Source organism: Bacillus rossius, chromosome 2, assembly GCF_032445375.1.
Source record: "Bacillus rossius redtenbacheri isolate Brsri chromosome 2, Brsri_v3, whole genome shotgun sequence".
NCBI classification, from domain to species: Eukaryota; Metazoa; Arthropoda; class Insecta; order Phasmatodea; family Bacillidae; genus Bacillus; species Bacillus rossius.
Window position 1 is genome coordinate 115656977 of NC_086331.1, and position 246804 is coordinate 115903780.

At 37.2% G+C, this 246804-nt stretch overlaps 1 protein-coding gene and 2 long non-coding RNA genes across 4 annotated transcripts; 1 reads left to right on the forward strand and 2 right to left on the reverse strand.

Annotated features, from left to right (window-relative positions):
* Positions 1-33999: 33999 nt before the first annotated feature.
* LOC134529657 (uncharacterized) lies at positions 34000-64740 on the reverse strand. Its single transcript, XR_010074658.1, has 4 exons — positions 64461-64740; positions 60048-60163; positions 56243-56382; positions 34000-34168 (listed from the first exon to the last, which is right to left on the reverse strand). It is a non-coding gene; the product is annotated as an uncharacterized LOC134529657 (long non-coding RNA).
* LOC134529656 (uncharacterized) lies at positions 38265-44499 on the reverse strand. 2 transcript variants are annotated; one of them, XR_010074657.1, is made up of 3 exons: positions 42040-44499; positions 41501-41653; positions 38265-41293 (listed from the first exon to the last, which is right to left on the reverse strand). It is a non-coding gene; the product is annotated as an uncharacterized LOC134529656 (long non-coding RNA). The 2 variants fall into 2 exon arrangements; XR_010074656.1 differs by having other exon boundaries at positions 38265-40869; positions 41111-41293; positions 41501-44499.
* A 13452-nt stretch (positions 64741-78192) lies between the features above and the next one.
* LOC134529658 (protein transport protein Sec24A) lies at positions 78193-185851 on the forward strand. Its single transcript, XM_063363975.1, has 19 exons — positions 78193-78662; positions 95101-95186; positions 99552-100594; positions 105179-105271; positions 106609-106724; positions 113108-113210; positions 118903-119029; positions 120166-120275; positions 143714-143945; positions 146425-146582; positions 149944-150169; positions 154009-154162; positions 155662-155837; positions 167534-167644; positions 171843-172018; positions 172143-172280; positions 174626-174823; positions 176906-177009; positions 177997-185851. Exons 2-19 carry the CDS (start codon positions 95138-95140, stop codon positions 178106-178108), a joined length of 3426 nt encoding a protein of 1141 aa, XP_063220045.1. The 5' UTR covers positions 78193-78662; positions 95101-95137; the 3' UTR covers positions 178109-185851.
* Positions 185852-246804: the final 60953 nt, after the last annotated feature.

Here is a 246804-nt window from a genome sequence, read left to right on the forward strand (position 1 = left end):
AATACGTGTCATTAGAAAAATTGTTAATGTCAACATGCTGCCAATTTTTGATATTTTTAATTATATTGTTTTGTTTTCAACTGCTTTGAATATTATGTAAATAATATCCACTTGTGATTTTTTTCTGCCTATAAGCAGTTTTAAGTGATTTTGAGTGGTAATTTGTAAAAAAAATGAAAAAGTTATATTTGTGAAAATATTTAATTATCATGTTATATTCTCTTCACACTTTTTAAGGTTACTCAGCACCCAATGTTTTAAATTAATTTGTGTCATGGAGTGTACTAATACTTTAAGTTTCAGTGTGAAATATTTTTTTTAACATTTGCCAAAATAATTGAAATGGTATTTAATAAAAAAAAACACACATTTTGCAATTACTGATGCTTACAGCTGACTAAATATAGAAAAATTAATTAAATGCAACTGTATAGGGTCTGGGGGGGGGGGGGGGAGGATAAAATCAGTGTATAACTATTTTAAATGAGTATCAATTTTGAGATGTCATTCTTAGGCACTGTAAGAACACTTCCAATATGTGCTTTTTAAGCAATTTTCATGCCTCAATGTAGAGAATATCACTGGCAGGAAGAAAAATATTTTTTCCCTGAGAAAATTGGTATGTTTGTACATACACGTAGAATCAACCTCCACAAACTGATATTGAATCCATGTTCCCATGGCCACGTAGATTCTACGACTTCTGATAGACATAGCATCAACGTCGCCTAGCCGACGTGGTATCCACGGCCTCAACCAAACGTGCAATCAACCTCCACCAACTGACATTGAATTCACGTCCACATGGCCACGTAGATTCTACGACTTCCGATAGACATTTCATCAACGTCACCCAACCGACGTGGTATCCATGTCCTCTGATCGACGTAGAATTAACGTCCATCTGGCGACGTCGCCTGTCGCGGACATTTCTATGTTCTTTCTACGTTGATAAAACGTTGAATATACGTGTAATAGATGATGATTTAACGTCAGCAGGTTTCCTAAACAACGTATATTTCACGTTTTTTCTACGTCACTGTGCTGTATGGGTTATGACATGTATGTGAGATTTTTAAACATGTAGACACTAAGTTGTTACATTATTTATTTTTAAATTACCATGCAAACAGAAAAAAAAAGTTTCTGATGCCAATGATAAATTTCAAAACTGAAAGCATCTTAAAATTGACAAATTGGTATTGCAACCTATGCATTTTTTTTTTTTCAAACTTATTAAGCAGGAATACTTCTTCACTGGGAATTTCTTAACATGCTATTTACATTCCTAATAATCAATTTAATGGTGTCTGGTTAATGCAATGTATAATAACACATTTTAAGCAAAGTTTTAAAAGAAAACTTAAATTTAAATCCTAATGATTTCCTAATAAGTGTCTGTGTGAACAGTGCCTGTGATGTTACATCATTACAATTCAGCCCATGTTTTTGTGCAATAATACTCTAAAATTTCTAGTAATTTTTTGAGCAGATTCTCAATATTATCCTTTGTAGTGCACATTTAATGTTTATTTTCATTATTTAAATTGCTACCACTACATAACTATACACATGTAATCTAATAAATCATCATTTAATGTGTTTCCTTTATTGTCATATAATGGATGGAATTAGGTTTTGTCAAACTCTCCAAATCAAACATAATTTGTTACTACTATAATTTAGCATAAGAAAAACTAATTTAAATAGAAATACCAATGATGCTTATGCTTAGTACAACACAACTCGAAGACTTGTACCTTCTCTGCGGGAAAGGATAAAATTTATTTCAATTATTTTGCTCTGTAATCCCAGCCCACCAATAACATGAAGGCCAGATTGCAGAAATAACTTTGTTAAAACGAAATGGCAATTAATGAAACCGCTGTCTAATTGTATGTGTAGGCCTAGTGCATTCACTTACAATAAATTACATTTATGACAAGCCAGATATAATAGAAGGCTTTATTAAATTTCCATTAATAGTAATATGTACGCCTACAACATACAATAAGTACTACTACATAGTGCAGAAAATAATAAAAATAATTACTTAACCAGCAGAATTGAAAATTATTTAAAATGAAACACTTCAATATTTATATTAAAATAAACACAACATAATTAATTTATGTGTTGTGCACAGTAAATAAACATTAATTACCCTTAACTACATATTATAGGTTATGAAATATATTTACTTAAGTATATTATAAAAGCCCGAAGGTGATAACTGAATAAAATAAATTGGTTTAATCAAATGCTATTAAAACCAAAATATTTAGGAACCTATAAGCCTATATTTGTGTGATTTTTAACTAAAGATAATAAATAACCCATACATTAGCATTCGTGTTCTACAGTCAACGACCATATATAGCTACAGTAAGTAGAAAACTTGTTAGATGCTTTCGCAATTTTATTAAATCGCGAATATCCTGTTAATGCATCACATAAATTAAAAAATCAGACTGAAAACAGCGCACATAAAAATATGGCACGGGAATGTTAAGCATACCGACAAAAAAAGACATTCCTTAACCTACAGCTTTACACATTTCGAAGACGCATAAAAGAATGTTTCTATACCGGTACTTGCTTAAGTGCGAAAGTAAAAACAAAAAAAAAGTAAACTAACATGAAATAAATAATGTTAAAACTTACAATTTATTCACCACATATAAAAATCCAAGTACCAAAATACTGCGCCAAAACAAGAAATAATACACAAAGCCAAAGATTTCTAAACTTCAGTGCCAACAAGCATGATGGGAAGTTTCAATATAATGTCTCAGATACATTTCAGAATCAACCACAATGTAATATTGCCAAACGAATCTTGCTGAAATGTATCTGAAACTTCATTTATAGACATGAGCACTATGTTTCCAATGAAATGTTTATGAAATATTCCAGAAACATGACAGATGAAATGTAATCTATTCGAAACATAGTAATGTTACTGCAATATCACAGACATGTTACTGAGGGCCGATATTATGACCTCCGGCTAAATCCCCAGGTTAGCTAGCCTTCAGGTAAGGCTAGCCTCCGGTTAACGAACGAGGGGTGTATTATGACCCATACTTAGCCTGCGGTTGGCTAACCGGAACCTGACGAAGCGTGTGGTGTAATAATGGGTGTGTTGGTAATGAAATAAAACAGAATTTGGTAACTTTTGTTGCAAGACAGTTATTTTTTCTGGTAGAATGTTAGTCAGCTGTTTGTTTGTATTGTGATTCGGAATGTTTACAGCTGCAGTAAAGAAATATGCCGCGAACTTTATCTTGCAACAGATATAATTAAATTAACCAAAAACTACTTTGACGTCAAACCTACTTTGTATTAAACCATAAAATTACAATTTACGATTCAAAACCGCGTGTTTTCAACTTTACTCTTGTATTGAAACTCATGATTTTGTTAGGTTTTATATTAAGCCAAAACTAACGAAGTAATTCTATACCAACAAATAAATAGGGATGACATTTTTGCTAGAGAACACTTATTTCTTTCATAAATTTATTTCATAATCAAATTATATAGACCCCGTTTCGGGAAAATACTTGTCGATTTTCATTTCACTGGTGTAGGTTTCATTTTTGTACTAATAGTTTCGTATCACGTATCCAAATTAATCCGATCCTGATGGAATTAGTTTATGGTATAGGATGCTTGCTGTTTTAATTTAGTAGGTCGAGAGATCCTAGATATATTCACTGGGGAAATAATTATGATTGTAAAATGTATACGAAAGAAATATATTTTTACAAGACCTGACATAATTTGTTTGCATCGTGATATGTTAGGTATTTTGTGTTGTGTACAGGATTTTTCAACATTCTAAATTAAAACAGCAAGTCTAATGTAAAACAAGACCAACATATAAAGGGTCATGCCGATAGGATCAAGGGATAAACTTGGATACGGTAAACAGAATAATTCCAGTGCTGTTTTCGTTTTGCACTTGCGTGGCAGGTAGATAATAAGTACCTAATGGTTTGTAAGATAGGGAAGGGATAATTGGGTAACATTTATTTTCACATTCAATTGTATTCATTGAATTATAACCACGTCTGAAGTCGTATGAAGTGCATTTCATTCCCGGCATATGTCCACTGTATTACGAATAAAAATTCAGATACAACTTCCACGAAAACACGCATTTTATAGGTACCTACCGGTAATAATAACCCTCGTTTTGCAATTTTAAAATTCACTTATTTACACATATTCTTAAGCAGGAACATTTAAGTTTATATACATAGCATACGTTTATGTACTTCGTGATCAATTAAAGTCAAATAATAATACACGACTCGACGAGAATAGAAAAGCGTGACTACACTTTCATGCCATGTAATTTTTAATAAAACTTTGACGAATGCGAAGCATTTTACATTTAGTAATAAATTATTCCATCGCATCCTGCAAATATTCAATAGAATTCCTCAAATAGTCATCATCACTAACAACAACTAACCTCGCCTGATACATCGCCATTTTATTTTCTATTGCTTAGCCTCTGGTTAAGCAGCTAGCGGCCGGTTCATCCACCCGCTAGGTTAGCCGGAACTTTAACTGGAAGGTAGACGTTAACAGGGAGTCATAAAACCGAAATAAGAGCTAGCCTGCGGTTAAATTTTAGCAGGAACTTTAGCCGGAGGTCATAAAACCGGCCCTGAAACATTGTGTGCTGTATGGGGATACACATAATCAATGAGTGATTGAATATTGACATTACCAATGCATTAATAGAAAGTATAGTGGTACCAATCATGGAGTTCAAAATTGACGGGAAATGGCATTCTGTGGTTTGATTAAGGTAAAATTTTAACTAACTGTAGCTTTATTAAAATACCTAACACTTTCCAAAAACTGTGTTTTTCATTATCAGATACTAGTTGTTATGTAAAAATTGGAGTTTCTGGGACTAAAAATAGTCACACAAAAAACAAACCTTTCTAGACTTACCAAAAATTTTTAGGTATTCAATTTTGCACAGATCATCAACTGGACAAAAGCAATTAGGCATCGCCGATTTGTGAAGTAATGCTTCCATTGCCACACCCTGGCTTTAAATATTGAGTCAACACTTCTTGCAATAGTCTTGTAATGACGTCGTACCGACCATGGCCTCTAAGCCCGTGCTCTGCACCATTAGTACCCGGTGCCATTTTCGGAATCACCCACAGGCCAGCGGCAATGAGTCAGGCGAGCGCCTCGGGCGTGACAACAATAGACGAAATGGAACTTAAGGGCACGGAACCCCGGGGGCTCGAACCTATAATTCAATTAAGGGAAAAGCCATTTGTACGAAATTACTAATTACCCGACATGTAATCAGAGCATCGTAGCCACTCCGGGCGAGTACCGCACGCACGGAGTGGACAACAAACCTTATTAACATTCACCGCTGCCACTAGCCTTAAATAAAGTGCCCGTGACTATGATCAAGTCAGACTAGGAGCAATCCCTCTAAAAAAATTCGCAGTGAGACAATATGTTAGTAAATTTACACTCGCCAACTTGATGTCACAATTTGAATAATTAAATACATTAAAACCATTGTTAAGCCTTAAGCACCCAATTATCAGGTGCTACATTTTAATTGGGCACCTGGAACGTGTTTTAACTGATAATAGAGTGTCGTGTCCTGCGTTTGGCCTTGGCCTCCTGGTACGAGTGCTACATGCTCCTTCCTCTGAAACCAACATGGCCGCCTCGCAAAGAAAGCAGTATCCCACAGGCTTCTCTACGCAAGCCTTGGGGTATAGGCGATGAGTGGTACCGCAACCTAAACCTAGGTGACATTAAGCATAATTGACATTTATTGCAGTGCGTATTTATTTTATAATTAATGTACAATGTAAAATGCTTGTCAGTGCTATGTGGTCGTAATAACTAAATAGTGTTCTTGATTGCTGGTTACTGGGGGAACAACTCATGACCTGTTTTATAATGTGTATCGCTTGTATCAGTTACTATTGTATGGATGAGTTGTATTTAAGCTAGTTATAAATTTAATCACATGACATACCATATAGCGAGTAATGGGAACATAATAGTGCCCTGAGTATCTCTATCACATGCTCCCAGTCGCGCACATGGAGAAATGGCGACCAAGCCAGACATCCTTATCTCAGAGAAAATTGGGAAAATGCAGCAGGATGTAATAAACTGATGTAATACTTTCTGCTCACCCCACTCCCCTCTCCACAATCACCAAACTCCTCACAAGAGTCTAGCGACAGCAATGCTACCTTCCTGCAACTGGCCGCAAATGCCGATCATTTCCGAAGTTAGCCGATCGGGAGCGCCTACCCCCTGGATGTTTTTTATTTTTAAGCGCGCGTTTTTTCTCTCCAGTATAAAAATGCCACATAGACTGTTTAGTGGATGGTTGGTTATATTAGGTAAGTATAACTACATTAAAATTACTGTAAAATCATTTTATGGTTGCTTAGCAAATAACTTTTTGATATGTAGCTATCCAGCGCTAGGAAACAGTTTACATGATTTCACAGTATCTTTAATGTAGCTATCCTAACCAAATCAACCGTCCACAAAGTTTTAAAGTATTTATAATGTAGCTAACCTAACCTAATTGACCATTAGTTATCATGTCCTTACCTGAAAATTACAATTTAATTAATAAATATACTTTTATTTGCATTCATTATTCAAATATATTTATTACTTTTGAAATGTTACGTGATCGTATTTATTTTTACAAGTACAAAAAAAAGTTCGTACCTGCCGGGATTCGAACCATCAACCTTACATTTAGATGATAGCGCCGCTGAGCGCTCAGCCACGAGGCCATATTTGATGATTTGAAGTTTCAGATGGCATATATGATCGTGCCGCCGGCCCCGGAACGAGCGTAAGCGGTGCGGCATTGCTGCCAGTTGCAGGAAGGTAGCATTGCTGTCGCTAGACTCTTCTAACTCCTCTCACCATCCCCCTGCTCGTCATCCACCTCTCCTTACTCCGAAGCGGCCCTTGGGATTACGCTCTGGAATCCTTGGCTCGAGCGGCCTTCGGGATTTCGCTCTAGCATCCCTCTTCCCCTGGAGCAGCCTTTCGAGGATATCGCTCTAGGACCCTCCTCCTGGAGCAGCCTTTCCCTCCCTACTCCTCCCTGATTCCTGCCCAGCAAGAGTACCAGCCGCAGTCCCTCTCTGCTCAGCGGACTGCCGATTACGGGAGCTGTTCATGTGATGACTGAGCAGTAACACCCCACCTCAAGCCACCCCAGCATTGGACGCTGTTGCCGGGACATGTCAAGAGTAAATTAAATTAATATAAGTTTTTTGGCACCGACTCACAAAGAACAGAAAGTTTCTCTTCCTTGCGAGGCGGCCATGTTCGTCAGTCTCCAACCACTTCGCGCCGGGTCAAGACGTGTGTCTGTGAGCAGCCCTTCACTTTGTTTCACCGACTGGTCATTCTGGAGTCATTTTTAAAACCTAAACCTTTTGTTTTATTTCATCGCTGCTCACAACAACTAGGCGTGTATTTTGCGGGCACGGGCTTATCCCGACCGCCTTCGTTAGTGGTTCCGCACCGCGTCGCGAACCACGCTACGTACGGCACTGGCCAACTCCAGCCAACATGTTTTTCATAATCCGCCGTGGATACGCCTGCCGGCTGCAACTACAAGTAAGTGCACGTTAAGGTCACGCTCACTGAGCCACCCTAAGACTTTCGGTACTGGCCGTCTCCAGAACACTCCTAACCGCGTCCCGCGAGACTGCCGTGGCGAGTTCATTGTGTTATATTAGTGTCGTGTGTGTTGTGTAAGTAACATATGTTCATGTACTGTACAACGTCTCAGATGCCGCATAGCGCATTAGCATAAATGTAAATCAACGTAACCGGTGTTGCGTACAATTATTTTGTGCCACCCCGTCCTCCACACGGCCGAGCGGCCTTAGGGGATTTCAGGGTAGACTTCAAGCCGTGTACCTGGCGGGGCACGTGGGGGCAGAGTACCCACGACCCACCATAAATGGCCTAGTGTCTCACTAGCCTGGCGGCCCCCCCCCCCCCCCGGATAACAGCAGCACCGCGACACCCGTAGCGCCCGTCAGGTAATTCCCGGGCCTTCCACAGAGGCCGGGTGACGGCAGTAAGAAGTGTCATAATAAGATTAATATGTACATAATTTATTGCTTGTTGTATGTTAATAATTCCCTTGCCAAAATAAATTTAATAATAATGTGACGAGATCGGGGCTCCACATAGTCACTAAGACCATCGTTTCCCATTGACGTTCGTGTGAACCTTTTCCACGTGTGCAGTGCAAGAGTAAGAAACAAGTGGAGTGCAATGAGTAGAATGGCCCCGTAGCCCGTATCTCGATAGCCACCCATACGCCAATCGGATGAAGTCATTGTGATCATTCGCCAGTGTTTGATGTATCATTCTGCAATAAGTATATTTAATTACTTTATGTCGTCCCAACCATGGCCTCTAAACCCGTGCTCCGCACCGCTAGTACCCAATCCCATTTTCGGAGTGCACCCCAAGCACAGCGGGAATGAGTCAGGCGAGCGCCTCGGGCGTGACCCCAATAGATGTAAAGAAACTTAAAGGCCCCTAACCCCGGGGGGCTCAAACCCATATAACAATTAAAGAAAAGACATTAGGACAAAATTACTAATTCCCAGACATTAAACAAGTGTGTCGTAGCCACTCCGTGCGAGCACCGCACGCACGGAGTAGACAACGAACCTCATTAACATTCACCGCGGCCACTGGCATTAATTAAAGTACCAGTGCGTGACAATGATCAAGTCGGATTAGGAGAAATCCCACTAATACCGTTCACAGGGAGACAATATGTTAATAAATTTAGAGTCGCCAACTTGATGGCACAATTCAAATAATTAAATACTCTAAAACAATTGTTAAGCCTTAAGCACCCAATTACCAGGTGCTAACTTTTTATGGGCACCTGGAACGTGTTTTTAGATTATAATAGAGCAAATTAAGTTAATGTAAATGCTTTTGTGTCACAAAACTGGCCGTCACCATCTTCCCACGCTCCGTAACTTTCCGCGGGAAATCGAGCCCTCCCTGGCTGGGTTACCAGGGAGAGAAGTTAGTCGCCATCTAGCACTCACCAGGGCTGGCAGCTCCGCGCACTAGACATCTGCGAATTGTGATTTTTCCTTTCGAATCGAATTCAAATCAAATTTCAAAAAAATTCACGAGTTTAGAATTTTTTTCGAATCAAATTTGAGAATATAAAAATAAAATTGAAGAAAAAAAAAGAATTAAAAAAGCGGGAAAGTGATAATAAAGGGAAGACCATAAAAAGTATCACAGTTTACCTTATTTAGCATGCTTGACTTTCAAGGATAAAAATATTATTAAAAATATTACAGCATAAGGAAGTTGTACAAAAAAAAATAACAAATTTACAGTTTTTATCACTTAAGCAATGCACATTTTATTCTAAAATCAAGTTTGAAAATTAGGGGTGAGACCGTGGGTGCTACTATTATGCAAAAAAAAAACACATGTAAAGTAGGTAATCCATAAAAACAAAACTTATTCATGGAAAGTACATTTATTTAAAAAATAAAAAGTAGACTTTGCGAGAGCACGCCAAATAATTTAAATTAATGAGTGATGCAATAAAACCATTTTATTCAACGTAAAAAAAAAATAAACCCGTAACAAGAACGTGATATGTAACTATAAGCATAACGATCGTTCTTGACAGAGCGCGAGCGTGCATGCAGGATGCGAGCTATCGATATCGATCTTCGACTACGTGCGCGCACTCTATACGGGAATACAGGAATAAACATAACCAATCTGGCGCTGCTTACGTTTTATGAGCTGTATAAAGCGACTCCCGTAACGTTAAAGATGAAGTTTATAACTTTTAAAAACGTCTTTAAAACACGATTTACACATCAGACTACTTTTTAATAGGATTAATTAAGTTAGTATGCAGTTTTATCAGAACGAACGGCATAAACTGCGTAAAGCAATAGGCGCGTGCATGCAGTCTGCGAGCTATCGATATCGATCTTCGACTACGTGCGCACACTCTATAAGGGAATATAGGAATCAACACAACCAAACTGGAGCTGCTTACGTTTTATAAGCGGTATAAAGCGACTCCCGAGACGTTAAAGATGATGTTAATAACTTTTAAAAACGATTTTAAAACACTGACGTGTCCCGGCAACAGCGTCGGGTGATGGAGTGGCGTGAGGTGGGGCGAAAGGCCCACTGGTAGGCTGGCAGCTGCTTCTTGACTCACAGATATTGGCACTAACCTGCCCTTTTGCTGGGCCAGGGGTAGAGGGGTGTGGTCAGGTACAGTGCAAGGAAGGGGCGTTAGTTGATACCTTAGAGCGAGCACCCAAAGGCCACTCCAAGGTGAGGGGAAGTGGGCATCTCCAGGGGAGGAGATCTCGAGCGAGCACCCAAGGGCCGCTCTAGTGGGAGAAGGGGGTTCTACAGTGAGCACCCAAAGGCCGCTTCAGAGGAAGGATGAGGGGAGAGGTGAGCAGAAAGCAATAAACTAATTTCCAAGTATCTGCTTTATTTCCCCCAGATTTCTCTGGGGGTAGGGATTAGTGATGGGTCGTTCGTGAACGATTCGTTCAAAAAGAACGAATCTTTGAGAGAACGAAATCTTGTGATTCGTTCGCGATGTAAAGAACTGGCTCTTTGAGAGCCGGTACCTTGAAAGATTCGGAAGAACGAAAACGCGGAGAGAACGAGAGAACGAGATGAGAGAACCGGCCACGCGCCCGGTCTGATTCGTTCGTGAAATGATTTATGACGTCAGGAGTCTGAAGAATTAGTAATCACAGCGTGCGCATGTTCACAAGAGCGAACGATAACTCATCAAATAAAATAGGGTAACATGAAAAGTATCTATAGGTACCTGAAAATGTCAACTGTTAAGAAGTGGTTTAAAATTGCTTTCTCACATTCACATACACAAATTTGGAAATAAAAAACTAATAAAAACCGTATGAATTAAAAATAACAGAGAAAGTAACTACAAACGTTCACACATACCATTTTTTGGGTTAATTAATGTACTTCATTTGTCTCTCTTCATACGGTACTGAATCGCAGTAGTAGTATTAAATTTTTGTCTTTTTTTCTCTAAATGTGTTGGTCTACATGTAAACACTTTACTGTCACTAGAGTGTAAATAGCCTGTATATTATTATTTGTAACTTTAAAAGTAATAAATATAAATAATCTTGTTTCATATACGCAACTGTGATTCACTGGCTACGAAAAGCAATGTTCAAATACAAAAATATGTAGCTAATACTCTAAAGGACGAACGAGTTACGACTAGAGGTGGGTCGAAAAGTATCAACCTGATACTTTCGCACTGATACGCGCCTGTATCAGGAACGGCAAACGAGTACACTTGAAAAATATCAGAGACTTTAGTATCAGTTCAGAATTCAGCTGGAACAACACCACGGCCAATGAATACAGTACCCGATCGCAGATGACGGTCACTTGGGCGGAGCTTGTGAAAGGGGAGGGAGCAGGAACGACGAATAAGGGATAAAGAAGGGAAAGAATGTAGGGGAAGGCGCTGAAGCCTTGAAGGAGAGGCGCAAAGCGATATTGTTACAAGCAGGGCTGCCACTCATGGGTTTTTCCAATGGTGTTTGGGTTTCTGGGTTTTTAAATAATGAATTCCAACAATTCTAGGTTTTTTATAATTTTAATTATTTTTATACCTAAAACAATAATAAAGGTAGTAGCTACTGTATCTGTTGCAATATCTGTTTGATAAATGCAAACAAGTCTATGTGTTTCACACACAAAAATACATATAAACACAAAACTAGTTTTCAAGAAGCTAAGTCGAATATTAAATTAGACACATTCTTCAAAGAGGCTTGCAGAACACAAAACCAATGCAACAATTAACCTTCAAACCAATCTTGTAGAATCAGACTCTGAATAAAGACTAACGTACATGATGCAGTTTTATAAAAACAATTACCGGTTTAAAGGATGCAGTGATGGTGTTTGTTTTGTCATGTATATATTTGTAGGTTTTTTTATGATATGTACTTGTCCAAGAATTACTTATACAGCCATTTTGCTGCAGTGTAATTTTCTTGTATTGGTTGTATTTAACCGTTTTCAGTCTTGTAAGGTAATTAATTGTTTTATATTAAAACCAGTTATGTTTATATTTTTGAATTAGTACGCAAACATTTTCAACGATAGCATTTTAGACGCATCTGGGTTGTTTACCCATGTGTCTGGGTTTTTTTGTAGGTTATCTAGGTTTTTCATGAATATCAGAGTGGCAGCCCTGGTTACAAGTCGTTTTGTTTATTGTCCTACTTCAAAGTACACTCAGTGCGAAGTGCGTGCACCGTCTCGTTCAATAATAAAACTAATGAAATTTTAATATTAAAAAGTACATTAATACAAGATATAATATTTATATTTGTGCACCTAACAGCTATGAAAATGCAAATAAATTCTCAGTTGACACTAATCAATGTATGTAATCAACATATGGACTTTTTTTTTCGAAAACAATTAGTAACTAGTGTTTTTATACATTAAAAATACACGATTTTATCAAAAATAAAAAATAAAAAAACAGATAGGTACATTAGTGAGCATACTATATCAATGTTTACGTTTCAAATGTTTCTTCAGATTAGTCGATGATTTATAACTCAGTTTTTGTTTACACAAATTACAATTAGCAAACTCATTATTTTCCGTGAAAAAATTCCACACAAATGAAGTCTTTTTCGTGCACTTATCCATTCCTTATTTCACTATAAAGATACTAACTACAAAGCATGACAGCCCGCAAAATGGTGATACACGGCCAGGACGAACTGCAGTGAATGTTGAACTGATTGATACTGGCTGTATCAGGCGGGCATGAGAGTAACAGAGGTAGAGAATTACTGGGCGTGATAAATAATGTATCAGATTCTCCTTCTGGTCGCACGGTCTGCGTACGCGGAGCTTTGTTGCCTCCTGGGACCGTCTGATACAGAAGTATCAGAGACTTGTACCTAGATACATTACTGTATCAGTATCAGGTTGGGACTGATACCGAAAATTGCTGTCCCAACCCACCTCTAGTTACGACACCTGATAAAGGAGCCAGATCCCACACACAGAAAAGAACGAAATGAATGAATCGTTCTGAATGAATCATTTCACGGAACTGATCCAAAAGAACCGATTCGGTCAAAAGACTCCTTCTACCCATCGCTAGTAGGAATTTCTGGCTAGGTTGTTTCCTCATATGCTCGGCCGGGAGCGTGTGAGAGCGATACTGGGAACTCTTACATTCCCATATCTCGCTAGGCAATTTTTTTTTTTCCTAACCTAACTAAAACTAAGTGTATTTTGTTTGGGAGGGGTCTGGGTTAGGGAAGACTCTAGGTGCGTCCCAGGCCGAAGCCCTTACGCCTAATCATGCTGGGTTTAAGCCATGCAGAAAGGGAGGCATGCATCGTGTGCTTTGTTCGGGGATTGGCCAACCATGGCAGCAATTGGCGCCATGGCTAACTCCCCTATCTTAATTCTAGACTAATTACTAGATAAGTTGGGCCCAGGTAAAACCTTCATAGACACAGGGAAAACCCTGGGCACTTTCATGCGGGATGCAAAATATCATGCATTATTAGCAGGCAGGTTGAGTACAGGAAAAGAAGGATGGTCCTGGAAGAAGAGTTGGGCAGATAGAAAAATTCTACTAAGCAATTTGGGAGCTTGGACCTTTTGTCCGCATTTGTTTTGGTGGGTACTGGTCTTTAGGGGCAACATGTTGTTGTTCCCACCAAGCTGCCAGTCAGCTCGCGTACCTAAAATAAAAAGAAGAGTGATATGTTGTGTACGCACGATGTTGTTCATTGCATTAATTAACCGCGAGTATTGGCACTGGGTCGTACTCCGGAACAGACATAGCTTCAGGTCGCCTGTCGCCAAGATGGCAGTCGGTCAGTTAGAGAAATTGCCTGATCCGTCATTGCAAGACCCTAGCCGCAACATCTACGCTATGAAGCTACGAATAATTAATTTGTATTGTGTTACCCGCAAGTTGATGTGTCGGGACACACTCTGGAGAGGACATAGCTTCAGATCGCCTGTCGCCAGCAAAAGGCAGTCGGTCGGTTAGAGAAATTGCCCACTCCTTCATCGCGGATCCCTAACAACAACTCCTACGCTTTATTTCTAACGGTGTTGTACGGGCTGTGTGAGAGCTTGATGTAAGTGTTTGAGCTGCCAGCAGGCTCGTGTATTGTGCCCAGCGGCATGGCCACCCATTACAGTATAGCCACACTCGGCGCTGGACGGAATTCTCTGAACAGTCCGCAACCATTTGGTCGGGGTCCGGACTCTGGGCGCGCGCGCGCTGTGATTGGCCGGAGGGTCCGGCCAATCACAGCGCTCTACGGTGGTCGGTGCGCAAGTACCATTTTCGGTCGCTTAAATTTAATTATTTCATCTGGATCATATTGTCCTAGTGATGAAACAAGTGGATTTTCATGTGTTGCACATTTGTCATAAAATGTTTGTGTGGTTCGGACGTAAAAATCATGTAATGTTTCTGTGTTCGTTTCCCGATGGAGAGCCTCGACTGGGCAGTATCGGGGAGCGTCTGTGGCGATGCGAATGCATCTGTTCTGTATTCGCTGTAGTTTTGCAAGGTGTGATTTAGCTGCTATAGCCCACACAGGGGCTGCATATGTAATTATTGGGCGGATGAGGGCGTTATAGAGCAGCAGTCCGTTTTTAACTGTGCCTCCGAGGCGCCTACTCATTACTGGGTACAATGCACACATTCTGCCATGTGCCTGTCCCTTCTTCGAATCTATGTGAATCCTGTATAGTAGTTTTCGGTCCATTTGAACACCTAAGTATTTAGCAACGTCTTTATGGGGAATTTGGTCGCCGAACAGGTTTAATTCAGGCCTGCGATCGTGTGGTGGTAGATTTTTACGCGTGAAAATTACAGTTTCTGACTTTGTAGTGTTTATTTTTATGCGCCATTTTGTGCACCAATCTTGCATGGAGCTCAGTGTGGTTTGTAGCCTATTTGTGGCTAATTGTAGGTGATGCGATCGGCTGTATAGGACTGTGTCGTCCGCATAACAGCCTAATTTTACAAGGCGGTGTGCAGGTTTTGGCATGTCGCTCACGTATATATTAAATAAAACAGGGCCTAAAATGCTGCCTTGTGGCACACCTGCATTTATAGGTTTTATGTCTGATTTAGAGCCTTCTGTTGTGACTCTAAATGTCCTATTCGCTAAGTAAGATGTTATTAATTTAATGTAACAGTCAGGGAAGCCTGTTTCATACATTTTATAGATTAGACCTGCGTGAAAGACTCGATCAAAGGCTTTTTCTACGTCCAGGAATGTAGCTACTACATAATCCCGCACATTAAATGCGCTAGTTATTTCTTCCGTTAGGCGGACTAGCTGTTGTACAGTCGAGTGTGCACTACGAAAACCGAATTGCTCGTCAGGAAATATGTTATTTTCTCATATGTGTGTTTTAAGTCTGTTCAATAATATACATTCTGCTACTTTAGAGAGTGTATTTAGTAGGCTAATTGGCCTATAGTTTTGCGGCAAGGATTTATCTTTTCCTGGCTTATGAAATACTATAACATTAGCTTCTTTCCATTGTGTCGGAAAGTAGTGTAGTGTTAGCATAGCATTTATGCATGCTGCTAGGTATTCGAGTGTTTCATCTGGTAGTTGTTTTAGGACGATAGCCTGTATACTATAATTTCCCGGGGCTTTTCTAGGTCGCATGCGTTTAATAACACGTTTGACTTCTTGCGCTAGTGTAGGGACTGGTTCTGCAACTACAGGTTGTTGTAGTTTCAGGCGCAATTCCCTGTATATTTGGGCAGTGAATTTTCTGTCGCACGGCTGATTGTGAGGCCGGAACGCAGCTTCAAGTGTATTCGCGAAGGCTTCTGCCTTATCACGAGGTTGGAAGGCAATACCAGTGTCTGTTTGTAGTGGTGGTATTTTATCTGTTTTATTTAGGAGACGTCTGGTCATAGTCCAGGCACTATTGTCCTGGATTTTGAGCCTAGATATTTTTGCGTCCCATGTGCTCGCTCGCCAAAGGGCAATTTCGTCTGATATTACTATTCGTAATTCATTTATTCGGCGCTTGGTTTGGGCCGTTCTACGTCGTGTGTATTCGCGGCGCAGTCGACTTTTTTGTGTGATTAATTGGCCTATGTGTGCTGGCAGCTCGTCATGCATTAACCTAATCTCCTTTTCTGGAATGCACCTGGTTACTCCGGTTTGAATTTTTGTTGTTAATTCAGTGATTGCTGCCTCTAGATTTTCACTGTCTGTTATGTTTATTTCGGCCGCGTCCGGTAGATTATTTCGGAGATAATTTTGAAAACCCCCCCAGTCGGCTTTTTTATAATCTTTGATTTTACGAGGCGTGTTTGACTCTGTTTTTGCGTCATCAAATACAATGTGTACCGGAAAATGATCGGAAGACATTTCATGCACAACTTCAAGTTCAAATCCAGAATTTACTCTTTTATTAAGTGCAATATCTAAAATGTCTGGTTGTGTGTTTTGTCTACCAAAATCATGCGTGGGCTCTGAGGGAACATAGACATGATAGTTTCTATTTAATTGGTGCATGTAGAGTAGTCTACCATTCGCTGTTTGGTACCTACAGTTCCACTCTATATGTTTCGCGTTTATATCGCCGATTGCTAAAAACGAAGGGCCTACATCAAATAGTAAATCTAGGTCTGCTACTTCTAGTGATCTGCCTGGTCGCGCGTAAATAGAAATTAATTTAATTTGCTGCCTATTTATTACAAGATTAATTCCTACAGCTTCTAAATTTGGAAAGGGAGGGAGCTGGCATTCTGAGTGTTTTATACTCTTATGCACAGCTAAGGCCACGCCCCCTCCTCTATTATTTGGTCTATCGCATCTGTATATGACGTAATTTAATACAGTAAATCGATCGGATTGTCGCAGATGTGTTTCATTTATTGCAGCAATATTTATCTTATGTGTGTCGAGATGGTGAATAAATTCATTCATTTTATTTTTAATTCCATTTGCATTCCAGAAAAGGATTTTGTGTAAGTTTGTGTAGTTGGTCGATTGTGTTGTGTCGGGTCCCTGATTATTTGCTGCCATTATGGCGAGCAGTGATGACCTGGACGAAGCCCATTGTAACTCTGATTTTTTCCTTAAGCTCCATTGCGGGATTGCCCCATATGGCCATGAGTTGGCACATAGGGAGGATGGTCGCGGCCAGAACTGGGTCAGCCTTAAAGGTCTCAGACTGTTCCAAGACCTGGAGGAACTGCGACATGTCTGGCGCAGGTGCGGGCTCACTGTGTGGCACGGCCTGTGGTTCGGTCGATGGGCCTGGGGCCGCGTCTACTGCCATTGTTTCGGCAGGTGGTGGGGCGGGGGCAGCTTGTGGCTTGGCCCGCGGGGTAGGTTTGGGTGAGGGGGCAGGTGCCGCGGATGTAGCCGGTTGCCTGTCTCTCTCTGCACGCGTCACGGGGGAAGCACCACCGCCATTTTTGTGGCCGCTGTGGTGCTTCTTGAAGTGGGGCTTCGGTTGTCCACGATTTTGGCAGCGCGGTCGGTAATCGTTTGCGATGGCCGGGTAGTCGATCTCGTTGTAGGAAGTCTCCTGCGCAATCGGAGCATACCGGTTTTGCATCGCCGGAGCTATGTATTGGCCGAAGTAGTGCGGCTCCGGGTACCTGGGCGGGCCCCATGGGTTGGGCCTCGGTGGTCCCTGTTGGCCTGACGGGCCTGGATGCTGGCCAGAGGGGCCTGGATGTTGGGGCTGCGTCTGTGAGGCAGCCGCAGCCCGCCGATTTTCGCGCATGGCCAGTTTGGACTGGCGCTCGCGTTCCTTCCTCTGCTGAGGGGGGAGGTGTCGGCGAGTCTCGGCCTTATACACCGAGCAGCCGCGGTAGTTGGCCGTGTGTGGCCCGCCGCAGTTCGCGCACCTCACGTGGTCGCGGTGTCCTCCGTGGGGGCAGTCGGGAGCGCGGTGGGGCCCGCTGCACCAGCGGCACACTGGTTTGGCGCTGCAGCCTCTGCCAACATGCGAGAACCGCTGGCAGGTGCTGCACTGTAAAGGACCCGCGGGGTGACGGTAGTCCTCAACGCGGATGATCATGCCCGCGAATTCTCTGATCGCGAGAATTGTGTCCGTGTCGCAGGTCTGAGGGACCTCGACAACCAGTTTGTCGCACTTCTGGCGCGTTTGGCGATTCTCCAGGAACCAGAAGGACTGGACTGGGAGCTGCATGTCGGTGAAGACTTCTGTCAGGAATTCGACTGGGGTTTCGCGATTTACGCCGCGGAACACGAATTTCTTTGGAATTTCGTCCTTCTGGAGAAGGACGGTGTACTGGGCGCCGATCGCCTTTAAGGCCCTGATCGCAGTGTGGTACTCGGTCACTGATGCCGTTTGGTCCTGGAGTTGGTCACGGCCTCGGTTGTACACCGACCATTTCTCCTGAAGGGAGTTCTTCAGGGCGCTGAAGATGGTCGGGTAGTTGTGCCCTTTGTCCAGGAAGACAAAGAGCGGCTTGATTGTTTGTTTCTTACTGGTCGCTGCCTGCTGCAGCTGTGCGGGCGCTGCGGGCGCGCCGGGCGCTGAGGGCGCTGCGGAGGGCGCGGGGGGTGAGGGGGCCCCGGCCACGCCTACCATGTCGTCGTGGTTGCGTTTCGGCCGCTTGCCCTGGACCGTTTGCCATGGGCAGTCGCTCGTGGTGTCGCCGGAGGGCATGGGAGCCATCGTCATAGAGTCCATCATGGTGCTCTTTTGTCTTAGTCCGTCACAGCCTATCGACACCGATTCACCCACTGACCGCAAGCGGCTTGGCCAAGGGGGACTAGTCCCCGGGTGTAACCAGTGTGTTGGGCGCTGTTTAGTCTTAGTCAAATTAACAGCAACTTAAACTTTTCGCCTGTGCGCACTGGGCGCACAGGGACTGAGTTTGGTGGCTGTGTAGCACTACTAAGTGCTAGCACAACTTGGCGAGTCTCTTCACATGTTACTCCAATGGAGCTCCATTAGACGTCCTCTCTCCTCGGCAGCGCAGCTCGGAATCCTTATTCTATCGCTACTCACATTTTGATCTAGCTTAAATACAGCTCCTTCAGACATTGGTCACTGATACGAGTGACATATTTTCCCCCAATACAGAATACAGGTCATCCTGTGCCCTCCCCAGTAATTCACACACCGGGATACTATTTACTTATAACATACGTAGCACTGACACACATTTTATATTATACAGTCATTAATAAATCCATATTCACTGTTATAAACGTCTAAAAATGTTTGCTGCCATCTATGGTATGTTGGCGGCACCACTCGTAGCTTATATCCCACGGCTGTTGTAGAGAAGCCTGTTGGGATACGGCTTTATTTGCGAGGCGGCCATGTTGGTTGCAGAGAGATGTGGCCGAGGGCAAACGCAGGACACGACAACACGATTTACACATCAGATTACTTTGTAATAGGATTAATTAAGTTAGTATGCAGTTTTATCAGAACGAACGGCGTAAACTGTGTAAAGCAATAGGCGCGTTGTAAACAACGGGAATTTATTGCATTACATCAAATGAGGTTAAAACGGGAAAGAAATAATATGGTTCAAATAACGGGAAAACGTAAATAACAGTAACGTAAATAAGGGGTTTCGCTGTATAATTTTTGTAAGTGAAAGATGTAATCGTCCATTTACATTACTTTAAAACATTTGGGGCGGGGGGGGATGTCTTATATTAGTGTATCCGGGCCAGATTTTGCAAGTCGAATTATTGTAAAATGAATTCGATTCGAATTGACGAATCGAATATCAAAAAATTCGAACTCGAATTCGGAAATTTCGAATATTCGCAGAACCCTACCGCGCACGTGGAGCCTTCACTTCTCGCGCCAAAACCAGCAGGTTGCTTCCATAGGTAAAAATCTAAATCCGTTTTCATCCACTCCATGGCCGGCCCTAAATCGACTGTGTAAAGTGTCGTGCGGTCCATTAATAATAGTGTGTGGCTCAGTCATGAGCAGTTTCCTTATAATACATAATTGATATTGTTAAGGGCAGCACGCCGATGTGCCCGCGCTTTACGCAGTAAGATCTCCACCAGGAGTTTTGAACTTTGCCCACGTGGGGCGGCATTGAGCTAAATGCGTACGTGAGACTTAATAACGCATCAGTTCCTGGGACGTGCCGCAGTCGTGTGCGAGTTTTCCGTGCCCGGTACCGCCGCGCCCGGGCCTAGCATTCATGGCCCCCACGCCACTACGAGGACGGACTCTTCGTAATTACCTATGTAATCTAACCTGAACTGTAATTTTGCATCAGATTAATCCTGACCTACGGGACTTCTCCATGCTATACTTTATCCCACGGTATTAATTTTAGCCTTAGTTTCAGCGATCAGCCACGTATAGTTTTGTAATTCCAGTGTTTCGCCTAGGTTACTTAGTCATTAATTAGTTGAATTATTCCTTTGTTTCGCCGACCGGCGTAACATTACTCGCAGCATCCAAACGCGCTACACGCCTTCATCGCCAATACAGTCTCAGGATTGCCTGCAACCCTCGGTGGGGTATTTTCAGGGAATTCCGCAAATCGTGATTCAGTACCGCCATTCGACTGTGTGTGCGGAGATGAGAAGGTAGACGATGATACGGCCAGTTACGTGACAGCATACTGTACCAGATGACGTAATGTACCGTGTGATGTGCTAATAAATCCAGTTATATTTACGTGTTCTTTTAATTGTTACGGCGTCCTGGGTAGCCTAAACGGCCCGGGGAGTCCTTTGTCGACGCGTCCCTGCCTGCAGCCACGAGGCAAAGAACCCTGCCCTCGAGTAACATTCTAAATTTCTCCAATTTAAATTCATTAATTCTAAACAGGCAGCGGGGACGGTGTCAAAGTCATACTGAATAAAGTTATTTTTAAATACAACTGGTGAGAAATTGTTAAATAAAAAATATTTTGCTGCTTTTAATTCAAGCTATAAAATTTTTAAAATAATCTTGAAAACTGGCTTTTATGCCTTTGTTAATTTTATTTTTATGATACAGCTAAAATGTGTTAAGGATCATTGTAGCTTGTTTTATTGCCCCTTTGTGCTTTATGGGGTTTTAGTGCTTTTATTGTTTTTATATTTTATCATAAATCCTAATTTATTATTGAGTTTAAGAGAGAGCTACAATGTTTTAATCTGTCATTTCAGCTTGATTTTAATTTGCATTATGGTCTTTTGATTATGATTATGATTTGATACTACTGATATTTTTACAATGTTTTAATGTTTCATTTTTAACTTTTTAGCCTTATTGTTTTTGATTAGGCGAGTGTTTGCATTACTTTCATTGGTTTAACATTAAGGGCAAATTTCATCAATCATTAAGGATTTTAAGCGAGGCACGTTGCTATTGTCCTATGCGCTCAGCTGAATACTTGCCGACAGTTCCGTGGCTCTACTGAACAATGGATTTAAACACCACTGAAAAAGATAAAGCATGGAAAGAAACAATGAGACAATAGTTGGTGTATCACCTCTTGACCGTGTCTGTTCTTGGTGATGGCCTGAGCGAGACTGCAACCCCGGCTGCTGGGGGGATGCCTCTCTCTTACACCCAGAGAGAAAGTGGAATCATGAACACAGCTGTGGCATGCTGCGGACAGTGTCGGGACTTGGACTTTAATATGACACCTCCCCCCCCCCCTTTTTGAATAAGCCCTGGGCTAGGCCATTTGCACACTCACTGCAGGCAGTATGATCCGAACGCCCCCTTCTGACATAAGTCATACTGGTTAGGACCGCATCTCTCGTTCCTAACTCACCCGGTTGTCATTCACCATTAAGTCTAGCTCTGAGCATTTGTCTTAATCTGCCAGTTAACATGGGGATCGCTGTTGCAATCGGTGGCATCTCGGGGTCATTTCGGCTGGCTCCTCGACTCTGATCCGGAATTCTGCACCTGGCACAGTATCTAACATTTGCCCTGGGTGTGGGAGAGTAGGTCAGATGCTTTCACATCATCTGGTTCTGTCAGTAGATGCTGCTCATCTGCCATGTCAGCACCTGCCTTGGGCATTTAGATGCTGTTAGTGATCTGCTTCCGAGTCGTGCGTCCCCGGCGGTGTTGCCTTGGGTTTTTTTGGCAGGGCCTCCCACTGATATTGGCTTCGCTGTTCCCAGGCTGTGTAGAATGGAACATTTTCCACATGCCTTGATGTATGATCGAGTCGTCTGCAGTAGTAGTTTTATTCATTGTTTCGCAGGGTGGCATTTTCAGGGACTAAATTTACTTCCAGGAGTGTTGTTCATAGGATATTTTCATTCTCCCAGGTGAACCAAGAAGGTTCTCCGAATAAACCACTTCGGGATCGAGCGTGGTACCGACCACCAGAGGCTCAGCCCATCATAATAATTCTTCAGTGCACTGCACAGGGGTTGCATGTGCATGTTAACATGTTCTCTGGGCTGCAGTTCCAGTGGTGGTCGGGTCGTCTGCTAGGGTAATCTGCGGATGTAGGCCCTCTGGTGTTGGCCCTTGTAAAAATTACATACGTATCTCGAAGAATACGGGCGTGTTATGAAAGGGTACATACCTAATTTGTCGTATGAGATATTTACTGTGAAGATAGAATAGATTCTACAAAGTGTCTACCTGCATGTCAGGAATGTTTGCATGGTTCACTGGATAAGAAAGAGTAAAAAGGATAACCTTTAATCTATTTTCACAATCAGTTTTAATTTCATTTCAATTCCATAATGGATGAACATTTTTACGAATAAATGAGCAAAGCCTACATAAACCTGCCACTCATAGTTCTTATCAAATCAAAACATGACACGATAGTGTGAAAAACAAATTACGTCATATGGAAATTATGTAATAGTACCTACCTACTTATCACAAAAAAAAAAATAAGAATCAAATATGTACACAGCAAAAATTTGCATATTTTTCATGTACAGTAGGTAAAAGGTTTGTGACGAAAAATTGTACGTAGAACTTTTGTTACCAACTATTTAAGAAACTGATATTGCCAATCACAGAAACAAATATAATATTTTTAGACTTTAAATTGTTAATCAATTACAAGCTATTTCTCATCATGAACACACAAAATTTTAAAAGTTGGAATGGCACCTGTGTTGTAAGTTTTAAATATAGTTATTTGGACATATATTAAACCCATCACATTGTGACCGTGGTTTTAGTCACGAGACGAAAAACATTTAAGGACATGAGAAAAACCCATAACCATACTTGTTTACATTGTATAATTATTACCTTGTGGAATCACAAATCATAGATAAACTACCGCTGTGTGATGTGAAAGACTAAACTTAAAACACAAAAACTATGAAGATTCCATCTAACACAGCTTTTAAACTCATGGGCTACCAATATAAATTTTAAGAAAAATATGAATACCACTGGAAGACTCACCTGTGTATAAGTTGTTGGAATTACAGTGAAGAACCTTCTAGAACATTCTGTAACCATCTCAGACTGTTTCATTTCAGAGAAGTTGAAGATCAATAGGAGGGAGAGGAAGGAATTTAGGGTATTGTCGTCGCTCCGCCCACCCTCCCTCGTCGCTCGACGCCCGGTTGCTCAATTGTACTAGGTAGAGTGGGGTTCGGCCAGTGTGGCCCGGGAGGGAAAAGCTAAGACGTAGAATTAATATCCACCAGTCCGCGACGAACACCCGATTTATTGATACAAGGCCATGTACATGGGGCTGTCCCAACCCCGCCTGCGACAGTCTGGTTGGCGCGCGGCGACACGAGGGTTTATATGCTCTGGCTAACCTGCACCGTACTAAGTCCGGTAGTTCAGAGGCACCCGGAAAGGTGGCGCGACACTAACACACTATGCCACGGGCTACTGTCTGTAGATCTAAATGCCCCGCCAGAAAATATATGCTCTGTAGAGGCCACTACTCCTCGCCACATAAAAGAACGAGCTATAATTAGGAAGCTGATGCCTAGCTGCCTCTATGCCTGCGTCACGATGCACTTACTCCTGGTTGGCTTACAGCTCAGCGACCGTCTCGAGGCACGACTCCTCAGCGACGCGACCGCTCCTCGCGCCGGCCTGGTCTCAACTGACTTCCCCTCTATGCTGCGGCGCGGCGCGCGACGGCTCATCCCTTCCCCTCCATTGCGTCACGCGCCGCCCCTGACATGTCGCAGACGGGTGTGACGTAGTCGCCCAGTGAACATGTTAAGAACAAACATAAGCACTTCAATTGAGAGAATTGAATATTTACAATAAAATAATTTTAATGAATATTTACAATGATTTGTCTTGCTGTAACACAGCGTCCAGTCTTTACGTATTTACCGTTGATTCCCCTGGCGTGCGCGAATCTCTCTTGCCCCCCCCGCCCAGCCGCACTGCACAATTCGGCACACCCACGACACAGGGCAGGAGAAGGCATTGGCGTGGCATAACGGGCTGCGAGAGCTGGGTCGACACTTGGGTCGACGTCAGTATATATAATCGGGGTTTTAAGCAGTTCAGGATGGAGAAGCAAGGACCATCAAGACGAAGCCACCATGAATTGATGACACCAAAGTGAATGATAGACTATTCTCTAGACACGCCAGCATTGCAGGTGGCAAAGCCCCGCAGGTGTCGAGTACAAGTTCTCACTGAGTAACAACACAGATAAACGAAGGGAGAGGGCATGCACCTAGGGCACAACAAGGCATATTATGTCAAATATTTGTAAGCAAATAATATTTGTTATTTCAAAATGTTAGTATTCCAGGTTTAATCAAATACAAATAATAAATTATTCGTATTCAAAAATTTGCACAGGCATACCTGTGTGCGACTGTTTGCTGGGTACGTCAAATGGGCTAGTTCTTCTCAGTGGAGAAGAAGTAGGCCACTGCTCACGCACCACTTGGAGATCGGCCCAATCGCATGTTGAGAGGTGGTTCACAAATAATATTTAAATGCAAATTCTTGGATGATTTCATGTGTAGTCCAGGCTGTACTGTCAAACATTCATTTTCAGACTTTGTTAAACAAGATTTCGACCACAGGCGACAGTACAAGCCCAAGTGGAGTCTTATGTTTTTGTAAAATTGTCGCCCAAACCAAGAGGACAATGTTTTCTTAGCCATTCGTACAATGAGTTAATACGCAAATAAGTGATTACATCGGACTTAAAGTAAAATTTCCGAATGATAAACGGTTTCGTTTGGCAGAGGAATGTTGTTGGTGCTGTGAGTTTTGATTTTGTCATGTACATGTTTTTGTGGTTGGAAGATGGCTGTCATTGTGACTTGTAAATTTTCGTGATGAAAAAACAAAAAAAAATATATAAGAAAACCAGAAATTGTTTACAAGAGACTTTAGGTCATTCAAAAGATCACCAATAATCACAGTAAATAGATTTAAACTGTATTTTCTGTGTCCAGAAAAATTTCTTCAAGTGTTCATAAGCATGCAAGTCAGACCACATTGAGCTAGCAGGGAGGTTTTGACTTTTTACATGTTCTTCGCACACAATAGAACGGTTTGAAAAGGCTCAAAATTTAAATTAAAAACTTAATGTAGAAAAAATTACTGTGAGGTGCATGCATAAATACCATGGATGGAAATCAAATTTCATGTCTCTAGGCCTTTCCATCAATGCACCTTGCAAACGACATACACACAGGAAGATATATTCTCTTTTATTATTATTGAATCTGTATTTACTTTTTCTGAATGCTTTAATGTCATAATTAATCAACAAAAATTTTGTAAATATTCACACTAGGTACTGCATTATTACTTTCTAACTTTATTTTGAGGGCTGCGCGCACGTTCCCGGTGACTTTAAGATGTTATGCATGGGCGCCACCACGTGTAAGGGCACGTGGACCCGGCGGAGTCTCTCTCTCAGGGGCGTGACGTAGCCCAAGTGGGGACGAGTTACCAGCCCTTTCTACCCTACCTATCCAGACCTGGCCCGCTCTAGGCGTCGGGCACGCCACACTCCTAGGCTAAGTAGGCTCACTCACCACGTGGTTAAATAAAATACTCAGTTTTTATTTATACCCAGATTTAATTCCACTAACACGCTTCCCTCCACGCACGTTACACTTTACACGGTTAAAAAGCCTGAGGCACGAATCGACTTAAGTGAAGGCATGGTCCACACACGTGGCCATGCTATAAAGTATGCTTATTACACGATGGTTAAAAAACTCGACTGAGACAATTAATTATTAATGCAGCCCGCTGACCGAGAGCTGCCCCGAGGAATAACGAACGAAAAAAGATTTAAGAATAATTAAAGCTACAGAATTACTTGATCAGTGGTTCACAACGGTTGAGGTCCCCGGGGTGCTGGCGCGTCTGCTCTCGGTCAGTGATGAAGATGGACTGGGGCGAGAGCTCTGGTCGTCTCTACCAACATGGCGCCTCCGCGCCAACACAATTACCGTTATTACATCCTATGATTCCGTGCCCCGGCGAAAGTTAAGTAAATTACAGATCAACATTAAAAAATATATAAAAATTACTGGCAATTTAAAGTTCGTTAATATTTACTTAGTTAATGATAATTTATATAAAAACATTCCTACTCTCGTCCAAGTCCATGCCTATTCGGGTCCGTCCGGGCAACGTCTGTGGTTTTTTCAAGTAACATATTTAAATTAAAGAATACACAAGTAAACTGCACAAACACTGGGGCAAAGATGAATGAAAACAAAAGGTTTACAAATAACATTAAAACTTAGCAAATTAGGGGGTCGCAGCACTGCTTCCAAGCGCCCTCTTGCCGGGCTAGACACACACGCACGCGCGGGAGGTTTGAATAGAGATGGTGGTTGGGCGGTGTCATATCGGGCTCAAAGGGGCCACAGGCCCGGACGACGTCAATTGCCCCCTCCGAAAGTAGGCCGATATGACAGCGCCGTTTGACAGATGGTTGGGGGGGCGTTGCCTGTACTGTTTACGTCGCGCACTCCCACGTGGCAATGTTGATGTTTACGTTTGTGCGGGCAGGTGGCAATGTTGACATGATGGAAGGGCGAACAATGTTTACACGATGGCGGGTGAGCAATGTTTACATGACGGACTATACACATGGGCAGAATGGACGCTGGCTGACTGACCTTGGGTGTGGAGACCCACCAGTTGCTCCGAGATCCAAATCTGCTGCGGCTGCGGCTGCGGCCGCGGTGGCTGTTGCGTCTCGCAGCGCGAGGCGTCGCGGTGGTGGCCAGGGTGCCGGGCGACAGGGGCGGCGGCGATGAAGGTCAGGCGGCTCGTGACAGGCGGGCAGCAAGTGCGGGCAGCGCTCGGCACGGCCTGGTTCAGCGTCAGCGACATGCGGGCGCTTTGCGGCCCGTGGTGACAGACGGGTGACAGGTGCACGGCTGGATTTCACGTTCGGTGGTGGGGCGGTCGGGCGTCCAGGTGTCGTGGCGTCGACCTGCATTGTGTCAGGCGGATGCAGGGAGCTCCGACGACCCCGTAGCTGCGGTGACTTGAAGGTGCGGCGTCTCAATGTTGCCAACTTGCGGCATGCGCGTGGCGTCTCGGGCGGCGAGGCACTTGATCGGAGTACCGATACTGTGGCGATCGGCGTCGGAATCGGGCGTCGTGGCGTCTCTGTCGTTCCTGGCGTCGCGTCAGGTGGGCCTGTAAGCGGCGTCAGCGTCGGCGTCGCGCGCGTCCGTCTCTTTCGGTCAGGTTCATCCGTCTGTGCCTCGAAGCCAGGCGGGCACAGAGGAGCAAATCCAGGCGGGTACAGAGGAGCGAATCCAGGCGGCGGGGCGGCGCTCAGGCATCTCGGCGTCATGGCCCTGGACATCGTGTCGCGAAGCGTCCTGTTTGCGACTGCGCACTGTGGTGGCGGTGACGACGGCAGGATGACGTCGAAGCCAGGTGGCGGCGACAAGGTGACACGAAGCGTCGGCGTCGAGTCTGGCGGTGTCCGTGGCGAGTCGTGTGGCGGAGACGATGCGGGTTTCGCCGGAAATGACCTTGGTGGCGTCGGGACGGCGGTTCGGTGCGGTGGCGAGGTCATTCCGGCGTCGGGAAGTGTCTCCGACACGAGGCGGGTGCTGGACGGCGTGGCAGACTGCGGCGGGACGGTCGTTGTCGGGCGTCGCTCGGTTGGCTTCGGCGAGTCAAGCGTCATCATAGTCGGGATGAGTGGCGTCGGGTCAGCGAAACGAGGTCTTTCGGATGATGACGTAAACGGACCAGTGTCGGGAGACGTCAGGTCGACGAGAGGTGCCGCGGTTGGCGGCTCCAGGACAGGAGGTGGCGGGAGCGGAATTGTCGGCGTCGGGACGGCGAGCGTCGGTGTCGGGATAAGTGGCGTCGGGTCGACGAAACACAGTGTGGCAGGCGGCGGCGGGATCGGACTTGTGTCGGGAGACGTCAAGTCGATGAGCGTCGGCACGGCGGGCGTCGGCGTCGGTACGACGGGCGTCGGCGTCGGGACGACGGGCGTCTTTGTCAGGGCGGTAGGTGTTGGTAGCGTAACACGTGACGGTGCGGGTGACGTCAAGTCGATGAGCGTCGGCACGGCGGGCGTCGGCGTCGGTACGACGGGCGTCGGCGTCGGGACGACGGGCGTCTTTGTCAGGGCGGTAGGTGTCGGTAGCGTAACACGTGACGGTGCGGGTGACGTCAGGACGTACCTTCGTGGTGCTGGTGCTGGTGTCGGCGTCGTGCGTGAGGAGTTTGCTTGGTTCGGCGGTGACGTTCCGGCAACGGGCGGCGTCCTTGACACGTGCTGCGTCGGCGTTTTCGGCGTGGTTGGATTCGGCGTGATCGGCGTCGGCGTGCTCGGAGTCGGTGTCGGCGTGAGCGGCGTCTTTTTCGGCATGGTTGGTGTCTGCGTGAGCGGCGTCTTTTTCGGCTTCTCTGCCTCGTACTGCGCCTGGGTGGCTAGGTCGGCAGTGCATCGTTCGCACGTGAAGGTAAAAAACTTGCGCAGTATTGTCCATTCACGTTCGCCGATACAGCCACGATGCCACAGGCCGGCACATTCCTGGCAGCGGTATCCCTCGCTACTACCTCCGGGACACGACCTAGCTCCACATTTCGTCACGGCGTGTATGCGGTACTCCGTACAGTAGCCACACTCGTGTCCGGCGGCGGTCCTGCCATGCAAGTCCCAACTCGGGCAGGGAAAGTAACACCCGATACACTCGTCCGGATACGGATACATGTCTACGCACGTGGTACTCTACACGCGAACAGTCCTCACGAACACATCAGCACTGTGTTACTTACTGCGCTCGGAGTGCGTTGTTTGTGCGCGGATTCCTGGAAGCGTGCGCTTGGCTGAACACGTGGCCGGCGCGCCAGAGTCCGGCTATGCGCTCCGCGCGAACAATAGTTCCAGCGCGAACTTTAGTTCCGCGCGCTCCGCGTAACAACCGCCTATCTCACACGCTCGTACAGGTCTGGTTTTCGCGGAAAATGTAATTTGCCCCGCGCTCTTGGGCGCCAATTGAGGGCTGCGCGCACGTTCCCGGTGACTTTAAGATGTTATGCATGGGCGCCACCACGTGTAAGGGCACGTGGACCCGGCGGAGTCTCTCTCTCAGGGGCGTGACGTAGCCCAAGTGGGGACGAGTTACCAGCCCTTTCTACCCTACCTATCCAGACCTGGCCCGCTCTAGGCGTCGGGCACGCCACACTCCTAGGCTAAGTAGGCTCACTCACCACGTGGTTAAATAAAATACTCAGTTTTTATTTATACCCAGATTTAATTCCACTAACACGCTTCCCTCCACGCACGTTACACTTTACACGGTTAAAAAGCCTGAGGCACGAATCGACTTAAGTGAAGGCATGGTCCACACACGTGGCCATGCTATAAAGTATGCTTATTACACGATGGTTAAAAAACTCGACTGAGACAATTAATTATTAATGCAGCCCGCTGACCGAGAGCTGCCCCGAGGAATAACGAACGAAAAAAGATTTAAGAATAATTAAAGCTACAGAATTACTTGATCAGTGGTTCACAACGGTTGAGGTCCCCGGGGTGCTGGCGCGTCTGCTCTCGGTCAGTGATGAAGATGGACTGGGGCGAGAGCTCTGCTCGTCTCGACCAACATGGCGCCTCCGCGCCAACACAATTACCGTTATTACATCCTATGATTCCGTGCCCCGGCGAAAGTTAAGTAAATTACAGATCAACATTAAAAAATATATAAATTACTGGCAATTTAAAGTTCGTTAATATTTACTTAGTTAATGATAATTTATATAAAAACATTCCTACTCTCGTCCAAGTCCGTGCCTATTCGGGTCCGTCCGGGCAACGTCTGTGGTTCTTTCAAGTAACATATTTAAATTAAAGAATACACAAGTAAACTGCACAAACACTGGGGCAAAGATGAATGAAAACAAAAGATTTACAAATAACATTAAAACTTAGCAAATTAGGGGGTCGCCGCACTGCTTCTAAGCGCCCTCTTGCCGGGCTAGACACACACGCACACACGCACGCACGGGCGGGAGGTTTGAATAGAGATGGTGGTTGGGCGGTGTCATATCGGGCTCAAAGGGGCCGCAGGCCCGGACGACGTCAATTTTATAAAATATTGATAACCCATTAAATAAATTTTTTTAAGTCAACCACAAAAATAGAGCCTCTATGTCATAATACACTTAATAATACTTAAACACACTTAATACAAATATGTATGCTTAAACACTATGGAGTATTATACAATAAATTCAGAGAGTACATTTAAATATAAATTCCTCATTTACATCCAGAGACATCCAACTGGTTAAAGAGAGTAGTAGTGTATATAATTTTTGATGTTTTAAGCTACTTACAAAATTTATTTAAGACCTCCATATTTTAAATATTCTCTTTTGTAATATTTTAATATTTGATGAAATAAATATAGTGAATTATTGTAATACACTCATTGCATTTTACAATTTGTAACAGTCCCTTTAAAGTTTTGAAAAGAAATTTAATTATATATCTTCTAGGTCTACCAATCATTAATTGTTTCTGAACACAGGTATTAACCAAACAAACTACACCTATCCCTCACTTAGCACGACTAATTCGTTCCTAAAAATGCTTGTGTTATTCGAAATTGCATATTCTGAAGCATTATATTCCATAAATAGCAAGGCTAATTTAATTAATGTTCCAAAATTGACTAGTAAGATATACTTTACGTAATATTAATGCGTAGAATAACACACAAACAATAAATATGTCACACCATTAATCTTTATACACCTATCGCAGTTTGCATGACAAATACGACTCTGCGTAATGGGAGATATGTGGTTATGTACATTATCGTCAGTCGGCTGGCTGACTTGACCTCCTGGGCGTGACCTTCAACTCACGTCGCGTACCTTTCCAAACCATCCTTTACTGAGAGTGAAACCGATATTACTGTCCGGATAATTACATTTTAATTTTTCAAAAATCAAAGTGCTTACCATGTCTTATCACATAACCATCGCACAATTTATAATAAGATCAAGTTTAAAAAGTAGGGGTGCGATTTTTATGCGAAAAAAATTGTTGTTAGGTAAAGGTATTCATAAAAACATAACCCATTCATAGAAAAGTACATTTATTAAAAAAGTAGAGTATAAAAAACCAAGCTGCCAAAAAATTTAAATTAATAAGTCATGCAACAAAAACCTTTCTTCAAATCTAAATAGAAAAAAAAATCTGTGACCCGAATGCGAGCCTCAACTAACGCATAACTATCGTCATAGTTCACTCTCACCACGAAAGAGTGCGGGCTATTAAATGTAGTAAACTCGGCACAAGACAAGAGTGTGTGCGTTGCATGCAATCGGCCAGATATCAATATCGATAGTCGACTACGTGTGCTGGCTTTATACGGGAAGCAACATTGCCAAACATGAAAGATGCCAACTAACGCCGGCTACCTTTTTATAAACGGTACACCGTGGCGACGCAGACAAACAGATAAAGGTTATAACGTTTAAAAACGTCTTTAAAAGAAAATTGTGTGCACAGTTGACTTGCTTAAAACTAAAGTGCGACCAACTAAGTGTGACCTTCATGACAATCTGTGCGCCGTAATACTTCTAGTTTTGTCTCAAATACTTGAACACGATGCATTATGAGTGATCAAGCACGTACAGTTACCGGCAGCTGAATGGGCAGACTTTGCTTTTGTTTGAATTAATTCTCTGCCACTGGCTAGACTGAGTTCACGGCCCGGTCTGTGGCCAGGCGACAACGGTATGGTACGGCGGCACACGCGCGGACGTAAAAAATTTGGTCCTTTACACTCCATAGCCGCAATTTAACTTGCCATAGCTGATGTTAGTACAACAGCTGATAGCATAGTCAAACCTGCGCGTGCACCTCTTTCCCCCTTGTTTGGGTAACTGTATCCCACGGCACATCTGTTGTTTACAAAAGTTGAAACAGACTTCGTGGCATCGCGCTCGACATTTTTTTTGCCTATGGAGATTTTGCGCTAACTGAAATTTACAGACGTGCTATTCAAGACTGGGGCAGTAAAATTAACATCGCGCTAAATGAATCCGTGAAATCTGAAGACATGCTAAGTGAGGGATAGGTGTATTTGATAGTTATATAGAATGTAGAATGTAGGTAATACCATAATAAATAACTTTTGAAATTTAAATTAATATTTTCACATATGTTAAGAAAACAGGAATTGCTTATATATGTTACAGCACGTTTCAATTTATTTATTACCATGAGAACAGAAAGCATTAATTTCCATACACAATCTCTATTCTCATATTTATTAAATTTTACTCTTGTACACTAGCATTTTTTTCTGGTTTACTTGTAAAATATTAGTGGGCTTTAACAGGTTGTCCAAATATTGTAGTACAGAAATTTTATAACTAGTACTAGCTGCCTGACCCAGCTTCGCACGGCTATACTAATGGGAAAAAATTAAGCCACATCTCCCATTTATAGTAATGGTAAAAAAAAATTCCGTGAAAATTTATTACAATGCTGTATAATGTACCGCAGAGAAAATTAATAGCACCGGTGGTTTCCCGAATCGTGCACGCAACGTACAACTGATGTACCCCTACTTCGCTACGGCAGTCTACAGGCAGATCACTCTTGCGCCGCTCATTATACATGCCCCTCCTTGTGGGTACGCCACTGCCGCGCGATGCCCATTGCCAAGGAGACGCAGAAGGCATGAACAATGCAAAATCCTGTTCTCATGCAGACAAAGTACCCACTGTTGCCTGGTTTTAACCACCCGTGGGATCTAATTTTCGGAAAATGTCATCCTGCGTAACATAAGGAACATTACTGTGAAATTTCAAGTCTGTAAAATATATATATATATATTTGACAAAAAAAAGGGCAATAAAAAAAACAAATAAAACACAGAGAGAGGAAAAAACAACAATAGTTTAGGTTTGCGATTTAAAGTGATAAAAAGTATTTAAATACTAATTGAACTCTTATGAGGGTACTGATTGCTTCGTTGTTAATATCACACGGGTGTTTTTTACTTGTATGCGAAAATTAAGAATGATAAGGCATCTAGTGCATGGCAACAATGTTAATAGGCAATAGGAAATAAACTTCTAGCGCCTGCGGCATTGTCAACACACACTTCGTACGTGTACTGCATGTTGTATCTAACCCCCTCCAACGCATTTGATTCTAAATTGGACTTTTAGTAAGGATCCCTAATGTTATTGATAATATAATATAGCCTATAGCCTTCATCGATAAATGTACTATCCAACACTGAAAGAATTTTTCAAATCGGACCAGTGGTTCCTGAGATTAGCGCGTTCAAACAAACAAACAAACAAACTCTTCAGCTTTATAATATTAGTATAGATTTACAGTGGAATATGACCCAGCAAACACATTTTTCAAAGATTGACTATTTTCTCTGAACAACAAACAAATCACAATTCCAATGGCAAATGATAATTAAACTTTATTTCATAATAGTAATTTACAACAATTTTCACTGCTTTCCATTCTTTTTTAATTTATTATTAAAACTTATAAAAAATTAATTTACTGTTTGATTATGAGTAACAACTGAGGCAGATGTGCAAGTCTTCAGCACCAACATACCTGAAACAGATGAATTGATAAATCACATTCCAAAATTACTCTCTACGTACTATGATGAAATACTTATTTAGAGAAAAAATGCTTAAACCATCTTTAATCATAGACATAATTTAGGTCTATTTTACAGGTTGCAATGAGTGATACTCATTACGGTTAGTTTTGTTAAATCTTTTTATTATATATGTCAATATCAGTTATTACAATTGTCTGAACTGAAAGCAGAAGGTAGAACTATATTTACTATTATTTTATGAATATTGTCGAGCATATATTGTTATTAAATAATCATATTTCTGTGTTATTTTAAAGTACATATTGTCTTTTTTATGTGAACCACATCTTTAATTTTTCTGTGACAAGTGTACGAAAAAATACATTACTGTAAAGTAGAGAATTTTTATATGGAAACCTTTAAGTGAATCAATTCATTTTACATTTTATATCAAATATTATTGCCTCAATAAGAAGAATGCTAGTTATTATATAATAACCTAAAAATAAACTTTGTATTGAGAAAATATAATTAATGTTTCCAAGCTTTTTTTTTTATCTTCATCAAAACTTACATAGAACTTCAAAGAAGAAAATGTAATTTTTATAAGAAGTATTAGGCCTAATATAAAGTTAAGTCCTCGTACATCTCTAATTTTATATATATACAGTGTAAATAAACTCTTTATAACGTCACTCGATTTAACGACAAACTCCTTAAAACGTTGAAATTCTTAACTTTGGTTGGTTGACCTTGTTTTCTATACAATACACTTTATATAGCATCACGCTCATTCTATTTAACGACAACAATACGGCATCATATATCATTAAGCAGTACTTTCTAAGTTGCCGAAGTTGGTAAGAACTACAGCTGTGTACGTTCTTTTGTTTGCTGTTTTGTTGTTGTATTATCTAGCACGTGTTTACTTCGATTGGCGTACCGGAGATTCTAAGAAATTTTGTCTTTTGTTTTTGTATGATGAACTTGCACATGCTTACCTTGGTCACTAGACTTATGTCAAGTTGTTACACGTTATCATTTTCACAGTTGCTTACAGACTTTTGAACTGTAAACATGGCGAGTAAATGAAAATCTTTGTGTATTGACGAAATAGATTTATTAAGCACTTGATGCAGCGAAACTATTGGAAATACTTTTTATATAATCAAGGTGATCCGGCAGTATCTCAAGATATCAGTAAAATATATAAGAAAATACAATTAAAATATTGGAGCAGAAAAAAAAATCAGACGAAGATAACAGACTATATGCAATAAGTGTTGTTATTTGTATGAATATTAATGTTCATGTGTAAAATGTGTACTATATTAGTAAATATATATTATAATATAATAGTAAAATGATATCTTTTGTTTCTCTCCATTTAACAACCACTCTCTATAACGCCGATAAATGCTGTCCGTTAAGTGTTGTTATATAGAGTTTACACTGTATATATATATATATATATATGTACAATAAAATTGTGTATGACAAGATTTGAATTATAACTAGTCTGGTAATTAATTTGTTACAATCAATGTACTGGCTGACTAAAGCTGGACTCCCAATCATCCGTATCATCTGTCCGTCACCCGTCCGTCCATCAATCACATGACCTGCAGCCAATCAGATGGCCCGAAAAATTCATCCGTCCGTCAAAACCTTGCCAAGCTTTAGCTTTTGACGGACCAACGGATGGTCCACGGCCTTGTTAAGTCGATCGTCTTCAATACGACTTTCCGAAAACAGTGATCAATTTTTTTAATTTGCAATATATAGAAGGCTGTGTCATATTGACCGATTATTATTGTCAAAATAACGGTAAAGATTGCTTATGAGAATGAGCTTTTCGGAAAAAATGCTGCTAAATTACGTCCGGGAAAGGGAGCATTTGTATAATATATATAGCAAAGACTATCGGGATAAGCAACTGAGGGAACAAGCCTGGATAGAAATAGTTCTTTCTGTTTTCTTTGACGCAGTAATAAAAGAAGCATAATTTTATTTATTGCTGGCATGAGTAATGTTATTTTTAAGACGGCACCCGTTTAATCCACTTGTCAAAGCACGGTTCCCGCCTGTAAACTTATTATCACATTCATAAAAACAAAAGTTAATTATCCCAAGTAAATTATTTACACCAAAAGTTTACCTACAATTGATAAAGTATGTGGCGGAAAGTTTTAACACTGATATTTTAGAATAGTGACGGACGGACGGATGGCGGATGGTTGAGAGTCGGTAATAATTGCCGAGAGAAATAACGGATCGAAATTGACGGACGAACGGATGAAACGGATGATTGGGAGTCCAGCTTAATAGTTATCTATATCTATATCTACCCTATTAGAAGTGTTTTAGAAATTTGCATTCCAAAGTAAAGCTATATAAAAATTAAATTAAAAAATATATATTTTTCTAATTTTTACTTGATGAACAAAAATTTAATTAAATGTACTAATATATAGACTGGTATGAGTATACGTTGCGCATCTACAATATCAAGGATGTTCGGAATGTCCTTTTCGTCTTAAAAAATAGCTAAACATGACACCAAACTAAGGAGGAAAATCTATTAAATTTTGAGTGCAAAGCTGACTAATCATGAAAAAGATGCACTTATAGTTATAAATCATAAATGAGCATGCAAAAGAAGTAACGGGAAATCTACTGTAATGTCGTAGATGTAAGTGTGCTGCTTTTCCTCCCACTCCCAATACCTGCTACTCTCAGTCCCACTGACACTTGGCGCTACCTGACCATGATACACCATGCCTCCATGTCATGCCCCTGTGTAACTACTTATGCACCTGAATTAAGGAAACAATGCCAACAAGGGGGGCAGGAGGAAGAGGTGGGAGCACATACACACTAGCAACAGTGGAGTGCAACAGTGGGCCTACATTCTGGAGAACCCTGTTTTAAATCCTGTCTGGCCATCTTAAGAGGCCTATACAGACAGGGCGCAACTCCGCCAGCGGGTTCTGCGCTTACGGCATCGTGCAAGGTGGGCGGGACAAAGCTGGAAGGAGGAGACGTGGATTGGTTATCTTGGCGGCGCGTCACTTCGACTGGGAGGCGGAGTGGGGGAAACACTTTCCACCCCGCCGTCATTCCAGCTTACAGTGTCTTTTAGGAAAGATCGCGGTGTTCCGTACCCGCTATCGCTCTGTCCTCGAGTCTCGTGTTGTCGCGGTGTCGCGTTACCTTCGAGACACAGTTATTTACTATACGTCAGTGGATAAAGGCCGCACTTGGCGTTGTGTTGAGCGCATTGCCCACCAACCTCCCAATTCTCTCCCCTGGCCAGGTTATTTACACTAGAGAAGACTATTGGCTGGAGTATTTATTCTCAGAGATCTCTCATTTTCCAAGCTTTCGGAGCTGCGCCGAACTTTCATTGCAAGTTCTATGGAGCTGTCATAACTACGAAACTCATATCCATATAACGAATCAAATGCATTTTCCGTTATATTTAACCAAAAAATATTACATATTTTAATATCATAGTCGGAAATATGTAGGCCTACGTGTTACCTAGTCAAAAATAATGCATACATAGCATAGCAAGTGCGCATACCTAAGCATAAACAACACAGGTACGCATACGCGGACACATGCACACTTCCTTGCTGGGAAATTTTTCGTTTGTAGTTTTAAACCTTGCTGACTAAGAAATTAAAATTGATTTGTGCCAATTATTGGCAAGCAATGATTTACTTAAATAATTAAGTTGTGACTTGAGTTATATAATAATTAATAATTCAGTTATACACTTGGGTCTGGTTATCCTTCAAGTTGTGTGCTATTACGTGTCCACCAGCAAGAAAGTAATATGATTACAATCAAATAAAGAATAATATTTTCCAAATTTTCAATTTTATACTATGTACGAACGTAGTTATATTATTACTGGGTTTCAGAAATAACTAATCAACAGTTTACATGATTTTTCACCCTTCCGGTAATATATATATATATATATATATATATATATATATACACACAATTTCGTTCATCATAAAATACGTATTAGATTTAAATGTGCGTACTAAACTACAATTTATCATACGACTACAAACGAATTGAAGCGTGCACTGATGAAACAATCAGTTAACAAACATTCCTACATAAAAATATGTTTGTTTCAACAACAGGTTGAAATGCATCTCTTTGCTCAACGAAGTCATATAACATAGTCACAGGTACTATTTGTTGCTGCAAATTGTATTTGCAGTTTAAAAAATTACGGAACAAGTCGTCTTAAGTCATCCGAAACATGGTGACGTTCTGAGGCAAAAATTGTAATTTTGTTCACCCGGACTTTCCCCATTCTATAACATGAAGTGAGTATACAGGAAGATGTGTGGCTTTTACGGTGTGTGACTAGTGTTCACAGTTTTTATTCCAAACGTAAACAAACCAGTTGTTTGTGAATAGTTTTTTTTTGAAATAATGACGCGATAACTTAGCATGTCATATCATGTATTTTTAACTCTTTATTCCTTTAGAAATAGAATATTTGCAACATTGTCAATATCAATTATTATTGATTTTAAAAAGAAGTGTGGTAATGATAATTGTGCCAAAATGCATTTTCAATACGGCACAGAATCATGTTATTTTTTCTACCTTGTATTTTTTTCATGTTTAGATTGTTTACAATTTGCTGTTTAAAATATTTGTATGCATCTCCACCCAATAACTGTTCAGAAAATAACAATCATCGATTTATCTGTACAAATTATTTTTGGCTTTTCTGAAGAAAAAAAAAAGTTAATGTATGAAGTTGTACAAATACATCTTATTTAATCAAATATAATTGAATTTGAACACATTTGCACACCACAAAGACAATAAACATATGAGTTTATGGATACAGTTGAGTAAATTTAGATGGTCTGCTTTTACAAGCATAATTTAACAGCGCACTGAGTTTAAATTTTCTTATATAATAATGTCATATCGCAATAAATACTTTAAGAAAAAATACATATTATATTTCCACATTTTTTAAGAAGATACGCTACAGAGGTAATTAATGAGCAGCTGAACAAGTCTTGACAGCAGCAAATTTTTTTCTTGCTCTTTTTTCAATAGCGTCAATAATGTATGGAGGGTCTCGAATTTCCATGCTCCTCGTATGCCTAGGGTCCACCAGTTCTGGCAAAATGCAGTTATAATAGAATTTTTTAAGATGTGGTTCCATCTCTTGTTTACAAAAATTGTCATCCCTTTCAATTCGAAATATTGCCATCTCTTTTTCCACTGATGTCCAAACACTAAAAATGCAATATTCCCTCTCTGAAATGTGCAGCTGTCCCTGAACTTGATAAAAATATGAATGTGTTTTTTCAGTTTCAGTTCATCTCCTTCGAACTCATATATCGGATGTTCCCTTGTTTAACTGCTGCAGTAACATCTTTTTCAATTGCAGATGATGGACACTTAACTTCTGCAAGACCCTTTTCTCCAATAACACCTTCCGGAGTGGCACCCAAGAAAGGCAATTCCTTGTCAATGAAGAGTCCACTTTTTCCAACCTTATATTCCTTCTTGTTTTTCTAGTTCTATAGCCATCACCTCAAACCTTTTACCATGATAAATTGCAGGCACGTTCAAAATATCGGAGGTATAAACAATTCTGCGAACTAAGTTAACGCAGCTTGTTAATGCACGTCTACGACAGACTTTCCCGAAATTCTAAGCTGTTAGAATTTTTCTATGTGTTTCAAGCCATTTTCCGCTTCCTGCCTGGAGAATTGTGTCTCTCTCTAAATGTTGACGGTCCTCTTGTGTTAGTTGTAACCTACTGAGGAAAGCTTGAATCTGTTCCTTAAATGTTTCTGGATCCATGTCAGGCTGTTGACATTGAGGACCATAGTGGATTTTTGCTGCTTTTCTAGTATCAAACCGTTGTCTTCCTTTACATGTTCAATATATTCATCCAAATGTTGATATTTTCTTGGAGTAATGAATAAACTGTTCGGCTGAAATCATTCATAAATATATTATTTTTGAATAACTTATATCTATTAATGTACCTAAAATCATGTTATATTTCTATGTGCATAAAATATGTATATATTATTTTTTCCCTAGTTTCGAATAAAACAGGAATATTGATAGCAGTAAAAGTACTTATAGTATCTGTAGTATCTTTAATAGTTTTTTGTCCAATGTATGATGCATACTTTGAAAAGTCTTGCTACAATATAAACATTTTCAGTGCTTAAATCAGTGTTCTTATGAATGCTGTTTATATTTTAACTGGGGATGGTGTATCACTTTTAAGTAAGGTCAGTAAAATATGCTGTCTATTGTCACTAAATGGGGATAAGATTTTTTACTGTATTCATTTTTTTGCCCTGTTTTTAGTGAAATTTCTGATAAAAACATTTATGTAGTTTGAGTAGTTGTGTAATTTTTCAATTGAAGTATATTCGTAAAGTTAAATTATAACTTAACTGTAATTTTTTAACAGGTCAATATAATTAAAAGCAATATAATTGTTATTCAGCTAACCTGATTGCTTGTCTCTGAATTGTTGATACATCTACTGTCTACAGTTGGCTCATTCCTGTCCACCAGCTCATATGGAATGTCAATGGCTCCTTCGGTGGTTGACCAGAAAGAACATCCTGCTTCCATTTCAAATAGTTTCAGAGGCGGTTGCATTTCTGTGTAAGACATGGCTGTAGAGCTGAAAGAGCCACATTACAGTAGCAATAACATTTAACTATTTATATTGATTTATTTAGATAGAAATATAGTTTCGAAAGAATGTCTAGTTTCGTGTAATATTATAACTACCCGACCGTGTGCAAATGATACGAAGGAAAAAAAGTAAACAATTTTTCAGGAAATAGTTGAAGAAAGAAAAATAGCATGTATTAAAAACACTTTGTAATTAACTTATTTTTAAAGTGGGCTAAGGGACTTACATACACTGCCCATCTTCATTGTGCAGGACATTGGTTACAGAGTAGTTATTCTCTTCATCTGATGTGTCATTTTCTCTTGAAGAAATTTCTTGTGCCGTTTTTACTCCCTGGCTGCCAAGGTGTCATCGTGAGTCTCTACCTTCCGGAACTTGATAACTGCCGCTATCAAGTTTAAATTTTTTCCTGCAATGCATAAAATTTATCCTTTTTAATACCGACTTCTTTATTTTTGTGCAATAAATGACCTTACACTGAACAGACCAAAAATCTTATGTATATTTTGGCCAAAACATATTTGTTAAATTAATAGAACTGTTTGTGTTGCCAATCTTACTTTCTCTAAAATAATAACTTAGATTTGTTTTAAATAAAATGTAAACAGTTACTCACTTTGCCGGATAGCTTTCTTCATAGTACACTACTTCATGCACTCCGGAAGTTATTTCGTTTTCAATCAGTTCTTGATGGCTGCAGTGAATTCTTGATAGGCTCTGGTTTTCCAATTCTTCATTGACATGGTTTTGTTTAGGTATAGTTTTATTCCTGTGAATAAATTGATAATTCAGTGCCAAATAAAAAATGTACACATTACACATTTTAAAGGTTAATACTACAACGTTAATACAAACACATATTATATGCTTCGACTGTGAGGAGCCAGAGTTTGTTTCCGCCCCTCCCCCTTCCCAACAGGGAGCTCAGTCTGTCCAAACTAATAACTTATGGATGCTTTACATATTATAAACATACATATTTAACCTATATATTTTAAATAAACTTTTCAATATGCGACTGTTCATCTAAGATAACTCAATATTATGGTGGGGAAGGTGTTGGAGGTGAGAGATCACAAGGTAGACTAAGTTTCGACTACGCAGGCTAATGAACGCAATCTGTATTTTGTATGACATATTACAAAACAAACTGACCTTTGACTCCAGTATGCTTTGAGATGAGTAGCTTCATTTTTCTTTCTTGTTGCATAAATATAAAGATGATTCTTCTTTATTTTCTCCAGTTTCTTTTTAACTCCATCCTTGAAAAAGAAATCGTGCATATAATAGTACTTCTCGATGCTGTTACAAAGCCAAATATCGATCTAACAAGGGGTAAAAATAACAGTCGCTCAACTTTTTCCGCCTACAGGTAACCTCCACTTGGCTCCGAGTATGCCTTACTGAGTCTTCTCGCCGCGCGATATGGTGGGCGTAGAATGGTTGAGGTTTTCTCTGGGAATAACTGCCTGAATCCTAGAATTTATTACTTCCGGGTCATTCAATGCCATTTCACACACCTGCTGACATCACCATCACCGAATTCAATGAAACTTAGGGCTTTAACAGTACAGGTTCAGGAAAGTGAATTCTCAAAGTTACAGCCCCCTGTGAATAATACTTTTTATACAGCAGGGTTGCCAATTTGTGGAAAAAGTGGAATTGTGTTAATGCCTTACTAGAGTAGTTTTAGTGAACATGGCCTAATTCACAATGTTCTAGTGTTTGATCCCAGATCCATCCCAAAATGAAACTTATGTCACTTAGACCAATAACGCACTTCATAACATATAATTTTTTCACATTTTTCAAAAATATACTTTTCAAAATTTTCAAGGTCACATGTTACATGACCATGACCTTGAAACAAATTTCTTCTAAAATTCGTAAAACTTATTTTTATCTCAAAGGACACTTTTCTAGCTTTCTATTGAGCCCTACTTCAAGGTTCTCACTCAACTACAAAGGAAGTTACAAATATTTTTATTGGACCTCGCGCAGCAAAAATTCCACTTTTTCCACAAGTTGGCAACCCTGCTGTATAAAAAGTATTATTCACAGGGGGCTTTAACTTTGCTAATGCACTTTTCTGCACACCTACTGCTAATTTGCCGAGTTTTTTTTAATTCTGAGATGGTGATGCCAAAAATTATTATTTTCTGGTTGATTTGGCATGGAAATGACCCTTCCCGACCAGGCGGCCTCAGTGGTAGACACTATTCCTGCGAATACATGTGCTTATCGTGATATCCGATACCCCGACGCGCTGATAAGGCGACCGAGCAGCCGTCAGACGAACTTCCCCTCCGCTGCCTTCACAGCAGCCGCTATCCCCACTCCTCGGCTCCAGTCGCCGGCTGAAGAATACGCCGCGCGAGGGAGACACTTCCCGGCAGAATAAATGTGCGGAAATGCTTTTCGTCGTAGAAGAATTCTGGGAGTTTTTCAGCGGTGACCTATGTATTTTTTTACACCATTTTAATCAACGATTAATACTCTATTGTTGTGTGTTTCTACTTTTTTTGTATGCATTACACACGATACATAAAACAGCTGCGTAAAACCACACATTCGGAAATATTTTTACCTATGTTACGAATTTTTAAAAGCATTATAAAAATCATAGATCGACCCATTCATCCTTTCCTTATGCACGCAAAAAAAATGACAGTGTTATCTGTAATGGGAAGCTGCAAATTATTCTTAGCAAAAGGCCCTACAATCACGTCCTGAAGACTGTCTGTATAGGCCTCTTAACTTTGATCATCTATAGTGTCCCAAAATTACTGAACAAAAATACTGGGATAGTTCCTTACTAAAGGCCATTACCAATTTATTCCCCAATATCCATGATTTATGCATCTGGGTTTTATATTCTCAAATGGTATACGTATTGATGAAATATAAAGCCATAAAATAATATTATACGCTCGTGCCTACTTCCAATGTCTTCTCATTCAAAATTAGTGCAATTTGAATCCGCTAATGGCTTTTTACACTCAGTTTGATATTATTCAGAACTAAATGGAATTAAGAAAGTGATTTTGTGAGCACACTACATAAAATATGTAACAGACATTATTGCATGAATTTTGAATCAGCAGAAATCCTTACAAGTGGATACGAATTTAAGCAACAAAAAGCAGTACTACGTACTTTTTATAAACTTATTCCTCTATCTTTGTATAAAATATTTTTGGTACAAAGATTGTAATAAATGGTCATGTCAGTGAATGTAAGCCTGGGTTACATCTAGGCAAACACTTGCGAAGTCACATATTCGCGTTCTTGTGTGCTTCATCTTTTGTCAGTTTTGCAACAAATGATCAAAGGAAATTTGTTTCCAGTCTAGTTCAGCATTCGCTTCAGTGTGACCACTTGTCATTGTGTGGCTGTTTTACTTCTGTATTTATAACGGAACTATTTTGGTGGCTGTAGTTGTTGGTTGTTTATTTGTGCTTGTCGTATTTGTACTTTTTTTTTTGTATCACAATGTAGTGAACTGATGAAAAATTATTACCTTTGATTGAAGAGTATAAATCACGACCAGGTTTATAGGATCCAAACCAACCTGATTTTAAACTGCTAAATAAAAAAAATGACATTTTGAGATTGCTATTGAATAAATTTCAAACTGATGTTGGAGAAGTAAAAATAATAGTTTAAAAAAACTAAAGAACACGCTTTTATAGAAAACCCAACTAAAAAATAGAAAATAAATTTGAATTAAAAATAGTGTAAAATAAAAAAAAACATGTATTTTATTTTAAAAGTAAAAGTGTGGGGTGCATGGTGTCAATAGTTATAAGTATTTTATTGACAGATATGAGTATAAGGATTATCATTTTGATAAAATCTTAAAAAGCACCCCATGCCATTTTTTTTAAATTTTACACTATGTATTTTAGATTCAAATTTATTATAATTTACTTTCTATTTTTTAGTTGGATTTTCTATAAAAGCATGTTTTTAGTTTTTTTAAACTATTATTTATTTTCTACTTTTTAGGTTGGTTTATTTATTAAAAGTGTGTTTTTTAAATTTTTTTTTTAAACTGTTATTTGTTCTAATCTACTATTAATTCCGTGATAACTATAAGTAACTGTAATTATTTTCCAAATTATTAATGTGTACAGCTGTATTGATAGTAAAATCTCAATTTTAAAGGCCATTCAAAGATTTTAACGTTATCAATATATACAGTGAGACTTAATGGTATAAGGTTATTGATGAACAAGTGATATCGACCAGTCTTACATACTGTACGAAATTAATGCTGTGAAGCAGGAAAGGATGGGAGTTACGGATTAATTATTACGTGAAGCGTTCCACATTTACGTAACAGGAATTTTGGGAAGGATAAGGAAAGGACCTTCTCAATGAGAGTGTATAGAATATGTGAGAAATATTTGGATAGCCCGGACTGGGATTTGAACCCAGTGCCTTCCGATGACATGTCGTCTGCTCTACCATCGGCGCTCGATGTACGATAAATATGGAACAAAGCGCCCCATGCTTCTTTCACAATAATACTAGTATTTTTCATTCATTATCGTTTTAGGCTTATTAAAAATTATTTTTCACTTTTTAGTTCGATGTGCTTTAAAGGCGTGTTTATTAGTTTTTTAAACTATATTTATTTTTCACTTTTTAGTTTGAATAGAAGGATTGGCGAAGTCCCAGACGAATTAAAGTTGGATTTACGGCACCAATCCCAAAATTTGTTGAAAAGAAAACAAATATTTTTTTTCAGCTGTGGACAGGATTAGAACCCACAACCGGTGAATCCGTGGGTTGACGTCATCGAAGACCCATGCCTTAATCCGCTCGGCCAACAAACCAACTGTTGAGGATATATTGTAATATTACTAATACCCCGAGTGCTCTAGCTGGAAAGTAGGTAGACAGTACGCATGCGCCGACTGCACGGTTGTCTTACTTGCTCTCACACAGAGGCTGGGTGAGGAAATTATTTAATCCTGTCGATCCTAATCAGAATAATGAGATAAACTTATTAAATTAGTGTATTGTCACCGGTCCTCCATAAGTGTACGAAGTTTAGCTTAAATCTGTCCGTTTAAAGTGGGTCAAAATCAAGTGCAAAGGAGTCGGTTACAAACATACAAACAAACATACAGGTGAAGCTAATATAAAGCGTGTAAAAAATTGGTTGTCTGTAAAGTCAGTTTACGGACGATAGTTTAACGTGACGTCATAACAAAACATTGATGAAATGATAGCATACTTGTATGAATAAAATTGAATCATTTTTATTTTAATAATAAAAGAATAAATATTTGAAATTATACTAGTAATCAGATTTTTAAAATTCAAGAATAATTAACCTTTATTGCCGAAATTGTTGTTGTAATAAGCAATGAAAACCACATTAACTTTTCACTTCACTTTATAAACAGTCGACGGAACAGTTCACGTGTAGATGACTTGTAATTAATTTTAAAAACTGACGTTTAGCTATGAAGTTTAAATATAATTATGAACAAGTTTTCATATAAATAAACTGTAATCAAATATCTATCATAAATTATATGATTCACCATAATTTTTTAGTCAATTGTAACATAACCAATTATTACTGCACTCGCAGACAGCATAACGGAACAATGAGTGTAACGGGACACAACATAATGGGACACAGCGTAATGGAACAATGTGTGTAACGGGACAATTTTTCGTGCGTGCAGCCGACGTTCATCGATTTATTAGACGTTGTCACGTCAAAAAGAAAGTTAGTTCTTTACTTGCTTCTTTAACACATTAAGGTGTGAACGCATCAAGAAGATGTATAAATCTGGAATGGCTGCTAATGAAGTATACAAGTCAACCTGATTCAAAACAGTTTTATACCATTCAACAATAAATGCTATGAGTAATCATACAGGTGTTAAAAGTTATTTAACTCATCATTATAAACTTGTTCAGGGTTTCAATTACAGCTACACAAACTGCCAGAATTATCTGAATAATCAAACTTTTCAAAATTTTAAACACATACTTTAGACTTTCATAACTGTCACCGGTTACCAAGAATCATTATGTTTAAGCTTACTTTTCTTGTGGTTTTATTGGTTTTAAAAAATTGGTGTCAAAATTAGAAATACTTCTTTCAACCAGATTAAGCAATACATTAAAAATCTGCTGTGAAATACAGCAGAAATTGTGATACAATCCTAGTTCCAGATCCAACTGTCGCTGCTCCAATAGTACAATTTCTCCATGTGTATCACGAGAAATGAAAATGTTACTAGTCCACATTTGTCCATTTCTCATGCGCTTCCTAGTAATAAACGAAAGAACGGCACATGCCACCAGGCATATTAACGGTAATTAATTTTCCTCTTCAGGGCTGCACATGTCTATAATTATTCTTATACTGCGAAGCACCAGCAAACATTTTAATTAAGACAATTTGTATGTGTTCTCGAACTCATGAACACCAGTTAAAAATCAGTTTGCAAGTGTTTGCCTAGATATAACCCAGGCTTTAAATATGCGCTTTTATTATAACTTTTCTGATGTCTACAGGATTAAACTCAAATCAATAAAAGTGAGCAACTCTTTCATAGCTAGTTAGCATAGCTAATTACAAATAAGTGAAGGAAACAAAGTAACCTAACAAGATAAGATAAATTCAAGTCTTTAAATTACAACAAAATAGGTTTAAGTAAGGAATTATACTTTGTGATAGCAGTAAGCCATTTGATAAAATTGATAATGAAACACCCATTAATTACTATAGAAGTTGTGCTATTTGGTAAATATACAAATTAGTATCTCCTTAAAACCAGGTGAAACAAGTTTTTTTTTTATACATTTTTCATGAAATGCTACCTCATATGGCAAAGAGTTTTATATAGGTTTAGTAATATACTAAAGAAAACTACATTTCCTAAAATTGGTCTTAATTAAATTTTATGTAGGACTATCTATTAAGGAGAGACGAAGAAATTTAGATCAACTTGTAGTAAGGTAATGAAAATCCAAGCTTAAACTTCAAAAGATAATCAAATTAAGTGATAATTCCACCTAAAGCCAATGCCTAATTCATATGCTATCACAATTCTTATTTCCCTCAGTTAACAGTTACAATGCTAAATATATTAAATTTTGTATAAAACATATGTTCCTACCACACTAAATCTGAGGGTGAAAATTACTTCAGAAGCTTGACAAAATATATATTTTTCACAGCTTTTGGGGTTGTGGTAGTAAGATCCAGTGACATTCACGGGAAGCAAAGAACAAAGGGAGACTAAGCCATAAATAGGTTACATAATCAATGATCTACTGACAATAACAATAAAGTTATAAAACAACTGTTGAAATGAAACCCATTAATACATGCACACATTTTCTGGTTTCATTATACTAGTAACATTGTGGAGTCAGCTAGTGTAAATATTGAAATTATTTAATGTATTTAATAATTTCGGTTTCTCTAGCCTACCTCTCTCAGTTTTAAGAATTGTATCTAGAAGCTTGTGTCTGAAAGTCAAAGTAAAGTGTGTCAAAAGTATGTTAAATACTAATATCGTGACTAGATCTTGTAATAACGTGTAAACAAATTCAAATGTAATATTTATATTTGTGTGTAATGTTTGTGACGACAGTGACAATACACTTTGACATGCACAAAATCACACTTTATATAAATAAACTTAACTTAAAATAATTTATTTTAAACTACAGATGGAATTTGTTATTACTTTCAACTTCAAAGCATCTAACAATTCTTTCACTTGAGTGAATTATCTTTACGATCAAATGTTAATTATTTGGATGTTATTTATTTTAACTAACTTCAGTCCGGTAGAGCTTGGACTACTGGGTACGTAACTTGCAGTACCAGTCAACCAAAATAGCAATACGTTCTTCCAATATCAAATTCCATCTATACTAGCTAATATTATCTAGTTCGGGATCGCAATTCCGGAACTTGATTTGTAAATCTAAAGATGAACAAGTTAATCGGTTTTTCTGTACAAAGAATATTCTCTATAATATAACAGATTCTAGTTCTGTGAAAATGTTCGTCTTGTTTGAATTGTAATTTGCTCGGGTACTTCTATATTCAGCGAGTCTTCGGGCGATGGGGTAAGGGACCAAACCTTGCTGCAGAATACCCACGAGACGTGTAGGTTCTCGGAGAATCCTTGGTTCGACTCATCCAGGACTGCGAACTTGGTGTTGCTCCTCCCTTCTCTAGCGTGCGGCAGGAATACGCGCCGTCACGATTCCATCCTTCAGACTATGGGCTGCGACTGGGCTGGACTGCGCGACGTTCATCCTTCCCGGACTCGAACTGCGACTTTTCAATCTTCAACAGGATTCTTCTTTCTTCTAAATTATAAATGGCATCTAATCTTCGTAATTTCAAAGCAAATTAAAGTCATTTGACGATCTCTCGAACATGGAATTTTGTAGACTTATTTTCTTAAGTAATTATTTAAAATCTTGATGTCTGAGTATTATCTTCGTTGATTAAAATTATTATTTTCTTCAAAAACTCAGTTAATATTGGCATTAATAACCATTTCAATCTTCTATGAATGTTCAATTATAAATCAATGTCAAAATCGTTACGTTCTAGCTGTTGTCCTAATCAAGTCTCAATTCGTTCTAATAGAATATTTTCCCCGTCACTAGTAAACCATTTTCTTTAGTTTGTTGATAAAACAAAACTAGTAAAATTACTAACCATTACTGACTTGTTCATCTTTAAATTAATAGTGGTTTCAAAAAATACTGCTATGCTAGCCTTGACAATATTTTAAAATAAAAATTAACATAGAGTAATACATAGACAAAACGATAAGCAAAGAAATTTACAGTCTGAATTAATCATAGATTACAAATATAAACATACGGAATAAAATGTAACTAAACAAAATAAATACTAAAGGAAATTAAATATTTACTTTCTATAAAGTGTAAATATTGCCTTTATAGAATTGACCCTTTCAGAAATGTTCATAATGGCATTTATTCGTAACGACATGATGACATTTCTCACGACTTTACTTGAAGTGTCCTTTCACTTTTGGCTAACAAATGTCCGATACTATCGAAACCTAATCATCAATTAGTTTGTTCATGTACACACACTAAACAATAATCTGACCATAACAAATTATACACCTATACGTTAATATTTACAACAAAAATATAATTATCAACAAATAGTGTATTGTAAACATCTGCGATGTATTAACATATTTACAGGAATTTACGGTACAACAGGCGTGTAATATTCCCTGAGCTGTGTGATATTGTAGCAACCTACGACTTGATTAGTAACTCTATCTGAGATTTCATAACAATTGTTTCTAATTATTTTCGTGATAACATAAGGTCCTTCGAAAAGTAGAAATAGTTTCTTTGTGATAAATCTCCAAAACTGACTGATAGGGTTTGTTCTTTAGAGAACGAGATCTCCAAATTTAAAATTCATGTTTCTCGAGGTTTTCTGTTGATTCTTACGAATCCTGGCCGCCGATGTTAGTTTGGCTTTAACCATTTCTTCTGTATCTTTACTTATTACATATACTTCCATCTGCTCTTCGTTGGAAATTTCAGTAGTCGTTGGTTTTTCTATTTCATCCATGGCTGTAACTATCCCTCCGTTGAAATCCAGTATTACCTTATATGCGGTAAGGAAATCTACTCCTAAAATAATAGGTTTGGCTAACCCTTTGACAATTAATACAGGTACATGTTTTTTATTTCCCAATCCTTCTATCTCTAATAAGGTCTGATTGTTTATAATGGGACTAGCCCTAGAAGTTACTCCTAAAATATTTAAGCTGGGTACAGGCATTAGTGGTAATTTGACTCCAGTAGATTCTATCATATTGACGCAATCTTCACTGATACACGATATTTCCGCGCCACTGTCTAATGATATGGGTGTTTTAACTCCATTCACTGAAAGTGTGATTTCCGGACATAAAGCTGCTTTGCAATGTTCGGTGCTTTCACTTGGTTCGCTAAGTAGAAACTCTCTTTCATTTTCTTTGAATAATATGGTATTAATTCTCTTCGTAGTTATACTCGTAGCATGAATATTAGACGTAGTGTTAGCCCCTTTCATTTCTTCATTATGGAATGACGTACGGAGCCGTTTTTCGTCATTCCTACTCAGTTTTCCACATTACCGACAAAACCTTTTCTTTGATTTGGTAACCATGTTGTCGCTAAAGTTTCGTTATTCTGAGGTGACGAAAACGCCTGCGTTTCTCCTTGTATTACTTCGGTTCCTCCATTTGCTTGTCTCGGCGTCCATTTTGTGTTATTACTCTCTTCCCTCGGTGGAATAGAATAATGTGTATTTCCTCCTTGTTTAATATTATAGTTTACACTCGCAAACTCATTATCCCTCTGCGATGGTATAAAAGTTCTAGCATCGACTCTATATGAATTTGGTGCTGTTTCCGCAGAACTTATAAATTGGTTATCTGCGTGTTCTGAATGCAATCGTTTGGATTTAAACCAAACTGCCCCTTCCTGACGTGGACTATCTTGTCGTTCCGGTTCTCGGCTATCTTGTCTCTTTCCGTTTTGATTTTCATATCTTCGTCGGTTCCAGTAATTGTTGTAACGACGTCGACCCTGATAACTATTATTGTTCCAGTTATCATTAGAGTATTTAACGTGTAACAAATTAACTTGCGGTGGTTTAGGTCCGTGGTTCTGGTCGTCTTTCCTATTTCTCCAAATCTGATATAACGGTGTCGACTGACTTGCGTTCTTACGTTCGCTAAATTCTTTTTGATTGTGAGAGCGATCTAATTTTTCCAGTCTATCGTAGGTTAACAGTTGTTCTTTAAAGTCAACTATCCCGTTATACTGACGTCCTGTCAATTGCAACTGATATTTTAACGGTAACTGAGATAATATCATGGCAATGAATTCCTCATCTTCCATATTACAATCTAAATATCTGGTTCGTTCATACATATCACTGATATGGGATTCTAAATTTTGAAATTTCTTGTTCTCAAATTTCTCTGAGTGTAGTTGAATCCTGAGATTACTTTGAATCCTTGCATTCCAAAATTGCTGCAAGAATAAGTTCTCGAAATTACTAAAATTAGTGACGGTGTCTCTGAGTAATTCCCACCAAAAATATGCAGTGTTTTTTAAACAATGAGTAACGCATTTCAACTTCTCTCCATCTGAAAGATTAAATACCATACAATACTCTTCAAATTGTTTCAAAAATCTTTTTGGATTTTCTGTACTCTTTCCAGCAGGGTATGTTGATTTTAATCAGCATGACTTAAATTGTGATTTTAATCAGAATGATTTAAATCGTGATTTTAATCAGAATGATTTAAATCGTGATTTTAATCATGATTTAAATCATGTGATTTTTTTTTTTAAATCTCATGATTTTAATCATGTGATTTTTTTTTAAATGAGTGAATAAAATCTATTTATAATATGATAATATGAATGTTAATATTTCCTATACTTTGTTTGTTTAAACCAAGTAATCATGCCTACTTACATAAAAATTGACTGCTGCAAAGATAGAATGAAAATTGAATAGTACTTAATTTCTTCTACAATGTATTTATAGTTATTTTGAAACACATTAAATATAGGTGGGTGGAATGTAACTTTAAATGCCATCTCATTTTCTCTCTTCTCTCCTCTACCTCATGTGTTTGTGTTGTGTGTGTGTCATATCTCCTTGGCAACAGGTTTGTCTTCCAACAATGTCAAATGCTATTTTTAGAACTGTAGGAAGGAAATTTTCAGTTCTTTGGTATGTCTGGTTTGGTTCAGTCAACATTAAGAAATCGACTGGGTACAGAAAAAGCTGCAAAACTTGTATTTTTGTTTAAAATTTTAAATAAGTAATATGTTATGTAGAAGTTTTACTTTGAATACTCTCGTATGTGTGCAATTCTGAGAAGAAGAAAAAAAGGAAATTGTGGTTTTAGTTTAAATTACTTTATTTAGAACAATTGGACTATAAGACTATAAGGGATGACAGAAGTGACAAAGTTACATTTAAATATGATATATTTTCAATGATGTAGTTATTTTCTATAAGACATATTTTTTTTTACTAATGTTAACTATGTTACTGTACTAAAAATGTTCATAAAGTGACATCATTAATGTTTCCTTAAAACATTATGCAGTGTAAAATGTGGTTATTTCAAAGAAAGAAAATTAGGCTAGTTGTCTTTACAAAATGAATTAATCTGTTATTAATTGTACTGTAGAGCAAAAAGTCAAGTCATGAAAACAGTCATGAAAATGTACTGTATATTACACAGATTACAATTTTTTAAATTTTAATCAAAACAATCGTATTTTAATAAAAAAAAAAACCCGATTTTAATCAAAAAAACTCAGATTTTTTTGATTTTTTAAAAAAAATCAGGATTTTTTCATACCCTGCTTTCCAGTATAAGTTGGCACATTATCTAACCATTTTCTGGCAGGGTGGTGTAATGTTAAAATAGGGTCAGTGGTCATTGGTAAAATATTTCTATTGGCTGTGTTTTGTTCAGTATTAATATCTGTAGAACTAGCTACACTAACGGTTTCCTTGTTGCTAATACGTAGTTCATTAGTGTGCTGTCCCATTTCCTTTTCTACATCACTTATCCTAAGTTCTACCCTATTTACTTTAACTTCCAGATTCTTTTGTAACTGATCTAGTTCCTTTTGAATGATTACAACTGTCTTTTCCTTACATTTATTTTGATGTTAATGTAAAGTTTCATTAATGTTATCTTGTATGCGAGGTATGGCATTTTCTACTGTTTCCAATCGTGTTTCCACTACAGAAAAGTTTTGTTCCATTTGTTGTTGTGTTTGTGTTACTTCTGCTCGAATTTGATCAGTTTCTGCTGCAATCTTATTCAACGCAGTATTTAAAATTTTGGCAATATTATCTAACCTACTACTCTGTTCTTGTTTCTCACGTTCGCGTTCTTGTTTCTCACGTTCGCGTTCTTGTTCTTTACGTTCACGTTCCTGTTTCTCACGTTCGCGTTCTTGTTTCTCACGTTCGCGTTCTTGTTTCTCACGTTCGCGTTCTTGTTTTTTCCTAAATTTTCTCTTGCTGCAAGAATTTGAACAATTTCTCTATGGTAGTGTTTTGAGATTCTTTTACCTCGGATGCTATTTCTTCATCCTGTCGCGGCTGATGATCATTCGATGTGTTCACCTCGCTAAGAATTCCTGAACTAGTGTTCGCTTCCATTTCTTCGGTCACTAACCTCACTTCGTCAGCTACATCTGAACTAGAACTGCTACCGATATTATCCTTGTTTCCTCTGAGGAAGTACGTTGTCCTATTTTCTTCTGCTGCCATGGTGATAACTGCAAATTTTCCGTTACTCGAGCCCCACATTGGGCGCCAAAAACTGTGGAGTCAGCTAGTGTAAATATTGAAATTATTTAATGTATTTAATAATTTCGGTTTCTCTAGCCTACCTCTCTCAGTTTTAAGAATTGTATCTAGAAGCTTGTGTCTGAAAGTCAAAGTAAAGTGTGTCAAAAGTATGTTAAATACTAATATCGTGACTAGATCTTGTAATAACGTGTAAACAAATTCAAATGTAATATTTATATTTGTGTGTAATGTTTGTGACGACAGTGACAATACACTTTGACATGCACAAAATCACACTTTATATAAATAAACTTAACTTAAAATAATTTATTTTAAACTACAGATGTAATTTGTTATTACTCTCAACTTCAAAGCATCTAACAATTCTTTCACTTGAGTGAATTATCTTTACGATCAAATGTTAATTATTTGGATGTTATTTATTTTAACTAACTTCAGTCCGGTAGAGCTTGGACTACTGGGTACGTAACTTGCAGTACCAGTCAACCAAAATAGCAATACGTTCTTCCAATATCAAATTCCATCTATACTAGCTAATATTATCTAGTTCGGGATCGCGATTCCGGAACTTGATTTGTAAATCTAAAGATGAACAAGTTAATCGGTTTTTCTGTACAAAGAATATTCTCTATAATATAACAGATTCTAGTTCTGTGAAAATGTTCGTCTTGTTTGAATTGTAATTTGCTCGGGTACTTCTATATTCAGCGAGTCTTCGGGCGATGGGGTAAGGGACCAAACCTTGCTGCAGGATACCCACGAGACGTGTAGGTTCTCGGAGAATCCTTGGTTCGACTCATCCAGGACTGCGAACTTGGTGTTGCTCCTCCCTTCTCTAGCGTGCGGCAGGAATACGCGCCGTCACGATTCCATCCTTCAGACTATGGGCTGCGACTGGGCTGGACTGCGCGACATTCAGCCTTCCCGGGCTCGAACTGCGACTTTTCAATCTTCAACAGGATCCTTCTTTCTTCTAAATTATAAACGGCATTTAATCTTCGTAATTTCAAAGCAAATTAAAGTCATTTGACGATCTCTCGAACATGGAATTTTGTAGACTTATCTTCTTAAGTAATTATTTAAAATCTAGATGTCTGAGTATTATCTTTTATCCATTAAAATTATTATTTTCTTCAAAAACTCAGTTAATATTGGCATTAATAACCATTTCAATCTTCTATAAATATTCAATTATAAATCAATGTCAAAATCGTTACGTGCTAGCTGTTGTCCTAATCAAGTCTCAATTCGTTCTAAAAGAATATTTTCCCAGTCACTAGTAAACCATTTTCTTTAGTTTGTTGATAAAACAAAACTAGTAAAATTACTAACAATTACTGACGTGTTCATCTTTAAATTAATAGTGATTTCAAAAAATACTGCTATGCTAGCCTTGACAATATTTTAAAATAAAAATTAACATAGAGTAATACATAGACAAAACGATAACCAAAGAAATTTACAGTCTGAATTAATCATAGATTACAAATATTAACATATGGAATAAAATGTAATTAAACAAAATAAATATTAAAGGAAATTAAATATTTACTTTCTATAAAGTGTAATTATTGCCTTTATAACATATTTCTTAATTCTTGGTTATGTCATAGATATCTACAAAAAGATCCATCAATATTTTGCAGCAATTAGAATGCATGTTGCTTTGCTACCCTTTTAAAAGTCGCCCACCCACTTGAGGGTATATTAAAGGTTTCCACCAACACTTTTTGTACCGACATATATTTCTTCTTTTGTATCCCCCTTACATCCTGTGAGTTTCTCACATGAATTTTTAAACAAATTCTATCAGAAACACCTTCAACCACTTGCTTTTCAGTTCATTTCTTAACACCCAGAAACTGCATGCACATTATATTTAAAAAAAAAATGTAGTTTCTTAAAATATGTTTTTTATTAATTCTTATAAATTAATAAAAAATAACAATGGGTACTCACTTTATGAACACACAGGCAAGGCAGAAGTCCTGCCTACATTGAGAACAAATTGACACACATCCTGAACATAAGTTCTTTTCACAGTAGGTGCAGTTAGAAGATTTTTGAATGAATGTATGTGTAAAACAGCAATCCTTGACCTGAAATATTACATTTTTTCACAATCACAAACCAACTCATACACTTTAGTCATCTTACTCAGCAACGAATTGGCACATCATTATAATAATAAACAGCTCCAGCAACTATCCAAGTAAAAATTTAGATTACCTAAATATTTGTGAAATAGATCAAAAGCATAATGCAATCACATTATTTTGTAATTATATCCTTTATTGTGTATGGCACAATGAATGACTTCATTAATTTGGGTTTAATGTCCCATTGACATCAAGGTCAGAGGGGGAAAATGAGTGAAATGGTTAAATGGTACAGTCTTGAAATGCATATGGGGAAAAAAGAGTACCCCGAGAAAAATGAACAGGTCAAGGCAATGCCCACGTTTCCCAATGGAAAATATGCTCGCCATGTATTTTATTTAAAAAAAAAATAATTTGTGTTTGGGATTAAGGATAAAAAATGTCATCTGAGGCCGACACAATTGGCCAATAACACTTTCTGATTGGTTAGATGTCACCAGATGAAACTTACTTGCCAGGAATTGGCTTTCTCCTAATGTTTCATGTCCGTTATGAATACAATAGACATAAACCCATGATTTTGTTCCAGAAATGGAAACTTGATTTTTTTTCTTCTTCAAATAATTTAGAGCATAGTTCTTTGTAAGATAACCATTATGTGAAAAACTGAACGAAAAAACTTGCTAGTTAAAGTCTGTGGAATACTGAACCTCAAGGCACTAAAAGCTTTCTGTAGTTAAAAATCACTTATTAAGAAATAATAATATTAAAGCTATAAAATTGGTATTGTTTCAACATAAGTTTTCTAGCAAAATATTACATGAGGATGTAATACTTATAGAATATTTCACAAAACGTCATATGTGAAATGTCTTGGTATAGTGCAAGGCCATGTGATATTGTTAAATGGTGAGGCATCTATTTTTTGCTCTGCCACACAGGCCTAGTCCCAACACACTGCTCGCAATGCTGAATCCCAGATGCTCTGATCATCTATGATCCGATCTTCGCATACAAAGTCCATCGCTGGTCACCTGCTACCGCTCGCCAAAGGGGTCACTCACACGCTTCAATTTACTCTCAGAATATTCCCTGGTATCGTTACCCTCTTCTTACTCCCACACACTAGCCGCAGGTTGGTGTCCATCTCTTATATATATATATACCAGCCCTCTGGAAAGGTCTCATAGCTCTCCAAAGTGTCGTCGTGAAGAAGTTAAGTTGACATGCAATATTTCCTACAAAGGCCACATTAGTTTGTTTATAAAAATCTAAAGTCAGCCAACTTCAAACGTTTAAAATAACTGCCTACAACAAAAATTGTTTAACCACAAAGTGGTGTCAAATTATTCCAGCCAATAGAAATGAGCCTAGCTGTTCATCAACACTGCTGCCGCTTTGTACAATAGAATGAAACTAAGATCAAACAATCTTTGATCAAGGAATCCCAGTTTTTGTTGGCGCAACTTTCAGACAGGTGATCATTAGAACATTTTTGAACTTTGATTGGCAGAACTCAGTTCGAGTCACAATGGTACAACTGGTCAATATTATTCTTAATGTGTTTGCATGTGCCGTTGTCATTGTGTTATCCAAGGATTTTTTTTAATATGTTTTTCCTGTTCCTGTTACAACTGCCTCATCATTGTCAGCCCACTGTGCATCAGTGCAGTGATATTTTTTAACTAGTTACTTCTACAGAATTCTGTCACTGTCTAGTCATTTAACATTACCTGATTTTGGCTTGTTTTTATGTATTCATCTTTCGTGTCTTTTCTTGTCATTTCTCTGACAAAGTGAAAACCAGCAATGGTGTACGTCCATAAAAATGTTTTAAATCAATAGGAGGTTCACACACCACCTCCTGTGTGTACTACAGCCATGCTCTTTTTCCAATCTCCAACCCCCCCCCCCTCGAAATACCACATGTGTCAGGAAAGAGTCAGGTATTAAAATTATTAAGCTTATCCAGAACTGATTATCTTGAAGTTTTAAGACCCAAATATGTGATGTTAAATAATTCATTACAATCAAGAATAATTGATAAAATATAATTTAACAACTATTGTAAAACAATCAAGCTACTTATGTTTTGACACATGTTTTGGAGTTTTGATGCGTGGGTACATTACCTGGAAGCTCAATTGATTGTGTCAATGACTGCTTTCAGCTAGTCTACTAATCTTTTCTTATAATTTTGCTTAAACATGCATGTGCTAATGTTAGTTTATTTTCCAGTAGAATAGCACAGAAAGACAAAAAAAATGTCCATACCTTCAGCATTTAGTTCATCTGTGAATTTTCCTGAGCTGTAAGACAAGAGTATCCTGCACTGAACTTTATTTATGCATGCACTGTGAGAACAGGAAACAGTAATGATAATATAAATTTTTTTTTCTTGGGTATTATGTTCTAACCACAATTAAAAATTGCTTTTTCAGTGATTCAGCAAAGAGGTTTTCAAATTTTTGAGGTATCTATGAATGAATCTGCATTAGAAATGCATTTTTTATGTATGATATGAATTTAAGACACATGACAGTTAAAAATGTATGATTTAATTAATACTTCAGAGCTACCTCTCATTTGCTAATGAGAAAAACACACACATGGACCATATTGTACACCATACATGTTAGAGCAGTGTTCAATGCTGCAGTCCTAACATTTGCTGGTTTTGATGTTAGTTAGAAAGCTTATATACCATTATTTGTGATACCATTTGAACAGCAGTATCCTTTTAGTTAAAATACTGTAATTTAAACAGAGTCACTTTTTAGTTTCAATATTTTGACATTAATCAGTAATTTTGTCATTCTTTACACAATATAGTGTTACTATTCCATGTTTATTATTGTAAGACATATTATGATTTTTTTATCTTGTCCCCCTCCCATTTTTTCATTATTGAAATGATTTGATTTTTTATTTCATTCAATAGACCATACATAATGGTATAGAATACGTCTGGTTGCATCCTTACACATACTCATACAATCAATTAGTTACAAACATCTGCAAGAAAATTCTTTCATTCGACTCAACTGAACGTAAAAAAGTTTGTATTTTGAAAAATAAAAAAAGGTATGGAAAACAAGATACTACCTGGAAGAAAATGATCCCCAAAGGCACTTTCTGTATGTGTATTGTGTATCAATGTGCAAATAATCTGGCTCAGCCTGCAAGATCATATTTACATAGTCACTTACCAGTATAAGTTGACATAAAAATTTCTATAAAGTAAGCTGTGTTGTTTTTAATGAGCCAACATGACATTTCAGTGTGTACTTTTCCCATCTCTAATGCAGCATTCAACACCAACTTCAACAATATTCAACACTTTTCCTCCCACTCAATACATTGTGTGTAGCTTTTTTCTGGGATGAGTTACAGGGGACAGTCAAACAATGAGTTGATCGGCCCAGAAGCTAATTCATACCCCCAGCAATTGCCACGAGAAGATGTCAATGGTATGACTGGGACTTATTTGTGCAAAGTGATAATAGCAACCCTGCCATTAACTCCACAACTACCCAATTACCAATCATTTATATGATGATGCTAGGAAACAAAAATCTCCCTGGCACTTAATGCAAAAGCAATGAACTTACACCAACTGCTGAAAAGGACTGCAGTTAACATAGACACAATATTTTGAGTGATACCTGCACATCCTTTTCTGACTCCAATTTATTAATGGTGTTTTTCTTCCCTTTGCTACCATTTACATCAACATTATTTTTGCTTCTCTCTCTTCCATACAATAGTTTTAGAGTTTTCTCTGTAAAAGAAGTTTATTAATGAAAATTACACAATGTATGGTAAAATAATTTTTTTCTTATTTAATGCAATTATTCTCTGCAACTATTTACTATTTTGCTCAAACAATTGAAAGTATGGGTTTATAAAATTTGCAAAACATAACAATGTCCCAGTTATAAATTTTAATAGTATTAACTGTAAGTGTTGCAGAGTTTTGGTTCAAGGTCACAATTAAAGAGTAACAACTCAAACAGTTTTAGATAAGCACATGCGCAAGTACTGCTTTGTTGATTTCTCACTTGCAGCGCCACCTAGGCAAAATGGCGACTCGTGAGCATAGAGCCTTTTGTGTTCTGCAATTTTCTGACAATGAATCTGTAATTTCAGTTCAATGTGCAATTCATTTAAAGTTTAATTGTATTAAGTCCCTGACCATTGGATTGGTAGTAATGGTAGAGACAACTTAAAATTGTAAAACTATAGGTGGAAAAAAAATTATTTATCTGGTATTTTTCATAACTATTTTCATGATAAGCTGCAAAATTCTATATAGTTTCATTTAATATCATAATTTGTTTTCACTGTGTTGACGCCGCCGTCGGTGCTCCCTCTGAGAGCACAGGCCGCTATGTGTCCTCAACACCTAAATTAGGACAAGTGTAACGAACACGCCCGCGCGTGCCAGGTAGAGTAGGTTAGGGTAGTGCACCCAACGACGTGACGCTAGTCACGGCCGGCTATGTTGTGCGAGCGCCCGGCCGGGTGTGGCAATGCGCAATCTGAACATAGTGCACATGCAATTATAATCAAGAGAATTAACTAAAACTTTTTATGTATTTAATATTCTTAAATAATTAATTCATGTTGATGTAAATGCTTTTGTGTCACAAAACTGGCCGTCACCATCGTCCCGCGCTCCGTAACTTTCCGCGGGAAATCGAGCCCTCCCTGGCCGGGTTGCCAGGGAGAGTCGCCAGTCGCCCTCCAGCACTCACCAGGGCCGGCAGCTCCGTGCACGTGGAGCCTTCACTTCTCGCGCCAAAACCAGCAGGTTGCTTCCATAGGTAAAAATCTAAATCCGTTTTCATCCGCTCCACGGCCGGCCCTAAATCGACCGTGCGAAGTGTTGCGAGGTCCGTAACTAAGTGTGTGTGGCTCAGTCATGAGCCGTTTCTCTTAATAAGTAATTGTTATCGTTTCTGGCAGCACGCCGATGTGCCCGCGCTTCACGCCATAATTCCTCCGCCAGGAGATTTTAACTTTTCCCACGCGGGGCGGCGTTGTGCCGAACGCGAACAGTGACTTACTAAAGAATCGGATCCTGGGACGTGCCGCGGTCGCTAGTGAGTTTCCGCACCCCGGTACCGCCGCGCCCGCGCCCAGCATTACGTGGACTCACGCCACTACAAGGATGGACTCTCGGTAATTATGTAATTTAATCTGAGCTGTGTTTTTGCATCAGATTCACCCCAACCTACGGTACTTCTCCATGCTAGACTTAATCCCACGGTATTTATGTTAGCCTGTTTCAGCGATCAGCCACGTATAGTTTTGTAATTCCATTGTTTCACCTAGGCCACTTAATAATTAATTAGTTGAATTATTCCTTTGTTTCGCCGTCCGGCGTATCATTACTCGCAGCATCCAGACGCACGACACGCCTTCATCGCCTCTACTGCTAGTCTCAGGATAGCCTGCAACCCTCGGTGGGGTATTTTCAGGGAATTCCGCAAGTCGTGAATCAGTACCGCCATTTGAGGGCTGTGTGTGCGGAGATAAGAAGGTAGACGATGATACGGCCAGTTACAAGACAGCGTACTGTACCAGATGACGTAATGTACCGTGTGACGTGCTAATAAATCCAGTTATTTTTACGTGTTCTTTTAATCGCTACGGCATCCTGGGTGGCCAAAACAGCCCGGGGAGTCCTTGTCGATGAGTCCCTGCCTGCAGCCACGAGGCAAAGAACCCCGCCCTCGAGTCAAAATCCTAGTTTTCACAAATTAAATTCAGTAATTTTAAAACAGGCAGCGGGGACGGCGTCAGTGTAATAGATTAATAAGTGCAAACAGGTATGTTGTGCAAGTTAAAAATTATTTAGCATTCTATTCAATTTACGTTTGCCTTTTTATAAGAATTCTAAACACTTTAAATATATAAAGCAGAAAAACAAGCCCAAACTCAAAAAGTTAAAAGTTAACTGAGCTTGTTTTGCATTTCAACATCTTTCAAACTTTATAAACTGGTACTGGAAAAAGTTATTTAACTTATTGCAGCATGCATTTATTACATTTTTGCATAGTTGTAAATGGATATGTAAATTATGGAACCGAGTTTCTACAATGGCACACTTGCAGACATAGAAGCGTATGAATTAGATGGACAATGTCCTTTTCCGCATACCATTAGAAACTAGTATTTGGCTGAATGGTAGTGGCAGTGTGAAAACAAAGGTATTATAAAGTAAGCTTTAAATCTTTATTTTTCACAAACCAGTAGGAATTAAGATACTATCCCTTCTGGGTAAATTTAGGGACGTGTGTCATGTGTGAAGACCATGTTTTCAGATTTTTTTATTTCCGTTCTAAAAAAACCTGCTTCTTGCGGAATGGGCCTAGGCAATACGCATATTCCCAACCTTATTTGTATCGTATTTTGGTTGGTCATTTTATTTAACTTCTTAATAAGATACCACAAAATAAAATGTGTGCGTGGTTTCCATGCATGACAGAAGTGAAACTTATTGTTTATTAAGTATATAGCCTATAGTGATAAAATAGTGTTTTTTTTATTTAACAACAGATAAGAATTGTAAATAATAAGGCTGTGGGTATGGTCTCAAATGAAATAAATGCCTTTCTATACGCCCGGTACTCTTGCATCCATAAACTGGCACTTTTTGGTGCCACTGGCAGTTTATTCCCACGTTGTTTATGACAATGCCACTTATCAGCTTCTGTCTTTTTATTATTTTCTAGGTATGATGTTAAATCATGATCTCCAGCTGAATAAAATGAAAGAACAAAAAAAAAACTCCAATCGAACATAAATTACCTACATCTCACAAGTCTGCAAGTCCTTTTGACATTTTAATCAGTGTTCTCAAACCAAAAATTAATTACACTTAAAAAGCTAACCTCAAGTCTATACATCTTTTTTTATATTTTCAATCACAATATTCACATAAAAATGAATTATATTTATAAAGTTAAAGTTAATTGCATAAATAAATAACTCTTCTCCACATGAACAAATTAAATATTGATACCTTAAATAAAATTAAATATGGTAGCGTAAATCGTTTGCCGTTAAGATAACTGATCAGCCAAAACAAGCTGCGTTACGAGAATTCCGTAGCATCACTACTGCGTCAATGCTACCTCTCCCCTACCGACCCACCATCCGACAACTACTACTAGCATTTAGAGCTGTAGCAAACCGTATGTATTCGTTACTGAGTAACGGGTGCGGCATCTAGTAACGAGTAACGAAACGTTACACACGAATGCATTTCGTTACTCGCATCTTTCGTATGTTTCACGCATGCACGCGCGTATTCGTTACAAAGAACGATGTTTGTTTATTAATAAAAGTATAATTTGGAAATTCGTCGTCCAAGTTTTTTACTGTTTATTAAAGGTATTGTGTGTGTAGACAAGTTTTAGATTCGAACAGAAACAACGTAAGAAAGTATTTTTTACAAATTATAACTATGTATGTTTTTGTTTTTTATAATCGCGTATTTTCACGTTTTATGTTCTTATCTTAAAATATATATTATAATAAAGCCGCTCTAATGAGAGTTAATTGTTTCTTGGTTAACAAAAGCTGTTAATTATCAAATATTTTTAATTGTTTATATTCGATTTATTTTTATTTACGCGACGTCATACTGTACGCGTACGAAATACGACTCGATACGATGCTGTTACATAACATAGCATGTGCCATGTCATGCGGTATCAGAAGTAACGAGTAACGATACGAAAGTAACGAGTACTAATTGTTATAGTAACGAATACATACGGGTACACATTTTTTCGTTACTTTTACACCTCTACTAGCATTCAGCATGCTACGATACGTATCTAATCCCCCCCCCCTTTTTTTTATTGCATCTTCCCATTCGAACGCTAGTGCATGCACTAGAGTGGTGTGATACCGGTTACCCCACCACATAAATCACTATTCCCCTCATGCGATCGGAATTTTCGTAATGTTCGAAAATTCGAAAATTGCTCCCCCACCCTCCTTCCTCAGTAAAGAAGTTTTACTTCAAAAAATCTATTCCACTACACTATACGGCAACAAATTACCTTCAACACGTTTCCTATGGAATTCAAAATCAACGACTACATCACTCTCTCCAACATGAAATTTGCACTGGCGAGTAAAGTCATCAGCAAAATGACACTTTCTCTTAGTCATTGCGTCCTTTCTCGTACCGTAAAACAAATTACTTTTGTAGTTTAAATTTTTAAAATACTATTGAGCATTTTATACCTATTTATTCATGTTTAAATAATACATTCGAATGCACCTCGCAAAACAACAACATATCCACACAATTCATTCCAAAAACATTCTCATTTGTCACTGGGCAGTGTTGCCAGATTTAGAACAGAGAGCGTCTTAACGTTTAAAACAAAATTATAAAACAGTATTAGAGAAAGACAAAAATTTATAATACAGGCAGAAAAATAAACCCAACACCAAGAAGGAATACATAGCAAAGTTTTCTCATGCATATCATCAAAATAAAAAAAATTTAAGTAATTTAAAAGATTAAAATCACAAACACATTTGACTACCTAATTTTTTTTTGTTTACATTATAATAAAATTGGATATGTTATAAAGGTTTGCACCCAGAAACAATGTGACATGCTACTGCGCCGGACAGTAAGGAAAATCTAGGGTCCTAGTATAGTAGTGAAGAAGACAAGTCCTAGGTCAATGACTCATGATAATTTAATTTTTTTTATTCATACGCACACACACACATACACTATATATATATATATATATATATATATATATATATATATATATATATATATATATATCACTGTTTCGGGTTCGGGACCCGAGATGAGCCCAGTGATTGCTGGCGGGATTATTTAGTGGATTTCATTAAAAAAGGGCGCCAGGCTAGCCGTTGTAGTTACGTGGTCCGTCGGTCCCAGCATGGATCACTGGACTTGCTATTATTAATATTTACTTAGGGGAGCGAATCAATTTTACGGGTTTACCAGAATTTCCAAATAAGCCTGTTTATCTGCGGAGCTGCCGAAGGTGCGTCAGTTGTCGCATGCCTAGTTCAGGGGTCCGAAGCGCGCACACACCATGGGGTCCTCAACACTTTGTTTCACTGCTTGTAACTGCTATAACATAAGTCTTTCCTAATCCATTTTCATCGGCTCCGTGGTCGGCCCCAACTTCGGTGTAGTTCTAAAGAACTCATCACATAACTTAAACATAACATTCGCAACTGCACATTCGCGAGTGTTTACCTTTTTCTTTGTAGTCGATGGGCCGCATGTGCACTCATCCTCGGGCATAAGGCTGTGTTAGTTAACTTTTCATCTTCGCCTACACTGGGCTGTCCACAGACAAATCGTGCAAACATTCCATATAACTATTTATGTATTAATTCACTACAGTGGTACTTTGCTGTAGGTAGCATCTACCCATGTGAAAAACATGTATACTTGAAAGCCTTCACCCATGCTTATGACGCCTTTTTATTGGCCACTATTTGCACTGGCACAGGGCTGTCGCAGTTCCCGCCTACGACCGTTCTTAGGTGAGGCCTGACTACACGAGAATTTCCCCTTACACGGCCGCCTATGGGAAGTAGTAGGCGCCGGCGTCGCGGCGCTAACTGATGGCGTTTGTCCCAAACCGGCAGGGCTTTGATTTCCTGTCCTATAGCGAATTCAGGCAAGCACTACCTGCGGACACAGTTTCTGAAACGTCCCATTAAAATGGCGAGGTCTCGTCCATGACACAACGGTACTATTTTATCCTAGGCAATGCATGACTATACAAGCGAATAAAGATATATATATATATACATACAAGAGGAAAGGAAAAAATTATGAAATGCTAATAAAAAGAAAACTAAACTATCTACACTAAGGCGACCCCTTGGCAATAGTTGACATACTAATCTCCATAGTTTCGAACTGCCTGACCCGACTCGAAGACTGTTGCCGATCTATTCCCCGCGTCACTGACGTTAAGCCCGGAGGCCTCTATGCTCACCCGTTTCACTCGTCTTGGCGAGAGCTCGCGGCCGACACGTCTCTCCACCGCGGTTCTCCAGACGCGACTGCCCCCTCTGCTCGCGCCGACCCCCTCCACGCGCGCGTCTCGTGCAGCACCTGACGTCCTCGTGGACGGGAACCCGCGACTTGTTCACCCCGTGCATATTAAAATACATGTTATTTACCCTTCTAATTTAAATTATACATGATGGATGATATTATAGTTTTTACAATAAAAATTATATCCTGCTGAAAGAAAATATACATAAAAACTACGTCGGAGGGACACTGATTTATTGAAGGTGGCACCACTGGCTCCCGCACACGCCCGCGCACAGAAGAAGGCGGTGACGCCGCATAACGACCTGTAGGAGCTAGCCTCTGGGTCGACGTCAAATACCCCCCCCTCCCACAAGGCCATTATGCGCGTCAACGTCTCTTAATCGCATCTGCCGTTGCACTCGTTGATCGTGGAAACGGGAGGGTAGGAAGTGTCTTGGCCTCTGGTGTGTATCGTGTGCGGGTGTCTCGCGAAGGGTGGCAGTAAACTCATGACACTGATTCGGGATCCTGTGTTAGTGTGGTGGCTTGCCTTTGGTAGGTTATTGCACTGAAATTCCCGTAAGTAGGTGGGTACCCGCCGTATCCTCCTAGGTCGGGAGTTTTCCCCAGATTCGCTTCTGGAAAGTAAGGGGCTGAGCGAACAGTTGGGGTCTAATGTCCTGCCCTTTCCCCCCATCCTCGTGGTTGGGATGGCAGACCACCCCGAAGATCCTGGTTCACCTGTCACGACCCCCATCAGTTCTTCCTCCATCCCCTCTGTGTCCCCCCGTTCTGTCTCTGAGTCTGGTTCGGTGACGGTCATAATGAACGACGAGTCCGCCAGACTCGTATTGAGGGGCCAGAGAGGGGTGTCTGGGTCTTTCCCCTCCTCGTCCTCCCCGTCCGTGTCCGGTTCCGTGATGAACTGGATCACGTTTGTGTCGGCGGTCGTTTCGTCTGGTTCCCCAAATGTCCTGGCTGGTTCCATTACGCTCTCTTCTGCCCCTCCTGTCTCCGTTCCTTTCATGGCTGCCCCTGTGTCGGCTGCCGGTCGCGTCTCTGTCACGTCTCCTTGTTCTTTCTGTCCCGCCATGTCCTCGTCCCACCTTTCGTCCATGTCACGGCTGGCTTGGTTTGCATCGGTGACTGGTGTAGAGGCAGGCCCCTCTCCCCTGTCCGTGTCCCTTGGAGCTTGTCTCTCCCCCGCGGCTAGGCGCAGTTGGTCTCTGTGAATTTTTGCGGGCCTCCCGCTTGGTGTACGTATTAAGTACGATGTGGCCCCCGCCTGTCGCAGAACGGTCCTGGGGCCCGCCCATTTCGGGGTTAGACCTGCACAAAAGTTCTTTGCCCTTGACGACAGAGGATGCTGTCGGACGTACACTTGGTCCCCGGGGTTCAGAGTAGGGGGGGGGTCTAGTGGACTGTGGTGTCGTCTGCTGTAGATAGGCCTCCTGTCTCCGCCTAGTCCTCTCCTGCATTCGGGTCAGCTCGGTATTGAGACATTCGCCCCACCCGGCTTCTGTGGCTGCCGCCTCTACCCGGCATTCTCCTGGCAGCGCCAGGTTCCGCCCCATGACCAGCTCTGCCGGCGAGTAGCCCGTGGCGGCACTCGTACGACGCCTCAGACAGTATAAGAGGTTCGACAAATGGGTATCCCATTTTGAATGGTCCTCTCCCAACCGGAGACGGAGCTGAGCCTTTATCTCTTGGTTCCGTCTCTCGGTTGGGTTGGCCCTCGGGTGATACGTCGGCGTCGTGTGGTGGCTCACCCCCCACCTTCTGCAGGCCTGTTTCCAGCGGGCTCCCGTGAACTGACATCCGTTGTCCGATAGGAGCACCGCTGGGTACCCGAAGCGAGGGGCTACCTCTCCGTCGATCAGCGCTATCAACGTTCCCGACCGGACGTTGGAGACCGGATAGGCCTCGACCCATCTAGTAAACAGGTCTGTTAGTACTACAAGGAAGGGCTTGCCTTTGCTGCTGCGGGGATAGGGCCCCATGATATCTAGAGCTAGTGTGTGGAATGGGTGTTGCGGGCGGCGAGGTCGCTGTTGCTCCTCGCCGTCTGTCCTCCGGGCCTTGCGCTGCTGGCAAGTGTGGCAGCGTCGGACGTATTCCCGGACATCGTGTCCCATGCCGGGCCAGTGGAAGGAGACGCTGATTGCCTCCGCGGTTTGTTCGGCCCCGGGGTGGCCTGCTAGCTGGTGGTCATGGAAATAACCCAGTATGGCCGCGCGGGCCCCCTTCGGGGCGTGAGTTCGCCAAGCGTCCCCACCTCCCGGCACCCGCGTCTGCAGGACCCCGTCCACGCAGCGCTTCCCTGGTACCACCTGATTCCCGCACGCCTCCACGGCGGCCTTCGAGACGTCGTCCCCCCGCTGAACTCGCTGCACGGCGCTAATCAGCTGGGAGAGAGTGTCCACTGCCTCGGGTTCAGTGACTGGTTCCTCCTGTGTTACCGCGTACAATGCCGCGGGCCCCATCTGGTCTCCCGTGACGGGTGCGCGCCCTGACAGAGGAAGCAGATCGTCCCACGTGCCCTCGTCCTCAAAGATGTCCTCTGGGTTAGGATGTCGTGACAGTTCATCGGCAAGTTGGATAGTCCTCCCTGGCACGTGTTCCACTGTGAATGCAAAGTTTTGGAGGGTCACAGCCCACCGGGTAAATTTACTCTTCCTCCCTCGCATCGAGTTCAACCATTTTAAACACTGATTGTCCGTCCTAAGAGTAAACTCCCGCCCTTCCAGATGGTGTTGGTACCGCTTGACAGCCCACACCACTGCCAAGCACTCATGTTCATTCACATCGTAGTTCCGGGCGGCCGGCCCGAATTTGGCGCTGGAATACTCCATCACGCGTCGCTCGCCATTGGGTCCGACCTGGTACAACACGGCCCCCATACCTACTTGACTCGCGTCCGTTTGTAGGTACAGGGGTTCGCCCGGCACCAGCCGTGCGAGGGTGTGACTGTCCTTGAACAAGCGCTTGACAGTAGCCAGGGCGCGGTCGGTCTCCGCGGTCCACCTGTATTTTGTTTTGGGAGATAGCAAGTCCGTCATGGGGGCCGTCACCGCTGCGAAGTCCGGTATGAAGGACCGCAGCCAGTTCAGGAGCCCCATGAGTCTTTGCAGCTGTTTTCTCGTCCGTGGAGCCGCCTTGGACGCGATCAGGTCCAGGTGCTCCGGGAGAGGGCGGCACCCCTTCTCACTGACGACATGCCCCAGGAATCTGATCTCCGTTGCCCCGATATGGCACTTGTGCGGGGCGCAGGTCAGCCCGTGTCTGGCCAGCCGTTCGAGGACCAATGCCAGGTGATGCGCATGGTCCTTCCACGTCCGTGACCAGATGATCACGTCGTCCAGATAGGCCGTGACGAAGTCGCCCACGAACCCATCCAGGACGCGGACCATCATGGCCTGGAACGTCGAGGGGGCGTCCATCAGCCCGAACGGCATGGCTCGGAACTGAAACCTGCGTCCGTCCGGGGCCGTAAACGTGGTCTTAGGACGGTCTTCCTGCCTGACGGGGACTTGCCAATACCCGGACCTTAGATCAAGTGACGTAAATATACGGGCGTCCCCCAAGCCTGCCAACGCGTCTGCAATGTTTATCAGTGGTAGTGGGGCGGGTATGGTGACAGAGTTCACGGGTTTGAAGTTCACACAGAACCTCAAGGTCCCGTCCTTCTTCTTAGCCATGACGATTTGGCTATTGTACGGAGATTCACTAGCTTCTATTACTCCGTTCCGGAGCATTTCGGTTATCTGTTCCTGCACTACCTGACGGTCTTTGAGTCCAAACTCCCGCGGCTTTACGTATATGGGACTGTGTGGCTTTGTAGGGATGGCATGTTCCGTCACCGTTGTCCGCCGCAGCATGTCTGTGGCCGCGAACACTAACGGTTGCTGTGACAACACGCCCTCGAACAACCCTGTGTAATTTGGTGGCACGTCGTGAGTGAGGTCTGCCAGCTGGATCTGTGGTGAGGGAGGAACAGGGCCCGCCCGGCCCACGCCGTACAGCGTTCGGTGCCCCTGATGGCCCACTTGCAACTTACTGTCCTTGATGTCAATGGCGGCGTCCTCCTGGACCAGCCAAGGCAGGCCCAGGATCAACTCCTCCCGCAGTCCACGCATCACCAGGGCGCTAGTCCGACTGAATTATTTTACGAACACCGATGGTTACCTGTGCGCGTCCAGACGTGGACGCGCTTGTCCCCTCCGTTGCCAGTTGCACCTCGTCCTCGTGTGGCTCCAAGTCCTCGTCCGGCACCAGGTGGGCAGCGACAAAAGAGTGGGTCGCCGCCGTGTCCACCAACGCGTGGACGGGACGGCCGTTCAGGAGCACTGGCACCCGGAGCAGCGCCGCCTGGTCCGTGCCCAGCTGTCCCAGCTGTGCTGGAGGAGCCCCCTGCTCCTCTGGTGGTGACCTGTCCCCTTCTGTTGGACTGCTACTGGCTCCCCCGTCTGTTGTGGCGTCCGTGCTGCGGTTCCCGTGGTCCCTCGTGTCTCTTCCGAGCTGCCCAGTAGGCTGTCACTTTTGGAGGGCGACGTCCCTGTGTTCCTCTCGTCCCTGTGGCTGGTGTCATGGCGGGCGTCGTTGGGCTGACTCGTCCTCGGGCTCGGTGAGGTCTTTTCTGTCATGTTGTCCGGGTTCGTATCTAGGAGGCAGTGGCCGACTCTGTCCCTGCCCCCTATTGTCCTTTTCCCGGATGTCGTCCTTCCCTTTCCATCTTCCTCCACAACTCCGCCTTGGTTGGACACTCCGCGTGCCAGTGATACTCCGGGCTGCGGCAATACTGACACCTGGGTGGACGGTTGTCACTCGTCCGCTGATTCGTACTCCGCTCCTCTGACCGTGTTCTGGTCTCCCGCGTGGGTCCCCCTGTCGTCCTCTGCCCTTGTGGTGTGGCCCTGCCCCTGTATCGGACCAATGTCATTGCGTCCTCGGGTGTCACAGTCTCTTGTGACATCACTGGTGTCATCCTAGGCTCCCGTCATGACTCTCTTGCCCAGAGTTCCCTCCTACTTGCTGCCAAGTCCATTTCAGTCTCCCGGGCCAGCTCCACGAATTTGGATACCTCTAGGTCCACGGCCCGTCGCAGAAAAGGGCGTAGCGACGGCAACAACTGTTCGCATATTACGGGCATGACCTCGCTCACTGTTCTCTCCGGCCCCACTCACCGGTGCAACCGCACCTTCCTATAGATAAATGATTCGGCGCGCTTCCCTGCGGCCTGTGGTACACTGTAAAGTTGTCGCTGACACTCGGCTCCCCACTCGGATAGATAGTCCCCCGTGTCCGTCCACCATTTCGCCGCCCGGCCCCGTAACTGGCCACACACTCTCGTCACCCAGTCCCTTCGTGGCACTCCCCTAAGCCTGTCCACACACGCGGCTACAAACGCACTCGGATCTTCGTGCGGTTCTCCCGAAAACTCCGGTATTGGGCGCTAACCGATGGCGTTTGTCCCAAACCGGCAGGGCTTTGATTTCCTGTCCTATAGCGAATTCAGGCAAGCACTACCTGCGGACACAGTTTCTGAAACGTCCCATTAAAATGGCGAGGTCTCGTCCATGAGACAACGGTACTATTTTATCCTAGGCAATGCATGACTATACAAGCAAATAAAGATATATATATACATACAAGAGGAAAGGAAAAAATTATGAAACGCTAATAAAAAGAAAACTAAACTATCTACACTAAGGCGACCCCTTGGCAATAGTTGACATACTAATCTCCATAGTTTCGAACTGCCTGACCCGACTCGAAGACTGTTGCCGATCTATTCCCCGCGTCACTGACGTTAAGCCCGGAGGCCTCTACGCTCACCCGTTTCACTCGTCTTGGCGAGAGCTCGCGGCCGACACGTCTCTCCACCGCGGTTCTCCAGACGCGACTGCCCCCTCTGCTCGCGCCGACCCCCTCCACGCGCGCGTCTCGTGCAGCACCTGACGTCCTCGTGGACGGGAACCCGCGACTTGTTCACCCCGTGCATATTAAAATACATGTTATTTACCCTTCTAATTTAAATTATACATGATGGATGATATTATAGTTTTTACAATAAAAATTATGTCCTGCTGAAAGAAAAGAAAATATACATAAAAACTACGTCGGAGGGACACTGATTTATTGAAGGTGGCACCACTGGCTCCCGCACACGCCCGCGCACAAAAGAAGGCGGTGACGCGCCATAACGGCCTGTAGGAGCTAGGGTGGCCTCTGGGTCGACGTCAACGTCTCACGGTGTTCCGAAGACTACCCCAGCGAGGGGTGCTGGCTAACCTGAGTTACGGTGACAGCGGGTCGTGACGCGGCAAGACTGGTGCCTGACACGTGATAGTCCGTAATACACTTGAGATGTGGATCTGCTAATGTTTGCGCGGGTTTAAAAATAACACTGAATTATGCATAGACGTAATGATGACGGCACACACTAATCTTAACACGGCAATTAACACTAAATAATTATGAGCGCATCCCGTGCTCGGAATGGATTTGGCTCCTGGACTTCTGATGGTCACGTGACGCGAGACTGGTTCTCGCAGTGGCGTGTGCTACGTTTAAACTGGGAACGGGCGCGATGGGACCCAGCGTGGTCTCTTGTTCACGTCCGTTGCACGTCCCAGGGATTGAGGCGTTCGTAAATTGAATTACGCGTTTGGCGCAATGCCGCCCTGCATGGGCAAAGTTCTAACTCCCCGTGGGGAGATCTTAAGGCATGAGACACATGCACCACGGCGGGCTGCCTTGAAACACAATAATTACGTAGTACGTTAAAAGACCCGTAGTCGGGTCGCACACTTTAACTAAGGACCGCACGACAATTCGTACGGCCGGTTAGGGCCGACCGGGGAGCTGTAGAAAGATGATTCGGAGATAATTACCTATTGATGCTAAACGTGGAAAGTGGCGCGAAAGTTGGATGCTCCCGGTGCGCGGGGCCTCCGGCCCTGGCGAGTGCTGGATGGCGACTTACGACTCTCCCTGGCAACCGGGCCAGGGAGGGGAGGAAAACCCGCGGAAAAACGACGGAGCGCGGGAAGGCGATGCCGGCCAGTTTTGTGAGCGGAAATATTTGACACAACCATTGATTAATTAAAGACAATTTTTATACTTATTAAAAGTTCTAGTTTCTGTTTGATAATTGATTTACATGTGCACTAGATATCTGATGCGCATTACCACACCCGGCCGGGCGCTTTGGGCATTTAGCTGGCCGTGACTGATGTCACGCCGTTCGAGGCGCTGCACTAAACTACACGCGCGGGTGTGTTCGGCGCACTGACACTGGTTCAGGTGTTGAGGACACATAACGGCCTGTGCTCTCAGAGGGAGCACCGACGGCGGCGTCACTTAAAATCAGATACTTGTCACATAGGCGTGCGCAGGACTTCAGTATTGGTGGTGCCAGATTACACAACAGCCCTGTCATTCACGGACCCGAGCCTAAAGCGTGGGGGTTGGGGGGTCCTCCCCCGGAAAAATTTGGATTTGAAAGCGCAAAATGATGCTATTTAAGGTGTTTCCGAACAAAAACATTAAATACACAGATGTAAAAATTTTAACATTTTTAAGACAAATTATGGCTTTGAACGTTGTAATCACCAGGAAAACTACTAAACTATTTACAGTTTTAAGCTTTGTTGAGCCATAAAGTAAATTGCAGAAATTGTTTGCACGGAATTCATGCTGGTGGCTTTGAAAAACCGTACTTATATGTTTTCTGAAGACGCCAAATAAATGCTAGAAAAAAACATTCTCAAATGTTAAGTTTTAAAATCAACAAATGGAAGGAGTTTTTGAAACATACCTAAAATATGTAAGATATTAAAATAATAACAATACACAAATAAGAGTGGGCAAAAGTTTTAACTTTTGGAATACAACAAAAATGTTTTATCGTCGACTGCATATAAGTCATCGAGTAAGCCTATCCTTTTAACTAACTAAACTCTTTTTTTTTAAATAAACCCTGGCGGACGGCGGCTATTATTCCTTGCGCTTGCCGAGTGGAGTGAACAGTGGACACCGAGCGCGCATTCTATGTAATTCGAGAAGAACTATGAGAAGTATTTTCATTTCAGAAGTTTCGTAGCCGCGGCCCGCGTGTACAACACAAGTAATTGCAACTGGCTTGTTTCCGTTAGTATAGTTGGTTCGATTGATAATTGATATAGTGATAGTGTTATGAGCACATATCTGTAACTCGACACGATTGGAAAACATTTTTTTTTTGGAAATAATACGGATTTTTATAAGTATGTATTATTTCTGCTTGTAAATAACAAAATAACGTTAACCCTAATGGTGGTACCAGGGCACCTGTGGCACTTACCGTGCGCACGCCTATGACTTGTCATATCGTGTGCAACATCATCATGGTGAATCTTGACATAACAGACCTGAACTCTATTCTTCGCGAGATGCATCAGATGTCTAGCATTCATTCACGTACTTTGAATTAGATACATATGTAATTTTAGTGTTAATTATCATGTGTTTTGTCATATATCTAGTGTTTTCCATGTACTACATCATGGACTTGAAGTTTCAATCAATCTGTAACCTTGTACTGTCACCTGTGTACCTTCATACCGCATTGCCTATCTACAGTTAAATCCACGTATCGGCCACAATCGTAACTGCAATGCTCATTTTCTGGAGAACTAAGTAGGCTCAAACTTTCCTAACTTTATCCACAAGACAACCTAGACGACGGCACATTATAAAACAATCTTAGAAAAAATTAATATATATTAACTTCGTTTCTCCTGCGGTGGTAAAGCCCGGTCCCCACCCTGTCAGCAGTGGGTCCCGCTGGCAGAACGTATCCCTCGCGTGGCCCGCACGGAGGAAGTTAGCGACGCCGCCGCCAGGCGGTAGACAATAGACCACGGCCTAGGGTGGATGCTCCATCATATGAAAAAAAAAAACGAAACAGAGTGTCCTAATTAGGCTGACGACTACATTCGCGATAATGATAAACGATATTGGACAGGGAATAGAGGCCAGGATGAGAGTATTTACAGATGATTTCAGAGTGTTTGAGGAGTTGGGGGAAGGGGTTCATCTGCAGGGTGACTTGAGGAAACTGGAAAAATGGATAGAGCGGAATGGGATGTTGCTGAATGTTAAAAAATAGTGGTTATATTTCCGAAGAAGATGAAGATAACGAGGGAAGGGGATAAGTGGAAGGGGCAGGAGATGGAGGAGGCCAAAGAGTATAAGTACCTCTAGGTGATCCTACAAAATAACCTGGGATGGGCAACACAGGTTTAGCAGGTGGTGAGTAAGGGAAGGAGGTTGCTGGGGCTGCTTGGCAGGACCCTGTAATGGGCAGAGAGGCGGGTAAGGGAGAAGGCATACTCCACATTGGTCAGGCCAGTGATGGAGTATGGGGCTGTGATCTGGGACCCCTACCTAGTGACTGCGGTAAGGGAGCTGGAGAAGGAGCAGCATAGAGCAGCAATGTGGGTGATGGGTATGTGGAAGAAAAGGGATAAGCAAAAGGGGGAAATTTATTGTCCGACTGAGATGATTAAGGAGCTAGGATGGGACACATTACAAAAGAAGGAGAAGGGTATAAAGATTAGTCAGGCTGTAAGCTGGGGACTATGATACACAGAGGTGGGTATAAAGGGTGGTGAGATCACAAATGGAAGCTCGTTGGCTATCGTCTTTTGGGGCATGTGCATCTCTCTTGCGAGGCTGTTGGGAGGAATGTGCCCTGCAACTTTTTGGGTTACCAAAAGGCTGGCAGTGTATAGGGGATTCGTGCTGAACAGCATCGGAACACTGAAGGAAGAGGCAGCATGCCTTTAAGTTGGGAATTTGTTGGAGCCAGTGGTTGCCCTTGGTGGCGCGATGTGAAACCGACCTTGGGAATTTGGAGGAAAAGAGTATCCGAAACTGCAAGATACTTCATTCGCCTGGAAGACTTACCCCGACACTGGCTTGAAAGGTAATTGGCTGTTGACTGGAAGAAGGAAGCTGAAGATTGAGCATCGCCAGGCTGCCTGAAACCCAGTGCGCCCGCAATTCCAGCCGGTTTACTGGCTCTACCGCCCACCGCTGAGAGCACATATGCTCTCGGTCATCGAGTCAGTTCTTAGCTGCAGACGAATCAGTGGGTTTACCCACTTGGGAAGGCTTGCCTTGCTGCCTTCCACCGCTGTGAATATTGCTAGAACTGAGGCTGTTCCATTGGTTTAGCTGCGGCTTCGGCACTAGGGGAAGGGAATATTTACAGTAGCCCATTTCTTTTTACAGGTTGCTACCTGGACAGCTGGACTAGGCTGACGAGTGAAGTTTCTCATCCCTGGACTTGGGGGGGGGGGAAATACAATCCAGGTGTGCCCAACAATAATAATGCAGGCCGCATGATCCAAGTGCCCAACCCCTGCATGGTTGATTCTTTCTGCCCCGCCCAACTCTTATTATCTGCACCCTTTTCCCTCTTGGCCAGTATTTTTCTTGCTTGTATTAATGCACAATTAATTGTTCCCCACATGACCTGGCCCAGGGTTTTGCCTGTGTTTATGCAGGTTTTATCTGGGTCAGTTTAGTTAGCTTTTAAGCTAGGCAACCAAAGAGGCACCAGCTATGGTGCCAATCGCAGCCATGGCTTGCCATTAAACCCCAATGAGGAGATGATACACACATCCTGGTTTTGCATGTTTAAAACCCTGCATGTTAGAGTGTATAGGCTTCAGCCTGAGACACACTTTGTCCTCCCCTAACCTTGACCCCCCTTACTTAAACTACAGGGGGGGAAAATGGTGGAAGCTCTAAAGGGACTGGAGGCCAACAGAGAGTGTTAGAACACATTTATTAGCAGAACAGGAAGGGAGTGAAATGGGTTGGATGAGGAGATGGTTGAGGTGAAAGTTGAAAAATATCTGAGGAGTATCCTTAGCAGTTTTTTTTGCGGAGTGGGAAGGGGGGGGAATTTAGAGTGAGTGAAAAGGGAGGACTGCTTGTCACCAGGTTAAAGCCAAATTCTAAGCATAATAGTCAATTTAATTCCAAACTTTTCCCCATACTTCAGCTTCTCTCGATTATCAGCACATTGATGTTATTCTTATTTGAAATAAATTTTCTTAGTTTTTTTAAATTTTCTTTTTAAATTTAATGTTTTATATTGTCTTTTTCACTTATTATTTTATACAGACCTAAGAGATTTTGCTAGGTTTATGTGATACTTGCGGAAGGATAAAATTGCAGTAATATATTTGGTTTAAAACTTTTTATTAAAGATAAATTGTTCAAAACTTTGTTTCTTAGATTTCCGCAAGATTTTATTGTATATAGATCTTAACACCGTCACTAGCGCTGTAGGCCACCACAAATTAATAATAAAAAAAATCACTAGCGATCAGTGTAAGTTTGGGAAGCCCGTTGGGGAAGCCAAAGTTGCACATGAAGTTCTGCCATTCCCTATTACACCCGAACAATTCACCTTCGGCCAACCTTGGGTTTATTTACGTATATTTATTATTTCTCTGTTTATTATAATGTAGCTCTACTAACCTAACTAACCGTCCATAGTGTTTTAAAGTATTTTAATGGTGCTAACCTAACCGACCACTATTAATATTTGAATTAATTTTCCTGCGCAAAAATAAAACAAATCCCGAAGTTGGCCGAAGGTGAATTGTTCGGGTGTAATCGGGAATGTCAGAACTTATGAGCATCTTGGGACTTCCGTGTAAGTTTGCATTAACGGAAAATAGTCGGGAGACGACTAGTTGGCTTGATTTTCGGTTGTCATGCTACAGCTTGGCATTATGGGTTACAACGCCACGTAAAAGAAACCTTTGACACTAACCTTCAAATTTTCAAGATTCCCATGCATTGGTTAGGATGGGTTGTGAGACGAAAAGCTTGAGTCATAGTGTTACTCATATTTATCAAAATGGTTCAAATCGGTTATGGCCATAGTTGAAAAAAAAATTGAATTTTAATCAGTAGACAATCTAAAGTATTATTTTACAACTACGGAATATGTGTCGGTACAAGTGATCTCGTTTGTTAGATAAGTAATGTGTATAACGTGTTGAATTTTGTTCGTTAATTTAACTTATCATCTTAAAAAATTTTTTGTTCGTACGTTGTGTGATGGATCCTTGTGAAAAGAAGCGTATTTGTTGGTTGTGCTTTAAGACATGACAGCCCAACGTTCGACTTAAAACAGTCGGGGGTAAGCCAAAAGTACACTTACAGCAAGTCTTATTTTAGTTTTTAATCATAATGTATTAGTTCTATCTCTTGCACAGTTTATTAACTGTGTTTTGAGTTTTTTGTCCAGAATGTTCTTATAACCTTGTTTGGTAAATATAGATATACACACACTGAAATGTTTTGAAACGTCATTTGCATATTTTATGGATGGACATTTTAGATGTTTTCGGAAGTTGGGGCTAAATTTTTTTGGTTGAGTTAGGTCGAAATTACAATAACCCTTCCCAACATCTGCCCATCACTTTTTCGTCTGTCAAAGCCATGTATCTGGCCAAGTAATTTGCAGCATGACTTCATCCGCCTGTCAGAATATTTTCCCAAATAAGTACTGGCAACAATCCATGTGTTCTATTGGAGATTTTTTTTATCAATGTTAGTAATTTGCTATTGTGTTCCTGTATGGATTGTATTAGCTGTAAAAGTTCCATATCACGTAACCAAATTTATCCCTAGATCTTGATGGCATGATCATGAATACTTGATCCTGTGGTACATGATGCTTGCTTTTTTAATTTAAAATGTCAAAAGTTTCTGTAAATCTCAAGAACTTGCGATATAACAATGAATTATGATTGTAAGTCGAATACGATTGAAAAAATTTCCAGAAGACCTGACATAATTTGTTTGTATTGTATTGCTTTTGTTTGGCCAGGATTTTCCAGTGTACTTAGTTAAAACATCAAGCATCATGTACCACAGGATCAAGTATGCAATGCTCATGCCGTCAGGATCAAGGGATAAACTTGGCTACATGATACAAAGAATTACTGTATTAGCATATCCTTGGAAAAATTGTGCTGTGATTGGATTGGTTGGCTGCAAGTTTTAACAAGTGCAATGTTGTTATCAAAAAAATTTGAATGAACAAAAACATACTTGTGTAAGTCTATCCCTTGATCCTAAATACATTGATGCTGTGGTGCAACATGCATTCTGTTTTAATTCAGTACAGTAAAAGATCATGGATAGGTACAAGTAAAGTTGTAATGTAACAATGAGTAATTGTATTATCAGATAAAATAAATATCCAAAAATGAATTTTTTTGTTGCTAACATTGTATTGAAATATTTTTGTTATGTCAAGGATCTTTCGACGTACTAAATTAAAACAGCATACAGGATCATGTCACCAGGATTATGGAATAATCTTGGATATGTGACATTTTAAACTTTGGTAAATATGTAGAGTAGCGGTATTTGCGAAAAAAAATGTTAAAAAGTCTGAAGATACTTTTATTATATGCTCTTTCAGTTCCTCTTTTCATTAAACCCGGCGGAGATAAGAAATTCCAAATACTTTAGGAGATATCAAATTTTTTAATTTTCATCACAATACCTGTTCATTCATGTGGCATTCACCATTGTTCCTTGTATGGAAATTTTTTTTCTTGCTGCGTTCACCATTCTTTACCCGCATCTAACTTAAATGAGTTTTTAACGTTTCAAATTTTAATGTTTTATTTGTTATTTTGATATTGTTGCGCAAGTACGTAATAAGTTAAAAAAAAATTACGTGAGTTCCTACTGTTTATCCTTTGTCCCAGTTTGTTAGGTCAGGCCAGTTACATTATAAATACTTTAAAACTAAACAACCATTAAAATTAATTCATATTATTTTTATTGTCCGCTTAGTTTGAAAGTATTTAGGTATAATTTAACTGACCTGACCTAATTGACCATTTTAATTAATTAGGCATACACGAACACACGGCGAAATAAAAAAAATTTTGGTGGTCAAATGATAACACAGGTCTTGTATTGCAAAATAAAAACGGCGATATCTCCTAACGTATTTGGAATTTCTTATCTCCGCCGGGTTTAATGAAGAGAGGAAGTGAAAGCATATAATAAAAGTATTTTCGGATTTTAAACATTTTTTTTTTTGCAAATACCGCTACTCTACATATTTACCAAAGTAAATATTGTTTGGAAGATCATTAGAATTGCTGAAACAAAGATACTACAGCGAATGTAATAATTTGACTTCACTATTTACACATTTTAAAATTGTGAATTTTCCCAGACTTAAAGGCAGTTTACCAGACAAAATTATGACTTTCAAGAATGAGTGCTACAGTGTCAATGAACTTAGTAAGGATTAAGTAACTGTAGAAGTAAATGTGGATTGTTCTGAAAAATTGCCATATTTAATGACAATGTTTTTACAATACAAATTTTTGGTAAGTTAAAAATTATTTATTTCTTCATGTATGTATCAATTTATCTATACTATCTATACTTAATATTATAAAGCTGAAGAGTTTGTTTGTTTGTTTGAACGCGCTAATCTCAGGAACCACTGGTCCGATTTAAAAAATTCTTTCAGTGTTGGATAGTACATTTATCGAGGAAGGCTATAGGCTATATTATATTATATTATCAATAACATTAAGGATCCTTAATAAAAGTACAATTTAGAATCAAATGCGTTGGAGGGGGTTAGATACAACATGCAGTACACGTACGAAGTGTGTGTTGACAATGCCGCAGGCGCTAGAAGTTTATTTCCTATTGCCTATTAACATTGTTGCCACGCACTAGATGCCTTATCATTCTTAATTTTCCCATACAAGTAAAAAACACCCGTGTGATATTAACAACGAAGCAATCAGTACCCTCATAAGAGTTCAATTAGTATTTAAATACTTTTTGTCACTTTAAATCGCAAACTTAAACTATTGTTTTTTTTCCTCTGTGTTTAATTTGGTTTTTATTGGCCTTTTTTTTTCAAGTATATATATTTTACAAACTTGAAACTTCACAGTAATTTTCCTTATATTACGCAGGATGACATTTTCCGAAAATTAGATCCCATGGGTGGCTAAAACCAGGCAACAGTGGGTACTTTGTCTGCATGAGAACAGGAGTTTGCATTGTTCATGCCTTCTGCGTCTCCATGGCAACGGGCATCGCGCGGCAGTGGCGTACCCACAAGGAGGGGCATGTATAATGAGCGGCGCAAGAGTGATCTGCCTGTAGACTGCCGTAGCGAAGTAGGGGTACATCAGTTGTACGTTGCGTGCACGAGTCGGGAAACCATCGGTGCTATTCATTTTCTCTCTGGTACATTATACAGCATTGTAATAAATTTTCACTGAATTTTTTTTTATTTACCATTACTGTAAATGGGAGATGTGGCTTAATTTTTTTCTATTAGTATAGCCGTGCGAAGCCGGGTCGGGCAGCTAGTATATTATACTAACAAACACTAAATTTACTTTAAAATTAGTAACATATTGCTGCAGTGTTTTCCAATTTAATTTTTAACAGGGTAGAATGGCCTAATTAATTTAACAAAACTAGAATTTCAATGAGTGGGAAGGATTAATATTTAAAATGTATTACATTGTGATGTACAGCCAAGCATAATTAAAACACCTTAAACATGGTACAGGTGTTCTAAACTGATGACATGTTCTCTTTAGGGCCTAAAAAGTTAACCTAACAAAATTAATATTGAACTTAATTGGCACCTTATCAGAATAAGTATGGCTGTCTTAAATGACATACTTATTTGCATTTGAAAATCTTATAAGGGAAATAAGAGAATGATCAAATTTGATAAAAAAAATTTAAAATAAGTATTTGTACAACCATTATCGTATTCTAAACCACATTAAAAAAAATTTATATTATAATTTCATAAAAAAACATATAAACCTCATTTTAATAAACTTTTCCCATAGTTTTATTATTTAAAATATAAGCCCAATGTTAACTTAGTAATTGGATCATTCTGTTGAATATAAATACTTTGAACTTTTATTATTACCAAATAATTGGCTATAATACAATAATAATTGTACACAATAATTATGAATACTTTAAAGCTGATAAGGTTCAATGATAGAACAAAATGTTTATGTAGGAAGTCAGTAAACATAGTCATGATTGTAGCAGACTTTTGAGATTATGCATGCATTAAGTTGAGATACAGTATTTGGGGTGAAACGTGAGACATTATGAGAGTCAAAACTTGTCTGGTTAGCCATGACACATATAAGCATCACTTGACACCATATATTTTGCCATCTTTAGTTTGCTAGGAGACGTAAAAGCTTGATTTTTAAGAGGGCAATAAAAGGCTTCATTTAGAGCTGTTTTAGTGGTCAATGCGACAGCAAGTAGAGGTCAAACCAGTTAATGCAGATGAATGAGATTTTTACACATAATTGAGGAAAGGTATAATGACTGATCCCAGTTGTCAGAATGTGGTTAATGTTGTTATTAATAAGCAAAATTAATTATTAAAAAGGTTTATATTAGTGCAAAATTGACAACTTGCAGAAAATAAAGTAATCGGAATAAGAAAAAAGTAAAAACTGAACGATTTACATGTAACATTCTTTTATAGTATATGATTTTTGGAAATAATTATCTTCATACAATTGCGTATTACTTGCACACGCGTAAGTCACTGCACATTCATGTTTGAGCCGAAAATTTGCCACTTCACTGTTTGGAGATAGGACACTTTTATTCCATCCCTTCAGCAAGACCCGAGCGATGTAGATAATCCTCGCCATTAGAGTGGTCGGGTTCCCGCTGTTATCTGCGCCTTGTTGACGAATGTGTGGAAGGGGTGTAGAGGAAGGTCTGGTTTTCGATAACACATGTCTTGTCGGGTTACTCTGCATTTCTCTTGTCATTGCATTCACGTCCACCTCATTTACATTATTCTTAGAGTATTCTTTGCACATATATTTTTTATAGTACCGTTTATTTACAAATATTTAACTGGATTGTGGATATACAATTAATAATTTTTAGTTGCTTTTAGGTTACTTGGCATACATCTTATTTTCAACCAAATAATAATCTTATATATAAAATTCTCATGTCACAGTGTTAGTTACCATACTCCTCCGAAACGGCTTGACCGATTTTTATGAAATTTTGTATGCATATTCAGTAGGTCTGAGAATCGGCTACTATCTATTTTTCATACCCCTAAGTGATAAGGGTTGTCCACCCCTAACATTTTTTTATTTTTTTGACAAAATTTTATTTTTTATTTTTTATAATGTGGCGTTAAAATATACACACAACCCTAAATTTTCACCCTTCTATCACCAATCCCTAATTTTTAATAGAATTTTATATTTTTCAACCCTGGCCGATAGCTGATCAATTAACACTTGATCAACCTTCCCCGCCAGGGGTCTAACCGTGTCACTTCTCACCCCGTAAACAGCACGGAGTAGGGATGAGACGAAGCCGGTCTCCTGTTTCTCTCACACAATAAGCCTTCTCTCACTCGGTCCACAGTTTTCGGTCATTATTATTGTTTATGCATCAAGCGTAGTAGTAACGTTTACATTTATAATTTTACTATCTCAGTGTAACTCTCATATTAACTATATTCTCAAGTAACTTTATTATTAATTTACTGGACTTAAATTATTAATTTTGAGTGTAGTTCGTACCATTAGTTAATTAAGTGATTTACATAACCTCAAAAGTACTCAACACGTGTCACGAGCTCCCGCCAACAATGGCTTTTGTGTTGTAAGTATAAATTATTCTTATACATTTATTATAAAATCAATATTTTTTTTATTTATATCTAAAATATATTGTTGGAAATGGTCAAAAATAAATTCGGTGAAAGTTCGATTTTTGTTATAATTGGGTAAACAGTGTAAAATTATCTTCTGGAATGAATGTACTATGGCACACAAACATTCGCGTGAGACGTTGAACAGGACATTGAAAGATATTAAAAACAACGACAAACTATTTGGCGGCAATCTGTTAGTCCTTTCAGGTGATTTCAGACAAACACTTCCCGTCATTCCACGTTCAACATACGCTGATGAGATCAACGCTTTCTTAAAATCATCACCATTGTGGCGTAATGTTGAAAAACTACAGCTGAAAGTAAATATGGGCGTTCAAATGCTTCAAGATCCATCCGCTGAAACATTCTTAAAACAACTCTTGGATATCGGCGATGGAAAAGTTACTGGATGCGTAAAATTACTGACCGATTTTGCACAATTATTGATTCGCAAGATGCTCTCATTGAACAAATATTTCCCAATGTACACACACCGTACATAAATCATGAGTGGCTTGCAGAAAGAGCAATTTTAGCGGCAAAAAATGTGGACGTTGACGATTTAAATCTAAAGATACAACAGTTGTTGCCAGGTAACTTGGTATTATACAAATCTATTGATACAGGGTACACGATTAGTCATTAAAAAATTAATGAAAAACGTTATCGAAGCCAGCATTTTAAATGGCAAGTTCCGTGGTGAAAATATATTAATACCACGAATCCCTATTATACCTGCAGATGTGCCCATTCAATTTAAACGTATTCAGTTTCCTATTAGATTGGCATTTACAAAAACTATCAATAAGTCCCAAGGCCAAACGATGTCTATTTGTGGCTTAGATTTGAACACACCATGTTTTTCTCACGGACAATTATACGTGGCATGCTCTCGAGTGGGTAAACCATCCAGTTTGTTTGTGTTAGCTAAAGATAGGCTAACAAAAAATATTGTTCACGCTATAGCATCAAGAGATTGATATTGATTGTTACTGTTACTATTGTAATTAATTAATTAATGATATATATAATTTTAAATAATATATTAAAACAAATTATAAAAATTAATTTTTGGTGTTTTGTTATTTTTATATTCCCTCATCGTTCACAGCTCTCCATGCCTCTTACACCACATCCTCATATACCACATCTTTACACACTTACAATAAGTTAGTTATTATTTTTCTACACTAGAAGTTCCCTAGAAATAATTTATATGGCAAAACAACTTTTGCCGGGTCAGCTAGTAGTTGTATAAAAATTAAATGAACTAAATATACAGTGGGATATTACTTTGCAAGGCATTTATTGGGGGATAAGTTTTACAGATTTTCCAACACTAAAAGCACAGCACAAAATACGAATAATTACACAAAACTATAAAGCTGATTTGTAAACAAAATACATAAGTTACAATAGTTTACCTCGCGGTTACATACAAATTGATAATATACATAAAAATATTACAAGTTTTCAAAGCTGTCATGTTTCATTACGTAGCATATAAAAGTATCTCTTGTTTGTATCCCCTTTAACACTAAAATATATTTTATATATAATGTATCACATATCCATATAACACATGTATATTTCATGAATAGTAGTTACTGAAGTAAAAAGGTTTTTCCTTTATTACAAAATAAAATACACAATATAAACTATTCATAACATAATTTTTCTTGCTTTTAGCATTCTCAGTTGTAGTTTCTGCAATCGGCGTACTTTCTTCAGTCTTTGTGCTTTTCTTTAACCTTAAATCAAGGTAAAAAAACACATGTTTTTATTAATAACACTGCCTGAAGCTATACACTGAAAACGACCCATGAATACTATAAATAATTTGTGTACTTACTTATTTTTGCCTCTCCAATTTGCTAGATTTTTACCTCTATTCCGTTTTCTTCGCACAGACAAATGCAATTTACCACGTACATTACCTTTTACAAAACGTGCGTTTGTTTTCGCCATTTATAAATGAACATCCATTCATATAGGTATCCCGAGCTAACACAGAGACAGCAAGGAAAACTAAATCCGACTGCCTCGCAGTGCCACCCCACCCCTTTCGGTCCTTATCGTGGGACTGAGAAGTGTCTCCTATCGCGAGGGACTCAGAGCAATATCGGTCTAACGCACAATATCAGGCGCACATGTTACGCTTCAAGCAGCTGGAATTTCTAGTAGCTATTTATCGCACTCTTAAGAAGAGTAAATGGTTTTTAAAATGCATTTCAATACAAAATTCCCATGCTTCTATGAGGTCAGGGTTCATCAGTGCAACATAGTAAACACTGAAGTTAGCAGATTTCTAAATAAAAAGGCAAATTAACCAACAAAAAACTTTTTTTATATTTGTTGTTTCCTTGCAGCACATTATGATATTCTTGGTAGTTTTTGTACCAGTCAGGGGTTTAAATCTTGTGATTCTAATATTTTTGCCTTGTAGTAAACTTTAAAAGTACCTAGGTGCTTTTTGGAAAACCTATAAAAATATAAAGGTGGTAGTTTTTAGTACTTCTACTTAATGTTGGTTGATTATCCTGCAAAGGAACATTTTCAAGTCCCATTTAGTTTCAAAACTCTTGATATAGGGAAGGGCAGTGACATCCAGTAATCTTGGATTGAATATTATAAAAAAATTAAAGTATATAAATGCAACAAATTTCATAATCATTCAAGAATTTAACTGTGGGAAATATAAATCTTTGAAAGGTGTTGGAATGTTTTCTCACAAATGTTTGAGGGCACTTAATTTTTTGAGTTGGAAACCTACAAATACATACATTTTCTGTGATCGCATCCATTTTATTAGTACTTAATTAGCTAATAACTAGCAGCTTATCTCTTGCCAATTTAAGGATAGTGCTGATATTTTACCATTGTAAAAGACGTAGGTGATAAATTCCAAATGTTTTACAAAAGAAATAAACCGTAAAATGTCTGGTGTATATTACAAGTAATTTATAGTATAACCATTTCTTTAAGGTTGAAATTTCAAAACTGGTAATGTGTAAACGTGTTTAATTTTTAATGTAGATTATGTTTGCCAATTCGGAGAAATATTTTACCTTTATTTAATTTTTAGTACAGATTAAGTATGCAGATTTTATGACTCCTGTTTTAGTGTACTCGATAAATTTTACCTCTTATTTAATTTTTACTATAGAGTCAGTATGCCGATTTTATAACTCCTGTTTTAGTGTATTTGGAGATATATTTTACCTTGATGAAATTGCACCTTTTTATTTTATGGGGGAGCCTATTTAAAAAAAATTGTGTAACACATGCATTTAAAATTTTTAATTTAGAATGTGCCATCTCTTCATTTCCACTTTCCTTTAATTAGGTTATGTGCTTGGAATTATTAAAATCAAACATCTCCTGTTTCGCTCCATTGCAGATAATTTATTATTTCAAGATTTTTAAAACTATCACATCTTTATTTGAAATATAGAATATAGGTTGGTTATTAAATTTTTTTGCTTATATATTAGTAGATTAGTAGTTATGTTTAATATTAATGAAATAAAACAACATAATTTTTATCTCTCCTTTTACCACAGTGATGCCATTGTGAAAAATCATAACCACTGGTTAAGTAAATACAGCAATATCTGTTATCCAAATAAAACCAAAAATCATCCCTGGTTTACTACCTCTGGTTTAAAATCCAAAATTTTTATAGTAAAAACATTTATATTAAATTTAAATTTATCATGTCAAATGTACCATTTACGGGTATTGTGGATTCCATATTTTTATTATTTCTACACCAGTCCTCGGTTTATCGTGCCATATGTGCCAGTTACTGGTATTGTGGATTCCATTTTTTGGTTTGTTTCTAGAATAGTCCTCAGCTCTGTTACAACTTTATAGGTAAAATTTTGGTTAATGATGAATAAATTGAGGTATTTTAAGGTATGTTAGTTAATCGTTACCATCATTTTGAATTCAGTTTTATTATATTAGTAGATATGATTTTTTTATAATAAAATCTTATTTACACAACTTTCTACCCCTAACTAAGAGGTAGAATTACAGAAAGTGGTGAAAAGAGTTGGTGAATATTTTATGTGTATGAATCGTACTGAATAATTTACCTTCCACTTGATAAGCTTCAGAGATAATGCTTTTTATAGTATAACACTACTGACCACCTTTTTACTCCCTTTGCAGCTGAACATTGAAAATAAATGGTAATAACAGGCCATGAAACTCTTTATTTGGGTTATTCTTGCTCATTTTCTTGGCTTCTGCTTGATTTGTTTTAGAGTTTTATTTTGTATTGTAAAAATTAAGTTACACCATTTTGCATCCCCCATCCCCCTCATATTGTAATAAAAATTTTATAATTGTAAAAACACACTATGTAACTTATTATGTTAATTATTTGTGCTCAGTTTCTTACTTTCATCTTGATTTGCTTTGGAAATATGATTTTTTACTATAAAATATTACTTACCCACTTTTCACCCCCTTTGCAGTTGAATTTCAAGAAAATATAAGAAAATACAAGTTAACGTGTTATATGGGCCAAGTACTTTATTTGTGTTCAATATCTTACCTCCGCTTGATTTGCTTGGGCAATATGATTTTTATGAAGAAAAAAATGGCTCCCTTTTTACCCCTTAACAATCAAAATTATAAAAAATACAATATGTAACTCAATGCAGTTAATATCTTTCCTCTAGTTCTAGTAGATTGTGAAGTTTGCATTATTCTTCTTAAAATTAAACTTTTTCTTTAGTGGTAGAATGCTATTATTAATACAAGTTGTCCATAAAAGGAATGTCCCAGTTTCAATGTTATAACAGTTTAATTTAGACTTTTACAACAATCATAGATTAAATTGAAGGTAAACTAACCTGGTTTTTCTTACAAATGTTCAATATGTGAACCTTTAGTTATACGGCACACTTCCAACCTAAAATACTAGTCGTCCAACACTTTGGTTAACATGTCTGGAGTAATGGAAACACTAGCCTCTTCAATTCTGTGTCTCAACTCTTTAGGTAGCGGCAGAACGTAGACACAATCTTTTATAAAGCCCAAAGGTAAAAAAATCACATGGCATTATGTCAGGTGAACGTGGAGGCCAGCGAAAATGAGCTCTGTCGTTTCGGACTATTACGACTAATCCAGCAATCAGGGACTTCGACAATTTAACTTCAAACAAAATACACGTTGAACTGAATTTACAGATTTAATGTTCGTAAATTGCAGAACACAAAAGGCTTAACACTCGAGAGTCGCCAGTTTGCGTAGATGGCGCTGCAAGTGAGAAAACAACGAAGTAGTACTCGTGCATGTGCTTATCTAAAACTGTTTTGAGTTACTCGTTATTTTGACCTTGAACCAAAATTCTACATGCTTACAGTTGATACTATAACATTTATAACTGGGACATACTTTTATGGACATACTGCATATAGCCTAGTGTTTAAATACTGTGTCGCAAATCAGTGCTTTGCCGGCACAATTCTTTTTTAGTTTATTGGTGTTTTTGATCGTATTTAAGAGGTCCAGATTTAAAAAATTTTTCTCATCTTGTATCGTCTAAGGTGCTCTTGACTTATAGTTTACCCAGTCAGTTTCAGACTGTGTGTTGGTGCTTCAGCCGGACGCACTACTGGTCACATGCAACGGTAGCTACCCGATTCCTGTTTCTCCCACTTTCTTGCACGAATGGGCGTGTTATTTCCGCCCTGACTAACCTGCCTCTGATTTGCTACCTGTCTCGAGGCAGCAGCCAACCTCAGCACGCCTAAGTCACGCGTGGTTGCAACTTGGGTCAGGTGTGCAGCTCATGATGCTCCAACCCTCCCCCCCTCCTTTTCGGGGGCACCTAACAACCCTATGCTTGTGCTCTGCCTGCCTGCCTGCGCGATCCTTCGGTCACCTTTAGTACTAAGTACTTATTAACTCCTGTGCTTCCTGCCAGGGAGTGACCCCTCCCAGACCTTGCACCAAGCTGCATGTACTACTGCCGCCTCTTGTAATGTCATCTAACGGCTCTCACGCAAACTATAGGCTGGCACAGCCAAAGTACTTTTTTTCTCGTGCTCCTACCACTCAGGATTACTGGTCACTAAGGAAACCATTACTCCTCTCAACTTCCACATAGTTCCACCCTCTTTTTTTCTCTCGCCCCCTCCTTTGAGGCCTCCAAAGGGTCTTTACCAAGACAAAGGTTGCCAGGGGACTCCCTGAGAGGGGCAGATGAGTTGCTTAGTTAATGTGTTAGACTGCCGCCTGCACTTAAGGGTGCTACCGCATCTCTTGCAAGCCGGACAACAGATTTCGTGAAATATAGTCACTCAGCTAAGGGGTGTTTCCCTCTTCTTAACTACGTTATAAAGGATGTGTTAGTTTGCTTTGTCATAACTTTGTGTGCAACTAAAAAGATAACCGAATGATGCTTGTCTACTGTGAACAATCTGGCCTCAGCAAAAAAAAAAAGTTTTTCCTTATTAAACGACTGATCATTAACCAGTTTCCATGGTGTTTTTATTTTTCTTTGACACAAAACAATCCACCTTTTACACTCGGTTTGCCTTGTGGATATAAACCCTAAATTGTTTGCGATCTTTATGTATTCCACCTCTGTTTTATCTTTTACCTTGAGTATCGCTTCATCCTAGTATTTCCAGGCCTTTTTCTTTAAGTACCTAAATAAGTACTGTTAAAGGAACACAGGAGGGCTTTCATTACTGATAGTTTCATTATTATCTGTCAAAATATTTTTTTTGACGTGACACCTGTGCCGTTTATCATAATATTTGGGCACAAATTTTGAATTTAAAATTTAATTTTGAATTTTTTAAAGACGGAAACCAAATAATAAGTTTGCATTTTTAATTTCATTTAATTTTGTTTTCATTACTGTACACTCCGACGTAATCTTGTGCAAACCAGTGCACCTGCGCTTGTTCGCAGACTTCAATTAGATACTGTTTGCTGACAATTTGTGATCGCAGCATCTCAACCGTGGTTTGAATCACGTTTTCTCCCTGTAACAGTATGACTTCTCGTGCTAGCGAACGCTACCCCAAGCCCACAGCTAGCAACTTTCATTTCTCGGAGGCAAGCATAGGTAAGGCTGTTGCCAGCACGTACTGGACTAAGTTACAGCCCTCAGCGATGCATCGGGACGATCCACACGACGCCTTTCCCAGGCGACTTAGCAAGTTTAGACCTCCTCCCCTCATCTCCCACCTGTGGCTTCACGAGAACTTCCACTTGGAGCATCGACCTCCCGTGTACCCCCTCAGGGTACATGGTCTCCCCAAGGACATTCGCCCTTGTTAAACAGAGCCCTCAGCGAAGCCTAGCGACGGGAAAAATCCCTAACCTTGCTCTGTGCGCTGGTCGCGAGCGTGCCCACTGCACTCCAGCGGACGTTTCTGTGACCCTCCAGGCAGGTTCTCATCTTGGCCGCCAGAGCGCACTACTCATCTCTCCCATAAGAGACAGCTTGTCGCAATCGACCTTGGCAGCAGTCGCAGTGCGATTGCGATCTTAGTTCGCCTGCGACTCGCGTGAGAGCGCGGCGAACATTTTGCAGTCTGCTTCGCCCCTTCGGGCATTTCCGGACACCTTCGGGCAATCACCACCCCCCCTCTTCTTTGGATGGGGGCAGTTGCTTCCTTTAATCCTTTCCTGCCGGGCGGGACTTGTAGGTCCCACAATGTTTGAAGCCCCATAGAAATAGTGTGTGCATGTTTGAAACCACATGCTGCCTGTTAGGACCTCTGGGTCCCTGTATAGCTCCGCTCTGCCAGTTGTCGAAGAAGTTCGATTGACAGGCGAGAGGTTGCAGCACTAAAACGGCAGCGCTGCACCAGTCTGGAGCGCCCTTTTTTTTGTTCGTTGAGCTGGACATATGATAAATGCCTGTCAGGACTTAAAAGTACCATCATTAAAAAATATATTAAATATAAATAAAAAAAATTGGAAAAAATTATGGCCTCCTTTTATGCCTACTTAAATATAAAAATAAAATAAAAATTACAAAATTCAATTTTTTTTACATTTCTAGGCAGGAAAGGGTTAATTAGGCACCCGCCGCCATTTTCGAAGATTCAGCGGGCAGCATCTGGTCCGTGCTTACCACGCGTCGCGATTAGCGAGAGTCAATCTCTGTTGTTCGTCCAAGACTCGACACTACGTAATGTAGTCGCCAACGTCAAGGCATAGAGGCCTCAATTTTCTTATTTTTAAATTTTGCTGCCCGTAATAGTTTTTTGTTAATCTAAATTATTTCATTATCTCTCATCATGACTGCCGCGAACTTCCGTGCCGGGAGCTGCCTTCTCTGCTCCTGGAGCCAGCCTACATGACTTCACCCCGCTGTTTTGGGTAAGTGGTCTCATACCTCCCCTCCCCCCCCCTTTTTTGCCTTTCCCTGGGCATAGTCTTTGCCCAGGCTTAGCCGCCTGTTAACCAGTCTAAGTAATTTGGGACTTTGGTTGCAGGCGGGGTCCAAGTTTAGCTGCAAGGTTAGCTCCAAGGTTAGCTCCAAGTTTAGCTGCAAGTTAGCTGCAAGTTTAGCTGCAAAACTAGCTGCAAGATTAGGCGCAAGAATAATGTGCAAGACTTCAAGTCCCAAAATTAGAATGGAACTTCACTGCCAAATTAGCAGTCCGTGATTGGGCTCGCGCAGTTAGAAGTTTTCTCCCCTCACCAGTCGAGATACAACTTTCTACATAAAATGATTTCTTCTGGATTTTAATCTACCGAAACCTCCGGTGCCAGGACACAGGATATAATTAAATTTCATTTGAAAAGAAAATTAAAAACAAAATGTAATTGTTTCTTTTTTTTGAGCCTGCGAGCTCACTTAAAACCAGAGTCAAGTTCAAGATGTATGATTGTTTTACTTTTATATGTATTTTTTTGCCCCGGGGCTCCCTCCTTTTTGTAATTAATATATTTTAATACATGTGTACTTAAAAGATACCAAAAAAAACTAAGTAAATTATTTTAGTAAAAGGGCAGTTATATAAATCAAACCACCAGTCTTGTTATTTCATTATTATTCATCCTCGATCCACATAGCCTCCTAGAGTTCTTAGCAGGTTATAAATAAAATTCCTTTGTACGACGTCTGGGCACCTCTGTGATTATTGTTGTTGTTGTTTTGTTTTCTGGGCTGACGCTTCCAAGGCCTTAATTTTTACTTATTAAATTTTTGAGTGTTTACCTGCAGCCCAGCGTACGTTACACAACGTCTAATAAATAGATGAACGCCGGCTGCACGCACGAAAAAGTGTCCCGTAACGCACATTGTCCCACTACGGATGTGTCCTGTTATGCTCATTGTACGCATGCGTGGCATCTCTCTTCCACTCGATTGGAACAACCATCGATTTGACTTTTCAATCATATTTTCGTCGTTTGAATTATTAATATTATGTAATTTAACGATTGTACACCGATTTTCAGCATAATCGGTACAGTTATTAATTTCCCGCGTACCACTATAAGAAATAAACATGGTGGACTACGGACTACATATGTTTTTAAAACTTCCACAACACAAAACAAGACAAGTACAGAAATTACGGTGGTCAGTCACTATATACCAATTTTGAAAAAAAAAATTCCCATAAATATGTACTTTTATCTGGGTTTTTTTCACCGGTGTCTTTACACAATTTGTAAATTATTTCTTAACATTATTGATTTCTTTTATAGGCTACCCAAAGTCATACATGTATATTTCTATTCAAATTAGTTTTGATGCCTGCTTAGTTTAGGTATCAAGAGCAGAAGAAGTTTTGGTATATAATAAAACAGAAGCTTATAAACTGAAATAGCTGTACAGAATGTTGTAGAATGGGACCAGACACTTGTTTTAATTGTTCTGTTGATAATTGTGGTTAACATTGTGAATGTGCAGCTAAATTAGATGATTGATGTTGCTTCACTCAACTGGCAACACCCTTAGCTTAACCTACAAGAATCCAAAGTTAGTTTCGATACGTAGCTGCATCAGTACTCCTAAAGTCCTTTATTTTAATGGAGTTGTACATATGTATTTCAGTAGCATGTTATTGTGAAGTTTCCTGTTGTCAAGTACTGACATCCAATATTATGAACTTGTTAATGCTGAAAGAATATTATTGTATTAATACCCTGTGGTTACATGTAAACACAATATTTGATTAGCTGGTTGTGTGGGGGTTTCGGAAGGATAAAAAGAGCTGGTCACCCTACCATAATAACTATGCCATGTCAGTTCTAAATGAAGTTTGATCTGGAAAGGTTGCTTTGTGATGTTACATTGCCACTAGAGGCTTGGTTCAACTCAGTCTGATTCCAGCACTTATCAGAATCTACTAGCCTTCAAGCCAAAAACCTTACATTTACACATTTTCTTTAAGCTAAGTAGTCTTAAGAATCAATTGTGCATTATGTGCAGAAAGCAAAGTGTGTTAAAAAAATCAAAATTTTGTGTTTAAAAGTTCTTCAGTATTCACATTCTTTGTTTCTGACCTCTCTGTATAGCTGATTGAAGTGCCAGTGGTTTGGTCAAACCACGGATGTGTTTGATAATTTTAATTGTAAGATTAAGTTAAGTTTAGCTTGTTAACCACCCCCTGATTAGCCTACTGGCATTTTTGGAAGGTTGTTAATAAGCCAAATAAAATTACAATTAGTACAATGGTCATTTTTTTGTTAGCAACTCTGTAAAAAAAGTATAATAGGTGGCTAGTCAAGGGTTATGATTCCAGTAACATAAGCGCAATCAGTTAACATAATTAAATGACAGTTTTCAGTATTAACTTGTACAGTATATTTTGGTCCAAAATAATAATTTTTTTTTGTCCTGTAGATACTCAATTACACTACTGGAGTTCATCTAATAAACAATGGCACTACCAAACAGAAATCAAAACTCGCAGCTTCAAGGCAATTTGCGTAAGTATACTATATTTTTCATTAGTTGCATTAATATAGGACTTTATTTTTCTCAATGATGTACATAAAGTCCTAAAGCGATAGGACATCCAAGTTTTTTTATGAACAAAAAACCCTTGGGAGTACTGATTTCGAGTTTCTTGAGTGGATGGACTTATTCATAATTAATATTTAAAATTTATAATTCTAATAATCATAATTAGCTACAGGTAAGTAGAGAAAAGTTGTATAATAACTGCAAGGTAATCAAGAAATAGTAATTGCAAATACATGATTAATGGTTAAAGCATACTATTATTATGTATAGTTTGAATTTTGATAATAGGATACAGTCCTGCATCATAATAATAATGTGGTGGGTGGGGTGGTGTGGGGTGGGTTGGGTTGGGTTTGGTTTGGTTTGGTGATCATGAAATTGAAAATAAGTATTTTAAATATGTACTTAATGTTTATAGGTTAATTTACCACATTTCATTTTCATGAAATTTAATACAACACCGAAAATTAAGATTTTCACAAAATAACATAGTTTCCTAAAATTAGCACCAAATTGACTATTTTTTTAAATGTAAAGTAATTTTTGAACATGTATATATAACACAAACTATTATTATGACATGAAACAACTCGGATTACACCATTTTGGCCATTTGGTTCCATCCCTAGATGTTTTTGTGACAACGAATGTTGAACTTTGTCACTTTTAATATACATCAGAAACAGTTGAGAATGCTTCAGATAGCTTAAGGAGTAAACTAAACTTAAGTGTACAATCTACTTATATATTCTGTGTTTTTTTTTCAGGCTTTTTTTGGCTTTTTTGTTTTGCTCCATGACAAATCTTTTATTTAAGAGTTTGTCACTAGTATCTTATACTTTGATTTATAGATCACAAGTGTGGAGGCACACCACAAACTTGCTTGGGTTTTTTCCTTATCTTCTTGTTTTTTTTAAAAACATCATAAATGTTTAAGTTAGGAGCTGTCTCGTGGACATGATGGGGTCGTTAAACCAAACTATGCTGGTGTTTGCTCCAAAAATGTTACAGATTTAGTAGTAACAGGTTAAAATTTTATCACTACCTGACTAAAGTGAAAAGTTTAACCACACTATGTTGCCAAGAAAATTGGGCTCAGATGTAAAATTTTTAATTTCTCATCTAATTTTTTTTAAGTTACACACTTAGACATAAAATCAAATCATTATTATAACCTGTAATCTGTATTTTCAAAGTTATTTTTAATAATTTTTTAAAGATTTATTAATAACTGTTACTGTAGTGGTACATATGTCTGTATAATTTCTGATTTTGATCTAAAAAAATGCTATTATGGGTATTATGTCATTGAAATAGAAGCATAATTCAAAGATATAATAATGAATTCTGCAAAATATTTAATGAAAGTAATTTTTTTACTAATAATTAAGTATTGATATTATAGTATTTTCCACTGTAATTAACTAATTTTATTTACCATTTTGCAGTGGCTTTAGTCATTGGGCCATTGCATTTTAACCAACTACATAGCCTTGAAAATATTCACAAATCTGCACTAGGAAAATACATTACCAAACACTGTTGTGGGCCAATATTTCCAAAAGTAGTAGGAGTTTTCCCAGCTTTATTATTATGATCTTTTTAATATATGCATATTTATCCTTTATGTAAGCTAAACCCAGTACCATTGTGCTACCTCAATTTATTACTTTGACCAATCATAGAATGTTGCATACTTTATATAAAGCTTAGCATAGTACCTAATAATTTTGTATTGTTTAGAGTTTTTTTCTTGATTCCTGGTTTGTGTGTTCGCAGTTAGTTGAGGTAAGTTTAGTAAATAAATTTTATCGAAGTATTTCCAAATGAGTGTCTTTGTGCTTCTTGCCATGCTTTATTTGTATATAGCAAACTCTCAATTATTCGGGCCTGGATTATCCGGTTTTCGAGTTATCCGTGCTTAAATTTAGTTTAATAATTTGTTAAATTTGGAAGCTGTAAAAAAAAAGATGGCATCGCTCTGGCGCACTTCTTCGCTTGGTTGTTTTATAGTTTTAACCACCCTGTCACTATGTTAGAAAGCTGTTTGGTCCGACTCTTCGTGTCTCCCACTCTCTCAGCTGTCACATTTGTCACATTTTAAACCATACGGGGATGCCCTAACTGCTTCTTAATGTATCCGTCTTGTTTGTTTCACGCGACGTTTTGTCTACGTCTCTACCGCCCACCCGCCAGCCCAGCCGGCGTTCAGTGAGTGACGTGACTGGCTGGCATTTGGTTAGAGGAAGAGACACCAAAACAATCTAAAAACAAACTAGCCAGAATTTGTGCGTGCAGGTTTTGTTAGCCTGCGTGACCATGTCTTAAGTAATGGTTAGGTAACTATTCCTCTTCGGCCGTTGTAAATACCCATGAACTGGCAATGTACGGGAAGGCAATCTTTACAGGCCTATCACAACAGTTATTCATGACGCAACTGTTGCACTACAATATTGTTCTCTCGTGCTATTTATTTCCCACACACTTAACTGCAACATTTCATGTTGAACACTGCAGACACCACTCCACAAGATGCACACGTATTGCAGCATCCATCTTAGATTTATAAAAAATTTCCTGTGTTAGGTTTGTGAAAAGCATGCCTCGAAGAATTGGTATGTTGAAGTGCGACTGATGTATTCCTCCAACTTGGCACAAGTTTCTCGCTGACTGTAATTTGTGTGCTAGTTTTACGAAAGGACAAGGAACTGGAAAGAAAGAACAACTTGCCGCAGACGGGTAGAAAAGTGAGATACATTGAGGGGGAGGGAGAGTGGGCATTTGCCGCCTGTCTCCCTCCTGTAGTAATAAAGTTGGAAAGCAGATGGTGAAGGACAGCTTGGCGACCCAATGTCGTATTGTTTATGTTCCAATAAACTGATACACAGTACACAAAGGCTTCACTTGTGCTTATAGAATTCTTCTGAAGACAAATATCTGGTGCTGCCCAAATTCGAGGGCGCCCTTACCTTGAAACAGATTATCCAGGTTTTACGGGATTTCAATTATCCGGGGATCAGTAGATCTCAATTAACACAGATAATTGAGAGTTTAGGTACTTATTTCTGCTTAAAATGTTGTGGATTGTGGTAATGTAAGTCCTGTGAAGATGTTGCGTCCTCTGTAGTTCGAAAGTTAATTTATTATTATAATAGCCACTTTTCTTCAAAAAATATATATCTTTTGAATATTATTTTCAAAATAGTTACTATATAGCAAAATTTTAATTTTAATAATTTTTTAGCCAAGAAAATAAATTTGTTTATAAGAATTTTGATGATTATTAAAATCTTTTTTTGATTCAAATTATGCTTGCCCAGACTCTTGACTAAAAAATAAATTAATTGTTGAAAGATTTATATTATTGTCAAAAATTTGAAAAATAAATTTTAAATTCCTTTCTGAAAATTATCTTTGTAGACAGTTTAGCTTTGACAACAAACTAATTATTTTACAAAGGAATAAAAATATTAAGTGGGATATTTTGAGGAGTCACCTTATTTTTGTTATTACAAAGGGACAATTTCTTTGTCTGTTATCCAACATAAACCCTGCAGGTCAGATACCTTAAATACTTGTATAGTATACAAGTATAGAAACAAGTTATAGTGATAAGATTTTGATTGACAGGCTTAAGAATGTTTTTGTGTTCCGCCAGTAATCCCCATGGGTATAACAGCTTAGGCTACCATGGCATACTAATAAAAGTGATTGCGTGGTGTTTGGACATTGTTTTCTGTAATATTGAGCTGGAAATTATCACAATGCACAGGACAAATTGGATTGGAGATGTAAAATTTACCACAGCTGAAAAATTCCAGGGAATAGAATCTGTGACCTGTGGCTCACTCATTAAGTGTCCTGAAATTTGGGTTGTCAAGTCAGATTCAGTTATAAACAGTTGTAATTATGTTACATGGTAGATTCACCTTTTAGCTAATTAAAATTTGAAATTTATGATAAATTTACTTAATATCTTAGAAGTGCAGAGCCATTTAAAAAAAATTGCATATAATGTATTTTATATTTTATGAAAATGTTTTTCTTGTATTATGGAATGCCTTAAAAACTATAAATCTAATTGGAACAGATATATGCCTCTGTGAATTGTTGGTTCTTATGATAAAACTTATTGTTGACATGAGGTACACATTTGGGAGGATTTATGGTCAAATCTCAGTTCAGATATCCTGATTTCTTGTTTCCAAAGTTTCTAGAAGTCACTTGGGCAATTGCTGAGATAGTTCCTTACTATAAGTTTTTGTCAATTCCTTTCCTGACCTGAGGTTCCATGTTTCTGTCAGTACATCTATAATGTAATTTTTTAGCTCCAGCTTCATCAGTGCCATATACATCACATGGACCAGCACCTGGTATGCCGGCACCTAGCAGTTACAGAAATGCCAACCATGAGGCTGTGCTGCAGGACTATCGCATGTCTGGCCAAGGGCTACATGTTCCTGCGGGGGATATGAATCCAGCGAGTGTTCCGCACCCTTTGGGTGGCAGAGCGTTACCAAGTCAAGGTGCTCCCAACTACAGAACGACTGCAGGCGGCAAGCTGCCAGTTACATCACCGTCGTCTGCCACTGGTGCACCTCACGGATCTGGTGTACTGCCTTCGGCCATGTTATCACACAGTGCTTCTTCTTTTACAAGTTTAAACGACAATAGGGGTAAAGCTTATCTTGCCCAGCCCAGGCAAGACGTGAGTAATTATCTGCCGTCTCCGAATATTCCACAACCAAATACAATGGGCAGATTTCAGCAGCCAGGTTCTAATCTAGCGCTAAACTCTGAGTTGAAAGCTAACCATGACTATAGCCAAAGTGAGAATCTTCCTATCCAGAATGTGAATGTTAGTGAAAGGAAACCACAATTAGTGAATGGTGAACTTGAAGATTCGCAGTATACGAGTGCAAGTGCGAAACGTGTCCAGACCAACTATCAGCTTAAAAGTGACGGTTCTCAACCGAACATTTACCCGGGTAGCAGTAGGGGAGGCCCTCTACAAGTGGGTTTAGCGGGGCAGGGAACGAGGTATCCAGCGGAAAGCACTCCGGGTCGCAGCCTGGGCGCGCAAGGTTCAGAATCACTCAGGACGCATGCGAGTGCACCCATGCTCGCCTCTCCTGGGTTCGGTCAAGTGGTTTCGCCAGCGGGCAGTTCGTTCCGCCCCCAAGTTTCCTCGCCGTCGAGATTCCCGCAAGTGTCACCCGTAAACAGGAGTCAGCAGCGTGGTGCCAGCCCATCGCCTTTGAACACATACCAGCAGATTCCCGGGCCTGCACGCCCTGGCCAGAGGTTGCAGCACACAACTGCACCAGCCAACGAGGGGGGCCACAACTACAAGAGGAGGTATCCTCTCCAGGTTAGTATATTGCAGTTTTAACAGATCCATAAGTTTTTAGTGTGCATATGTGCTGAGTGATAACCTGTTTGCACTTTCCTTGTGTTAAGTGATTAGCTTGATTGAGAACTCACTTTTACTCGTGGTTTTAATTTACTTTATTTTGTAATGTAGTTTTTATTTATGGTATACTTTTACTTTTTAAAATTAAATTTCAACGAATACCTATTTTACACACCCTAAAATTATGTTTTATTTTTTTCTGAACAACAGTACAATCTTCCACAATTAATCTTGAGTCTCTTTTCTGTATACATTTGCCCAATTTATTTTCTGGTGTACCTTGCAATTTAATTGTTTGTTAACAAATGGTTCCATTTAGTGCTGATTTTATTTAGAAGTCATCCCTTCCTTCCACTATCTCTTTCCTTATTGCAGTGTTACATGTTGTCACTATACTATCATTTGCGTTCACTATTTGATTGTGCGTATTTATTGAAATCTAGGCCGTTTTCTTTCTCCTCCACCCACAGGGGCTTCAAGCTGCAGTTTGGGATATTCTTTTCTTCTACTTGTTAGCAGAAGCATAAATATAATGTAAATAATTCATTGCCTTCGTAGGGCACTTCCTTTCATTTTAATTTAAGGGTTGTGTTGATGGACAGATATTTTTATCAGTCCAAGGGGCTTACAACCAAACTAAGTAATAACTGCCAAATTTCCTCTTACATACAGTCCACAAACCTTTAGGGGTGGTTTCACAATGTCTGTTAAAAGTAATGGTTAATTTACCATTTGATAAATTTAAACACTACATATAACCATTGGTTTGTCTTTATGTTTTTCTCATAATGTTTTTACTGTTTTACTAACCAATGGTTAGTTATCTGTCCATAATGGTAATCTTGGCAATGAGGCAGTGATATTTCAGGTTGGGATTGGCTGTTGGATGTATTATGTTCTGATTACTTGTAAACAATTAGGGCATTGTGTACTTTCTAGCAATCAGGAAAATTAGGACAAAATTTATGAGGTACCCTTTGCGAAACATTATTTGCAAAGAAACAGAATTGTTAGTTATTCTTGTAGAAAAGTATTCGTACTAAATTGAATGCAAAAAGACTGATGCAGTGACCTGGAAACAAAACAGGAAGCATGGAAAACAATTTCTGTCAAATTCAATTCTGTTTTGGTTGTATGCCCACAGAGCAAAAATATATTAAAAGCCAAATACAAAAAAACATAAAATGTTCATACGAAGAGCATCAATGAAAAAGTGGAAGTGTTTAAAACAGGTGTTCTGTCGAAAATGTTAGAACAAATTTAGACGAGAGGTAAAAGTCTTCTGTCCATATCAACATTAGGACTCACTAACATAACGAACGGGTAGTGATTGCGGTTGGAGTGTCATTTTTATATAAAACACAGAAGTGGTTCGTTTATACATTACAAAATTGTCATTTTTTCACTTGTATGTCATTTATAAATAGGTAATAGTGGGATTCCTGACATATGATTATTTATCTGAAATTAATTGTTTTTAGATAATTCTGTAGTGAAATCACTTTTCAGTGAAATTAATTTTAAAAATTCCAATGTGCATTTTTTTTTACTTCCTAATATGTTTTTGAATCATTTTGTAAAGTGATGATGCATCTCAACAAGTAGTTAATCTTTTTTACTATGGTTAAGTTACATTAACTATATTGAGAAATCTGTAATATAGGGTGGACATTCGTTAGGTTAGGTTAGTACACTGTAAAATGGAGTGGATGGTTTGTTAGGTTATGCTAGAAAATTTTTTTACACTAACTGACTAACCTAACAAACATTTTACACTATTTTGCGTTATTCCCAATAATTTTTCATTTAACTGTAATGTTTATAAAGTCTTGGTTACACTTTAACCAAAACTTGATCTTCTGTTTAAATAACCACGAGAGGTTAACCATAGGTTGAGAAATGGCAAGTTTGACCTACTAACACTTTCATTTTAATCAGAAGTTAATCAGAACATATCAGACACTGTGAAACCGGCCTTAGTACTCCATCATGTTTCCGTGTGACATTTCATTAGTATTAGGTGGCTAACTAGGCTGCAACATTTTTTCCTTATGAATGTAGTCTAGTTTTTTTGTTCTAGAAGTTTTTTATACAAAAATGTACATAGTTAAATCACATAAAAATGCTTGATGATTTAGTTTTTTTGCTGCTGAAATGTGGATTGTTTATCTACATGCACAATAGGTAATATATTTTCGATTATTTTAATTAAGGTGACTGCAGTGTTGATCGAAGCATTGGTGGTATATTCGCGTTGGACGCAGCTACAATCCAGAAGTCAAGCTACTTTAGACATCGGCTGAGAAAGCCTGTGATATTTATTCTTTTAATTAGTGTATTATATTAATTTATGTATTTAAAATTGTTTCTATAAATTAAAATTTTCAGGCTGTTTTCATTTCTAGTGGAGTTCACTTGCCCACCTGATATTACATGATAGGCTAATATAGATTTTGTAGGTCTTGTAAATGAATTAAATTTAAAGTTGCATATTTCCTAGTGTACCTATATTGAATTCATGTTAAGCTAATTTTATAATTTTTTTAAAAGGTTTTGCACCAACACACAATTTTATGAGCACTAATTAATATGAGTTGTATTTCTTAGTTTTTTCAGTGCAATACTAGACTTCTAATTCTAATGTTTGTGTAGTTCATAAGCTTGCAAATCTGGTGATTTTCTTCACTAATTTTTTTTTAATGATAGTGCTTAATGGAAGTTGGATTTTATAGATTTTCTTTTAATTTTCTCTGTGGAACTCTCACAGTCCAGGATACAGTTACAAATGTGCAATCATATTTTAGAACCTTTCTGCCATATTTTGTCTAATTTGTTGAATGAAGCAATTTTATTTTTCTCACAGTTATCTGCATGATAATTTGCACAGCGTAGTTCAAGAGTTGTTGTAAAACCTTTTGTAGTTAAATTTTTTGTAATAGTTTTTAAAATAACCACGTACTTGTTGCTGTTTGAAGTAAAGCCAGCATGATTTAGGGAGTAGACTGATGAAAGCTGGCTGCCCGGCTCAAAAGGTACACGTGTTGAGAGATGTGGCTAGAGCAACACTGTAGTGAGGGCGTTGGGGGGGAAACTCTATCACACGGATAAAAATATTGGGTCCTCTGCAATACCCACTATAGTATCTCTTTGAAAAATATGTGTTTGCATTTGCCAGGGTTTGAACCTGGATCACGTAGGTGAGGGGCAAATGGTCTGACCACTACATTATTTCAACTCCATGCTCATGATATGAGAATTATTTTGATCTCAGTCAATATAATTTTGCCGCATGTATTTTAGTAAGTATAAAAGCAGACAGAGGCAATGCCCTGAAACAAGTCTCAAGCTTGTATGGTCACATTTGGTCACTGTCTGTTAACAGTGAATATATATGAGACTAGTTTACTTTTTCTAGTTGTTTGAAAATCATTCCTAACAGGTTAGTTGGTCACTGTCTGTTAACTGTGAATATATATGAGACTATTTTACTTTTCCCAGTTGTTTGAAAATCATTCCTAACAGGTTAGTTCGCAAACAAAAATGATGTGCTCAACAAAACAAATGACATGTAAAACAAACAAATATTAGTTTTTTTTTTAACTGATTCAATGTTTGAATGGCATTCAGCAAACTAGCTAAAATTGCCAATAGCTGTTGTAAAGTTCTTGTGCTAGTCACCTTATAAACTAGCCCAGTCACAGTCTCCTGTTTCTTGTAAAAAAAAAGTTTGAAGAAAATATGTTTGATACTATGTTCTTAAATTCTCTAGTGAACATCTTGGGTGTATCACTGCTATGCTCACATTGTCACGACTTGAGGGAAACAGGGTTAGATATTGATATTAATTGATAAAAATGTCAATTTTTTTTAGAATTGATACTTATATTGTCTGCTTGTGAAATTACAATTAATTTACGAAATACAGAGACCTCTTGTCCGTTGTGTCCACACATCACTGTCTCCACAACTTGCATGCACCATTTTGCCTGAGAACTTGCCTGACCGCTGTTATCGCCAACCACAACTCGCAGCCATCACTACCAACAACTCCAACCCTGGTATACCATTCTCTCTGCTGAACTCTTATTTGCCCGGACTCCCAACTCTCGCACCTCACACCTTGCACCTGTGCACCACCCAGACTCAGCCAGACCCTCCCCGAAAACCCACCAAAATATCTGGAAGCCTGCTGATCGCATTGTGCAACGAGTGTGGTTGTCCAAACCTTTCTAGATGCCTATCAGCCAGCCAGTGACACATGTGTCACGTACCACAGGTCAGGTTTGGTGGGATGTGACGCTGCTTATTACGCGCACACTAGGTGTGAGGAGGGCGGGGTTTGATACACCTGCCGCATTGCAGACAAGAGTCATGTGCAATGTGCACACACTAGCACACACTAGTGTTTTCAGAGGGTCACGACTGGGCTGTCTGCTTCATAGTCATAGCACAAAGTATTAGAGAACTAAAAAAAATTGTATGTGCAATAAATGATATGGTATAATTTATTTTTTGTCAATTGAACAGGAAGTATTGTTTCAGGAAAACGTTCAACACCGAAGTCAGGCAGGTGGTGACATGGTGACACAAGGAATGGCCGGACTGTCAGTTGCTCAAGGATTCAATAAACTTTGGGTAGGTATTCATGTGAAGGTTTTTTAGTAATAAATAATGTTGCGTGATGTTGTGGAATAGAGTTGGTAACCGGGTTGCACCCCATTTACAAGGGTATGTGTGTAGAAACTGTTTGCGTTTATTATTATATTACCTGAAAATTCAGGATTATGGTATTATGTAGTAAGAATTTTAATTTTTTAAGGCAGAATTTGTTGTTTGCTTTTATACGTTGGCAACATCTATTAACCTCTCTTACATTATGGTTAGGTATATAGTCATGTGTAGAGATGTTGAAACATTCATAGAAGTTAAGGAAAGGGCATGCAATTTGTCTGCGTAAAATCTAGTAGTGAACTATTTATTAGTAACAATTTTGTAGTTTTTTTCCATAATCTAGTTTGTAACTTAGTTTAATTACATTAAGTGGCTAACAATAGTTCTCTGCTCGTGATCAACATAATCCGTTCTGTGCTCGCGATCAACATTTTAATTAATTCTCATTTATTTGACAACTGTCAGGAAGTGGCAGTTATTTATTATTACATAATTGTTTGGTTTTAACAGATAAACATTGTAAGGTTGTTTTATTTTTACGTCAGTAGGCATCTGCACGTCAAAGTTAAGTGGAGTATGAGCTAAATTATATAAAAAAAGTGTCTTTCATTCAGTGAGTAGAAATTTCTTTGTAATTATGCAAATAAATAATTTGCTTGGATGAAATTATATATACTTACATCTGCAATCATGACAAAATATTCTTTTCTTTTGAATGAAAAAATAGATAGCCTAATTACAAGTTTCATATTAAAATCATGCAATAATTTTTAAGGCTATAATTATTTTTTAGTCTCTCTTTGCAATTGGAATAGTGAATGATTGAAAACAGACCTTCATGGCCAATAACTGGTAACGTTAACCATCTGTAACCAGTCAACCAATCAGAACCACCACTGGCATTGGAAAATAACCATTTTGCTCATCCCTAGTGACAAGGAATGTGTACGATTCAGGTGGAAAATTCTAGCTGCGGGTGCAGGAAGTATGTGTGTGATTCGCGTCCAGAAATTTTGATATAATATTTTATTCATCAGTTTATTTATCATGCTCGGCGTTATTTTAAAGAATTCACGTTAAATTTTGTGTCAGAGTTTTGAATTATAAGTTTATTTGCAACATGAATAAATAACATGTGAACACACAAATTTGCTCACTACCGAGGTTAGATGGTAACACATCACTAGCGAGTACTGAAAGACGGGTTAATTTTTTTTTAATTGTGAATCTGTGTAAATGAAACTGTTCTGTAACTATAATTTACTTGATTTAGTGAATGTATTTATTGTTTTTAATTTCAGGGAATGGAAACAATTGAGCTTCTTCAAAATAGAAACATTTTACCACCTGAGAAGTTAGAAGCCCCGCTAATTAAGTTGTATGACGAGTACCTGAGCAGCGTGAACTGCAGTCCTGAGTAAGTAATGTTTGTTTACTCTTAAGAAGACTTTTATTCACATGTTAAAGTAAATATAGGGTTTTAGGGTTATCTCGGAAGGCTTAAGACCATGGGACCTCAAAGATTGTAGTGGACTCCAAACATATTGTGTATTAATATGGTGCTCATAATTTTGAGTCATGCTAGGGGCTGGAATCAAACCCATGACCTTGTTATGTGAGCATAATGCATTTGCAGTCTTGGCACATGTAACTGTTTAAAGTTTAAAATATATATATATTAATTTGACCTTATAAAATCATTTTTCAACTAATTAAGTGGAAATTTCCTGCATTACATTTAGTTTGTGCACTTAACTTCATTAATACAAACCTTGTTAATAGAAAGTGTGTATTTGTTTATACAAATTATTTTTTTACAGTGCCTACCATGATATGGAGTTAAATTTATTACATACAGACATTATTAAGAATTTCCTTTTGGTTTTAAGATTATTGCTACACATTTACAGTAGAACCCCGATTTTGCGAACACGGATTTAACGAAAACAGCGATTTAACGTAAAGGTTTTCAGGAACCATCAAAAAACACCAATTTATTAAAATAATAATATAGATTTCCAAAAAATGAAAGTAAATTGTAACGGAAACTTATTAAAAAATACACTCTGTGGTGTCAGTAATAGAATGGAGGTACTATATATTAATATGTGCCTTTGCATCATCTGTCCAAACACGAAAAAATAAAATAAAAAGTTCAATTTGCTTAAAAACTGCAGGCGTTGTAACTGAATTGCGTAGGTGCGTGCCATTGCGCGCGCCTGGATAGATAGACTGTCCGCGACGCATGCCGTCATGAAGGGTTTCTTTGTCCGCATCCCCCTCCCCCTCCCATATTCCTGGCTTGACTCACCACGTTATATTCCAATCACGCCCGCATAGTAACAGTGCTAGCCAATAATCACACGTTTCCAAATATTCCCTTTCCCATCCACCAGGTTTTTTCAACTTGTGACCACGTCACACCAATACGCCATTATCATTATTCTCAGTAAGAGCTTTGTGCGCGGTGTTTAGTTTTTGGAATGCATTTTTTATAAGTGCTGTTCGGACTTAGATTTTTTCTTTTCTTCTTGGATTTTGACTACAGATTGTGATTGGAATTGACTACACTGCCCGTTGACGACCTGCTTAGCTTTTTTATTGGTACAGTAGAATCCTGCTGATGCGACCACTCATGGTTTCCGGAAAAACGGACTTATAAACGGAATGGTCGCAATAGAGATTTCGGGCCTATTCTTACTTTCCTCCCCCCCCCCCCCCAAATATATCCAAATACATAAAATACTCGCGCTAAATGAATTCGCGTCACGCGAGTTTGGCTATGCTAGCCTGCTGGTTATTTTCGTTCAAAACGTTTCGAAGGAACTTGTGTGGATCAGGTAGAAAATATTCGGCTATAAACGAAAGATATAAGAACAATGCTATCCTGAAATGCTGTGACATGTTTTTGGAGTAGATAATCACAGCGACAGACTGACAGGATGCGCTCCTGCCCTTGCCGTCAGCGATGTTTATTTTGACAGCTCAAGCAATTATCTTTTCCACGTCCCTTCGCAGCGTAAAAAAAAAAAAAAAAAAAAAACACGTTGGAATGCAGATGGAAAAGTAACTATGCATTAAAATAAAAATATTTACGGCCCTGCTAAATTTTTCTATTCAATAAAATTCGAGGTATTAGTGATTTTTCAGCAGAAACTGCTGTGTGACTACTAAACAAATTTTATCATAATAACTTAAACTTATAAAGTATTTATTAACGGCGAAGGACAGTCATATAAGCCCATAAAAATATTTATTTTACCGAGAATGGACTATACAACCTGGCTTTTGTCGCACGTGGTGTGGGTGGGGAGGAGGATGCTGACAGTTTCTCACGCAGAAGGTTGAAATAAGGGAGGGAATGTGTTGAAATGTTATTTGGTAAAAAGGGGGGGGGGGTGTTTAAACATGGTTTGTGGCTCTGGGAGGGATGAGCCTTGAAGAATTAGCAGGGGTTGGGAGAGGAAGAGGTAAGCGTCACGTCACGTATGACGTCAAGCCACCGCTACCGCCAGCCTGGCCGGACGAGTTTCTTACGCTCTCGCAGAAGCTACCACAGCGGCTTTTCGTGCGTGCGGGCGGGTAAGATAACATGACAGCTGACACAGCTTTTCGTGCGATAGTGGACGTGCCGAGCTCGGCTAGACACTGCCGTGTGCATCGGCGGTATTCTACTGTGCATGACTTTATTTACTGTTTTTGGATATCGGCTTTGTTACGTTTTTTTGACGATTCGTTTATGTTACTGGTATTAGAACTGGACAAAACTGAGACACGGGCGGTGGAGCTTTTTTTTTTTTTTTCCGCTAAGCTCGCTTCAATTAGCAGGCTGCTGATGGAAGGTCACGAGTCTGGGCGGTGTGTTGAGTGAGTTATAATGCGCATGCGCAGCTCAGCGAACAGAGAGAGCCCGCCGGCGGCTACACCGCGCCGTAACAACAGCTGACCGAGTACAATTAATTACCTTTCTCCGCGTACGGCGCGCTATGGACGGTAAATTTCCATCAATTTTGCGGCCATTTTTTTTAAATTTTTTACTGTGACGCAATGTGTATGTAGCTCGTATTTGTTATAAACGCTGCAGGTTGCGACTGTATTTTAATAAACTTTAACGTATTTCTTACACTTTTCATTTTTTTTTTGCCTAATTTTTCACGGTTTCTGAAAATCTGTACGTACGACTGAGGTGTACGTACGAACCGGGGGCCGTACGAGCGAGATCAAAAACGTTTAAGATGGAAAGTTGACAAAGTCTGAGATTTCACGGCAGCACAAGATATCGGCGTCGACCCTGTCTACGATATGGAAACGTAGGGACGCGATTATGAGTGTTGGGGTCATTGAAAATCTGTAAATCGGATTTAACGAAACATCGATTTAGAGTAAACATTTTCGGTAACCATAGCACTTCGTTAAATCGGGGTTCTACTGTATAAGATAAGAAAGGTGGTTTGCGAGACTAATAATTGTATACACTGTGATATAGTTATTCTAATACATACATAATCAGGAAAAGTATGGTAACTGTTAATGATTTTATTTGAATACCAGGAAAATTTTTGGGAAAATAAAGTTGAGTTCATGGAGCAGACATACAAAAGATCAAGACAGATATTTAGTTAGTGGAAATATTTTGGTTCTGTTTATCTTAACTTCAAAGCTCGTGGCTGTTTATTGTTATATGTTTTATTTCCCTAATGGCAACGGAATAAATGAAATCAAATAGCAACATTTATTTATTTAGAAAAATACAGTCTGGAATTTGCAATGAATTTCCTCATGGTATAGCAAACGTCTTCCACCAAAATTTACTGACATCCAGCTGTAAGAAAGAAGAAATATAGTAACTGCTGATGAATGTGACTGCACATGTGCAAGATAGTGAAGCTCATGTGCGGTGTCACACTCAAATTTTTTGTTTATTTTAACCATTAAGAGGCCGTGTCACAAATTTGTGCTCCTATCTATATCAATGTTATTTTAAAAGGCAGTTTTTCTCAAAGTCTATAAGAGGTAGGGGCCAGAAATTTTGCCTACTGAAAGTATACAATACATTTAACATAACCGCTTTTTTCAAATTTAGTTATCATATATATTATTTCTGTGATGAAAAAAATATAATCAATATTTTGATTTGTCCAGATACAGTGAAATTTTGCTTATATTTATAATTATTTAGCAAAAACTGAAAAGGCCATTGAAATGTATTGTACATTACCTTCCGATCAGTGTCTTCATGATCATGATGGGTTTAAAAACCTGGTTGTAATCAAGTCTTTAACTATTTCATGACAACATTTATACTTAATAATTTGGAGATAGGCCTTTTCTATCCTAAGCCCCTGAGCTTTTACTATCTGGTCTGGCGACCGACCTGACACTCTTCAACCACCCCAAGGGTCTCCGATTGCACATCCGATAAAAAAAAGCTGTTCGTTCATTTGTTTTTGTGTCACAGACTTCACACATTTATGCCAAGGGAATATTCCGCTGATGTGACGCCATACGAATGTATTATTCGCGACCATACAACTTTTTTGTTTGTCATCGGGAAGAAATGTTCATTTTCAATTGAGCATTTTTAAATGTCAGCGTAGAATATGCTTATCTGCCCATTTTGTTTCTTTCCATAATAATGAGTAAAGTTAACATTGTCATAGACATTTTATTATATTCGTTTGCCGTCCAAGTAAAACTGTCACACTATATCGCACGTAATTATATATTTTACTAATTTGTTAGTTGTCATTTTATTTAAGTTACAAATAACAGTAATCAAAAACTATTACTTAATAGTCCAGAAAAGAGATTGAGTTATTATTCATTTAATAGGGGTTTAAAATATGGTACTACATACATATTATATATATATTATACATATTATATATATTATACATATATTATCTTGTTGTCTTCTTTGTAACTTTACTGGAAGAATGGCATTTGGTATGTATGTTAACTCACAATGAAAATACTTCAGAAGTACTCAACAGTGAACAACCTAGGCCCTATACTAATTTCATTATGTTCATGGAAATATAATTGAAATTACTAATAATGAACTGTATGTGTTTCACGTAGAGATATCGTACGAACTGTATGTGGTACAGACCAACATTTGCTAAGGCTCTGAAAATACTTAATTTCAGTTAATGTGTGGAGAATATTAAAAGTTATAAATAATGATATATATAAAACAATGCAAAGTTATCAGCATAAAAATAGAAGTTATTTTTACGTAGCGCCTATTGGAATGAATATTTTGTGTTGAATTATGTGGCATGATTAATTTTCTCTTATGGTATGTGTGTTTTGTTAAAATCTTATAAAACATAACTTACTGTTGAAGGATTTTCATTTATTTTTTTTTGTTATGATCTTATTTAAACAAGTTTTAATTATATTACACATGTCTATTTTAAAATCATTTTAATGTATACTTATAGAATTGTAATAGGCTTTATAAGGACTCTCAAAATGCATGTGAGTATCTATAATTATCTACATCACCATTATGGCCGTTTCACAAGATCAAATATTTATTGAATTCAATCAGTTGCATTCATTGTACATGATTTTGAATTTGTACATTGAATTCAATACAAATTGAAGATGTTATTCAACTAAGCTTATTAACTTATAAGTATTTTGTTTGTCCAGTACATAAAAGTAAAAGATTCTTTATTATTTCAATAATGAGCATCTATAAGCAATAACGTTTTCTAAATATTTACATAAACATAATGAAATCTAATTTTTCAATACTTTATATCTACGATCACATCAACGGCAGTATTATGTAATCAATGAGGTAATGAAATATCTTTAAAAGATATTTTCTCCTCTGTAAAGTAAATTTGTGATACAGCCCTCTTAATGTTAGTCTAGTGAGTTATTTCGTCTTCTAATATGCTACAGCAATATATAAAACTAAGTTTTGTTAGAGTTTTAGTCTTTTGTAATGTTAAAGTGTAATGTAATCAATTCATTATTTTTTGTAAATTCTTATTCATAAAGATACATATCATAATAAGATAAATAGTAATATTTGTAAATTTAGATTCTTTGAAACAACATCGATAAGAGGTTCTCCTACCTCTGTTAAACTGTATGATGGTGCATTGTAAAAAATTAGGTAGTCTGACTTAAGTGAGATTGTATTTAGATTGTGTGTAATGCATATGCAATATCTAAGCATAAGAATTTATGTTATTATCCTTTTAAAACGTTACACTATGAATTTCGTATACTTTTTAATGTCAACTAACATTATTTTTCACGGAATATTACATCCAGATAAAGAATAATTACCACATGTTTGAAGATTAATTGTATTCCGATACATTTAAAGTATTAAAATTTTTAGATACGACTCATACTACAGTTGTAAATGTGAGATTTCTTGGTTCTGAATCCCTGCATCCGCAATTTCCTAGTGAGCCGCCGGTCAGATTGTCATCCTCTCAGATTGTCGAGGAACCAGATACATTTTTCGTCGAGTAATCTGGCGGTATAGTAGCTTTATCACGCGCTGCGGTTACAGTTACTTCGGTTGAATAAGCCACTAAATCTCACTGTTAAAAGAGAGAACTTCTAGACCAGAATATTGGAAATAAAAATTTACTGACACGGCCTCTTAAGTGCCTAGTTTTTAAAATATTTACATTCAATAAATAAAAGTTTGGGTTCCTCAAAAATTTTATGTAATAAACTTTTGTTAGTGTTTCAATTTTATCTTTTAGCTAAATTCTGTAAAAATGTGTGAAAATTATTTTTTTTATTTGTTGTTTGTTCTTACAGCATTTTCAGATGCACATTAACTAAAATACCCCAGAATAATTCTCTGCTACAAAAATCAAGACTTCCGCTAGGAATTCTGATTCATCCATTTAAAGACTTAAATGTAAGTACAGTTTTTTTTCCTTAAATTGTGCAAAGTTTTGAAATGTGTAATTTGGGTTATTATTTTATTCATTATGTTGCCCGTAGTTTATATAAGATTAAACCACATTGCTGTAATTACCCAAATTTGAGTGAGTTGTGGGAAAATTATTTGTAGAAATGCTTGTTGACATTCTTGCATACAGTTGTTACATGAAGTACCAATTTATTTTGAAACAGGGGAGGATCTAGGTAGTTGGGGGCTTGGTTGCATAGCTTCTCACACCAAAGAAGTGTAATTAATTAATGTCACAGTGTAAATTTATCACCATTACTTAACAAATGTAATTTTATTCCAATCTCCTTGTGTATTGTCTTCACCAAAATTATTCTATTTCCTTTTTGGTGCTTACAGATTAACTGTCACATAAAAAAATGCAAAACTGGACAGCTTTATATTAGTCATTCATGTCATAGATAGAAGTCCTTGAGGCTGAGCTTCGAGGTCATGGTTTTGAACCATTGTCACTAGGTAGCAGTTGGGGTGTAACGGAGTGTGAAATATGGCAATATATGGCCATGTTGTACGAAGGGTCTGGGGAGCGGTTTGGTGGAAAAGTAGGGGATTGTGCAAGATGGTCACCTCAATGGTGCCACTGTCAGACAAAGCTGCAGCGCCGACCTAGCTTGAGTTTACACCCCACTCTGCTGTGCAGCCACTGATCTTACAGCCACTAGGACTTGGAGTTGTCGCACTGGCGACACAGACGCTTCAACTGTGCATTTGATTTGCATGTAGGATGCATCAAGCACTGATCTCACAAGAGTACTTACTTATTCGACTTTTGATGGCTAAGCAAGTTTGTTTACATCCCCAAGTTCCTTAGTCTGAGAGATTGGATTAGATTCTCTGAGGCCGGCGGGATTTAACTCTATATGTGATAAAGAATATATAAATTGGTAACATTATGCACCCTGCCATTCAGTGACAAAGATTGTGTACAGTTTTGTGATGTGTTAACACGTCATAAAAATGTTTGGGAGATAAGGGTGATACCGTCAGTTATTTCAATAAAATCATTTTATGACAGCGATAAGTTTTTGATTGCAGTGATTAAATTTATAGTCTAGATATTAGTAATAAATAAAACTGTACTAATTAATTCGGCTATCCATTATGAACCCAGTAGTTCTCCCCACATACTATCAGTAGGTTTAGCTTAGTGGTTAGGGCGACTGCATGATGTGGTATAATGCTGTGTAAAAATATTTTGGGTTGGATTCTCAAAAAAATTTAATTTTTGTCTTCAAGGCAATTTAGTATTTATTTTCATTCATAAAAGTAAACACAGAAAAAAATTTAGCCGTCATTTTATTACATTAGCCTAAAGAGTTCAGTTTGCTGCTCAATATGTTAGCATTACTATTTCCGGTAACCTTGCTTGACAAAATAAAACCTTTTGACTTTTTTGTACTTTATGTGTTCAAATTAAAATGAAGCCTTAGAGCATGGTTTAGAAAAAGAAAGAACCTTTAAAAATGTAAGTGTTATAAATATTAAATGAAGTCTTTATGTGTGTGAATATCCACCATTTATACCTTACACAGATATGGCGAAAAAACCTTGTAATAAATTGTATGCAGGTAGAATAATAGGTATCTTAGTTAAATAAAAATTACATAGACCTAAATGTATTTTAATTTACTTTAAGAATAATGTAAGTAATGCTAATGCCTAAACAGTGAATTTGTGAATATCCAGCTTATATGTATCTCTTGCCACTATGCTTCCAAGCTAGCATGTTTGAAAGTGAATTGCAGATTGTCAGATTGTCAGGTTCCGACAACCTAGTAGGAGTCCGATTGTTCCTATTTGTGGCCAGGGAGAATCGAGATGCCACAGGAATTAGAATACGAAACACATTAAATTGTCAGATAATCATCATTTTACAATCGTGAACTCCTTTGAATAACTTAGAATAAACCCCCAGAGCTCACTAGTTTTGAATGTTCCATCGCCTTAAGCCTCTTGTGCATAATCGTGCGATGTAAATCAATGTTCAAACACGCATCCACTTACTGCCTCATCTTAGGGCCTCATTTCTTGTCATGTTCAATGATAACTGGTACCTGTGTCACATGAACAGCCTAGTTAATTTTATGCTGTTATTGCCACCCTATGTATGAGATTTATCATCATTGGCATCAGAAAGAAAAATCATAGTTACAAAATCACATTTGTTGAATTTTTTGTTACATTTACTTTATTGGTGTCTCATTCATTGACTGAGTCTTATTTCGTCAATTATTAATTTTTTGTAATTTTAGGCTGCCTATTAGGAACTACATTTTATAGACCATATTTCACTTTCAATTCCTGCCTTAATAGTAGATATATTTATTTCGTGTAGTTTATTTTAATTTTAAATTAGTCTTAAGAACCCCAATAAAAATGTTTTCTTATAGGTAATTCAATGCAGATGATTTTCATAACAGGGTGGCGACCAACTGGGAAAACCGGGAAAAGTCAGGGAATTTTGCCAGCAGGGAAAAGTCAGGAAATTTTTCAAATACTCAGGGAAAAAATTAAATCTTGTCTAAAGTTCCTGCTGCAGCATTTTATAGCTTAATATTATTCATAGTCTTTGTTAATTGTATGTAGCGAATTATTAACTGAAATGCGGGTCCATGAAAAACACTTTGCTGTGTTTGCGTTGCTGATAATAGCGCGCAAGCATTGTATTGCCACCATAGTAATGGTACGTGTACCAAATTATTCTATGCTTACTAGTTTTATAGCTCATAGTACACCGATATGACCGAGATAGTTTTATTTTTGTTTCTCGTATTATTGGCAACTGTGGTACAAGTACACAAACGTTTTGGGATGAAAACGTGTGTGTTTTTTTTGTTCCCAGTCGTGTAGTGTTTCTCTACGTTTTATTTTTCAGATGTACTATTTATTTTATTTTGCTGTCCTCTTTGTGTCAACGTTTTGATTAGTGGCGTGTACAGGTTTTCAGTATTATTTAGTAAACTAGTCGGGCTTTGTTCTGAAGATAAAAAGGAGAGAATAGAAGTAGAAGACAAAGATGAAAAAAAAAACACGTGCGCGGGATCAGATATGAACGTGTGGGCTTGGGAAGAATATTGCCGTTGCTGAAAGCTAAGAGTAAAGGGGATTAATGAGTTAAAGTGTTTATTCGGTTATATTCAAAATTTTAGCCCTTTACTTTTATGGAGTAAACAATTTTTTAAATGAATTCCAATACAGGATAAGAAAAGTGAAAGGTAAATATTAAGAATAGCTAATCATTAGACTTGCGCATAATAGTTCGCGACCGGGAGCGCTCCTTTAATGCTGGAATCACAATGCACCGACGGCCCCGACACGACTGGCCTGACAAGTTCAATAGCAAATGAAATACAAGCTCGCCGTGACATCAGCCCGACAAAATACGCACCCCGACGGCCCGCAAGGAATAGATTCTATTTCTAATTTCGTCGTGTCGGGCTGTCCGACGGAAAAGAAAATGGCAACGGAAAGTAAACAGTACAGAACTAAATTTCAAAAATATTTACCTACTTGGTAAATTTTTTTGCTGAAAAGTGAAATTTCGTTTTACGTGTGGGTGAATTGAAAAATTTGTAGCTTGCCTTAAGGCCTTTTCACAATACCGCGATGCGACACGATCTGGCGACGCGATGTAGCGAAGGCAGTGACGTAAATATATGTCGCCAGCTAGTGCACTTCATAATAGCGCGACGCGATCGCCATGCAACTGGCGAAAAAAACCGAACCAGCCTGCACTCTGCTGGGGATATTTTACAACATGTTTGTAAACAAAAGTTTTTGGCGGTAATATTCAGATTGTTGTTATTATATTTGTACACTGACTGAATGGTAGAAGCATTTAATTATGGATAGGAATCGCGAAGCCCATAATATATTTCTAACCAAGAATTATTTTTCTCCGTCTGATTACAATATTTGTTACTAGAAACATCGTACAAACACGGCTTTTTCTGAACTTCATCAATTAGATGCTCTTCAAAACTCATTTCAATTGATCAAAATCCACGTGTTGTTTAGTAACATTACTTAGATGCATCAATACATTGTTTCTTAACTCTTGTTTTCAGTTCTTCTTCTTCTTTACCACAATCATGTTTCTGATTGGCTGTTATTTCTGACGTCATTAGCGACATCGCCAAAGCGACGAAACAGCCTCGTCGCCAAGTGAACTGTCGCGCTCGCGGCCGATGTAGTTGTGATTGACTGGTTTGGTATGACGTCACGTCACATCGCGTCGCGGTATTGTGAAAAGGGCTTTAGTCTGTTTGTATAAACATAAACAGTTATAATCATGTTTATTGTTAAAGACTTTAGTTTAGAATCCATCTTTTAACATTTTTTTTCTTTTTAATTCTTCGCACAGCTAACATCAGGAGTATTTTTCTGTCCCTCACTGACATATCTTTATCTTGTTTCCTTGTAACTATTGTAGCTTGTAGCTCTTTGTTTTACGAATCAACTTAACCTTACTTTGTATCGCAGACGACTAAATGTTTTTTTGCACTTCAACTAGCGCATTCTATAATGCATTTTAATTGAAGTATTTAGCTTGGCACGATTTGCCGAAGGCCAAATTGAAAATCGTCGGGTTATTTTTGTCGTGGTATTGTGACCCTAAGCTTTTAAATCTGTCGTGCTGAGATGCTGCACGACAGTTTGTCGGGCCTGTCGTGTCGGATCCGTCGGGCATTGTGTTTCCAGCTTTAGTTCGCAGCTCCTTGGCGAACTAGGTCGCTCTTTTAGTTCGTCCACTCCCATCTCGAATTCAAAGAAGACAGGTCACAGATAGTTCGTTCGCTTTGCTACCGCTACTGCAGGCGATCTTCTTTGTATGTTATAGTAGTTATTTTTTATAATGATCAGTGTTGTGAACGCCTAGATTATTATCCTTTTTTGGGTTATTATACATCAAATGAGTAAATAAAACAATAATTTTTTTACATAATTGGGTAAAATGGCATATATAATAGTTCTGTTTTTAATCTTCACTTAACATTCACTATAATCGAAATTTTTTTTAAGTTATAGAAATATTCAACAAAAAATGTGTTATTATTTACAGGCAACAAAATTACGTACATTATTAAGAAAAAAGACCCATTACTCTTCTAATTTGTTACCTTACAATTAGACATAGAAAAACTAATCAAAACTCTTAAGTAAGATTGTTTGCTAATATTGCTTAAGAATGTGTACGTTCATTAGGACCTATATATAATTCACTAAATATTAGCAATTTCATCATCACTTAACATACACTATTATCGAAAAATTTTAATTTCTAAAAGCTATTATTGTCTGATTTTGGTTTGACATATATTTGTGTATGTTATCTGATATGTTAGTTAAAATGCAAAAATAAGGTTTTACGCTTAAAAAAAATTGAGGCATGGTCAGGGAATAAAAATGATTGTCCTGGAAAAGTCAGGGAAAAGTCAGGGAATTTATTCTTTACAGTTTGGTAGCCACCCTGCATAAACTTGAGCTACAAAGTTTAACTAGATTCATGTAACTGTTTAAAAAATTTTTTATGGTTTTGCATTTTGTGCATTCATGTATGATTTGATTAAAAACTTGTAATTTGAATTTTTTGTTGTATTATGTGAACTGTTGTTATAACACTCTGAATTGTTTTCAGCACTTGCCTGTGATCCAGTGCAGTACGATTGTACGCTGCCAAGCCTGTCGGACCTACATTAACCCCTTTATTCACTTTGTGGATCAGAAGCACTGGAAGTGCAACCTGTGTTTTAAAGTTAATGAACGTGAGTTTTTGTCTTACCCTGTTTTCTTTCTGACTCTTAAGATGAAAATAATTTCTTAGTAGTGTACAATTTTTTTTTTAATTTACACAATATTATTGATTAAAATAGTTTTATAGATCTTAAATTATTTGTCTTTATCACAGTACTAAGTTGGGGCTGGTTTCACAAAACTGAATTAAAAAATGGGGCAATCATTATAGTTTTACTGTTGTGAAATTTCTTTTATCTTAATAAAGTAACCTACAGGCATTTCCCATAAATTTTAAAATGCATTTTGTCTTTTAGATCTTCTTGGTTGACTGCCATAAGAAGTTCCTCTGTAACACTTTTTCTTTTAAAAAAATCCTATTGTACATATTTCAAACCAATTGTATGTGTTACTACTTCATCACAATAAACAGGCTGTGTTTGACAAAATGAAAGGTTTAATTTCTTCATTTGATAATCTGACAAAAAGGACATTAGTGGTGAAATATAAATAACAGATTAACATTACAGGTTGTCTGCAGGTAACGAAAGTCACGAATAGATAAGGAAACTGGAGACTGGTCACAAAAGTCATGAAAAAGTTTCAAATTAAGCAGTAATGGAGCTGGAAGTCATGAAATTTTTTTACTTTTAGTTTATAGCTGCACATTAAATATTCGTGCACTTATCAATACCCACACAATACTCCCTTTCATTACTGTTGATCAAGATCTGTTATGCCATCAGCAGCTTTCTTTATATTTGTGTGCACGTAAATAACTCCATGCCTGCAAACCTTCAAGGTCGGGAATTTGTGACATTGCTATTCTCTCTTTTACCTTTGAAACTGTTATCTTTGATAGAAATTTATGTGATTTTTAACATTATGTGATTGAAGCAATTCTTTGTTAACACTATGTGGGTAGTCAGGGTTGCTTTATTTCTTTATTTTGTTTCAATGAAGCACATTTCCTTTTTTTTTTTTTTTGAATGTGTGTGTGCTCTCAGAATTTTGCAGTTCTCTATCATTTTATGTGTTTTATATTAGCAGGCTAAAAAAAAATAAAAGGCTGGTTTATTAAAAAAATAGTTTTATTCTGTTATCTGATAACTATATGACCTATGTGCGGTAAAAGTGGTATATATACCAGTTTTATGTTCTGTTGTAGTTCCTGAAGAATTTCAGTATGATCCTGTTAGCAATACACATGGTGACCCATCAAAAAGACCTGAAATAAGATCATCCACAATTGAATTCATAGCACCATCTGAATACATGGTATGTATTTAGGACTGTCCAAATAAGTGTTTGTAGTAAACCTTTTTTTTTGTATGTTATGTAAAGTTTGTTCAATGTGTATAATATCTTTTTGGCTTTTTTTCTTAACCTTGTGTCCCTTTATAAGAGATAATTATTTAAGAGAACTTTTAACACATTCACAAATTAAGCAGAAAATTGTACTGTTTCACTATTTAAAATGAAGACTTAGGTATTGTAAACCACTTAAGCTTTGTGTTTGTGCTTATAAGTATAACACTATATGCAGGGTGGCCAGCCAACCGGGAAATCGGGAAATACGGGAAATAGCCGGGATTTCTTAAAAAAACCAGGAATACCTGGAATCAACCAGGAATTTTTATTAGAACCGGGAATTTTTTTTTATGAAGTAACGATCACAATAACATACGGCTGTTAAATGAGCACGTTCACTCGTCGAAGCACGACAGTATGCTCGTGTGCTATATTTTGTGAAAGTTAATTTGTTCATATTGCATTTAAAAACTTTTGTAGTACGTAAGAAACCGTTAACAATTCAGACTTCCATACTTATTATGTTTCTGTATTCAAAAGCAACAGCATTTTGGCTGAAAATGTTGTTGTAGGGTGGTAGTAATTTCTCGCACGGCATGTTGGTAGCACTAGTTTTGTATGTATATATTTTTTTGCTTTGCACTCATGTTGTTGCGTCACGGTATCACGGATACTTTTCTCGAGTTTTTTTTTTAAATGTTTAGTTGTGCGGGACGTTGTTTTGAATTTTTTAATCTAAAATGTAATTTGCGCAGAATATCAAAATGTCAACAAGTTCGGTCACCACATACAATGACAAATATACGGAAGAGTGTGAATGGGTGGAGTAAGATCCAAAGTGCAGGACAAACGCCATTTGCAATTTGTGTAATGTTAAAATAAATATCGGTAGCATGGATGGGAAGAACAGCATTAGCCAGCCACGCAAGAGGGGCAAAACACGTGCGTTTGGTGTCAAATAATTTTGGTGACGTGAGATTATAAATTTTTTTGTTGGTGGTAGGTTTTGTTTTAAGCAAGTTCATTTATTTAATTTTTAAGCCTATAGTTAAGTTGTCTATTGTTTAACGCCAATAAAACATCATATTGTGTGTGCTTTGTGAAACAAAAATGCAAATTGTATGCAAATATTGATAAAAACCACCCTTGAAAAAACCTGGAAAAAACCAGGAATTTTATTATCCCAGAAGAATGGCCACCCTGATATGGTAGGAAAATTTATTTTACTATGAATTTGGCAGTGAAATTGCATGTAAACATGTGAGTCTTCCCATTTAAAAAGTTATTACTAGAGACATGCAAAATTCGCGGATTCATTTCGCGATAGGCTAGCATTAAAACAACTATACCTTTGTACCGCTTCTGCGGTTGGCCCACATTTTATCCGGGGAACTGTGAGCCAATGGGAAACACTAAACCGACAAAGTGCCGAATTACGGACAGCCTATTTGAGACGTCTCACGTGTCAGTAGCCAATGAACAGGTGTCATTTCCGCGAGTATTTAAAGGACTGTGGAGTCTATCCTAGAGGTCAATGAATCCGCGAATTTTGCAGGTCTCTAGTTATTAAATTAGGTGGTGAATTTTTTGGTAGTAGTATGTTGTTTGGGTAAGTATATAAATATAATCCCCAGTGTATAAGTTTTGGTCCGACAACATACTTAAATGGTTTAGCAATCGTTTAAAATGCCCAAACCTTTTCATTATAAAATGGTTACATTTTGCATTACAGACTTAATTTAAATAAAATAGTGTTACATAGTTATAATAGTTAAATTTAAGAAAAAAAACGAACAAATATAGGCAAAATTAAATAGTTCAAGGAGATGCCCAATATAATACTGTTTTACATACAATAAGTCCTAAATTAATGAATATTTGGTTTATGTACACTTATTACAACAGACACAACATTTTTTTTTTTTATTAATCAAAATAAGTTGAACTGGCTTTTATGGACATTTACAAATTGCAGTATCAAAGTCCTGTGCACAGACTATACTTTATATCCATGTGCTGTATGTCATAACATTTCTGTCACTTCATCCCCGGACAATGCTAGGTACAAGGATGCTATGATTTTTAAATTTTGAAAAATAAGTCTTTGAAAAGTGTGGAAAAGCGCAAAAGTGGGATGTTTATATTTTTAGTAATGAGTGCAAACCATTGCAATAGAAAATTACTGTGCAATTTGGTGATTGGATACTGTTCCTTGTTGAAAAATTTGTGTAAAGTTGCATTAGGTATTGTGGTAAAGTTTTTCAGTTAAAATACAAGGGTCATTCTAAAAGTAAAGAAGTTTTGATCTGATGAGCCATGCAGTTCTCTCTCTCTCTCTCTCTCTCTCTCCCCCCCCCCCCCCCCCTCCATTGCTGTCATGGACCTTCCCATTCCTTTGCGCCAGTCTGACGCTAAACTGAATTGCGGTGGTTGTTTACTTTTTTTAACGTGACTTTGAAATGTGTGCCAAATTAAAGATCCCACCAAGTGTGAGGTTCGTAGTGTGGTACGTTTTTTTGAATGGGGAAAAAGTCAGCCCTATCAAAATTTACAGACAGATAAATGAGGTTTATGGTAATGCGATGAATGAAGCTTCGTGTTGAAAGTGGTGCATCAAGTTTATTGGCAGGCTAACAAATATTTATGATAAAGAAAGCTCAGTCTGACAAACTGAAATCAAGGATTGAGGAAAAAATTCAACAGGATAGCCAGGAACCACTATGGAAGTAACTGAAAGAGGATGTTAATTAATGACTGGTTCAACAATTTGGTAGTAACTGAGTTTGCAGAAGGCATAGAAAAGCTAGTGATGCGCTATGGCAAATGTTTAAATTTGTAAGGCGACTAGGTAATTTGGTTTCATTATCTTGAATAAAAATATCTAGAGAGACAATTGTTCTTTACTTTTAGAAAAACCCTCATATTTTTATCTAAATTTACACTTTGTCATGTTGGCAACCCTATGTAACTTATTGGTGTCATTCCATATTTTATTTTTATTTTATTAAAATTTGTAACATGCCCACCAACAGTTTGGGAACTACCAGCAGATAGCCAACTGACACTAGCAGGCACCGTATACCTGTAGGGACTAATGCACACAAGACAAACACAAAGAACAATACAATACAAAACAAGACAATACGAAACAAGACAAAATGAAAACTGGCAAAAAGGTACATAAATTATAAAACCAAACAATTAGGATAGAATAAAAATAATTAGAATTTTACAATGAACATAAGTATTAGAAAAGCAAGATATTAAATCAGCAAAGTACACACATTAGAAGTTAAGAAGGTGTACTTCCGGAGCATTTCAAAAAAATTAACCTGAAACATTTTAAAACACATACCATGACACTATGTAAATTAGATTGGCCACCAGCCTTGAATTTCGGGAAAAGCAGTAACCATGCAGGAATTTTCATCGTCGGGGGGGGGGGGAGGACCTGGAATTGTACTTTATCTGTTGTTGCCGGGAATTTTATATATCACACTTGCAGACAATGTTTGCTAGTTTTACAGTTTATGTCAAACCCAAATTTTTGGTGATGTTAGAATTTAATTTCAACGTAACACAAAATCAGTAACAGTTTTTCGCGTTTGATAATTGGTGGCATTTCTGCTTTCAAGTGGTTTTGTCAACTTGGATTAATTTTAGGGGTGTTCAAAGTCCATTTTATTATAGTCGAAGTCGAATTCTAAATCTTCAAACTTCCGAAGTTCGAAGTCGAAGTCGTAATTTTTCTACAGAATAATTGAAGTTTTTTCACAGTATTGATATTTATTTATTTATTTTAAAGACAAAAAAAATGTTTTTGAACAATTATCTCTAATGTATGAACTGTATTACATTCGCCGGCATACTTGGAGACTGTTTGCTTGTACTGGGGATAGGATTGTCTTCATCATGATCACGCTTGCGTGCAACCGATATCACGTCCATTATGTTTAGTTTTTCACATTAACAAAACCAGTATGCTCCGGAATGTATGTTAACCTAGCGGATAAAAACACTATCAACGCCGTGTCTCGTGTACTATGTGCGTACGGTTAAAAAAAAAAAAAAACCTTGTAGTTTCGATGTTAAAACAAATGCTAAAAGCCAAATATCGAATTGGAATGTTGGAATTTGCATAAACAGAAATTTTGTTGAAATAGTTTACTTACCAATTTCAACATTTTTCAACATTTGCGGCAGAAATCCGTACGTTGATACACCGAAAACCATATATTAAAGGATTAGGAAGAATCTTTATTGTGCAAGGAAACAAATTATAAAAAAAAAAGTATCCACCACTATTTATTTACATTCCGTTTAGCCTTATTTTTGGTTAAGATCATATGGCTCACTTAACTTCAATAGTTTTGGACCACAAATAATTAAATATTTTAACTTCATCAATGCAATCATTTGTAACTACCCGAAAACTCTTTATTGCTGAAACTGAAAGTAACGTTTACGTAATTTAATATTAAGATGATTATTTGGACGTGCACAATCACATGATGATGCTACCAGGATGGCCAACCGATGCTATTAGAAATCTTAAGACTTAATATTGTTAAAATGTATAAATATAATTCCCAAATATCCTTTTTTGATATGTAAATTAAGTAATAACTGCATTATTTTTATGTGTTTAGGATGAAACAAATATTTGTTATTACTTATTACCATTTCATCGGAGCACGAAGCAAATGTGCTTTTTTAAAAATCATGTCACGTTGGCCAACCTGCATTTAAAATAATATGTCGCTGCCGACCGTCGCCATAGATCTTATTTAAATTATTTTTGCTTATGAAGTAACAAATATACAGTTCTAAACTCTGTTTTACTGTAATAAAGTGATATTATATTTACGCCAATCATCGTTACAATATTGTTGAATGAAGCCCCAAGATAATTGACAAGTTATTCATGATTCCTTCGAAAAAAATTCTTGGTGTTAACTTCGAACCGAAGTCGGCAAGCTCCGATTCGACTTTGACTTTTTCGAAGCTTCGAACACCTCTAATTAATTTCAATGACTACAGCCATATTGAAAATTGGTACCTGATCGCCAAACAATTTAATACCTTTATTGCCCTTGCGCATTTGCATCATCAAGATGCCTGTGTTATTTTACTGTCGAAAGATTCCTCAACTCAACGTCCAAATCAATTGTACTATAAAATTATCTTCCTCACTGTCACTTTTAGTGAGATTCATCTTGATGGTTTCAATGTCTGTAAGGTATTTTTTTCTATTAATTTTTATCTTATTTGTAGTGAGGTATAAAAAAATAGGCACTCATACCGATATAAAATATTAGCCATATTGATAAGCACTGCAATGGTTTATAACAACTCAAAACAACAAGCAAATGATAATTCTGTAATGGACAAAGCGCCCGTTGAAGAATTATGTCAAGCCTCGTACCTATCATTGTATTTCCGGCCAGAAGTGTAAAGTTTGTTTACTATTTATTTTTTAAGATAGTTGTTAGTTGTAAAATTTGAGAGATACAGCAATTAAAATTTTGTAGGAATAAAGAAACTGTTGAAAATGAGTAATGAGTTACAGTTAAATTTAATTCTGAGCTCTATATTCTGTATGTTAGAAGTGTGTCACCATTTAGTTTCATGTAAAAAAAAAACTGCTACGTAAAATACAAACATGTAAATATACATAATACAATATAAAGTATTAATCATTAGAGTTAATTCAATAAAATGTTTTTTTTTTTTTTTTTTTAAATCTTAAATGAATCCTAAAGCATATTGATAAGACAGAATAAAATTGCCTAAATAAACTAGAAATAAAATAAGTGGTAAAATACAAAACTGCACTTCAGCAATCTCGTTGGCTTCTGTAAGTACTTGGGTTGGTACCAGAAAGTGTTCAAAAGAGGGCAGAGAGTTATTTCTTCTTTAGCACCGTATGTTTTCCAGACATGGAACAAAATTATTTTGTCTTTAGCATGAGATGCTCCTGTAACAAAGGACAAGTTATCTTGTCAATATTAGTGAAAGGTCTAAACTGTGGGTATTTTTAACTTATAAATTTTTATTTGAGTGTTTCTTTTTTGAGTAATCTTTCGTGTAATAAGAATCCAGTACATAATGTTATGAAATAAATTATTTCTTATTGGAGTTGGTAGATAGTGTACTACACTTAATATAAAATTTGCAACAGGTAAGTTTTACTTCAGTTAAAGTGATTTTATTTAATGCTGCTATTTGAATTGTTATTAAAAAATTAATTATGTGACCATGAAAAAACTATGTGGCATACACACAATTGTTTGAACATTCGGAGGCTTGTATTTTCGAAACAATTCAAAAACAAAATTAAATTTACTATGAAAGAAAACTATTAATAAATACTATTTTTCTAAACAAAAATTATTTTTACCTGTCCCCCACATGCCATTTTTTTTACCATAAAATGAGTACTTTGCAGAAAATTAGTAATTTTCAGGAGAGTCACATATTGTGAAGGGGACACAGTAATCATAGTGTTTTGTTACAATATAAAATAACTTTTGATTTCAACCTTTATAAAGAGTAGTAAAGCTTTATAGAAGCGATAAACTCTTTAAAAACATTTATAGTGTCAAGTTTTTCTTAACAGCACTGAATTACATTGCCTTTATCTCAGGCAAAAAAAAATTAATTGTAAAAAAATTATTTTTGTGCTCTGAAAAGATTAATCATTTTATTTACACAATTTCATTGCAAACAAAAATGGTGATGCAAAAGGTGCCCTGCCAGTTGGCTATGAGATTACAGGGCCTTTGCAACATTACTATTTTAGAGCCAAAAAGTGGTCAATTTAAATTATTTCTAAAGTGGCTGCTATGTTGTGCAATGTTTAAGATATGTCTGCCTTCTTTTTTCTAACTGTCGGCAGCTGATACCACAGATGAGAGTACCTTTATTATCTAATTCAAATGGATTTATTATTAATTATTAATACTATTTATCATTTTGTCATAACATAAGAATTAAGTTAAAAATATTAAAGTAAACTCTGAATTATCCGGGCCCTGATAATCCAATTTTTTTGGTTATCCGTGTTTAAATTTATTTAAATTTTAGTTTTCTATTTTCTGAAGCTGTCAAAAAGCTGTGGAATCACTTTGGTACACTTTTTGCTTGGCCATTCTATATTTTTAATCACCCTGTCACTGTGTCAGCTGTTTGGTCCGATCCTTAACCTTTCGTATCTCCCACCCCCTTAGATGTCACATTTGTCACACTTTAAACCAGACGGCAATACCCTGACTGCTGCTTCATGTCTCAGTCTTGTTTGTTTAATGCTCCACGCACATGCAGTTAAACTATGTCGCCCGCCCACTTGCCCGGATGGCACCCGGCGAGTGATGTGATTGGCTGCTGCACTGGCATTCAGTTTGAAAATAAACTAGTCAGAATGTGCATGTTTTATTAGCGTGCACGACCATTTATTTAGCAGTAGTTAGTTAATTTTTCCTCTTCTGCTGTTGTGAATTCCCGTGAACTAGCATTGTATGTCAAGGCTCTTCACGTGTTTATCACGACGGTTTTTATGATGCAGTCGTGTTCCAACGGTACCTTTTTTTACGTGCTCTTCATTTTTCCTTGCTTTTAACTGCAACATTACATGACTAAAACACTACAGACACCACCCTGCAAGACACTTATACATTGTAGCATCCATCTTTGATTTATAGAAACTTTCCCCTGTTAGATGTGTGAAAAGCACGCCTCAAAGAATTGGTGTATTGAATTGCGACTGATATATTCCTCCAACCTGCACAAGTTACTCGCTGACTGTAAAGTGCATGCTAGCTTTATGAAACGACAGGAGCTGAAAAAAAAGAATAACTTGCCGCTGAGGGGTAAAAAAATTAAATACAATGTAATAATGTCCAAGAGTTTCCACTTCCAAATCTCCTTTGTGTTTTAATGTGCTGGGATAGGTGCTTGTAAGGGGAAGGAGAGGTGTGGCAACTACCGCTTCTTCCCCTCCCTTAGTAATAAAGTAGGGCAGAAAGCAAACTGGAAATGAGGGGGGAGGGGGAGGGTGGCCAGACGCGTGGCAACACAGTGCCGTTTTGTTTACACTCGAGTAAGCTGAGCCACCGTACACAAAGACTTCCTTTTATTCATAGAATTCTACTGAATACAACAATATGGTGCATCCTAAATGTCCCAAATTCGAGGGGGACCCTTACTATAAACGGGTTATCATAGTTTTTATGTGAGTGTTCAATTATTCGGGTGTTTTAATTATTCTGCTGTTCAATTTTTCGGATGTTGGTCGGTCCCAATTATCACTGGCAATCTAGAGTTTATTTTATTTAAAATTTAGAGAGTTGTTAATATAGTCCAATAATAATCATTTAAACTTTCATATACAGATAACTTAATCACAATTTTAAAGATAATATTCCTACATATAGGTAGATTTATATATGAGAGTTTGACTTTGAAAGTTCAGTTCTTAATACAAAGATCCTCGTATGGTTTCAAGACCTTCCTTCTCAAAGTTGGGAATAAGCAATTTTTTGGGATACAGTATGTGACTGTGGCAAAGAAATTAAAAAAAAACTTTTGATATTTCTCTTAGTAAAAACTTTTACAGGCAAGTAACCTGTCTGTTAAATGAGTACTTACTGTCCCTTGCTAAAATAAATATAGTTTAAAAAACTAAAGAAACATGCTTTTAAAGATTATCAAACTAAAAAGTTAAATATAATTTTAAAATTTAATTTATGACAATAGTATATAAGCAATACTACTATACTATTGCTTATATACTATTGTCATAAATTAAATTTTAAAATTATTTTTAACTTTTTAGTTTGATAATCTTTAAAAGCATGTTTCTTTAGTTTTTTAAACTATATTTATTTTTAACTTTTCAGTTTGATATTCTTTAAAAGCATGTTTTTTTAGTTTTTTAAACTATATTTATGTATAATTATCATAGGGAAATGAGTTACCGACACTACCTATTACCATCTGAGATAACTATTTGGAGTTGCAACGTCACAAAGAAATGGTAAAGTCTCTCCGAATCATTTACAGTTAGATGTATGGATATAATCTTAGAATTTACCGGGGAAAAAAAACATTTTTTTTTTTTTTCGGCGTGGCCGGGAGTGGAACTCACGATTGCTGAATCCGAAAGCTGACGTCACAGAAGTTGTGCGCCTTAGACCGCTCGGCTAACGAACGTAATGAAATTGGTGGGACATTTTACAGTGATGAGCCACGCACTCTTAGTCGAAAGAGTTAAAGATGGACAGAGAAACAAACATACAGGTGAAGCTAATATAAAGCATGTAAAAAGATAACAATGGAAAATTTTTTAGTACTTCAGCAACTATAATGGCTGCACACTTACCTTTTATATTGCTTTCATGGTAAGGCAGAGAAAAAGGAATGAATTATTGTCTTTGTTGATTTTTGGGCTCTGTGAATGTTAAGTATTATTCATCTGTCTACTTGTTTTGAATTTCAGCGGTCAGTGTTTATCAGTGTTTTAAAATTAAAAAAATATATACACACATTGCTGGTGATAACTGAAAAATGACTTTACAAAGAAAGATCATATAGAAGCATGAGAATTATATGTTATATGTGATTGCCACATCTCTAAATTAAAGGGCACTGTCTATTTACACGTCAGCTCTGTGCTTTCATCCATGAATGTATTTTTCTTCGCTTCAAGCTCATGACCAGCTTCTCATCTACTCCTCTTTCGCTCTCCCTTATCAGGGTGACACACTACCACCTGGCGAACACTCGACCTGTAGGAGAATGGAATTGAGAGGTGTGTGTGTAGAGAGAGACAGTATAGATAAGCCAATAACAGCCGCTCGCAAGAAACATGTAATGCTTGTGGGCACATGGTCACCCACCCATAGTCCTGGTGCTAGTAGTGATCGGGCTGCTTGTGTGGTATGAAAATACATCATTGTTCAAGCCTGCTACTACTGTGTGTTGTCACGTGGATCACAGTAGCTGTAGAATGGCTAGACTTCTCACCCCTCGTACTGTGGAATGTGGCTGCACCCCTCCCCCCTATTCTCGGGGATTGAAGGGAGCAGTCAAGGCTAGCAGAGGGAGGGGCATTTCCTGTGCCTTCGGGCAGATAGGGACACTGGCCAAGCACCAAATATTCAGTGTGGCAAGCAGCGTGCCCGCGCCCGCATTGATGTAACATGTAAATACTAAGTTCTGAGTTTACTATTGAGCAATAAATCAGTGCAGTAAACAAATCACATTATTTTCAGTATTCTGTCACAAACATTTTGGTGACCATGACATGATTTGAAACACAGGAACAAGTGCTCATAATTTGTTCCGCAGCATGTAGCGACAGGTGTGTGCACACAGCTACATTCGTAGACATTTCGCATTGACATTTTTCATGCGTAAAAGTTAACGAGTGCATTGAAGGAAGATAACCTTGGAAACAGCTTAGTTTGGCGGTTTCCACGTGGCGTATTGTATCAAGGTTGTGTGCATGGCTATACTCGCAAACATTTTGCCTTGGTAGTCTCAGCAGCGCACCACACCGCAACAGTCGTGAGTGTGCAGGTACACTATAACAGTTCGTTATATACAAAATAAACAGATGTTCAACGCCGATTGTAATTTTGTTGTTTTTATTTTTTCATACTAGGATGCATAGACAAATTGAACCCAATGTTTCATTCACTCGTTTCACACGTACATCTGCCCGTCGAAAAACTGCTGGTAGCTCGCGCGAGGAAAATTAACGAAAAATAATATTCTTCAGTAGTCTTTGACTGCAAGTACACGAAATTAGTGCAGCCTTAAACATGACCGCACCCGGCGAAAACGAATTTCGCCCCGAGCCAAAACGCCTACGAAGGTGGCCGTAATTTCTAATTATGTCCGAACGAAATATAACAAATAATTAGGTTAATTTAAGAATAGGCCTGGCTCCGACCACCAACGTGAAATTATCTCTTCAAATGCTTCTACATCATCTGCGAGAAGCCACCGAACGCGACCTACTGGTGCAGCGATCGGCAGACGACTGGTGAAATCCTGCCACTGTCTCCTCCACGCAGGGAGTAGACGTCACATGACCTCACTGACCAATCACACGCACGCTTCATTCACGCTTACAGATACAAGCCAATCAGAGAACAAATTACAATACATGAAAAACCCTGTACACGCATAACTCGGGGCTTCCCTTGATCTGTCTCTTTTCAATTTTACATCAAAATCGGGGACTCCCATTCTCGTTCTCCCTCCCACACCGTGAGACAGCAGTTATCACTCAGTTCCCACGCAGTGGGGAATTACCATCTTTATCTCGGTTGGCGGGGAAGCACTGTTTCTTTCTCACTTACACTTACAGGCCTCTCATGCCTCTCTTTCTATCCATGAATCATTCCACACGTTAATGAACACTACAAACAGCAATTATAATACAAATTACTTTATAAAATTAAAATCATTTAGAAATAACCTGAAAAAGTAGGCCTAAACAGGCAAAAATCTAGTAAAGCGGCTCATTTGTGAATAATTACATAAAATATAGTAATGATTAAAAACGTCTCTTAAAATACAAAATACCTTCTTAAAAACATAGCAGGTGAAAATATCAACCCTAAAATATATATAACAAACGGTAAAATATCATTAGAAAGATTTTTTTTTTAAGAAATATTTACATGCATAAAAATAGTATTATTTAGCTAGGAGGGCAGGGTTCTGCAATGTTACATAACCCCCCCCCCCCCCCCAACTTTTCAATTAAATTAACACTACATTTAATTTAAAAGTTACAAAATGTAAACTAACTTGTACAAAATAAATACAAAACATTCTGAGAGATAAATGCATCCAGTAGTTATTACCCTTGTTTATATAGAAATTCAAAAAAAAAACTGTTACTTAAAAACTGCAATAACATAATTTCCTTGTTAAAAAGCCAAAAATTTTAAAACATATCTCTTACTACAAAGTGTCAACAACTCTCCACAAATGGTTATCTCCCTCTCATTAGTGCAAAATACAAATAACTTTGAAACTGGTTTCTCTATAAGCTTCAAGCAGACACCCCCTGGTCAACGAAGAATCTTCAATAACAACAAAAAAAACTCTGAACAACTTACTTTCACAGCCGTGGAACCCTCAACACCAGCTGCAATAAACTCCATAACTACCACAACGACGACGACAAATCTTCAACTCCAGGAATTGCGTCTCCATGACCACCTTAACGACGAATACAAAAACTTCAAAACCTCAAAGACGACGACAAATAACCTAAAAACAAATTATCTCCTTTAAAACCCTTTAAAATCCACAGTTACCATTATTCTCTGCTGCTTCTGACAAACTCCTCAAATCTCAAGGAACAACCACTTTAACCCACAAATCAAATCAACCAATATCTCCATTCTTCATATCTGCACTAACAAAAACTTGACAACACTATCACTTCAAAAATGGTGACACAAAATTTTCCTAAATTCCATCAGAAAAAAAAACAACTTTCAAAATTTTAAGACTCTTACAATACCTCTATTATTAACTTCAACCTCTGGATATCACTTATTTCAAAATTAGAACTAGACTGCTCAACCATGATAACCCATGAACTACCATTTCTAATATAGATGCATCAACTCCTAAGACACAGTAATTCACATAGTAAACTTTCCACAACAAATACAATTCTAAAAAAAATTAAATTAAGTATGTGAAACTTTAAAAACTTTTTTATAACCCACTACATCATCACTTATCATGTTCTAATTTTCTTATTAAAATGTTACACAACCTTATAATATTTACATCAAAATACACCCAAACTTAATTCTGTTATCAACACACTGCATTTCCTGTTGTTGACATTATTCACTTATATTTCCTAGTATCATTAACTATAATATAAAAAACAAACAAAAACATTGTTATCATCAGACATAAAAAATACACACAGTTCCTTTCCTTCCAACTCTTTTCTCCATCATGCCTAACTCCCGAGCTAGCCGAAAGGTAAGGGGCGCCCAACTACAACCCTTTTAGCTGCTAGTCAGCTCGGCTAACCTATTACACATAAACAATAACCACAACTTTTCCTCCCGACTTCTTTCTTCCTTATTCCTAGCTCCTGAGCTAGCCGAAAGGTAAGGGACGCTCAATTACAACCCTTTTAGCTGCTAGTCAGCTCGGCTAACCTTTTACCAAATTTAAAAAATAAAAATACACAAAGCTATACACAAATATACACAGTACTTGTCATTACACATCAAAATTTAAGCTTTACATACCTCAAATAAATTTCTACAAACAGGTTGACCATTCTATTCATGGTATGACAAACACTTCATTAAGATACAGTCGTATGCTTCTATTCTTCAAAAACAGATTACATGAACCAATGCCCTTCCTTAGGTTTCAAACCATACTTCCCCTCTCGGCAACAACAGCACATAAAATTAACCTTGATGAGGGGTGGGAGCAACCAAGGAGAAGGGACGCACCCTTGCAAAATAAAAAAACATCGGACTCCATGCCGGAAACATATTTAAAGTTAACCTCCTGGCCCCCCAGCTGCCTCACAAACCACATTACACAAAAACAAAACATTTGCTGCTTATTTAGGGCAATACAAAAAATTCACCTTAACTGGCCATCATGAACACACAACTGCTTCTGCATCTTCAAAACTCGACGACTGTTATTCATTAACTTTTAGTATTACATTTCATACCTTTAATATAGGATGTTGTCACCCTGTCATTCAATCCAAAACAAACAATTAGCATTACCAATATGTGGCACTTTCATTTAAAATATTAAACGTTTTCAAAAATTATATCATTTTCCGAAAACATAACTCGTAATAAATTTCAGTTAACATCTTCCCATGACACAACATTAAATAAACCAAACATTAGCCAAGCGCAATGAAATTCTCACAATGTAAAGCATTTCTTCTCATAATATTTAGTAACTGTCTACTTTAAAGGTATTTATACCATTATTAACATTATTGTTTCAAAACAGAAAATATTCACATTAACATAGTTATTTATCTTCCTTCTCTTTAAGAATCTGGTAATAATTTGCTGTCATAAATCTTATTTGTGCATTCCTATATTATCCTATCATTATTCTTCAAAAAATACAAAAACCCTTAAATACAAAACATTATTGAAAAGTACACAATGCAAAGAATAAACAAAATACTGAAAAACAAAAAAAAAATGGGCAAAAAATGCAAAAAATTTAAAAAACATAAAACACGACAAAACTAGTCTTGACTACACCCCTACATCTTGGCAGTGGGCCATACAAGTCTACACACACAGTTTCAAGATGTTGCATTACCCCTGTACATTTACTACTCATTTCTTCTGTCTTTGCACATACCACAAAACTGCTTACTATCTTGGCTACAGTTCTGTACACATGTTTCCACACAAAAAACCTCTGATCATGTTGCACAGCTTTTTCCACTTCATGTTCCACAGGGATCAGTGAAAATTTTTTAGTTTGTACACTATTCGGCATACACAACACACATCTTGGTACTTTACTGCTTACACTTGGAAAAAATCTCCTTTTTAACATTTCTCCGCAATCTGCAAAATTCAATTCACTGATTACTTTCTCAGCAAATGCATCTTTAAGTGAATCGGAGAATGCTTTCATTTCAATCTCTACTTTCTTCATTTGTTTACACAAAATCCTGTTCACATGTACATTAACTCTCATTTTACAAAATGTTTTCTCTACATTATCCGAACATTCCCTTTTTACTTCATCCTGAAACAATTCAAATATGTTTTCAATGTTTATTTTTATTTTTTCATTTAGGCCTACATCATGCCCAACAAATTCAATATTTTCTTTTGACACTATCACTTTCATTTCACAAGTTCCTAAACTAGTTAGTTCCCTTTCCACTTGCATTTCTGCCACATTATTTGCACACCCATCTACTTTGTTTGTACACGTGGCTACCTGATTATTCATTTTAATTTCAAAGTCATCAAATTTGTTCTCCACCCTGCCAAATTCCTGTCGCAACTGTGTACCTATTTCGTTCCTAAACTTCGCAATCTCTTGTGAATTTCCCTCTATTTTGTGAGTTGCCTGATCTATTTTGTTGTTGATTTCATTTTGTCCCTGAACAAGCTCATTCTGTCCCTGAGCCATTTCCTGTATTATTTCCTCTGTTATGACCCTATATCCCTGTTCAATTATCTTAGTAAGATCCTGTTGTCCCTGTTCAATTTTCTGTGTCATGTCCCGCATCATTTCCTGACTGTTTTGTTTCATTTCCTGGTTCATTCCTTGCATCATTTCCATTAATTTCTGTAACATATCTGACCCCCCCATCACCCCAACTGGGCTACTAATCGTCATAATGTAATATACAAATTACAAAAATTTTAACACAAATCTTAGTTGAATATTCAACACAAAAGAAAAACAATGCATACAATTAATTTATTTCCATTTTTTGACTTGCTATTTTCGGCGATTCATCCTACGATGTCCCGCGAAGTGACGATCTCGATGTCTGGTAATGAGGTCCTGAAGTCCCTCGTTGAGACAAGCCTGAAGTTCCATGGTGCCTTGGGTCGCTCTGTCCCTCGATGTACCGCTTTCCGCCGTTTCTCTGGAACACTTCACTCGCTGAAACCGTAGACTCTTGCCGCATTCGCCGCTCAGCTGCGCCGACAGTTCTGGATACACTCGCCGTTTTCTTCCCAGCTGTTCAATATTAGTCGTAAATTTTTTGTCCTTCGAGGTTATTGTAGTCACCAACTGTTTTAAGAATGCTTATATTTTTTATTTATTGCCGAAAATGTCCGTCTCAATCTCAGGGTCGTGTCCAAATTCAAGCCGCGCGGCCGTGCGCCAAATATAACGGTTCGTTATATACAAAATAAACAGATGTTCAACGCCGATTGTAATTTTGTTGTTTTTATTTTTTCATACTAGGATGCATAGACAAATTGAACCCAATGTTTCATTCACTCGTTTCACACGTACATCTGCCCGTCGAAAAACTGCTGGTAGCTCGCGCGAGGAAAATTAACGAAAAATAATATTCTTCAGTAGTCTTTGACTGCAAGTACACGAAATTAGTGCAGTCTTAAACATGACCGCACCCGGCGAAAACGAATTTCGCCCCAAGCCAAAACGCCTACGAAGGTGGCCGTAATTTCTAATTATGTCCGAACGAAATATAACAAATAATTAGGTTAATTTAAGAATAGGCCTGGCTCCGACCACCAACGTGAAATTATCTCTTCAAATGCTTCTACATCATCTGCGAGAAGCCACCGAACGCGACCTACTGGTGCAGCGATCGGCAGACGACTGGTGAAATCCTGCCACTGTCTCCTCCACGCAGGGAGTAGACGTCACATGACCTCACTGACCAATCACACGCACGCTTCATTCACGCTTACAGATACAAGCCAATCAGAGAACAAATTACAATACATGAAAAACCCTGTACACGCATAACTCGGGGCTTCCCTTGATCTGTCTCTTTTCAATTTTACATCAAAATCGGGGACTCCCATTCTCGTTCTCCCTCCCACACCGTGAGACAGCAGTTATCACTCAGTTCCCACGCAGTGGGGAATTACCATCTTTATCTCGGTTGGCGGGGAAGCACTGTTTCTTTCTCACTTACACTTACAGGCCTCTCATGCCTCTCTTTCTATCCATGAATCATTCCACACGTTAATGAACACTACAAACAGCAATTATAATACAAATTACTTTACAAAATTAAAATCATTTAGAAATAACCTGAAAAAGTAGGCCTAAACAGGCAAAAATCTAGTACAGCGGCTCATTTGTGAATAATTACATAAAATATAGTAATGATTAAAAACGTCTCTTAAAATACAAAATACCTTCTTAAAAACATATCAAGTGAAAATATCAACCCTAAAATATATAACAAACGGTAAAATATCATTAGAAAGGTTTTTTTTAAGAAATATTTACATGCATAAAAATAGTATTATTTAGCTAGGAGGTCAGGGTTCTGCAATGTTACAACACTTGTAAACATTTTCGCATGGTGAAGCGTAGTGTTGGCACGAAAATTGGTGAGAATGAGCACGGGCTATTCTCAATGACAGTCTTAGTTGACAGAAGCAGTTGCTGTGGAGCTATTAAGCACATCATCACAAGAAGTGTGCAGAGTGTGTGTCAGTTTCCTGTCATCCTATGGCTTCTGTCATTACCTTCATGTTTCTTGTCCTTGTTATATTAATTTGTTTGGTTACAGTTAGAAGTTAAGATGGCATTAGAAGGAGAGAACCAGGCTCTTGTAACCAAGCGAGCAACACTTAGAGATGCTTGACAAGATTGTCAACATATGTAAAATACTTATTTTTTCAGAACAAAAAGCAGTACCTGTGAATTGTAATATACAGTTCACCCCATACTTGGAACACGTTTCTTCAGAAACATTTTGTCATTCAATATATCACAAAAGCAGCTGTCTTCTGTGTTGTTATGATAAAGGCTACAGTTGAACTTTGAACTTTTTGGATACAATCTTGCAAACAAGACCGATTCAGGTGATGCGACAGGCCATGGGTGTTTTTATCAACAAACAGGCCACTACCAGTCACCTTTTCACCATGGCTAATGTCAAAATCCTCAATGGCATTTTTCTTATTTTGAAAACTTTAATTCATAACCACTTTCCCAGAGTATCTGCTATAAAATGTTAGCAACCGTTGTTATTGCTTAAGTATATTTCTTTCATTTATTTTTGTACTTAAATGAGGTTGTCAGACTTGTCCTACATGCAACTTCCCAACAATTAGATTCTCTACAATTTTTTCATATATATTAAAACAGAGGTTTTGTCATTTATTTACTGGTACTGGAAGATTTTTGAGAAACACAGTTTTCATTTCTTGCAAGCAGAAATGTTGTTCCAAATTAGGGAATTCTCCAGCAACACAGTTGTAATTGTGGTCAGTCCCTGATGTATGGAGTTTACTGTGCTGGAGTTTATCTGGGATTATAATATTTTTTCTATGCTCCTTTTTTTGGACTGAACGTTCTTTATGATACATGTGGGCCTTAATAAAGTTTATAGGGCTAAAGTTTGAAAATCATTTGAGCATAAAAGAATGATCCTTATCAATTCATTTGAAATAAAATAATTCACACACGTCACTTCTCCAGATCACCTACTTTCAAAGACACATTTATGCATTAAATAAATACATATTTGTAGACAATGTCATGCCAGTTAAGTATTAACGTTGTGTGAAAGACTAACAGTTATGTAGTACAATAGTTCTGTCACATTCCTGCACTCTAAAAATTGGGACAAAATTTTCATTAGTTTTCTATATTTTCTCTATAAAAGTAACTTCGCATTGGCTGTCATTTGGTGTAGTGTTCAAAGATATGGACCGTTATAACTTAAGTTTCAACTCTTAAATCTTCACGTGCATTGATTGGTATTTTTTTTCTGAGCACTCCTTGATGCACATCTTTGATTGCAGCTCAAAGGTGAAGTTGTTTGATACCAACTTTCATAGGTCTAGAGAACAAGGGGCTTCTTATGTTTAAAATATTATGTGAAGATCTGAATCATTCATAAGTAAATTATCAGTATAATTTTTTGTGATTTTAACATTCAAGCCATATTGAACGCCCAACAACTGCACTCAAAAAAAAGTTTCTTGGCGTTCACAAAATTTTGATCCTACCAAATATTTTGTGTTAAAAACCAAATTATTTTTAGTGACCACGAAGTTACTTATTAACAACAAAAAAATTTTGTTATATATAAATTATTTTAAGATTAGAAAATATTTTGACATTTGGTCTACGTTTACAAAATTATTGTGGCAGCCTTCAAACTATCTTTTTATGTCATGCAATTTACTGCTGTCACAATGTCCTGAAATGTTTAATATATTACATTAAGTTATCTTACGGAAGTGTTCTACATCTAAATTCTAAAAAGTGGAATTTTTTCTATACTAAGGTTTAGATTTCTAGTTCCCTTCGATCAAAGTATTGAAGGCTAAGGCCAATTTCTTTAAAACTTTGTAATTGCCAGTGATTATGTTCCTACACAATTTTTTTTTTTAATTTGCAGATTGTATTGTTACTTCACACATTTTGGCTGGTTTGGATATCACTTGAAAATGCAATACACCCATATTCCCACAGTGGAACTAAACTACATGATACTCAGGTTGATTAGCGAGGGTGAGTGTGATAGGGGATAATTTTTTAACCCGTATTACTGGTGACCAGCATACAATTTGCAATAAATTATTCTAAAAATTTATTTTGATACTAACATATGAATAATCTAGTGTACTGTAAACTAAGGGATTTGTTTAGGATAAAACATTGCGCACATACTATCATCATACGTAATTGTAGGTCAAACGTATAGCTATTGCAGATTTCGCTCACAGAAAGTAATATGCTAGCTACAATGCATTGGTTTTCAATCATATTAGTATTCACAGAAATCATGTGATGTAATTATTTTTGCATGGAATGTTTGCAAAGAAATGTGTGATAGGTTGATTTACATAGACTCCGTTTTAGTTGTTACACGCAAAACCTTTTTAATTTTGCACATTTCATATAAATGCATCTGAGAAAGTTATAGCTTAGACAGATGCGATTTTGATATTGTGCTTCAATAGACTTTTTCCATAAGTATGACTAACAAATTTCACTTTTTTATCAATAAATTGGCCTTGTGGTGATGTAATAATTGTAAAAAAAAAAAATTTGTTATCTTATTTAGTGAGGAAATAATCTTGGTAGTAGTTATGGTGGAATTTGAAATAAAAGAAAGGGAAATGTGCTAAAAATTAAAACAATCTTTACATTGTGTTGAAAACACCTGATACCTTTCTTTTAAATTATATATTTGTCTACTTAATGCATTCTGCAGAATTCAGAATGAAACTATCAGTCTGTGGAGCAGAAATCCGGACAAGTTTCAGCAGCTAAATCCGGCACCAGTGTTGTAATTTGCTGAACCCGGTGGAGTACGTGCTCCCACATAGGCTGAGCCTCCACCGACACGCCACGAGCTCCCTAGAGCCATCGGGAAAAGGATGCACCATTTGAATGCAAGTTGAACGTGTTTGGAGAGGAGCTGCAATGAGATGTTGAGGCAACCCATTCCAGCATCACTGCCACCCACTAGACACCTGTGGTTGACTCAAGGCAGCACTAGTACTAATTTTTAGCAGCTCTTGCAGGTTTAAAACTGTTTGCTCCGGCTAGAACTAACCATCAGTGCCGTTGTACCTCGGCGCGAGTGTGCCTGACCCTGCCAACGCTTTTTCAGTCCTCTCCTTTCCCCACTAGCCTTTGGCTCTTCATGGTGAGACAGGCCTTTAGGACCCGACAGCCACCAAGGCTCATAAGTCGAACCTCTCAAAGGTTTCAACCGTCTGCTGTTGCCCGTCCACCATTTCTGGTACCCTTTCAGACAACTGAGGATTCCTGAGCAGGGTTATGCCCGGTAGGGTCCTTGGTAACACCACCGGTGCAAAGTGGAGGCAGAGGATTGCCATGAGTGTCGATAGGCTACATATTCGTATCATACACTCTTTGCATGAACCAGTTGGATCATGATTCGGATAACTAGGGATGGCAACATCTCTGACACCTCAAACAACAGGAAAATTAATCAGAGCTTTTTTTTATAATTTTTTTAGGAATTTATAATCCTGGCACACATGTTTGCCCGCTCACATCTTAATTATTGTCTGCTGGTTTGGTTCCCTGAATTATGATGGTGAGATGTTCTTTTACACCAAGCCTCCATTAACAAGATAAAATTTTTTTAAATGAATAACATTCTACAAGCTTTAAAATTAACTTAAGTAGTTTTTTTTTTTCCACACAGTTATATTTGCTTTCCATCAAATTAAATCTCCAAAAGATAAACATTTTGCGTTCTTTATCAATGAGGTGTGATAAAAAAATATGGTGAATGAATTTTTATAGCAGCAACTGCTGACACTGCATCTATTTGAAGTAATACGCCAGATATCCTGATCTGTTGAGATAGTCATTGTCAATTTTCAATAAATTGTGTCTAGTCAGTCTGCTTCCTGAGCTGGAAGAGTGAGGTCATGTTTACAGTGTCTTGTCACGTGTCCTAGATTTCAAACAATGCATTAGTATGAAGTTTTGTTTTTATTTACAAAAAAGTGCCAAAGAAGCTCATGAAATGTAAAAATCAGTGTATGGAGATAATGTGGTGACTGAAGAATGTTTAAAAGTAGTATAAATGTGGCAAAAATAATTAGTTTAAACAAGTGATTTACTATTTTAAAGCTTACCGAAGAACTGAACATCTTGTATGGGTCTGCTCAAAGAATTTTAACTGATAATTTGCAAATGATATGAGTGACTGCAAAATTTGTTCCCATATTTTTGACTGACGAACAGAAGGAAAATCCTGTCAGTTTGCACGGAATTGCAGGATCGTCTTGATGCAGATCTGAGCTTGATGGCAAAATTATTACTTTAGAGGTGAAAGTTGGGTTATAGCTATGATCCTGAGATGAGTGGCTCTACTCACCCTAAGAAGGAAAGTCCGTCAAAGTCCAATGTCAAGGTCATGCACTTTTTTTTTTTTTTCCTTTGGTAAGGGCATAGTATGAGTTTGTTCAGAGGTGAACACCTGTAATCTACAAATGTTACAAGGGCGTACTTCAATGTTTGCGAAATGATATACGGAGAAAGAGACCGAAAAAATGGGCCGATAGCTTCCTCCATCGCGAAAACAAGCAGTGCCATACCTCACTTCTGATCTGCGAGGTTTTGGCCGGATGAAAGGTTCCTGTCTGTCCACATCCTCCTTACTCTCCAAATTTAGCACCATATGGATTCTGGCTCTTCCCAAAAATAAAAACCATGTTAAAAGGAAAACATTTTAACACGATTCCCAACCTTGATGGAACAGTTGAAGGCCCTTCCAAAAGAAGCCTTCCAGAAATGCTTCCTATCAAGAAATCAACGTTGGGATAAGTGCATCCTTAGCCAAGGAGAGTATTTTGAAGGAGATTAGTTCTTATTTGATGTAAGCTTATTAGTTTGTTCATAATAAAATTATTCACATTATATTTGATCACTTCTTGTAATGTAGTTTTGCAATTGATATTGTATTATAATATATGTAGATACCATTTTTTATGAGCTTTGCATTATTTTCTACTGCTGTTACTAGCGATAACCTGTAGCACTATGTGAATTACTTTATTGTAATGATATTTTTAAAATAAATTAGTAAATATGTGAAATAACTGGTGAAAATAACACCACTTTATGCTAATAACAACACCACTTTGTGTCATAAAATTAAACCACAAATGCATGTCTTTAAATGCTCTAAGGTTCTGGAATAAGTTCATAAAAATACTGTGTTAAAAAAACTTAGGATGGTAAAACATTTGCTGCAAAAAAATAGATGATGTTTGCTGTTTGTCACCTTGAGGTCTGAGCAAGTAGTTTTCACAGCTACTGGTCGCAGGAAGTTTTGACAAAGTGGTTCCTGGTTAAAAGAACTAATTGTAAGTGTTAAAGCAGGCATGACTGATAAGATTGGGGGAAATTGGTGGTGTGGAAGATGGGTGGTGGTGAGTTCGGTATAAGGCTAAAATGGCTAAAGTGGAGTTGCAAGATCCAAACTTGGCTCTACCTAAATAATGTTAAGTTTTTTTCGTCTACACACAGGTTAATAACCTGTTTGTCACCGGTTTTCCAGCAATAATTTACCTACCTTTAAAATTATTTTTTCATTGTGAAACTAACTTACAGGGTTGTTGCACCCTGAACCACACCTTGTAATTAAGACCATAAACCAGTTCCTGTCAAAGGGCAAGAAACCAACTACCAAATATCCTCAATGGTTCTCAAAAGCATATAAAATTTGAATGGCACATGCAGGGCCGCCAGCCAGCTTCGAACCTGGCTTGTGTCGCGGTCCCGTCTGTTCGTAACACTGTTTTACTTTTCTAGGAAACAAGTTATACATTGTAAAGTAAGAGTTACAAACACAAGAAGCATATATATTTTTTTCTGTATTGAAAAATTTGTTCTGATACATTCTAATTTTCTTATAAGAACTTACGAATTCAGTTTCATCAACATGCATTTACTTACATAAAATAATCACACCAAACCAGGGTACATCCTTAAGGATATGCATTGAAACAAAAAGACTTTTGTTACAATAAAATCACGGGCAGTAGGTTACATTTCTTAAATATTTGATTAAATTAGTTAAAACATTGCACAGTGCATAGTGATTGGGTATTACAATGATGAAACAATTTTAATGTGTGATATTTGTGGAATTATTGGTGTTTGTAACTCTTTTTCAGCTCCGCCCACCACAACCTGCAGTGTACTTATTTCTGTTGGATGTGTCCCAAATGGCCGTGGAAAGTGGTTATTTGGCAACATTTACAAAATGTTTAGTTGATAACTTGGACAAGCTGCCAGGAGATGGACGTACTCAAGTTGGCTTCATTGCATACAACAGCAATGTTCATTTTTATAATCTGGCGGAGGGTTTGAGTCAACCACAGCAGATGGTCATAGTTGATATTGATGGTGAGTTTATGTACTATTATTAATCTTTAATTATTTTCTTGGTAATGGTATTTTAACTTATTTTTTTGCAAAATAAAAATAGTATTCAGTTTGAAAATTAGGGGAAAAAAATGCATTTAAAATCTGGCAGAGGGTTTGAGTCAACCACATCAGATGGTTATAGTTGAATATTGATGGTTAGTTCATGTATTATTAATCATTTTCTTGGTAATGGTATTTTAACATTTTTGTAAAAAAAATAGTACTCAATTCAAAAATTAGGAAAAAAAATTGCATTTAAAGTGGAAGTTAAAAAAAAATAGCATCTACTGCAGGTTGTGAATTTTTCTGGCCCCTATCTATAAGGAGAAATAGGACAGTGAGTTAATTGCACAGTTAATGAAGTGATGTTTTTTTTATGTGGTTCAGTCCCCACATCTTCCCAATTTTATTTGTGTTATTTATAAAACTGTCCAAACTGTATTAAGGTGATTTATCAATTTATTTGAGGACATGTTTATGAATTTTTCATGTCGTGTTGACAGCTGATAAATGGGAGATGGACGTGTACATTTTAAGTCAGAGAAATTTGAGAAGGAATCAGCTATAACCTATTGTAAGGAACCATCCAAAAATTTGCCTGGAGTGATTTCAGGAAAATATAGAATAATGAAATCATGATTAGTAGACGGGGACTCAAATCCGGGTCCTCATGAATGTCAGTTCAATATTTTACCGTTAGGGCCATTTTATTTGGTATATTTATAATTACTAAACCATCTGCTTGCTTGTTTTTGCTAGATGAAACAGCAATAAAAGAGAGAAGTTTTTGATTATGTTAATACAAAGTACTATATACTACAGTTTGTAGTATCCAAATTAAAAAATAATTTTTTTTTTTAAAGTATTTTGTTTCAATTTCCGATTGGCATCATTTAGGATGTCCTCACTGTTCACTAATTTTTGTTTTGTTTGTTATTAATAAAATTTGAAGCTTGGTACGAAAGCACAGAAAAATAAATTAGGTATATAGCTGCTCATCTGTGGCCAGAACAACTTTGTTAGCCAATCGTGAATATTCAGCAACTTTTAGTTATAGTATTTGGCTCCCTTTCTAAGTTTTCTGCACTTAATTTGTCAATCCAGACTTAGTAAAAAAAAAAAGCTGATTGTGAAGCATGGTGCGTTCCCAAAAAGTTCATTGTAATCGCTGGCATTGAATCATGAAAGATAAAGAAGGTGGGTGTCTTGTCTTAAGTCATATCTTGAAACAGGAATATGAAATCTATCCCATTCAGATTGGCTGAAATACTTTGTAGGTAAACAAAGCCTGTGATGATCCTTGACAGGTTTACATCCTTATTTTTTTTCTCATGTTGTTCATTCCTCATCTGTTGCCTTGGCATCTTAATGGTCAGATCTCTCTTCTCACCAAGGCTATCATGTTGTGATTGCTAGTGGGAAACATACCTACTAGACATGGTTTTGAGTATATGAAATTTTTTGGGGCACTCATTTTCCCCCAACACATTCTGTCACTGCTTTATTTCACTGTTGACTTCACTTCTGTGGTTAATGACCTTAATGTTGACAGGACGTTAAATTCAAATACATCCTCATTTTGCATTGTTTGATTGAAGGGTAAACAGCTCTTACTCGTTGCTCACAATTGAGGGAATTTTGAAAGGTTAGGCCAATATTAGCATTGCTTTTAAAACAAAGTATCAGTTCTGTAATTAATTTTTAATACTCGTTATTGGTACTGCACAAAAACAAAAAAGTCGAATAAATTTTTATCTAGGGTTGCTTTTGAAGCAGTTTTTTTCAGCATGTACAGTTTGTAAAATGACCTCCTCTTAGTTAAAAGTTGATGTCCAGGGAGGTCGTGGGGTTGTTGTTATTAACATCATCGGTCGGTTACGTAGTGCACCACTGCGCGGAAGGGCATGGGGACCCAGCAAAGACTCGGTTACAGAACCACGACATGATCTGTGTGGAAAACAAGACTTGCTTACCTTTTCTGCTCTATTCAACCACAGGATCTGGCCTGCTCTAAACATTGGGCACTGGTTAGCTAGTATTTGGCGCAGACTTAAATTTTGGGATGTAAAGATAAAAGTTTGTCCATGAACGATGGTGCTTTTTTTATTAGTAACTTTTAAAACATATTTGAGTTACATTTGAATATTTTTCCATCATTACTGATAAAAGTATTGATTAATTGTTGGCTAGCCTTGTTCTTTTGAAACAAAGTACTTTATATTATTTAATGGCATAATTTGTGTGCAATAATAGCTTTGTGCTTCACATGAATATGTTCAAGTGCACTTTTTGATAGAATAGACAATGTTAGAATTTCAGTTTTGCATGATAAAATCATCAAAAAACTACTCTTTACCTGTAGCTTGCTTTTTAAGTGTATTTAGTTTTTGTTATTCATGTACTAACTACATAATTCACTTTAGGTGATGATTTTAATGTAGCAATGATTATTTTGCAGATGTGTTTGTGCCATGTCCTGACAACTTGCTGGTTAATTTGTCAGAATGTGTTGAACTGGTGAAAGATCTTTTGGCTCAACTGCCAGCTATGTTTGCTGGCTCACATGACAGCAAATCAGCATTGGGAGCAGCTCTGCAAGCAGCATATAAATTAATGGTACAGTACTAGTAATATTGATAGTCTGTGCTTTCAAAACATTCTTATTCTTTACTTTTTGATGATTATTTTTTTGTAGTTTGAATGTTAAACATAAGTATTTATGGGATAGTATCAAGTCACAAAAATGTGTGAGAAAAAAATTGTTTCAATAAAATAATGTTGCTACAGTGACCAAATTTGCGGTAGTTGTAGAACTTCAGTCAATTGAACATAATTTAGATGCTAAGTGTTTCATCTTAAATACTGTAGCCTAGCCCCTACCAGTAATAACACTTTAACTAAGAATTTGTTATGTTGCTGGTAATTATTTAATAATTTTTACTTATTATGCTTAGGCATTTAAGGTATTTATGTTTAAGCGTAAATATTAATTAATAATTTATTTTTGTTAGGTTATACTTAAAGTTGAAAATTATTATTTTTTCATTTGCTCGGTTAGTTAAAGTTAACATGTATATTAATTATTTTTTTTTTACATTTTCAAAGCATCTTCTGGTTTACTGTATTGTAAAATTCTATAAGCATAAAGAAAGAAAGAGAGACATTGGTCAGACATGAGTGAGACAGTCTGTCTCAGGTAAGGTATTTTCACGTCTCAAGTTAGTGCTTTGCTGGGAAAATCCAGCAGGTAGGCGCACCAATAGACCAGAATGTTCGCTGGGCACTGTCACGCCAGCAGTGAATTTTTCTATATGTAATGTACCTGGTTCTGTATTGCGATTGGTCGGTTGACACACAGATTTGCTTCCCTTTGTTTTCACCTTTGTAAGGGGAGACAACTTTATTGAACAACTAGTTGTCGTTATATTGTCGCCGCGTGCAGCCTTGTCGACTGCAACTTGGCCGAATTTGATGTTAAGAGTGACAGAAAAATATCACGCCTACTGGTCAGGGTCAAAACGAGTTCTTAACTTTTTTTTTTATCCTTTTGGACTTTTACAACTAGAAATTTGATGCCATGCATTGGCATTGGACCAGGATGACTGTGGTCAGCCCCCCGGACATGAGCTCGGAATCGCATACCTTAGTTAAAAAAAATAAACTAAGGGACTTTAATTTATTTTATAATCGAACAACGTATTACAGTGAATATGTGTGGAAACTCAGCTGGACATGCAAGTTGTGATAAGCATTTTGTTTTTGAAAAAAAAAAGATTAATCAAAAATTCTTTTATTTTAAAATTTTATTAGAAAAACTGCTACATTTAATGAATATTTCATCCTAACTTTAATAAAAAAGACGAACCTGCAAAATAATTTTCAAAGTCTTTGTTTATTAACATCATAAACTTGTTGCTATTGCCGGATCAATCTGGAATGTAATAATACTTTCTTTGTTATCTACATTTAAAATGTTGTTCAGCCTCAAATTCAAAAATGTATATCAGCCTTGAGGAGCACTGAAGACGATGAGTCATGTAGAGATTTTCAACTTATTTTGTCGTGATGAAACTGCAGCATAAGTTTGTTGGTGCAATTCAGACTCATCCGTATAACGTAGTGATTTTGTCATCAATTCTCATATTACATCGGTTATGCAAACGTACCTAGTATTTATGTTAGTAGAAATATTGTTCAAAGTGTTTTAATGGATTGACAACTTTAATGCATTATTACACAATTTCAAAGAAACCATGAACTTTCAGCTTGTTTACTTCTATGATGTCTGCGACCATATGGAATTTTTGTTTACTGCAACTAACCTTACCAGAATCAAACAGTAGTACTATGATTAATACAGTGTGAGTGCCATAAAAATACAATTAAGTTTGCAAACAATGCAACAAAAGAATTGTGTTTCTTTTCACGTATTCATTAACATACTTTGCAATCTTGAGTAGCAACAAAAAATCTGTCAGTATATTATTGCCCCACAACTGGAAGTTCTTAAATCTGTGTAGAAGAAGTGTAACGTGACAAAATGTTTCAATATTGCTCCATTGACATTATCATAAGTGATGTATGATTTCTCACATTATTGTACCGAAAAAATATTTTTTTTTTCAATTTTTTTTTACCAATGTACTTATTTATTTTATTCTTTATTTGACATTAATTTATTTATTAGTCTTCAAATTTTATTTTCCAAACAAACTACAGACTGTATTTATCTTTTGGCATGTTTGAAATACAAGCAACTGACCAGTCGTAACAATCAAAAATTTGGATATACACCTCCATTTTTTTGTCCTGTAAAGTATGTTATAAACATAATGCATTGTACTTACAAACTGAACAACATACAATCAATAGTGATGTACCCCTAGGGAAATAAATTTAAATAAACAGAAATTTCAGGTCACAAGAAAAATTATAACATAAATGTTTTAAAAAAAAGTATTTTTATTAGATTACTAGTAGTTATACATTAATACTGAACTGGGTCATAGGAATAAAAAGCAATGTGTGTAGTTTTGAAGGGATTTGTGAGTACTGAGTTTTAAAGTTAGTCTATTATTTAACCAAAATTTTACTTGACACAATTAAATAAAGTTAAAGTTAATTTTTAGTGGCTCTTGCAGGTTTAAAACTGTTTGCTCCGGCTAGAACTAACCATCAGTGCCGTTGTACCTCGGCGAAGGTGTGCCTGACCCCGCCAACGCTTTCTCAATCCTCTCCTTTCCCCACTAGCCTTTGGCTCTTCATGGTGAGACAGGCCTTTGGGACCCGACGGCCACCAAGGCTCATAAGTCGGAACCCCTCGGAAAGGTTTCAACCGTTTGCTGTTGCCCGTCCACCATTTCTGGTACCCATTCGGACAACTGAGGATACCTGAGCAGGGTTATGCCCGGCAGAGTCCTCCTTGGTAACACCACCGGTGCCAAGTGGAGGCAGTTAAGTCCGTTCGTGGTTCGATGCTTGGCGGAGTCATCTCGACCCGACGCCCGAGGGCAGAAGCATCTGTCTCGCCCTTGCTCCTGTTATTTTAAACCTCAAGGAGTGTGCTCCGTCGGCAGTGTTTTGCAGTTTCCTAGCTCGCTTCCCTGGTTTGAGGACTGTCGCCAGCTGCCCTTGCAACACAGTCCGCTGTGTTGCACTTACTTTTGCGACAGATTCCTTGCAGGCGGTTTGCACTTTGTGGCGATGGTTGTGGCATAGGCCCCTCATAACAGCATGTTTATTCTATTGACCTTGCTACTGTAACATGTAGAATGCTATTAACTTTTCAATTTCTGTGGTGGGCCCCTTGCTGTTTTATACATGTTTACTGACATGCCTGCCATCGTCATGTTTTGAGTAGGTACGTAGGTATTATTGTGTGTGGTCCCTCTCCTTGCTGGGAGATTTGTAGCGTATGTACAAAGGTACTATCTGAAACTTGTCAGAAGGTAGTTTATGTATGTTTTGAATTTTACAGGCTCCAACGGGCGGTCGAATTACAGTATTCCAGTCGTGTTTGCCGAATGTTGGTCCAGGAGCTCTGTCTGTTCGTGAAGATCCAAGTTTACGTGCAGGCAAGGAAGCCCACCATCTTAATCCAGCTACTGACTTCTACAAGAGACTGGCCTTGGACTGTTCCGGGCAACAGATAGCTGTTGATCTGTTCTTAGTCAACAGCCAGTATGCTGACCTAGCGACTTTATGTAAGTTCACCTTAGTAACGGTAGTTGTTTATAGAAGAAATGCTTGTTAGTTAATGTTGGTTTTAATTAGCAGTAATACATTTTCTCTTATTTTCAGTTCCGTTTCGTCAATCAGACTTAAATTAATTAATTTGACAGAGTTTTAGAGAGTTTGTTTGTTATATAGGCTAAATTATTCACATATCAGGCTGAATTTATCCCTATACTCAGGATAGCCAGTCTGAGAACATTCATTGATTAGTAGTTACAGTAGAACCCTGTTATAATGTTTTTCAAGGGAGCACAAGAAAAAAACATTATAAGCAGGAAAACGTTATAAGCAGGAAATCTCAATTTAGCACTTAACAATGTTAGAGCTTTGTACCAATGGACTCACCAAGCTATGTCAACAACTTTAATGTTAAAACCAAAGATAGTATACTTGATACATGAATTTTCTGAAACAAGCCAACAATTTTTCAACTTCGTCTTGTTCCCTGGTTAAATTTTTTTTGTCTTTAAAGATACACCGCCACATTTTTTGTAAAATTGTCTCACGATTCATGATGACAATATTAAGAGTGAGAACGTATACTCCTTCGCCACCTGAAAATGTTTAATTTTGGTATTCCTACGTATGAATGAAAAAAAAAATTATTTGTAAGCGTTAGCAAACACTTTTAGTTATGCCCTTGCTCAATTGGCAACTTAAATATTGTAGGACTATGTACGTGTATCTGAATACCCACTGGAATGGCAAGGATGAGAAGAGTTGACTAAGGGTGCCAACTGACACGTAACTATGAACATTGTGTACCTTCAGTATATTCCATAAAATTGTATTTTTACAAACTTCATGTATTGTATTTCAGTGATTGTAAACATAAACATACATAAAGGAAACTTTTTTATCGTGAGTGTTGGAATAATTTGGTTTTAAAACATTTTTTCCCCATTTATTGAATGTTAGCAATCAAACATTATAAGCAGGAATCACACTATTTATGAACGTTATATGCAGGAAATAAATACATTGTCCTTATGGTGGAAATATTGGGACTTTAAAAATATGACATTATAAGCAGGAAAACATTATATGCAGGAACATTATAACAGGGTTCTACTGTATTTGTTTACATAATATATCAACTTCGTGAAGAAAACATTCAGAAAACAATTTCGTAGATTAATAGTTATTTATTTATGTATACTATCAACTTTGTGAAGAAACTATTATATATCATTAAATCTTGATTTCATATTTTTAACCATTCCCCACAACATACAGTGGTCTGTTGTTATAATTCTACTTGGAATTAAATTCACTATCATCACCAAAATTACTAGTTTTATTACTAGAGACAGGTGTTTTCGGTGAAAAAATTTGCACAATTTCGTTACTTTTTACGAGATGATTTCGGTATATTTTTCGTTATTTTATCAGTAGTTTCGTCAAAAATTTAGTTGATTTTAAAACTGCAATTTGAGGTTTATAAATATGTTCTACGTGAATGTGTTTAATATGTCATTTAAGAGTATAACTACACAGTTTGTCTGCATTGTTCAGGTTTCAAAAAATGCATATATTTACTAGGCCTAAACATGTTACAAAGCACAGTACTGGAAACTGTTTTAAAAAATTTAATGACAAAAAAAAAAAGCTCAAGTCCTAACCTATAAACAAATAAGTTACGTCTATTTTTACCTGTGGCTAGGTTATATAATCTTTTTCCAATAAGTGCTGTAAAAAACACGACTCGCAGCTATATTAATATTTCAAGAGTAGGTAGGCCTAACAAAATTTATTATCGTAACGTTCTGTTTATCTGCTTAAGAATGCACAAAACTGTTAAAATATTGTACGCTTTAGCACCTACCTGAAATGTACTTGTGCATCCATTGACGAAGTTTCGGGTCATCCAGTTTTTCAATCGGGATGTTCGCTTCGATAAAAGCTTGAGTTGTTGACATAATGAACTCATTCTTGTCAAATTTTGCTTTTTTTGCCGTCAACAAGGGTGATTCCAGCGAAACTTGCCTTTTTGCACGGGATTGTTGACTTTCCTTGTTTTTGTTACGTGAGGCACTGTTTTTTATGTGTTTCAAGCACGTGTCTTTCCGTTGCCACTCTATTCTAACGTTGCAGTACTTGCACATGAGAATTTTTTGCACTTCGTCAAAGACATCGAATCCTTAGCTCGCAAACTCCGCCGCCCTGTCAAATACTGTCACAACCATTTTAAAATCAACATTTTACTAAAAGAAACAGAGCAAAAACGTTTGATTACATCCACGCCATTTTAACAAACTGTGGCGAGTGGCAACTCAGCGAGGTGATAGCGCGACACGAATACGACTTCCTAGACTATCGAAAGTCGTTAACAATCAAATATAATCGACTGCTGGTATCAAGTCATCAAAATACGGACGTTTAGCTATTTTCAGTGTATTTTTTCTTAATTTTTTTCGTGATTTCTCCAAGTAATTGATAATTTCGCGTTTTTAAGTTTATGTATATTAATTTCGTTAATATTTCACAATTTCGTGCATCGCGAAAAACACCTGTATCTATTTATTACTATGTAACAGATAATATAGAAATTGGAAACATACACACAACACTAACATAATTACTCTACATTTCATTACTATAAATTAACATCAACAAAACACTAGCATTGGTACATAGAATTGTAAAGATTGCATCTTATACATTAATAAAATATGTGTAATTCCTTTCCAATTAGAGGTATTTCAGTCTTAAAAATGCTATATCAGTTTTTAGGTCGAACACTATTAATGACAAACATCTGTGGGGGAAATATTGTCTTGCACAAGATTAAAAAATCATCTTTAAAAGTTAATTATTCTATAAATAAGTGTTATGACTTCTGTTTTTGCCATTGGATAAGCTCTCTCTGTATTACTTTCGCTTCTCTTACTCTGGACTACCAAAATTATCCAATGTCTACCAAACATAACGTCAATACAGTTGTTTTTAATGTTTTATATCTTATATGCAATTTTGCAAATCATTATTGTTGAAGTTTATCCAAATTTTCTATTTTACATAAAAGTTAATTGAAGTAGTCATAATATGGCTTTGAAATGACAGAAATGCTAGATCAAGAAATTTCAGACTATCACATACTAAGACTAGCATTCACTGAAATTACACTTACAAATTAGACCTAGGCAAATGTGTCTACTGATACAATATTAAGCTCCTAGCCACTAGAGACTCAATCACAATATTTATAATGCAACAAATATACCTTATTTTAGCTGCATCGCTGATAGTCAATGTTAATCAGCGATTATGTCTACAGAGCCTCTCTTTTGTCAAACTTATTGTTACCAAAATTTAAAATCAAAACATTGTTACTGAGCAAATTTAAACATAACAAATGTCAATCTTATATTACTCAAATTTAAACAATATATGTTCAACTTTCAATTTATAGTGTCTGCAAGTCCATTATGTGCTTATTCCTTAGCAGTCAAAACAATAACACATTTTTTTTCCACAGCAGCTATGTGATACCTGGAGAAATAATGCAAGGAGAACACCAGTCTCTGTATGCACGAACCGGTCTTCATTTCCTTAATAGTATCAAAATGTTTTTTACGGTTACAGGATGTCAGTGGCCATGATTAAGACATGCTCTTATATTGTATAAGCCCCAGATGGGTATCCTTGATTCAGAGTCTTGTTTAATTTTGGAGGATCCTTCATGCATAATGGTGCCATGTCAAATTATTATACCTGTGTTTATAGTTCGGCTGTGTTGTGCTTACTTATTTTGGGACTGCAGAACAATTGCATTGTCAGGTATTATCATTAAAATTGAATTTTTCAGTGGGAATTTCACGCTTCTCAGGCGGCTGCATTTATCACTTTCCACTGTTCAAAGCTTCTAATGCTCCACAAAATGAAAGTTTTCATAGGACACTGAAGCGATATTTGACCAGGAAAATTGGGTTTGAAGCAGTGATGAGAATTCGCTGCAGTAGGTAAGTTCATGTCCAGTTTCCTTCAAGTATTATTTAGTGCTGGAATTGTTTTTGATTAGGATGTTCAGAACTCTTGTAACACTTTTATGTTGCATTTACCACATACATAGATTACTGTACCTTTTATAAAATAAGTTTTCTTATTGTAAACATGAAACACTGTTAAAATTTATAATTTTGAAGTGACTTGACTTGCATGATAAAGAAAAATTATATTACAACATTTGCACAATTAGCTATCAAATTCTAATATTTATATTATTTGTGATGTAAAAAGTAGAACCACTAAGTAGATCACAGAACTGAAACTTTTTAGTATTAAGTTCCAACACTATTGACTACATATTTCAAGATTTAGTTGGAATTTCTTTATGAGAAACTTGTTTCACTTTGAGTGTCAACATTCTTGAAAATTTAGAAATTTCCACTCTTTAGTAAAGTTCTCTTATAAATGCTGACACTATTCCTGCCTGCTAGGATCTATGTTGTGCATTTGAGGCCCAGAAGTTAGGGAGCAATAAGAGCCAGTGTGGCATAGGTCATCTCTACACAGAAGACATAACCGGCATAACTTCATTGGACTTCATGTAACTATGGGGTTTCAAATTTCAAGTGGAGACCTCACAATTTTATTTTGCACAACAGCCCAATAGTATTTGCACATTCTACATTATCAATTCATATTTTATAAAACCACTTTGTAAATACCAATTTCATCCCTTTTTACCACTTGCATGAATATATGTTAATAAGTAGTAAAAACAACACACATTGATGAACGATTATCTTATGATTATCCAAAGTCTTTTAAAAATGAGACCATACAGAAAACTTTTGTTAGTTTTTCATACTGGTGGATTTAAAATGCTTTGCACGTTTTTGCATTATTTAGATAAGTAGGCCTTTTAAAGCAAGTTATATTTACTGGAATTCGTTGAATTACAAAAATAACAGTTTTAAGTTTCAAGGGATATTTTGATTTTCCTGAAGTCCATACCGACAGTTGTTTTAACTTGTGATCTTATGATATTCTTTAAACAAAATAGCTTATTTTCTTGTGTTGCCTACGAGAAAGTATCTTTTGTTAGATCTTCAGTGAAAAAATGTTCTTTAATTGTACGTGTTTAGTATAATTTGCTGTCACTAGGTAGCAGTAGATCTTTTAACAGTAAATTCATAAAAGACATTTTGTAGAGGCAAAGTTGTTCGTAATAACCTTGAGTGTGTTTTAATTTGTTGTAGTTAATAATGTAACAGTTTGGCAAAATCCAGCCATCATAAGTTACTGTGATTTATTGATAATAATAGGGAAATTAAATACTCAACCCTTTGCATTAATTTATTGAAACTAATATATTTTTGAGGTATTTAAAAACTGTTTTTCCCAATTTTTTTTTTCAAATACTAAAGTTCAATTATTTTTTTAATCAAATTTTATTAAAACAATTATTTGTAATGTTTCAAAGGGTATCAAACTAATACTGTTATTTCTCCCACAGAGGTTTATCAATTCATACATTTCACGGAAACTTCTTCGTACGGTCTACAGATTTGCTTTCTTTGCCAAATGTCAACCCTGATGCAGGCTTTGGAATGCAAATTGCAATTGAAGATAGCTTGACTGATCTCCAGACAGTGTGTTTTCAAGCAGCAGTTCTTTATACATCAAGTAAAGGTAATAATGAAAATAAATATCTAGATGTTAGGCATATACAAAATATTTGTTGTATGTGTTTGTGTATGTGTGCGTGCTCATGGTTCCTTTTTTTTTTTTTCTGATAATGGTTTTATGAATTCACTCCAGGCAAATGCATGGGATGGTTCATTGCCAAAAGCTATCGCCAATTATTATTTCCCTTGATCTGTGTTGGTTTTTATCTTCATCTTTAATAATCTGTGTCAGCAAGACATAAAACCATAAACCAAAAATGTATCTTTTACATGATCAGATTAATTTAGAATGTTTGTCAAAGATTGAAATTCATTTCCTAATGAAAATATTTTCATTACTGTTAATCATAAACTTTGGATCAACAAACTTGAAAATATTGCTCGTAGCTATCTGTGTAGTTGTACATGGTTATGGAGGAAATAAACACTAATACAGTGAAAGGTCTTTAATTGGGCATGTTTGGGATCACAGCCATGCCAGATTAGTGATTTTGCCGTATTATTGAATGTCAACGTACCCTTAATGGGTACACCTAATAAACATTAATACAGAGTACAATGGTATTTAAAATAAGTTGTAATAAACTTCTCTCTGGAAAAAATAAATGCAGGTGGGTGTTGGTATTCAAAAAATCATTACGGAAACGCACCCGTGAAATGTTACATGTGAAATGTCTCCTGCTAGAAAATAGGAAATTTTTTACTTAAATGAAAACTGACAGTAACTATAAACTTTGAGAGAACCAAAAAACAGCAGCAGTTCAGTGATGTGACCTGATGGCCAAGGTCAACAGCCAGGATCCACAAGAAAATTATGGTTGTGAGCGGCTTAATTTACGCCCGAATTGCAGAATGTGCCTTACTATAGAAAGCTAGATTAAAGACTTCACTATACAGTTTTCATTTCTGTTGTACAGGAGCGTACGCAAAATGTCATTTTGGGGGGAGATATAACCACTTAGCCTACTGTTTGCTTTCAAATTTTTTTTCATTTTGTTGAAAGGGATGGTAAGGGTTTTTTTTATTTGGGGGGTGGATCTGTCCCTCTTATACTCCCCCACCCCCTTGTATACTCCCCTGTTTTTGATGTTTGTTGTTTTTGTTGTTGTTGTTGTTGTTGTTGTTGTTGTTGTTGTTGTTGTTGTTGTTAGTGATGGGTCATTTCCTGTTTTTTCCCGGTTCTCGGTTCGGTACCGGTTCTTAATAATCGGTTCTCGGTTCTGACTTAAACAATAAAATAAATATTACTCACACATTATTTATGAGGTGTTTTAAGTAATAAACTATTTATTGTTTTGGCAACAAAATTAGCACTGTTTCAAGCTACAGTAAACACACCAACCTATTCAAAATGTAATATGTATTAATATAAAGTTTGAAATAATATAGAGAACACTTAGTAAAACTAAAATTTACTATATCAATCTAGTAATTACCTCAAGAAATCTACATACACCCCTCTTTTAAACATAGGAATAACAAGAAAATGTTACAATAATAGAAATAAATACAATGATGGTGAACTTTCAAAAAATTAAACTATTAAATTGTCCATCAAACTTATTGCCTACATTGAATTCAGTTTAATTGCACAGTCAACAGTAAACTACTGCCACACTTCTGATGCCATTTCTTACACAATTTGCTCTATTTGGCCAGAATAATTATACTTTAGAAGTGTCAACAAGCATTTTGTTTGACCAGCCAATAGTTAAATACATCTACACATCCATACACCACTTTACTAAAAAAAAAATAAAAAAAAAAAAAAAACTTCCCCCTTCAAAACAATCCTGTTTACCTAAAAGAGAAAGTTACTAGCCATTAGCCCATTACACTAGATGGCTGCAGATGCAGTGAACTTACAGTCCAAAGCACTGCACAAAAAGCATAAAATTTTACAATGCCGAAAATTATTACAGAAAATTTTAAATCAGTCATTAATTAAATTATATATTAAACAAATATTCTGTGGAATTTTGCACTTTTAATTCTTTATACACCAGTCACCCTTACTTCCGTGTCAACGACTTAATTAACTACCTATTTTTAAAAACAAATTGAAACAAACATGGCGTCTTTCTGTTCTCACATCTCTGCTGAGGCACATTATAGAGTTGCACACATCTATGAACCACATATATCTATGGCACCTTCAACTGTTATATTTTGATTGTATAACGTACTTTGTTTACAAATGTGACGAGAACATTAAATATTTTCACATGTAATTTATTTTATAGCTAGAGATGAATATTATTCCACGGAAGTCCAAAAAAATAATTCACATGTGAATTGACGTGAGTTGAGCCATTTCATGCTGCATTTAAGTTGTAGTGAAGGACTATTTTTTTAAAGAGTTTTGTTATACTGCCGGTACCGGCAATGACATTTTAGCTGCGGTTCTCGGCGCTGGTTAAAATGCTGAGAACCGTAGGAACCGAGAACCGAGAACCGGTACCGACCCATCTCTAGTTGTTGTTGTTGTTGTTGTTGTTGTTGTTACAATTCAATACACCACATTGAAAAATTTAAATTGTGTAAATGTTATATGCATGAAATATTATGCTGAAAGAAATCAACTTTTCTTTAGTTTGAATTGAATTCAAAGCATATATTACTAAATTGGAATGGAATCAAAGTTCAAATAATTTTTTTCAAATTTTTGAAATTTACAGGTTCACAATTTAATAGGCTAATGCTAATTATGAAATCTCTTTAACAATACATCCCACATAAGATACTAAAGTAATTTAATTCCTGACATATTGTAACCATAACATACCCTGAAAATAAATTGCAATTTCAAAATGAAAATACGTTCAAAGAATGTTTGTTTGCATGTGTTCTTGAACAATTGGAAGTTCCATAATTTTTTTCTCTCCATTGTATTTAAATACCAATATTTGTTATGTATGTATGTATGCATGCATGCATGCATGCATAACCTATGCATTATAATAGGTCATTACTTTTCCTTGCCATTTATGCCTAAATTTTTGTTAACTGTAATGTAATTCAAAGATCTTAAGGTGCCCGCCTAGCTAGTTCATAACATGCAATTATAACCCGAGAAAAATGCATATTTCTATAATTTTGTAGGTGCACTGACCTAGACTATTTATACATCAATGTTGCGAATTTTGCACCGTTATAGTAAATAGTTGTTAAAACATTGAGCCCTTTCAACATGATATGTAAAGTGATAAAATGCGGCATTTAGCGAGGATACAAAATATTGCACTTAGATTGAGGCAAATACAAAAGGAGACTGAAAAAATATTTTTATTTCAAGCCATAAATAACATTAAAAAGCCATGCACTACAATTATGTAGGTTCTTGATGTACATGTGGACTGTAGAACCTTTAACCTTGAACCAATATGCACATACTCATCCTGTATGCAGGGTAAAATGCCCGATTTAAAATAAATAAACAAATCCAATAAATGCATATTTACATGAGTTAGTCATTTGACAAAAAAACATATCCCAAAGTATCTAACTACAACACAGCTTTGGTAGCTTGGTAGCAGCATTCACGTGACTAGTTTTAGAGGTCTTCGGGTAGTGGATTTTTAAGCCGGGTCGGGTCGGATAATTGCACAAAAAATTCGGGGTCGGGTCGGGTCGGGTCGGGTATTGTCTTTCTAACATACCTGATGAAACTGGAAATTGTTATTGCAAAATGATTTTACTGTATCTTAAATACACTTTAAAAAATTAATAAATATAAGTTAAAACATTACATCAAATTACAAAATAAGCATTGCTCAACATGATTTTTTTTGCAATTCAAATAAAAAACAACCCTATCAAACAGTTTTTACTTAGCCTAATTTTTGATTTTGATGCAAATAAACCCAGTTCTTCTACATGTTCTGCTGACAGCCGTTCCCGCCTGTTAGCACTTGAGAACACACGCTCACTGGATACTTCTGTGGCAGGTATTCCCAAATAATGATTTGCTGTTTTGGCGATGCTTGGAAAACGGCTTATTGTAGTTAAAATGTTAAAACATTATTTTAGAATTTAAAAACGTGTTCAAATCAGCATTACAGTAAAACCTCGCTCGTACGGCCCCCGGTTCGTACGTACACCTCGGTCGTACGTACAGATTTTCGAGAAAAAAAAAAAATTTGAATATGAAAATTTGTAAGAACGTTAAAGTTAGGTAATTAAAATACAGTCCCATCCTGCAGCGTTCAGAACAAATACGGGCTACTTTAGACATACGCATTGCGCCACACTAAAAATTTTAAAAATTAAAAAAAAAGGGGGTGGCAAATTGATGTAAATTACCGTCAATAGCGCACCGTGCGCGGAGAAAGGTCATTGTACTCGATCAGCTGTTGCTATGGCGCGGCATGGCTGCCGGCTGGCTCTCTCTGTTCTCTGAGCTGCGCATGCGCAGTACGCTCCGCCCAGACTCGTGACCTTCCATCAGCAGCCAGCCAATAGATGCGAGCTTAGCGGAAAAAAATATAAGCTCCACCTCCCGTGTACCAGTTATGTCCAGTTCTAATACCAGTTTATTGGTATACGCACCAGTTTTCTCGCTGCCATGACATGTTCAAGTTTACGTTCATCTTTATGTCTTGATACCAATAATTAATTATTTACGATCCCCAGAAATAAATGGTTAGTATAAAAAATATGCGTCAACTGTACAATACTTCCGAAATTTTAAAATATGTATAAAACAGTTACCAAGACTCCGCTCATTTTATCTTGTGAAGTTTATGTCTCGTACCAGTATTTTTCGGCTAAGTTGTGACATAAAAACGGTATCAGACAAGCAGCCATGTAATATTCCAGACATTCCTGTTACGTTTATACATTCGTGAGTTTACGTTTTTCCCTCGTGCATTTTAGATTGTCTGCTGCTATAATTACTAGGACTTTTACACGCCTAGACTTAAATTATTACATGTTTAGAAATAAAAACAACTTTCCATGTTATAAAATATGTATATTTTGCGATTTAAAATGTTCATTGCCAACTATAAACGTTATGTTTTTCATGATGTTTTTAGGCCTACTAGCTAATTTTATCTAGACTTAAAAGTACCCACGGTATTTTTTTTTTTTTATTTGAGCAAATATATTGTGTGTTCAGCATAATATATAGACACGGCAGGTCATTTCCCGTGGCAGCAGGACACGGCAACGGCAAGTTAACCAAGATTTTTTTTTTTTCTTTATTAGACGTCCGACCCAAAAATTTTCGGGTATAAAAAGTGCCCAACCCGAGCCACGGGTAATTTAACTACCCGAAAAATACCCGGAAAGATGGGTACCCGCCGACCTCTAGCTAGTTTTTATATTTCAATCTAGATATAAGCTCAAATAATGCTTGAACTATTCTTTTTATATGTAAACATCTTAGCTCTCGGTATATTGCATTTGGTAGGAGTAATTTCGTGAAAATGGAACGGAAGTCGATGAACGGAAATGTGACAAAAAGATTGCGGACCCATGTGTAGCAACATAAACCCATATATAGTCACTTTTGTGAACATTAGGGGACACACCAAACGTATTGGTGTTTCAAATGAACCTTTATGAAAGTGAAACTACCCTGGAAAATCTTTGGTAAACTAAAATAGTCATAGTAAAAAGTACTGTCAAGTTTTAAAATACCTAAGATGACTGGTATTACAATTATTATCCTTGTAATATAAATACACTCATCACTTGCTCACTCACTGACTCTGTAACACTGTATAGATTCTGTTTTCATGCGCTTACAATTTAACATTCTCATCGCTTTTTGCTAACCTGTTCCTCCTAGCATTGCTGCCAAGTCCGTGGCGCAAAGATAATATGCATGGGGGCATAGCATTATATTTTGACAAGGCCGAAGGTTTCAGCATTGATAAACTAGCAAGCAGTGTTATAGTTTGCCACGTTTTGGCCCCTGACGAGTCTCAGTGTTAAATGTAGTATATTTGTTGCAACAAAAGATGGATAATTAAGCCAATAGAAAGTTTTACTTCAATGCCTACATCTTTGTGTTAGGTGAGCCATTTTCCTGTACATTATTGGTAAGTTAAATATCGAGTTAATTTGTATGATTCTGTGTGTGAATTGATTTGTATGATACTGTGTGTTAGTTGATTTATATAATTCTGTGTGTGAATGATTGTGTGTTTGATAATTATGAATCGTATGTACATTTTTTGTATCTTCTTTTTCTTTCTAGGTTAAGATGCTTTTGATCATCACTTATGTATGCCTATTATCTTTCCATATATTGTGCTGGGGATCTTTAAGGTTTCACAGTGATATTAGAAATGAACAGAAACAAGGTGTGATTCCGTCTGAATATAATTACGTCAAATTTATTAAAGGAAAATTTATAACAGGTATTAAAAAATATAAACATACAATATCAATTATGTACTTAAACAGATCTCAGGTATATTCAGAAAAAAAAAATATGGGCCGACCCAAAATTAAATTATAAAAAGGTTTCATTTAAAAAAATACATAAACCAACAAAAAAATACAAATATATTTAAACCATCCCAGTATATATATTTAAAGTCGAGAAATGATGTTTATCTGATGAACTTCGTCTGACGGCGTAATTTAAGAAAGTTCAGAAAAAGGTTAAAAGATACAGAAGCACCGGAGGTCGGGGCTTCGTTTCCCGGAGATCCATCGGGAAAATGATGCCAGGGCACCTATGTGTTGTAGAGGAAGGGTGATGAAAATGCCAATTCGGCGGCTGGCTCTCGGACCCTGTCTGAAACAGTCCGAATCAAAACTGATCAGAACTTGTACACAGACAGTATAAACTGGGCAGAGAATGCCCGCAAAAGTTAAGGGGAGGTTGGGGAATGTCGCGGATCATAACTCACCAGACAGGGAAGTTGGCTTCTATTTTCTGATGCGTCGCCAGTCAGGAATTGGAAACCGCAAATACGCGGCTGGCGCGGACGTTTCTACCATTTCAAAAGAAATTATTTAAAAGAAAACTAACTATTACTTTTTGTACTATGCAGACGGACTAAACTACTTAAAGCAGATTACAGGGATAGCATCCCTTATTTAAGCGACTACATTGTCGGTTGCAGCCGGATGGAAGTATGTCTCGTCAATCTGCAGATAATCACAAACGATCCGTCTGCAGTCGTGACGCGAAGTGTCTCGCGAAGAACCGCGTCTCGTAATTAAAAGTAAATGTTCAATCAAAAGTGGAGGGGGGGACTGGGATGTCCGGACCGAAAGGTTCCAAAGTTCCCCGAGTGGTGATCATAAAAAACTCTGACTTTGATGTCTTGAAGTTGGTAGCACTGGTCGACTTTAGCGCTACCTGTTGAGGGGTGTCTGAAATAAAAAAGAATCGACTCGCCCAAGCCGTCCTGCTAAAACCAGGGGCTAAAGGGGCAGTCAGGTGCTGCACTCTGGCGGCCTACAGGGGAAGTTAGCTGGGAGGTTAGTAAGTTTGTCACCAGATGTTGCGGTGGTCAGCTCCACGGGCTCGCCACAAGAGAAGTTACTATGTCTGCCGCTAGATGTTGTGTGTGGTACATCTTTGCACACACATTTTTTATGCCAGCCGTCCTTGGAGGCGGTCGCTGCCTGGCGGGGTTTACGACCGGTCACTGCTCTTAGGCAAATTCTTAGAATCCAGGGGGGAGGAGGGTGGACAAAAAATGCAACGATGCTGGGAACGAGGGTCCATGACATGACTTCCGAGGAGTGAACCTAAGACGTATTCGTGACGGTAAAGGCTATAGTCAGCTCGTCTCTGAGATATGGTAACAACTCGTCCAGAGCTGTTGTATGCAGTTTTAGTCATGAAGGAAAGTAATGTTACAGACCCGGGACGTGCCTGTAAGCGAGGGAAATGTCGAACGGGCTACCAACGAAGTCTTAGATTTGCAAAAGATCAGATAAGTCTCTGGGAAAGGTGCTTCAGTCTACAGGCACAAATTTTAACTAAGGAGAGTACACCAGCCTAACAAAGAGTAAATCACCCAAAGTAACCAAATTATAAAGAAAAATAAAATTTCCAAAAATAATTTAAAATTATAATAAAATTTAAAAAAAAGTGTCGAAATACCAAATTTCCAGCACAATATATGCCTGCTATCTTCCCTTATGTCATTCTGTGTTTGAATGAGCTTTCCTTAGGTGATTCTGGGTTTGAATGATTTATATGATTAGGTTTTTGATTGTTCTTTCTTTTTAGGTTGGTATAACCATTATATGAAATTAACTATGAAACATATTTTTTATTGTTCAATACATTTTCAACATTTTTTTTCCCTCAGTTATAATGAATGAGGACAAAACAAAGATTCTGCTTCTAGAAAGCGTCGCTTGGCTTATGAAAGACAGGAGAAGTTGCGAGCAAATCAGTCGGTAATTGTGTGCTAAAATTTGTACATTAGATGCAGCCTCTGTCTTAATAATGTACAAAGTGCACTGTTACAAAATCAAAATTAAAATACACTTGCAACAGGAGTGTTCTGAGCTTAATTTATTTCCAGAACCAAGTAATTAGAATGATCAAAATACTTTTAAATTACCCTAGATCTTATAACATCTTAAAATTTTGCATTACATCTGATGCAAAAAAAAAAAGGGTTGTAGAAAAGACTATTTCATTAGATCCTACTGGAAGTTTGTCACAACTCCAAGTTTCCGTTAATTTGTCAAATGACTTACGAAACTGGTACTTAATATTTTATTATTTTTGCTGAAAGTGAATTTAAAACAAAATTAACAACTCCAAATTCTATTTACACCTATCCGCCATTTCTCAAATAGTGGAAAGCTGAAAATTTCTAAGTTTGTAGTTATTTTACTTGAGAGATGAATCACTGATAGTGATTAGGACTAATGTGGATCTTGGCAGCTCTCTGATGACTTGTCCTTTTAAAATTGCATCATTGCCTTCACCCATGTCAAGGCTACTTTCTCTCTTTCTATACTCTCCTTCTCGACCATGTCTTGGGTTGCATGTTCCTCTCAAGATGTCATCTTGTCTCGGCTTTACTGAGAAAAATATATTCTTAGGCATATTTAATGGGCACACAATTGGGTCGGTATTCAAAAATACACATCTCTCTCGCTGACAGCTTGTTTCACTTCACCAAGAATGACTGTTTTCTTGTATAATTGAGGTCGATGTGTATTCTTGCTTGCTCCGAACACTCCTCTTGTGTACAGCCACACGTGTGTAACTTGGCGGAGGCTATCGTTGGCTGTGAGATAATGATACTGGCCAGCCGCTGAGGACTCCTGTAGCCAGCCTTCCTGGTTCCCGTGAACGTCTAGTTCTCAAGAATTATCTTACTACGATGATATCAGCAAAAACCCAGTTAAATTCCCTGGCTTCCCATTCCATACATAAAAGTTTTAAGTATAATAAATTTTGGGGCTTCCCTGAAACACGCTGGGAAAATGCTGCCCCCTTTTAGACTGCCCCTTGAAACAGCAAAATATTAATCTTGCACCGTGTAGTTAAAATTTATTTAACGTATAAATTCATTTCAGCTTTTAACCATTAAAAGAACTGTTTCTTCACAACCAAACAAATTTGCAACCTTGCAAGTCTGGTTCCTTACATCTACGGTATGTAACACTTGAGTATTTTTGGAGTATAAGAATCTACATTGGTCCATGTGACGCATTCAAAAATGGGATTCATATTGGATCGTTCCATGTTTTATATTGCAGTTGTATATTTTTTGCTAGGTAATTTGAAGAAATTTCATAAATTGTTTGACTGCAAAATAAACATCACCTAAATAAAACTGCATTCATTTAGGCAAATGTATACAGGCTGTTCCGAAAATGTTTTGACTTAAATTTAATGGTGTCTGAATGCCAGAACAAGCAATTTTTCTAAAGGATTGTATGTCCGGAAACACAACCCTGGAAACAGTAGAGTGTAAATTTGTACTTGGCATGCATCAGGGCACCACTCCGCTAGCTGAAAGGAGGTGCGATTGCAGTGCAGCACGTTCAAACGCTCCGACAGCAGACGACGGGTCGGTTGCAGAAGTTTACAGTTTGCCATGTGCACTAGCAACCAGCAGTCTGGTGTACTTCGCCCTTCGTGGTATGAAACTCCCAGTTTCAGGCAGTGGATGGTTAAGCAGTATGAATTCAAATTTTCACCGAAATCTTGTTTTTTTTAAAAGCTTCAAACGAATCGCCAGGTGATTTGCTGGCCAGAAAGCAGACTGTAGTCGAACGGAAACAAGTTGGATTATTCATTGCCCAGCTGTCAGTTGTGAAGTAGTGTGGCCTAGTTTAATGTTTATGGGCATCTGATTGCATGTTCCGTTTCTGGGCTGATTTTAACTTGTAATAAAGGATAGTGTGTTTCAAGTGCACTCTAAACAAAACACTGATTTTCAAGTCTGAATGCTGCAGAAGCGTTAATCTTAGTAAGGACAATTTTGGATATAGCAAATATAAATGGTTCTGCAAAATTTTAAGTGATGGTAAAAAAAAATTTCTTGAATAAATTTTTGGATCAATTCAAAATATTTTTTTAGTCACTTTATGATGGAATTTAACAAGTTTGGCAGTACTTTTTAAACAGGTTAACTTAGGTTTTTTGTCAGTCACTATTTTTGGAATCTTTTGGGCTCATAAAAAAAATAAGGGCCTCAGGGCAAAAATAAAATTTTTCTTAAGGAAATATTCCCCCATTACTTTTGATTATATTATAGATAATACTGTAATTCCTATATCATCTTCCATAAAAAATCTGGGTATAATTTTTGACTCTAAATCATATTTCTACTGCATGTAGACCACTTAATTAATAGTTCAAGAAGAACTATAGGTTTAATCAAATATATTGCCTTTTATTCTACTAATCTTGATTACATTCTTTCTCTGTATTTTTCTTTAACTATGTCCAAATTAGAATATTGTTCAATAATTTGGAATTATATCAATTCATCTGATTCTGCTACAATTGAGTCCATTCAAAATAAAATAGTGAAACTTAAAAATTTAAAATATCCTTTCAATCACAGTAAAGTTCCTCTAGTTGATCATGGAGAATTACTTGATTCTCTATTCATTAAAAATTGTTGTAACTCTAAGATTGATGGTAAATATATTCTCAACAACACTTCCACAATTTCTCAGTTGCCTAAAGTCTATCTTTTGTACTCTTTATAATCAAAGTTATATCTCTAGACTAATTTCTAATTATAACAAGTTTGATAATTCTGTTTAACTAAAATGTTTTTAAGTGTCATAGTCTATAGACTGTTTTGTTCTTTGTGATTTGTATTGCTTATTGTATATGTGTATGTATTATTATTTGTTTTATTTTATCTTTTTTTTTTGTCATGCATGCCCTTGCAGCTCTTTGAGTGTTGGTCGGTATGTGACAATCTGTAAATAAGTAAATAAATAAATAAAATAAGTGTTTAATGAACTAAGTAATTTGTCAGTTTTGTATTTTTATCACATTAAAAAAAAATATTTTGTGTTAATGATTTGTGAAAGTTAGGTTTATAGTTTGTACTTTTTTAAAAACACATATTCTGCAGTTTTTTTATTTTTTGGCATTTAGTTAGTTATTTCATACATTGATACCTTATAATGTTAAGTGTGTTTTTAAATGTTTTTTGTAAAAAATTGTTTCCTTAAAAAAAAAAGATTGATTTTGTAGCAATGAAAAAACGTTTATTGTATTGTATTATCTCTTTACAGGTGAACGCAGAATTCGCGTTCATACTTTGTGCTTGCCTATCGGAAACACCCTGAGTGATGTGTTGTATTCAGCAGACCAACAGTGCATTGTTGGCTTGTTAGGAAAGATGGGTAAGTAATATCTTATTTTGTTTGTTTCTAAAAAGGAAGCCAGCAAAGTGGGGGTGTGTGTGTTGGTTTAATTGGACAATTATTCCTGTTAAACACTTCACAGTGATACAGAACATTTATAGCTCAGGTATTTTTTTATGGGTTTAAATATTGATATTTTATTGTTTTAAAATGGCCATTTAACACTGTTTCTTTGGTTTGATGCCTGCTGTCTGATCAGCTCATTAATGTGACCTTAATGCAATGTTAATTGTTGAATTAGTAGAGAATGAGATATACAAAAAAAACAACAAAAATGAGACTTTTATTCTGTGTGTATCTAAGATCGCAACCCACGGCCACACAAAAAAAATGTTTTTATTAGTAAAGTTACGTACATAATTGCACTATATTAAAAATTTTGGAATTAACTTTTTGTTGTACAAAATTGGTGTCTACAGATCCAGAAAGTCTTTAAAAAATAACGAAACTGAAGCACTGGTTATGTAAGTCATGGAAAAGTCCCAAAATAAACATTAACAGACCTAAATTCATGAAACTTTAATTTTCAGCAGCCATTTGCTAACTTGAGTTTTGGTTTTGATGGCTCACTTCATTTTGTCGCACATTAAATATAAATAACTGGCAACTTTCCACTTAAATCATTTAGTGCTGCTAAGTATTATGGATTTTAGATTATTATTACTGATTAGAGTATTTAGACATCCAGTTAGAGAATTATGAAGTGTTATTTATTATAGAAACTGAGAAACTTACTGACACGTCAGAAATATTGTAGTCATCTGCATTTTGTATGATAAATCTGGCTTATGTGGCTGGCTGGCTGTTGGCTGCATATATTGCACAATAGTTCTGGTATTCTTTGTGCTCACGGCACCATAATTTTGGTGGTATGTGTAGGTAATTTTTTGGCAACACCTACAACAGAACAAGCTATTTTTGTGTTGCCTTTAGAGTCCCCATTAAATTATGTGAGATATAAACCAGAAGCTTGCTGCCATTTCTAATGCCTCAGACTTTAAAAATGTTTGTTTAAAAGTTTTGTAATAGTTACACAAAAGCTATGCTATGTCTTGTTTCATTTAAAGTGTCGGAAGTATAATTTTTGGAAGTTGTGACTTGTATGTCTGCTGCTACATCAAAACTGCAGGAGTGTCATGTATTAATTAACTTATTTAGTCTTTATGGCAAAAAGTGGTTAATTGAGGCTACGAATACTAAACTATTTTTCCCATCGTTTCGTGTCATCCATAACATTGAGTTTTCTGACTGGGAGGCATTTATTTCAAGAGTTATGTTTGTAGACTAAAACAGTCAAAAAGTATGTATTTTTACATACAATCATTTCTTGTGTTCAACCAAGGGAGAAATTCCATGTGTTGAATTTCAAGTGGTTTACAAACCTGTGTCATTTATAAATTATTATATTTGCACTATAGTAGTTAGTGTTAATTATTTTGTATTTAATGTAAACTTAATTGACTTTGCTCTGAAAAGATTTTAATTTTTAAAATTAGGAATTGGTACGGTCTTCCAAATTCAATATTTATTTTGTAGTATGTTTAAGTATTGCTTATTGTACTATAAAAATGGTCCTGTGATATAAAAAATTTGAATGAAAATTTTACTATAAGGTCTTGATAAAGTTCTGAAATTGGTTCACCAGGTATCTGTAGACACCAGACAATTAACATATTTTTACTTAAATAAGCCTCACTCCTAAAATGTTTAAACCATGAACAAAAATAATTGGTGCTTAGAATAAGTCTTTTACCAAACCTTTTTAAAACAGAACTTCTAACCTAGCCAGAGCTGTGGCTATTAATTGGCATATTTCTATGCAAACAGCAGACAAAATGACTGCTTCTTATTGACCTTCATGCCCAGTGTGTTCTTAGTTTCCAAATGCTTTAGTTTTTGTCTACAAAAAGCCTAATGACCACTAATTCTCAAAAACAAATATTTACACAAGTCCTGTATTTAACTTTTGTCAGAATATTTTCTTCTCACAAAATTATTTCCCATTTTCTCATCTGATTTATCTAAGTTTTTTTAGTATCTGGTAAAAGTTCACTACTTCATACTTTCAGTTGTTGGTGCATTGTCTTTCACAATCTCACTCTCATCATCTTTGTTAACAACCCACATGCGGTGCATCTGTCATCTGATGAACAACAGCACTGTTACCTTGGAGCTTATCAGAATGATACTAACAATACACCACTTGTATGCAATGTTGTAATGCAGAGTTGCCAAGTTTGAAGGTAGCCGTGCACCATGTTTTTTTCAGCAAACATTTTATGAAACATTGGATGCTACTTGTTAGGGAAAATTCAGTATTTTAATTTGAGTGAACATGCAATATTTAAATGACCTCTGCTTATACAATGTTTATACTTTTGTAATTTCACCATTGATGGTTCAATTGAAATAATTGTAATTAGTTATTCAAAATAATTACTGTTGCTAGCTTTAATATTTTATTATTCTCATTTTGATGGACACGTCTACTTTATTAGTTAACAATTAGTCAATAACATACATGATTTTAGTGTACATGTTAAAACCAACATGATGAATTCCTAAATTTATATAATATAAATTTTGAGCTTAAATTTGCAACACTATCCTGTTCTGGCCAATGCAGCTTAAGCTTTATTGCATATTCTATACATAGTAGGAAAAATCATCTCAGCATAATATCACTACATTTTTTTTAGATTGCATTATAAAAACAGCCACAATTATGTTTGTATTCAAGTGTCTATACACCAAAAAAGGGTATTCTTCAGAATGTTAGCTATTACAATAGTTTCTAAAACTCATTACTGTAAATTTTAATATTTCAAATGATTTAAAATTAGTTTCAATTCTTACCTTTACAATATCCTACCAAAAATTGATCAGTTATACAATTTAACAGCTGATACCAATAATTAATTGCATGCCACTGACAATAACATAAAAATCACTTCTCACACACTAGTAAACCATTTATAAAGGCAATTTTAAAAGCTATATGGAATTCATGCAATGAAATCTATTGAAGTCCTACTGTGAAATTTTCTTGATGTGAAACCAAATGCACACGTGTTCCAAGAGGAAGAAGAAGGGAGGCAATGGTCGGTGGCTATGCACGCAACTTGCCTAGACAGTACAGTGCCGCACAGCATATTTACAGCACGAACACAATGGAAAATACCTTGGCAATGCTTATTGGGATGACTTTCCCCCGTTCCTGGGCCACTGTTGGTAGGCGGGGGTTATGCCAGCCATGCACAGACTCTGCTTAGCACTCGGGCATTTTGCAGGTCAACAAAGAACAAAGGAGCCAGGAAATTCTGTCATGTGGCCGAAATGACTATTTATGGATGCCATTTGCATTTTTTTAAGGAAACGATAATCTGAGACTCAACAGCTATGATAATGTTTTACTGGGTCAAGATGATATTTTACAAACCGATTTGTGAAAGCTAGGTTGGTGCTAGGGCACAAACGCATGGTCTTTCTCACCACCACTGAGTTCCAGCATGTTTATTGTATGTTTTGTGTTTTTTGTTTCCTTCAAAACAAGTGAAATAAGAAAAAAAAGTCACTTCACAAAGATGTTAACTACAGTACCACTACTGATATGTTGTTGAGATTTTTTTACAATTAATTCAGGAAGTTCATTTGACATTCTTTTCAAAATTGCTGTTTTTGTTATTACTGCCATATAGAACAATTAATCTGACTAGAACTTAACAAAATAAAGGGAATGGAATTGGCGTGTCTGTATTTTAAATGTGTTTTTGATTTCACAAGAACTGGCATCTTTTTCACCCTTAAAGTTCTTTTAATTTATGTGTGTGTGTTGAAATGGAACAAAACAGTATTGTGTGCAGTTTTCGGAAGGTATTAATTAACTGTTTGGTTTCTTACTATTTGAGGATTATTTACGATATGTAATTACATAGTTGGCAGAATTTCATTCCATGAAAATGTTTTTAAACCTAAAAATTGTGACATTAGTGATACAAAGTTTTCCTAAAATATCCTTAGTTTGCTATAGCATGTCAAACCATAAAATGTCGTAAGAATTTATATAAAGACTTATACCTAAATATTAAATAATTTAATATGGTAAATAGCATTCTCACTTAGGTTTTGATGAGAAACATATTGGTACATTAATGAAATGTTCCTATTTTTGTTGCAGCTGTTGATCGCTCACATCAGTCGTCACTGGTTGATGCCCGGGATGCTTTCATAAATGTGGCAATTGATGTTCTTTCTGCCTACAAGTTGGTTGTAAATAGTGGGCCATCGGGAGACTTGTTGGCACCTAATAACTTGTGCTTACTCCCACTGTACATATTGGCACTGTTGAAGTGTGTAAGTTTCCTTACATGTTCGGTACATGCACTGCTTTATTTCTCATCTGCAATTTTCCTATGATATAAGAATTTATCACAATTAATAGTTTTGTTTGACACTTTCATTGTTTTGTTTGATACAGGTTGCGTTTCGTACTGGTCAGAGCACACGCTTAGATGATAGATTGTTTGCAATGTGCCAAATGAAGACTCTACCTTTAGGTCAACTAATTCAGACTATATATCCAGACTTGTATCCTGTTCACAACTTGGATGACCAGGTAATATCATCTGTGCTTTAAAACAAAGTTATAACTATGCTTTTTTCTTTTGATTTATATTAGCCAAATTAAGGAGAACTCTGATGGAAATTGTCAAGTGCATACATGCTGTAGCATAACTGGGGGCAAGAAAAACTCATAAAATGTTTTTTTCCAATAATTAAAATTTTTTTTAGCAAACTTTGAACACCCAGTCACCCTGATTCGGCCAGAGTTACATTCAGGTAACCTAAACATTCACAGGGAGGTTTTTCACAGAATTTGCACAATTTCTTAAAATGTAAACCAGAAATATATGAAAAACAACAAGCTTCCAAAGGCTAAAAAAATTAAGGCTATACTCTCTGATATACTTTGAGCTCTTCAAATTATTGATTCGCCAAACAGAATTCATGAACATTTTAATGAGTACAATATTATATTTAACAACATCGAAACGTGAGCCCATTTCTTATATACAAACATTAAAAATTATATTCTTTACTTTTCTATGATGCCAATGTCTTAACATATTGATGTAAAAATTACTTGTAACAGTCTTTTCAAACAAAATTTTATTAAAATAAATTTATGATTCATTGTGCTCAGTTCGACTAACATTTCCTAAAGTTTCAGTTACAATGAACTTGGAGTATCCAGAAACAAACATAAGTTTTTTTTAAAATTGATTACTTCATAAAAAAAGGGGGAAAAAATCAGAATGTCTGCAATGCTTATTTTTGTGTGGTCCGTATTTGACTCACGAGACACTGTTATACCTGTGCATACGAATATGTGGGTTCTAGCACACCATCCCATGCAGTTTTATAGATTAATTGTTTATGTTTTCCCTAGATGTGGAAAATTACCACCACTCTGGGTTTTCCTTCAGTCTAAAAAGAAGTCAGTCTAAACTTTTATACATACATACATACAGGGTTCCCGCAGACAGGAAAAATCTGGAAAAAGGGAACACTCAGGTATTTGAAAGGGTGTCTTAAAACCTTAAAAACACAGGGAAATTGAAAAAAACCTGGCTGTATAACTGTCGGTAATTTTTTATTCGTACTGACTTATTATTTTTGACTTAAACCTGGTATTTATTTTAATCATAAATTCATGAGGTGTCAATCAGATTCACCAACTTCATTAAATATTAGGGATGTTAACAATGGTATTTTAATTTAAAGCACAATCAATTATTATCAAAGTTTGATTAAACAAATATATTGGTTTAGTTTTCAGACTGGTGTTGTCGGTTACAGAAAAAATTGACAATAACTGTGTAGTGTAATATACATATATATTATCCTGCCAGGTATACTGATGATACCAGAAAAACACATTAGATGAGACACGGAAAACAGGAAAAAGCCAGGGAAATTGGTTAAAGGAAGATAGTGGGAACCCTGAATAGTTCTAGGGTAAAGCCAACGAGCATTTAAGGGATCAAATATTCATCCTCAAAAGTTCACATTAAAATAGAGCAGTCACCAGGCAGGTAAGTCAGTAATTGTCATTCTTTATAAATTGGCAGACTGCCTCCATATTTTCAACATCACAAAAAAACACTATTTTAAGTTCTACCCAGTGCCAATTCACGTAGCTGGTAAACTGTTTGTTGCTGCTCGCCCAGAACTGCTGTATTAAAATACCAGCCACGGTGCCAGTTGTTGTCGTGCAGCCAAAACGACCGCCTTGCTTGCATTGCAGAACCATTCTCTTATTTCCCTGAATCATATCCTCCAGCCGTGAGGGCAGATTCTTCCTCGAAGCCTCGTGAACAGCAGCCAAAGTCATGCGCTAGTGACAAAGAAACTTCACGCCTTTCTTGTGTCCAAAGTAAAATGTCTTATTCACAGTGCATCTTTAGAAAAATTTAATTATTTCTTTCTAAATCATAAAGCTGACTTTTTCATGAACTAAAAATTTTAATGGACTTTAAAAAGCAATGACTCAAAGACTTAAAAATTGACAGCAAAAAAAATAAAAGGGGTGCCAACGTTTGCAAACCAGCACTAAAATTAGAAATAGGCTCAAGTGAAGTATTTGATAAGTTACAATGCATTATGAGTTTATTAAGTTTTCCATGGAACCATTTGAACTGGCCTCTTACTTCACCTGTCCTTGGGCCCATCACTATATTTGAAATAGTTTTCACTGTCATTAATTAAGTTTCATATCATTGTTTTATGTGAAAAATATTTTTGTATATGTATATATTATATTTTTATATATTGGTGTATGTATATATACATTTTTATGGATGTATATGTGTATATATGTGTTTATGTATGTATGTATTTATATGAAATATAAAGAAAATATTTCCGGTACTGTTGAAATATTTGAAAATTTTTTTACAGAATGTTAAGTACGTGAACGGTGTGCCGGTTCCTAACCCACCTCGCTTGCACTTATCTGCTGAAAAACTGGATTCAACGGGAGCATTTCTGCTTGATGCAGTTGATGTCATGATTATATATGTGGGACACAGCATCAGTGCTGAATTTTGCTCTGCTGTTTTTGGAGTGCCTGATTTTTGTAGTTTGCCTGATGAAATGGTAGGTATTTTTATCAAAATGATACACTGCAATTTTGAATTAATATGCAGTAACATACTTGCAAAAATCACCGGTTTTTTAAGTGATACTTTAATAGGCGTATTGAGAGTGAATTTTTAGTAAGCATGAAAATGCAATGAAGTGGGTGCACACCATGGACAGAAGTTTTAACATGATATCTAATGTGAATGCAACTTTTTGATATACCCACTGATAGCTGACTGCGTGTGGCAGCAATTACGTGTATATATTTGCTTTCATGATCATTGGGATAACGAAACTATCTTGAAATACATTTTATAAACGTTAACACATAGTCACAAAAAGAAATAATCACAGCTGTAAAAATACGTTGTAATCCTGGGATTAAAACTTTGATAACCCAATATTCTTTGCCTCTTTTGTCCTGACTTAAGTTCATGGTTAAGAATCTGAAGTCTCTAGGTTTGAATCTCACCACAGTATATTACATTTTTTTTTTTAAAGTTTTTTTTATACAACTTACTGTTTAATCTTTTAAAATATTTAATTTAAGAAAATTGTGTTGTTACATGTTATTTGATTAAATTATTATTATTATTATTATTATAACTTTAAATACAAGCTCAGTCTGTTGGTTTAGTTATTTTAGATAAGGTAAGCATACCCTTATTTTTGTACTTATAATGAAAATATATCTAATAAAATTAAAGTGATTAATTGGGATATATGTAATAATATATTTTGATATATATATATATATATATATATATATATATATATATATATATATGTAATATATATATATATATATATATATATATATATATGTAATATATATATATCAATAATTTTTATTTTGTCAATACATAAGTACATGTCCTTTTTTTTTAAACTTATGAACTCGTACACTAATTTATTCAACTAATACCAACATGGATCAGTTAATTACATGGCAGAATTTATGACATAATAATGAAAGCACTTCTTCGATTCTGTGCATTGCAGTTGAGGGTTTTTGTAATGTAACTTAATTAATTGAATATGAGACTCACTTGTATAGGTGTCATACCTTTAATTTAGCAGAGGGCAGTAACCTTGAACTAGTTACAGCATGCATGCTCAAGACCTGCTAACTTGGTGGATATGTCATGAATATATTGTTGTTTCTTTGACTTTTAACTGTGGCACATATTTATACCAGTATAGGAGTGAAATAAAAAAAAATTAAATTTTATTTTGTTGCTTTACAAAAAATAATGCAATATGACGTATCAACTGGGTGATGGGAAGACATAGGATATAGTTAAGAAAATGCTAGATCCAGGAAATCTGGGAAGAAAAGAATATCTACGAATTTTTTTCTTAAAATGAGGGATGTTTAAGATTAGATGATGCAGAGTGTTGGGCTGAATTCCTGACATTTTACATCATTTTATGACTTTCTATGTTATGTTCATAGATTGTGAATTTCCCATTATTACATGTTCCTTTATTTAGCACCATTTCTTTCTGGTCCTTTTGAAGTGTCAAATCAGATTTTACAGTCCTCTCATTCAGGAGGACGGTAATTAAAATCCTGCTTCAGCCACCTTGATTTCCCTGCATTTTGTTTGTTGTGTGTTTGGTGTATAATGACTTAAATCACAAAATGTAAATGTTTAAATTTAAAAAATAAATAAAAAAAAGGTATTAAATGATTGTGTTTACTGACTTTTTTTAATTTTCAACACAATATCACATCAAGTGCTAGAACTAATAGGGGTTGCAAAATAACACAGATAAAAAATTAATCTGAACCTTAAAATGAAAAATTAAGAGTAGTTTCAGGCATATAATTTTAGAGAACCAGTTATTAAAACTAGTACAAAAAAGGGAAGTACACAAATGTTGAACAAACCAATATGAACTCGGTACTAATATTTATTTTTTTATTTTTGTTGCCTGATGAAATTGTTACTGAAAATGTAAGCATCCTGGTAATATATTGTCATTGATTTTACTACCAGCCTCAGTTGTGTGTAAATTGCAGTGTGTCACATTATTTTTAACTAAAATATAATTACTTTATTTTCAACTAAAATATAATTACTTTATTTTCAGTATAAACTACCTGAAATTCCTAATGCAGAATCACAGAGACTTCAAAAATTTGTGAACCATTTACAATCGGAAAAGCCATGTGATGCTTCACTGCACATAATGAGGTTTGTTGTAGTTTTTGTATGTTTCAGCAATATTAATGCATGTGGTGACCAAAATGTTAACTAAATGAAGGTTGTTACTTTTCAGCTAATTTTTTTTATACTTGTATGACACCCTGTTTATCTTGTATACCAATTTACAGTGACTTGATCTGCATGTGATGGAAAATGTCAGTTTCATATTATTTGCATAAGTAGCTGTCACAGGTGTAATTTTAATGTTGTAGGACTGAAAAAGGAGATCTAAATGAATTACAGGGACTTGATTCGTTAGCAGTGAGCTTTTCCAATGTATAACCCTACTTCTCATATTTGGAAAAAGGGGGTTGTCTGTAAAGTCGGTTTACGGACGATAATTTTACGTGATAACTTCATATCAAATTTTTTAAATTGCTGCTTTTAAAAAGCCCGCCTTAACCTGTTTGATATTATAGAAGATTTTCTTGCACGGTGGTTGGCCAGTTCTTGCACGCTTGGCTCAGGCGGAATGTGACAATTTTTCATGCGTGCAGCCGACGTTCATCGATTAATAAGACATCACGTCAAAAAAACTTTATTACCACAAAATAATTTTCTTGAAAACCAAATTAGAAACTATTCTTTGATCACAACTTCCCGAACATAAATTTTTTCTAAACTCCAAATTATGCATTTGTAGCACCTAGCAATCTTATTAAAAAAATATGAACTAAAATATTAAAACCTAATTCCAGAAAACATGCTGTGACACTATTGAATAATGAGCTGTAAGGCAATGCACACCCTTTACTTTGTAGAAGGGAGATTAGGGTCAACTTGATATGAATTGGCATTATTGTCCTAATTGTTGAAGCAAAAAAAAATTCAAGCATTGCCTAGTTAAAATATTAATTTGTAAAAATAACTTTCTTTGGAAAAGAATAAAAAAAATTTTAGATGTGTGTTTTTATAAAATATTTTTTGTTCTTAAGATTACTGAAATGGTGTATTGATATTTTTGTAATGTTTTAGGGATGACAGTCACAACAGAAGAAACTTTTTTGATAGACTAATTGAAGATCGATCTGAAACATCTCTAACGTATTACGAATTCTTGCAGCACTTGAAAGCAAATGTTAAATAACCATCCGTTTTAAAGTTTGATTATTCATATTTAGTGCTGCTTGTACAAAGAGAAATATGAACTATGTTTGTTACTATTTGTAAATTAGTATTTATTATACAGAAGACATATTCAGATGCTCTGGGTTTCTAATTAAATATTTATAAGCATATGAAGTATATGATAGCCACACATTTAGTGTTTAAGGTGATAGAATTTTAAAAAAATGTATGAAATCTTGTATTTGTGAATGTGTTAAAAATTTCATTAGGTTAAAGTATTCAAATATAATTTTGTTAAATAGCTTGTGTTTTAAATAGATTCGTAATAGACTATGAAGTATTGTTTATGTGGTATTCCAAGTAAAAGCAATGTGTGTAACATATTAATTGTATATATGTTTCACATTGCTTATGTTAAATGGTGGCTAATGATTATTTTTGTGTGCACTGCTGTTGATGGTGGTGTATTTCATGCAGTGAAAGTCATAATAATATTAAAATTTATCTATTTGATTGAATGAAGTCATATTTCAATATAAGTTTAGAGATGTGATATTAATATAAGACCACTGTTATTGAATAATGTCCATACACATTCAGGAGCACTTAAATGTTAACCTGTTATACTTGAGTCATTATGCTAATTTTCCTTGTTGACAAGATAGTACTTGAAAGTGTATTCGTTGAATACTTGTTGATTGTAAGTAACTGAATGTGGAAAAAGTCATACAGAACAGAAGTGTTAGGTAGTTTCTATGCCCATTTTTCGTGTTGTTTTTTTCTTTTTTTCAGTAGTTCTTAATATTTATCAGAAAATGTTCTCATGAGAATTTTTTTCCTTATAAATTAAACGTTTGTATGGTTTAAAATAAGCTTAACAAGTATAATTCAAACAGAGTTATGTTAATACCTAATATATTCTGGAATAAACTGATCAAGGTGTGAAATTTTATTTGAATTTGAGAAGAAAAAATTGCACCAGGTATTGTTTTATGTTAAAAATTTGTTTTAGTGTATGTACTTCCATGTATAGTTTTTCTCATAACTTATAAAACTTAACTGTTCTGTCACTATGTATGTATAAAGTGTTACATTTATTAGTCACTGGCTGCCAGGTGTTAGGATTTCTTTTAAATCAATTTAAATTTATAGATTTTCAACTATTATATTTTTTATTCAGAAACAAGTTTTTGTACGATGAAACTACTTTTTCGAGTGCTGCTTAGTCAACGTACAAATTAGCAGTTTATGAAAAGTATAATTAGCAGCAGTGAACCAATAAGTGGTACCATTTAACTTTTTAAATGCACCACCCAGCTTTGTTTCTGTTGTCACTATAGGACATGTAGTTTTAAATTCTCTTAATGGAGGTAAGTCTACTTGCATACGGGTGTTCAAGCAAATGTTTTCAGTCAAATCTTACTCTGTACTTAGCTCATGTAAGTAAAGTTTTGTTCTCAATGAGCTTGAAAATGTTTGTGAAACTTTTTGTTATAATATTGCAATGGAATTAATTTAGTGTTGCTTAGTGGGTAATAATAATATTAAAACTAGTTCTTTTATGTTTTTTTTTTCTATCCTGAATATGATGAATTGTACCTTTTCTGTACATTAACATATTTTATGTATCAGTTTTACATTACTTAATAATTTCTTATTGTCACTTTCATATTGTCAAAACTTTTTAAGTATTGAGTAGATATTAATTACTTTTGATTATAATCTCATGAACAATTAAATGTTTGATAACTACAAACTTCCATATAAAATAAGTTTTTTTGCCTTTATTTAGATATTTTGTCATTTTCATTGAGTAATTGCTAGAAACCTTATTCTTAGGTGTCACAAAAAAAATGCAAATAGTTGTATGTTAAAGAAATAGCTTATGAAGAACTTAAGACAGCTATACCATATGTTTCTGGACCAAACGGAATAGTTAGTGTTATGAGAAAGACTTTGTTAAAAAATCAATTTCTAGATTGCTTGGTTAATCCTTTGTCAAGCACAATATAATAAATAGTTGCTGGTATTGGCGCAATGTATCTGTCAGATTACTTAGTAGAAACGTAAAATTCCTAAAAAAAAAAAAAATGTATTTAATTTTTTTCCGTAATGTTTTTTGGTTATATTTAAGCCTTAAAGGCATTTTATCTACTAAGTATTTAATGTTCTTAACTCCTAAACAGAGAGAGACAGTTTCAATATCCCTACAGCAATTTGCAATGAATATATATAAAAAAATATATACATAATTTCATGAAACTACATTACGCACAAATAGCAATTTTTACTTTAATTTACACAAAAGCTATTTAGTTTCCATTCCTCCATTAACATCCTAGCCCTTAAACTTTGAGTTGAAACAATGCCCGCCTATTTTTGGAATGCAAACATTTTTATTTAAAGGAATTCCGCTATCCTTCATTTGCTTGTATGGTAAGTTGTTCAACTTCTTAATCAGAATTCTGCTATTTCAAAAACAAACATCTCTTTTTCACTTAATTGTAAATGTGATATGTGCATTTACACCACTGATACTCAGAATTGTTATATCTTATACTAGTCACAAATTCTGTTGAAGTTGAGACTTTTTTTTTCATAGTGCTTACGTGACAACTTTTTGGTTTGGAGTAAGTTTACAGGTTCTTTATTAGTGACATGATTGTCAGCTGTTACATTACACATTATAAATGTGTTCTGCAAGATTTAGGATAGTTTCAGCAAACTTGTAACTTATGCGAAATGGCCCTTTTGGCTGTTCTCAGTTGTAAGAATGCCAAACTTTAGAATCGGCTAACACTAAAAGATTTATCCTGTATTTGTTTGACTTGCAGGTTACGTATTGCCTGAATGAATATAACCTAGACCAGGCAGCATCTCGTCAGTCGTAACATTTTTTCCCGAGTTATTTTCTCGCGCAGTTTTCAACAAAAGCAGTAAAATTCTCACTAACAGCAGCCAGCTTATCCACTGTTCTCCTTTCTTCCCAAGGTTTTCTCTCATCAAACTTGATGCAGCGAAGAAGAAACTTGAACTGTTATAAACTTATCACTGGGTGAAACATTTTGACTCCACAACCATCATCTACCCATAAATCTTTCAAGCTAAGTGTACTGCTATATAGTACACCTGCAGGATAAAGCAGGCCAAAAAAAGCTTTCAGTTAAAATATTCGAAATTATCATTCCATTCATGTGTAAACTGAGGGCAAATAGTTTCAGTATGTATATTCATGTGTGTGTTGCTTATTAATCATTGGTATTTCTGTACTTGTGAAACATTGTTAGTAAAGTACTTGCTTGAAATGAACATTTAATTATACTCTGCGTGAATACAGATCTTGCTAAAGTTTTGTTCATGACCAAGTCACTGGCTCGAATGTGGGCCACTTCTAGCACTGTCTTGAAAAGTTTGCACATGACTGTCCCGGTTGGTGCTTGAGAATATCTGCCTTACAAGTGCTTCAGATCGAAGGTGGCTAGGGGAGTAGCAGTGTATTAGCAGAGCAGGAACGTGCTTAAAGAAGGGTGCAATAAAATTAAAAACCGGAAGTAAGTGTATTTTCCTGAAGCATCCAATATTACGTACACAAATAGCTTTCTTTATAGCATCTACCTAGTGTGTGTTCCCAAAATACCTAGCAGCACTGCAGCTGCAAGGTTGGTGGTGTGGTGTGTCTGCAATGGCCTTGAACAGTTCAAAGGGGTAGTGAGTTTTGGCAACAAGCTGTTTCTCATAACATAATTTGTGCACATACAGGATAAGGAATTTGAAAGTGACAGTCTGTGAAATATTATGCAATTTTTTTAATAAATTTTATTGTAAGTAATTCACATGAGAAAATGTTCAGCTAGTAAGTTTACTATGCCATGTACTGTGTAGTTTTTAGAAAGTGGTGTAGCTAAGTTAAGTTAGTATAATATTTTTCATTATGTGTAAAATTATATTGCTCTGAGGATAAATATATAATCTTTAGTGAGCCTTTGTAACAAGTAACTTGTGTTTATAAGGCTTTAAAGGATTAAAGTAAATAATTTAGTCTGTTTAATCTGCTTCATGTACTGGAATCTGAGTTTTGTCTTTCAAAGTCATTGTAATGTAACTGTAAGAGGTGCAGAATTGAAGGTATGCAAGTAGATTGCCTCACAAGCTAATAATCAAAAGATTTTTAATCTTTTAATTTATACTGAAAACAAATATGAGTTCCAAAGTATGCATATGTAATTTATAATACTTACTATGTTTTTTTTTAAATTAAGTAGGCCAGTGCGAATATCAGTTTTTAAGTTCAAATAAAATTTTAATACAAATATCAAAATATTTTTCAGTAAGAATATCAAATTCAAAAAGCAAGAATAGAGGGATAAAATTTTTGAACATGTTTATGGTAGTTTCTCATTTTTTGCAAATATTTGAACCTGGAAGTCACAAACGATGTAAGGGGTAACATGGGGTGGCCCACACGCTCACTATTTGTGACTTATTCCTGTGGCATTACAGCAAGAAAAAGGTTTTCAAATTCGTCCTCATACCTTGAAAGAACTGATGATGCGAATTTGGGAGGAAATCACCGCTACACCCCTCAATATTTGCTGAAAAGCGGTCGAAGAGTTCCGAAATCGCCTTCATCAATGCATTGCTGCTGATGGCCACCATCTTCCTGATGTGGTCTTCAGAGCTTGATTAAAACTATAAACTGATTCCAATAAAATAAACCTAATTTCTGTAAGTTACTCAGTTAAATGTCTAAAATTGAATACAGTCAAATATTTGGTATTTCAAAGTTTATTTGAAATCATTTAAAATACTAAAAATAAATTATTCATTTTAATTTTTGAAATTTTGAATGTTCGCACATGCCTATCAGTAAGTTTTTTATTTAAGCCTCATTCTTTCTTTCTGTGGCATATGAAGGTAATGTTGGTACACTAAGTTGTTTCTTGAAGCATACTGTGTAAATTGTGATGCTAAGTCAAGACAAATGTCATTTCCTTCATTAGGTGCAAAAATATTTTGCAAAAAACAAACATTTCATCTTTAATCAACATTTGTAAATAGTGGCTTGCAAACCAAGCCCACCACATACAGACATATCTTGTGTTTTACTATTAATTTGTTTGTAGAGCTCATTAGTGGGCTGCATAGCAGGGTAAGTTACAAGTTTCACCGTTGGTTTTTTTGTAGGGCTGGGCCGATACCACTTTTCACCGATTCCACCGATAGCGATTCTTATGGGCCGATACTGCAGATACTCGATGCCGATACTAACCAAAGAAATGTTTGTGTTATGAAAGGATATTTTACTTATAAAATATTTTTTAATTTCATATTATAATGACAGAGTACCATCAAACGGTCAAAACACTTACTAACATCCATCTTACAATAATAATAAAACACACACAAATACTTTTTTTTCAGCCCACATGTTTAAGCATTGCCCCACCTCGTGATATTTTTACATGGCAGAAAGTGTATGTAGCCTTGGTACCTTCATTTGATTGAAGAGTGAAGTATTTCCAAACTTCACTTCTCTTCCCAGCCATATCATCTCACTCACAAAAATTTTTAAAATATCACTTTAGGTTTAGATTTTAACAATTCAAGCTAACGTAAATACTAAATTGTAAACAAACACAACAGAACATCAGCAAAATCATAGATATATGTATAAATAACATGGAGATGGGGCAAGCTACTCAGATGTTCTTCAGCAACTGTTTCTATGATCGCGAGTGCTGTAAATGTGATTGCGATTGCGATTTACTTTATCGCAAGCACTGGTAAACGTAACGTGAGGCTGTCTTTGCTCCACAGTTGGCAATGAATATTTTTTTAAATTTATTTATTCAGGTTTTGTTCAGTGGATCCCATATGGAGTTAAGGACTCCGGGATATAAAACAAGTCAAGTCAATTTGATACATATATACATATATATATACACATACTGCATAAGTACAATTATTAAACATTATAGAGTACATTGGTACATAAGAAATGGTATAAACTCAAGTTTAGGACATTTATACATTTATAGTATGAACGTCTATGGTTCTCGGGCTCCATTGTATTTTTAAAACAATCAACACGACAAGTTTTCTTTAAAACAGTAGCGCTGGGGGAAGGTAACTTAGGGTAATAATTCATAAATTACAAAGTTAGGCAATTATTTTAAAAATTAGTTTTGACTTACAAAAAAACTAGTTGCGTGAACGTGAAATACTATTCCTTAGTGATTTTTTTCCAAATAAAACAATATAACACATTTTAAGAACTTGGACTGAGGTATCGGCGCGAAGTATCGGTAAATATTTTACAGATGCTGCCGATGCCGATACTCTGAATATCGGCTGATACTTATGAATCGGCATCGGCCCAGCCCTAGTTTTTTGTGCATGAAACCAATATCATTGCAGGTGCATCATCTTGTGTAACAAGGCAAACATGACAGCTTGCTATGAGTTTTTGTTAACATCTGGTTAAGCAGTCATAAAAAATAATTTAGAGATTTGGCTGGGTGGAATTTTGGGTTTTGTGTTTTAGCTGACAGTCATATCTGGATACAGTTGTCATATATTGTACACTGCCAATGTTTTGGTCTATATGCATGTAATAAACATAAAACTTCAAAATATACAGAACGTTTTCTGTAAAACAAGTTTTGATGATTATACTTTAAAACCCTTTCACAGTCACTATTTCGCAAGCAAGCGGGCCTACTCAATTTGGGACTTCTTAATCTTGGGGGATCTCTGCCCATGGTGTTGATGCTATTTTTTTTGTAACTTTACTTAGTGGTTTAAATAATAAATGTAATAGGTAATACATAGATGCAATTCACAGCAAGCTGCCATGACTATCTGGGTTTGCAACCTGATGGCTGTGACTGAGTGTATTTGTCCTATGGTCTCATAGGCTGAGATGACAAACCCGCATGGAAATTTATATAGGTAATAGCACCATTTCAATTAGTACAGTAAAACTAGTACAACCCTGGTAGGAAAAATATTAAGTACCGGTACTTAAAAATTTAGACTCATTAACATAGAAAACTTATTAAAGGGGTAAAATGTTATGTATTTATAGGTCAAGTGCTAAGTTTTTTTTTTTTTTTTTTAAATTTAAAATTATGGGAATTTTCTGAAGTAGAATATTTCTTAAGATGAATTTACTGTACTAAAAATTCACAGCCCTCAATGGAACTGCATCTAAACAGCAACATTTTGAGTAAATTCGGCTGTGCAGCATCTAGTTGGTCAGTGTGTACAATATCAGAAGACATATTGTTGTGTGTGTGGTGGGTTTTCTTGCAGTTGCAGCTACTATTAATTTGTGGGGATACATACCAGTATTTGGAGAAATTTATTACCACCTATTGAATTTTATTTTTTGACTTAGCATTTCATTAATTTTTTTTTGCATAAAAATGTAAATCTCTTCTTAAACATAAAAAGTTCCTCTTTTTTTTTCATCAGTTGAATATACGTAAATGTATGGGTTTAGCTATGACAAATATTTATTTATTTTATTATAAGAAATAAAAATGATGAATTTTACCTGTCACCTTGTTTTAGTCATGATGAAATACGCTCATATAGTAAATAAGTTTTTACTTCAAAAGACAGAAGTTAGATAATTTTACTACACAAGTTGGATAAAACTGTATTGGTTGTAAGTTACAGGAATAATTTTCTTTTGTCAAATTTACTTTGTGAAGTTGTTAATTTTTTGATTGTTTGGAAATATATTTGAGATAAACCACAGGTGAGTTATTTCTTTAGAGTATAAACCTTTCTTTCACATTGAAAAACAGTGTTATTTTCAGAAAATAAAAGCTATTATTTTTTTTGTATGATTGCTTTTGGGCAAGCCATGATTATATTTTATATTGTGTGTTTATTACAAGTGTATAGTCATATAATGGATGGTTTAGCTACCCAGAAAATTCCAGAGAACTGTTGTCTTAGAAAAATCTAGGTGAATGAATATGTTTTGAATCATGCAACAGTGCAGTCAAGAATATATATTTTTTTTTAACCCGTCCCTCATTACACAATTACATCAAACTTGAGGTGACAAAATATTTTTCCATATAGTATTTTTTTAAAAACCAGCATTGATTTTTTGTTCCCATTAAAGTATATTGTAGCTTTTTTGAAAAATGTAAATAACAGTTAAATACCAAAATTCTACATGTTAGTGTTGATATATTTTGTATCAGCTACATGATTTATGTATCTATGCTCCTATCATTGGAGCACATATGGAAAGATCTCTATCCCTGTCTAGAGTGGAAGTAGTGAGCGGCTATACAGCTCAGATTTCTGGCCTGGAAAGCTACGAGAAATTTGTTAGGCCTCCACCTGATCATGAATTCTCTGGATCATTGAGTCGTCTCAGAGTGATGGAGGTACGTGTCAGTAGTACTGTAGTCGCATGGCTTTGGATTCCTATAAACAGTCTGGTTAGGCAAGTTGGGGGGGGGGGGGGGGGGGGAGAATTATCCCACCTTCCCCCAAAATCCTGAGGTAAAAAAAATAAATTCCCAAATTTTGACTTTTAGAGATACAAGCCCAATGGCAATGGGATTACACTTGGGCATGGAAGATAAATTACTCAGTTTGAAGTATTTACAATGATTTGTGTGGAAAGATGAAATATTTTGATGTAAAATTGTTGCATTCTTAATATAACATTCACATAAACACTGTTGAGAAGATAGTTAACACTGTCGCAGAAGTTTGAAATAGCTATCTAAATGCTGCCAGTACATTAACAAATATAAAAAGTTTAGCGGGGAAAAAAGTGTAAAACACCTAGCACTAATTCCTGCCCGCTCTCAGCGTCGGGCACGCTATTATCTACGCAGTGGGCTCTCAGGCGTCCCACACGCCGTCACACTCCACGTGGTCGAACAGATTTAAATAACAAAATAATACGTCGGATTTACACACCTGATTTATTCGGTCACTGCAACTTACACACGTACATGGTTGAAACTGTTAAAAACGCCCGCGGCACGAATCGGTTTAGGGGCTAAGACCCACCACGTGGTCACATCTCAAATTACAGAAAATATAAGAAAAGACAGTTACTGGTCGTACTACAATTAATTATGCAGTCCCCCAACCAAGAGGAGCTCCGAGGACGAAAAGTAACCAATTTAGAATGAATTAAATTTAAACAGAATTACTTGGCAGTGAAAACAAGCGGTGAGGTCCCCGGAGTGCTGATGCGTCTACTCTCGGTCGTTGATGGCGGCGGACTGGGCTGAGATCCTGGCTCGGCTCGACTAACATGGCGTCCTCCCGCCGAAACAATTGCCGTTAAAAGATATTTGCGAATTCGTGCCACGGGAAACTAAATTAACATGACAAGAATGATTTAAAAATTACGTGACAATTTTTGAATAAAGAGAAAGGATTGTACAAATTATAATTATTAAGATTTAAATTTAATTATTGTTTGGCTTTGGGTTTCCTCGGGAATGTCCGGAAACGCTATTCTATTTTGTTACCTTATTTCAATTAAAAGTACAAAAAACCCTCCCGGCCGATCTGCCGTCACGTTGCACTTAGGGAATATAAAAACAAATAACACAATTATATTTAATTACGTTTTAGGGGTACGGCGCACTGACTCGACAGCGCCCTCTTGCCGGGCGAACACACGCACGCACACGTACGCACGGGTAGGCGGGAGTTTTGAATGGAGGGTGGGTGGTGTTTGGGCGGTGGCATATCGGACTTAAAAGGGGCCGCAGGCCCGGACGATGTCAACCTGATATGAACGATTTGTATTGTGATATTCGACGTAGTAAACTAAAACGGCAGGAATTATGTACCACAGGATCAAATTATACAGAATCGTGCCATAAACTTGGATACATAATTGGAGCATAGTATAGCAGACCTACTAGGGAAATTTGCCATGTAAAAAGAAACATTAACACTACATTGGGCACTATACCTCTTGAGACCTGTCTCGTAGGTGATTGTCAAAACCAGTGCATTTCTCCAGAAGTAAGAGTTTAAATAAGTCACCAGCAATTATATTAATTATTATACTGTTACATGCCTACGAACAGGTTTAGAAACCTTGGTGGTCAACACAAATAAAGAACGAGAAAAACAGCAAAATTAAAAAAAAAAATCCAACAATGAAAAAATACTGATGATAAAAAGCTGACAAACCAACAATCAGAAAAATATAATTATAAAGCTGGTGCTGCAAAGCAAACCTCAAGCATTATTAGACATGATTAAAACTAGTTTATTCACTGAGATAAATAATTATGAAAAATTTAATATTATGTTTGGGCAGATGACAGAATTTTAAGTTGTATCTTATTACTAGTTAGCTGTAAGAAGCCCTCATATTTGTTGAAATGAGATTTTAAATACAATATTATTCATTTTTGAGATGCATGTAAAAGGTGACTTGACTATTTAAAGAAGAAATTTTAATACATGTCATTTCAAAAATGTATGGACTGTTGAGATGATTATAACAATTATAAATATAGCATCTAAAATATTTCTTCTAGCAGAAAAAGAACCTAAAAAGGAATTTAGATCTATATTAATTATAACATTTATTTTTTGGAATATGAAGTTTGGTAATTTGATTTGTACTTACCGAGTTTTCAATCTCGGTATCATTGATGCTATTCCAAATTAATCTATATTAAAGTTTGATCTAACCAAAGCTGTATAGAGGGACAGGATGAAGTCTAAATTTGAAGTGTTGATAAGACCAAGTATTTTTTTAGAGTAAAACAAAAGGGATTGTATATGAAGATGTAAGTATAGCTTAGAATCGAGCAAAATACTTTATTATATAAATAATCTTTAATGTAATCCAACTTCAAAATTTGAGAATTTTCAATTTTGTATTCATACCTATACAATTGGATGAAATTTTCTGGAGAATGTTATGGGGGTAGTTGTTATTGTTGTTATTATTATTATTATTATTATTATTATTATTATTATTATTATTATTAATATGTACCAAGTTTGAGTTAACACCATTCTACAACTGGAGATATGTCATACAGAATTAAATAATCATAAGATATTTTCCTGTTTATTTTTACATGCTTTATATTAGCTTCACCTGTATGTTTGTCTGTCCGTCTGTAACTCTTTCTGTCCGTCTGTAACTCTTTCTGTCCGTCTGTAACTCTTTCGACTAAGAGTGAGTGGCTCATCACTGTAAAATGTCCCAACAATTTCATCACGTTCGTTAGCCGAGCGGTCTAAGGCGCGCGACTTCTGAGACGTCAGCTTTCGTAGTCAGCGATCGTGGGTTCTACTCCCGGCCACGCCGAAAAAAAAAATGTTTTTTTTTTTCTGGTAAATTCTAAGATTATATCCATACATCTAACTGTAAATGATTCGGAGAGACTTTACTATTTCTTTGTGACGTTGCAACTTCAAATAGTTATCTCAGATGGTAATAGGTAGTGTCGGTAACTCATTTCCTTAAGATAATTATACATAAATATAGTTTAAAAAACTAAAAAAACATGCTTTTAAAGAATATCAAACTAAAAAGTTAAAAATAAATATAGTTTAAAAATCTAAAGAAACATGCTTTTAAAGATTATCAAACTAAAAAGTTAAAAATAATTTTAAAATTTAATTTATGACAATAGTATATAAGCAATACTAGTATAAATGAGAAAAAAGCATGGGGCGCTTAATATACAAAAAATATGGCACAAAGCGCCTCAAGTTTTTTTCTCATTTATACTAGTATTGCTTATATACTATTGTCATAAATTAAATTTTAAAATTATTGTTAACTTTTTAGTTTGATAATCTTTAAAAGCATGTTTCTTTAGTTTTTTAAACTATATTTTTAGGTCATCAGCTTAGAGTGCCAGTAGTATTCTTTAACTGTAATATGTCGTCAATGTAAATAATGAAAATTAGTGGTGAAGGGGTACCACCTTGTGGAACACCAGAACTAGCCAAATGTAAATCAGAGTTTACATTTTGTATCGATACATAAAAATTTGTGTTATTTAGATAACGGTTATGTATTTGTCACTTAAGCCAAATTTAGCTCATTTAGTAAGAAGGTGGTGATTGACAGTATCAAATGCTTTAGTTAAATCAAAATAACAAGCATTGACTTGAAGTGTAATTACTTCTGAATAGAAAAGGTGAAGAGAAGAAACTAAGAGCTATAGTGGTTTTACCAGTTCTAAAACCATGTTGAGAATCATTGAGTTGATTTTTTAAGTTAATTCAAGAAATTGAAATATGTTACGTAAGACTTAAGCGAATCTGTTTAAAAATGATATAAGCCTTAAGTTCGAAACATTTAAATTGCTACCTTTTTTATGTATGGGAGTGACCTTGGCAAGCTTCCGCTTGTAAGGGTAGACTCCAGTGTCAATACTTTTTTTTAAAATGTGCGGAGCAAGGAATGGAGTGCAGCCTTTTATAATAAAAATTGGAATGCTATCCAGACCTGTTGACAAGGTTGAATTTAAGGTTTAAGTTTTCAAGAGAACAAGACTCTCTGTGATACTGGCCATTGGGATGGAACAACTATTAAAGTTAGAAGTTGGTGTATTATTGTTGCAGGTAGGAGTTGTATAAACACTAGAAAATTTTGGCAAAACAGCAATAAATAAAGGATTATTGTAACAGAATCATTGACCTCAAGAGACAGTTGTTCATAGCCCTTCCTCGTAATTCAGACATAATTCCAGAGATTTTTTGGGATTCTGCTTAATTTTTTTAGGTACCGTCAGTTGGGGTTACATTGGCCCTTTGAGGGTAACTTTGGCCCAAGACAAAAAAAATGTTAAACCATGTTACAACTCTTCCAAATATTTATTAGATGTGATGATACATATGTAACATATGTATCATCACATCTAAAAAATATTTATTAGATGTGATGATACATATGTAACATATGTATCATCACATCTAAAAAATATTTTGAAGAGTTGTAACATGGTTTAACATGTTTTTTGTCTTGGGCCAAAGTTACCCTCAAAGGGCCAATGTTACCCCAACTGACGGTACTAATATTTTGAAGTAAATATTTTTTTATCTCTTGGATATGAGTAACTTTGAAAAATTATGAGATTGTGAAAACAAAGAATAATGGTATGAATTGTATAAACCGTTTATTTTTTTCATGTAAATTGCACATGTTTGATTGACCTTAATCAATTGCATCTAGTAGTTTTTCTGCATAAAGGAAGCACAAGTCAAAGAAAGCCTCTTTCTGAAAGAAATGAAAATTCAAAATACTTTTTATTTTGTATCCTGACATGTTTTTATAATAGAGCATTATGATGCTGCTAATAGTTTAGTTTTAACATGTGGTTAGGTTAGGTAATTACATTAAAAATTACTGTGATATTGTGTGAGTGGTTGGTTAGGTTAGGTTAGGTAAGGTTGATGATGTACCTCCTTGGACCTTAACTGAAGCCAGTGTCCCAGCCCTGTCCTCAGCACAGTGCAGCTGGGTTCATGAAGTCACTTCCACTCCATGCGAACGGAAGTGGGGTCTCGGCATCCTGGTCTCCAGTGCTGTCCGGACCACCGTTGTGGCCAGACACGATCGTGAGGAGCACTTATAATCTTTCTTTTTTTACTTCTGTTTGTTTTGTTAGTTAATGTTTTTGTTTCGATCTTTGCATCACAGACTGCAAGCAAGTGACAAGTAAATTACAACACTTAACCAGTGTATTGTATGTGAGTGATTGGTAGTGGCACTTATTTGTGCCCTGTGCTAGAATAAAAGGACTGACTCCATTGCAACTGAACTGTAAGTAATCTTTTACGACTTAACCCATCTGCTCTCCTACTTTCCCTGTCCTATACACGTGTGTGTGTGTGTGTGTCCACGGGCCTACAACAATTGGGCCTAGTCCACTAAGTTTTCTCTGCAGAGTTCTCCGACTGCGAGACTGTTCTTCCACGGAGCTGGTGCTGGGCATATAACCATCAGATCATCAGCAAAGCGACTGAGCAACATCCATCACGTCTCCCCCATTCTGCTAGAGGCAGGCCTGCGTCATTTGGTGACTTGAATATGTGGCAAACAGCATTCTACAGTCTTAGTGCAGCAACAGAAGAGTGCGGACAATGTTGGAATGCATGGGTACGCCGGCCAGTCAATTTGAGGTATTCCTCTTAAGCCGTTATTACTCCTCCAGGATCCTATCACTGCAACACTGGACGTATTCGCTGATAATGCTCGCCATTGTCTCGAATCCCAGATAGGTATCTCAAATTTCACCTCCGGGCTTCTCCTTCCATTGCTACTATGGTGTTACCCCTTATGCAGGTTGCCCTTCCCCTTAAAACGTTGGACATCATGTCTCGTCGGTCACACTCGCCCCATGTTACTAAACAAATGTGCCATGTGTTTCGATGGTGTTTAACACATGGCATGGCACAAGTGAACACCGGAGACCTCTCTTTCAGCGCATGGGATACTTTGTGTGAGCATTCGTAGATGGTGTGGGTACGTGAGCCCTGTAGTGCTGAATCCACAAGACATCTGCAGACTGACAAGGTGCCCCACCTGCCACGAATCGTGTTGAATTCCTGAGGGAGCTGGTGGTAGAGTTGCGAGGAGTGGTCTTTACAACATTAACTAAATGACGATAAAATCCACCATGGGGATAATTCAAGCTTATAAGTGCAGTAATTGTTAATACTATCATGTTTACAGCATGACAGTATGATGTGGGGTCATTGTGTCCCGGCATAAATGCGGATGGAGCCCGATTCGAAAGGTACACTAGTTCTGACATCCCGCCTGCTTGGACTGGTGCACATGTAAAGAATGGACAGTGAGTGGGAACTTTAAATTTACGAAATGTATGGTGTGCCACACCAGAGGTGTCGATCACAGCCACCTTCCCCGACACAGACGTCAAACCATGTACCATCCATTCCACTCAGCATGCCTGGGCAGTTCCTATCCATACCACCTGCCACATGGACGTATCACTTCCCATCCCGAATCAGCCATCGCTATCCCTACCTCTGTTTTTGATCGGATGTAACTGTCCACGATGCTTGTTCTGATACAGCCATCGCTCCCCTTGCCACTGTTCTTTACTATGGGATGCCTCTGATAACGACATCCATCCAACAATACACCTGCCTGCTCAATGCATCGAAGCCAGAGAACCTGATGTCAATTTCCGCACCAACTGCTATCTCACTGGCATGGCACACGCCACCTAGACTCGTCCGTTATTGAAACCAGCTGAGATAAGCCGACTCGAGACACCTTGCACCACCTGGGTTTGCGGCGATGTGACCATCTTGTGTCACCGCACCAATACAACCTGTGAAAACCGCTCAGCCGCCCTCAAACCCTGCGAGACCACAACAGAGGCTTGCGCTTCTGCCTTCACCAGGGTTTGCTGTGCTGTCAGTGTGTTACCCAGATGTGCGGAAGAGAAGTGGCCAGGTGAGATGAGACAGTAAGAGCCCTGCCACCAGACTTTGCGATGCCACCTCCAGGCCTTGTGACAAAAGCTCCACTGGGCCTTTTTCTGTAGCCACAGACCGCACAAAGAGAAACACTGACAGCCAATGATAAAGCCTCGTGTGTCGCAGTAAACATTCCGATGCCTGGCGTGGTGAAACCACATGCTGCTTTGCTGCAACCCAGTGCTCTAGACTGAAGTGCGAAACATGACCGAGACCAGACACTCGATGGTAATTAATGTAATATAGTATGCCACAATATCCATACTAGCGTCGACCCAGAAAGACATCCGGTCTCGGTCAGGGATGGCAATGACGTTCATACAAGTTTATGGGATATAATTCCCGATCGAAAGACCATCCAAAACAGCCAAGTCTATGCCACCCTTGTGCTGCTGCAGTGAATGATGCGGCCTCGCTGGGGTTCACGACTCTAGTCACCACCACCTTATTGTCCATGCTGTTCGCACCCACGGGACAATCTCACTGCAAGCGATCACACCCAGATCCCACCCTGGAACCAGCAGATTCAGGGCAAGTTGCAGACACCTTAATCGGCGTCGCTATGCCTGCTCGCCGCCGCCCTGCACACCCGCCATCGAGCATGCGGAAATGCTGCAGTCAGCAGGCAGCCAGTCATCTGTTGAGCCACCTGCTCATCGCTACCGACGACTGCCAAGGTAGCCACGTGCCAGACAAATCAGTTTTGAGGAGGGTAAATGTGTATAGTGCCAATGGACTAGGTAATCGGCCCCCAGACAAAGTAGACGATGGTAGTGATGCTAGGCATCGCACCACATCTATGGCGATCCTAACCCGCACATGTAGAACACTGTCCCACACATCCTGCTAAACAGCTTTGATGCCAGCACTCGCTGCTAGAAGCCTTCCCAGGGTGGCGGTGTGGGCTTCCTTCACTCCTGTCCTGGTGGTTAAGTGCGAACAACCCTCGACCTGTCATATAAGCAGTGTTGTTAAAAGTACTCGAAAAAAGTAATTGGCCTCAATTACAATTACTGTGGTGACAATGTAACTAATTACAAGTAAAAATTACTTTACATAAAAGTAATCAGTAAAATAACAATTACTTTCTGCTACCATTTTAAAACTGACGATTCAATTTTTTTTACACACTGTTACATTAATATACATACATATATGTTTTGTTAAAAATGTTTTAATGTAATGATTAAATTTATTATCTTTAATTAAATGAATAATATTTGACAAGAAACTTGCGTGACTAACATCAAAAGACATCATACAAGTAGCTACCTGTAATAAAAGTAACACTCTTTAAATTTGGAATTGACCTTACAAAACAATTACAATCGTGAAAATACAGTAGCTAATGTTAGTAAATGCTGTAAAAAACAATGTTAATACATATCATTAATAAAATTCATTATCAAGTTTGCTTATCGTGATGTGTTTCCTTAAATTTGAAGCAGTGCTCCATGCTAATTTGAGTATTTTATTTCCCAAACATAACTTACACTTCACAGACATAATCTCTTTGCTCTGCTTCCCAGATAATTCAAAATATTTATCAAGGTAACTAAAAGAAAAAATGCTATCTTCATTATTAACGACTTCTTCAGCATTTGAATTTGTCGCAGTATCACTTCGGTTACCTATACCATCCATGATTGCGATGCGTTTGCGAGTAGTGGACACAACACAAGTAAACAAAGTGAAGACAAGAAGGCAAAAATATCTATAACCTGACAAGTCATTTCGGTGCTTTGTAATTTTTTATCATAGATGCTGTGCATACGATCGTAGCACTACAAGTGTACAATTATAAACTTTATTAATACAAAAATGTATGTTCTTCTTGTTCTTAATTGTATTCATTATACGTTCCGAGAATAAAAGTAATGGCAAGTAAATATAAAGTATCGATTACCTTAATGTATCGATTACAATTAATGTTATGTATTCCGATTACAAGTACGAATTACTTTTTTTAAATGTAACTCATTACAAGTATAAATTACTTGAAAAGTAATCGTTACAAGTAATCCGATTACTTGTAATTCGTTACTTAACAACACTGCATATAAGGACTGCGATGGGTGGACAGTGTTAGTGTTGTACATATATAACCAGGGCATGTCATGCAGATTAGGCAGGATGTAAACTGTGTCTGGCAATAAGACATTAATAAACATTTCTTGCCTGCATCCCACTCGTGTTCATTGTGCAAGCGGAGATGATATCCCTCCAGCTCCCCGGCCACCTATGCGCAGGACACACAACTTCCGCGACACGACATGCGCTAATTCAATCATCCCGACACCACAACCGGTGTCGCGACGCCTCCTGCTGAGATTACCGACTGTCCCGACCACGACTATACGCACTGCCCCAGAGCAGCACCACAGCGGGTCTTAGGATCTCAGTTCAGCCTGTGTGCCCGATACAGAATCCCGATGGCTCGACACGCGACATCTTTCCGATGCCGTGCTGCTCCACAAAATCCGACAGGACCTCAGCCGGGCTTGTCCCGAGGGGGGAGAGGTCTAAGGTCGTACTACCTTGTCAATTTAAGCACAGGCCCCAGCCCGGTCCTCAGCTCACCATAGCTGGGTTTGTGATGTCACTCCCACTCACTGCAAATATAAGTGGTGTCTCGGCATCCTGGTCTCCAGTCCCATCCGGGCCACCGCCAAGGCCAAACACGTTCGCGAGGCACTCCATCATCTCTCTCTTTTATATTTTTGTTTTCCTTTTTGTTCAATTTGTTGTTAGTGATTTTGTCTGTTTTTGCATCATGGATTGCAAGCTAGCGACATGTAAATTGCAACTTCGTCAGTGTATTGGTAGTGGCACTTCTTAGTGCTCTGTGCTAGAATAAAATGACTGACCACATTGCCATTGGATTGTAATTAATCTTTGATGACTTAACCCACCTGCTCTCCTACTTGCCTTGGCATATACCTGTGTGGGAAGGGGGTGGGTGGGAGGCATGTGTAGTGGCATGTCCACAGTCCTGCATCAAGTGGGCCTTCAGTAGTTCACTAAGTTTTTTTTCTGCAGAGTTCTCCGATGCGGTTGCGTCCTCGATCAGCCACACTGGGTCTGACGGTCCACTCCCGTCTAAGAGTGTGAGACTGTTCTTCCACTTAGCTGGTGCTGGGAAAATAACCATCACATTATCAGCAGAACGAACGAGCGATGTGTGTCACTTCTCCCCCATTATGTCTGAGAGAGCGAGCGCCCGTGGTTTGTCGTTAGTTTTTGAGAATACCACGACAATGACCCGCAGGCGGGCAACCCGACAACACTTGCGGCTATTCTGCTTTGCATTTTGTAAGCTTCTAATTTTGGAAACATAACTTCTACACAGCGTTCAGTATATTCTACTATCTTAGTGAGTATGGCACTCGGGTAACTGTGGCTAGTTGCAGTTCAATTAATTTTTTATTAGCACGATTATTAAATTTATAGGTAGATTGGCTAACCCCAGGACAAACCACACAAATTTAATAATGTTGGTGACATAAACACGTATATGTTAGCCAGGGGCGTAGCCAGGATTTTATTTTTTTTGGGGGGGGGGGGGGATTAATATTTGGCTATTCACCCACCCCCCTTTACGAAGCGGGGGGTCCGGGGAACCTCCCCCGGAAAAATTTGTATTTTTACGTGCAAAATGGTGCTATTTTAGCAGTTTTCATAATATAACATTGAATATTGTACTGCTGTAAATATTATTTATTTTGAATATTAAAATGACACAAATTAACTTTTCCAAAAGAAATAAAACAAATTCAGAAACATGTCCTCTTCAGGCATCACAAAACATTCAAATTTCCTTAAGTCTAAAGGATGAGGAATGGGAACAGATGCAGGCTGTTTACTATAATTTAAAAAGTTCACAAAAAATTACAACACCCTTAGTATAACGAAGGTAACAATAACTCCAGAAAATCTGGCCTTCTTTTGAACACAAAATATGTACTGTATGCCAGAGGTGCCCCCCCCCCCCCCCCCCGAATTTTTTTATGCCATTTTCTAAATGACTTACTCAATTATTTTATAATATTATACTTTTTTAGTATTATATTTTATGACATTTTGCATTAATTAAAACTGATTTTCTAATAATAATTTTGGTCATATCAGGTAATATTTCCATCCTGAACCGACAGATGCCAAACTGCTTTTGTTGAGGAAAGTGCGGGGTTGCCAATTTGATTTACAAGATCCCTTTCAATTATCAAAGCACCAGAATCGTATTTTCATATTAGAAGCTATAATTATGTCAATAATATATACATTTTTCTCGTCTTTTAACCACCCCCCACTGAAATTTTAATGACGCAGTCTGCGTCGTTACCCCCCCTTGTGGGCACCCCTGTGTATGCACATTCAACCTATAACATTCAACTCCGAGAATATTTGGTTTTCTCAAAAGTCACAAAAATTGCTTTGCCACTCCTCCCTTCCTCCCACTTCTCTATGCCTCCAGACATGTATTTGGCTGAAAAAAATTTATAATCTTACACTTACATGTATGTAAAAACATTAGCAACATCATTAATAAATGTGTTATGATATAAAGTACATTTTTGATTTGTACAATTTTTGCAATTTAGTAAAAACTTTAGCTGCACTCTAAATTTTGTACACAGATCTGTTTTTTAAGTAACTTCTAATTTTTCAGTAGAATAGTATACGACGATTTTTCCTTGCAAATATGTCCAAAACACTTTCAGGATCAACTTCTGTATCTCGGTGAACTGTAAGCAATGCTAATCCATTCAAGCGGTTTTCTGACATACTGTTGCGCAGATATGATTTAAGTCTACGGAGTGTAGAAAATGACCTCTCACTTGATGCTGTGGACATTGGCAAAGTAGCCGACAGTTTTAGCATTTTGTGAGTCAATGGGAAGAAATTACTGTCACACATATTCAGTGATTCAATAAAATCACTCTGCAACTGAACAGTGTTCTTTTCTTGTAGCCACTTTCGTCGCCACATCTGGACTTCACTAACAGCCACCGTTTGAGATATGTCTTGAGGATACTGCTCAAGTAGAGTTTGAATGTTGCTTCGAATGTCAATGTCTGAAAGGTGAACACATTTCCTTGGCAGAACAAATTCTAATGAGCACAAAACATTTTTGTGAAGCAAGAACCTTTGATCAATTTGATTAATAAAATAGTGTAGGAAAAGTATGTAAATTGACTGCCTGTAATATTCTTCTGCATTGCTTGTAGCATAATTTGAACGCTGAACTTGTTTTCTACATTTCCTCGGTATAGTGATTTCAAAATCATTGTCTTGCGCCCGTTTTACTGCAGCGGAATAAATAGTATTGAATTTAGTGGTGGCGTTACTGCGCAGACCTTGGATTACTAATTTTAGCGATTCTGCATACTTAACACAAGCGGAAATGTCGCACTTCTTACCTTGTAGGAATATTTGACAAATTGACTGTGAAGTCAAATATTTCGCAACATATCTCAAGTGAAATGATAAATTTACTCTGCTGTAAAGCACAATGAAAGTTGAATGCCTTTGTAGAAGTATCTGCATGACTAATATTTTGAAGCTCTAACAGTGATTCACATATATAATTGTAAAGTTCATGAAACAAAAACAATGACTCTTGGTGCTCAACCCATCGAGTTTCACAAAGTTTCAAAAGTCTTGTTCTCTGCATACTAGGGTCTTTTTGCAGTATACAATTTCTTAGAACATCTTTTCTTCTGGGTGAACTTCTAAAAAATGAAACTACTTCTTTTACTGTCCCTATGCAGTTTCTAATTTCTGGTAGGCTACAAGCATGAGTCAAAGCTAAATTAAGAGAATGGCTTGCACAATGAACATTTACAGCTGCTGGGTATGACTGGCGAACCCTGTAATCGTCCACTCATACTTGCTGCGCCATCATATACTTGGCCACACAAACTATCTAAATTGATACCACTACTTTTCAGAGTTGTCAGTATCGTCGATGCAAGAGCTGACCCACGAAGGTCATATACTGGCACAAATTTCAAAAAGTCTTCTCTCATTATATAGCCAGAATCTGTATTTTTAGCATACCTGACACAAAGCGATAACTGTTCAATTCCCCTTATATCAGCTGTTTTGTCAGCTAAAATACTAAAGCACTCTGAACATAGGCGTGCCTACAGGGGGGGCCAGGTGGGCCATGCCCCCCCCCCCCCCCCCCCTAATGTAATCACTCAGAGCGGCATTTTCTCCAATGCGTTCGTTAATATTCGCATATTCCTGGCACTGTGACACTCAAACTGTTTTTCAGTGTTGCAGCGTGCTAATTAACAATATTTTTAAACATTTTATCGTTCTGGAAATACAGCCGCCTTAGTTTATTTAAAACACGAGATCCCTTAAAATGGCCAAGCAAAATAAAAAAATTTTTAAGAGGTTTGTTAAAGTTCTGTTGTCTGAATTGCTGTGTTTGCATTCACTAAAAAGAAGTTCATTTCAAGGTAGATCTGGACCAAGCTATTGGAAAATTCGAGGGGGGAAAATGTGTAAGTACCCTTTAAACATTTGTCTATGGAAAAAAAAACATATTTTCAAGATTGTTAAAATTATATGGATATAAATATTAACTAGTAAACATATCTCGTTGATACTGCACAAAAATATAAACACGGCAATGAGTGAATGTATTGAGGCTATTTAACATTCTAAATTCAGCTTCTGATTTAAAAATTTAGCAGGGCCCCCCCTAATGGAAATGTCTGGGCACGCCTATGACTCTGAATCATTAACTCTGCTTACTATTTTGTGTGAAATAAGTTCCTCGCAGTCATCAATAATCTGGTTCTGAATATCAGGGCTTATATAAGAAGAATTACCTGAACAGGTGTCAATTGTTTTCTTAGGATTTCATCTCCACTTTCTAAGCGAAATCTTAAAAGGCTGAAAATATTACCATCATTTTCTAACGATTCAGTCAACAATGGCCCAGAGTCATGATGTCCACGTAATGCAATCTCCTGCCTACCACAAAATATAACTGTTTTAATGATAGGCATACGTTTTTGTCTATTTTCCTGAATTTTCAGTTTTTTTGCCGAATCAAGTGCGAGAATTATATCATCCCGCTTCCTTTCAAATACAGAAACAAAATTATCTGCAATAACATGGCATCTCTTGTGGTAAGATGTGGATTCATGCTGTCTAAAGTCACTTTTTGCATTTTTCCAACGAGTAAATGCTTGACCTACTAAAGCCCCTACAGGCTGATGTTCTCCTTTACCCACTTGTTCACTTCCAAACACACAACAAACACAACTCAGGTAAAAAAAAAAACCTTCCACACATTTCGGGGGGGGGGGGGGGGATGGATCCCTATGATCCCCCCCCCCTTCCCTACGCCCCTGATGTTAGCTACAAACATACTTGCTTATGTAATACAGAATCTCCCTGCACCCAGAGTGCTCCTTGGATCGCCACTTGTTTCAGCTTGTGCCACCTCCCTGCATCTACGGCACAAGATTGCATATACCTTATATCTACATGAGAAATAGTAATTATAACCTAAAAATAAAAGCTTGTAAATCAATTTTTAATCTAAATTATAATGTAAAGATACATATACGTTTGACATAAAATACTGCTATATATGATACATTAGTTTACGGTATTAGGCCTACTCTTATTCATTAAAATAAGTAATTTCTTACGTTTTCAGCATTTATGCTTATTATAGGCCTAACTTACAAGTTTGTAACTGATAGGTTCGCAGTTAGTAATTTTGTAATTTATGAAGTAGGTTAAACCCAAAGTACAAAAACACATAATAGATTCCTTCGACATATTCGAGTTTACGTTATGATTTTCTAAAATAAAATTGCCTATAGTAACTCTGTAACACGCAACTAAAGTATAAACATTGAGGCCCTTTACCACTAAGAAACTGTCAAAAGCAAGAAAGTTGTCCATTCCAGGGGTTCATTGTGGTATTTCACGTTTTTCATTACCTAATCCCCGGGAAATTCTGAATAATTTAACTTATATTTAATTAACATTAAAAGGCAAGAATTAAACAGATACCTACAATAATCAATGAAAATCGAGAACATCTTAAAACATTTTCGGATTGCATCGGTTCAAATACTCAAGACATTGAAAATTAGCCAACTGTGCCCTTTGTGTGCTTAAATCTAGGGTAGTTTGCAAGTGGCTACTTTAAACCATGCTTGTTTTTTTTTTTTCCTTTTTTTTTTTTTCTCATTTGCGTCTTGAGTTTATTGCTTGGTGCCTTACATAATGCAGACCATTCCAGTCACGAGATTCGTTTGACTCGTAGGTCAATCGCTGGTTTGTCGTAACTTGACTATTTACTTTTGAGGGGCCGTCATATTTGGTAAGGGGCCTTACCAGGGGTCTAAGAAGGCGTAAAGAATGGCCCCCAAAGAAAATAACTTTTGTAGGCTCTACTCTGGAAAATTAAAACATTAAACTCTTTGAAACACCATTTTAAGCCAGCCTGGAACTTACATTTTGATTATGGCATTACTTATTTGGGTTGAAAAGTTAAATATACTTTCCAGATTTATACCTAGGTTAGTATTTAAAAATTTTAACGATTCAACTCTGTCAAAATTGCGTCATTACATGAGATTATTTTTTTCAATACGAAATCATGAAAAACCAATTGGAAACGAAAGATATTGATTGACCAACACTTAAAATTGCATTTTAGTCAATTTATAATTATTACTTATCAAATAAATTGACATTATTTTAATATAATGATAGACAAACCTCATAAATGAAAATAAAGTGGCTAGACTTGGGCCCTGCTAAGCGAGGGGCCCGGCGAGGCTCGGGACCCTGCCACAACGGGCCCTGCTGGGCTTCGGGCCCTGCTAGGCCCATTCTGCTAGACGCGGGGCCATGCTAGGCGCGGAGATCTGCTGCGCATGGGGCTCAGCTAAGTGCGGGGCCCTGTTAGGCGCGTGGCTCTTCTATGTACGTTCCCCTGCTAGACGCGGAATCCTGTTAGGATTGGGGCCCTGCTAGGCACGGGGTCCTGCTAGGGCGTCCGGCACTGCCAGGCATGGGGTCCTGCTAGACTCAGGGTCCTGCTAGACTCAGGGTCCTGCTAGGCGCGAGAGCCTTCCAGGCGTGGTGCCCAGATAGTCGCGGGGTTCTGCTAGGGGCGGGGCCCTACAAGACACTTAGCCCTGCTAGGCGCGTAGCCCTACTCCGTATATGTCCCTGCTAGACGTGAGGTCCTGATAGGCGTGATACCTAGCCAGACATGATATCCTGTTAGATGCAGGTCCCTGCTAGGCACATGTACCTGCTAGGTACAATGCCCTGCTAGGCGTGGGGCCATACTAGGCGCAAGGCCCTGCCAGGCACGGGGCCCGGCTAGGCGCGGGTCTGGCTAGGCGCGGGGCCCTGCTAGGTACGGGGTACGGAAATGTGCTGGTTAAACATTATCCAAAAACCCTCGTAGATTTTAAAAACGTTCTGTTATATAATGGTTTTTTTCGTAAATGTTTTATTTTTGTGACCAAGCAAGTGTACTGTAAAAAACTAATCAAGTAATAAACAACAATTTAAGTAGTTTGAATTGTTAAATCTAGAAATTTATACTGATTTGTCACTATCACCACTACCTAACGATTATCACACATATTAAAAAAAATTCGCATTTATAAAAATGAACCGTATGAGTTACATTTGTGTCTGTTTTTTTTTATCTCACGTGTTTATACTTTAAGATAAAGGTGAAAAAAAGTTGTGATTGTCTTAACTGCAATAGCGACGAACATTTTCTGGCTTCACCGCCTTAGGAACGCTTCCTGTACATGCGGCCATACTCCTTCTGGACTCCCGAAGATACAAGAAAAATGGTAAGTTACGTATTTGAAAATTACGGAGATCAGATGCTTTCAATGGAATTACGGATCAGTAGAGACCTGCAAAATTCGCGGATTCATTTCGTGATATGCTACAATTCAAATAATTATACCTTAGCGCTGCTTCTACCCAGGGGCGTAGGAACCGGGGGGAACAGGGGGGACGTGTCCCCCTGAACTTTTTGGGTGGAGGGGACTGTCCCCCCCCCCCCCAACTTTCTAGACCGTGATATTTTTATTTTATAATATTATTCTGCCCAACTTTATTTGTAATTTCTTCACTCTTAAATTTTATCTTAAGGAAACAATAATAATTTTAACATCGATGTATCCAATGGTTAGATACAAAAACTGCTTAAAAAGCGCTATTTTGCACTTTTAAAATCAAAATTTTCCGGTGGAGGACTCCCGAACCCCCCGTCTTAGTAAGAGGGGAATGGGTTTACATGACATCAAAATCATTATTTGTCCCCCCCAACTTTATGAACACAGCTACGCCAATGCTTCTACCACTGGTTCAATGAACAGGTGGCATTTGCCCGAGTGTGTAGAGTGTAGTGGAGTCTATCCTGGAGGTCATTGAACCCGCTAATTTCGCAGGTCTCTACGGGATCAGGTTTCCACGGATGTGCGGTAGGTATGTTTGTAAGGGAGCCTGTTCCGCTCCTGTCCTCGCGGAGTAAGCATGCTCGAGCAGGCACTCGAACCCACGACCTCGCAGCCGGGAGCGAGGCGCGCCGAGGCCAGCTGCAGCCTCGAGCTGTCACGGCTCTGGGGCGACACAAGGCTGCTGGGCCGTGGCGGCTCTCACCCAACATGGCGTCACAGACGTGGTGTCCTCGCTCGCTTCAAGGCACTCGCCCGTTTGGTAACGTTGGTAGCGCTTCCCGCGCGATGCAAGCCAATCCTGAACAAAACCATCACATGCATCCCTCGATCAGCCAGCCGACCTCCGTAGCGTAGTCGGATGCACACCGGCTTACGGTGCGAGGGGTTCCGGATTCGAGTCCCGGGTAAGGCATGGGTGTTCATTTACATTGAGAGATTTGCTTGCTACGATATGATAAAGATTCGACTGACACATTACCCTATGGCCGTGGGCTTCAGGCTGTAGGCCACTCAACAATAATAATTTTAAAAAAATCCCTCGATCGGCAGTAGAATGCAGCGTAAGTAAGGCCGCTATTCCAAGACACAATAATTATGGTTTAGGTTCTCAACATGCTACACCTGTGCCCTAACCGTATTCCTGGTGCACGACAGGACACGGCCAGTCCCTTATTTTCAGGTAACTGGTTTTGGTGTCCTATCCGTTGCCGATCTGTTGCCCAAACTCCGCGCATGTGCAGAGCTCACGTTTCCGTTGATTTCGTCCAGACGGCGGACCCGCGTCTGGTGCCAATAACTCGCGTAGAGTCAATTTTGTGGTCATCGGGGGACGCAGGCCTACTAAGCGTATTGTTGTGCCGAATGGAACTTCATGAGTGCGGAACTATCACAACTTTAAAAGTTATTGAGAAAATTAGAACGGTGATTCTATTTTTGTGTGATGGTTCTGCTATCTCTAAAATTTTTGCTCTAAGAATTTCATCGATGGTTGCTAGACGTCCGCTTGAATGCGTTGGAAGCAGTTTCCAGTCTCGCGCAGGGTACCGTTTATTAAAACGACTGCCTTTCGGTTACTTTTAATGAGATTCGGTTTGGACACGTTTTGGAATACGTCCTGCAAGTTAGGTTACGGTTGCATCCCAACAAGACGGTGCTTATTCCCTGCCTTACCTGAACGTCTTGGAACACTGCCATGAGACTGGTTCTACTACCTACTACACACATATAAGACTTTTGCTCTCACCCACTTCGTTAAACACCAAACCACGCAAATGAGCGAATCTGGCAACACGTCAATTAAGGTACTTGTATCTGAAGTGGCTCATCTTAGGTTTAAAATTCAATGGAAAGCATGTAAGGTCATGAGTCCTAGTGAGGGGAGAATATAAAGGGCATCTAGGTGACTGTCACATATATGGACGACTCATTTCCACACCGAAGAATAGTCGGTGGGGTTTACATGCGGATACAAATGTTTTCTAACAAAATGGTGGTTTGTGAGCCATATTAGGCATAGGTTCGTTAAGCGGGAGATGCTAACCGAACTTTTATTATTTCTAGCTCCTCTGAGACGTCGTGTGTCGTATGTTCTGACGCGTAGCACCTAGACGAACGCTGAAGTATAAGGAACTTAAAGCATTCCCTCTTCTGTACTCGGTGAGATTAATGTTGTACAGAAAATATCGTTATTATTGCAAGAAAAAAGACACAAGTTGTTAGGGTAATTATCGTCTCACGAACTGACTTTCAGCACGTGCATACAAATTAATGCCCAGGATCTCGACAGTGTCTACCAAGGGATTACTAACGTAAATCCATATTTACGAAAACGAAACGTATTTACGTCAATTTTTTCCCTTAAGTTTTAACTAAAGGAGTAATGGACCTCTAAAATAAAACTACAGAATACATTAAAAAAAAAACATAAACTACCTGCAAATAACTAGCATATCGTTTAAAATTGTTTCTAAATTTGGGTTGTCTGACCAATAGGCAACACGCACTAAACACCATATGCTAGTGTAGTGCATCCTGTAGGAGATAAACAGAACTGCAGGGTGACGACCACAGATATCACGATCAATTTGCACAAAGGCATGTTCAACAGATCTTTTTCCTAGGTTCATTTTCAGAATTTAACAGATGGGTGAATCCACTTTGAAAAGTCTACGATAAAAACGAAAAATACTTAACAAAAAAAATAATACAAAACCCGGTCTTGGACCTAATTTTTGACAAAATTTTACACAAATACTTACCACCGTGTTAATATTCACTAAAAAGTTGAAACTATAGTTTCCACACACGTTAGATGACAATAAATTATTAAGTATTAAAGGATGTTGTACTATTATAAAGTTTCATTTCTTATTAGCTAGCGAATTCATGGAAATTCATTTATAACAAACGTAATTAATTTAATACTACTTTAAGTAAAATTAGATGCCTACTTAGTATTAAAAAAAACAATACCTTGGACTGAGCTGTGTATCAAATAATATAATAGCAATACTTTAAACAAATAAAATGTATTAATTTATATTTGCTTTAATGCACAATTTGTATAATCCAGTAATATGTAATTTAAAATCAGTAAAATAATTTTCCACTGCCGAGTTACGTACCACGTTTCTTTATTTCATTAACCATACACTATGACCATGCATTATGACCACTTAGCTGAGAAGCCTGGCAGAAAGTTGGAGGAAAATATGTATTATAATGCTTGTAATACCAGTATCTTTAGGTTTTATAGAAATCGAAGTTACTCTTAAGTTTACCAAATAGAGTAGTTTCACTAACATAAAGTTTCATTTGGTACACCAATACGTTTGTAATGTCTTACAATTTTTTATGAAGGTGACTATATATGGGTGTATGTTCATACACGTGGGCCCGCCATCTTCCTGTAAACATTTTGTTGCATGGTGCGCGCGCTTCGTAAAAATTCACCGTCACAATTTTTCCATAAAGCGCCTAGAGAAATATCAATTAAAAAATCTTGGTAAGTCCAATTTCTGAAAGCTGATTTTTTTTTTTTGTAATAACCAAGGCGAAGAGAACGGATATTGTGTCCAGAAGATGTTAACATGCGAAAAAGAATATTTATCTGTGTTTCAGGTATTATAAATTTTAGTCAAACACGCATTTGTGTCATTGTTGACACTTGTACTTGTACTTGATTCCGTGAGTTAGCAAGTTTTCCCCAGTGGCCCACGACGTGCGACGCGGCGAGCACCCCTGCGCGGGGGAGCGGCCGTGGGCTGCCGGATGCGGCGGGGAGTCCTTGCAGGGGGGGAGTGGGGGAGGGGTGAGGGGCGGGGCGGGCGTCCTTGGGCCGCAAGGCTGCGGGCGTGGCCCTTGCGGAACCGTAGCAAGGCCGGCCGGCTGCAGCCCGCCCCGTTACCCGCTGAGGCGCCGCCACCGGACCAGCTAGCGGTGTCGACTCCAGCCACTCCAGCAGGGCCCTGAAGCGCTGCCCTGGACTATATATACATATACACACGCGCACACACACATATATACTTACACATACACACACACACACACACACACACACATATATATATATATATAATTACATATACACACTCGCGCGCACACACACACACACATATACTTACGATTTAATATTGTGGGGAGAACTGGGTTTGTAAGGGATAGTCCAATTAAGTTTTATTACAGTTTTATTGATTACTAATATTTACATTAATAATAAATAATTATGCTTAAAAAACTGCCCGATCTCAAATCACTGACACTTAAAAATGTTTATCCTTAAGTCACGGCTCACGCGGCACCCGTCGCGGGACTCTGTCGCCAAAACTCACGCCCAAATCTTGCCGCCCCGAGAACTCCCGCGCAGGCCGGCGTCCCTGCTCAAGCAGTCTGTGTCGCCCTTCTAGAACTGACGAGCGCGGCTGGGGCGAGTCGCGCCATCCCGCGCCGACCCGACGCCCGAAGCGTCGAGAATATCGTCGCTCGTTCACGCGGCGACCTGCGAAATTCCCAAGGCCACTCAGCGATAGATAACAGCGCCGAGGCATGGCGCCGCACGGGGAGCGGAGGGGGAGGGGGTGGCGACGGCCCTTGTAATCCGACCAGGCATGCGGGGAATGCCTTACGTTAATGGATGGCGCGTGACGTCAGTGGCCGTGCGGGGCCGCCAGCCAGCTCCGAACCTGGCATCGTGTCGCGGTCCTGTCTGAGTTCGTAACAATATTAAGCAATTTTTTTTTCAAGCCAACCTGTTACTTAAATTACTACTATGGTTTTGCTAATTTATATTAAGGGTTAGTTTTATAAATGTACTAACTATCGAAGTCCGGTGGAATTTCGTCATATGAGTCAATAACATGTTTGAAGGTTTTCCTTATACGAAACCGTGAAAACTCTGTTGAAACTAAAAACATTACTTTAAATGACCTGAAAATAACGATTTAATTCTTCCGCTTCCCATTAAAAGTACACATTTTTCACAGAAATCCAAACAAAAAAGGAAAATAAAAAAGAGCGCATGTAACTCAGTACAGGCGATAGAAGTGAAACTTCTTCTGCAATTAACACCTCACATATCGCAAGGAATAAAACGGCAGAGAGAGAGAGAAAGAGAGAGAGAGAGAAAGAGAGAGAGAGAGAAATAGAGAAAGAGAGAACGAAGACAATTATTCAAAAAAAATATTACTCACTGTTGAAATACTCACACCATAAAGTGAACTGTGCGTATTAGTTCTTCAAAAAATTCTGTAATTTGGAACACACAACATCTCTGAACGAAATATGAAAATCATAACAGGAAGCTCTATCTATGCGAGAAACGCACGGTCTCTCTCAACAGCGCTCTCTACGCTGCTAGTTGAACAAGGAGGAACGCGAGCGCGCTGGTAGCAAATATATAAAATTCAAGGAATTCACAGTTGACTGTATAGGATACCTATATCTATTTTCTGAAACAAACGCATGCGCACACTCTCTGTCTTATTCTTCCGTTCATCTATCTCTCTCGTTTCTATATTTTTTTCCCCAGGGGACTAATCATCTCACAAAGAGGAGAACATAAAAGAGCCCAGCAACGTATATAGCATAGTGCTCTTTTAATATATATATTTGGCCAAGTACCTATTATCTGTCCTTTACGCGTCAGAAACGTTCCACAAAAATGTTTCCCAAAAAAAACTTGAATTAAAATTCTGCCTTGAAATTTTACTTCCATTGCGCCCAACGAAGCTTCACTTGAAAATTGAAAAGGGCCGGCGCGGGGCCCTGGCAGCGGTAGTGGCGTCTGATGGCTCGCGTACAGAGTGTTGACGTGACGGACCTGTTGTTATGAACACAAGAGGGTTTGTCGGGGGAGGGGCGACACGGCGGGTCTTGTCAGAGGGAAGCCTTCCTTTCACAGACGAGAGTGCCAAACGCCCGATCGTGCATGTTCGGTTGTTTTTTTTGTTCATTGTAACTCATGATAACTAATGGTCGATTAGGTTAGGTTAGCTACATTATAAATACTTTAAAACATTGTGGACGGTTGATTTGGTTAGGATAGCTACATTAAAGATACTGTGAAATCATGTAAACGGTTTCCTAGCCCTGGGTAGCTACATATTAAAAAGTTATTTGCTAAGCAACCATACAATGATTTTACAGTATTTTTAATGTAGCTATACTTACCTAATATAACCAACCATCCACAATGTTTTAAAGTATTTATAATGTAGCCAACCTATCCTAATCGACCGCAAAATTTAATGCCACACCGGTTTATACAATGAGATAGAACGGGAAAAAAAGCGAGCATGAACTTCGGGGAACTTCGGGTGTGGCTCTCTCGTCTGTGAAATGAAGGCTTCCCCTTGTCAAACACCAGCACATTGGGCGCAGAGCAGATGTGGTGTCGTACGTCACGTTGAAAGTGCGACGGGAATTGCCGAGGGCCAACAGGAGAATGTAAACCAAACTACAACGTACAGTGTGTGATTTTCAAAACGATATAAACAGAAAAACTCAATGTACGACTCCTATCATAACTCTCATAACCTGTTTTTTTTTTTTGGTAATTTTTTAGTGTTTGATTAAATCTGATTATGAGAAATTGTAGTGAAATAGCCAAGTGATGTTTTATTTACGCTGGACAGATTAAAGCCAGTTGGTTATATGTTAAACCATCTCGGCAGGAAAAATTCAGATACACTTTTAATGTATAGAAAAAATATCAGTACATATCGATCCGACAAACAATAATTGCTATAAAAAACATCAATACATAGTAGTTATTAATGAAAATTTCTAATTCTAAATATATACTCATAATGGTTTAGCTAAATAACCTCTGACGACATTATGGTTAGGTATTTTCTAAGTGAGTTTACGAAACACATTTTACAAAATACAATTTTAAAATAAGTTTTTACTAGTGTGATAGAATTTCTGAGGATTTGGTTGTTCGAATGTTTGAATGGCTGACGTGCGTTTAATTAATTTACTGACCTATTGATTCCTCGAAAAAAATGGTTAATCTTATAACATATAATTAATAATTTGTTATTTTAATATACTCAAATATTTTAAGTTTGTTTTCTAACACTCGATGTTTGTTAAAACTATATACGTGTACTGTATATTGTAATAAACTTATTGCTACAGGCCTTTCCGCACAGTCTACCGGAAATAATATAAAATAGAAAATAATTTGCGGTTGTATAGCTAGAAACAGTTTTATATCTTTATTTGCCGTACACTGTAAATACTAAATAAATGAAATTGTTCGAAATAGTGGACTGTGACAGCAAAATTGTTAAAACTGCTCTAATTGACTCAGTGTAGTACTAGATTTGGTTTCAGCAGCTAAAGCTCACTGATTTTTTTAGTGGATTTAATTAACTTTTCAGCTAATACCAGTCTCTTATCACAGATTTAAAGTAAAACCCACTTATTTGGCAGTCACTATCAACTCGCTAGCAGGGTCTTCAGCCAAAATCATTTTACAGATTCAGAACACTTATTTAAATTTTAATTATTGATTTATATATTTATACTTTAAGCCTGATTTAAAAAAAAATATCATTGTAGAATTATAACTATTCTGCTTTACATACGCTTACAAAAGCTGAATCATTAATTTACGAGACGTTAAAGGATTGCTGAAACGCAAATATAGGTAATATTTTCCAGTAGAAAATTCTAGAAGCCAACATTTTTAATTCTTTTAGGGGAGGTCACCATTTTGATTTAGTATTCTGGAGGCTGCCATCTTGTATTTGTCCGCTGAAGTCCACCATCTTGTTTTCATCTGCTGGTGATTGCCACCTTATATTCGTGTACTAGTGGTTCATGTTTGTGCTAGAGTGAGCCGGTGTCGCTCTGCCTCGCGCAGGCAAGGTCAGTGTTTATTAATGTTTGGCTCATTTGTCTTTTTCCATGACCAACGAGTCAAACATACCGTCTTTATTTTCTTGATATTTAGAGTTTGGTAGTCTTTTTAGCAATATCATTGACTTAGACCAAATTTTAACCAATTAATATGATACAAATTTCACACCTATGCCTTACACTGTACTCGAACCCAGAAACCTTCGCACCGAAAGCCGCGTACATATCACTCCACGGAGGCCGGCATCCACTGAGAACCTTTGAAAGCGTCTCGTAGATTCGCAGATGATAATTTTAACAGAAATTTCAAAACAATATTGTTTTATAAGAAGCTAAACGATACATTTAGGCATTCGTTTTTGTAGAACAGACTGAAAGTTTTGTTTAAGTATCATACATCAGAATCACAATCGTTATTTTGTTTAAAGTATCATACATCAGAATCACAATCGTTATTTTGTTTGAAGTATCATACATCAGAATCACAATCGTTATTATGACTCAATGACGGTATCACCTTGACGACCAGTTTAAATAATAATGGCCTAATCTGTATTCTCGTGAAAGTGATACAAGAAAAAGTTTTGAACAGTCTCTATACATCGGTGTGGATCCGCCTCCCCCCTGAAATCCAACCCCCCCCCCCCCCTCCTTTCTGAGGGGGCCTGTTTACGCTTGCAAAATCGTAACTGTGAAATGGGAATGATAGACGTTAACCCGCGGACCCTCCATGAAAATCCTACAGATTTTCGCGCATGGTACCTACGATATAGTGAAAGTTTTGTAATTATATGACGACGGACAAAAATCACAAAAACCACAAAACTTCATTTAGGATACAAGCCATGGTATTTACACCTGGAATATTGAAATTTATACAAATGCTTGCTGTGTTCGAACTCAAATTGCGTACGTGCTAAGAAAAACCTTCATAAAATGTAGTTGTATCTTTTTCCCTATACTTATTTTCATGAATACTTTGAGAAAAAATATTGCATAGATATACACAGTGATAAATACTGCAGAATGATACAATTTCGCGATGTTTGAATTATGTAGATATCTGTTGTACGTTTTGCCATTCCGCGGTGATGTTGTTTCCACGAAACAGAATGGAATTATTTAATAAATCATAGTTATAAACGTCTAGAAATGTATAGACAGTGTAATGCTAGACAAATAAGCTTATGTTTAGTTTACTGAAGGACAAATGTCAAGAATCACAATAAATACTCCATGTTATATAATGCTACTTCAAACTTAACTGCAACGGTTTAACAATGTGCAAGAATCGAATAACTATGCCTGTGTTCCTGTAAGTTAAATAATTGTCTTAGTTCCAGTATCACTAGCCAACCATTTAATCAAACTTAATATTTAATTTATAAGTAGAAAAAGTCTATAATGTGCATCCATAGCACTGAGAGTATTTAATCCTAGCTAAACTGCCAGTTCAACTCAGTACAGCGAGCTCAACAATTTAAATACACAACGTGCTGAAAAACCGGTAGCCTAAACAGTTTAAGTATTAACAATCTCTTTTATTTTGAAATTTTTATCAACGTCTTGCGAATAATGAGCATTTCTAAGTGTAATAAATTTCGTGAAAAAAAATAAAATAAACTTGTGGACTGTTATTTAGCCCGATACGCTACGTTAAATAACGCGAGGTGGCGCAGCGCTAAGACTATGGACTCGCATTTGAGAGAACTCATGTTCGAAATTCAGTATGGTCATTCTGGTTTCCGTTTCTCTTGTTCCCCGACATCGCTCCAGGGAAACTCTCAGCTGATTTCTTGTTATAGGTCACGGCCGAATACTTTCCACTATCCCTGGTCTGCGTGGTTGTGAGATAACAACTAAGTGACCTCGCTGTCGGCGAAACGTTAGACACGAGTACATAAATACCTGTATGTATGCTTATGTTTCTTTAAACAAAAATTATAAAGTTTTGCAAACTACCTTCGCGTAAAAATATTTTGTATTTCACAACAAAGCATAATCTGTATGTATTTAAGAACTAAATTTAACTTAAACAAATGTTTGCTTAAGTATTCTTTTTGCGTTTTTATGGTGGTCCGCAAAAGTCACGAATGATTTTGGCCACAGTTTAGACTCTAAACACTTATACGTTTAAATTTCATGACTGGACCACCATTTGCTTCGGCACATCTGCGCGGTATTGCGAAGTTTTTACTGGTGGCAAATGAAACCACGAAATTTCACTGCTCTCCATTGAATCGGCCTTCGAGTCGAAGAGCTGGAGGAATGGCACCCGGATTTCGCGAGGTCAAGGAGAATAGGGAAATTGCTTCTGACATGACTATATGATCATATAGCCTTTGTCTACCTCTGCAGTAATTGTCACGCACGACATTTCCCCTCTATTACTGTTAGCCAACCCTGAATGCTTTAACACGTGCCCAGCAAAATTGTACTTTCTTATCTGAACTTAGAAAAGAATAAATTTCATTTTATGCCTCCTACTAGCCCAAAAAAAAAAAACATACTGAACTTATTAAAATATTCTAAAACTACTACCTGTGGTGTCAGAAAAATTATAACTATCAGCAAATTAATAATTATATAAATATATTTGAAAAATATTAGTTTTCTTTTTACTTCCAGTAATTTGAAATATTTAAATGAGTATTCTTAAAGTTGTTGATCCTTAGTAAAAACTGTGAAAAGCTAAAACTTTTTCATGATTAAATTTTGATACTAAGCGTTGCAGTGCCCATTTTGTATGAAATTATATCCTTACATCCAACACTTTATGTGGGGAAAAAAAAATCAAATTTATATTTTAAATTAAGAATAGTTTTAATCAAAAAGTAATGAGTTCTTTTGATATAGTTAGCTTTTATTTTCCCGGTTGCCCCACCCGTTGACTCGGCCGGTGAGCCAAGAGTCCCGAGTTCGATTCCCAGTGTGGGTTCAGGACTGGACTTGGTGTTGCATGAAGGCTCGCCTCCCTGCACAGAAGAGGCTGGTGTGCCGGCTATGGTGGTCCCCATGGCACAGCGACGCAGTCCCGCTCGGAACACAACTTTCTAGCGTCGCGAACTGCGTCAAGGTCGCTCAGCTGCCGCAGCTGTGGGCGAGTTCGTGCGGCTCGGCACGGCCTGCCAACAAGGAAACTACAGTTCCTCGCCTGCTTTACGGTGAATTCCCTTGCAAGTTACCGGGTCTCGTTCCGTCTCGACGGTCAACTTGTTTTTCTTTCCCTACACACATGAGACCGATAGTATTTACGACTTCCGGCCACAGCAACTACTTCAGTGAAGGTAACAAAGATTCTCTTGAGTTCGCAGTTTCCTTAAGCGTTAAAGGGATTTATGTTTCACTTACAGTTTGCTGCCTCCGTAGTACACTAAAACACAACTAGTAACAAATAAATTTTTAGTTTAATGGTTCCGAATAACAATTTTAATGGGAAAAAACATTTGAGGTACGAGGATAAAACATGTTGGGATTTACATTAAAAAAAAAAAAATCAAGTAATGAATGAACATCAGAGATCATTTTTAAAGTATTAAACCCTTTTTAAAGTATTAAAACGTAAAAAATTATGGCTATCTCCACGGCTAAAAACTCGGCTGCTATTGGTCGCACGGAGTTACGTAAACGGAAGAGTTGGGCATTGCTGAGCTAAACCATACACTTCAGTGTCCACGTGCGTGCCATTGATGATAGTCCCTTCCCTGAGAACTGCCCCTGTTCACGTATTGTGGTTAGACAGCAAACAAAAACAAAAAAAAAAAAATTAAAGGACGCAGAGGTATGTGACAAAACATCATCTTTTTTTCATCTATTATTAATAATAAACAATCATACCTACTTTTTACAAATGTAACCATGCTACATTCATCATCTTCAACTAAAGACATCTCAATTTTATTCCCGTTGTTATTGTAAAACACAAAAAGAATCATCTTTAATCGCTGTTGTGACTTTCAGGAAAATGCATTATCAAACTATATCTTAAAATTAACTTTACGTTCACACGGGAATATTTAAAAGTTTTCAAAAAGAGTTATTATCTAGAAATAAAGCGTGATATAAAGCCCAAATATTATACATTAACTCTACCGAGCGTACTCGTTGACTCCAAGGCGAGTCTTAGAATAACTTTTAAACATTTATTTACTCGCCACCGAATTGTGTGGCTGGTGAAGGAAGTTCTGGTTCGCCTTCTCTGAAGCGTTCGTCGTCTTCTCCGACAGTCCAACGTACAAGAGGTGCGCCAGGGTCCCTCTCCCCAGCTCGGCTCCATCGCCCGAACTCCTCGTCTTCGACCCCTTCACTCCCACCCTGTGTTGTCAGCTCCTCCGGGGCTCCCGACTGCGAGATCTCAGCAACAACCACGACCAGGTCCCGTCCAGCTGAGCAACTCGCCCAGCGAGTTTGTGCGGTGCCGACGTCCGCGGGGCACCTCGCTGTTTCGGTGACCGCAACAGCGACCGAGGTTGGCACCCGAGCGAGTCCTTTCCGCACTCGCTCGACGAGCCGGCGAGTTGAGACACAGCTTCTCCTTGCTCGGCAAGTCTCGTACTCAGCAGCCGCATGATCGTGTGTACGCCTCGCTGTATGCTGCACCGACGATCTTGATTAACTGGTTCTGCAGAGCACTAGCTCAGCGAGTGTCGTACTCGTCGCCTCCATCTCGTCCGCAGCTTGGCTTTTTCTTCAATCCAGGTAACTTCCATGTGACTCGCCAAGTTCGTCCGATCAGCTACTCGTTGACCTCTCTCGTGGACTCTCAGTCTTCAGCAAAGTGATCTCACCCTTGAACTTTGGCGGTTGCCTGTAGACTTTTTGAGACTCAGCAACGCTCGCAAGACTGCACAAGACTTTGTGTCGACTCCGCGCCGCCGCACAGTGGGGCAGAGGACTGAGTTTCCCGGACAAAACCTCTGACCTCGTATAATGTAATTTATCATTACTGTTACCACATCCCTGTCACTGCATGAGCAAACTAACACTACAATATGTACCCAGTACGAAGAAATTCCTATTTTTTATTATAATTGTTTCCGATAATAGGTGTGATAAGTTAACAATATAAGAAGAATCTGATTAGTAAAACATTAAAAACTGTGTTTAGAATAAAAATATACACTGTTATTATGTAAACTTTGTCTTTAAATAATATTTTCCTAATCATCATCATCATCACTGCCGCTATAAACAGAAGAGTTAGATAAGGAAGGAGTTTCAAGTAAGGAAATAACTTCTGGCTTCATTATTTTGAGTTTTCTTGGTGGAATAGTTCTAACAGAGGAAATCACAGTATCAGATGATATAAGCATTATATTAAGGAGGTCTTGGTTAGTCACTTCACTACTCATTTTTCGACATCTCCTCTCTCGGAACCTGCGAAAGTCTTTGTTCCTAGCTTCCTGAGCCTCTTCGCTTAGCATTCCAATCGGGAGCAATGCGACTTCAATGACATTTGAGCCATGGATCAGAACCTTATGCACTGAAGGAGGCATGGGATACCATGGGTAGTCATGAACATAAAGCCGCGCTGTATCGAGTGCATATTGCCGAAAAGCTAGGGCACTGACAGCAAATCCACAAGATAGTGTGCGCAGTATTATGTCGCATCTCTTTATCAGTTTCTCTGACAGTCCTGTAATCGATGCTGAACACATTGGGTTTTCGAAAAAATTACGTGAAGTATTGCCGTCATTGGTAGTGCCATGACCTTGTTTAACTATGTCTACAAGAAGGCCCATTTTTTCGCATCTTGGATCATTTTATAGGATGGGTACAAGTTTACTCCTCTCTCCTTTGCCTGAATTCGAAGTGTCTGGTATGAAGTGCGGGACAGGTCAGTCTCTATTATGAGAGACAGCGCTTCCTGAGGAGAGTGACATTTAATTGCTTTAGACTGCTGCGTAGACCTCCATGGTTTAGCTATTTTTGCCGCACGTGTTGGTGTCGTATGAAGTGCTTCATTTACGAGCCTGGCTTCTTCATGTCTACCATCCGCACGGAGCTTCATACCAGCAGAGAAGGTGAGAACTGCAGTTGAAGTAGTAGCTCTGACTTCTTTCGTTTTTCTTCTTTTGCTGCGCATACAGCTACTCTCGAAATCCTTCGTTGGGCGACCTCCTGTGTAGAAAAAAGATACACTCATTTAAGTTTTTTTATGCTCATCTATAAGCCCTCCATTTTTAAGTGATAACATAAATATTTAAGTTCTAAATTTCTTAGTATTTCGGCTCAAATACACTGGTAATTTAAATGTGTATACAAACATTTCAGTTTTTAGAGGTCATTGTCTGAAGAGGCTTGGCTTCTGGGTTTTGGCCGTGTCCAAGGTGAATAATTCATCGACGTTTCGATTGATATTGCAGTCGCCATCATTAGGGTAGATCCACCCTCATGATGGTGACTGCAATGTCCACAGAAACTTCAGTGAATTATTCGCATTGGTCGCGGCTACAACCCAGAATCCAAGCCTCTTTAAATGTTTGTATGTTCAAGTTTTATAAATTTATATGGTACTAACTGCGAATTTAAAATGTGATTCATGTAAGAGACATTGTGCTAAAATCGTTCGTTCGTCTCTCTGTGAATTTGTACATTGTCACTAAAAATTAATACTTCGTTCAGCATCTTCGTTGAAGGTGATGGGAGCGGTGCAGCATTCCCAAGATATCTGTACAGGTTTTTAAATTGATGATAAAGAACTAAAAGAAGTCGGTTCATATTATAAAACTCACTTAACGTTCTGTGTGGTATATGTACCATGAAAATTACAAAATTAAAATTTAAAAAAAACAAGAAATCTCAAAAAATTCAACTAAAACAATTAATATGCCTGCATCAAGATGGATGATTCAGTAAATCATTCAAACACTTAGGCTAATAGCACCAAACACAAGCGCGATATCAAACGTTAAGTTATTTTGTTTGGAGAGCTCACTTAACGACAGACGACTTATACACGGAAACAAGATGTAGTGGTAATCCTTGTATAAAAATGTAGCTTACCTGATTTAATGTGAGTGCTTTCCGCTGCAGCAGGCTTCTCGAACCGTACGGTCTTGTCCAGCCATTCGTTGCAAGCAGTATTAAATTTTTCTTCGTTTCTGCAGTGTTGTTTCCATATTTTTCTAACACGCGAACATATTCTTGAGACCGAATGCCTGACAATTACATTCTTGTCGCTCAAGTCAAGTTTATTTTCAACATGGTTACACACATGTAAATACCGAAGGTTCCAAGTATCGTTTTTCTTTTTCATGAGAAGATTGTATATCTCGCGGTGCGTGAATGTGACCGACATAACTGTGAGGATGCGTTCACTGCATGCAAGACACACGCGTTGACACACTCCCACTAACTACTGGCAGCAGCCCTGCTGTATCTAGAAACATGCTTATGTAGGTCAAATCTCCCCCAGTCCTTGGTCAGCACTCCCAGTCCGTCCGGCCACTGGCTTCCCTGCCCGGGGCCGCGCTCAGAGACGCACACGTTATCACTCAGACCCACTGTTCTGCTAAAGTAGCAAGAGGTAGCACGTAATTTTTGTGTATGTTATAAAGAAATGTTTTCTGAATATTTCAATAGAAAAATTAAAGTGGTGACTAGTGGGGCAAATTTTGTAAGTCTAAGAACGTACGAATATATATGCCGAACTCAACGTCTCACACATAAAAATTAAATATAAAATGATTAATATAAATTTCTTAGTGTTTTTCGGTCTCACCTATATCAGGACAGTATGTTGTTTAATACCCATACTATTTCCTTGCAGTTTTATACCGCTAACGAAGATGGGATTATCCTACTTTTGTGACGTTAGGAAAGCAAAAATATGGAATCCGTATAAACGAGCTAATTTGCAGGCTTCTCACAAGAAAGCAGTTGGACCAAATGGTCCATTTCCGGTGGTTTTAGATGCTCTGGACATTACCTAACACTAAAACATATAAATTATAGTAAATGTTTAATTAAAATGTTTTAGGTTTTGTCCAGGGATATCAGTCATTTGCCCCACTGTGCGCCGCCGCCACTTAATCATCATTGGGAAATCCCTCAGCGCGGGGGAGGTACAAGCCTTTTTAAGGGTTCTTGTATTTTTTTGGTTATCATAAAAAATTTGGGGGTTTTTCTGGCATGCACAAGGCATCCCCAGCAGTCGTTTTCTCAGCGCAAGTGTGCTGCCACACTTGCCCCTGGTTTCCTTTTGTTTTACCCCCTCTCCCTGCCTACAGGACTACCCACCTGCCCAAGTTCATAAATGCTGTCAGTATTGTAATGAGAAGAGGTGAAGTTAGCCGAAAGTTTCAGATGAATTCGTGGTTTGATCGGGGAGAGCGTCCGGGCCTTAATAAGGGGCTGTCCGGCGACCGCCTCCCCTATATATACCCCCCGCCTGGCGTGGCCTATTCCTTCTGGAATGTTTTCCCCTGTCCTCTGCCATGCTCGGTTCCCGCCAACTTCACAGCCTCAGAGTCTGTTCGTCTCCTTCCACGCGGGAAGCCTTCATTTCACAGGCGAGAGAGCCACACCCGAAGTTCCCCGAAGTTCATGCTCGCTTTTTTTTTCCGTTCTATCTCATTGCATTAAATTTTGCGGTCAATTAGGATAGGTTAGCTACATTATAAATACTTTAAAACATTGTGGATGGTTGGTTATATTAGGTACGTATAGCTACATTAAAAATACTGTAAAATCATTGTATGGTTGCTTAGCAAATAACTTTTTAATATGTAGCTATCCAGGGCTAGGAAACCGTTTACTACATGATTTCACAGTATCTTTAATGTAGCTATCCTAACCAAATCAACCGTCCACAATGTTTTAAAGTATTTATAATGTAGCTAACCTAACCTTTTACAATGAACAAAAAAAAAAACCCGAAGATGCACGATACGATCGGGCGTTTGGCTCTCTCGTCTGTGAAAGGAGGCTTCCCCTTCCACGCGCGCAGTCGGTCATGCTTCGCGCGCGCGCAGTGCTATCACTGATCTGAGGTCAGCTAGGGGTTACAAAGGCGTTGAGGGGCGTTCAGGGGGATCGCCCTGCAACAACGTGGCATAACTTCGCTTCCGTGTCATTGAAGAATGGGTCATGGGAGGAAACTGTGTGGATACATCTTCGTTAACCGTGCATTGCGTTATGAAGCGAATATCAGTGACGTCAGGCAATGATGACAAAGTTTTAAGTTTTTACAACGATTTCTTTGGAAAATTAACGCTCGTACCCTTGAAATTTATCATGAGGGAATAGGTTGAGGGTGAAGATTTGTTTTAATCGAATATAGGCTGCAAAAACACCCACATTTGATGTTAGGTGATTTATTAATGTCCAAGTATTAAAACTTTACACAAAATATAACTTTTAACATTAATAATGGCTGTGAATTAAGTTGTCATTTGGGCTTGAGTTTATGTTTATATTTGTTTTAATGCGCGTGACAATCAATTCTTGGCTCTCAATAGAGGGTGCGTTGCTTGTATAACGGTGTTCGAAATATGTCACTACATTGTAAGAAAAATTATATCTGAGTAATAGTAAACGCAGGGTCTGGAGGATTACAAGTATATTTATATGTTAAAAAATATATTTGTAACAGCTATGTCTTCTTAAAGATCAGAGTATTAAAATTGCTAACTCGTGATCTATGAATGTAACAGATTGACATCTATCAAAACATAAAGCCATGAAATTTCACTGACGTTACTATTAATAATCCGAAAAACTAAAAACAATGTGAGAGAGTATTTCAGTACTCGTTAGCGATGGTAAAAAATCTAACCTCGGTAACGAGCAAATTCATGGGTTCTCGTGATGTTCATGTTGCAAACAAACTTATTATACTAAACTCGGACACGTAATTTAAAGAAGAATTCTTTAAAATAATGCCGAGCGTGATAAACATACTGACCAATAAAATATTCACTTTTCAAATACATACCAAAAATCCGAGACGTGAATCACACACTTACTTTCTGCATCCACCGCTAGAATTCGCTGCCTGAATCCTAAACGTTGTTTGCCACCATCACCCGCAGATGGCAGCACGACACAAACGGAAATTTTAAACTATTAGAAACGTCTCCTATAAAAGTGAAAAAGACTTGAAAAAAAATTCCTAAAACCCAGCTTTGGGCCTGATTTTCAACAAGGAATTTTATTGAAATACTGTCTATCTTGTTAAAATTAATTCATTAAATAGTAAATACTATAAAGTCTCCGCGTACGTTAGTAGTTATACTTCTATGGGAATACTAAAATATTAACCTGAAACATTTTAAAACACATATTGTAACACTATGTATATGTTTGTATATTTAGTTTTGCTTAAACGACGGAAATGAGTCTGTAAATAATTACTACAAACAAACCGTAACATTATTGTGCTGATTCAAAATTATTATAAAATACTATTATAATGTTACTAAAAAGTAAAAAACGTTTTCCAGTTACGAGATTTGAATCTCGTCCTATGCGGTTAACATGCACGCGCTCGACATATTGCAAGGAGAACATGCATAAAAATGTTTTGCAATGCCATTATTATTAAGTATTTTAAAACTTTAGAATACTTTTTACTAAGACTACTTTAGTTTAACAACTATATTACAGGGTAGTTTCTCCATCATGAAGTTTCATTTGGCACTCCAATACGTTTGGTAAATGAATTATTTATAATTTTTATAATTGGATGTCTGTTTCGAATAGCTTTATTCACCTAATGTTTACGAACGTAACTATATACGGGTTTATGTTGCTACACGTGGGTCCGTCATCTTTGTGTCACATTTCCGTTTATCGACTTTCGTTCCATTGTCACAAAATTACCAAATGCCGTAAACCTAGAGCTCAAATGCTTACACATAAAAAACTAAAAAAAAATTATATTAGAGGGTTGTTTATTTTGTTAAAACAAAACCTAGCTAAAACAAACATTTTTCTCTCAACATAATGTACACTGCAAAGAATTGAGGTTTCAATTGCTAGAAAACTGCATTGAGATTACTCTTGCATGATTTCTTGAATAAAAGATCTTTCATGATTTTTTCTTATAAAAGATAACATATTCATTTTCGCTTAGAATCATGTATTATGTATGAAAATATTTAAAAAAATACAGTATCCCTTTGGTTTGGAACAACGCTTGAATAAATAACTAAATGGACTTAAAAATTAAATTCACTTAATTAAAAATAATTTCTTGGACATATGTAATTTCTGGTTTAACTTGTCATAGAAAAACCTCAAGGGTGAACAATAAAGATGAATGCATAAATGCATGGACAACATGACACTATTAACTTATTTCAAATGTTAAATGCTTAGACAGCACAGAGAATTCTGTGGAAATAATTTCAGCACAGACTAACACAGTGGGGCTGACAACAATGAGACAGTTGCAACAAGAACAGGTAAATACAGACAAACAACACAGATGGACTGACAAACCCAATGATGAAACTTAACAGATAATCTGGACAACATCACGATCACATGGCCAATCTATCTGTTTCTTGTACAGCCGAACAGAAACTGCTTGACATCCCTGGTTCAAGTACTTGTGAATGTTTAAGGCTAAGGTGTTTAAAACAAGCTTAAAATTAATTAGTTAAAATGTGTAACCAAAACTCATTACGTAATTATAATTATTTTCATGACCAATCTTGAATGATAACAATAAAAATGACATCATCACTCGAGGCTTACAGTGCCAGCCCCACTATTCGCCCATCTCCTCTATCTCCTCAGCCCAGCCACACAGTTCAATCAGTGTTTTTCCGGTTATGAATGGCCATCGTAAAGAATTAAATCACGCTTTTGAAACAAAATAAACAATGCTCCGACGAGGCCAAGGTATTAAACGAGCTTTTGCGTTCTCGTAAGCGTGCCGGCGGATTACACATCGCATATTCCCATCAACTGCATCACCTTTGGGAAACTTCCCAACAAATGATCGTGGGACTCGCTGACACAACACGGTTCTGAGGGACCGTCGACTGCGGAAGTGACGTTAGGAAGCAGCTCACACACCGCTCGCCCTCCTCTAACACACTGCTTGCACACTGCTCGCACACTGCTCGCACACTGCTCATACACTGCTCATATACATCTTGAAAACTGCTCTCATACAGCTTGCAAACTGCTCACAGAAGCCCAGCTACGATTTGCCAAACCAACAGGTTAACTAGACGAAAGGAAGGCTGTGATTGGCTCACATCTGCAGAAAATCGGGAAACAATCCTCTCAGGCGAGAGTATTAAAGACAGAAGAACTTGAAATAACCTCAGTAGGTAACTCTGTCCTGAAGATGGCGACTGCTATGTTGACCGAAACGTCAGTGATATATTCTCATTGGACGTCAGTGATATATTCTCAACCCAGAAGCCAAGCTACTTCATTTATAATACACCCTGATGTATTGTGATTCTTGATGTAATGTTGGTCAAATTATGTTTCAAAATTAAAATAAAACGCATTTAGACATCATGCCAATATGACACAGTTTCAACGTAGGCATTTTCTGTCCACTGACAACTGCACTCTATGTTGTTTTAGTTTTGTTAGTAATTTGGTTTGATATGCAATTAGGATTTTAACTCCTCTCCACTTATAATAGTGCTGAAATTACTTCACTTTAAAATGAACTTTGTACTATTATTGTTGCTAAATGGTAAGTCCAAAGTTTTCAGAAAAATTTAAGTTTTTTTATTATCATCCACTCACAGTAACGTTATTTTATAACATTACTTTTAGACGAATATTCTCATTGATTTTCAATTTATGATCACACGTCATTGGTAAACGTGGTTTTAGTTGGTTGACAATAATTGGTCTTAAAAAGTATGTGAAAGGTTGACCAGACTACGACACCAGTTGTTTTATAGTTTCCTTTTTGTGGTTCACATTCCTTAGGCATTTACAGAATAAATAGTACTTGTGTTTGTAATATTTATACGACAGTGTTTTTTAATAGTGATATACCAATTTTTGTTTTTAAGTTGTAATGGGCAGAAGATAGCACACAGGTAAAACCCATCAGTGCTCAATATGGTTTTGTTCTGGTTTGTATTTGTATGCTAGTTTCACCCTATTCGTTCCTCTATAATTATGATATTAATGGCTTTAATTCCAATTTTTACTAATGCAGTTCTTAATTTAATAGTAAAAAGTATTAATGAAATAAAATTTTGCCTAAGTAGACATTCTTAAAAAAGACATTTGCTAATTCCTTGTACTAGTGTTGGTGACTACTTGAACACTGCTGAATTTACCATTTACTTAGAGAAAAATATAGATATGCTAGTAAAAATTCCTGAATTAAACTGTGTAATTTTTTTTAAGATATGAAAGACTAGACTTTTCAGGAAATCCAAGCTGTTTAAAGCTAATTTGCTAAAAAATATGAACCCTAATGGACTGAGTTGTAATTTTTAATTAACTAATGTGTAGTGAATAGTTTTTTATATTGATTTCTAGGCTTTTCTATACTGATGCCATTGTATTCTAATTAAATGATTTAGTTCAATAATTTTACTTTTGTTTCACATTCCTATCTTCACCACCAATACAATGCTACTATATTTCTTATGTTGGGTTCCTATGTTAACTGTATATGTTACTTAATTTTTTTAGGTGTTAGTATTATTTACAGCAAATTACTTTTGGTCCTTTTGTTAGGGTAGCAATTAATATGAAATTATTTCATGAATTATTTTTTCTGAACATACGTTGTCAGACATTTGATTTTGGAAAATGTTGTGTTTATAATTAAAGTGTTTTCATAGTGCACTAAATAATAACACCAAAATCCTTAATCGCATGTGCGCAATAGGTTAGTAAATATATGCCAGCATGTAAGTGGCAAAGAACATTTTAAAAATCCCGCCAAGGCTGCCATTTTGAAATTAGTTCAAGGTCCAACTACCGTGAGCACTGTAAGCGTTGTCAATGATCGGGAAGCCTACAACTCACGTAGTTTCGGTTCCCTACCACATTCGTGCAACTTCGGATTTCTCTCAAAAATTGAAATTAAAAAAATCGAAGGGTTAGGTTAGGTTAGGTCAGTCACAACATGCTTGTTTTCATTGGAAACTTCTGATTTAGTGGCTGAAGTGGCGTTAATACCAAAACGCAAAACTTCGGAAATCTTCGAAAATTCTTGCAGGGAACCGAAACTACGTGAGTTGTAGGCTTCCCGTCAATGATCACAACATGCGAGATGCCCATCTATACCAACCTTTATCTATGGACTGGCATGTGATGTCGCTGGCTCGGCAGACGGACGGGAAAGCGCGAAATGCGCGCCGCCTGCAAGGACTTCAGCCTCGACCAACTGGGGCTTACGTGTTGCGTATGCAACTGGGCGTGCCGTTTGGCACATAAACTATTGCATCACTAAATAAGGTAAACAGCCATTCCCCGATTTACGTCACTGATGTAGTGCATTTAAGAAGCATTTTTGAATTAAATATTTTTGATATACAGTAATTTCATAACTATGCCACGTTTGAAAAACTGTAACGGTCAAAGTGAATAACGTATTTTAACCCCGTGGGCGTTTGATAAATGAGTGTTCCACGTAACGTTGTGATTTAACTGTTACGAGCGCAAAACAAGTTGGGCAAGTTTTGTTCGTGCGGTTCAAGTAACAACTTTTACGAGTGCTTGTTTTTTGCATTGAGGGCCACATCATGCGTTATTATGTTGGGTTTACGCATGCCAAGTTTACGTATCGTCCGTAAAGAGAGCTCCAGGATAAAAACTTTGATTTTAGAATTTCAGAAATTAAATTCTTTGATGTCATATCTCTGTAAATGAAAATGTGCTCTCCTCACATACTCAGATTCTGAGAGGACTGTCCCATTTGAATCTGAACAGCGATGTGTTGCGTTCGCTTGTTGGTAGCTACCATGTACTTTTACGTAACAATGTACGTGTCATTTTATCGCGTTTATATTAACTTTCTAACTAAATAACTTTTTACATATTTTTATATTGAAGGCCTCCCCCCGGTGCAACTATTTGGACTTTAAAACCTAGTGCACTTTAGTGGACAGTTAAGGTATGGTGTTAAGTAATATATAATTTTTTTTATAAATTACTTTTAGTATTCAGTTATGTTAGTGGGCAGCCTTTTCATAATTTTTTATGTGAATTGATAATGCGCTAGTCACCTTAATTTTTATGCGTGTAATTAGCACCGTAAAGTCACAGGCTTTCAGGTAACTGCCGTTTACAAGCACTGACAATCACATAATGTTGTTTACAAACCTTTTTTGACGTGACAACGTCTAATAAATCGATGAACGCCGGCTGCACGCACGAAAAAGGATGACTCATTGTCCCGTTACGCTGTATCCCGTTACGCTCATTGTACGCTTGTGCCGCATATATCTCTCTTCCACTCGATTGGAACAACCATCGATTTGACTTTTTGGAGGCACATTAAACTTGAAACACTCCCATTCGTTTCCTACATTTCCTATCATCGTCCTATCCTTAACAGAATAACACAGATTGGAAGAAGTTAAATAGCAAACATGTATAAAAGTTATAGTTAAAATAATCTGTTCGTTAAAGTAATAAACATATTTGAATTAATGAGTGCAAATAAAAGTAAATTTATCAATTAAATTGTAGATTTTTTCATTCATTCTTTGTATCCATACAAAATAGTGATAATTCAATAAAAATGATTCAATTTTATTCATAAAAGTATGCAATCATTTCATCAATGTTTTGTTATGACGTTGTCACGTTAAACTATCGTCCGTAAACCGACTTTACAGACAACCAATTTTTTTTTTTTACAGAAAACCAGTGGCAGAAGGATACGTGGACCACTGGCCTTCAAATTTGAGACAAAATACAGTAGCAGTTATATGGTTCATGTCATGGTTTGAAACAAGGGTCTCAGATTGCACTTCACAAGATATATTCTCGTTTTACACGTTACTGTATTCGTAAGTAAAGCAGTAGTCACCACACGCCTCTGGAAACCAGACAACACAACGGCAAGTTTCATTTCTCTGCCGTGCACGTAACGCCGAATAACGAGATGAAACCTATGACTTCGTCACCGATCCTTAGCTGTAAAATTGACCTTAAACTTTGCCCTGACCTTAACCTGACTCCTTTCAAAAATGTTTACCTGAAATTAATTAATTATTTTAAAACAATCAAATTCACATTGAAAATTTAAAAAAAATATATTGCTAGTCACAGTAAGCACACAGCCACGCCCAACGTGTGTTTTTCCACTCATAATCTGGGTATATTTGCTTTAGAGGTAAGAAACTGACTCCAGTTAAATAATTTGTAAAGTGTTGTATTAATAAAGAGAGAATTCCTTTACCTTATTCGGATTTATTAATTTTCAAGACGCTCTGTTTGCATTTTTGTCATCTAAATACATTGGTAATATAACATGAAGGACAAAATAAATTTAAGTATCAACGGATAATACATTTTTGCCTATAATTGAAAAGTCTTAAATTTAAAATAATAATACTGTACAATACGGGGTGTATATTCATTATCTGTGTTTTTCATTGATACTTATTTTAAATCTCAAAGTAAGGTTTCATAGTGAAAATAAATTTTAATGCTGCGCCATGTATGTACGAAATTTCCTTAAAAATATAAATATATAATGGAAATTTAACTGTATATAACTTGACATAATTTTTTTACGGTATAATATAAATTTTTACTCGAGTAAGCAATTTATTTATATCGGCAGGCTTGAGGATAAAACCAGTCTAAAATATGAGTTTTAACCGGTTTTGCAAACATATAAAAATGAGTGTTTCAAGTTGTCCAGCCATACCAGGCATTTTCCAGTTGGTTTCTTTAATTGTAAAATTTTAGTAACGTTTTTGTCGTACAGTCGGAAGGTTAAGTAAGAAATTACTTGCGAAATAACAAACAAAACAATTAATTATGCGCCATGATTGGCAAGGGACCCGAAACCGCCATCCCGGTGATATAAGCCGAGCACCAAATCTTGGAGACCGCCGCAATGATTAGTCAAATTCTACGCAAAAAAAAAATGCCTTCCAAATGCAAGCTCGCTCTGAAATTTTGCGCCAAGCCGCTGGTGACGGCTCATTGAAGGAGAAAGTTGGCGTCACCCATTTTTTAGCAGCGGTCACGTCACGACTGGCAACAGAGCATTTCGAAAGGCAGTGTCCAGACCGTTGCACGTACACCTAGGAGCAGACCCGCAAATCTGTAGACAACGAAGCCGACACATCCGCCGACAGCGCGATGAAGGAAACTCGAACAAAACTCACCGCCACGCGATAGGACGATAGCAATTCACGCAACATGACTGTATGGTTTCAGCAGTGGAACTGAAGTCCTCGGAATGGCGGCAATGAGGAAAAAGGAAGAGGAAGTTGCTATGGCAGTGCCGTTATAGCTAGAGGTGCATGATCTCTTACATCTGGAATACACCGAGAGAAGTGTGTGGTTGGAGAAAACAAATTACATTCCCACAACAGTCCCACACCGTTTACGTAGAAAGAACAACAACATGAGTTAGAGGTACCACGCAAACATTTCTTTAAAACGTGTACTTAACTGTTATAAGGTACTGTCTAGAATGTTCTAAATATGTTATATTAACCTTTTTTCTTCCCATTTTTGCCAATGTATTTTTGTTCCCTTACTTGACGCATAAAATATCAAAGAATGCGGTCTATCCTTTAATGGTACTAGTGTACCTACATCCTGAGTGATATTCTTTAATTATTTTCTCTAAACTATGCAGTAAATGTAGGATATTTTCTATAAAAGTTCAGATAATACGTAAATTTATTTTGCAATTAAGTTTTTTTAGGAAAACTGAAATTTCCCATTTTTAGTCTAAAAAAAATGCCAGTGGCTTGAAAAGTCCGCAAAGCTGCTTAAATGCCGCATCTACAAGGCTCGATATGCCGCCGGCATGAACTTGATAATTAGGATGCCATGGCCGCCATTTTGAATTGTTACTTAACCGTTGCAATTATCGTTACGGTCGCCATCTTGAAAATCCGTATTTTTATGCTAGAAAAACTAGAACATTTTTAAAATTTATAAAAAGTTATTAATACATTTTTTAACTAAATTCCGCCATCTTGGATTATGACATCACGGCCACCATATTGAAAATCCGTAAATATCATCCAAAAAATTCGGAAAAAAATTAAAAATTTATGAAAAAATTTAATTAATCAAATTTTAATAAAAATTTATTTAAAAACCGTACTTATGTCATCGAGTCTTCAGTTCGAACCTTGTGAGAACAAAATAAAAATGGCGGCCGATCCTTCCTCCACGGAAGCCATCGACAGACTGACATCCCACCACTAATGCCAAGGTATATATATCTCTGGCTAGTATGACGTCACGTCCGCCATCATGTTCTCGTCTGCTGAAGGCCGTCATATTGGATCCAATATATTGTTTCCGTCTGCTATAGGATGCTGCCGCCATATTAGTTTAAATTTTACCTGCTAGAGTGCAGTAATTACTGTGGTGCCCACCAACTTGAAATTTGGGTGCCATCTTGGAAATTCGTAATTATTTAGCTATAAATTCGGGAAAAATTCCAAAATTCATTTTTAAAAATCTGCAATCAATTTGTTGATTGATTCAAAAAGTTCATGTCCTTGGTTCGATATTTTATCGATGCAAAAAAAATTAATTTTACTTAAAAATTTTTATTAATTAAAAACAGCTTAGGTTTCTAGTCTACCAGCCTCCAGTAAGCCGGTGATTACATATGGGCCGCCATCTTGGAAATTTGTATTTATTGAACTAAAAATTCGGAAAAAATTCCAAAATTCATAAAAAAAATCACTTATTAAAATAATGTTTGACTTGATGGATTTCTGTCCTTGATTAGATTCGCAGCCAGTGGTGAAAGAAACTGAAGCTTCAAATAAATTTTAAATTCTGTTTTCAATTAACTTTCGTGGAGCTTATCAATAATTATTTATACGAAAAATGACTCTATACAATATAACAGTCCCTCGAAATAAATGTATTGTCGCTGTGCCTACAATGGAAGTCTAATTTTTTGATACTTGGAATAACTTCCAACCAAGTGTTGTACTATGTTAGGCGTATAGTCCAAGTGTCTTCGGACCACGAGGACAGGCCATTAACACTGTCAGGCGTATAAACCAGGCCTTATTTGTCAATAAAAATTTCAAGCAGTCAAGACAAAGTCTCCGAACTGTTAGACCTAAAGTATCGATAGAATCAATTAAAAGCAATTAGACCAAAATGACATGTTTTACGCTTACTGAATTTTTTTTATCAAGACCAAGAGGTTTTGAACCGCTAATATTCAGAGCTACTACAGATTCAACTACGCACATTTAACAAAAAGACAAACATTCAACAAAAGAAAAGAACACACAATACACACACAGAGGACACACAGTACACTCACTGGACACACAATGAACTCACAATACACACACAGGACATGCAATGGAAATGTAATGCACACATTAAACACGCAGTCGCGAGAACTCTGGCTTAGTTAGAAATATGATTTCGTAAAGTAAAAAAAAATCACTTTCAAAATCAAAAATTTATATAATATATTTTTTAATTTATACACATGCAGGTAAAACAAGTCTTTATTGTATGTAGCAAGTTTCCCTAAGTTCTTTGGGTATGAAGGCTACTTAGCCTACTTCTTTGATGTGCGAATAGTTTCCTGCACAAAGCAAAGCAGGTAGAAGTCTTAACCTGTCGACTAATATGTTAGGATCTTTCCATGATGTATAATCAATCTCTTCTGCTGTCATCTTCCTTGCATTATTATTATTATAAATATTTTTTATATCACTATCGACCCAGTGATCATCGCAAGCTTTATCAGAATAATTTATTTTATCACGACGTTTCCATCGTTTTGGTCTCAGGGTTTCATCACAGTCTTCGATCTTGGCTGTTTTGGGTCCTTCAGCAAAGTCTTCGATCGCGTCACCAGCTTCAGATTCACTATCGCCATCACCATAGAAGCCAGTTTCTTCACCTGGATTTATGTAAGAACTCGAAATCGTTGACGTCGAAGCTTCATCATTGTGTTAAAAGCTTCATTTTTTAAGTGGCCATCATTATTCCAAAGTATGGAGGATCTACTTGATATGGGCTTGAATTTATTCTCACTCTTTACGGTGATGATACTTTCATTGGTTTCAGTCTTCCTTAAACCATCAGCATCCTTCAATTTAAGTTCTTTGTCGAGATCATGAGAGCTATGAACATAATCACATTCAAGACAAGGAAAATTATTTACATCATGTAGCACACTCTTCCTTAGTTTAGTGGCTTTATCGATGTCTTTTATCTCGAAAAAAGGCTTGGACTACAATTTCTGCCGTGTCAATTCGTGTTAACAACCTGCCACACCGATCATAACTTAACATTTTGCGTAGCGGGCTTTTAACACAATATTTTTTCTCGTGACGTCTAGCATTCCTTTTCAGGAAAAACTTCTTGCTGCAGTAGCCTACCTACAGCGGTCTCCTTACGATTCAGCTGCAGACAACAAACCGGGATCCATATTAGCTTATGTGACTTATGCCAGATGCTTACTGAAACTTTTAAATTGGATCAATTACTTAAATATAATTTGTAATATTTCGTCAGCGAGAATTAATTTGTCCCATTAAATAACTTTTTGCATGTAGTTCCTATATCCGCCAACAGATGGCGCCACATGTTGTGTTGAGGTTAATATTATTTAATTTTTATGCGATATGTGGAATGCGGGATGCGGAATGCTCTCTCACGGTCGCAAGAGAAAGAGGGCTTCGGTAGAATTAAGAAGAAGGAAGTTCCTCTTGCATGATAGTGTCTCACCTTTTTAAAGACATAGTATTTGATTGAGTAATTAATATATTTATATGGATTCCACTTGATTTAAATATTGTAAGTGCTGATTTAGTAACAGGAATTTAGCAATTTATACGAAACTCTGAATAAAATTGCATGCCTTATTCCTTAAAAAAAATTTCATGCAGAGATTGATTTCTCAGAAATAACCAGAAGTACTCGGAGAACATCAGAAGAAGTCTCGCTAGGAATAACCAGGAGCACACGGAGTAAAACTAACAGAAGCGTCAACATGAATGACCAGAATAACTAGGTGAAACCACAAAATATTGGCTACAGTGATTGTTGTAGTAATTTTATTGAAGCTCATAGACAACTCAAAGAAATCTCTCAGTTTGTACGACAGACATCTCAAAACAATGAAGTGAAACGTAAGCTGAGTCAAGAAGGAATTACATGGCATTTTAACCACCAGAAATAACTCACTTTGGTTGGTTATGAGAGGCCGTTATGTAGTCTGTTCAAAACCACCTAACTAAAGTCGTTGGCTTACAGATACTTTCTTATGAAGAGCTCGTTACCATTATGGTTCACGTCGATGAGAGGTCTTTAAATATAGCTTTCTTGAGAGACCAGATCAGACCCATCAGAAATAGCTACCCTAACACCGGCTCATTTTTTTTTTGATTCTACAGTATATCACACCGCTACCATCACTGACATCACCCACCTCAACGTTAACCGATTAAATCGCTGGCCGATAGTCAAATGTATAATCCAGGACTTCTAGAAGCGCCGGAGAAAGAAATATTTGCACTTACTTCAGGAATTAAACAAGTGAACATAACCAGATGGTCACCCAAAGATTGAAGATTTGATCTTGATCAAAGATGATCACACCCCTTCGCTCAAATAAGGTCTCACTCGAATTGAAATTCATCACCTAGGATCTGACTTAATACCTCGAGTGGCTACTGTCCGTACAAGTGCATTGCAGCGTCCGTTGAGCAAGCCGTGCTATTTATAAGTGGACAGTGGTTTTGATCTTGGACAGATGCCAACAAGATGATGCCATATGTGAAGACTTTGCCTCTCCCTAACTTTGCTTTATATGCATGTGTGTTTGTTACACGGAGCTAACAATAAGGGCGGAATGTTTGGACTTATTGTTACTTAAGCCCTTGTGCGGTTTATTGTGACTTATGTCCTTTTTCCTTGTGGGATGGGCAGTGTCAAAGATGGCGCTGGCGTGTGTTTGCTGGTCGGTTTGGTCGGAAGTTTCTGTAGTTTCTTTATTGTATTTTTCACTCACCCATTAAAATTATTGTCACCAAAATTGTCTTCTAGAAGAAAATTATCGAAACAAAGAACAAACATTACTGGAAATGTATAAAAAATTATTACAATTATAATTCAATATAATTGTATTTTTAAGAGAAAACACTTTGTTGTTGTTCCAGCTTTTAAAAAATACAGCACTGTAGCATCGCTTCACTAACGCTTGCCCGGGAGTGAGGAGTGTGGAGCTCAATATTCCCCCTCCCACCACCATTGATCGCCCCACTCCTGAGCGTTGCACTTTTAGTTACGCTCTAATGAGTGATCGACTCGACTCGCTGTAAAGGCTGCAAAGAAGTTTCACTCCAAAGACACGTGACTGAGCTGGACCGCGGAGAGTTGTGCGCATGCGCAGACCCCAGCACGCGCTGCTTCGAAAGTGGACTTGGCGACTGCGGAGTCGGTTGAACCAGTTCAGCGCAGACACGTGATGCAACAAGTCGTTCTGATCCGCGCCTTGATGATCATGACGTTACACGAGGCCACTCGATAATGCACGAGTAACTCCGGTGACTATCAATAATGACGTAATTTAAGGAACAAACAGTGAATGATGTGCCAGTCGTTAATACGTTCAACTACGATTGCATAAAAAAGCTTTAAGTTTCTTCATTTTTATAACATTTGATTGCAGACGGAACTGACATTAAGTTACACTACAAATCATGTTTAAAATTCTGTAACAATCGAAGAACATAGAAATGTTTTAATATTAGATATCACATCGATATATACAGAGTAAATTAAGTTGTGTACGTTTCACATTGAAATTTTGTGAGAAAAAGTTGCAAAAATATTTTCTTGCAATGAAACTAGTTATATATATATATATATATAAGTTCTATTTATTTCACAAGTATTTATGGAATAATTTATGTTCTATTTGCAGAAATACAAGAAAATATTTATTTTGAAATAATTTTTCTAAACAAAAATTATGAAATCTTTTACAGCATTCGAGCACTTAATAACGGAATGCATATTTGTCATAACTCAAGCCACAGCTTTATTCCAAATGTATCAAGGTCATTACATATAACGTACCTACCTCAAATGTTTAATTAGGTATAAATCTAATGATTGCCAAAATTACAGCATTATTTCAGGAAATATAAGCAAATGAACCCCTGAAAGACAATTGTTTTTTCTTGTTTTGAATTATAAAATTAATATCCTTTAATTTGAAAAAAAAAATTAAGTTTGCAGGAAAATTTTATTTTGCAGTATTATTCTGCGCACTGGTTGCTTTTGACTAAATAATAGCAAATTATTTTAGTTTTATTTTCCACTTGGTTTTAAAAACTTGTTAAAAAATGCATATTGAGTATCATGTAGCTAAATATTTAAAAACTTAAAATGTTTATTATTATTTTTACGATGCGTGACTGTTTAGAGAAACTTTTATAACGTTGTAGTATAGATCACGGCACTCTAAACCATAAATATGTTTAACTCTAAATATTGGTACGCAATTTTGTGCACTTTGTAAATTTATACTTTTCTTCTGGGTTAAAATGTTTAGAACACCAATAAATCAGTTTTATTTCAACTTCCAGTTTGTATGATTTTACTGATTTGTAAATTGTACTCAGTTTTATGTATATTATATGTTTTTGTTTACATAAACACAAGACTTCACGCCTACAAAAGCGGCACGGTTTAGAGCGCTGTTAACAACTCGGATGACTAGGGTTACGTTGTCTCGTCGTACTCTTGACTGTTCTCGACTGTTCTCAACTATTCTTGACTGTTTCACCAGTCGGTCCACTCGCCAACGCCTTGAGGCCGGACCCGCCTGAACCGAGCACTCACTGCGAGCAAAACTCTAAAGAACCAAACACTACAACACTCAAAGGTAAACCTTTCTTGCCAAGATGGGGCCTTACCTGCATACAACTCAAAAGAGAAAACAGTATCACCTAAGTAAAAAAAGACTTTGAGAGGTGGCAGAATATTAACAAGATATTTTTTTTAAATTTTAATTAAATCATTTTCATAGAAAAAAATATGTTTACAAAAATAAGTCTGGTTAGTTAAATATAACATTTTATCTTCTTCATAAACCTCGTTTTCATTTGATTGCACAAAACAAATGTATTTGATTGAAAAAAGAAAAAAATTAAAGGCTATGATAGCACTCACACTATATTAAAATAATGTTTTACAGCCTGTATTTGAAAAAATCTATCGTTCTCAAACGATATTCAAAACAATATAAATTGAAAAAAAAAGTGATCAAACAAAACAAGCTAACTGAAATATTTAACCTTAGGGGGAAAATGTTAGAGTATTTGGAGAGCTAAGAGCATTTTTGTGAAACAAAATGCACATTTAAAATAACTGCAAACGTTAGAGCAAAAGTGCAGGAAAGTGCAGAAAATACAACATTGAAAACCAACTTTATGAGCACTCAATGTACACAAAGAAAAACTAACTCTCCCAATTCTCTCTTATATTTTAACAGATGCGTCACGCAAGTGGAAAATTCATTGACAATATCATTATACTACAAGAAAGAAACATTAAAGAAAGATATCACTACACCAAGGTTGAAAATCAGACTCTGAAACAACACTAGCCATCATAGAAAAAAAATACAAGCGACAATACTTAGCTCTCCAAAACCTCCATCCTTTCGTTGTCTCTCTCTATCTCTCTCAGTGCTGTCTATCTTGTGTCTGCATCATGATTCACTTCCTAATTGCTTATTACCCGAGTATAGATAATCTGCAATCCCTCCCCATTCCCTCCTAATGCCGCTAAAATCCCCTGGAAAATCTGAACATTCGAGATGCAAATGCAACTACCTTAAGCATTCTTCACTAGTTTGAAATATATCCGGCACAATAGATATTTAGACTAGACTTCCGCTTATATTCTTTTTATTTCTAAGCTCTCGACCTGTCCGGTTGGTACCCGTGAGTTCTTCCTAGTGATGAAAACAAGGTAACTCAATCCACCCATCTACCCAATCTATGGTTGCTCTGAATGTTTACAGTTTTCACACGGTAGTTTCCCAATATACGACTGGTAAACAGTGTTTTGTTTCATCAGGAGAACATTTAGTTTGAAGTGGCTTGGCTTCTGGGTTGTAGCCGTGTTACTTAATAAATCACCGTAACCTCAGATAACTGCTCCCTGATGATGGCGACTGCAATGTCGACCAAAACGTCGGTTAATTATTCGCCAAGGACACGGCTACAACCCAGAAGCCAAGCCACTTTAGACAATGGCCGTGAAGGCCTGCGAATATTATTAACATCTAGTTTACCCCCACGCTGTTTTGTGTAAGGTTAAATACACAGAATTGATCTTGTCGGTCCTGATTCTCAGTGTCGGGAAATAATAAACTAAAACCCAATTGGTGGGTATGAGGCCGGGTCACCCTGCAACTGCAGATGCCGGCGGCAGCAGCCCGCACGTTGCCTGGGGACAGCAAGTCCACACGGGGCGACGGAAGACTACCATAATGACAGTATTCCGCCTGGCCTCTTCGAAAAAGGCGGAAAAGTACCATAAGTCCAAAGGACGAGACGGAATTCTGCCATATTTTCTTACACCCTCCATGTAATGAGTACAGCAGCATTGTTCTCGAAGTTGTGTATAGAATACTCGGTAGGTAGCGCTGTCAACCCTCTAGCTGTTTCTCAGGTTAACTTTAAAGCGTACAGATATCGCTTCAGAGGGTGATACTTGCAATAACAAATCATATCCAGATCGCGGACGAGAAGAAAGAAATGTTTCCAAAAAAGTTATATTGGTAGCACTGTATTCTTATTACGGCGATTAAATAAATACATGTGGTACCTAGTATTCTACGTAATGAGGAAAACGGCCTTACTCGTATAATTGTAATGTAACTAGCTTCATAGATTTTACATTTTTGCACACTGGAATAATTGAAGTAATTTTAGATCATTATTTAGTGAGTGCAAATCCAACGCATATATTGAAGGATTTTTTTATGTAATGTTTTCTGTGACTGAACACAAAAAACTCAGATATTAAGGTTTTTAATGTCTATAATAAATTATTTTAAGTCTACAAAATGTGTTTTTAAGATGCTGAAATGCGAGGGAAATATTTTTGTGTAGTGTAGTTTGTTGGCACAGGGCAAGCAGCACAGGCGCTCTAGGGGAGACATAGGCTCGTACATTTCGAATGTTGATGGGCTTTGCACAGGCTTGCAGTCTTTCAAAAATAAAATTATTACAATAGAAAATAAAAAAAAAATATTATTATGCGTAGCATATTATCCTGCTTCATTAAAACTGTCAGATCTAATTGAAATTCAGTTTTTGGGCCTTACAGCACCTATAAACGAATTATGAAATAAAATAACAACAAAAACACATTAACACAAAATATTCACTGATACACATCAATGCGACAAAACACGAAACAACACAACACACAGATAGATAAAGATTGATAAAGTTCAGTTAACCAATTGGTTACTTTGGTTTGCACATAAATCTTAAACTAAAACTAAAATGGGTTATACAAAATAAATATGTAGATTACAAAAGTTTTACCAATGAATATATGTAGATTATTCAAAAGGAGTTATAATATTTTACACATCTTATAGTTACTAATGATTTTAAAAGTGTCACTAATTCTGTAATTGCAAGTTGGAATTCTTAATCCAAACCGAGTCATTATGTCTGAACCCACAAAAATGGTAATAAAATGTTTATAATAAAAAGTGCATCACTGATAGAACGTCTAATAAATAGAAAATGCAAATATGTTATATAGGAATGTAGCATATTCAAAATAATTTAAATGCCTAAAATTTTCTAATATTAATTTAAGAACTTTTTCTGCATACTTTCAATTCTTTTCTAATTAAAATCTTTTGATGCAGAGAAAGTTTTAAATTGAATAAGACCTAAAGATCTTCATGTGTTGCTAATATTACTATCTACATGTTGGTGAAAAAAGCTTGGCATCCAATACAACTCGAAGGTTTTAGAAGAGAACACCACGTTTAATGCCATTACGTACTATGTGATAATTCTGATTAATTAAATTAGTTTTTTTGACTAAAGGTTATACAATAAATGCTATTGTAATTCAGAAACGTTTGTTAATATGAAAATCAGATCCGGACAGCTGAAATATCTTGCTGAATAGTTTCATTAACATATTTCCCAATTACATAAATTTCATCAGCATCTTTTCTTAATCAATTCTGATTACAGTTGGAATATCATTTATTAAATATTAAAGAGTAGTTGAGATAAACTACTACTTTGCGGAACACCTAATACCATGAAATTTGCATTTGCAAATTTGACTGTAAAGGGTCTATTTTTAAGATAATTAAAACATATATACCACGCATTGCTTGACGAGGCCTAAAATTGACAATTTTGTAATCATAAGTTTATGTTGGAAACTATCGAAGGCTTTGCTCATGTTGAAATAAATGTAATATTTTATTTACATCTGGATTTATACTGGTACACACACACAGACTATGTGGTTTTACAGAAATGATATTTTTAAGAAATAAAATTCATGTGCCTATAAATATTTTTTCGTCAAAAACTGCTAAAATACTACATAAAAAGGTTTCTGACTAGAATTTAACAGTCAATAATAATCAAAGAAAATATATACTGATAAATGGTTGAACGCACAACCACTCACTGACTGATGCACACTTAATTAAAATATTTTTGTACAAAATGTTTTAAATGTTTGTTTTAGCTTTATTTATAACATGTTGGAATGATAATGCTACAGTTACTAAAAAATAAAACGCTACAAAACTACAAAAAAATATTTTTACAAAACTCCGTTCCCCCGGAGAAACCCCCGGAATGGCCACCGCATGGGGAGCCCAGGAAAAGAAACGGGCTCCCCATTTGGAAGCCACCTGGTAGGTTTTTTTCTGTTCCACCCACCGTTTCTTTGGTAGCCTGACTTGTTGCAAGGGATTGTATTCATACCAGAGAAAATGCCGCCATTTTGTCTGGGCAATCCGCCTTGGAGGAGCCGGGGCGCGAACCCGGGTCCTACAAGTCACAAGGCAGGCGCTCTACCCCAGAACCAGAGTGGTAGAGCGAATACGTGCAGTCTTCGTAACACTGACATGATGTTATTCCACGAGTTTACTGTAGTTTCGTGTGTCATTAACACCTAACCTCGGTAACGAACAAATTTATGTGTTCTTATATTGTTCGTTCAGCATGAATTATATAATTTCATAAAAGTGAAATATAATTTGTATACCTAACTAGTCTGGCAATTTTTTAGTTACTTTCGTGCAAACAAACTTACAATCCCGCTGTACAATAATTATATAAAAATATAGACTAGCGAAAACATATGTAAGAGCTTGTACTGTCGATGGTAAAGTTATTTTGAAATAAATGTTAGATATTAAAAGAGTGTGTTTAGTTAAAATTTGCGTGTGCTTACAAGCATGAAGTTATTGTATAAAATGTTAATTATTTGGTTTTAAAGCCACAGAAAAGTTAACTTTTTATATTACTTTTGGCTTTCTTTTGTTTTACCGTGCTTAACATGCACAGCTAATCCTTGGAAAGCTATTCAAATAACTAACTATTGGAGGTACTGGGGCAACACGAAGCATAAATGGTAACACTATTTTGTAGTGATACAGTTATTTTCATATAAATTAACAAATAGTTAAGGTTACATGAATATTTCTGTTCCATTTACAAAGAAAATTTACGGTGCACAACGGCAAACAGAATAATCAACGATGAAACTTAACAGATAAAAATGGAAAAAACAGCGGCTGTACAGAGATGCACAGGTGAAACCAGCGATGTGAAGAAACAGTGATGACAGCACAGACAAACACCGTAAGCAACAGTTGAGCGAAAAAAACAGATATTTTGAAAACCGCAACGATGATAGCGCAGACTAATACAGTATATGATTCCTAAGAGAACAGTTGCGACGTTTCGGGAAAGAGATCTTAAGGCACAAACAGACTGATGTTTGTCATGACATACAGTTTAATTAGTAATGGCGTTTGTCCAAAACTACATCTTGAATTAATTTCCCTATTATTTAAAATGTTGTTTGCCAGTGGAAATGTTATTTAATGAACTATACTGAATTTGTTGATATTCACATAGATACTGAGTTTCTTTAAACAGATTTGTGTTTAGTTGGTTTTATGTGTATATTTGTTTACACTTCTGTTAAAAAGGCACAGGTATTAGTGCAGAGAAGCTTATTCAAAAGAGGAACCTGTTTCTGTAACAATAAGTGTCAAGAGCGTAATAAAAAAAAGGGGAAAGTAGGGTTGCCAGATTTATTTAGAGAAACAATTTTATTTTACAAAAATTACAATGGCAGGAATTTCAAAAAGTACTTGAGGGATCGTCAACTAACCTAAAAATGTATTTTCAAGCATTATCTTTGTAAAAGAGTTTCCGGAGGAGGGACTGGCTTCTGCCCTCCCCTTCCACAAATACTGTCTACACCCACGGTAAATGTGTAAACAAAATCACATGTAGTTATACGCACTAGTACAGGATATACTCAAAATACGTGAATTAAAATTTATGAGACCGTAATATTTGATAGTTGTACTTATAATATTAGATGTCAATAATTTTTCAAGACATGTGATGATAGCCTACATGGGGAAAGTCCTCTAGAACCGGACGGCCTCTAGCATCGGACACATAAGAGTTCACGAAAATCCCGCTAGGTATCAACATTATGCAGGGTGCGTCTTAAAGGTTCCTTCCAGTACACAAATGTTCCGGCAGAGTGTGTTAGTTCCTTGAGCTGTGACCACACTGTGAGCGTTTTTGTGAATATCATTGTTTATGTTTCTACCCTAGTTAAGATTTGAAAGTGAACTACTCTGAATTAGTTGAATGGATTGTGTCTAAACTGTGTTCAGGTAACTATTATAGTCTGAATAACATATTCATTGATTTTTAGTGGAAATCTAACAGTATTTATCCAATGGCGAGAATTAATTTGGTCGCATGCGGATCCGGTAGCACCGGACACTTAATGTCCTCTAGTATCGGACACACAATTAGCCAACAGGCCCTTTGTCCTGTAGTACCGGACACATACATAGGTACTCTATTTGCTGTATTAAGACACACAAAAAATATGTGTTCTGTTTTCAGACACATATGTAACTGTTTTAAGGCTTGTTTATAAATTCCTGATTATTTTTTCAATAATGAGATTTGTGTTTAGTATGAATTAGCAACAATTTGCATGATTTACAAATGTTGGTTACGAGAGTGTCTCTAATTGTTTTGAAAAGTAGTTTTCGTTACATATTTTTGTTTTTGAGTTTATAATTGTTACTTAAAGGAGTGGTACAATCTAATTATAAATGTATTAAAATTTAACATGCGTGTTGAAGACGTTACTAATAATTTGAAATTATAGCATTTATTTTTACTGTAACTAGTAGGAGAAACCACATGCTAATTTTACACGGTTCTTTAATGTGTTCAGACATGAAATAGGTTTTCTGTTTGCAGATTATTTAAATTTCAAGCATGTCGAATGACAAAAATGATGCGAAAAGAAGAGGCAAATGGTCCGAAGACGATATGAAGCTGGCTGTAAACAATGTGTTGGCTAATAGTTTAAGTGTACGAGAAGCTGCAATAACTTTTAGTGTTCCAAAGAGCACTTTACAGGACAGATTAATGCGAATTAAAAGTGAGGGGAAATTCAGATCTCACCAAAATAAGGGCGGTTTGAGAATACATGTTCAGATAGTTACGAGGAACAATTAATCTCTCCCATCAAACAGTTAGATGATATGTTTATGTCTCTCACCAGAAAAGAGTTCCTGAAGCTAGCGTATGATTTGGCTGCTGCTTTGAATCCGCCCCATAGGTTCAATAAAGAGAAAAAACTTGCAAAGAAAAACTTCTACTACGATTTCATGAAGAGGCATCCAGAATTGCCATTGAGAACTGCAGAATCTACCAACATAATGCGAGCAGTGGGTTTTAATAAGCCTCAAGTTACTATATTTTATGACAAACTAGGTCAATTGTTCGATAAATATTCTTTCCCATCTTCCCGTATTTATAATGCGGATGAGACGGGAATATCTTCTGTCCATGAAAACAGCAAAGTGATTTCAGTGAAAGGAAAAAGACAAGTTGGGAAACTAACTTCTGGGGAGAGAGGTAGAAACGTAACATTAGTGTTCTGCATTAGTCCACCTATGTTTATCTTTCCTCGACAAAAAATGAATCAAAGGCTTATGATTGGTGCTCCTGGTGAGAGCTTCGGAGTGGCTGGATGAATGCAGACATTTTTTAGCATGGTTAAAACACTTTGCTAAGCACACCCATCCAACGGAGCAAAGTCCCACACTTCTCGTCCTCGACGGCCACTGCAGTCATAAGGAACTGGACGTCATTGTGTATGCTAGATCACAGCATATCCACATGCTATCAACACCTCCCCACACCACTCATAGGCTGCAACCTCTCGACAGGTCATTCATGAAACCTTTTAAAGGGGCGAATCCTGGACTGCGTATTAATGAATACGACATTGCAGAGTTGGCAAGTTATGCCTACACCTAGGTCTGTCGTCTGAAGATCGCTCTGAAAGGATTCTCGTGTACAGGCATCCATCCATTCAACTCGGGTGTATTTTCAGATTTGGATTTTCTACCTTCCAAAATGACAGAAGTGAAAAATCCGTCAACCAGCCAAGAAAATGAAATGTATGCCGCACCATCCAACGTGAAACCAACTCCAGGGTCAAGTGGATTAGTCAACCCTTTGACTATTTTAGAAAAACTCTCACCTCTCCCAGATGCCAGCAAACACAGGATTCAAAGTACGAAAAGGAAGACGCAGAGAAGTGAAATTCTTACATCAACTCCATTTAAAGAAGCCCTGCAGGCTAAGCACAATGAGACAGTTGAGAAGGAAACAAGACAGCGTCTGAAGTACAAGAAATCATTCAAATTCGATGCCTTTGCAACATCATCACAGTCAAGTGTACAGGAAACCATCTGCATATTATGTGGGGAAAGTTTTGAAAAAGATTGGATCCAATGCTGTGTGTGTAAAGAATGGGCCCATGAAAACTGTGCAAGTGTTGAAGGAGCACCATTATTTTATAAATGTGACAGATGTGATAAACTTAAGAACATCGTCTAATATTCTTTTATTTTAATGCTGGATATTCTGTGAAATCAAGAAATATTTTATTGACTTATGACATCATTTTCTTCTATTTATACACTCTTATTCTAAATTTGAATGACGTCGTGCAGTTTTGAAAACGTTTTTACATTAAAACAGCTAATTTTATAACTTTATACTGCTTAAAAAGCTCTAGCATAATATTTATATGTATCCCCGAGATTTCGAAACACATTCAATGTATTATGATCCTGTATATATAAAGTACTTAAATTATGTACACAAATTTTTGACAAGTTTTTTAGCTGTCCGATACTACCCGCCAATCTCGAGAAATAAGAAAATAACTCAATAATTTTAACTCAGTGTTTTCACTAATTGCATTAGAGTTTTTGTTTATTGAATGAGTAATATTATTAAATATTTGTTCGAAGATATCTGGCATATAATACTTTATTTAAACACCTGTTAATTAAATTACTATAAACGAAAAATATTAACTGTCCGGGGCTAGAGGACTTTCCCTACTATAGTCTGAAACCATGTATTTGTACTGTTATGCAATAATCGTACACTCACACCTGTAGCATAAGGGATCACTACAAGGCAATCTGATTATGAGAAAAGATACACTATCGAAGTTTATGGACCGAGTCGTAAGACACTATATTCGTATTCCAGAGAACATAGGTTCAAATCCCGACTGGTAATTGTCATATCATTTTGACGTTAAATGTCTAAAAAATCACAGCGAAACATATGGGTACCAGAAAAAGTCTAACGAAAAGGTGCGTATCTAACCTAGACCACCCAAATACACTTAGTTTTAATTTAGGTTCGGAAAAAATCTGTTCAGTGTAGCTCACGACTCAGATGTGATAGCGCGGTGATTCGTGTGATTGTGTATAGAGAACTGACAACACTGGGTAATACAGGTTGTACGTTCACCAAAAAACATTAATTTTGATATTATGCCTTCGGTATCTCAATTATCATATTACATGACAATGTAAAACAGAATTTTCGTCGTAAGCTACCATTTAGTGTCGGTTTTGAATTAAAATTTTTAGTACGTAGTAAATGTCTCGTTTTTATTGTTTTTTATTTTTAATCATTACATTAAAAGCGACTCGCTAACATAGAAGTTTCACTTGAAACCAACAGCCGTGAGTCTCGATACAGCCCCACCGATTTTTTTTATAGAAAATTGGTAGGATGGTTCCTTACTGTTGGTCATGGCTAATTAATTTGACATTGTCGCTCTACTGTGGCGTTGTGTTATGCCGTCTATTAATTTTTTTACGGACAAGCAATCATTTCAGAATAAGAAGAAAAATGATATCGGAAATATAATATTCCCCTGGTAAACATACATAAAAATGATTTCAAGGCTTTCATAAATTAATATTCTGAAATGTTTTCACTTAACCAGCTCAATACAGTATTTCTAAATTATTTCTTAGTTATTGAGGCAGTTGTAATAATGGTCTAATTTCACAACTCTTAAGCAGTAAAACTTAAACAGCAAACGTAAATCGTTCTCATGTAACGTATAACAAATATTCCGTATTCGCAGTTCACAATTTGTAAATCCTGTGATTGTTTTTATCTATACTAATATTATAAAGCTGAAGAGTTTGTTTGAACGCGCTAATCTCAGGAACCACTGGTCCGATTTGAAAAATTATTTCAGTGTTGGATAGTAAATTTATCGAGGAAGGCTATAGGCTATATTATATTATCAATAACATTAGGGATCCTTACTAAAAGTCCAATTTAGAATCAAATGCGTTGGAGGGGGTTATATAGCTACAACATACAGTACACGTACGAAGTGTGTGTTCACAATGCCGCAGGCTCTAGAAGTTTATTTCCTATTTCATATTAACATTGTTGCCACGCACTAGATGCCTTATCATTCTTAATTTTCCCATACAAGTAAAAAAAACACCCGTGTGATATTAACAACGAAGCAATCAGTACCCTCATAAGAGTACAATTAGTATTTAAATACTTTTTATCACTTTAAATCGCAAACCTAAACTATTGTTTTTTTTCCTCTCTCTGTGTTTAATTTGTTTTTTTTCTTTTACTAGAATTATTTTTATTATTTTTAATTAATTTTCATTTTTCGGACCATCAATAATATATAAGCGAAATACCACTCACTGACTCACTCATCACGAGATCTCTAAAACTATAAACCCGATTGACTTGAAATTTAGCATAGTTACTCATTTTGTGATGTAGACGCTCACTAAAAACGGATTATGCAGAAATCCGTTTCCAAGGGGAGTTTCGGGGGCGTAATATATCAAAATTTCCAGTTTTTGGTAGGAAATCACCATGGAAACGGCTGTTGCTTTGTTGATGCTTCATTAGTCTCTATGACAACGACTATTTCATTGTTAGTGCAGTCCTCATCACCGTTGAAATTTTGCGGGTACTTTAAATATCAAAAATTGCCCTTTTTTTTAAGTATATATATTTTACAGACTTGAAACTTCACAGTAATGTTCCTTATGTTACGCAGGATGACATTTTCCGAAAATGAGAACAGGATTTTGCATTGTTCATGCCTTCTGCGTCTCCATGGCAACGGGCATCGTGCGGCAGTGGCGTACCCACAAGGAGGGGCATGTATAATGAGCGGCGCAAGAGTGATCTGCCTGTAGACTGCCGTAGTGAAGTACGGGTACATCAGTTGTACGTTGCGTGCACGAGTCGGGAAACCATCGGTGCTATTCATTTTCTCTCCGGTACATTATACAGCATTGTAATAAATTTTCACTGAATTTTTTTTTTATTTACCATTACTATAAATGGGAGATGTGGCTTAATATTTTTCCATTAGTATAGCCGTGCGAAGCCGGGTGGGGCAGCTAGTCTATTCTTAATTGCAAATGTTTTTTTCTGTACATCTATATGTTAAAATACTCTTCTAATGGTTTTATCAGCACATGCTAAAAACGTAATGCTGGAATCACAATACCCTGTAACATCCCCAACATGACAAAACCACCACAGCCATTAAGAAGTAAGGTAGTAGTGAAGTCAGCCTACGAAAAGTGAAC

Bases quoted from the DNA above. Each gene is read 5' to 3' on its own strand.
- LOC134529658 (XM_063363975.1), top strand. From the start codon at position 95,138: ATGGCACTACCAAACAGAAATCAAAACTCGCAGCTTCAAGGCAATTTG. The intron at 95,187-99,551 runs GTAAGTATACTA...GTAATTTTTTAG, and splicing joins GCAGCTTCAAGGCAATTTGC to CTCCAGCTTCATCAGTGCCA. The intron at 172,019-172,142 runs GTAAGTTTCCTT...TGTTTGATACAG, and splicing joins TATTGGCACTGTTGAAGTGT to GTTGCGTTTCGTACTGGTCA.